The sequence below is a fragment of the Gouania willdenowi genome, chromosome 5, assembly GCF_900634775.1.
Source record: "Gouania willdenowi chromosome 5, fGouWil2.1, whole genome shotgun sequence".
Taxonomy (NCBI): Eukaryota; Metazoa; Chordata; class Actinopteri; order Blenniiformes; family Gobiesocidae; genus Gouania; species Gouania willdenowi.
In genome coordinates this window covers 36178439-36466796 of record NC_041048.1, presented here as the reverse complement: position 1 = coordinate 36466796, position 288358 = coordinate 36178439, and the positions used below count along the sequence as shown (strand labels likewise).

Genomic DNA, 288358 nt, shown 5'->3' with positions numbered 1-288358 from the left:
ACAATGCAAAACTGCATAATAGTTCTTTTTCTTTTTAAAAGTGCAACTGAAAATGTATTTTGTGCCTTAACAATTGGACTTTAAAAAAAAAAAAAAACGTCATTGCCCTGTATTTACGTCAGATATTTGTTTCAACCAGCAGAGGGCGCTGGTAACACAGTGGTCGGTTGGCATGCAGCTAATCTAGCAGTGAAGAAGAGATGCTATGCTAGCAGACAGAGCTAATAGAATAACGTGACTTTTACAGATATTCATGTAATATTACAGATATTCTTTCGGTGCTAAAGGGGTAAGAAATCATTTATTAACATATTTAAGAGTAGAAGGCAGCCAGAAAGAAAGTATTAGACTCTGCCCGCCGCCTACACTTCTGGATAGTAAAAAAAGTACTGCGATTTAATTTTCAGAAGATCAATATCAATCGTGATACTTATGAATCGATTTTTAACTGCCTTACGATTAATCGTTACATCCCTATTAGCCTGTCATTATCCGAGCAATAGCTTTAGCCAGCATTAGCCTAACAATGGTATTTTGTTAGCAAAGATATATAGGTAAATATCATACCTGCTCCACTATAACTTAAAGCTACACCGTGGACTTTGTGACCTAAAGAGTTGACCCATATGAGTTAATTTAAATGATTCCTCAGGCCAATATACAGCGTTTGACAGCATCAATGCTCCGAGAGGGGCTTCCCTCTTGAAATACCGACTATGTAAGTTTGGAGGCGAAGGACTGTCTTTCACCAGGTCATGTGACCTGGAGAATGCCTGGAGAAGTTTCACTTTACGGCAGTCACGTGACCACAGGCCCTGATATATATAGTTCCCATGTGACATCACAACATACAGGCATTTCCCGACCCAGCGCTATTGCTGTGGGCAGCTGAAACGAGTTAGCCTCTGTTTACAAAGAGCACAATATGGTAGTTTCGTGTTGGGTTAATAGTGCACTAATCGCTGTGATAGTTCAGTTAGACGTGAATTCTTTAGTAAGGGAAGTTGGCAAGTCAGATCCGTAACTTCGGGACAAGGATTGGCTCTAAGGGCTGGGCTCGCAGCTACAGTCTATGGGCTGGAGTATGGGCTGGAGGAGCAGCCGCCACCGCCCACTTTTCTCCCTGCTGCCGCAGACCTGGTGCTCGGCCCACGTCGGTGGCACCCCTGCCCTACTCCTTGGCATGCTCAGGGTCGCCCATCCGCCCCGACCCTCGGCGAAGGGGGCCAACGACTGCGGCGAGGCTAGGGAGTAGGGGGTAGCTCAACCGGGCACCGGGTCTGCGGCGGATGGGAGAAGAGTAGGCGGTGGCGGCTGCTCCTCCAGCCCATACTCCAGCCCATAGACTGTAGCTGCGAGCCCAGCCCTGAGAGCCAATCCTTATCCCAAAGTTACAGGTCAACTACTGTCTTCAAACACAATCAAAAGACAGGAGAGGCTGGCCCGACTGACTGTTGATTTTTGCGACAGGGGTGCTTGCGTGAAAGTTACCGGTCTAGCGCCCCTAGTGGCTAAAAGTTACACAGTGTGCCTTAAACGAGCTCTGCACTCTAAAAATGGGATCTGAGCTGAAAACACACTGCAGTTGAAGAGCTGTAGGTTAAAAACATGAATGGGGATATTAATATATATATATATATATATATATATATATATATACATATATACATACATATTTACAAATCACGAAAATACAAGTACCCCTGTGTTGAAATTTTGACACGTTTTAATATCTTAATTGTCTCAAGCGGTCAAACGCGGTCAAACGCTGAAGGAGTTGAAAAGCGCTAACAATTGTGGGGGTGCGTCCTGCATCCTCACTAATTACGCCATATTTGTAATTAATTATCAATTACAAGATTACAATTACAATTGACCCTAACCCTGCTTCTATTGTTGGATAAAGGTGTTTCCATGGCAGAATAACTAGCAGTGTGACTTTGTGACTATTTCTTTCGCCTCTCTCTATAGCTTTCTCAGTAACTCTATCTCTCCATGCATCTCCACTCCCTCTCATGAAGTCTTTCTTTCACACGTCTCTTGTCACAGCTCATGCTGTCACAGCACTCTTGAGACAAAGCTGTCAGTACTAATCCTAGTGTAGTGCTGCTGATCACCATGTATTAGATCATTATCAGGACCTTCCTCTTTGATCAGCTCTGAGTCGTAATCAAGTGAAGCACTGCCACTTTTAATGGCCTCACCTGCTTGAACCATAGATCACAGTTAATGCCAAGAGAGTCTGTGCTGCCACTGGAATGTGTGAGAACCATGTTGAGGTGTTCAGCGCTGACACTGACGGATTTCATATGCATGTACTCTGGTCTTAAGCTGTGTGGCTTGATGTCGTTGTGGTTATGTTCGCTGCAAGGTTCCAAATTTAAAATGAAATACAGAGACTTAATTAAAATTTTCTTTTTTTGATAAATTGGTAGTAGGAATAATTTTTAAATAGACTTCTCCAATTTGGGTTTTTATAAACTATGAGTATATTACTTTTTTTTTCAAATACAATGCAGACAACATGAGTTTTCAGGGCATACGCGGAGTTTGCAGAGGGGCATTGCCTCCCTAGTGGTCAAAAGATTTCAATACAGTTTTCCAAAACTCATCAAAAAAAAAAAAATCATATAGTGTAATATAATGTACATAATGTACAAAGGTTTTTTAAGTGCCATAAAACACAGTAACTGTACAACATATATATTAATTCATATGTTGTTCATTAAAAATACTAGTAGAAGTTTTCAGTGAAATGGTCCCAAACGTTTAGGTTGGTTCTTCTTCTGTTGCACAATTCTTCTTCACAATGTAAATGGTGAAGCCACACTGCACCCATCAGTTCATGCATGGTACTGCAGCAAAAATGAAGCAGAAAGCGGCCTCTGGCCTGATTTTATCATGAATTAAAACAACGTGTCTATGCAAATTTTTGTAGTCATCATTATCAATTAAGTTACTAATCATTTTTGCATTATTGTTCATGTTACACACATTGCGGTTGGTGCAAATCCCAAGATGGTCGGTATATTTAATTCTATCTTTTTTCCTTTCCCCTCCCTGTCAAGAATCTCAAACTCAGCCTATGTTCCAGGGTTAAAACATTTTGCTTCGAGGCCTTTGGAATTCAAATGTAAGCCTTTGTAGTCTACAACAAATGTTTTTGATCTGGCTGACAATCTTTCACTCTCAGTGCTTTCTCCTTTTCCAAACAGGTTCTCCGCATCCATTAAGGCATGCATCATTTTTTGTGCACGCTGCTTTATTCACACATTTAAGAAACTTTCTTTATATCGCAGGTGAAGTATAGTCACTATGAGATGCAGAGGGTCTCAGTGAAACGTGTGCTGGTTAGAGTTGGGCACCGAGAACAAGTTCCAAATAGGAACCGGTTCCTAACGTCTGATTCCGGAACCGTTACGAAGATGTTTGCATTTCGATTCTTTTTTTCGATTCCTAAATGCCCACACTAGTTTTTTTCCGCGGCTTGCTCTGTTTGTTTATGTGGGGTTTGTATAAGGAGGAGTTCGCGCAAGCGCAGAACTACCCAAATTAACTTAATCTTTCTCAACAAAAACTGTTGTCTGATTTGTCACATGACTGCTCCAGGGTTTGAGTTTGTTTTATTTTGTTTCACATCTACCTGGGCTGCAGCTCTTTGTTTTTTACACTGCTGCCAACTTGTTTGTAGTGTTATTTCAGCAAGTTTCACTTTTACAGTTACAGTTGGGGACCTTTGTAATTGAATACCCTAGTCACAGTACAGCAACCAAATTAAACTGTACCAACTAAGTACAGCTGCCGGTACTTCCGGCAGCTGAGCTGACAGCAGCAAAAGAGCAGAGCGGAGCTCACAGAGGAATTTATTTACTAAACATGAACTTTTTCTTCTGAGAAATGATACGATACCTCAACATCAAACTCTATCATTTACCATCTGACTCTGGCTCTGAGGTAATCATCTACTGCTTTTTTATTTGCTGGCTCAACTGGAAAGCTAAGTAGCAAGCTAGCTAGCTACAAGTAGCAAGCTAACTAGCAGAAGAATGGCTCTTTCCACAACAGAATACAGCAGTCTCCTCCAAAAGATTACTGAACTGGAGACTACAGTGCGAGGAATACAAGTAAACATTGAGGTTAATGGACACTGTGGATATGATAATGATACGACTGTGCCGCTGTCTCAAAACAGCGGAGTGGATAAAGCTAACTCGCTACCAGCCCGTGCTAACAAAGCTATCAGGCCTAGGGAGGATCCTGTTCCCGTTGATAAGCCAACAGGTGCGAGTCCTCCCTGGAATACTCTGGGAGCTAAGCCTAAGAAAAAGTCATATCCACTTCAAAGGCTAACGGGCCGAGCAAAGCGTCCTGATATCAATAATGAGACGGACTGGCCTGCACTGGCTTCGCAGACTGCAGCCTCAACATCAACTCCCTTGTCTGCCCAGGCACAAAAGTGGACATCTGCTAAAGGCAGGAGTATCACCAAGTCACAAACCCAGTTTCATGTAGAACTGGGTAATCGATTCGCCCCACTGCTGAATGACCTAGGATCTGGCTCTAATGAGGTCAACACACAACCTTCTGGAACTGCGAAGACTGAAAGTGCTTCAGGAAAACAAAAGCGACATGGTAGGCCAAAGCAACAACCTCACACACTGATAGTGGGAGACGTTTCTGTTAAAGATGCTCAGAAGATGTTTAGCAGCAACGTGAAAGTGATCTGCTTACCTAATGACACAGTATCAGACCTGGCTGACAAAATCTTGCATATCGTTGCAGATTACCCACATTTGAAAAATGTTGTGATTCATTTTGGGTTAAATGATTTAGCCAAGGAGGAGTCTGAGGTGTTAAAGCAGGATTTCACCCATCTGCTAAAAACTGTGAGCTGTATACAGCCTAAAGTGTTCATCAGTGGCCCGATACCTCCAGTCCGCAAAGGAGATCTGAAATTCTCAAGGATTTACTCTTTGAATAAATTTCTGTCTTCGGCTTGTGCTGCCCTTTCACTAAATTTTATAGAAAATTTTCCTATTTTTTGGGAACGTCGTCATCTTTTTAGAGCAGATGGACTGTGTCTAAACAAGGCTGGAGTAAAACTCTTCACATCCAACTTGTTTTACTTCACCAGTCACACTGCTATCAGTTCTGATAAAGACAGAGGACAACATGTACCATCGGAGAACAAAACAACAAGGAAAGAACATGGAGTCAATGAGCTTCCAGCAAGAAATAAAAATCGCCAAAATGAAGAGGTCAACCCAACCCCCGCATCTCAGGACCCACCTGCTTCACCCCAAAATTCACCTACTTCCACCTCATCCAGCTTCTCTCCTACCCCTGCCTTCTTGGATTTAACTGCCCAGATGAACGAGCTGGTTCTGGCTGGCACAAGACTAACACCCCACCCTTTACCCCACCATGGTCAATCTGCACCACCCATCCCTCCTCGACGATACCAGGCTCAGGATCACTCTTCTCCTCAGGCCAGCTGTGTTCAACTTAGAGCGACACAGGTCTGATGTGTGCTGGGTCCAGACTGCAATAGCTCTATTTTTAGGAAAAACCAGAAAAAGTCAGGGCCCTATGGAGTTAATGCAGCTTCTTTAATTCCTGTGGTGACAGGTAACACAGGTAAAATTGTGAAATTAAAGAAAAGCAAAAAGCTTTATAGAGATAAAAATTTGACTCCTATACCATGTCATCCAAAAAGTCCACCAGTGTCTCCAGTAAAGTCTTTAAAATTAGCTCTTCTTAATGTTAGATCTCTTGTTAACAAGTCACTAATAATTAATGATTTTATTTTGACACATCACTTGGACTTTTTATTTCTTAATGAAACATGGTTGAATGATGGTATCAGTAATACTATTCTCAATGAAAGTTCACCACAAGACTTTATTTATTTAAATAAGTGTCGTACTTGCAGGAAAGGTGGTGGAGTTGCTGCCATTTTTAAATCAATATTTCAGTGCAAAGAAATAACATTTGGTGATTTTATCTCCTTTGAATATATGTCATTCTTACTGAAGGGTGATTCAAGAGTTCTGTTTTTAGTCATTTATAGACCCCCAAAATATTCTGGAGAATTCATGGATGAGTTCGCTGAACTGCTGTCAGTTGTATGCACTGAATACAACTTTTTAATAATAACAGGTGACTTAAATATTCATGTAGACAATAACATGGACAATACTGCCAAAGAACTGTATGCTTTAATGGATACTTTTGGTCTTACACAACATGTGACTGGTCCGACACACACTCAAGGTCACACTTTGGATCTGGTTATCTCTAAAGGTGTTGATATCTCTGCTGTTGATGTAAGAGACTTAGCTCTATCTGATCATTTCTGTGTCTTTTTTGACCTAGAGACTGTAACATCTGTTCCCCCTAGTTATGTGTGTTTAAAGAAAAGGTACATAAATGAGAACACAAGTGCACAGTTTATGGAAGCCATAGCAATGACACCAACATTGAGTGCTGAGACAGTTGATGATCTTCTGGATGAGTATAATAGAAACGTCTGTAATGTCATAGATGTGGTGGCTCCAATCAAAACTAAGAGAAAACCAAACACACAGAAAACACCTTGGAGGAGGACTGAGATAATGCAGAATTTGAAATCTGACTGTAGAAGAGCTGAGCGTAAATGGAGATCAACAAAACTCCAAATTCATCTAGAACTGTACAAAATAAGTCTGCGAAAATTCAATGATGGCCTGTTCAAAGCAAGGCAGCAATACTTTTCTGAAATTATTGCCAAAAATGTCAACAACTCTCGCACGTTGTTTTCTGTAATTGAAAAGCTCACAACCCCCCCAGATCAGATAGCCCCTGAATTACTGTCAGCTGGAAAATGCAATGAATTTGCTGTATATTTCAATGAAAAAATACAATCAATAAGGTCAAACATCAGAACAAACCAGCAAAATCACAAAAAGCTTGAACAGCTTCAACCACTGAGGGATGAGTCAATTACAATGTTAGAGTTTATTACAGTGAACCCAAAAACAATAGAGGAGACTGTTCAGCAGCTGAATCCATCAACGTGTTGCCTTGACACAATACCCTCAAACTTCTTTAAAACTGTTGTAAAGTCAATTGTCACTGATTTGTGTCAGATAATTAACTGCTCATTCCAATCAGGCACCGTACCAAAATCCCTGAAAGTAGCTGCTGTGAAACCGCTGTTAAAAAAGAGAACACTGGATGCCTCTATACTGGCTAACTATAGACCAATCAGCAACCTTCCATTCATGGCCAAGATCATTGAGAAGGTGGTATTCAACCAACTGAGTCAATTCTTAACATTCAACAAAATATTTGATAAATTTCAGTCAGGTTTTCGTTCTCATCACAGCACTGAAACTGCTCTTATCAAAGTGATCAATGACATAAGGTTGAACACTGATTCAGGAAAAGTATCTGTTCTCATTCTGTTGGATCTAAGTGCTGCATTTGACACTGTAGATCATACAATTTTGTTGCACAGATTGCAAACATGGGTTGGACTAAATGGAAAAGTAATGCAATGGTTTAAGTCATACTTGGAGGAGCGAAGCTATTTTGTAAGCATTGGAAACTTTGAATCTGACAGATTACCAATGTCCTGTGGGGTTCCTCAGGGATCTGTTCTTGGACCCCTTCTGTTTAACCTTTACATGCTTCCTTTAGGACAAATTTTACAGAACTGTAAGGTTGATTATCAGAGCTATGCAGATGACACACAACTATATCTATCACTGAACCCAGATGACCATGGTCACATTGAGGTGTTGTGTGACTGTTTAGAAAAAGTAAACTGCTGGATGAGTGAAAACTTCCTTCAACTAAACCATGACAAGACGGAGGTGATTGTCTTTGGTAACAAGGAAAAGAGGACTGCTGTCAGCAATTATCTTGAGTCTCGATCTTTAAAAGCTAAAGACCAAGTCAAAAACCTTGGTGTTCTGATTGACTCAGATCTTACATTCAGCAGTCAGATCAAATCTATCACAAAAACAGCTTCTACCACCTAAAGAACATCTCCAGAGTGAAAGGTTTAATGGCTCAGAAAGATCAGGAGAAACTGGTCCATGCTTTTATCTCCAGCAGACTGGACTATTGTAATGGTCTTCTGACAGGAATCCCCCAAAAGAGCATCAAACAGCTACAGCTGGTTCAGAACGCTGCAGCTCGGGTCTTAACCAGAACAAAGAGGTCAGAGCACATTACTCCAGTTTTAAAGTCTTTGCACTGGCTCCCAGTCAGCCTCAGAATAGACTTTAAAGTTTTGCTGCTGGTGTATAAATCTGTGAATGGGTTTGGTCCAGAATACATCAGTGACATGTTAGTCAGGTATGAACCCAGCAGGTCTCTCAGATCTATGGACACAGATCAGATAGTGGAGCCCAGAGTTCACAGTAAACATGGTGATGCTGCTTTTAGTTGTTATGCTGCAAAGAAGTGGAACAAACTGCCAGCGGAGCTGAAGTCAGCATCCAATGTGAACATTTTTAAATCAAAGTTAAAGGCACTTTTTTTCTCTACTGCATATGATTGAGAGAGAGATTTTTTGTCATGTTGTTGATGTAATGATGATTTTACTGATGATTTTAATTGATTTTACCCATGATTTTAATTGTTCTTATTGATTTAAATGTTCTTATTGATTTTAAACAATTGAATGTTTTATCATGTAAAGCACATTGAGTTGCCTTGAGTATGAAATGCGCTATATAAATAAATTTGCCTTGCCTTGCCTTGCCTTGCCTAAGTGAATTAATAAAAATGCCCTGTGTAAAGGCTTTTTCAAAGGAAAAAAATATCCTTTGAAATCTGTGACCTGTTTACCTGCACACCTCAAAGAATCGGAATAAAGAATTGTTTAGAACAAGAATCGAAATTGAGAACAAGAATCAGAATCGTTAAAATCCAAACGATGGCCAATCCTAGTGCTGATAGACTTTAAAGCCGAATTTATGCTTCTATGCTTAGTTTTTGAAGGAGAGTATCAGCTCTACGCTTAGCTGCGGCATCAACGTGACACAGAAACATAAAGGGCTTGAGAGCAACTTCTCATTGTTTTGTCTCAACCTCTGCTTAGAAGAGGCTTTAGTGCTCAGATGTATTGAAATATGGCTGCTCCGCAGACACGTTGGCCCATATCCAGAAAAGTGTGCGCTGGCTGCGGTGTTTGCTTGAGTTATCACAACATGCTCTTTCAGCCTATTTTCCGTGAGAAAAGCGTTTAACCCAAAAGTGCTTTTTTGGTAAAAAAATTTTCAGTGGTTGAATTTTCAGTCCATTACTAATGTAGAGAATGCATTTTTTTGTTGCCTACATTGATTACAGTACTTTTATTACCAAATTGTCTATGAAACCATTAAATTTGAAAAAAAGACTGGTTATTTGCAGTTAATGACCTATACGACATTATTTGTGTACTTTCTGATAGCAAAGCAGTTAAAGTGGCTTGTTCAATTGAGCATTGCATCGTCCTGAACGTCAGACCAAAGCCCATTCAAAAATCTGGCATTTTAAGTGAGTGTGGGCTGCCTGTGCTTTGTAACGATGAGGGACTCATGGCGGCACCCGTTACTCAAAGTAACTAACGGGTGTTTTATGGAACACTGTGCCATTGCGCCCATGCCAGTTAGCATTAGAATTATGACATATGGAAAATATAAATAAAAAATAATCATACATAGACATGACAGCCTATTTACGCATGCTGACTAAACCAAAACACACACTTGAAGGAGTCATCGCTCAGGGTCCACAAATGTGCGGCTTAAGGGCCAGATGCGGAACGCGGGTTGTCTATTGGCTACCACTGCTGTACATGAACACAAAATCGTATCATACCAAAAAAATATGATTCAAGACAATGATGCAAAACACTACTGAACTAAAATAAGCAACTTTTATTTTGTAAAACAGTCAACATAAGCACTGTAAAGCCAGTACAGAACGACTATATCCGTGCAGCATTGGTTAGATATTGACCAATGTTGATTAATTTGTGATACGCTATGATCTGGCTTGCACCATTTGATTCACCATTGTAAAATCCAGACTGTTGGTGGATCTTTCATCAATAATAGAGTGAGACATTGGTTGTTTTGAATAGTTGAGTGCTGCACCTGTTGTGCTGTTTGAGGCTGAACTAATGACAAGCAAGCACATGTGTATTAATAATAAACAGCCTTTAAACAAAGATAGTGTTGTATGATAACAGGAGCTTTTATCACATGAGATGAGAATATGTTTAGCAGCTTTGGATTAAGGGAACATCCAGCTTGGTTTCATTTCATGTTGTGCACCAAAATCTAAAGGAGGAAACAAACCTGATTCCTCTGATTCTATCAGTGGTTAAAGGATGTAAGTGTTAGCGAGTGCATTATCTTTGGCTACTTCTACAGACTTTAAGGAATAGAGTGTGATACTGTTATTCTGTGAAAAGTGTCGACAGTAGTTCTCAGATATATCATTCACCAATGCCTAAAATAGATCATTAGCACGCAGTTACCTCATCAAACACTTGGAAAAATCAGCAAGTCGTGATTTAAAAAAGTCATTCAAAGGATCATGGGAGCTGGAAATATGCTTGAGAGAAAGACATTAATATAAGATATAGAAAATGTGTGATCTATTGAGAGAAGGCTTACTGCGTCTATAAGATTATTGTTCATCTTTGACTTTATCACATTTTTTTTCTGCATATAAATCTATGCTTGAACAGTTTGTAGCTAACAACATGTTTAGTAATTTGTTTAAAGGAATTAAAAAAACTATTCTGCACTGTTTTTGTGCTGTGCAGAAGGTTAAAAGTGTATTCCTTAATCAGTGTTTGTTAAAGAGGAGGTTTTTTCCAACCCCAGTGGCTGTTTCTTGGCCTGGACAACTGTGTGTGTGTGTGTGTGTGTGTGTGTGTGTGTGTGTGTGTGTGTGTGTGTGTGTGTGTGTGTGTGTGTGTGTGTGTGTGTGTGTGTGTGCGCCCTTGTAAATGAGTGAATGTGTCTCTCTGCAGTGAGTCCTTGGACTCAGGCTTAATTAGACTTGCTAATGACGTGGCCTGTTTACACCTTAAGCCCTCTGCTAATGATAAATGCACTTGACAGTATTTAGTCCAGACTTTATTTCAAAGATGGAGTGCAGGACAAGCTCCATGTCAGTCGGTCAGTCGTCAGCGTACAATCCTGTCTTCAGACAGTGAGGTTTAAACAGAGTCTTGTCCAATAACCCAAAAGTTCTGAAGTTGAAAAGTTGTTTTTTATAATAAAGTGTGTTCCCATACTGCGTACTTCAAGCTCATTAAGTGAGCACGGAGTACACAGTGAGCAGTGATGCAGCCTTTCCACAAGGAATGCGTGTGTTTGAATTCTGGTCTTAGCCTTTCTGATAGATGAAAAGCCCATAAATAGCAGCTCATTAACTTTGTGTTGTTATTTGTATAGCTATTTATTTGTAACAGCAGATAATATTGTGTGGGTTCTCTTGGACAGGACAGGGAGACACTTTCTCAACTACTGAGATGGCAAACAGGAGGCCAAGGGTACAATAAAAGCAACAAATCCACACAATCTACTACACACAAGATTGTTGTTTTGTTTTTTTATATTCCTATTAGTTGAAAAGGTCACACCCAGAGTCAGTATGAGTTAAGTTCAATTATAAGCATGGTTTTTCTTTTCCAAAAACATAATGTTGTGAGCCCATTGTTGTCTATAATATAGATATTATTATTATTATAGATGTAGAGTTTAGTGCGCTAGTTCACCACACACAAGATTGTTATGTTTTTTTTGTTCTTCTTATATTCCTATTTGTTGAAAAGGTCACACCCAGAGTAAAGGCCGGCACACACTGTGCGATTTTTTCAATCTTTGTACTCAGCTCCAGCTCAAATTTTGCAAGTTATTGCAGAGTTGTTCTCACACTATATGGACCGACACTCTGACGCGACCTGACTGCTCACACCGTACGTCCATACACGACACGTCGGAGTCTTGTCTCTGGAAATGCAACATAAAAACTAGGAGAAGAAGAAGAACGCTGAAGCGTCGCCATTAAAACAGAAGAAGAAGTGGATAAACACGCTGCCTTGGCAATTTGTGCCATTCTCTGCGGGGAACTTCAATAAAGAGAAAAGTAGGCGATGTGATGGACCAGGAACTGGCTGGACTGACGTTGGCAGTACGGACCCTCAATTCTACAGTGGTCCTACAGTGTTCTTACACGCGCAGTGAGAGTTTGAGGTAAATCAGTTCCTGGCACTGATTCTACAGTGCGATAACCTCACGAGGGGCGACCAGGATTTCAAACAGGTTTGATTTTTTAATTTATGAATTAATTTCAAGAATGATTCATGTTTTCTCCTGCGCTGGATGCTCTGAACCAGGGGTTCTTCAACTTTTTGGTTCCAGAGGAGCACATTTTTCAAGGATTTCCTCATAATCCTCACGTCAATTATTACTGCCGTCCTTGTGTGTGTGTAGGTGTGTGTAGGTGTGTGTAGATTTGTGTAGGTGTGTGTGTTCCTCCTCAGGTACAGGGTAGTGGATGGTGGAGGCTAGCTGTGGGGTGATATGACAGCATTGTGGGGCCAGTCGGTGCCGCTCTCCCATCTGTGGCCCTGCTGTTCTTTCATCAACTGACCTTTGACTGTCTTTATGTGTTACATGACAAGATATGCAAACCTCGGCCCGTTAGAACACTAAGTGTATGCGAGATTTTCTAATTTCACACACCTTTTCTCTGTTCCAATTATCTTTTGGACAACAATTAATAAACTATACCAATTATAAAATATATAAACAATCAAATATAACATTCCAAACCAGCTCTATATTGTGTCAGCAAGTGGTTTTAAAGCTGTATTCATAAACTCATGTACAATTTACCTTTGGTTTTAGAATCACCTAATGTCGTCTTATATTACGTTAAAACTTTCATTTATTCAGACAACTGTTCCTTAGGAAATCCACTTTGATCTCCTGACATGTTTCAACTGTCAACTGCCAGTCTTCATCAGAAGCGTCTGCTGATCGCTTTGATGCTTCCTTTGAAGTTTACTGACACCTTTGACAAAGACTGGCAGTTGTCAGATCAAAGGGGATTTCCTCAGTAACAGTTGTTTGAATAAATGAAACCTTTACATACTATTAAAAAAGAAGACAATATAAGATGATTATTTTGGTCTTATACCCACAAATGTGTTTATTAAGGCTTTATGACAGACATACAGACTAGAGCTGGAGTTCTCAATCTTGGGGTCACGAGACACTGGGAGGATGGTCATCAAATGCCCTCAAAACACTAAAAATATATTTTTTTAACAATTTGAGCGTATTTTTGCTCAATTCTACCATTTTTCTGCAACTACACCAAACTTGCCATATTATAACCTTGTTTCATCACTTTTTCTTGCCATATTATTGCTCCTTTTGATGCATTTTTCTACATTACTCCCATTTCTGCCACTTCTCCATCAAATTTAAATGCCTTTCAAGACATTTTAGCCACTTATAAACCACTTATTTGCACCATTTTTCCCACTTAATGTCACATATGTTGACCCATTATTTTCACTTTTAACCTCTTTTTACTATATTTCATGCTTATTTTTGCCAATTTAACCACATTCACAATTTGTCATGCACATTATTTGCCAGTTTATACAAATTGTTAATCACCTTTTTCTGCCACTTTTAGGCCAATAGTGACACTTTCAACCCTTTTTTACCACTTTTTATCTCCGTTTTTTCCCCACTCTAATTTGCAACTTTTAACCAATATCTGTGGTTTTTAAAATCTCATTTCACCACCTTTTCTACCATTTTTGATCACTTTAAACCCATTTTAATTCTGATTAAAACAAGGATTTCCATCTTTAAGATGACTATATACTGTAACGCAAATAATAAATAACTTCCCAGATAACAGTGGAAATTATTCAGATAAATAAATAAAGTTGGTTATCACAGATTCATAGAACAATAAACCATCATTTTGCTGACTTTATGGATGGGCCCCATAAATCTCTCCCCTTTATTCCCCCTTATAGATGGCCCTGTCTCCACATGACTGTTCTTCAATGTTCATGTCTGTGTTCAACCACCTTCAGTGGGGGTACCCGGTCTCTGGAACCTTTATTTTAGTGGTTGCTGGCTGAAAAGGAACCACTGCTATAGAGGATAACAGGTTCACAATTAGCGTAAAATCCGATTTAAAATCTGTCAAAAAATAGAATAAACTTGGAAATGTTGCATGACCTGAGGCATGAACTCACAATCTTCAACCCCAACAATCATCCTCTAACTCTCGTTATGTAGCTTCACAACTTGACGAAGCCAGTAACATGTGGAAGACAGCAGCTGTTAGCGTCTAAAGGCAGATTTTAAAGGCTGACAGGAATTCAGTTATGTGGACAAAAATCTGAAAATCCGCAGACTGCACCAGACAGCATGGAGATGTTGGTCATTTATTTCTACAATAATTTATTGGCTCAATTATTGAAAAATGCTATAAAAAAATAATCTACATTGACTCCAAAATGTATATAGCAAGAATTTGAAAGTATATGCTTACAACACCATTTACAGTCAAACACTTATTGTTCCACTTATTGTTTGCTATTGGAATCAGGGAACTTTCTTGTTCCAGATGATCTCAGTGATCAACTATTTTAGCTCAAAAACGTTCATGTCTTCATACTACTGTAGACTTTTTTTGGTTCTTTTTTCCAGACATTAAGTGGAGGACTAGATGTTGTTCTTTACCTTTTTTCTTGACAGTTTTGGCGATGTCTCTCGCCTTCCTCAGAAGCGTCTCACTGACAGTGTGTGACGTGTCAGCCGACGTGCGCCACGCCCAACAGAGCTGTCAGATCCACCGGGTCAGCCACGGTTATTCACTGGAAGAGATATAACACTTTTGGGAGGATGTTCATTTTAAATTTATTAACTCAAGCTTTGAGTCAAAGAGGCCAAAAGTGATTTACTTAGAAAATCTTCTTTGAAAATGCTTTAAAAATTATTTTCAAAACCAATTTTTTCCATCATTTGAAAAATAATACGGCCACTCAACTTTGTCAAACGCTTTTTCGGCATCAAGTGAAAATGAAGGCTTTAGACGCGGAGGATGGATTATGCAAAACATTAAAGTTTGAGAAAGAAAAAGTGCCATGTCCCGGGGCTACCCCGTGTTCTCTAAACTGTTAGTATAGTTTAAATCCAGAAACAAATGCATTATTAGTAGTAGTGTAAGAAAAGTGTTTGTCACCCATTGTTCCATGTGTTTCTAGTGCTTTGTTTGTTAAACCAGGAAGTGGCAAACAGAATAAAAGCCTGTCATTGGTTTATATAGTGGAGTGCTGCTTGGAACGCACCACATGTAACAGAGTTGGAGGGGTGTTTCATAGCAAACACAAATAACTGTGAACATTTTGCTTACCTCTTAACATTGCTAATGCTAATATAAAGTTGTTTGGCAAATATTAATGTATTTTGCAGTATTTAATTGTATCCAGAGGAGTTAATTGATTTGACCCTAGATCATGTGCTTTGGTACCTTCCCCTCTGTCCTATTGTATATGAGAGGAGGCTGGAGGCCTTGGCTGCGTCCTAATAGTCCCTCCTGTCTCCTTTCCTATCCACTTTGACTATGACGTCACAAGGTTAAGGAAATGTGTTAGGAGAGGAGTTAGGTAACGGCCATCACGTTTGTTTTGAAAATCGGACGTACTTCAACTAGGTAACGTAATAATCTGACAACTGCGAAGGTTACGTCTGCAGTAGTGAAAAAACTACAATATCTGAAAATGGACTAATGGACTTTCCGCTGATATAATCTCAAAAATCACACGGTTTGAATGTAAATCAAAGGAAAAGAGGCTACCAGGCAATGAGGAACAAAAGTGAAACTAAAAAAACCTCACATTGCTCACACTCACCTTTCACTCAGAAATATGAATTATGTTGAATAAAACATAACGTGGCTAAAATGTTTCAGATTCCTTTTTATTGAATCACAGAATGTCTGTTTTATGTCAGTTAAAATCTGATAATATGTCTTACATATAATAATATATGGGTTTTAGATTATTTATTTAAAGTTGTTCAAGGCATAATATTGCTTTGCTAACTCACATGATCTCCATTACCTGTCAGCACTCGGGAGTGCGTGTCCCTTTAAATGTTGTCGCCGCAAGGAATTGTGGGTCAGCATTGTCTCGTCTCCTTTGGTAAAGAATGCATCAGTGTTTCCTAGGCTAAAGGAGGTAAAAAAAAGGAAGCATTGAGCCTATTTTCCTGACCTTAAAGAGAACTCTGATGCTCTTTATCATGGCCACCAATTAAACAGTTCCGGGGGTGAAGGAACAGTGGATAGGAAAGGAGATAGGAGGGAGTATTCGGACGCAGCCCTTGTGAGAGGTTGGTGGTTGGTGTCCGAGCTATCTGGTTGTAAAGCAAAGTTTGTACAAAGCTGCAACAGAGTTTTGTGTAGAGCTCAGTCTTTTTGAAAGTTGGACGTGTTTTGTTTTTCTTCAGGCCTGCACTGTAAATACTGTTGCACTTTTTATTCACTGTAAATAAATACACTTTGACTGCAATTTTTGAACCTTTGACTTCTTTATGAGCCTACCCACAAGGCAGGGCTCTGCAACCTGCGGCTCTGGAGCCTCATGTGGCTCTTTGACTTTTTTGCAAGGGCTCCCTATAGCTTTTTTTTTTTTTTTTTTTAAAAAAAAAAAGAAAAAAATGGTATTGATGAATGATGACATTGACTTCAAATAAAATTTAGATAAAACTATTTGTTACCTAAAATAAATCACATTTTGCAATAACCCTGCCACCTTCCTACTTCACCTCCTGCAACCTCTACTGACCATCACATTGCACCTATGGCTAACCTTAAGTTTTAACTAACAAAAACACTATTCTGGAAGAAAATAGAGATTTTATTGGGGAAAGATTTATTTAACTGCCAAAATGCCATCTTAATTTGCATGTTTGATATGTTGCAAGAAATTAGCAATTAGCATGTGTTGACTGACATGATCATGTGTTATCAAGTTCAAGTAATTTTTTGTATCCCTTCAAATCCATTAACTCATAAAATTATTTGATATTATTTTAACTGTATATCATTTTATACACTGTATTGTCTTCGTTGAGAAGGTATTTTTTTGGCTCCAGAAGGATTTTAATCCAGGTGAGATTAGGCAAAATGACTCGTTTTGCAGATCCCTGCACTAGGCCATTCTTACATACCTAATCTGCATAAACCCTGTTTAATCAGGATGGATAATAGAAGACATTACACCTTCCAAGTGTTTGCCATTAATGTAAATAGAATTTCAGAAATAACTGATTTATTCAACATTTCAATGAAAGATGGGGATAATTTAGCAAAAAATATTGATAAAACTAAATTGCAAATTGCTTAGAATATTTGTTGCTTTAAAGGGATTATCCACAGTTTTTACAAATGTGACTTAAAATCTTTGAAATATGCTTATTGGAAAATATATGAGACGTGATTTATATGTATAATTATATTTATAGTTATTTAATATTAGAAGATCCGTAAAACACATTATTTTGCATCATATTTGTTTTATTAACTTTTGATTAACCGTGATTTACTCATTAACTTCAGCCACCAGAGCGTCAGCTGTGCACTGTTTAAGGAAGAGTAAAGGTCCCTTAGGAGAGCTCTTCTTCTCTGCTTTATTGTCTACTACCAAACCGCAGAATTGGAACTGTCGCCCCCTGCGGTCACAGATATTTTTTTTGGATCACCACTGTTTTTGTTCTCTTTACAAAAACAAAAGAGGGTTATGTCAACATCTTTAACTTTTACTGATTATTAACCAAAAGCAGCACTAATTGACCTTTTGATCAAAAAGCTGCTAAATGATTTAAAAAACAGGCAGAATGCTCCAATAGATAACAAGGGGATTTTTACAGTCAAATGGGGTTGTATGACGTCTTCAATAATGTGATTTCAAGATGGTGGAGCACAGGCTTTAAAAGGGTAAAGTAGTCCCATTTTTGAAAGTTTATAAAATGAATATGGTGCAAAATAACGTGTTTTGTTTGGCAGATCTTCTAATAAATTTCAAATGTTTTAGGCCAAATTTGTAAAAACAATTGCGGATCCCTTTAAGTTCACCTCTAGGTTAGATTAAAGGCTGGATCTTCTCGATTTAAAGCAGCCTGCAATGATTCCTATCTATCACCTTTTTGAACACAGATAAAAGCATAATGTAGGCCTCACAGATCAAAAGATGAATAATACTTATTTAGTAAAACGAGATTTTATTCACAAACATGCTGAAGGTTGAAACTGCCGCTTGCAAGCGCCACAGCCAGGGGTTATGAAGGTTGGCCCAGTCAGGATGAGTCATGGTTAGTAAAAAGTTTACAAGATGGAGCACAGTAGTGGGTTGTAAAATATTGATTAACATCTTGTGCTGCATGAGTGGCTTTATTTTCACTCTCACAGTTAACTTTATCATGCAAAAATTTACAAGTGGATCCCGGACATTGTCTCCAAATGATATTTTGGGTAAAATCAACCGTCCACAGACGTCATTATCAGTCACATGTCAACAAAGTGCAAGCTTGGTCAAATAGTTTAAAAGAGACATATCCTTCCTTTTTACATATAAATCATACAGTTGTGGTCTATATTTATTTATTTATTTATTTATTCAGTTTATTTCTGACATGGTTACATTCACTTTTTTTTTTTTCTTTCTTTCTTTTTGTACATGCCGAAAAATGAGACGAGAGAAGCAGTTTGCTTATCTAAGTCCCGCCCCCTGTATATAAAGCGGAACTGCAATGCTTGGGTCTGAATTCCTCATTATTATAGCTCCACCCCTTTTCTGATGTGCTTCTGAGAGCAACTCGTTTTGGTGCGGCCTCTTTAAATGCAAATGAGACACTTCATACCCCGCCCCCTCTCCAGGTTGCAGAGGTGACACTCGGTTCAACTCCACCCTGTTCGGCCATTTTTGTAGTTTGATAGAAGAGATACGATTATGTAGCAGCGCAGAAACTTTTTATTCACACGTTATTTACAAAATGTCAACAACGGAAGACTTGTCCATCCAGCCTTACATGTTCGAGACAGAGTCGGACCCGACGAAGCGAGATGAAAATGAAGATGAACCTGCAGAACAACGTCTTCATATAGATGTTAACAAGTGAGATAACACAAGCGCCGAGCTAACGCTAGCGTCAAGCTAACTGTGACGTCATTTTTCAAAAAACGTAATAGAGAATAGAATAATCGAAACAGATTGAAAAATATGACCAAAACAGAATATAAAGATATCAACAGACCACCTGAAGAGACTAATTTGAACTTTTTTGTACTTCTAAACACTCCAAATATACAATAAAATGCATTTAAGTGTTAAAAAAGTGGATTTAGCATGATATGTACCCTTTAAGTTATTAAGCTGAACGTGAGCAGCAGTTCATATCACCATAAAGGTGGAACGACAAAGCACAGAGAAAGGGAAAAAGATAGCAAGGAAAAGCCAAAAGTAAAAAACTGGACACATATTTTGTTTGTCATCCTGTAGATTAAACTGACGTAATTGGCGGCGAAATCAGGGAGGCAGATTTACAAGTAGCAATTGTAACAATGTACAAAGACTAACAAAAACTGAGTGGACTTGCCATAATGTCTGTAGACAACGACAGAGCAAAGAAATGGACAAACTAAATAAAAATAAATATATACGGTAAATAAATAAGTAAAAAGAAAAAAGAAAGTGGACATACAGCGCATCATGGACGAGTTTGCGGGGCGCAAGTTGTAGTTGTAGTTCGCCCTATTAATTCATAATGATTTTTTTGTTTGTATGTGAACATATGAACTTGATAACAATTGATACAGTACCTTTTGTGCTCTCAACAGATCAAACAGTTAAAGTGGGTGTCAGAATCATGTTGTCGCTATCCGTGGTGCTGAACTTTGAATTTGTGCCTTCTTTATTTATCCACTCACTATAAATATTTATTTTTTTGCAGTCTGTGCCTTCTCCTCGCCCTCCGCTCTCTTTTCTGTTTCAGGTCTCTAGATGTTGGAGCTGGCGGTTCCTGATCAATGGTTCACGGCTCAACTAGTCTAGAGCAGTGATTCTCAACTGGTGGGTCGGGACCTGTGCTGAGTGGGTCGCGGACCTGTGCTGAGTGGGTCGCCAACAGCTGGTAAAAAATAAATAAATACTTTGTCTCGCATGTTGGACTTGTCTTTTATTTTGAAAGAAACGTTTCTTTTGACAGGCGTGCTGTAAAATACATGTTGCACAGGACAATGTATAGATTTATGTTTTAAACAAGAGAATGTGTGTTTTCAACAGCTATTTTTGAAAAACGTGGGTCGCGATTTAATGGCCGTGGAAAACTGTGGGTCTCAGGGTGAGACCAGTTGAGAACCCCTGGTCTAGAGCACTCGGATGGACTGGTTCACGGCTTAATGAGTCTGGGACACTTGGATGGACTATCCTTCTATCCTATTCTGTTTGTCCCTCTGTTCAATAACCCCAACCAGTCAAAGCAGATGGCTGCTGCCTCTGAACCTGGTTCCGCTGGAGATTTCTTCCTATAAAAAAGAGGGAGTTTTTTTCTTCCGGCTGTCGCTAAATGCTTGTTCATGTGGATCTTGTTGGGTTCTTTCTTTTTTACTATGGACTTTATATTTTGTTCAGCGCTTTGAGATGACTTTGTTGTACTTTGCGCTATATAAATAAAGTTGAATTGAAATAAATGTATTATATATAGGGACAACATGTTTTGTTTTTTTTTTGTTCTCTTGATTTGTTGGAATTCATGTGCACTTGTTTGAATTCAAAATGGCTTAACTGTGTGTAAAAATTGCAGTATTACTTGTAAGCCCCACTGTTGAAGGCATGTGTATGTTGTAAAGCGATGTTATAATGACCTTAAAATTTACAGCAAGATTCTTTTTGGGTTTTCTTAATAATTAAATTATAATGTGTTATCCTTAGGAAATCCACTTTGATCTCCTGATATGTTTTGACTGGCAACTGCCAGTCTTCGTCAGGGGCGTCTGCTGATCATTTTGATGTTTCCTTTGAAGGTTCCTTTGAAATTTTCTTGACTTCCGCGTAGTTAATTACAAATTACATATTATTCAAAAATAATCTTGCTGGAATTACTATGCAGAAGTCAAGGAAACTTCAAAGGAAACACCAAAGCAATCAGCAGACACCTTTGACGAAGACTGGCAGTTGCCTGAAAAAAATAAACCTTAACATGTAATCCGTTATATTGGGTTTAAAGAGACCGGTCACGTGCCCTGCCTCCAGCCCGACACTGCTTTGTTCTGCTAGTGGCCGAAGCTCAAAAGTGTATTGAGTGATTCAGCAAGAAAGCGAGTGTGGATAATTCTAAATATCATCATCCTTTTTGTGATATGAAATGCCGATACAGGGTTAGACTGGAATGCTCGAAGTTACATTTCTCATGTTTAAGAAGTGTTTTTATTTCATTCTTATGGTGATTTTTTGAGTTTCTTTGGCAGACAAGGAAAACAGTGATTCACTTGATGCCATTTTTGTTGTGGTTTGTTTATGGTGTATTTTGGTGTTTCCATGGAAATCCACAAAGTCAACATCAGTCATGTTTTGGTACAACTTTCAATCAGTGAAAACATCAGAAATGTGTTGGGAAGTCACTTTGACGGTCTGTTTTTGGGAACATTGTATCAGTAGTGCATGAGAGCAACTTCTGGATGGGATGCAAGGTCATATTAGATCAGCCCCAGCAGCTTTTAATCCAGTAAACTGAAAAAGATGTCAAAGACACAAGAGTTGGAGGCAGATTTAGGATATACAGGATAAAACTACCTAAAACACGTGGAGTAGTGGTTAACATGTCCGCCTCACAGAATAGAATAAGAATAGAATAGAATAGAATAGAATAGAATAGAATAGAATAGAATAGAAAGATAGAGTTTATTCTCTGTCCTGAAGCAGTGACAGAAATTATTCAATAGCGGCACATTCAGCACATTAAAAAAAACATTCAGCACAGTAAAAAAAATATTCAGCACAGTAAAACACATTCAGCACAGTAAAACACAGAACATTGGCTTAAAAACACACAATGAGAAGCAAGAAGGTCCTGCGTTCAAGTCTTGAGGTGGACGCTTGTGGTCCTTTCTCCACGGCGTTTGCAGTGTTTTCACGGTCAGAGGTGAAAGTAATGAATTACAAGTACTCATGTTACTGTAATTTAGTTGCTTTTATGGGTAATTACAATTTGTTTTAAAAGAAGTAAAGTCATTTGTTACATTTCTACACCCAACTAATGCTGAGTAAATTATTTAAAAAAAATAAATAAATGGTACCTTAAACCATAGTACTATACTGATTTCAGGTCAACAGTTTTTAAAGGCACATTAATCATAATCCATATGTTCTTCATTTTGTCATTTCTGATCAACTTCCAGCCACATTTTTGGGTTCAGTGGTTGTCTGTGTTGCCCTGTGATGGACTGGCACCCTGTCCAGGGTGTACCCCCACCTAACGCCCATTAAGAGCTGGAGATAGGCACCAACAGAGCCCCGCGACCCTAAAAATAGAAGCAAGCAATTCAAAAAATGAATGGATCGGTGGAAGTTTTGGAGCAAAGTTTGGTGATAATCATTTAAACTTATGAATTGACACCATGAACATCAAAGTGTTCTACATTATAGAATGGCCCATAAGCAGATGTCAGCTCACTGATAAAAATGTGCACACTGTTTCTCCTGAAAAACAGCACACCTCCGAATAAATGCCAAAAACCTGTCAGCTGCAGGAGTTTGTGCGTGCACTGAAGGGTGATTCTGGGCTTTACTCCTGACATTTTGAGAGGGAAAAATTTGTCACATTCATTACGCTAATTTGGGTGTAATTTCCCAAAGTCGACCAATCCACCGAGGAGAGGAGAAAGGGAAAATTAAGCATCTGCTTCATTTCCCTAACTGGCCATATCCAAACTCATTAACAAGAACTGTGCTCATCTAGAAAAGCTTCACTGAATCTGAGGTCCTCATAGAAACATGCACACAAGCAGTTAAAGAACGAGTGCACTGCAGCTCACCTTCATTTGTAAAATCACTATTCCTAAATGAGAATCTGTCAAAGAAATTACACACCATGTGAGCAACAACCCGTGACAATTGCTTGACTTCATCGTATCAATTAGCTTTATTTTCCCCTCATATTCCGCTTATGTTGGATTCTATTGAAAATACCTGTTCGTCACTGACCTCAGAGGTGATCATTGTCATTTGCGAGGCTGGCTTTACACAGAGCTCCCTGGCAAGCTGTCGGTGGCACTGGGTCAGTGGATGGAAGAGGTGACGGAACAGATGGCTCCTCGAGACTCTCTGCTGTGGCCGCAAGAGTCACAGAAATCAATTTGGTTTTGGATGGGGCAAAGTTCTCAAGATTCATCATTGACAAGCTAATTACAGAGTAACAAGGAGCTGATAATTACCGCAAAAATAATTAATACACTTACTGTAACAAAAGGGCAGCTGAGAACACAATCATCAGCTAATAGCTAATTAGTGAGTTGATACAATCGGTGATTGCATAATGAAAGATGACAGAGCAAGACAAACAGTGATGAGGGAAATGTGGCCTGCTTTTCCAGATGTTTACTATCACACTTCTTTTTTAACTGCTAAACAACTGATTGATTGAAAACAGTTATTATAAAAGTACAAAATTAATTTGCTACAGTATTTGCCAATAAAAAGGGTATGGATTCCAAGGCATGAACAAGGAGGGTTTTGCAGATGTTTTGTCCGTCATCAGCTGCGTATCTGCTGCATAAAAGCAACGAGCTGATACGTTTCCATTCTAGTCAATGTGTCATTTTCCACCTCATGCGTGTGTGGTTCGTCACAGATGCGTAACTACTCCATCATGCCGGAGCCCTCCGCAACAGATACACAGACCTTCTTTTTTTGCCAGACACCGGAGCAACAACGCATAAATAAAGATAAGCTCTTATGGGACAGGACGTAGAGCATAAACAGAAAAAATTATCTGGTTTATTTTCAAAATAAAATACCCAGTGTTCAAGGCGGATCATAATTCCATCCATTTGCCACCCGCTTGCTCCTTTTCAGGGTGACGGGGGTCTGCTGGTGCCTATCTCCAGCTTTCTATATGCGCTAGGTGGGGCTACACCCTGGACAGGGAGGCAGTGGATTGTCTTTAACATATACTGTAAATATTGCTCTTTTTCATGGTTGAATCATAGTAATCTCCACAAAAGTGGAAGATCTATACAGCAGGACTGACTTGATTTCCTTCTGCTTGTCTCCAAGGACACAATGAACTGTAGGGTGTCTTTGTCACTACAACTCGCCAAATTGCACGATTACGCGTGAATAAGTGAGATCTCCGGAGTCCTTCCCGCATCCCCAGTGTTGTGGTAGTTACTGAAAAAAAAAAAGTAACTAGTTACTGTTACTAGTTGCTTCATTCACAAAGTAACACAGTTACTATTTTGATTACTTACACCGAAAACTAATGCGTTACTGGAAAAAGTAACTTTTAAGTTTCTTAGAATTGAAGAATGTATTGTTTTTTCATTCATTAGTGTCCGTACAGCTTCATGTCAGTGCTGTATCAGAAAATAACCCACTGTTGATGAGCTCAGTGGTGGAGGAATAGTGGTTAAGGAAGCTGGCTTGTAATCAGAAGGTCAGTGGTTTGAATCCATCCTACCACTACTGTTCCTGTATTAACAATGTTTTGAATAAAGGTCTCTGATAAAAGAAATGTTGTTGTATCCAACCCTACAGTTTCTAATCATTTGCATTAACAGTACTAAACTCTGCTCAGTATTAGTCTTTACAAACACCAATCTGACTGAAACACTAAGTATTCTTTTAATACCAGTTTATTTACCTGAGACCAGCAGAAACTGAAAATGTTACGAGGAATTGCGAAATAAATAAAACACAAAACAACCTGAATATTATTCAGAATCAAAGATAAAAAAATTAAAGTGGCTTCAGCATCAAAACGTTGTGCTTAGCCTTAGAATGTACCCTTACAGTTTGAGTACAAAAATTAGTAACAACATAAACACAAAAAGCCTTCTAAAATAAATGAATGAAAGCAATCTGTATTAACATTCAGAATACATTTTGACCAACTCTGCTTTGCAAAAACTGCTATAAAACAACCATAAATTATGTGCATATGAAGCACAAAACAGCCTTAGCACAACTTAAGAGTTGTACCTTAACATATGAAATGTGAGCTGTGCGTATTCCAAGTGCAGATTCTGCTGTTGTATATGCTTAAAAAAATAAATATGGGGGAAAAAAAATCACAGCATTTTTCTGAGCACAAATACCCAATGTATATGACATAGTCTCAGGCTAACGAGCTGCTGAAAGCAGTGACTCCATAGTAGCGTCAGGCTGCATATTTTTAACAGCATACTGTGCAATAGCTTTGCTGATCAGTCCTTGGCTAACAGTCTAGTTCAAATCTAGCCGCAGTTGTTTCGGTGCAGAGGCTTCCCTCAAGCTTAGAACTTCACCGGTGCATGTATCTTTTGGAGGCAGAGTGGTAAAATAATGCACATATTTCCACTCTGAGAAGCTCGTCCTGCTCTCGCATTGACTCGTCATGATCAGAGCACGTTATAGTAAACAGACATGCCGACAATGCTTCTCCTTCCTCTGTTTTACCGTGGTTGGCACGGCATACCGCAAAAATATGTAGCGCCACTGTAAACAGGAAGTACACTGCAACCAACCATATTGTAACAGTAACTGCGTTTATTTCTTTTTAAAATATTGCGTTAGATTACTAGTTGCTGTCAAAAGTAACGTTGGGGCGGTAACTCGTTTCAAATGACATGTTACCGCCAAACACTGCGCATCACAGATGGAGGGACGGACAGTGGGGGATTGACAGACAGTGGATTACGCAGCAGTTACGCAGCGGAAACATTATAAAATAGTTATGAAATCTGTTGTGAGAGCTTTGTAGCAGCAATGACTTTGAAGAGTACTTGAACTATCCTTTAATATAACATAAAATACGAGCACATTTAAGTACTTTTTGGCACAATATAATGATTTTATATCCATTAAGACATCATCACATGACAATGATATATGTACATATACTGTACATGTAAAGTGTCTTTCTTTTATTGGTACATTGGTCCCCATGTGTAGTTGTACACTTTTGAAATATTGAATTCATTGCTGCTTCATGTTTCAGCAGACATCCAATCTCCAAATTCTACATAATGTAACAGGAACACTTCCCCCCCCTTTCTGACAATAAACAAAGACTCGGTACAGATGCTGGGGAGTGGAAAAGTCTCATAAACAATAATATCTCAACCCATCTATCCTTGTAAAATTGTCAGCAAGGTCTCTGTCAAAGTGAAGGAAGGAGCTTCGTCCTGAAGTCTAATCCCAAGGCCGTCACTCAAGGACGTGAGCGGTGTCATCTTTGGCTTCGGGTAGATCTTTGAAGTCGTCAGTAAGAGACTACGTCTAAAAAACACAGAAACCAGATGTTATTACATCTGGTGCTGGCTGGTGTGTTAGCTGGTTTGTTTTGATTGACAACATCAGAGCTAGCCACCTTTAATCAGGAGTGAGCAGCAGTCCCAAACACAACAAAGAGAAAGTCCAAACAGGATATTAAACACTGCTCAAAGTGTCATTAACAGTGATTTGGTTGTACACTCAATCATACATGGATTTCAAATCACTACATTATTAGTACAAAGGTTATACAATTTGATTGAATAGGGTCATTATAAATACATTTGCATTATTCATGGGTATTATTATTTCATACATTTTTAAAGAAATTACCTTTTAGTTTTTACATTTTTCAAGATCATCTGTTTAGTAAAAAATAATAGTCTTAAAATAGTTGTTTGAGTTTTAGAAATGGGTAGTAAAACTAAATAAACTTTAATTTTTCCTCACCTCTAAGGTAACCCTCTAACTCAGTATTTTTTAACCTCGGGTGTCGTCCAAATATTAAATGGGATCACCTGAAATGTCTAGTATTTGATCAAACTAGTGCAGTGCCCGGGTTGCTAGAGAAAAGTGGGAGGTTAAATATAGCTTTTTCATAGAAGACCAAATGAGGTTGTGTTTGAAGATGGGATTACTTTTGGCTCTCAAGTGGCTCTTCAGATTTTTTGGTGCTTAAATTAATTTACCAACAATAATGTAAAATGATGCACAATATGAATTACTTTATATATATATATATATATATATATATATATATATACAGTTTCTCACAAAAGTGAGTAAACCCCTCCCATTTCTGCAAATATTTAATAATCTCTTTTCATGGGACAACACTGAATAAATTACACTTTGATGCAATGCAAAGTAGTCAGTGTACAGCTTGTATAACAGTGTAAATTTACTGTCCCCTCACAATAACTCAACACAGCCATTAATGTCTAAACCGCTTGCAACAAAAGTGAGTACACCCCGAAGTGAAAATGTCCACATCGGGCCCAATTTTATATACTCTACAGAGTGAAAAAAAGAATTAGAAAGTGGAAAAACAAACACTGAACTTTTTACAAATGACCATAATTAAATTTTTGCATTTTACTGCTAAACAAATTTAACATAGTGGAGCTTACAGAATCACACAACAACATATAAATGAAAATGTATCAAAGAAAATGAAAAAAATCTGCATCCAGATAAGTTTTCTCCTCCAGTGGAGATTAGCTTTGTGAAAAACATAGTGTCTCAGCTTTGAGGGGTTGATCCTGGGGGGAAACTGATTTTGCTGCGTGTGAGAGTAGCCAATGAATTCACATTAGAGCAAGCAGGAAGTGATGTCGATCATGTATGGAGTTACAGAGAGCGCGCAGAAAGTGACGGCACACATAAACACGCATGAGAATTGACCTTATATAGGGACCACGAGCACATGCCCACTCGCTAACTACGGGTTTTATGGCCTTGGTTGTTGTTTTCACGCGTGTGGCTTTTTTAAAATAATGTGACACCATAGCCCCTCCCCTCTCTGCTCAGCACAGAGACAAAACACACACATATTGACCAATCAAATGCGGCTTGAAGAGAAGAAAAAGAGAGAAACAAAGCGGCTCCCAATCAGGAGCTGGCTCCAGTCATAGCCGGTTTGTTCACGACTGACACATCACTACAGGGATTGGTTCTGGTGAACACCTGCTCGTGGCATTTATGAAATAATTTATTCACGTTATCATTGCAGTCCAAACAAATCCGACGTCGCACACCCTTGAACCAAGCAGCAGCCATGTTGAAACTCTCAGGTCAGTCTGATCCTGATCAGCATAGATATTTGAGGAACACACACACACACACACACACACACACACACACACACACACACACACACACACACACACACACACGCACACACACGCACACACACGCACACACACACACGCACACACAGAGAGAGAGATTCCTTGCTTTAATAGAGAGATAATTTACTGAATAAAAAATTGTTTTAAAATTGTTTAAATTATTATTATTTTTCAAAGTAAACCACACATTATCTCAAACGACTGTATCCTATGGTTACAATGCTAAACTAGATTTATTTTTGAGAAAGTGAAATACGAAAGAGGATTAGGACCACAAGAAAGAAGAAAAGAACAGAGCCACTGAAAGAAAGAAAAAAAAAACAAAAGACAAACAAACAGAGCCAATCGTGGAAAAAAATTGTAATTTATTATTACAATTTATTTTTAATTTTTCTTTGTCTTGATTTAAAAAAAAGTAAAAGATAAAATAAAATAAATTACTTTTTTTTTTCCACTAATGGCTGTTTTTTTTTTTTTGTTTTTTTTGTTTTTCCCAGTGGCCCTAATCCTCTTCCGTATTTCACTTTCTAAAAAATAAATCTAGTTAAAGAAATTCACTATAAACATCATTTTGTCACTTTGTGCACTACTCCAGGCTACTCTGTATTTGTAACACAGTATTACAAATATGATTAAAAACAAAAAAAAAAAAACTAATTCAAGAGAAAAAAAAAAAAGAAGAAATGGTTGGGAAACACTGGTCTAACTCCTTGATTCTTCTCCTGGGGTTGTGTCACACAAAATATATTTCCAGGATAATCTAGTGTATTAAAGGATAAGTTACTGTAATGCATAATTGTTATTTCAAATACAAGTTAAAATTAATAGTTTTGAACAAAGCAAAAAAATAAAAAAAAATCATCCCAGGCTTATGTGTGTGTGTTTGAATAAATCATGTATGTATGCTTTGAAGAAAACACGTTTTATTTTTTCTATTACGAAGAGTTCAGTGAATGCACTGATGCAGCTTGCAGGACGTACCTCCAATAAGGTCAAGAACCACTGCTCCAACTGATCATTTAAACTGGAATGATCGTTCTTTAATTGTGTTTTGTTTACTGGGATGTTAGAAAGCAGGAAACCCTGGACCATGATCAAGGGAACCTTCAGTGCTCATTATGCATCAGATTTCCATTGGGAAGACCATAAATAAACAGTCTTCTCACCATTACTCCTGCAGACCTTTACTGGTGTGAAGTGATGTTGTCCACAGCAGTATAAATGCAAATATAATCCCACGGGGCTGACAGTCTGCTCTGCGCTCAGCTGTCCTGGCAGATATCAGCATGTTAACATTTGTCCTTGGGTAAACCTCCAGTGGGATGGGTGAAGGGTTTGTATTGAAAATGTGAAGTTATTAAGTTTGAAGCTTGTTTCTTGACTAATGTATGTTTGTTTGTGCTTGTGATTTTAAGTGCATACACATGAGCAAAATAGCATAAATACTACCGGTACACGTGTACAGATGTAAACTAATCATATGTTTCAGATGTAATTGAGATAAAGATTCCATTTATTTGCCTTTTTGTTTTAAATTAATGTGGAAAGCTACATCATATAAAGCTATATCATATAAAATAACAATGGATTGTTATTGTTTTTGTCTCCAAACCAGTCTTAAAGGGGCAGTATTATGAAAAAATCTCTTTATAATGGTTATGTTATAGTGATATACATTCCTTTAGCCTCATTTAGAGGGTCAAAGTGGGAAAAAGTGATGTTTCCTCCCTTCCTTGTTATTCCACATTTTGTAAAAAGTCAGCTTCACACAGGCAAGTTGGATTTTTCTCCCCTCATGAGTCATAAGGCCGAAACTCCTCCTCCTAACCTCATCTAAAGGTGCACCGCTGCCATGGTCAGGGCACAATGTCGATGGCAGCGGTGCACCTTTAGATGAGAGATTAGCCACTGATGCTACCATTAGCTGTGGAGGAGAAACAGGAAGGAGTGAGATTATGGCACTACAGAGTGATATTGTGCCGTATCCAGCAGCTCTCAGCTCCACATACTAACACAGAACATGTGTGGACCTGAGTGGATTATAGATAATGTTGTGATCGTGAGATAAAACCATCAACTAACTGGGCTAAACGGGTCATTGCTGCGTGTCGGGAGGAAGAGGAAGTTACGTCTGTGTGCAGACTGACGGGAGGGGAAGTTAGAGGAACGCCAAAATACAATAAGAAATCCATTCAACCCTGACATAGACAGCAAAATAATAATAATTTTGCCATCAAAAGCCCGGTGTCAGTGTTTTTTTTTAATGTTTTATATAAGGAAACAATGTCCAGATGTTAGAGTTGTCACTAAAGCAAAAAAAAATAGCTGATTACAAAAGAACGGAACGAGCCAGAAACAAATTTTTTTTTTCATGACAGTAGCGCCTTCAATATTTCAGAATCTGGTGTCAGATTTCAGATAGTCATAGTAGAGAATATTCTGTGGGTCTTTAACATCAGTCAAAATGCTCAAAAACGGCTGGCACTGAGGGGAGTAGAAAATTTGAAAATGGCTGGCACTGAATGAGTTAAATGGACTACTTCTATGGTCAGAACAGGTGAGGGGGAGAAGGAAGACTGTTAATGATTACCTGCTGCTGCTGTGTTAAAGCGTGCATATTAATGCTTACTCTTGCATATGCATGAAGGCCTCAAAACGGCCTGTTTTTAGAAGCGGTACGTCTGAAAGTGACTTTACAGAGGGCTAAAACTCCTGAAAACAGGCCAGTTTGGGAAAATAAACCTCAAATACTACGTGGTTTGGGTTCTTAAAACAATTGGAGATGGGTGAAAAATAGCATAATACTGGACCTTTTGGACCATAATTTGAAGGTCTTGTCTATTAATGTCTAGGACCCAAGAGCATTTTTGCTACGTATCGGACTGGTCGGACGAGGGATTTTCAGACAAGCTAAGCAATGATCTGTTATTCTTGAACTTCATTAATGTGATAATAAGGAGAAGAACTTGGAACTATTCCTGATCAATTAATGTTAACTTCAAACATTTAGCATTAACTCACTAATTGTTCTGTATGTCAGACACCTGCAAAAACTTGGACATCAGTCCATTTTATTTCTAGTCATAAATAAATCTGAACACTTACTTCAGGCCTCTTTCACCTGAGAAATAGAAATATCAGTTTTTTTAATACATACAAGGATTTATTGTTTGTAAGAATTTCAGTGAACAGATTTAAGATTTTTGTATGTTGTGCTTTGAAAGAGTAGCAGAAACCTTGTTTTTGTCTGTTAAATGTATTCAAAAGGAAAAACTAAAATGAAAGAGAGAATTCAACCTTCTCATGGTTTTTAAAATTGATTTTTATGGTCTTGACTCGGTATCAATGCCCACAAGTCTTGGTCTTGTCTTGGTCTCGAGTATTCTGGTCTCTGGCAAGTTTTGAGCTGTGTTCGAAATGTCATACTTAAGTATTAATCATACTAAGTTTGATGTCAAAAGTAGTATGTAGTGTGTTCACATTAGATAAGAAAGACTGAATCACCGGAGCTATTTAGCCTCATTGTGCTTACGGTTTTTGTTGTTGTAGGTTCGAAAAGCATCTTGGAAGCAACTTAGAAGTATAGTTCAGTGGGAACACTCATCATCCTAACCATACAGTACAACACTCGTGCATGGCTTGATAAATAGATGGAAAAAAGACTCTTCAGGTCAACATTTCAACATTTTCGCCCGTGGACATCCCAGATTTTGTTTGTGATAAAGAAAAACACCATTAAGGGGAATTTACACCTTTTTCTAGCACAGAGACATGTAACAGGCAGGTAATCTATCCAGAGTGGATGCACCTGATTTTTATTCAGTCTAAACTGGGACCAATACTGAGTCATGAACAAGGAACCATAGAAGATAATGGTATTAATGGAAACTCATCATGCAAAGTCATGGCAACCGTTGATTCTGTTTTCCAATCTGCTTCCTTTTAAAAACAGCAATCATTTTATTTAGAGAAGGTGTTATTTTCTTCCTTTTATAATGTTCTCAGTTGAGCTGTGGCATTCATTTCTTCTACACAAGCTGGAGTAGGTATGTATACATACTTCACTCAAGGACACTCACATTCATTTAACGTATACCAAGTGTCTTGAAGAAATGCAAAAAAAAGAAAAAAAACATTTTGAAGAAGAAAACCGTGTAAACATAGAAACGAATTAAAACTTGGTTAGAGAAACACATCAACAAAATTAGGGTAAAAATCCACAGTGCACCTGATAAAAAAAATAAATAAAGAGGTAATATTTCCTTTTGCCAAAAACCAAATTATGAGACACAATCCAGGTGAAGAAAGTGATTTATTTTAGTTATTAAAACTGTTGTTGAGAAGCAGCAGCTCTGTCATCCAGGCCTCAAGACAGAATATTCCTTCTCCCCAAAGCAGCAGTTTAGGTGTTTGATATCCAGCTGACCGAAAAAAATTGACAACATGAAGATATTTTCAGGCTGGTGCACAGTAACAGCAGACAGTCTGTGGAAAAAAGGGAAAGCAGCCGCAAAGATGCCTGGTCTCACAAATCAGGAGGAGCAATAATTCAAAACACACAGCCCTATTTAATGCACCAGAGTACCTCGCCGCATCAAAATGAGTAAAAAAGTCATTACTCTTCTTAAGTCGACCTTTAAGGGTGTGCCCAAACACATTGTCCATCAACACAAAGAGGCTGTGGGAGGCATTGGAGTGACTCTTGACTTTCATCAGACTGTGTCTGCTTGTCAGTCTGTCTAGTAGACAGGTATATTGACTTTCATTCATAGGACATATCATGCCGTTTGCTCAGAGTAAATGTTAGAAAATGTTTGACTGATGCTGTGGATCTCCCTTAAACTAAAATAGATTGAGAAACGCCGGCTTGGGAGCTTCTTGGGAGCATTGTTGTACTCAAGAACACACTATTCAAGACCAATACTTTCCCAAGACAAGAATGCACCAAGACCAAGAATTTTGGTAGGCCAGACCCAATCAAGACTAAGACAATGACAACTGGTTGAACAACTCCTTTAAAGCACAACATGCAAAATCTCAATTCATAAGAATTTTGTTCAACTAGATGTATTTAAAAACCAATAATAAGTCCAGAATCCAGAAAAGGAAATGTCATACTAACGTACTACTCATACTAAGTCTGAACTCAAAATTAGTTTGTGCATTCATATTAGATAGTATGAAAAGATTGAGTACGTGAGAAATATCTGGATGTATATTATATCAGGACATCTTTTAAGTAAACACAGTGGGCACACTAGTCATACTCAACCACCCCATGATGCACTGCGAGCAGAAAGTAAAATCATCCTGGGACCGGTGTCATGTATTGACTTCACATCTTACTAAGATTGTATATGCACGCTCATGCGCAATACTGAAAAATGAATATTTGCTAAAAAAAAATAATTTTTGTTTATTTTTGTTTTCAAAGTGAACAGACGTGTTTTATTTGTTTATTGGATTATGTTAGGGTTAGGGTTATAATCTCAGTATTGAGGTAAACTCAGTACGTGACACTGCGTTCAAGCTAAAAATCAAACCTCCCCTTTTCAAAACAAAAGCGTCTCTTCTTGTCTTCCATTACTTCTTTAACAGTTTTGTAAATAGCGCTCTTGTTTTGAAGTTAACTGGAAGTTTTGTCAATAGCACAGTGGCGGATATCCGAAATGTCGTCATGAAATATGTTTCTGCAAGTTTTATGAATCCAATGAGCACATGTTGATATTCTTCTTGGTCACTTTCTCACGTAAAAGGCTTTCAAAACTTTCAAAGGTAACAAATCAATGGGGATATTTAGCCTCAGTGTGCTTCAGGTTTTTGTCGTTGTAGGTTTGAGCTGCATCTTGGGAAACTTCAAAGTATAATTCAATTTGAATGGTCATCATCAGTCATCATCCCAATCTTACGTATTGTATACTTCTACTTTAGAATATATCAGTACTCTTTACACCTGGTTCCATCTGCTTTTACCAACCTTTCACCTTAACTTTTATTCAGCCTAGTATTTAACAACCACAGCTTAATAAGGCTGGAAACAACATCCAGACTGGGGCATCCCACAAGTGAGAAATAGGACTTTGTATCCCACTGTTTTGCAGAAAGGTACGTAAGCTAGTACAGGAATCACTGTGGTGGTTTGTTTCTGCACATGCCCAACTCTTTTTTGGTTGTCACTCACCATCTGCCAATTGTCAAAAATAGATGCAGCTCAAGAATGCAGTGTTTCCATTGAAGTTACACTATGTTTCTTGATATCTTTATCCTTCATCATTCAGCCAATCAGGACAGGTGTATTTATTTCCTCACTACCCTTTGATCTTTTCAATTAAGAATACTATAATTCCAGTAACTTGCAGTCAGTATTCTTATATATTTGTAAGATATAATTATATACACCTCTTCAGTTTCAGTTCCACTTAATTATAGTGGATAAATACATTCTACTAGCTCCTCAGGTCATCATCATCTGTAGAGATTTGACTCAAATGGATAGTGACTAACGCTCATAGGTTGGCTGCTCTCCATGCTATCTTGTTGCCAAAGTCCTCCAAGGGTTGCTTCGCTCCCTGGTCTGGTCATGACCCTGCTAGATAACTTCTCTGGGAGATTTACCAGAACTTGTACATTTTTCATTCACATCAGAGGTGATGGTCATGGGTAATGACAAGAACAATGTATTGGTGTAATATGAGTTTGTAAGAGTATAGAAACTGGTGGGTTCATTGTGTTCAAGAGTTACAGTAAAACATGTTTAAAAGCTATCGATAAATGCATGGAAATGTTTTGTTTAAGATTGTATCCTGAGATTGTTCAAATATAGATTTTTATTTCAAATACAATTGAAGTCTTGTAAAAAAAAATAATAATGATAATACATTTATTGACAGGTTTTCCAATGAATGTGACAACTTTGCCAATATTTGGCCTGTTGGAAATCATCTCACAGTTTGTCAAAGGTAGAATGTTGCTCTTTAAAGTCAAAATGGTATTATGTGACTTTACTAGCTAGTGTTGGATGTAGAGCTGGGCAAAATTACCAATATTCCAAGCCAATATTAGCCATAAAATGTAATATAGGTCAACATCATTATCGATTTTTCAACCCATATTGAAAACACAATATGTGCAGTTGTTTGAGACGTGAAAAATTCATTTTGCACTTTTTCCGTTAGTAAAGTTAAATAATTATTCTTATTTTGCACTGATGTTTATTCGTGGAATACATCCAGTAAGGCATCACATTAAAAGTAGGCTTAACTTGTTATTTTCATGCAGATATATGATGTGACCTCAAATTAGGTTGGAGGAGGCGGATTATGTACGTATTGTATAACATTAGAAATATAATATTGGACAATATTGGCAAAAAGCTACTATCAATATCAAAGTTACAGGGACTCCCTAAAAAGGATCTGGGACAAGCCCTCAATTATGTTACCTTCTAGGATGTTTGTCGGAAGCTTGAGGGGCCACAACATAAACAGGACACCACACAATAGCTGAAGAGGTTAAAGGGTTTATACAACAAAATACCTGAAAAGTAGCAACATTAACATAATTATACAACAGCTAGTTCTGAATAAGTAATTTGATTGGACGACAGACATTCCAAGAGTGCTGATATAGAGCAACAATCTTATCACTCCGCTGTACAGCTGACCTAAATACCGTTAATTACCGTTGCATCTTGGGTTACACACCACAGTACACTGTCACAACTTTCACACTGCAGGTCTTAATGCACAATTTGTTTTTTGTGTGTGTGGTCGTTCATATTACATTATAAATGCGTCTTCAATCAGTTTGGAGTATGAACGGAATGCGACGCTGAAGTGACGCGCGTGGACAGAAGAGGCACATACAGTGTTTACGGAAGTAAATAAGGAGACGTCCAATGTAGGACTGTGTGTTGTCCTGAGAAATTTTCTTTCCAACAGAAGTCAGAACTTCATAAGTTTAAGGAGAATGAAAAAGAAGAGAACCAGGTTTTTCGCTCTAGGCGTTTGCTGCTACATCTTTACAGCGGACTGTTTGGATGCGGAATAGGAGTCAACAGTGGTGGGATAGGGATGTCAGCAGGTTCAATGATGCAGAGTTCAATAAAATCGGAATTGTGTAGTTCAGATTGTCTTTAACAGATCGGATACAGGTCAAATATGGGCAAAAAGATCGGATTTGGGACGTATTTGCCTGCAGTGTGAATGTAGTTGGGTGCTCTCCACTAGTGAAGCTATTTTTGTTGGCGGAGCCAAATAATTAAATAAACAAATCATAATCTCTGGTCACTTATTACTGTTAACCAATAAAATGTGCTTGTAGAAATGTTGCATAAAAGCTTTATCACACTCAAGGTTGGTGTGATTATCTACATGTGTGATTATCTACTGCACTCGGCCAATCACACCAGTGCTGATATTACATCACAAAAGCACTCCCTCTCGTGTGATATTGCTTAATTAACTCAAAGAAACAAAAGGCACTGGAGACCCTGGCCAAACTGAACTCAAATAGGGAGGACACTGAGCCAACCCTATACAGGGCCATTATGCCCAGTGTCCTCCCCCTAAATCTACTGCATACGTAAACACAAATTCAAGACTACCTCTAATCCCCATTCCAAACTGAAATAACAACCAAGTGTGGAGTTGAAAAACCTCTCTCCATGTCTACTCCTGGTGGATCTTTTCTTCTGGTCCTCTCAGCCCTTTTTATTCACCTCGGAGAAAGGGCAGCCTGAGAGGTCAGGAAGCACCAACCGTAACACCAGGTTGGAAGCTTTGTTGGACAAGATTGTTTGGTTAGGGGTGGAGGTAAAAAGAATTAGATATGGAAAGAGACCAAACAAGAGCACCCTACTTTAACCCCACCCCCCAATCCTAGCCTTAACCCAAAAGTTCTGAAATGATTTATTCATTGATTTATTTTCACCTTGTCTGCACATGCTGTTGAAGGTCAACACTTTATGTAGTGCAATCTTTTTGCAACAGTAACGCATGTTTTATATTGCAGTTAAATCAATGAATGTATTTTATTGCATAATGGTGACCATCACAGCCCTCCCTAAGGAGGGGTAAGAAAAACTTTATTAAAGGGATGATATAAAAAGAGAAGGCAATATTCCACCTCGGTGAGGGGGAAAGGAACACGGGAGAGGGAGTCAGAGTCGACTGTTTTAAGGGGAGAGTGCAATGTGGTGTTACAGTTATACTTATTGTGTTGTATACTGTATATATATATATACACAGAAAATGGCTGAAATTAGATCAAAAGTGCACCAAACATGTCATTTATTATCATATCTATTTGTTCTGGTTCTCCGTTAAGGTTCTGATGTATGTGTGTGCATTTGTTTGTTCCTGCAGATGCTGTGCAGGTCATGTGACTGTAAACTACCAACTGACCTGCGGTTTAGGATCTGGAACTTATGCAACAAGTCTGTCAATTTTGTCTAAAAAATTTGTTTCCATGTCACCTCCCTCCCCTGTATTTCACCTGGAACCATTGGTTGGACAGAATATATGAACAGCTGACCATCGGCTTGGTCCTGTCAACCAATGAGCAACAGACACAACAGAAAAGTTGTCAAAATATCAAATATACCCTGGCACTCAGTGACTTCTTATAGAGATGGAGTTTTTGGAGAGGTGTGTCTTTTACAATGTTTTGTGGTTCAAACATTTCTCCTGTTACTTTAGTCAAAATACACCAGGATAACAAAGATGTAACATTATCAGCTTTGATTTCAGTGTCTACTTTGATCTGATCGCTTTATGTGGATTACAAGTAGATTTTCCTTTTTCGCTGAGTCTCTGCTGTTCATGTTTTATTAATGCTGTGTGCTGTCGAGTTGGGCTCTTCTAAGTGACTTACCAGTCATCCCTTCCTTGTCACAAATCAAATTAGCCCGAGCTGTGATTAATCATCAGGCAGAGCGCCCAGTGAAAAGGGGCTGACACCTTATTAATTTCCTTAATTACATCTTGTATTGGGTTTCAGAATCATCCCGTCTAATTATGCTCCCTTTGACTCCTAACTCTTTCACCCTGGCTACACAAACAATCTGTGTAATCACGACTCTTCAAATGGATTTTATTTAATGTGGCTTTGTGTGATTAAGGCAATAAAGACCTGGGGAGTGGTTCAGGTGGAAGCTACACACAACCTGTATTTACAACCAGCAGAGGTTAGCTTTAAAGCACATTAGGTGTGTGTTGCATTCAATTTTCCTCAAATTAAAATACATTTTTACATCAAATTAAAAAACACCACAATAATAACAATGGTGAATAACCTCTAAAAAACCCTTCCAGGAGTAGCAATTTGTGTTTCAGCTTTTCCCCCAGGATAGAAATGTAAATGTATTAGGATCGGCCCCCTTCATTTATCCAATCTCTGTTTAAAACACTGCAGCTATTCAGGCACAATGCGTTCAATGTACTTTGCAAAGTCGGACAACAAATGACTTTTTTAACCAAAAGTTAAATTAATGTAACAAAGGGCAAAAGTTTCAACCGTTAATATTATAGTGCATTAAATGTGGAAAAGTTGATTTACTATTTAAAGAAAAGGAAAATTAAAAAGTCCCCAGGAGAGATTTTTAATGCTTTAATGGCCTGTGGGCCACATGTGGCCCCCAAAGTAAGGCAAGGCAAATGTATTTGTACAGCACATTTCATACCAGTCTATATGTAATTCACTGTGCTTTACATGATTAAAAAGTGCAACATCAAACATTCAACAGTCTAAGAATCAATAAAAACATTAAAATCAGCAGTACCAATATTAAATCAACTATGAATAAGAATCCCCCTCTCAACCAGACGCAGGAGAGAAAACGAGTGCCTTTAGCTTAGATTTAAAAAATGTGCTCGTTGAATGTTGACTACAGCACAACTGGCAGTTTGTTCCACTTTTTCTGCAGCATAACAACTAAAAGTTGCTTCACAATGTTTACCAAAGTACATTTGTGTGGACCCCAAAATAATGATTCCAAAAACAGACCAAATGGGAAAAAAAATACATTGAAAAGAACAACAAAAGTACACAACATGGCTCCAAATTTAACAAAACCCTTTTTGTTACTCAGATTGGTCATTATTCTCAATGCTGAAAGAAATGCTAATAATTTAGTCTTTTGATCAGATTTGTTTTTTTTAATTTTTGTTTATTTTGTTTGATTTTAGAATTTCATACGTAATATAGAAATTGCTATTTGAAATTTGTAGCATTATTTTTTTCCAATATTTTACGTGAGCGGTACTAAGAGTGCAAGAAAAAAATGATTTGGTGATATATTGCAATATTTAATTATGCAATTATCATATCGATTGGAAAATTGTCTCAAATGATTTTTTTTTTTCACAAAAAAAATGTAATTTGCACTAACATACTGTATGCCCAGTCACTAGGGTCAGTGAACTACTGTACATCAGACCTTGTTAAACTACCTCACTCCTCAATACATTTTAAGTAAATAAGTAAAATGTATTTGTTTTGCGCTTCTCGCAGACAATAGTCTCAAAGTGCTTCACAGTAGTAAAATAATTTAAGTAAATAAGTATATGAGCATATATTCAAGTAAATAATATAAAGTATAAAAAACACAACGTCAGGTTGGACTAGAATGTTTGCTGAAACAAGAAGGTTTTTAGGTGTTTTTGGAATTTGAGCTTGGCAGTTGATTGCACTTTATTTTCATTAAACATACTGGACACTTTTGCAGAACAAAGTAGTTACTAAAAAATAAATAAATAAAATAAAAATTCAAGAACTTAACAGAATCAGAATCTGTTGTGCAAGCAAAAGTTAAACTTTAAAACGTTTGATTAACATACCACTAGTTTGAAGTGGTCATGTGACCCAGTACGTCACCTCCTGTGACATGTATTTGCGGAAAAAGTGTTTCCATGGCGCTTTTGCGACACATTTCAATATAAAATTCCCCCTCATGAAAATTTTTCAGCGATATTTCACTGTACTTTCAAGATTAGATTTTGTTCAACAATTATACAATAAAATCAATACATTTTTTTTTTTTTTTGAACACTTTATTTAAAGATTTTTTAGTTTTATACAAACAAACATTTCAAGAATCAGGGCTTGTTCAAACATATTTTTCAGAGATTTACACCACAATGCCAACCAGTGGCACATGAGCCCTCAACTTGTGAAAGGATATCCATTAAATTAAACACATAGAAAAAAAAAAAAAAAAATAGGCTGCACAACCCAACTCCTCAATGATTGAATTTTGCATTATACATCCCACTCAAGTAAAAGGCAAACCTTCAACATATGCAATGAAGGGCAACCATGTCCTATGATATTTATTTATTGACCCACGTAAGCTTTACCTTAGATATTCAATTTGCAAACATCATCAACTCTCGTACCCACTGAATAAAGGAAGGAGGTTGTACGTCCTTCCACTTTGTTAAAAGTGATGAAAGGGCAATGGCACTGGCCTGGTACGTGGTCAATCCATGTCCATTTGGGACAACACTGAACACTGTGGTAATCAGGTTGGGATCAATCTTATCAATACATTTATTTAATTGCAATAATAAAACATGCATTGCTGTCGCTAAAAGATTGCACTACATATATAGTGTTGACCTTTGACAGCATGTGCATTTCCAAGGGTAATGGAAATCCAGCTACAGATGACATAGATAGACATTGTATTTGTATTTACAGTATTTTATTGTTGTTCCTTAATGGAAATGGGAACTGTTCATAGTCTGTCCTCCACAGCCAATGTAAAGATGCCAATAAACCTAATGTCTATTTTTAAGCTGTACCAGTAAACAGGAGAACCTGCAACTTTTCACCATAGTCACAATATAATGTTAGCTATTTAAATCCATTGAAAGGCTGTACGTTATTTTACAATGAAATCTGGTAAACGTCAGTGTGCTGCTATTCTGAGTAGTATAAACGTATTAAAAAAGCACTTTTCATTGTCATACAGAGCTCTGCTTCAGGTAAAGAAAAAAAGAATATGAATCAGCTAAATGATCCACACATTCATAAAAGCTTGTGGATAGGCTCTCCAAGCTTTGCTGCCATTCTCATTATTTGTGTTTAGAAGGTATTTCTAGAGGTGCTGAAATGAAAAAAGAGATTATGTGGCTGAGTGCACACACTGCCTATGAATCACGGGCGAAGAACTGTGCTGTTTAATCAATGACACATTCCAGGCATTCATTTACTAAGTCGTTCATATGAGGAGGGAGTTGAAATAGTTTTGCTCCGAGCACTTTTTGCGAAGATGCAGTGGCAGTGTTGCAGGAAATGAGAGCAGGGGGGACGTCCCTGTGCTGAGAGACCCCATTCTCTCCCTAACTCAACGTTCCACACAAAAGCACAGAATTGCCTCGTGTAAAATACACAAAACTATCTTTGTGTATTTAATGAAGCATCATAGTTGCATTTGTTGGGGGGCTATTTCTGTTTTCATGGTGCAAAGGCTCATAAACAATCAAAAGATTTCATATCCAGAAGCAGCTCAATATATCGGTAACGTCTTGGGGAGGAAAATCACTCAAGTGTAGAATTGTGCCTCAGGAGTACATCATTGATGTGTCAGTGCGGTGACTAAACAGCTGAATGCACAGCTGAAGCCGCTCTTCTTTATAGATAACATAGTGTGAGCTGGAAGAAAGACTTTAAAATGTCACATACTGTGAAGTTGATTGGCAGTTTCACTCCACCGGTCAGGTGAACATAAGTGTATATAAAAAAAAAAAACGCAGACGGAAAGCGCTGGATGCCTGTAGACGAACACGTGGTGGAAAAGAACTGTGCTCCATTTAAGAGCTTCAGCTCTATTGAGCCTATTGAATCTGTCAGAATGGATTACGACACCTTCAGTGTGTGTGTACAGAGGAGAAAACACGTTGTTCAATAGGCAATATTTTTTCTATATTATATATCTACAGTATATCAAAGCCATAATGAGACAGACAGAAACCATTATTGCTGAGGTCAGCTACATCTGTAGCCAAATCAGCCCTTTGGTCAGGGGTGTCAAACCCACTTTAGTTCAGGGGACAAATACGGAGCAGTTTGATCTCAAGAGGGTCACAGATGTTATGCTGGAAACCGAGCATGATTGCAGTAATTTTTAATGTTAAACTGTTGAGAAAAACTCCAAATTCTTACAAAACTTTTGAAATTTACACTTTAATTTTTCTCAAATTTTACACAATATTTTCCTTAATTAAATAAAAATTGGTCACAAATAATTAAAAAAAAATTGGGACTGATATTTGTCACTATAATTGATACATGTGTAAACCAGGGGTGTCAAACTCATTTTAGTTCCAGATTTTATGCTGAAAAAAGAGTAATTTCAACATCATTGTGCCCTGGTTTGCACTTGTACATATACATAAAAAAAAGATATGTAAGAAACCGACAATACCCAAGAAATAAGTGACAAATATCAGTGACAAAAAGATCTTCACTTTAAATGTACTAAATTTGTGATATATTTCTATTTAATTAAGGACAATGTGTAATAATTTGATTTTGTAAGAACTTAAAATTGCACTGGGAAAACTGTGAGCCCCTGCAAATATTGAGTTTTATTTACACATTGATTCATGTTTTCTCTTTCATTTAAACTTTCTCCTACAAACCAAATTGGATGCTCCAAAAGGCCGGATTTGGCCCTCGGGCCATGAGTTTGAGACTTGTACCTTAGATGATATAGTGCTGTGGTTCTCAAACTTTTTCTGTTGCACCCCCTTTTGAAAGATGAAATATTTTCAGGCCACCCAACCCAACAAAATAAGTCCAACATTTACCTTTACTGAAATAAAGGTCAAAATTGTGACAATTATTCTAAAAATAAAAATAAAAATGTGTAATCACATATTTTAGCCTGGTTTAGCTCTTATCTTTTTAACAGACAGTTCTATGATAGTCTTGGTTCTTGTGTGTCGTAGCACCATGACTTCAACTATGGCATCCCACAAGAGGGCCTTCTTGGTCCCATTTTATTCTCTCTTTCTATGCTACCACTCCAAAATATCATGAAACAACATTACATCAACTATCATTTTTATGCTGACAACACCCATTTATGTCTTTCTGTCTTCCCCCGATGACGCCTCTTCTTTGCATTCTCTTACTTGCGTGCATCTCCCACATTAATGTATGGATGAGTAAGAACTTTTGAAATTAAAAAACAACAATGAAGTTATATTAATTAGACCTAGACCTTTTTTTAGAGATTTTAACAGTTACATTCAAACAAGCATCACAAACTTGAGAGTGGTTTTAGATTGAGACTTAAATTTTATACCGTATTTTAATAAGGTCATGCGATGAGTACATCTTTTTTCAACTTATGAAACATTGCCAAAGTGAGAGCTTTTTTTAAACTCAAATATGCTGAAATTTTAATTCATCATTTTATCAGCAGTTGTTGAGATTACTGTAACTCTCTTTTTACTGAACTACCCCAAAAGGCAATTAAAAAAAAAAAAAAAAACAGCTTATCCAGAACTTTGCTGCAAGAATTTTAGCAAGAAAGAAGATAGTTTGGGATATACTGTAAGCCCTCTTTTAAAAACTCTGCATTGACTCCCAGTGAATCAATTTCAAAGTACTTTTAATTGTTTTTAAAAAGCTGTAAATGGCCTCGCTCCTCCACACATTACAAACCTCTCATTTTATGTCCCTAATAGATCCATCAGCGCCTCAGATCATTGACTGCTTCACTTCTAAATGAGTGTTCTGTTTATATACCTCTAAACTCTGGAACTAAATCCCCCTTAACATTACATTTTCAAGTTCCACTGATGTTTTTTAAAGAAAATTAAAGTCATCTTTTTAATTTGGCTTTTACGCACAATGTTACAGCCCCCTCTAGAATGTTTACCCAACGGTTTGAGGGGCCGCAACATAAATGACACATTACAGACCTTAAGGTTTATCTAAAGTATTAATAAAAAGTAGCAACATAACAAACTAAAAGGGACTGGAGATCCTGGCACAAAAGTAGGGTGGACACTGGGCCGTCGACTCAGCGTCCACCCTCTAAACTCCCCACATGTCTGCTGCTGCTGGTCTGATGTTGTGCCTTTCTCCTTCTGGTTCTCTCAGCCCTTTATACAGCTCCTCCTCCTTCTGTTCCTGATTACTGATGTGAATCAGGTGTGTTCAGTGAGAGGGAGGAACCAGCCCTAACACATGATAATCCTTATTTTGTAATGTATTTGTTTTTAATGATGTTTTAACTCAGTATTATCATGTTTTTAATCCATGGTTTTATAATGTAATCACTCTGATAATAATACAAACACTTGGAGTTAGAACTTACTAAAGATTCATTTATGATCTACAGCAAATCTGGCCGTTTCAGAGCTTCAAATTTGGCCCACTTGAGAAAGTAAAAATGACAGAAAAAACATCAAACATTTTTTTTAAATTACCAACTAATTCAGTTGTAGATATCTCAGCAAGAATTCAATTAAATTCTAAAATATTTGATGAGTCAGTTTTCCAGTTCTTATATCACATGGCAGCAGTCATTTTGTATCTCAAATTGTTAAAAGAACTCTCAATTTTTCAAAATTATCTTCAAATTGTTTCACAAAATTTGCACAAATTAGGGAAATTTAGGTGAAGATCCTGCAGGTAATAATATATCATCATTTTTATATCATATATACGTGGAAGTTCAAACAAGAGCACATTAAATCTTTTTTTTTTTTTTTTTTTCTTTTTTTTTTTTTTTAAAAAAAAAAAGAGCACATTAAATCTGATACCCAGAGTTTCTGAAAAATCTATGTTTATGTATGATTCTTTATAAAAAAAAAAACTAAAAAAAACCTAACTAGTCTTACTATGGTCTACTGCCGGTTATCATTCATATACATTAATATATATAAGTCCCTCCTTCATCCTATAGACCCCTATACGCACAGCCAATAGGCTTTGACTTCCTGTCTTTGAGACTGTCAATCAAAGTGAATGTGGAACTGTGCACAGAAACAAGGTAAATATGATTTTGGCTCTTACCTGACCCATGCAACCTTTTATGTTCTACGATGCGTGTGCAGAAAAGTAGAGGCGTGGCTTCTGGTAGATTACTTAGGCAGGGGGAGGAAGTGGAGCTGTTGAGGGCGGGACATCGAGACGTTTCTCAGAAACTCCAGATATCAGTTTTAATGTTGAATTTGCTCTTTTTCCCTCCTAAAATCTGTGGTCCAGTTAAGATCAAACTGGTCTATATTTGGCCCCTGAACTAAAATGAGTTTAACACCCCTGATCTACATAGTATAAAATAGTATATTTTAATTCTAATTAGATTAAAATAATATATTAGACAAATGATAAAATTGAAATAGTTACTTGGCAGTGCAGTTGGTAAGTATACTATATGATAATGTATTGCTGTATACAGGATGTCAGTGTCAGTGAGATGAGTTGTTGGAGGAGGCAAATGCAGTGGAAAAAGGAGGCAGGAGTGATGCTCAAAAATAATGGCCATTACCACTAAAAGCAGACGTCATTTTATTTGGATGATAGGTAGGGGAAGAAAAAAAAAGCCTTGATGGAAAGACGATAGAAAACAGAAAGCACTCTGGGCAGTCATTCTGAGGAGAGGCTGTGGGAATAACATTAAATAGCTTTCTGCAGCATGCTGATGTCCTCATTTGAGTCCAACGGGGAGGTTTCTACCTCAGAAACATTGATAAAGATGCATCCTGCTTTACTGTGTTCTCCTGGGTTCGTCTTCTTGTTTCCTGGACTAGTGACGATATGCAAATGAGCGCATTCTGGGAGCAATCTGCATTTAACACTCTTAGCAAAACATGATAATCCACTTTTAATTCAGGTTTAATGGCTTCAACAAGACTTGCATAATGGCTACAGGTCAAACACAATTGTCTCTTCAAGTAGACACCGCTTGTGTTCTCGACACTATATGCAGTGGAAGCGTGGACTTAGACTTCACTTGCCAGAGGGAAATGATTGTGCTGAATTTAAATGAGCGAGCTTTTGGCCCTCTGGGGTGAGTCCGGCAGCTCTTGGTCCAAAGACAGTGTCCTTCACGGTCCTTGCTTGCCCTTGTTCTGGCCATTTGCATACCACAGAAAGAGCTGAGAATGGAACTGGAAAAATTAGGTTTCATTGTAAACATCGCGTTCACCATTACCTCATGTTAAAAGTGTAAATGCTGTGGAATGCTAGTGATCAGTCACAATCAATATGATGTTTTCATAAGGACATTTTTTGAATGGTGATTATTTTTTTGGCTCTCCTAAACCGCAGACAGTGATTCAATTTCATGCTCAGCGGAATAAAAGGCATCTTAAGCTGGGTTTCCATCACCTTTGGAAATTTGCACAAATCTAGATCTAAATTTTGAGAAAAAAAAACACTCAAATATTGCTAAAAAAGTTGATCGCTTTCATGAGGAGGAACTTCAGACGTTTCGATGTTGAAATGTGTTGCAAAAGCGCTATAGAAACACTTTTTCCCCAAATACACGTCACAGAACGTGATGTACTTTGTCGACATTTAGAAATATCACTTTTTTTTTTTGTGAAAATCTGTAATGGAAACACAGCTTCTCATGAGAGAGATATTTTTAATCCCAGACATTTTGGCTGATAATAAGGTGAAAACTCCCCGTGGTTGAATAGTCAGAGCACAGTGAAGTGTGTAAACGTCTTGTAAATATTCATTGTGACAAAGTCTATTGAGGTAATTCTTACGTATTTCAACTTTAAAACGATAACAGACCTCTGTGTGTTATAAAATTGTGTTTATATACTGATGGTGATACAGTTGTCAGGGAACTAAACACGGAACTTATTCCTTTTTCGTTGAGAGACGTTAAATGGGTTTAACTTCATACTACACCTGTTAGCTTAAGTCTCTACGGATCAAGGAGGAAAAGAACAAAACAGTGTAGTAATATTGTTCAGGGAGAAGTGGCAACAACAGCAAAAAAGGCTTTTAATCAAAACTAAACTTTAATGCATTTTTTGCAGTTTTTTTAATGAACACAATGGGGTTTTTTAATGAATGTATAATTTTGAGTCAGGTATAAGTCAATTTTTCCTATTTTTTATGAAAATAAACAATGGGAATCTTGCTGGAAGTCAAGTGAAACTTCAAAGGAACCATCAAATGCGATCAGCAGAACTCCTCTGATGAAGACTGGCAGTTGACAATTGAAACATGTTGGGAGATGAAAAAAAATCCTTAAAAATCTTGTCTGAATAAAGAAAACCTCAACACACTGTTTCAAAAAGAAGACAAAATGAATCTTGCTGGAACTATTACATGGAAGTCAGGTGGAAACTTCAAAGGAATCATCAAAGGCGATTAGCAGAACTTCCCCTGCCGAAGACTGGCAGTTGACAGTCAAAACATGTCGGGAGATTACATTTTCCAGAAAAACCTTGTCTGAATAAACAAAACCTCAACTAAACAATTGTATATTATGTTGAAAATGTTTGATGCTGCCAATATAAGAAACACAAAAACTGGTTGTCGCACAAAAGCAGAACTGATCGATCTGAAGATAAAATGCAACTTGGTCAAACGTACGAGAGCGTGCATTTTGGGTACAATTATTTCTTTAAGCTACTCAAACGTTTCTTGCAGGCAAATTCAATAAACACAAAAAAAAAATAGTTTTCAGCTTCCTGTGGCTCCAAAAAGCAGCACATATCAGATTTTATCATGAGAAAGTCATGAGCAAAATTGAAAAATAAAGAGCAAAAAAATGTGTCAGTGCTTTTGAAAACAACTGAGTTGTTTGGAAAAACTTCTGAAGGTACAAAAACGACTAGTTAAAGAATATAATGTACCTCACCAGTAACGGCAGATACTGGTGAAAGGATGGGAAAGAGAAGGTGCTACAGTCTAAAAACTAAAAAATATTCTTTGTAGCTTTGTTTAGCTACTGCACGTTTAAGGTGGATTTAAAGAGAACTGCGATTGATTTGTGACTAATAAGTCATAAGTGTAGGTGTGACTAAGTGAAGGCATTAAGTGAATCTAACTGATAGATACAGTAACTGAGAAATAGTGTGTGAGAAAAAGAAACTGAATGAACCCAATAGCATGGCAAGACTGTTTTGAGCTGTGTGTGGGCAAGACAAATGGAGAAGTATCCGCTCCATCATTCAAACTTTGGATAAGTTCATAGCTACACACAGAGTGGGTGGGCATGTTTGGACTGATAGCACTGTTCTGTGTATCTGGCAGCCAGCTCGAAGGCTCGGATGCTATCGAAAAAAAATAAAAATTTGGACAAACAAGATGAAATTGTTTCTGACCTCAGCTAAAATGCCAAAGTACAATTGGTGTCTCGTAATTATTTCTACTGTCATATTAAATGTAAATGTATACATTTTCTTTTCATATTTACTTTATTATAAAAAAGTATTATTTTTGGTAATAGCAGAATGAGCCCAAACCTTAGAACTCAAGGCTAAATCTGGTCCTTCAGATCATCGATTCGGCCAACAGGGGAAAGTGAAAATGAATCACTGTATAAATTATCAAATAATTCAGTTGTAAATTGTTGTTGAAAGATTTGTTTTTCCACAAAATCTCCCCAAATTAAGTAAAAAATTGGTCAAAAAATAAATAAATCAAAGGATACATAATTATCTGTCACTTATTGCTTAGATATTATTAATGCCTTCCGTACTTTGTCTAATTTATAACTGGAAAGGCAAACTTGACCACATTAATTTTGAAATTGATCGTTTTCTCACCTAAAACCTGTGGCCTATACTTGTGATCCAACTGCTTCCTATTTGTCCCCTAAACTAAAATGAGTTTGACATCCCTGTTTTACATTAATACATGTAACAGATCCACAATAACACACTTTCTGTGCAATAACTTAAAAAAGTGCAGTAGATACGATTATGTGATTATCTTTTATATCAGATTCACAATTAATTAGTTAATTTTATCAATCGAGTCACGCTAAAATAAATACATGTGTTTCAATTGACAAACCCGATGATAAAATAATAAAACACAGAAAAAAGAAAGTAAGACTTCATGATAAAAGTATTTTTTTTCTACATTAATTTTTGTGTTATTGCTTTTTGTACACATTTACAGAATGTATCCACCAAAGGGCCAATAGATTTTATCCTATGTTTTTCTCAAGCACAAGATATATTAGCAGACCCATGAGTAATAGACCATTTCCTATGACTAAATGCTTTCTGCTTGTTTACTTTATTTTCTTTCTATGAGGTGATCTCCAAATGGAACTCTTTCTTTGGTCAAAACTATAAGAAAATCAGTGACTGAAACATGGTGATACATCTAGTACATTACTCATAAAATAAAGTAAATAATTCTTCCCTTGTGTACTTTAATCCGGGGGTTTTTAACCTTGGGGTCGGAACCCCATTTTGGGTCATGAGACACTGGGAGCCCATTTTTTTATATTTTTACATGTTTTTCTTTAACTACACCAAACTTGCCATATTTTTACCTATTTTGCTCCTTTTAATGTATTTTTGCTTCAATACTCCCATCTCTGCCACTTCTCTATCAAGTTACTTTTCTGCACATTTCTTCCACTTTCAAGACAGTTTCAGCAGAAATAAACCCTTTCACCACTTTTCCACCTAATGTCACATATGTTGACCCATTATTGTCTTTTTCAAACTCTTTTCACCATATTTCCTACATATTTTTGCCAATTTAACCACATTCACAATTTTTTTTTTGTCTGTGTTTGTCCACTGTAATTTACAACTTTTAACCAATTTCTGTGTTTTTAAAAAAAAAAATCCAATTTCACCCCCTTTATTTATTTTTTTTAAAACCATTTTTGCTCACTTTTAACCCATTTTATATCTGATTAAAACAATGATTCACATCTTCATAATGATTATATTCTATGGTGCAAACAATAATAAACTTCCTGGATAACAGTGGCTATTATTCAGATGAATAAATAAATAAATGTGGTTATCACAGATTCATAGAACAATGGACCATCATTTTGCTGACTTTATGGATGGACCCAAAAAAACTCTCCCCTTTATTCCCCCTTATAGATGACCCTGTCTCCACATGACTGTTCTTCAATGATCATGTCTATGCTCAACTATCTTCAGGTAGAGTGGGGGTCCCTGGTCTATAGCACCTGAAAAGGTTGAGAACCACTGCTTTATACTGTATATCAGTGATTTTAAATATTAAAATCAACATCAAGTTTAGGTTTTCTCGCATGTTTTAATAGACTTTGTATGGGAAATAGGGATTTCCATCTCCATCAGTAGGAGCACTGGTGATGATTGTCTGGGGTTGTTATGTTGGTTATTGTGTTTGTAAGTATGCAGTAATACGTGTTGTGGGTTGACAGCTCCTTTCCTTGCACAGGCAATTAAAGACTGTGCACTTATTCATTAGTGTGTGATGCAATGCACAGTAGAAATGAAAATCCTTTTTCAAAAACAAATCTTTGCCTGTTCCTGGACACATGAGGCTTTTGTCTCAATACATCATAGAAAAAAAAAATGTTGCATCAATGCAGAGTTGACAAGTTAACAAGCTGACATACTCCCACTGCACGGCTCAGGTCCAAATCCGCTTCTCAGTCATTCACTCCCAAGTGGGAAACAATTGCAAAACAGTGTGTGTCGACAGGATGTGTTGAGACAAATGTGCTCTGTGTGTTTAATGGGAAAGTGTAAAGTATGACATCTCACAGGCAGGCCTGTATTGTGACAACGTCGGCACTCCGGGTGGGACTTCACGACTCAGTTGGACTCTCTACACTGCTCTGTGTAGGACATGATGGATTCTCAGGCTCTACGTTTCAGGGGTTAAACTGGAGAGGAAATCAGATGAAGAAGTGCAAAAGCAGCAGAGATATTTTATCATTAAAGCCACTGCTGACAATGAAGGACTGGCAGGTCGTTTGTTGAGTATTGTGCAGTGTCATGGCAGCGGGATATTAGCGTGTTGTGTATTCGTCATTGTGAGGCTTGTTTGTTAGGAACAACATTATAAAACAGCTGCTGCTCACTGTGTTCAATCCTATACACGTTGAAATGAGGAAACACTTCTAACTAATCAAACTGGTTCTTTAAATAGATCAGATCATCAAACTCTTTAATGACCTAAATCCATTAATTACTAATACTTAACCTAGCCATCACTGTGTCATACTGTATATTATTAGCGAGAATATACAGCATCCTAACTATTGTTTTCTGTTTACTTAAAAAATCAACAACAACAACGTTATTATAGAATAGATTTTTTTCTGATAACTCGTCCCCCAAATTTTTTTCTAGTTTTATCATCCACGGTAACCAAGTGTAGAGAAAACTATTTACACTCCTGCTATCTTCTATCTTTAACGCAGGGTTTTTCAACCTTGGGATCGTGACTCCATGTGGGGTCGCCTGGAAATATAGAAATGAAATAAAGATAAATTACTGATTAAAATCATATTAAATTTTTTTTTAAATATTGTATTCATTTTTTTATTTTGCACAATTAAAAAAAAACCATACATATCTTAGAAATAGACATACAGCGTAGGAAGAAGCAGAAAGTTCAAAGAGCTTAAAAAATTCTTCTTCTTTTTCAAATTAAAATGCGACACACATTCTCAAACAACTGTATTTCTATTTCACTGTCTCACATTTAAATCGAGTTAAAATAAAATGCAGTGTAAAATATCAGAGCTGGCATTTGGCAAATATGATTTAAAAAAAAAAACAACAATTTTACTGGAAAAAAAAGCCACTATTTTGCAAAATAACTACTCCCTAAGAGTACAATTTATTAAAAAATAAATAAAAAATACTCAAGTACATGTAACTGAGTAAATGTAACATGTTACAACCCACTACTGTTTAAGGGTTTTTGATTAATTGGCAAAATTAAATTAAAAGTCAATTGGGACAGTGAGCAAAGCATCCCCTGCTTTTGATTATTATCAATACAGTTTAATGTAAAAAATATACTGACTCCGAGGGGTAATTCTGACTCCAAGCGATTACACCAGTGCTTCTCAAAGTGTGTGGCCCGCCCCCCTGGTGGGGAAAGTTCAATATCATGCCAATCTTCTTAAAGTTTTAGTGGCTTGATAAAATAAGCTGATTTCTGACATTCAATAATTTCCCATTTAGTTTTTTTTTTTGCAGCTTATGAGTTTAATCTAGTTTTTGATTTATTATGAAATATGATGTTATTTGTTTCCTGTTAGCTCAATACATTTGAAAATGTATTTCCTAATGATGCTGCAGAAAAGCCACCATCAAGACCAATTTGACTGATTTTCTGTTCCTCACTGTTTCACTTTCCGTTGAAATTCGCTGTAAAGCTGATATTTACAAGGACTCATTTCTATAATGACTGTAATTACAGTATCCACATGTAAAGAGTGTGCCCTTTGAATAAATTTCATGTTGCTTTTCAAACCTGATTAAATGTGATGAATGAGATAAAGGGCAAAGAAGGATGTCTAGTGAAACATTAACGCTGCCTGAATGTGATTATTTATTTTTACTGAAGTGCAGGGTAAAAGTTTAGGTTTTAGTTCAGATAACCTTGGAAGTTATTCACAAGTAATATGAACAGCTCTTTCCAGCATCTCCTGCTAATATCTTGGCTGTATGAAGAGGGTTGTCCTTGCTGTCAGGGTGTTGATCAGTCGTCCATGCGTGATGTGACATGGCTGTCTCCACGGCTCAGCGGGGGGTCCACTAGGCAGGACTTGATGAAGTCTCTGGTTGGAGAATGCAGATTGCTGCAGAAAGTTTAGGAGAACCTGGCTGCTGTTTTCTATTCATGCTGTGCTCAGTTGGTGCTCCGTCTAAAATGTAGGAGGACTCCTCCGCAGCACGACTTCATCATTTATGGATAGAATTAAGCAGGGCTTAAAAAAAAAGAAATGAAAAGAAATATGCACAATTGCTGATCCCTTAGTACCTTTTAAGGGAAAATAAGAAGACATTTAGGTACCACTTTACTTGAAAATGTATACATAAGGCTGACATTATGCTGTCATTATTATGACATGATAACACCTGTCATAGCATGAGTAAGGTGTCATTAAGGCTGTCATTAAGCTGCAGTTGCGAATCCTTTCTTATGAAACTGAAACAACAAAACTCAACCTCCTTACCGGTGTCTTTTCTGAACGCCCTTACCAACCTTTTTCTGAATAGAGACTAGTGACAAGTGTATGGACTTTATCTTGTGTTGGTGGAGATTCTCTCTGACACCAGTGTGTGTGTGTGTGGGGCGGACCCTGCACAGTCAGGGGGGTCCATGGAGACTCAAAGCAATCTGTTCTGCCTCAGTGTTTGTGACTTTATTCTGTTGCTTCTCCACCTCAGTCTGCCTTTTTCCTCTTGATTTGCCATTTAACTGCTCTGTCTAAAGCAGTTATGGAGACTTCTGCTGGAACGTCCGTCATTACACTTTTACTACTGAAGGTACGTGAACGTGCCTGACAGTCGAGCAGCCAATAGAAACGCTAAAAACAGTTCATAGAGCATACGTTTGTAGAAAAAGGAGAATAGATTCACTGTCCACACAGAACACTTTGATTACGGATTTATGACCAAATAATGCCAAAAAAATGTACATATTGCAGCTTTAAGTGTGGTTCGTTACCCTACCCTTCGTCACCCTAAACCTAACTTTCCTGAATCTATAACCTATTACCTTCCCTCCTGACCCTAATCTTAACCATTCCTGATTATCCCTTACCCAATCCCCCTACACTAATCCTAACACTTCCCTACTATCCCTTAAGGCGGGCAATAACTGTACGATTTTTTCAATCGTTGTACTCAACTCCAGCTCAAATTGCGCGACTCAATTGCAGAGTCCGAATGTGAGCAGCTCACGATTCATGTTCTCACACTGTACGGACCGACACTCTGACACAGCCTCGCTGCTCACATTGTACGTCCATACACGACATGTCGGGGTCTTGTTCCCGGAAATGCGACACACAAATTAGAAGAAGAAGAAGAACACTGAAGCGTTGCCATTAAACAGAAGAAGAGACACTTGTGAATCTCAGCTAAAAGAGCTTTAAAAAAGAAAGCTGACGATGTGATGGACCAGGAGCTGGCTGACAGACGTGGGCAGTACATTCAGTCAATTCTACAGCGGTCCTACGGTGTTCGCACATGCACAGTGTGAGGGAAGCCGGTCCGTGGCACTGCTTCAACTGATACCCTCATGAGGAGCGACTGGATTTCAAACATGTTTGATTTTCTTACAACATACGATTGCTGATCGGGAGCTGGTCATGAGTGTTAACTCGCTTCTCGTAAACCCTGTACGCCACACAACAACACGATTTAGCAGAGACTCGGCCCAATCCCAAAAATGAATGAGAGAAAAATCAGATCAAAATGGGCCAAAAATCACAGTATATTCCCTCCTTTACCCAAACCCCCTACCCTAACCCTAACCCCTCCTCCCTATTTAGCACTTTAAAATTAATTTGAGAAATTTTAATTATTTCATGAGTTGGTTGGTTTTATGTCTGTTTTATGTTTTTAAGTGGTCTTTAAATCCCATTTTAGAGGTTTTCCAACAACCATACCAATGCACATCACCTTTCCTGTCCTTCTCTGAACCCTTTTAAATTAAAATTTGTGTGTCTAATGTTTTTATTTAGTTTGAATTTTAATCATTTTAAGTTTGGTTTTAAATGAAATTATATATACACATATTAAAGAGAAAATGTAAACACAATAGAAGGTTTTTTGAAACAGTAAAGACGTCCTGCTGCCCCTGCCTTACCTTTTAGTCCCCTATCCTAACCCCACTAGACGCCTCCACCTCATCCAAAAAATGGCAACATAACTCCAAAGGTGTAATTTAGCAAACGACACTTAATGACAGCCGTCATGACACCTTGTTCATGCTAATGACAGATAAAGTATAAAACTTCAAGTAAAGTGTCACCGACATTTCTTAGTTTCCTACTCAACACTGAATCAGAGAAGTATTTTTCCTAAAAAACCCACAACAAAACAAGTAAAGCAGACAAATGCACACTTACACTCAAGTGATTCATTTGTAGGGAAAAATAAAAGCACCAAAAGAAACTTTCCAACGTTGGCACAAAGTCACCCACTGCCTAATTTTCTGCATGATGAACAGGGGAAGACTGCAGGACAGTGAATCGTATTAAACCTGCGAAAACAAAGATGATAACTACCCATTGAGAAGGAGAAATGCACGCTTCAGATCTTTTTCTTCTCGCATATTTCTTTGTAATCCTGGCAGCACCCATAGGAAATTGATGTGTCTGCCTTTTTTTTCATACCTTCTGCGACTGCTCAGCACGGCACCGAGCTCAATGGATCTAGCCAATTCCTAAATGATGAATGCACAGTAGTGCGTCCGTCGGGACGAGAAACAAATTCAATATCAGCCGAGAGAAGAGGCTGATATTGAAAATCATCTGGAATTTTGCCTGGGCCTGATATTGGAAATCTTTCTTCTAATTGCAAGGAATGAATTGAATGCTCTGTTTTGATAAATCCACTGCGTCACCAGGGAAATCGTACAAACGAAGCCTTGCAGATTCACTCGTGTTTAAATCGTGTGTGTGTGTGTGTGTGTGTGTGTGAGTTATTTCCATACTCATCCAGCGCCATTGTTGATTGCTTGTTCTCTCAAGTGACAACTCAGCACACACTGTTAATGTTTAACATAAATGAAAGTCTGACAAGATTTTCCATCCACATTTGACATCATACAGTATCTAACATCTCCCAGAGCGTGCATAGAATCCGTGTACCCCTCATTCTTTGGTTATTTCGTTTTAAATACAAATCAAAATAGCAAATAAACAGTGTGGTTATTTTGTTTTACAGAAATACAGAAAAATTAAAAAACCGGACAATCAGCTTTTTTTTCTGTTTTAAAATTAAATCTTCTGTTTGTGTAATATTTGGATGTTTACAAGAAAACTATGGATGAGAGCTTCATGTTTTGAGCTCACCACACAGAGGAGACCCACAGACGGGGGCTGACATTTCCTGTGATGCGTTTGATAAAATGATATCGTATCATGTTGTCCACCTCACACCGATGGCAAAGAGGCCTCATTTGTGTCGATGACGTTTCGTTAAAGAGTTATTGATGCTGGAAGTCTGAATCTGTGAACATTACTTTACCAAACAGTGTTACGGTCCACATCGTATCCAGATAAACTGGTGACTGACTATCGACTGATAGGCTGGTGTGAGGAACAATAGATGTTAGAACTTCTATCATTTGGCACTTTTCAAAACAATTACAGCTTTTTTGAGGGCAGTAAAAAATATTTATTTGCATGTCATAATACCGCTAGCCACCAACAGCAGCCGTTAACACACACGGAAGTTGATCACAAGAAACGAGGAGCACCAGTAGATTCATTACACCACCTCTGGTTCCTTTACTCACATATCATGTGCATGTTTTACATCTGTTTTTTGTTTTGATTTATTTATGTATTAATGTTTCAATTCACTAGTTCATCAGTAATGTAAAAGTCCACCCCCATCTGTGGGTCCACTCTGTGTGGTGAGCTTAAAACATGAAGCTCACGTTCATAGTTTCTCTTAAATATCCAAATATCTCACAAACAGAACAATAATTGATTTTAAAACAGAAAAGAGCTCCTTGTTTGGTACTTGATGTTTCTAAATTTGTGTTTTGGTTTTAAGTCAGTGAAACAACATACTGTAGCCCCACTGTTTGTTATTTTGATTGGGTTTTAAAAACGGAATAGCCAAAGAAGAAAGGGTACACGGATCGTACAGGAAAGTGAGACGACAAATCAGTATAGAAAACCATGTTTATTTCTCATAAGGCTGTCTGTTAATGTACTTACTGTATATCTACTCGGGGGCTAACTGTCTCCATTGTGCCAGGGACTTTCTCACTGTCATCTGTGAGACTGAGCTCTACACAACACGTCATTTCACCCACGGCCATGCTGCGCTGGTGAAAGTCACATCAACGGTTCTGAATGGAGGTAAAGTTTCTCTCCTGCTGCTGCTTTGCTACCGACACCGTCAATGATTGAGGGGGAAGTTCATGGCTTTGTTGTTAATGCTGAATTCTCCGCCGTGAGCCAGTTCTGTACAGTGTTTTTCTTTGTGATCACAAGAACGACACACGTTTTCTTGGTTTGAGCAACAAAACCGCGGTAGTAGGACTAAAGTCCGCCAAAAATGCTCATCCTTGTTAAAGCTGCGGCAGCTTCTTTTCATTGTAAGAATAGAGTTCTATGCAGGTTGCAGCAGGTTCTAAATAAAACTTTCAGCTTCCTAGATCTCTCATCATATACGTAATGTATTTATATACTGTATGTGTGGATATATACACAATTTATTTTACATACAAAGAAGTGCTGATGATTTTACACATAGGGCATGCCCACCAATTGAAATGTCCATCGTGGAGGAGAAACGTGAATCCATGAGGGTGAACCTCTAAGTCTTTGCCATGTTTTTAACTCTGGTCTCCATTTGTAAAGTCAGGAGCCTTTTCCTATCATGTCCCACACAGAAATAGAAGGATAGAGGGTATAATGTCCCTCCGTTGTTCCATAGAAGCTCCGTACCCTCACGAAGGGGGACATAAATGTCTGTTAATAATGTGCAACAACCTCTAAGGACCCCCCGCTAAGCCATGTATGTTTCTAAGGATGTTGGAGCCACATTTAGGACGAGCTGCACACAATCCATCCACAGCTGTGAAGAGGAGGAGAGTCACCAACATGGGGCTCATTGATCAAACACAAGATTTGTCTGCTTTCAAATCCTTGGCACTACATAGAGCGCGCTGTTTTTATCAGATCGCAGGTATTCCAGTCAGTCGCCATGGATGTAAAAAGTTTCAGTCCAAGAACAGAACGGGTACACGGGAGAGGGGGAGGGGGAGGAGTCTGGTGCGGTCGCAGCTCTCTGTTAGGTCCTGGGATGAATCTGCAACACAGAGAGGAGACAAAACACAAAGACACTTGGATAGAACAAAGGCAGACAAGTGAGGGCATTACACTCGGGGGGAATGGCTTCAAAGACAAAAGAGAGTCTGCGTAAGCTTTGTAAAGCCCTGTCTTACCTCCCTGTTTTTTTTTTGGTTTTTGGAAAAAACAGCAATGTGAGTGGAAACCAAAGAATAAGCTCTAACGTGGCATGTTTGGTGAAAGCTGCTTTACCACATGAAGGGGACATATTAAATTCTACCTGTATGCAATGCATAAGTTGTTCTTATTACTACTAATGCCAGAGTGACTCCGAAAACATAATCAAAGGGACATTTCTGCTGTTTTCATGGATTGAAAGTTGTTGATATTGTCGCTTCCACGAAAACACGATAAACAAAGCCGGACAAAAACAACGTCAAGTGAATGACTGTCTTCTTTGTCCGGCAAAGAAACATGGGACCCACCATGTCCACCCCAATACTTTCAAATGGAGTGTCTAGAGCTGGAAGGGCAATCAAAGGGGCTTTCCCACCTGACTTTTGGCATTTGTGACAAGATGTGCAACAGTTTTTAACATCCTCATACAAGCCTGGCCAATGGAACCTCTTGCTGATTATTTGTAAAGTCTTCCTGTAAGCTACATAGCCCCACCCATGGGATTGAGCGTCCAAGTGTTAAAACTTAATTTCTATACAACAATGAGCTGTCGACTCTCTTCACTCAATATTAATATAAAAGATTGTTCTCAACAACACGAGAAACACGAACACTCAAAGGCTACGCTCACACTGCAGGCACATGTGATCCAAATACGATCCTTTTTGCCCATATGCGACCTGTATCTGATCTGTTAAAGACAGTCTGAACAGCACAGTTCCAATTTTTTTCACTTTCATGAGGTCTTAAATCCAATATGTATCTGTTTTTTGCAATGTATTTTTTTTTTTTTTTGCTCCTACATCATCACCATGCAAAAACTTCATAATTCTGAGTCACCTTAGGACCTCTTGTCCTAATTGTGCATTAAGACCTGCAGTGTGAACGTAGTGAGAGAGCTCAAACCTCTGCCAAGTGCCAAATCTCCTCTTTGCCAGATATTGTGAGTTATCTGGATCAGTGATCCTGATCATGGTTCCATGAACATTCACACTTAGAAGGCTTTGAAGAAAGTTACATGTGGCCACATGTGGCCCCCAAAACAAATCCCAAAAAACAGTTTAAAGCCCAACATAATACAAAACATGACTCTCATAACAAACAAATCTACAGCAGAATGCACAAGTACACGAAAACACACAAAAAAATCCCAAAATACACTAAATCAATCATAAAGCAAACAATGACAAAAACAATGACAAAAACAGACACAACAACCACTTAAACAAAGTGACTCCAAAAACACACAAAAAAACAACACACAGAATTGCTCCAAAGACACACAAACTATCCACAAAATTGCACAAAAGGACATGAAAATACAGAAAATAACAAAAAATACAGGAAGTGATGCCAAAAATGCACAAATCAACAACATAACTGCAGAAAACGACAGAAAAATACAAAAAATTACAAGAACACACAAAAAAAAATACACACATAATGACTCCAAAAACACACAAAATTAGAAAAAAAAAACCTGACAAATCAACAAAACTAAAGACAAAGACAAAAAAAGACAAACTCTCCATAAAAATGCCTGGATCAATCAATATTCTAAATGCTGACATGAATGTTGATAATGTGGCCCTCAGATCAGATGCAGCAGTGATAGTGTTGCCCATCCCTGGCAGAAGGTCCATCTTTGTTAAAAGGATGTCAAAATCTGTCCAGTACTTTTGACCTAATCCTGCAAACCAACAAACAAACACATTCCTGTGAAAATATCCCCTCATTCACTGAGGTAATAAAGGCAATAATTAAGTAAGTTTTAAATGACGTGGTTAAGCAGCTTTAAATACATTGTTTTCATAATGTTTGTGTTTGCTTCACAAATTGATTGCGTTTTATCCTCGACTTTAGCACATTCTCTACTACATTATTTGGTGCCTTCCGTACTTTGGCTGAATGGAACTGGAGCTGCAGGTCTGAGATTCTGGTTCGGGGTCTCTAATTTAGGGTGTACTCACACTGGCAACTGGGGCCGTTCCAAGCTCACAGCAGGAATCCCCCCCTCCCTGTCCCTTTTCTGGCACGGTAGAAAGGACGTGATCACCAGATCACATTCTGTTAATTTCATATTTTCTGTTGCGTAGGGTAACTATAAACCAAGATTTACCCAGACACGTGCTCTTTTCACGGACTGGGTTTCCCAGGGCCCCTGAACGCATCACGTTAATTTAAATGACCGTAACTCTGCTCATATTTGCTCTATCGGAGAAATTCCACCAGTTTATGAAAGATAATAAGTTGCTCTTTACAGCCAATGTTGGTACATTGCGGTAATTTTACTCACACGTAACGGAAACATTAAAGATGCCGCTTTGTTTTGACGAAATCGACACAAGGAACAGAGAGAACCAAGTGAGTGAGAAAGAAAGATTAAAACAGACCAAATAACGGTGGATTTATTAAAAATGAAAGACTCTCTGACGATAAAAACCACCATGAATGGAGGTTCAAATGGATTTGAAAACAAAGGAGGAAACTGAGCCTATAAAGGTAAGATCAGTTTAATTTCTGGATCAATAAATGTCGTTCTGATTTTGTGGAGCTAGTCTTTGTGTACATTAATATAAGTGTAAATAGATGTTTTTAATGTTTTAATCATCTGAGCATATTTATCTCCATCACTTTCAGTTTTCCTTTTGATGAACATGACATTATCTAACTCTTCTTTTATTTCTTCTTCTTTAAGTCCATGCAGAGTGGACACGCCCCTCCCTGGACATTAAAACCATGAGCTGATCCTAGTTTCCATCATCAGGTCTAGACCCATCACTTCTACAGACAACAGACACAATAAAGCTCAGAGTCAACATGGGATGCACTTATTTATTGAAATGTATATTAGATGATTATTTAATTTTCTGTAATTTTATTTTTTAGGAGATGTTTTTAATTGTTTCAATAATTTAGAGACTTAAGGAACAGATTGTTATAATGCATAATAAAGGTGATTTACTTGAGTCAGCACTAATTTCAGATTGTTTTTAAGTCTTTGTATAAAAATGCTTTAACAGGACAACAATGATGTGCAGAGCTGCAGTAATGTTGGCTTCATACAATAATATTAATAACAACAACCACTGCACACGCCACCAGAGAAGCTTCCAGTGAATAATTTACAAATAAAAAAAAGGATGGTGACATTGAGATCTCAACGTCACCATCAGTGAACTTTTTTTTTTTTGTTTTTTGTAAATTATTCACTGGAAGCTTAGATATTGTGTGACAAAGATATCAAAGTTTGTTGTTTTGAGAAGAGTCATATTTATGATTAAAAGTTATGATTGTATTATATTCTAAAGTTTAGAATTATCTGGCTCGTCTTCCTTTCTTTCTGTTCACATCATAACCTTATATTTAGTTCTACAAAATGTGTTTACAGCTAATTTTACTGATTATTGTTACACATCATCCTGCATGTGCATTATATACAGTATACATGTGTAGATTTAACTGTTGGAGAAACCATTTTATTAAATACAAAACAAACAACATGCAAACAGAAAAACAAAGGTAGAAATAGTTTATTTAAATTATGAAATTAGTGAGTTGTTAAAGTGCTGAGGTGCAGCGGAGGGTCTTCTTCTGCAGAGACGTGATGATGAGGGGTCCGAGTAAAACCCAAAATTCCATGGTAATTTTGAGGGTATAAACATGCATATAAACACATTACTGGTATATTAACCAATATAAACCAAAAAATATAGAAATGGGACATTTTACGGCTGCAAATGTGTAACATATTACTGGTATTTTGAGAACAGGACACATGTAGATTTCTGAGCAATTCGTTAAAGTTGTGCAGGACTAACAGGAACTCCACATACTGAAAATTGGTATTGCCACATGTGCACTAACACAACACGACCTAAGAAGAGAACAAAAATAAGATTAAAAATAAATAAATAGTTGCAACAATTTGCAGTCTTGTTCCAGGTTCTGCTGTCATAATATTCCCATCCTTGTACTTCCAATGTTTTGTTTTTAAGGTTCATGTTACATTTTGCAAAAAGTTGCACTTTATTTCTGGCTTATTGATTTTTCTTTGGAAAATTATTACCCTTTCTTTCAGACATTTCATTTATTTGGGCTTGTATTTGTGATGTTCTGTTTTTGGTTACATTTAGATGAATAAATTAATACACTACACTTTGCTCCCCAAGACACTGTGTTTGTTTTCATTCTACAGAGTTTGTGAGTATGTGTCCCAGAACACTGAAACACCATATACAATATATATTTATATTATTTATACATTAGCAGCAGTACAATGTCCAATTTCCATTTTTTTCTGGGTTATATAATAGCCAACCACATGTGTCCTGTCCACAAAATACCAGTAACATGTTACACATTTGCAGCAGTAAAATGTCCCATTTCCATATTTTCTGGTTTATATGGATTAATATACCAATAATATGTGTTTATATGTATATTTATACCCTCGGAAATACCCGGACCTGATGATGAGCTGCTACACTCCGTTACTGTCCCGCTGTCGGCTGAACAAACATGTTTATGTGCCGCAAAGCGTCGCGCGGTACCAACGTCATCACATTTTGCGCGCGAGTCGAGTCGAGTTGTGCGTGCGCGGCCAACCGTGCCAGTCTGGCACGCTGTTTGGACCACCTCTTCCAGCAGGACCATCGGGCCGTTAAACTCCCTGCGGTGCAGTTCACACCTACGCAGGCCAGACAATGGCCCCCCATGGTTTCACACATGCACAGAGCTGGTTAGGAACGGCCCTGGTTGCCAGTGTGAGTACACCCTTAGTTAGCCTCAGTTTAAGTCCTTGACGTGTTCTAATGGTCTATAGTGAAGCCTTGAGACTGCTATTACAAGTCTTACATTTCAGCATCCGGCGCAATATGAACCGTGTGTGACGTGTGCAACTGTCAGTCGTCAGGTACATCGTTCCCAGTTTTACTCTCTTAGCGTTTGGCAGCTAATTTTCTGTTAATTCTACAGTGAAGACGGGGAAAGTTGTGAGCGCACCGTGTGGCCAATTAGAAATAAATAATCCTGCTCAACAGAGACAACACATCATGACATTTCCAGAGGGCTTGGCAGGTGGCGTCCAGGTGTGGGGAATGGATTGTGGCGGTTGCTACAAATCACTGCGTAAGCTGTGGCACAGTCTCAGAGCTGAAGTAATGAAGAGCCAAATGCTTTTAATGATATTGTTTGGAACGGAGAACTGTTTACCTTCATGCACCCATTGTATGTTGGATTATTGACTATTATTGAACTGTTTCACACATGTTTAGCTGATAGTTCAAATCATTTGGAAACTATTTTAACAACACAAAACCAAACAGCAGAATGGTTTCTACTATCCATCCATCCATTTTCCTCCGCTTTATCCGTGGCCGGGTCGAGGAGGCAGCAGTCTCAGCAGAGATGCCCAGACCTCCCGATCCACGCACACCTCCTCCAGCCGTTCTGGGGGGACCCCGAGGTGACACCAGGCCATTTCAGAGACATAGTCCCTCCAGCGTGTCCTGGGCCTTCCACGAGGCCTCTTCCCAGCAGGACATGCCTGAAACATCTCCCGAGGGAGGCGACCAGGAGGCATCCGAAACAGATGCCCGAGCCACCTCAGCTGGCTCCTTTCGACGTGAAGGAGCAGCGACTCTACTCCGAGCTCCTCCCGAGTGAGTGAGCTTCTCACCCTATCTCGAAGGGTGCGCCCAGTCACCCTGCGAAGGAAACTAATTTCGGCCGCCTGTATCCGCGATCTTGTCCTTTCGGTCATTACCCAAATCTCATGACCATAGGTGAGGGTAGGAACGTAGATCGATCGGTAAATAGCTCCCTCTTCACCACAACAGTCCGATACAGCGACCGCATCACTGCGCCCGGTCCGCGTCCACAGCTTCTGGCTGTTGGAACTTGGAACGTCACCTTCTACCATTTAAACATGGAAAAAACATACATGTTGTATTTTCAGTGATGATTGGTGATGTTAACAAACAATGAGCCAACAGGAGCCAAACACGGACCAGTGTGATTTCAACAGATTATTGATGCAAAATGAACGATTTTAACATTAATGTGCCCTAGTTTGAACTTCCTCATATAAATGATATATAAAGTATGTAAGGCACTGACAGTAGTGATAGACATCAGGGTCTTCACTTCACTATGACCAATTTTTACTAAATGTGGGGGAAGTTTATGACAAAGTTGGATTTTGGAAAAATTGAGAGTTCTTTCAACAATCTAACATTAAAAAACTGCCACTATAAGTACTACAAGTTTGGGAAAACTGTAAGCCATGCAAATATTGTGGAGTTTCATTGAATTTTAATATAAGTTGGGGCTGAGATATCTACAACTGAATTATTTAGTAATTTACATAATGATTATGGGTTTTTTTTTCTGTCATTTTTATACCTTAGTTTTATTTTCTCTTGTGGGCCGAACTGGATGGTCTAAAGGTCCTGATTTGGCCCCGGGGCCTTAAGTTTGACACAAGTGTCACAAAAGTTAAAAAAACTGAACTGAGCAATGAGGTGATCAAATAAGAGTAACGTTTATCCAAGAATATTGGATAAGTCTTTATTTGAATAAGAAACAGGAAGTGAGATTCTGTCTCTGTATATTAAACCTGTATCTCAACTTTTAAATAAAGCATTTGTGTGTGTGCGTGTATGTACAGTATCTAAATATGCTTTTTGGTGATTATCTTGAAACTAATCCTGTTCCCTTAACAGTGCCTGTCGTAAAGTCCACATTTTGCTTTTTATATTGCATATTAATACGAATATTAACCCTTGTGCTGTTCACTGTAAAGTTAAAGCACACGCAAACATAAAGGGTTGTGGAGATCACGTAGCATCATAGACACAAATGAAAGTGACGCGTAAACACTGGTATGACTCTTTTGGAGAATTAAATATATTTTTTTTTCATCGTAAAAAGGCTGACCACTTATTGTCTATAGTATCTTATCGTGTAAATGGCGTGTAGATTGTTCAACGTCATGTGCACAAACATCACAACAACAGGAGGTGTGTGAATATATTTACAATGTATAAATTGAATTATTTTCAAACTGATATCACCAAAACCTTTCATCTGTAGCCGAGAGATTGTTTGCAAGAAAGCCAGAGACATTAATATAAATTAAATAAATATCTTTAGAAAAGTTAAAAAAAAAAAGTGGTATCACTAAGTAAAAATGAAATACAAGTTAAGTTTATTCAAAGTACATTTTCAATATTAAAGTATATTAATGTAATACTTATAAAACACTTTAAATATGCTGTAATTAAATTCAACTATAATGTACTATAAATACTTTTAATGTGTCTTTATTTTAAAAGTACAAGTTCAATGTAAATATCTAAAATGCACTTTATCATATGTGTATTGTAAGTAATATTTAAGTACTATTAAAATGTACACTAAATTGAAGTTACTTCTTGTAAGTTATAATTTAATGTACTTAAATAAAGTATTTATTTACTAATAAAGTACTTGTTTTCCAGTCTTTTTAAATACAATTTTAATATACTTTATTAAAGTGTGCTTCATTTACTCTGTTAGAAATACATAAAACTGTATTGAATATATATTTTTAGTAGTGCAAGTTTTAGTATGCAAAGTACAACTTAAGTGGTTCCAATAAAAACCAATTTTGCTCCACTATAATGTACTATACATACTTTTACTATTTGTCTTTATACTTATAGAATGAGCTCAATGTAAATATTTAAAATGCACTTTATTTAAAGTACATTATAAATATTAAGTACACTAAATTGAAGTTACTTTGTGTAAGTTATAATTTAATGTACTTAAATAAAGTATTTATTTAATAATAAATTACTTATTTTACAGTATCTTAAAAACAATGTTAATATACTTTAAGTGTGTTTTATTTAATCTGTTAGAAATAAAAACAATTGTATTGAATATATACTTTTAGTATGCAATGTACAACATAAGTGGTTCCAGTAAAATTCAAATAAATTCACTTGAAGTTGCAACTGATGATTTTTAAAAATTCTAACAATATGAGACTGTAGTCTCTAAAAGAATCCTAAACAGGTTGTTACATGTGTATATGGTTTTCAGACTAAATTATGTACAATAGCGTAAAAGCATTCATCCCATCTCGGCTGTTTAAAAACCATGTTGACTCATTTAAATCAAGTCTTGCAGCCACAGCGTCTTTCCCTGCAAATATTTCCTTTTTTTATCCTATCACCCTAAAAAAGCTAAATCCTCTGGGCTCATCTGTCCTGCCTTGGCTTCTGGATCATCTCCTGTATGCTGACAAAAATTACCTCCTCCAGTAAAGGAGGAAAAAAAAGCAGTGGATCACTCTATCTGAGGATCAATCCACTGGAGGTTTGTTAGCGGCGGTCGCGAGGTCATATGCAAATGTCATCATTTCAACCCACATGCATGTGGATGTGATGAGACGTCCTCTGCTAGACTTAAATGAAGCAGAGGTATCAGAGGATTGCTGAAGAATCTCCTAACCTATGCTGCCTTTGCTAGCAGCTTAGGAACTGCATTACATTGTGCAGGAGGCATCAAACCACATTTTTCATCGGCGCCCAAGGACAATTACCCCAGCAGAGAAACACACTTTTCTTGTTTCAGACAGTCATGCTAGCAGATATCTGTGTTCAAACAGCGCTAGCTTCTAAACACAAAGGACTCCAGACCACAACAGTCAACATAAAGTCGTGTTTAATGTGATATTGACAGTGAAGAGGGTGACTGAGGCTAATTTGATTAATAGCTCTAACAAGTGAACACTTTAACCATAATGAAGACAAAAAACAACACATTCAAATCCAGAGGTGAACGTAACAGATTACAAGTATTCACATATTGTAATTTAGAGTCTTTTACGGGTATTTGTACTTTTTTGAGTATATTTATAAATCAGCAATCTTAATTGTACTCAAGTATGTTTTAAAAGAAGTTATTTGTTGCATTTCTACACCCAATCGTTACTTAGTAAATTATCATTTTTTTGTGATTATTTTTTAATTTTCTGTTTCATGGTTTCTTCATAAACTAGTTATAATGACACACACTTGGCATGGCAATGTTTTAGAGTTCATAAATGTAGTAATACTTGCATATTTTATTTATTTTGAATTGAATGCATTGGTGTTATTTTGATTCAAAAGAATTGTATATTTTGACAAACCTTTTACTTTATAAAAATGCATTTGTGGAAAATAAATTTCCAATTGTGCAAAATTTTATCTCTTCCTTTTAAAGTTTCTACACAATATGTTTACTTTATACAAGGGAAACGTGGCAAGATTTATTACCAAAAATACCTGGGTGAAAATAACTAGTAACTTTTACTTTGAGTACTATTTAATTGAGCTACTTTTTACTTGCACTTGAGTATGACTTACTTGTACTTATATTTGAGTACAATTTCAATCAAGAAAGAGTACTTCTACTTGAGTAGGATATAGCAGTACTTTTTACACCTCGGTTTCACTTTTTATTGATTTTCTAATAATTATGATGCTCCAAAAGTTAAAATGTTTCTCTGCTCCGCATTTTGTGAAATGTGTGCTCAAACAAGCAAGTATAGGTTTGCTCCCTTTATGACATCATAAGAGGACTAACTCCTCCCTCTGCCCCCGCAGAGTGGTGAGCTCCGTCCTCACTATTTACATTGCGGGTAAACAGACATGGTGAAGGCAGGACGCCACGCAAAAGTTGATTTTTCCTCCCCTCGGCTGAGCCTCTCAGCGACCAATGGCTGGATTTTTATCTTTGTTGGTTGTGTAACATGGTAAATTATCTGTGCCCCTGCGTCTGTTTTTACACATTTCACAGGTTGGGCAAAGTCGCACAAAACTAATCCGAGCATGAAAACTCCAAATTCGTGTTGATCAACTGTTGACTTGCAAATAGGAGACATGAGCCTTTTTATTCAGTTAGTAAGAAAAAGACAAATCCACTTGAATTCAATGCGTTGCTCGTTATAATTTTGGGAGAATTTGTATTATTTAGAGAATATCTAGTGAGTACATACATAAGTAGTTACTGTATGTGGCAGGGTGACACTAACAATGTAATAGGCAGGGTTGGGGTCAAATATAATAGTCATTGCGTAATTGATAATTAATTATAATTATGATGTAATTATAATTTATAAAATCCGTTGCTGTTGGAACTGTAATTAAATTGTAATTGAGTTCAGATAATTTACTTTGTAATTGTAATTGCCATTAAAAATTCTATAAAAATTGTTAATTATGATTAAACGTAAAACTGGGGAACTATGTTACAGTTCTATGTACAGTTCTACACATATGTAGTTAATTATTAAAATATGTTTCATATCAAGCTTTCACACATTTTACCATTCAAAAAAATGTATAAATTGAGGGCTACACTGGCACAAAAAAGGCTCAGACGTCCGCACCAAAAATATTAAAAACTTACATTTTCATTGATCAGGAAGCTGAACAACATAACAACTATAAAAGAAATAAATTAGATGATAGATATTTGTTTTTATTGTATTTTACAGCTGATTCAGGACCTGTATTGTAAGAGATGCTAACAGAAAGCTAACAAGAGGAAGGTTAACTTTTATTAGGGTTATTTATTTCAGGATCAGTAATTGTGATTTATTGCAATTGAACTTTAGTAATTCAGAATGTAATTGTAATTGACTTTCTGAGGAAAAAAAATTGTTTTTATTGTAATTGGTAAAATGCTGGTCACGTAATCAAAATTAATAAAACATGGGTAATTGAAAACATAATTGTAACTGAAAAATGTAAATGACCCCAACCCTGGAAACAGGTGAGAAAGTCCCACATTGATGCTTTCAAAGATACTCGTTTTCAGCCAAGAACGCTAGAAGTAGGTTCATTGCGTTAGTTCAATTTTCTGAGCGTGATAACGGTAAAAGGATTGTTGGATTCCAGCATCTGTCTCTCCTGGGAGCTGTAATGGTTTGAACTGTTTGGCCAGTGACGCGGGTAATGGGGAGTGTTTTAGAAGGTGCTCCCAAGCCTCGCTCTCACTTCCCCAAACAAAGGGGTCTGCCCTGTCTGCAGATACAGAACAGGCAATGAAGGGTTCCCCCTCTGAAAGACATAAAGACAGAAGAAGAGCAACAACAAATATGGGTGTCAGCCTCTGGATTTAGCTTTTCACAGCTAGTATATGACGTATGTCTGTGCTCAGGAGGTTAGCACTAAATCCAAGTGTCAGCGAAAAGTAATAAAAACGACCAAAATTATATTTTGTTTTTGTTTGGTTCGTTAAAGCAGGGGTTCTCAACCTTGGGGTCAGGGGGCCATTTGGGCTGGTGAGACACTGGAAGGGGGGGCGCCAGATGCCTTCAAGAAACTAAGAACATTTTTGGAACAATTTGAGCCAACTTTTTGCTTATTTGCACCCTTTCTCTGCAATGACACCAACCTTGCCATATTTCAACCAATTTTCCTCAGTGTTTCTTGCCATATTTTGGCTCCTTTTAATTCATTTTTGCTACATTATTCCCATTTCTGCCACTTCTCCATCAAATTTCAATGTCTTTTCTCCACTTTCAAGACATTTTCACCACTTTTCCCACCTAATCGCAAATATATTGACCCATTATTGTCACTTTTAACCTCTTTTCATCACATTCCATGCTTATTTTTGCCAATTTAACCACACTCACGATTTGTTTTAAACCATATGTTCTAACTTTTTAAATTACATTACCCAATTTCTGCTACTTTTAAGCCAATTTGAACCCTTTTTACCACTTTTTCTTTCCGTTCTTGGTGACTGTAATTTGCCGCTTTTAACCAATCTCTGTGGTTTTTAAAATCTTATTTCATCACCTTTTAGACCATTTTTGGTCACTCTTTGCCCATTTTATTCCTGAATAAAACAAGGATTTACATCTTTAAAATGACTTTATACTATGGCACAAATAAACTTCCTGGATAACAGTGGCTATTATTCAGATAAATAAATAAATGTGGTTATCACTGATTCATAAATCAATGGACCATCATTTTGCTGACTTTATGGATGGACCCCATAAAGCTCTCCCCTTTATTCCCCCTTATAGATGGCTGTTCTTCAATGTTCATGTCTGTGTTCAAACAACTTCAGGTATGGTAAGTGTCCCCGGTCTACAGGCACCTTTATTTTGGGGGTCGCGGGCTGAAAAGGTTGAGAACCACTGCGTTAAACAACAAACTCAAAGCTTCAAGAGGCGGATAGATGAGGAATTATTAATTAAAGCCTGGAGGATGTGCAGTGTCTCCATACAAGACCCTCAGAGGGGATCAGGAAACCGAGTGGCTCCTGATAAGAAGCCACACCATCAAGAACAGGACCTGTTCCGGGGTCTCACACATGCACACTTACAAACACACACATGTATCCAGCACATCAAGTATAGCGTGTGCAAATACAGCAAAGAACACATGTAGTGTGTCACAGATTAGTGCCTAATGGGATTGGCCGGCCTGATCAAGGCAGCACAATCAAACCCGCACAGCAGCTGAGAGCAAAACAGGACACAGAACAAAGGAGAAAATAAAAGGAGGCAGGACTGAAAGTGCATTTCTCTCAAATCACAGCATGGCTCTATTGAAGGGATTTTTTATTTTTTTTTGCTTTTATTGTATTTTATAAATGTGCTTGGACTCTACACTGTATGTTTAACCATGTTTACATTCTCTTTCAATTAGTGGAGTGAAATTATGGGATGATCTAGAATAACAATTTAAACAAAACAATATAGAATCACTTCAAAAACACATACAAAAAAACAAATATTCAATACGTACAAGGAAGAGAATAGGTTGTAATAACATAACAAAAATGAATGAATAGTAAACATATAATTAATACTGCTTCATTTACAATGCAAATCTGGAAAAAATATACCTATAGCTGTAATATATACCTGTAAGTGAAATCACAAATTGAAATGGTGAATAATTATTGTTATATATATTGTACTATTGTATATTGCTTATTAAATATATATATATATATATATATAATTTGCAACAAGTATTTATTGCAATAAAGTTGATGATGTATATATTTATGACAGCTATGCATGTTTTAATTGCAATGAAATAAATACATTAAATACATATTGCATATTAAATCCATTCATTATGTATAGGAAGCAATAGTAATCTAATGAACCATACGGTGATAAGGGGGTGGGACTTGACAAGTATATACTTGTTCCAGGCTCTTTTTGATTTTTTTTTTTTTTTTTTTTTTTTGGTTTTTATTTAAATTTTTATTTTTGTTTGAAATAAGTAAATAAATGAATCAAATCAAATCAAATGACACATGCCACCATGGAAACACTCAGCAACTGTACTTTTAATTATGCACGAGCAGCCCGAGCCTAGTACTAAATATTTACAGTGGGCGGTGCTGTGATCAGTATTTGTGTCGCATGCCTAATCACGCACAGCATGTAAACACACACTTGTCATTAATTATTTCGCATAGACTATTTGGGTTAGTGAAAAGTCGTTGAACATAAGCCGGCCCCATTCTTAACCACCTGACAATCAAGCCATGTGAAAGGAGGTGATGGAAAGAAAACAAACGAAAAGAGAGAGAACAGCTGAAGAAACGGACTAACCTTTACAGAAGCAAGAATGCAGCTCAATTTCTGTTGACGCATCCTCTGCATTTTGCTTCCAGAAGCTAAAAAGGGGAGTATGGCTGGGTGTTCTGCAAGAGAAAAGGACACGTGTGTATTGGGTTGAAAAGCAGATTCAGGCTTTGCCTTTTGGCCCTAATCTGTGTACTGTTCGTTCTTTGGTTATTCCGTTTTAAAACCAACTCAAAATAATAAATACATGGTGTGGTTGCTTTGTTTTAATGAATTAAACCCAAAACAAAAATACAGAAACCACAAAAAACAGAAAAGCAGTGTTTTTTTGTTTTAAATTTAAAATATATTGTTCTGTTTGTGAGATATTTGGATATTTACGGGGGAGTTAGAGCGAGAGCATCAGCACGTCACATTTTGTAAGAGCGAACAGTGTTACGGTCCAAAGAACATACAAATAATGTTGGTGACTGACTATCGACTGTGAGGCTGGTGTGAGGAATAGATGTTAGAACTTCTACCATTTCACACTTTTGCAAAAACAATTCCAGCTTTTTTGAGAGCAGTAAAATAATTATTTTGCACGTTATGATACCGCTAGCTACAAACAGCAGCCATCAACACACGGAAGTTGGTCACATTAAACAAGAAGCACCAGTAGATTCATTACACCACCTCTGGTTCCTTTAAACACACATCATGTCAGTCCCTCCAGATTTTCGCGGGCATTTTTTGGGATTGTTGCGGGCTGAAATTAAGTTAATTGTTTCTACCAATTATAAATACATATTGACCATACATGTTCTAGAAAAAATATGCTTTATTATTGTAAAGCAAACACCAACACAACAACTTGTTTAGCTTATACACTGAGCATACCCTGAATGCAAAAGGTGCAAACATTTTTAATCAAAATGATCAGAAGTGCAAGTCAGTAAACAATATTGACCTTAAGGAATCTTAAAGTGCATAACATGAACCTGTCATGAAGACATTTCTTGAAACATAAAAAAAAATAAATACAAAGCATAAACAAACATATTGTATGTAATGATATTGTGTGCTTCCTGTTTGTTCTCCCACATGGGGTTGTGCACTGGGTTGCATTCTCCTGACGTGCTTTGCAGAAGCAAAATGCTTGTCCATAGACGACTTCCGCTTGGGTACTGTTTTGCATATATTTGCGATATTTTTGTAAGCAAATGCAAGGTATTTCTATCGCACACGACTCCATTGAATGCTTTTTCCCGGCACTGGTTGAAAATAGGATATGACGTAGGCATTCTCTTCTTTGTAGGTTCCTTGTAAGCAGCGCAAAACATAGACATAATGTACGTAGAAGCACCGCTCTAGTGGGCAGCAGCAGTCGATGCGGCATCCACGTATACATGACTATGGCGCAAAGCCCATAGTACATCCTCCGCTACTTCCGTAGCAACTACAAGTGCAAAAATGCCAAAAATAATGATTAGCGTCCGCATATTTATGTTTTTGCGGGCTTTTGGAAAAATTTCATTGCCGCACTGATTTCGCGGAGTTTGCTTGATTTTGCGTTAATAGTTGCGATCGCAACATCGCGAAATCCTGGAGGGACTGTCATGTGCATGCTTTTTGTAACATCCATTTTTTTTTTAAGTGTATTTATGTATTAAAGCTGCAGTTTGTAGAATCCTCTCTCAGCTCCTTTTTGAAACCAAAACTCTACCTCCCTTACCGGTATTTTTTGTGAACGCTCTTAGCAACTTTTTTCTCAATAAAGATTAGTGACAAATGTAGGGACGTTACCTTGTGTTAGTGGAGATTTTTCTGTTTTTTTAAGAGACTCTGACATTAATACGCATATTACTCTGTAGTTACTGCCCTGAGCTGCTGCCTTCGCCTATTACCCGCCACACGCACACACAGAGGGGGCTGTGAGCTCAGCTGTCTGTCTGTCATCCAGGCTGTAAAATGAATTCACCGTGAATAAGCTTCTCATAGGTTTACACATGATTTATCCCATCTGTTCTCACTCTCCCTCTGAAGCCAGTGTGTGTGCGGCGGACCCCCCTCAATCATGGAGGGTCCGCGAGGACGCCAGGCAAAAGCGATCCGTTCCTTCTCAGTGTTTGTGACTTTAAACTGTTGCTTCTCCACCTCAGTTTGCCTTTTTCCGCTTGATTTGACGTGTATCTGTTGTGTCTAACGCTGTTATGGAGACTTCTGCTGGAACGTCCGCAAAGGCACGTTTACTACCGACGGTCCTTGAAAAGGCCCGACTTCAGTCAAGCAGCCAGTAGAAATGCCCTAAACAGCTCATGTAGAAAGATCTCTGATTGGCTGACATTAGCGTCACGCTCCTGGAATTGTAAATGTCATTTTACAGAGCCAGGAGAAGGAGATGAGAATCACTCTCCACTCAGAACACTTTGGATTACAAAATGCTCAAAGATGATTATGGATTTTTGACCAAATTATACCAAAAAAACTTGCAGTTTTAATAATGTTTCAATTCACCAGTTCATCAATAATATGACTCTTTGCTCCGTCTGTGAGTCCCCTCTGTGCGGTGAGATTCTCGTCCCAATTTCCCTTAAATATGCAAATATCACACAAACTGAACAAGATTTAACTGTAAAACAGAAAAACGCTGCTTGTCTGGTTTTTGATTTTTCAGTAAAACAAAATCACCACACTGTTTATTTGTTATTTTGACGTGGTTTTGAAATGAAATATCAAAGAAAATAATTTCAAACATCTAAATGAAAAAAAGGAATACAGCTATGTTATTTTAATGGGTTCTATTATTTTAAAATGTGCAAAGGACTGAATAAAAATATGAGATGCATTCTTAAGGGTGAACAAAGTTCTACATCTTACCTTGACAGGCTGCCAAGAACCCATCCGATCTTCTTTCGGATATTTTTAAGCCTCTGTTGGCTGTGATCCCCCCCCCCCCCAGTGAAAGCCCTACATCTACAGTATCTGCTGGCAAATAAACCTTGAGTATGACCTTGTGAGGCCTCGTGTGGTCTAACCTTCACTGATTTACCTGCCGTCACATTATTCTCTGCCTATATTCAAAGTCATTGTTACTAAGCAGGAGCAGAAATGGACATGGAGGAAACTGGGAAAGGGTCAATTAGGTGAATACAAATCATGTCACCAAGGGTTTCACTCCCTTCTTTATGGTACTTTTGCCATGTGCAATACTTGGAATCAGTTTGCAGAGCTGAAAGGCAGCGGGAAAGCAAAGTGGATGTTCACTTTATCTGGAAAAGAGGAGTTGAGAGTGTGGCCCCGAGGCAGAGCCCACCTATTTGTTTACCGCCTACTTTATCTTTCCTTCTCCACTTCACTTAGATCACTTAGTTACAGCTGTGGCTCCCAATGATGAACCCTTTACAGTTGGATCGCAGAACAACCGTGCTTTGTACTTTAATGTCTGGAGAATTGGAGAAATGCCTATGTGAGAAGGTACTACAGTGTGTGTTTTTTTGTGGAAAAGAAAGTGTGACTTGTGTAACTGGTGATGGTATTGGGGATACGTAAACCCTTCAGGGTGGGGTCCATTTTTCTAAATATGTATATTTAAAGGGTATAAAAAAATCTGGTAACACTTTATTTAAGGAGTATACATAAGGCTCACATGACACATGTCATTAGCATGAATAAGGTGTCATGAAGGCTGCCATTAAGTGTCTTTCGTTACCCTAACCCAAAAAATGCCAACATAGGTCCAAAAGTGTCATTATTTAGCAAACAACACTAAATGACAGCCTTGATCACACAGTATTCACGCTAATGATGGGCGACTGTGGTTCAGGTGGTAGAGGGGTTGTCTGATCGAGAGGTTTAGGGTTCGATCCCAGTGGTATACCTGTCTATGCGTCAATGTGTCTTTGGGCAAGACACTGAACCCTAAGTTGCTCCCATTGGTTGACTAGCGCCTTGCAGGGCAGCTCAGTCCCATTGGTGTGTGAATGTAGGTGTGAATGGGTGAAGATATTGTGAAGCGCTTTGGGACCACCTTGGTGGTTATAAAGTGCTATATAAATTAAATCAATTTACAATTTAATGACAAGTGTCATGTCACAATAATAATAGCGTAATGTCAGCCTTATGTATATCCCTTTAAATGAAGTGTTACCAAAAATCTGTTTTAAATAGTTATAACAGTTTGTAAGAAATGTTTATTTTACATTTAAGCCCACTGCTGTCTGTTTATTGTAGTAATTCTTAATATAATTTCCCAAAGACGCTTTGTGCATTTCATCGTATACTTATCTCAAACGTCCCTTAACAAAGCTTGAAAACAACAGCTCTGACAAACACAACAAATAAAAAGCACGTGTCCATAATTTCTTTAATACACGGCTTGTGAAAGGGTTCAGATGTCCGTGTGAGGGTGATTGTGTTGTGGGCCATGGGAGGTCTCACCCGTGTGGTCTTGATTTTGTTCCCAGAGGAGCACATCCATCCAGAATTGTCAGGCAACGTCTTGCACTCTTCACCCTCCAGACAGGGTTCCATCTCACACCACCATTTCCCAATTACAATGGATGCTGTGGACACAGGTGGGAACAGGTTCGGATCAGAAACAAATGGAAACTTCAAAGATTAGGTGAAGCTTTAAATGTTTTTTACATGTTAATCTGAACCATTGGATTGAGCAATAGAAAACTCTAGTACATTTCAGAAAAAAGATGTACATGTATTACCTACACCAAGGAGGTTAACATTTTCACCTGTGTTTATTTAATTATTTATTGTTTGTTTGCTTGTTTGTAACTTAACTGACTTGGACAACATTCAGCTACCAGGCACCTCGCCTTTGGAACCAGCTCCCAGTCTTAGTACGGGAGGCTGCTACTCTCTCCACCTTTAAAAGTAAACTCAAAACCTACTTATTTGCTAAAGCATATACCGTATAATAGCGTTAACCTAACCACTAGGAACAAAGCCCTAAATATAGGAACAAAATTTTAGATTATATAGTAGAACACCAACATTATATTCAAACACAATCCACCATCTACACATCACATCATCTAATGGATAATGTTCAGTCAGACAGTTGTGCCGAGTTTTAAACAACCTCCACTTCTGTCCCTCGTAGCATAACCCATCATACTGCTCACATATACATACAGTATATAGATATATAGTTTTTCTTGCAGTCTGTGCCTTCTCCTCGCCCTGGACTCTCTTCTCTGCTTCAGTGTCTTGATACTGGAGCTGGCGGTTCCTGATAGATAGTAGGAAGGTGCGATATTTTATCGTTTATGATTTATGGTCAAAAATATTCTCACCGTTAAGAATATGTCATCTCACAATATAAACGATACATTCCCATGTCAGAAATTAGCTAGGGCCATGAATCCGTGTATCATTCGTTCATTCATTTTTCATTATGCAACAAAAACATGAAAAATGAAAAAAAAAACAGTCATTATTTGATGTTTGTTTCCAAAACCAAAAGGAAAAAACGTAAAACACCTTGTTTTTCAAATTCAAGCTCTTTTGCTTCGGTACAGAAAACAAAAAACGGAAAACGAACACCTTTATCCATTTTCTCCATTACCGATTGGCCAAAGACCGCAACCCGGAAGTGTACTCTCATCCGACGCTAACGGCTATGCTAACGGCAGTTTGGCATGACAAGATCGCTGCTTCCAACTGTGCATCAGTAACGTGTCCTTTTCGCTTTAGCTGGTTTTGGGCACAGAACCTCCTCACGGACATTTCGGAGGATTTAGAGACTCCTAAGTGTTGCAGAGCTAAAGATATCATGAATGTGTAACGCTTCACTTCCTGGTCACGTACTTTGGCAAATCGGTAATGGAGAAAACAAATAAAGGTGTTCGTTTTCCGTTTTTTGTTTTCTGTACCGAAGCAAAAGAGCTTGAATTTGAAAAACAAGGCGTTTTCCGTTTTTTCATTTTGGTTATGGAAACAAACATCAAATAATGAGTGTTCTTTTTGTTTTTCATGTTTTTGTTACAAAATGAAGAACGAATGATACACGGATTGCCACGGGCCATTTGTGCCACAATTTAGCCAAGAATGCCCATAAAATCCTTGTTCCACAGGCCAAATGAATTGGAAACCCAACTAAAGCTAACTATGCTAAGCTAACACACCGACACACAGACTGGACACTTACTGTCATAAAGCCACAAAGAGCCATCGATTTGTTTATGGTCAGATTTAACACTTGAACATTTTTTTCATATTAACAAGTTAAAATTAATTGACACATCGATTAATTTGACCACCGCTCTTTCCCTAGGCACAGTACAATGATAAACCCCATACAGAGCAGTAGAATTCATGTGCCATAGACACCCGGTGCACCGTTTTCTCACAGAAGACAACGACACACTTCCGTTTCCTGAAGCTAATGCTGCTACAGCCTGAGCTTGCATTGGAAAACTCGAAGCACACACTTCTTTATAGTACCATCCACGAGCGACGCATCTGGGTTCAGCGGTGGCGGTGTCAGGCAGACAGGGCGGACTATGGCAAACAACTATGGAGTGTCTGAATCAGACACGGGCGAAGACATGGAGACCATCCAAATTATGTTGAACCACTACAAGTCAGAATCAAAACTTGAGACGAATGAATGCCCTCTGCAGTGATGGCTGAAGAGAAAGCACTCCTACAGTAAACTAGCACCCATTGCTCCTGCCACCCCTGTGCTCTATGAGACACTGTTCTCCCTCTCAGGACATGTGACTCTCCTGTGCTAATGTAGAGAAACTGGTGTTTCTCAGCAGTGGCTCAATGTAAAAGAGGAACAGGTTTGGTTAAACAAGCAAAGCTGACAGAACATAAGCTAACTACAGATTGTGTACAACAATTGAAAGCTGCTAAACTAATGCACAAACCAAATACATCTCAGGAGATTTTTTCAGAGGTTTAAAGAACAGTTTTAGTATTTTTTAAGAATCCCAGAAGACAGGTGGTTATTCTGTTTGCAGAGGGTTTTGTACTGCCAAAAAATTCCAGTCTTTGCATGAATTTACTGATAGGAACCAATTATTTTGTGTTACTGATGTTCTACTGCTGCTGTGAAAAATGAGTGCACATTGTTTACATTACATAATTGCATTTCTAACAAAGTTTAAATAAGCTAATTGTGCCAGCTTTACAATTTTCTGTTCATCGTTTACATTATATAATAGTACAATGTGGCACAAACAATGTGTATTTGTCATAAGCTTTGTCTTTTAAAGACATGTTAAGTTATTAGAAGCTGACAATGCAATAAACTGCGCTTAATTGCTGGCATATTTTGATCGCGATTAATCTTTTTCAGATTTGTGATTAATTAGTTGTTTTTTTTGTTTTTTTTTTTATCAATTCCCAGCCCTAATAAAAACATTTGCCCAAGGCTGCTGTTCGTGCAACCAAGCCAGCTTTGTTCCATATAATCATATTCATCAGATTAAAGAATAAACCTTTAAGGGAAAGACCATTGTTTGTTTGTCTGTTAGCAGGATTACGTCTAAAGTACTTTACTGGATTGGATAACATTTGAACCAAAGATAGACCTTAAGCCATGGAAGATTTCATTACATTTTTAAGGATCACTAAAGAAATTCTGGAACTGTTTGAAAACATGAAGAATCCATGGGCTATATCCAATGGTTTAATGATAATTATCTGTCCTATATGGGATTTCTTACCCTCCAAACTATATATTTTGAAACCGAAAGACTATGTCCATTATTTAGCAAGTTATGGCCGTTGATATTTTTGGATGGCGGCCATCTTGACTTTCTTCAATAAAAAAATGTGACCGGTTTGCCAGGTTTGTTCCATATGCATGAGATTAAATAGTAAAATACCATTGTATAGTCTGGAAAATGTCAAATCCACTACATCTCAACATTGGCGAAAATAAAAATAATAATTAACTGATCTTTATGTAGTTTGACTCAACTACGTTGGGTTTTTTCCTCAATTACTTCACCAATTTTCATCCTGATCTGATCCAGATTGTGTTTCATCAGACTTTTTGAAAAATTAGTGTGTCCATACATTTGGAACAACCGTATGGTTATTAATGGGAACAGAATTTTCTTCCAAGCCTTTAAATTGTGAATGATCACGGTACCATGATCAGGATCACTGATCCAGATAATTGTGAATATGGAGGTTTGCACTCTTATTTTTATTGTTACTGTCTGTTATTGTAGATATAGGTAAAGTCAAAATTCAGATATTATGACTACATGGGGTGGGACGAGACACAGAGTTCACGATTTGATGCGACAGAAGATGGTGGGCTCTGGATAACAATACAATGCAATATTTTTGGAAAAGAAAAAAGACAGAAAAAAATTGCAGTAGGAAAAAAACCCATGCTTTTATTTAACTTTAAATCAATACATACTTACATACATATTCTGTGTATGAATGTGTAGTAGATGGATGTGTGGATTTTTTTTTGTATACTGTCTATTATTGTGCATTGTCTCTTTTAAATAATCACAAAATAACATTTACTTAAGTAGAAATACAATACCAATACTAATTTACTTAAAACAATCAACATGGCGTTGCTTACTCCTATTATATTAACAAAGAAAAGTAAAAATAAAGAAATAAATCTCTTTCAACCCCCGTGAACCTGAACAGGAACAAATTGGTCAGACGATGAATTAATATATATACATATATTTATATTTACATATATATTTTTTTACTTTTCAGCTGTGAGTAAGACCCCCTGCTATATCAATGGAGCACTCCTGACCTGCTATATACAATAACAACATCGTTTACAGAATGGCTAAACATAAAACAACATCATAACCTAAAACTAATTTGAACCACACGTGCAAACGTACCCCACACACACATTTTTATGAGCATGTACACACAAGCACCCACACAGCAGGTTATGAGCATCACCAGAGGAAGGCCGAGCCGTGTCTCTAAATGAATGTTTTCACTCCTCTTCAGCCTCTGAGCAATTGTATGGCGGCAGCATGGGTGCGCTGGCTGTTGGAAATTACATCTTGTACCAACCAAAAATGATTATTTGTTTTTTGTTTTTTTATAGCTACATGGCATGCAGAAGAGCAATCTAATTTTTAATCAAAAACTAATTGCTTCTCATTAACATTGACTGAATTTTTCCTCCAGCTATGTGACAAAAAATAAGGTTTTGCCTCTTGTGTTTGGATGTGTGTTTAACCTAAATGCTGTGAGCTGTGGGAGGATATGAGAATATCAAGAGAAAACCTCCACAATTTTTAACTCGTCATCACGTTAGACAATATCACTACTAACCTCTGTAGTATTGAATGCAACACTAATTTTCATCCATCCATCCATCCATCCGTCTATTTATATAAGTCTATTCCATCCAAGCAATCCTATGTCAAACTATTTGCACATTGATGGTTTTATTCTAAATAATATAGATATTCTGAGCTGTATAGTGGTTAGCACCATTACAGTATATACTACTATAGTATGTTGTGCCGCAGCAACCATGGTTCAAATCCACGTCACAATATTTATTCTTAGATAAAGACAAGAATATAAGTGAAAATAAAAAGTCACCCTATAATCTTTCTTCGGTCCTGGTCAGAGGTATAAACTTAATTTTGAAATTGTACTGAAGTATTTTTCTTTTGATTTTTTCAAATTGTGTGTGAACTATGATGTTTAAATCTTTAGAGGGCATTAAAGTATCATATGATTGTTTCATGATGGCCTCACAGGTTTTAGTGGATATTAACAGTCACATGAGAAGATTGCATTGCTCTGTCTTTGATCCTTTATTAGATTTTATCACTCTGTCTTTACAAAAGGTTCTATTGCATTAGAAACAGGCCTGGGTTAATAGACGCTGTTTTTTCACCGCATCCGAATCTGCTCCAGCACAGCTCCGTAACTGCTGCAGCAATTACGCAGCCCTAGTTTTGCTGTTGTGCTGCACCAATTTATCAAAAATAAGCCCGTGCAAGACAGGAAGTAGTGCATAGACACAGAATAAAGTATTTGGATTATTTTCAAAATAAAATACTCCATGTTCAAGGCGGATCGTAATTCCATTCATTGACCGAAGTCACCAATGGTAGAGGAAAACAACGACCTTCCAGGGCCTCCAGCGGACACATATAAAAAACTGAGCACGTATTCAGAATCAGGGGAATAAAACCTGTCCGCTGATAAAACAAATTAATACTTTTTTTCGACCAGAAAATTGTGCGTTTCGGCTCTAGCAGGCGCAATTCAGATTCTATCCAAAAACCAAGCACATATTCGGACTCGGGGGGACCAGATCTTTCCGTTGATACAATGTTTGGCACTTTTGAAATCGTATTTTACATATGAATATTGCACTTATCAATGGTTGAATCACATATAAATATTGCACGATTACATATGAATTAGCAGAAGCTTCGGAGTCCTTGCTACAACAGATACGCAGCAAAACCGGAGGCGGTGGGGAGTGCCGGACTTCAGATCGTTCTGCAGTTATGCAGCAGAGTCGTTACGGATCCAGTGGAAATCCAGGGTTAAAGCCACAGGGCTGGACTGTCTTGTGATTAAGTTGGCCAATCACATTTGTGGCAGCTTCACTCTTGGGGCAAATCCCTGCCCAGAAGATATCTGTACTCCCCTTTCAGGTTTTACACACACTTCCTTCTGCTACTCCTCCTGAGTGTGTGCTTAGTTTTCAGGAAGAGCAGGCCTGCTAAAAACTTTACTTGTGACTATAACTTAGAATAAATTATGCTGAGAAATATAGCAACTCTTGTTATCTGTCCCCGAGTTATTCAATAAAAGATCTTGGATAAAGGTAGAAAAAAACCTTACAGAAGCTACCCTTTGACTTCCTTCCTCTAATTATATATTGGTCCATCGTCTAGTGTAATTCATCTAGTCTGCATTGGTTCCTGAAACCCAAATCAATGAAATAATTATGGATAATGCACAAGAGTCCTTATCAGGAATACAATTATGACCACATTTCCTCAGAGATAGTCTGACATGCTGTTAAGGTATGAAATGTTGAAGAAAAGGAAAAGCTGGGATGGAGATTTTCCTTCATGCCACCACCCAGAGGATTTTCATCCAGGGACACTACATTCATTTGAAATTGAAAGATGCTGGGAGGTTACCTGCATACCAAAAATCGATTCCTCCGAATAGAAGCAAGAAAAATACTGGGGCTAGAAAAGGAGGAAGAAACAAAAAAAAAGAAAAAGAAAAAAGAATGAAGCAGGAGATTAAAATGCTGCCGAGCATGGAGAGGTGCTTTGCATCAAAGTTGAATGATATTTAACATACTTCTTGAGAGGAAATATACCTCATCCTTTCTGCTCTGGAATGCATAGGCATAAAATATAGATTACCTCAAGGCTACTCTAAATAAAGGCACTATTAAAGGGGTGTTGGGATGTTCAAAAATATTCATTGTCAAGGCTTTAGAGTACTGCAGTTTCTGCAGAAAAAATATCAGTGGCAGAACGTCCACAAGTGGTGGAGAATAACACTGTTACCTCTACTCTACTTCTGTGTGGGGCAACAGCTTAATGGAGCTCTATAAAGAACATCTAAATTCACGCTGTGAAGTGACCTGATGCTAAGTTGTGATACGTCAGTTTAAAGCTGCTGGAGATTTTACATTTTCTTAATCAAATAAAGACATAGCGAAGACTATTTGCTCAAAAAAAAAAAGTTATAAAAGGTTAAAATTTCTGCTCAAAAGTCTGTTTTGATCTTCACTGTAAACACTTGGTTTATTGACATTGTCAGAAAAGTTTTGTGCATTGTGTATGGGCAAAAATGGTTAATTATGTTTACAAATACATTTACTCACATATTTACTCATATATTTACAAATATATTTACTCATATATTTACTCATAGACCTTATTCTTTTTAAGGCTTTAAGTTGTAACTTTTGATTTCTGCTGTCTCATGTCTCATGCTCCTCTTTCGAGGTCAGTAGCTTACGCTCCCATAACACAGCTCTATCTGAAGGTCAGACAGACAGACAGACACACACACACACACACACGCGCACACACACACACACACACACACACACACACACACACACACACACACACAACACACACACACACACAACACACACACACACACCACACACACACACACACACACACACACACACACACACACACACACACCCATTCCTACGCACATTTTCTATCGCGTCAGATACCGATGGCCTGTTCTTTCTTATCTGTCGGGGGTAGGAGGGTTAAACGGTGTAGAAATGTGTGTGAATAACTTTTTAGTCAGTCTTGCTTTTTTCCTCTGCCCGGAGCTTTTTGACCATCCTGCTTTGTTTCTGGCTGCCATTCCTCCCAACAGGATGGGACACTTCTTTTTTTTGTACTCCTTTTCATTTAGTTTTATAATAAATCCTTTTTTTTTATAAAATCATCACGCTTCGACTGGACTCCATCATTCAACAAGAGCAATAAATCATGTCTCCAAATGAGGTCAACCACAAATTTGCCGTGACAATTGCATTGTAGGATATGGAGTCCTATAGACAGATGCATAGAAGTGTTTTAACTTCATTCTTACTGTGATTTCTTGTTTTTATTCGCCAGATAAGGAGGACAGTGATTCACTTGACACCATTTTCTTACTAGTTTCTTCCCAATATTCCCAGTGATATCACCTTACTTCTCAAAACATTCAATTTGGGCCAGATGTGAATTTTTCCATGTAAGCCCCAAAATAAACTTCTATTATTGTTTTGCTGCAATTTTGAGTCCATGAAAACCATATTAAGAGTTTGCGCGGGGCAGGGGGGGCATTGCCCTAGTGATAAAAAGTTTTCATTGAAGTTTTCCCAAATTCATTTGAAAAAATAAAATCATACAATGTACATAAAATACACATATTCAAAAGGGGCATATTATGAAAAATCCACTGATCTTTTTGAACACAAATGAGGTAACGTAAAGTTCTTTGTTTGTGGTCTGTGTAAGTCTTACAATACAGAGAAAAGTGCTCCGTTTCAAATTTTCTACATTTGTGACATCACAAGTGAAACTTGGTAAGAAAATCCCCTCCACCCATGGACTCCACCCCCAACCTGTTTAAAACTTTTGCAAAAGTCCACCATTGTTTTAGCAAAGGAGTGATGGCTACAAGTAAAACTAAATACAGAACTTGCCTGCTGCCGGTGCCACGCCTCCACAGTGAACGTACACTGTAGTGTAAGCACTATTTGTTCATGTGGAGGGGTACTCCGCTCTTGTGGTTTCCAGCGCATCTTGTGGTTCGATGTATCACCAGGGAGCAGATACATTTTTAGTACCTGTTCCATCTCCTCGTATCGCTGATCTGACGTGTTTGTGACAAAATGTGACGCAGCGGGTGGAGAAAACAAATTATTATCACCTTAAATGCACTATTCCTGTAGTTAGAAAAAAGTGACTTAGCAGCTAAACACTCCGGTGAGAGTTTCAATGACTGCTGCTGCTGCTGTGATAAACACGGACCCTGAAGCGCTGAGACGGAATCACAATAACAATAGCCGCTTAAACAGCCATGTGTTTTACTGTAATGTGCAGTTTTTTGGCTGAAAACGATAACAACAGTGTGTGAATAGCAAAAAGAAAATCGCTTTGGTGATCACTGACTTCCCTCGTAAAAGAGCGAGGCATGAAAGTCAGCGTCTATAAATACGCCTACTCATGAATATGCATAAGTAGGCCCCTACTTAGAACTGCTCAGAAAGTCACTTTTTAGAGGACTAAAACTCAAGAAAACAGGCGAGTTTGGGAAAATAAACCTCAAATATTATGTTTTTGGGGTTCTTAAAACAAATGGAGATGGGTGAAAAATAGCATAATATGTCACCTTTAAGTGCCCAAAACACAGTAATTAGGAAATGCTAAAAATGGTGATATAATTATGAAAACAGTTAGATTGGAACATTTGTTTTCATTCCTTATTTGTGAATCGAAACTCGAGACGTTCTATATATTTTCTTCTTCTTTTTTTTTTTAGCTGCCCCCCCATGGCAAGAATCTCAAACTCCGCCTATGATGAAAACACCAGATATGTGTTGGTAAGTAAATGTGTTTTGGTGGGTAACGCAAGAAAATACACTAAGAATGAAGTAAAAACACATCTATGAATCTGTCTACGGGACTCCACTTCCCGCATTGCAAACTTTTCCAACAATGTTAATAAGACAGCGTTTATAGTGAAGATGATTTCAACGTTTCACTTCTTTTTTTTTTTTTTTTTTCAAGCAAATTATCTTCAATTTATTAATCTATTAGACCTACACTATGTCTTTATCTGATCGTCTCCAGCAGCTTTCAATTTTCTTCAGGGCAGAAACCTTTATTACAAAAAGTCATCCACTTATTGCAGCAGTTTATTTGAATTACCTACAAGTTAAAAAAAAATGATCCACATTTCAGTCACATAAATGAAGGGTTTTTATCAAGGTCTTGGTGCAGTAATTCCAACACTTTGAATCTCAATCTTCTTTATAAAACGTCCTGATCATCAGAATGTATCGTTACAGATGAGTGTCCATCACAATGCAAAATTAGAAGCTATAAGTGAGATGAAACCTTTCTCTTTAGTGAATCACAGGCTAAATACGGGTAACTGGTGTCTTACAAAGTGTCAAGAGCTAAAACGATAGTATCCAGACAAGCCAAGCTCTCTGTGGGGTACGCTGTTATGTTTTATACACAGTATTGTTTCACTAATTCCACCACACAGAGCAAGCAGATGGTTATAATCTAACTAATTCATGTCTTGACAGCATCCCACGCCTTCAAGTAAAACCTGAGTAGGCAGAGACTGCGAATTGTGCTGAATGAATATTCAAAACATGGCTGTTGTCTAAACTCTCTTTCTCAGTCATTACCAAAGCGCTAATGTTTTTTGACGACCACTCAAAAACCAAAGTCAGAGAGAAACACGTCTAGTGGGGGACTGAACACTGTGTTCGTGGGCAGGAGATCGGGCTTTGACCTTGGTCACTGGAGAGCTGCCATCTCACTGGGCTTGGATCCATGCATCACTCTGGGATGACCACTGACCTCCAGCAGTGGCTTTAGTTAACTACTCCCAGTGCCGTCGTCAGCATCAAGCTTGACCTTTGTTCAGACATCAGCAAACTTTACTTGCCCCAGCTCCCACCTCATCTCCCTCCTCTCTCTCTTTGTAGTTTAACGGCCATACCATATCTCAAAAGGGCCTTATATGGGGAGATACTACTCCCCATGGTAGAACAATAAACAACTGCATGTTTTTCAAACTATGATATATAAAGAAGTAAGAAAAGTATTATTGTGGTTGCCAGAATTGGTAGCTGGGGTGTTTTTTGAGAGCAATTCATCAGGAACACAATTAGCTGTGTTTCTATTACCTTTGGAAATGTGCAAAATCTAAATAGTACAATAACACCTGGTAATGGAAACACCTGAATAAAAAAATGAGGAGGAATTTCACACATTTCGCACTTTGGAAACGCTTTTTCCGCAAATACACATCACAGAACATTGAAGTACATGGTCACATGATGTAACGTAACTGGTCACATGACCACTTCTCTCTGAGAAAACAAGAAGCGGTTCGTGTAAACAGAAGAGGAGACCAATACATTTCTTAGCATTATACTTAAAAATGTATTACTGGCACATTAGACGTGAAACAATAACAGTGTTATAAGGAGGTTTGGAGCTTCTGTCTTGCTGCAGCGAAGTCTCGCAGGATGATATTTAATGGGAGTTACGAAAACAACCTTCAATGAAAACATGTTCAAAGCACAATTATACTCGACATTTAGTAATAACGCTTTTCTTTTGCAAAAATCTGGAATGAAAACCCAGCTTTTGTTAAATATATTTACTTCAAAAAAACATTTATTAACGTCATATTTGGTGCTAAAAAGTCAACATTGATGAGACATCTTCAAAAAGACAACTTGGCTTTCTTCTAAATCTATTTTGGCCTTCAGATGACAAAAAGTGACAAGATAACAGTCAAAAATATTTTTACCTTGGGAATAATTTTGCAAAAGATTGTCCATAACATTGTCAATATACACGGCAGAGTATTGTTTAAGGTTTTAAAATCATCCCAGTCCATTCCCTAAGCTCATAAAACAATACTTTTGGCAAGAAGAAATACAATGCCCTAACTAATATTTTAGACCTTAAACAATACTCTGCCGTGTATATTGAAGATGTTACAAACAGTCTTGTGCAACATCAATTGCGAAGTCAAAATGTTCTTGTCTGTTAATTTGTTACGTTTTGTCATCTGACGGCCAAAATAGATGGTCCGTCTCCTCCAAACTTACATAGTCGGTATTTCAAGAGGAAAGTCCCGCTCGGAGCATTGATACTGTCAAGCCCTGTATATTGGCCTGAGGAATCATTTAAAACAACTCATATGGGTCAACTCTTTAGGTCGAAAAGTCCACGGTGTGCCTTTAAAAAAAATACAGTTGTGTTTTGCTCTACCATGCGGAGGGTGTATCCAATTATTTTTCTGGTGCTGGCCGCAGACGAGTGAGTGAAAGGTGCAGGAGGGCTTATACTGGACCACTGTCCAAAATCCTCCATTTGTCCAAAATATAATGAATAATCCATCTGTTTCCAAAATGAAGGTTTTTAGAAAGATTTAAATCACAAGCACTAATTAGCTGTCAAATACAGCTGATCAAGAGCAGGAAGGAGTCTTTGATGGAGAAATAACTGAGAGTAGGATTTGAAGGAACTGAGCAAACATCAAGTGATTGAACACACAGAACTTGATTTTGTTTATTCTAAATGAGAATGTATAAAGATTTACTCAGGCTCCTCAATATCTAACCTAGACATGATGTCCTGAATTTCCTCCTGAAATCTTTCATCATTTTCATTTATAATAATTTAAGGTGCACTTGTCCGATGTCTCTGAAGGCAAACCATTCACAGAGCGAGTGGGCGAGCAAAGGGAAATGAGAGGGAGAAAAGCAACAGGTCTGTGGCTGACACGTAATGTCAAGGTTCAGACCCACTAAACATTGTCCAGTTGCTACAATAGCCAAACAAAATTAGGGTTTAGATTTCCGTATTATGCAACATCAGCATGATTGTGTTTCCGAGAACATCATTACGGTGCCAATAGTCACAAATTCAGTTGTCTGACCACGACTTTGGCAAATCAAATTATCTCTCAAACTTCAGTCAATACTGAGAAGTTGCCGGCACCAGGTGGAGAATAAATGGCGCTGGAGCTGGCCAACTTATGCTTTTATTGCTCATTCACTCAAGAGAGAACATGCAAACTCCTCACAGAAAGGTCTCCAGTACTACACTGTGGCTACCCACTGTTTAATGATAGTTTTAATGCAGAAACATTATATATATGTAACAATTAAGTTATTTTCTAGCTTCTTGAGATTTTAATCAATCGTACCAAAGAACTGAATCATAACATAACCTAACCGCTAGATTTACAGACCTTGGAGTCGCTGTTAGCTTACCAATAAACGGAAAGAGATTCGTTACTTTTATAATAAGTATAGACTAGGCCACTGGGAGTGAGGCCCAAGGCCAAGGCAGGCTGATTGATAATAATGTATCATGTTTTTCTGCAGTCAGTGCCTTCTCCTCGCCCTTCTCTGTCTGCTCTGTTTCAGGTGTTGTGAAGCTGATGATGGCAGTTCCTGATCTGTGGTTCACGGCTCAACTAGTCTGAGACACTCTGATGTTCTATCTCTCTATCCTGTTCTGTTGGTCCTTCTGTCAACTAACCCCAACCAGTCGACGCAGATGGCTGCCACCTCTGAACCTGGTTCTAACGAAGATTTCTTCCTGTTAAAAGGGAATTGTTTCTTCCCACTGTCACGAAATGCTTGTTCATGTGGATGATGTTAGATTTTTCCTTTCTTATTATGAATTTTACATTTTGATGAGAGCATTGAGATTACTTTGTTGTAAATTGTGCTATATAAATAAAGTTGAAATTAACTGAAATTTAATTCTGGTCTTTGGTCAAAGACTGCCATGCATAATCTAGTGGTGCATTTAAACTAAAGGGATTCAAACCCTCAACCCTATCAGCTATTAGGCAGCCACACAAACTGTCTATCCAGTGTAGTGGAGAGTGCTAGGTAGCCCATGTGAAAGTAACAAACAGAGGATGGTAGAATGCTTCCAATATTAACACAGCATGGAATACCCACTTTAAGTGACACTGTGTGTGTGTGTGTGTGTGTGTGTGTGTGTGTGTGTGTGTGTGTGTGTGTGTGTGTGTGTGTGTGTGTGTGTGTGTGTGTGTGTGTTGTGTGGATGGTGAACTGAGTAAAATGAAAAACCACAACCAGGCTTGCCAACTGAGCAGAAATGAAACTGTCGTGAGTAAAAATTCACTGTTTGTCTTTGTCCGTTGAAGCAATACGATAATCCGACAATGCATTATTTATTCTTTTGTGCACATGTGGTAAAGACCTAGTAGATCTGGTGGTCTAGCAGTTGTTTTTTTTTCCAAATGATGGGCTTTAAAATTCTAGCTACACTGAACATCTGTATGAATATAAAAGGCAACTACAAATTTTGGAAAGGTTGTGTTTTTTCCTTCTTTCCTGCTTAAATTCTAATGGAATTATTATTTTGGTTAGTGCAAACATCTGTATTGCTCATAGGGAGAGCCCTAAACAAATTGAATATTCTTGTGGGGAGCAGGGATTACATCTTTTCATTAGTTAATCACATAATTTTCTATGATTATTATAGTGATAAAGTTAAACGATTAAGTTCAAACAGTGCTCTTTCTTTCCTTTTTCCTCCCTAATAAAAACCTACATTGCCTTAAATTCTTACTCAGCTGAGTGCAGTAAAAAGTAATAAGGCACAAAGATGGACGAATGCACCAACTATCATTATATATACATTGCCACAATATGTACTTTGTATACTTTGTTTCAATGAGAGCACAAAAGAAAATAACCATAAATATTAGATGGTGTTATTGTAGGTTACAGTCAATTTCCCTTGATTTTCTGCAGCGGTTTCAGTCAATTGGTTGTTTTTTTTAAAAGCAAACTGGGCTCCCTCCTAATGAGATGAAGCTAATGGAGCACACATTGTGCAACAGCTGCAAAGTATTGAAAGGGTCACGAGAGCCTGGAGCAAATAGACCAAGCGTGTGATTACAGGGGGTCTATTCTAGACCCAGACCCTTGAACTTCAGGTCATCTTTGGGTCATTATTGTGCATTAATATTCGCCTCTTTCAGAAAACGCAGAGATTAAATATTCAGGAAATATTATTTAGCTTTTGTATCCCAAGTTTTTAAATGAGTTCCAACTCCCGAGTTTCTTTTAAATACTCAGCTCCAGCAGGCATGTAGGACGCCACAAGAGCTTCCTTGTATGCTGTGACTTTCATTAAACAAATGCAAAATGGGTTCAATTAATAGACTATAACACTATTCTCAGGGACCTTATGTTGACAACACTAAATGCAGTACAAAGCGAGAAACAAAACACCTGGATGGTCATTAACACAGCTGCCTCTACAGTCTAAAGACATCTCATTTATCTTCACCCTCAACTAAAGTGCCTGAGATATTTTTGGCCATTTTGAGATATTATGACTAACTGATCTATCATTATTTCATAAAAATGTCAACGTTTTGTTTTTCAAAAAAAAATAATATATATATATATACATATATATTTTGGGCCTTTATGAACAAGATGAAAAATATAGAGAATAGGACTGACGGACAAAAAACATAGGTTGGGATAGGAAACAGTGAGCCTGCCTGTAGCATCCGAAGGGTAACATCTTTTAAAGTATCAAAATGTTTCCCTAAAAAGGTGCATATTTTTGCAATCTAATTTTATTGCTGCTATAGTTTTTTTTTTTACTTACTTACGTATTGAAATCTTGTTGTATTTAAAATGGATCAATCCTGTTGTGATTGTTTTACAACTAAGATGCAGAGCAACAAATACAATTGTGAAATGTTTTTTTAAAATAAATAATATAAAAATAAATGAGCTACAAATAAAACCTCAAAATGTCCAAAAATAAAAGAATAAAGATCACTGTTTCACTTTTTTATGGGGTGACGTTATGCAATAGATGTCTGTTGAATGTTGGCTATTTGCATATTAAAATTACTAATAAACATGAATAAAAATAAACATCTAAAGATTTGAATATTTCGCAGGCATTTGTATTATGAGAGCTTTTAGGGAACAGCTAATCACTTGTCGTATTGGGTCAGTGTGGAAGTCACTACAGTGTAGGATTTATATATTTACTGCTTCTTTGCCTTCAGTCCTTGAGTTTTTCACATCTGGACATAAGCCATCAAAATAAGCTGTGAAAATAACAACTATTGAATTAAAAGCTCTTTTAATCGAGGTAAAGGTGTTTACATTTGGTGATTAAATGAAAAAGATGGGGTTAGAGAAAAAGCAGGTTTAGAACTTCATCTGACTGACACATGTCAGATATAGAACTACAGCTGTTTTAGCTTCTGCCTGTACTTTAACTGTCATAATTACACACTGTTGCATTTTTGTCTTTTTGTCAAATATAAGTGTAGTTCTAATTTCATATAAAATGCAGTGAAGAAAATAACTGAACTGGCACAACTTGTCACTAATCTTGGCTACTTTGTATTTGTAATACAGTATAGTATAATAAACAGGATGAAAAACAAATTCTGGAGAGAAAAAAAGTGTTTAAGGTCACCAGAAATTCTTGATATCAAAATGGGGTTGTGATCTAAAAAAGGTTGGGAACCACTGGGTTATGGTAACAAGATCACTAGTGAATGACCAAAATCTAAAAACTGCTTCTCTTGGGGGACCAGGCCTTTGCAGTGGCCGCCCCTGCCCTCTGGAACGCACTCCCACAACCTATCAAGAATGCAGACTGATTACGGAACTTTAAAACCCACCTTTTCAAACTTTCTTTTCCTTAAACTTTCTTTTACTTTTATTGCTATTTGTTTATTTTTCTGTATTCTGTAAAGTGGCTTTGAGTCCCAAAAAAGCGCTATATAAAATTGATGTATTATTAAATTATTAATTATTATTATTATTATTATTATTCTCGGTCCGTCGTTAAACATGGCCACAGATGGTAAATTCCACTCATACTCTATGACTTGTCAAAAGAGTTCACTGTTTGCATTGCAAAACAAAGACGTAGCTTGTGTCTGTGTGTGTGTGTGTGTGTGTGTGTGTGCGTGTGTGTGTGTGTGTGTGTGTGTGTGTGTGTGTGTGTGTGTGTGTGTGTGTGTATCAGGGCAACAGTATGCATGTGTTAAGTAAAAGAAGACAGATGTATGTGTGTGTGTTGTATGTCCAAACTGGGGCCTAAGGGTTTCCATGTCTCATAACCAACATGAAGGCAGCAGAGCGGTGATTAGAGTCTAATCTGAGCATGTGAGTGGTCCGGCGAGGCCTGAGAGATATGAGTGTTTGACTTGTTAAAAAGGATGTTCCTCACTTGGAGCCTCGTTGATCCTGACATAACTGGGACATAATTCTTCTTGTCAAAGCTAATCAATTCTCGGTCTGAGGATAATCCGACAGCAGACCCGCGCTGAGCGTGACGCTTCACAACACACGCTGACGTCACGTCGTCCACAGTATTTTAATAACAACTAAGACTATAGACGAATTTCAATGTGGACAAACAGGAAACACGTGACTGACGTGCGCGCGCATACTCGGTGCAGAAACCATGTTGTTTACATATGTGACGTTTGAAAAATTGAATAATGACAATGAACGAACTGCTGTTAAAGCTTGAAAATAGTTTGAAGTATGTAAAAAGCTTGTTACCTGAGGCCGTTTATTTAAGAAAACTCACTTTAGATACAGGTGAACGATTGCAGCATTCCCAAAAACGAGTGGTCATCCGGTGTGTGCTCCTGGCCTGATGTTCAATGGCCAGATATTTATACATACCTGATAGAAAAACCCAGTGTATATAAAGGAAAGAAAACCTAAAAGCATTAAGTCTCTAGATGATTATAACTACTTGTTATGAACGGGAAGGGAAGTGTGTGCTGCACTCCTGTTAACAAACGTTTCCGTGTATTTCCACATATTCTGATCAGTTTCAACGGATGAGTTTCCATCTCTACATTAAGTCTCCTCCTCACTGTCCCACGTCTGCATATCAGTCACTTTTTTACTGGTTCCAGACTGAGATAGGGCTCCATCCCCCATTCACCATCGCCTCAGCAGCGATTACTTTGACACAATCGCTTCTGAACAAACGTAACGTGGTTATTTGGCAACTTTATTTGGTTTATTTCTATCATAAACCGGCTTATTTTTATTTTATCTGGAATATTTCAGCACTCTCTCTCTGTGTGTGTGTGTCAGATGTGTCAGCTGTCAGCTTCTGTTTGATAGCACAGAACCATAAGTCTTGGCTATTCTTCTGAAAAGGGTTCCCACCAGCCAGTATGTTGTAAAATGTAAGTCCTGGATTGTTGGTTCTCCTATTTGTGCAATCAACAACGCAACATGATGGCATTGTGTTGTTTTTATTTGAAAAGAAAAGTGTTTCGCTCTCGTGTCGATGCTAGTACAATGCAGTTCTCTGGTTGTTTTGCACTGAGTCTGCGCGCGCATGCACCTAATCGAGTATGCATACGTCACATGAAATGGGTCTATTAGCATGTTGTGACTGAACTGTCCTTGATGTGGCTTATATTTCTAAGTCAGTAAACATTTGACAATAAGGCTCATCCACACTTTGTGTTTTCAAGTCGGTGTTCGATGCTAATGACGACTAAGATGACATGAAAAGTGTACAGTACTTCAGCTTTTGTGATTTTATTTCTGTGGGCACAAATTTTTTCATTGGTACAATGGAAGCAGGTGTCCCCCAGGGGGGCAGTGGGATAAGCTAGAGCGAAGCGTCATTTCTCTTCTGGAAGGAACATTAATAACTGGGGACCTGGGGTGAAAGCTCCATCTGGGTTAGGCTGGTGAACGGCTGACGGAATGGACCACTGACTCCACGAGACCCTCACAATGGAAGCCCGGTGGAATTACTTTACCTACAATCAACAATAAGTGTAGCCTTCAACAAAAAGGTGCCAGAGCTGTTTTTGTCCTGTGCTCCTTTAATATCGAACCCCATCAACTGTAAGAAACTTGAAAGACTAACATTTCTCACCAAGAATGAAGACGCAAATGATCTGTTCTGCCATATGTTCAGTAGTAGAATAAAACTGATTGATGATTTGTATTCCATCCACCTTCTATACTAGACCTAGGCAGAACATATGTTTTAGATTGTCACCAATCCACAGATAACCTTTTTAAAATGTGTGTTTGCAACAGCAGATAATTTTGTTGTTGTTGTTGTTTATGGGGGTAGAAATAACCAGAAGAGGATGCTATACCTCAAAAACTAAGAAGTATTCAATATTGGCTTTTTGCTGATATCTGATTTGCCAATATCCCTTTTACCCCTAGAAATTATACCGACATAAACCCCCTCCTCCAACCGAAGTTTGAATCATATAACATATATCTCTATGAGAACAACAGGTTAAGCCAACTTTTAAAGTTATGCCCCACTAGATTTAGTCCACAAATAAGAATACTGTGCCGTATTAATTTTTTTGTTAAGTCTCAAACAACAGATCATATCAGTTTTTCAATATCTGTGGAAAAATGTATTTTATGCCCAACATCAGTCAATAATATTGCCAATCCAAGGTCAAATGAATATAGAGAAACCAGTGTGGTTAGTTTATTTTGTAAAAGAAGACTGTTAGAAATGTATTACGATGAAAAATTTATGTCACCAGTTGAAAGGAAAGAAGACAAGCAGCTTTAGGCAAATCATTTATCTTTAAGGGTGCTTTTGGAACATTGTTTTACACAAAATGTGACTTCTATTTATGAAAAAATTAGGTACCTCCTGTGGTGGTAATAATTTGGCCTTTTTTTAAAGTTTACTTTAAAGGTATGGTAGGTGGTTTTCAAAGGCTAGCATTATTTTGAATGTAGCCTCCCCGAAGGCTCCGCCTTTAACCCCCTCCCCCCTACCCCCTGTGCTCCGTCTCACACACATGCATGCGCACAGCTGCTGCAGAAGAGGAGCTCAGCTCATCACTTCTATTATGTAGAAACTTCATTGTCTCATGTCTCATTCAGTAGTAAATAAACAATAAACTTTACCATTGTATATGTTAAAAAACGTGTCAGCAGTGACACGCTTTCAGTGTGAGCTCGTGCATGCGAGGGGTCGAGAACGAGCAGGGAGACCGGGAGATGTGATTGGTTAAAAAAAATGGTTGGTTTTTTTCCCATTGGTCGATATTATTACAGGTTTACAGCTGCTACAGTTGATGGATTTTCTTTGTTCCTTTTTCAGAGCACATAAGATCTTAATTTCTGTCAGGACATAAAGACAATTTTAACCCAAAACTTAAAAAGTGTATCTGGAGAAAATTGCCGACCCTAGCTTTAAATGATAATCTTCAAGTCTAACATTGGGAAACATTCAAATCTGCTTCCTGATTACTTGTTGAGGGTCTTTCTGACCTTATGCACCAAGTAAAGTTACCCTGAAATGGATAAGTGTGTATAAAACATGAATAGATGAATGATCTGTAGACCAGGCCTATGATTTTTTCGTTACATGAAGAACTTATTGAGGTAAAGGGAAGGTTTACATCTGATGTCAAGGTTTTATGTACATACCATAGGTCTAAACAGTCAACATTGAAAAAGACCAAAGTTATGACGTATCCGAGTACATCTAATTTGTTTCTTTCAAGTCTTCTGCCAGCTGAGGCTAACAATCCTTGTGAATCCTACTGAGCATGCCTGTCTACATCCTCATGTAACACACCTGGTAATGAAGGCTGCATTTCTGAGCAGTCAGAGGCAGGATTTTGATTTTCACCAAGACTAAAGGTGAATAGATAGAGACTGAGCAGCAGTAAATGAGCTCTGTGAAGGGGCATCACAGTTCTGTCTCACTAGACCAGTGACTTTCTGTCAGCTGTCTGTTTTTTCCTCTCTTTCGCTCTCTCTAGAGCTGCTTCCGCCTGATTGTTTTCTTCACTTGATGTAATTCAGGTGCACTAGCCTGAATCCTCCCTGGCTTGTGTATTAGTTATTTATTACCATCAGCTTGGAATGCCTTTGGCGATAAAATCTGCAATGTGCTTTCGGCTCAGGTGTTCAGCAGCTTTCTCCATCACTCACGATGCCCAGCAGCAAAGAACCACAACTTAATGGTTGAATGTATCTTTGTATAACTGAGGTCCAAAAACCCTACGGAGAAACTTAAGTTCTTAATGAGCTGGAAGTGGGAGTCTTGAAACGTGAAAAAGTTTGAAAAGAACCTACGTCGACAGTTCAACACCTGGGTTATCCATCCGTCCACCCATCCATCCATCCATCCATCAAATTACATTATTTCAAGATACGTGTAGGACAATGCAGGGGATGTTAAATGTTTTACAACCATTGAAGGAATTGGAATTTTATAGTATTTATGTATAGTACATTATCTCTAATAAACACTCAGGGCCCGGGGCCCAAATTCAGTCCTTCAGAGGATCCAAATCGACCCTCAGCAGAAAAGTAAAAAAAATGACAGAAAACATGACTTATTGTAATCACAAACAGATTCAGTTGTACATATTTTAGCCTCTCTGACTGCACAAATTCAGTGAAACTTCACAATATTTGCTTTACGTCACATGATGAAAGTCATTTTTAATCTGAAATCGAATGAAGCAACTTAAAATAGTTCCAAAATCCTAGTATTTTGCTCAAATATTTGACAAAATTTTATATCAATTGGGTACAAAATCAAGGAAATTTAAAGTGAAGCTCCTGCAGGAGCTGATACATATATATATATATATATATATCACTTATTGTTTGGATAATTTTCGTATTATTCATACGTAAAAGTGCAAGCAAGGGCACAATAATGTGGAAATGATTAATTTTCCCACTTAAAATATTGCAATTTTCCTCAAATTATTCCACAAAATTATCCCCAAATTAAAAAAAGAAAATCTAAAGTAGAATTCCTCCAGGGACTGATATGTGTCATTTATTGGGGCGTTACATACTTACACTACATATCATTTATACGTGAAAACTAGGGCATATTTATGTTGAAATGTTTGTTTCCTGCTTTGACCCACTTCTCTGTATTTGGCCCCTGAACTAATGAAGAGTTGAATTAATTAAGTGTATTTAAGCGATGTACACAGCAAGTCACACCTTGCACCAGAAACTTTACATATTTCTTACCGCACATACAATTCCTGTAACAACAGGGAACAGAATAGTGAATTACATTTTGTTCACCATTAGAATTTCCCTGTTTACATACTGGCACTAGCCTCAGGTGACTCTGCACTTTCTCAGTTGGAACAAACGTTGATTTGCTGGTTCAAATGGCTTCTTTTTCAACGTAGCAGAAAGTCAGCAGTAAAATCACATGAAACCAACAATGTTGTTCTCACCATCTACACAGGAAGGTTTGTTGCGCGTCGTCCCAGCCACCTTTCCTGGTAAACAGGAGCACTTGACAGTCTGAGAGCGTTCCTCGATGCGATTCTTGTTACAGCATCGGTGGGCTGCGATCACTTCACATGTACCACCCTCTGGAGGACAAAAAAAGGACAGAAGAACACAGTCAGTGTATGGTGGAAAATGGCAGAGGTGAAAGTAATGGATTACAAGTACTCACATTACTGTAATTGAGTTGCTTTGATGGATACTTTTTTAGCGTGTATCAGAAATACTTTATTTATTCCAGGGGGAAATTACTTGTGTTACAGAGGCTCAAGAAATATTCCAAAAAAATAAAAATAAACAATAAAAAAATTAAAGCTAGAAAGAAAAAGAAAAAAAGTACATAATTAAGTAAACACTGTTCATTAAATACGGATGAAATACAAGTGCATACATTACAGTAGAAAAATACAAGATAAAAAATAATACTAATACAAAAATAAAAAAGTATATTTCTAAATCAATAATTTTACTTGTATTTAAGTACGTTTTAAAAGAAGCAAAGTAATTAGTTACATTTCTATACTCGACCGTTATGGAGTACATTTTTTTTTTTTTTTAAATGATCAACGGACAATGTTAAACTATAAAAAATGAAATGACCAGACAACAATTAAATGCATCACATCATAGCTGACCAATCAGATTAAACGTAATGCACTGCACCAAAACAGCATTGAATGCTGGGTAGTTTTAGAGTTCATAAATGTGGCTACTGTATACTTGTTCTTATCTTTGATTGTGTGGTGACCATGAGTACATTGAAAAACACCTCAAATAAAATGAAGTAATATTATTATTATTTTATTAATTACAGCATGAGGCATTTTTTTTTGTACAAAAAGAATTGTTCATTAAACTAAACTAAACGTTTACTTTGAGTACTATTTAATTGAGCTACTTCGTACTTGTACTTGAGTATTCTATGTATTACTTACTTGTATTTGTACTTGTATTTGCACAATTTCAATTGAGTAACAGTACTTCTACTTGAGTAGGAAACAACTCTTTCCACCTCTGGAAAATGGTCACATTTACTTCATTAATTCACTGTACATACATGAAACAGATGAGCAGTGATGTGAATGAAAGAAGAGCTGAGGGAAAATGCACTTTCACCGCAAGGATGCGCAACAAATTGGCCCTCGAGGCATCTTAATTATGTCATCTAACTGACTATCACTCTCAACATATCAATCAGCTGACGGCGCTTATCTCGATGAATGTTACACTCTCTGTGTGTAGTGTGCGTTGTAGTCTCTTGTGAGTGCTGACATATATATCTATATACATATATATATCATATTCAAATAGAAGTACTGTTACTTGATTTAAATTGTACTCAAGTACAAGTAAAAATGAGCTAAATTAAATAGTACTTAAAGTAAAAGTTACAAGTTACTTTCACCCCCCCTAGTTTATTTTTGGTAATAAATCTTGCCACGGTTCCTTTGCATACAGTAAACATCTCATGTATGAACTTAAAAAGGAAAAGACCAAATCTTAGTTTATTTTCTACAAAGGCATCTGCATAAATTAAAAAAGGTTTGTCAAACATTTTAAATTTAAAATAAAAAAATTAAAAAAAACAACACCAATGGATTAAATTCAAAATAAAGAAATTCTCAGGCTCTAAGTAAATAGCTGACTTTTTTAACCTCCATGCTGTTTTGGTGTCGTGCATTATGTTTAATCTGGTTGTTCGGCTAAGATGTGATGCATTTGATTTTTGTCTGTAAAAAAATATTTGACTTACTCAAAAACATACTTAAGTACAAGTAAAATTACTGATTTAGAAATATATTCAAAAAAGTACAAGTACCCATAAAAGCAACTAAATTGTAATCGCATAATTGATAATTAATTACAATTATGGTGTAATTATATTGTAATTATAATTTAAAAAATCTGTTGCTGTCGTAATCATAATTGAATTGAGTTTAGATAAATTACTCTGTAATTGAAATAGCCATGCAAATTCTATAAAAAATGGTCAAATATGATTTAATGCTAAACTAGGGAACCATGTTACAGTTCTATGTACAGTTCTACACACATGTAGTGAACAATAATTAAAATGTGTTTCATATCAAGTTTTCCAACATTTCACAATTTAAAAAAATTCAGGGGTATACTGACACAAAAAAGGCTCAGACGCCCACACCAAAAATATTAAAAACCTATATTTTCATTGATTATGAAGCCTAACAAGGTAACCAATAAATAGGAAATAAATTACATGATAGATATTTATTTTTTGTGTATTTAACAGCTGATTTAGGGCCCGTTATCATAATAGATGCTAACAGAAAGATAACACCAGAGGAAGGTTCACTTTTATTAGCTAGTTTTTCATTTCAGGCTAAAGTAAATGTGATTAATTGTAATTGAACTTTAGTAATTGAGAACATAATTGAAATTAACTTTCTGAGGATATTAAAATAATTGTAATTTACTTGTAACTGGTCATCGTAATAGTAACTGAATTGTAATTAAACATGGGTGATTGAAAACGCAATTGCAACTAAAAAATGCAATTAAACCCAACCCTGGTGAGTACCTGTAATCCATTACTTTCACCTCTGCATGTCTGTGATATTTTGAATCGCGTGACAGTGCAAATACAATATCAAGCTATTTCACAGAAGCAATAACTCCAGGGTGACATCAGACGTAGAAAAAGAAAAAAAACCCTGTACAATAGGGCTCACTGTGACAAAGGGGATGTCAAAAAACCTAAAGAAGGGAGGAGGTGATATGCGCCAAAGGCAGCAGTTGGTCAAAATAACAATAGTGAGGTTTGCCCAGGGGAGGGTGAGGGGGTGATGGAGCTAAGGGACTTCCAGAAAAGAAGAAGTAAGATGGGCAGAAAGAGAGAGAACTAAAGAACAAGGTGTGAGTGGCTGCCAGGGATCGGCCATGCCAATGAGTAATGAGAGAGCCACTCAAAGTGCCCCCTTCACACAATTATAAAGCGTGGGGCTAAAGCAGCCAGCAAGCTGCAGGAGAGGCCCTCCATCACGCCTCTCCTCTTTCCTTATGCCCCAGGAAAAACTCTTTATCTTCCTTTGACAGCTACCGCAACAGACACCAGCATCCAACAATTAAACTGGAGCTCATCCCAGGACAGAGAAAGGAAAGGAGAGTTGAACTGATTCTGTCTCCTTTGTAAGGAACAGTGTGCAAAAAAGAAACCAGGACTACTGTCACATTTCATCTTGTTTGTGCATTATTTCCCTTGGCTTTATCAAGTGTTGATATGAAGATTGTTTTGGTGAGTAGACGCGTTTGCTTCCACCGGCGTGACAACTGGTGTGTGTTTCTCTGGCCGAGTTGGTTGTGCAAATGTTTGTAATGGCTTGTTGGGTCATGAATTACAGAACTGAGCTCCCAGCAGCCCAGACAAGTTTGGCAACACTTTTCTTCTCCAATTCCCATCAATGTCCACCTTGGCCAGACCATAGGCCGGTGAGTTCTGGATGAAAAGGCAAACATTTGCGGTCCTGCTGGACCGTGCTGTCGTGCAGTATTAATGTCACTCTCTCACTGCCAGTTGTTAGATATTTCTGGGCTGGAGGAGGCAGAACACTGACTATAAAAGTGCAGAAAAAAATCCTTTGAGTGTGCTAAAACCTCAAATCCACAAAAAGTGTTGGCATGTTGAATATTTTACTTACTGCTTCCTGACCTGCAGACTTACGGTACTTTAAAGCCAAATCTGCTCGCTGAATAAATGAGGACTTTGTGCTTCATCACAGAATACTGAATTGGCCTGAATTCCTTGGCGAGGCTTCCACTATTTGTAAAAAATGTGTGGGCGGAATTAAATGTTTATTTTTAATGCATGTATTTTAATCTTTTAGCATTAGGATTTTTTTGATGCACTTCCTACTTTATTGCTGCCGGCAACATTCCCGAACATTTTTTAAAAGTCTACCTGTATTTCATGCTGTAGTTGTTTGTATCTACTGATGCCAGTATGACCCAAAAATCATAAGTGACTTTCCAGCACATTTATGTTGTTTTCACAGATTTAAAGTTCTTCCAAAACCATGGTGAAAGTTGATTTTCTGGCTTTCCAACAAAATACTTGAATATGGCTTAAATTTATATTTTCTCTCTGAGTGACTTCATATCACAGGGAAAACCATAAACCAGTGATTCATAATCTTTTTTGACTCTGTTTGACCATCATACATTTTTGGTGACTCTAGAGACATTTTTTCTCTAAAATTAGTTTTTGTCCATGTTTGTTATACTGTGTCACAATTAAGAACATGCACCTGCTCATATATTTTTAAACTGCATTTTATTTTTACTAGATTCTTATTTAAGAAAGTGAAAGAATAAAACACAGTTGCTTGAAATTCTGTGTGGTGTTTAAATTTGAAACAGAATGAATACAAATACATTTGGGTTGGGTACCAAAACCCATTACAAAGCTCTCTGTCATGATTGACATGTAAACAGACACGCCCACAAAAGTGAGCATTTCAGTGTCCTTCGCGGCGCAGTGCTATGTATGTATTTTCTACAGTCTATGTATGTACAGGTGAACGCCCCGCCCCCACGCTCTGTCTTGTGTTCATAAAGCAGCATGAGCTCAGCTACGGAGTGGGTGGGAGGAGGGTGGGCCGTCCTCTGGCCCCACATCACTGTGTGGGGAGGAGAAAGTCAGTGTCCCGTCTATAGATACACCCACTCATGAATATACATAAGTGGGCCACAAATCAGCCTGTTTGTGTAGAGTTGCTCAGAAAGAGACTTTTCAGTGGCTAAAACTCTGGAAAACAGGCGAGTTTGGGAAAATAAACCTCAAATACTATGTTTTTGTGGTTCTTAGAACAAATGAAGATGGGTAAAAAATAGCATGACATGGGACCTTTAAAGTATCGTTTAAGCATTAGAACTGTTTAAAAAATACAGAGTAGTAACCGGCATCGAAAAAAACTCCCAAACAATACCAAATTCTAATCTTACATGGTTGAAAAACAATGGCATAAACAAAAAAGAACACTGAGAAAGCGCAAACCTCTCAGTTTATACTATAGAATCTCCAAAGAACAATCAATGCTATGCTAAGCTAAGCTAAGATAAGCTATGCAATGCTATCGAGCTACTCAATACTCACTATAGCTCTCTATTCACAATTATCTCAATGGAGAGAACAACTGATAGTTTTTTTTAGGAGGAACGGAGCCAACAGTGGTGAGAAAGTGACTAAGGAAAACACTGAAACGTCACAAACTATTCTCAGCCAATAGCAAAACTCAATTGTAATAGCTGGGTTTCAACCCGTAGAGGGCAGTCACTCTTACATTTTACAACAAAACGCGACGTATTTGAAGACTTTGAGAAAAATGTCAAGAGTTGGACAAGAATCACTCAACCACACTACTTCACACCCAAAAAAATTTGTTTTCAGCAAAAAAAAGTGTTTGTGGGGTTTCGTTACTCTTTAAGGCGCGCGTAGTCCAAGGTGTTTACATTGACAGAAACATACACAACTACATCAATCGTGGAAGAGCAACTATGCAAGTTGCTAGTCCTCCGTTGGGGCACTTACTGTTCATAGTCTTTACCAATGACATGTTGACAAATGGACAAGCATAGCTGGGAACCAACCTGACAACTTCTCAATTAGAACTCACTAAATCAACCGTGCCATTGTCACAGAAGCAGAGAACAATCAAGGACAGCCATGATGATCCATGAAAACCACAGCTCAGAGTCAGCAGTAGCACAGCTGTAGCCACATAGCAAGGCTCCATAGGTTACCTTCAACTGCAAATGCTAATTGGTCTTCTATGTAACTGGTGAGTGAATATCTGAGGATCTGTAGATTGAACCACCATAGAAACGCTGCATAATATGCAACATCAGCATTATTCCAGCACTCCTGTGGTGCACCAATTTACATGTTCATGGGATGTTTTAAACAGATTATCCTTTTCTCTGCTGTCCTCTGGTCTCACACTCGGGCTGGGCGATATGGAGAAAAACTCATATTTCAATATTTTTTCTCCAAATGTCGATAAACAATATTAATCTTGATATTTTTAACTCAATAAAGTCTTTCTGGGTTAAATTTGCTGATGAGAAATTCCCCAAAGGCACATTTATTAACAAACAGCTGCATAATATTCAGCCTGTTCATGTGGATCTTGTTGGGTTCTTTCTTCTTTTTTACTGTGGACTTTATATTTTGTTCAGCGCTTTGAGATGACTTTGTTGTATTTTGCGCTATATAAATAAAGTTGAATTGAATTGAATAAACATGTTCCACATTTGGCTTATTCTCCTCTAAGGGGCAGCACGTGTGAGTGAGTTCTGTAGTGTGGCTTGTTTAGATGAAGGTCTGGGTTAGGACGCGCTCAGTGATCATCTAACTGAGCTTTACATGTTCTGAAAAGTAACAAAAGCAGCGACTCCTAAAGTCACTGTTTTAATACAAAATAAGCTATAAAATATATATCTCAGAAATATGGAAACATTGTTAACAGACACTGTTTGACTGTACTCTAAAAATAATATTAAATGATTGTATGATGTTATTTGTATTGTGTGATTGTATAAATAAAAACAAGTAATAAAAAAAAAAAAACATATATACATATATATATATATCGATTTCCCCTCTGGGATGAATAAAGTATTTTGAATAGGCAATATTGTCATTTTCTATATCGCTAAAATAAAAAAACTCGATATATCTTGAATCTTGATATATTGCCCAGCCCTATTTCACACTATGTTAAGCTAAATCCTTATCCAACACAAAAGGTGCACACAAGCACATGATTCAGTTGTTTCACGCATGTGATGAAGTCTCGGCATCTGGCAGGTGAGCACGATCTGTGGAGGAGCAATCCGTGAAAATGGCCTCATCATGACTGTACATGGTCAGTGACTGGAGCCACTCTAATGTTAAATGTGCCCATAATCCATTCACAGTGGCTGGGATAACAGGGAGAGTTAAAGAGCGTTTATAATCTGTGTATAAAGCTGGTGAAGTGTGTGCGTAGGCGTGCATACAATATTTCGCAGTTGTTTCATAATAGGTTCATGTCTCCTCGGATGCACAGCGGTAAGTGTGTAGACACTGTGGTGCAATACTGAACCGCTACGATCCAAAAACACGGCTGCGGTAGTGAACGTGATGGATGTGGTGCTTCTAGCTTGTCAGCTAGCTAAAGGGGTTAAACCAACCTGCTAAGATGGAGTGGGCGCCTGTGCACTTTAGCCTTTAGTGAGAAGAGGTGAAGGGCATTGATGGGACCATCGACTGGTCATTTTTCTCTCAGCAGCTGACAGAGACAGTGGCCATTAAGTGACTGGATGAGGTGATTATGCTTCAGGAAATCAATGATTCATTGTTTTCAGTTTAGTCTGCTAGATAATTAGGGGCTCTTAATGAAGGCAAGGCTGTAAAAGGAGAAGGATGAGGTGGTGTTAAAACTGAAAATGGGAGGAGTAACAAATACTCTAATAATACTGTGAAAAATGTCAGGCATTTTAAACGATTGTGTAGTGTAGTAGACAGAGAACGAGGTTCACTTCCTATGGCAATCCAGGCATGTGTGGTGTCAAGAGATTAAAACTATTGAACGATTAATTATTTATGCTCTATAATTTATTGATCTAATTAATCACTTTTTTTAAACTAACCTATAAAACTTGCTGAGAAAAGCCCTCAACTTGAGGTGTTTTCATTGAAATGAATCACATTATTGTGGCTGATCAAAAACTCGTGTCGCTCGCGGTGTCCACCGTCGACCAGTGTTCACTGCAGCAGCGCATGTAGCATTAGCTCGTTAGCATTTGTTCTGGAGAATCCTGAGGCTCACCATCAAGTTAAAACAAAAAAACTAATTTAACCTGAACAGACCTTAGTTGCACATCATCTATTATATTAATATTGTGTCAATTTAAGTTGAAAATACAAGCAGAAGAGTGAGGTAAACCTGATGTGTACTTTTATTGAAAACGTATTGAGTACTGGCAATGAGAGCAGAAATGTGAACATCCTGTTTATTTAAACTGAAGTGTTGGTTGGACTTTATTCAAATAAACTGTGAATAGATTTGTCATTAAATGTTGTTTACTTGTTTGTTCATGTCAATAATTAATTTATAGACAATTCCCTTACAAGAAACTTCAGAAATCTATGAAACCTTACCTGTACTGTACAGTATTCAGGTATTTATTTCAGTCACACTGGTTGGATTATTATTTTGGCTAAAAAGTTACTGAATCAACTTCAAGTCACTGAATCGTTCAAGATCGAATTGGTCTAAATGAACTGATTTCGTCCTTGAACCAGATCGGCAACAGCGAATCGTGATTCGAATCGTCGCTAAATCGAATCGTTACACCCCTAGTGAACATTGTACCTGGTGACACATCATGACAGAACCATCATACCTCCGATGACAAAGCTGCACACGATTTTGTGCAAAACGTGTGAGTGATCTGTCAGATAAACATGTGCTGACCACAGTGTTTGCTCGCGTCATCACAACATCCTGTTTCGGCCAGGTTGTTTCAGTGAAAAAAGTGGGTTTTTTTCTCCTGTGCATCACTATTTATTACACCCTAGATTCCTCAACTGGTAAATTGATTATTTTTGGTCTGTAATGTACAGTAGCTCCTCCAGAATAAGGCGACTGTGTTCACTGAAAAGCCCAATAACATCACCATCAGGTGCTACAATCCACTACTACATTACTTACTACGGGGTTACAGCTGGGACTGCATAATTATAGGCTGAATGGCAAAGACTTGTGTTTGATCTGTCTGCATCGGAAATGTTTTCTAAAATCAGAGATACTTCCTTCCTCTTTCCATTTCACCTTGGCACCACTTCCGCATCCACAGCTCTAATCTCTGCCGTGTAGCCAGAAGCAGTAATCGTTTGCTATCTGCCAGCATTTTCATAACCTGCTGTCTGTCTTTATGTCTTCCTTTCACAGGCATTCTGCTTTGCTCACCGCTACAGTTATTAGGTAATGACATATGGCTGGGGGAATGGTCACCACAGTGGGGGAAGCATAAGCCTCTCAAAGACTTATCATAACAAGTTAATAAGTACAAGTTATTAGGCCTCTGTCTGCGCCATACCTGTCAAGTATCCCGTTTTGGCCCGGGAAACTCCCATATTTTACCCCTCTTTCCTGCCATCGTCCCGTCTTAGTATTTTCCCGTAAATATCCCATATTTTAATGTAATAATAATTAAAAAAACCTTACTAAACTGAACGCCGTCACTAGCCTCACGAGTACTTCCACCTGAAATGGCCTGAGTGACAGTTCTCGCAATATTACTGCCGACAGCGGCAACAAACCCAGAAACAACTGAGAAGAGAGATGATGAATGAAGACGTTCTGGCAAAAAAAACAAAGAACTGGCGTAAATACCTTAAAACTGGAACAGAGAGTTTATCTTCCTAAAGAGCAACAGGACGGGACACAGTTACACGTTCTGTTAGATTAATAACTGAGATTTTAACGTCGACCACAGCGGAAGAAACGACGTAAGTCACCATGAAAAATCAGCCAATCACAAGCTCCATAAATATACACTGCTTTAAAAAAGTGTTAAAGAATGTAAAGTTTGTAATAAATGTGTCTAATTAGTGAATACCAGAGAACCACATGAGTGATCATGAGAAATTATAAGAAAACATATAATGAAAATAAAAAGTTAATGTCTAACTTAAAGACAAGCAACGTGAAATTAACAGTAAATATTAAATGGGTTGACTTGTATATAAAGTGTAAGTATATTAAATAAACACATGCTTAATATATCCATTTATGTTTTAATTTAGGCTGTTTTATAATTTAGGAATTAGGGCTAGGCGATATATCTAGATTTAAGTTTTCTATTATAAATAATAGCTTATTTTGTATCAAAATACTAGTTTTAAGAGTCACTGCTTTAACTTCTCAGAACAGAGTCCTAACTCAGAGCTTCCCCATAACAAGCCATATTACAGATTACATATCACTCACATATGCTGTCCCTTACAGGAGAAAAAACCAAAAGTGGCACATATTGTGGAGCTGTTTGTTAATAAATGAGCTTGTGTAGCATTTTGGAAAATTTCACCCAGAATTCTCTTTCTTCTCAGACTTCATCCAAAATAAAATTATCTAGATTTATATCGTATATCACCATTTTGAGAAAAAAATATTGAGATATGAGTTTTGGTGCATATTGCCCAGCCCTAGTAGGATGTTCACAGCATTTCAATGTTAATAAAGGTCGACCTACCAGATTATAATCACATAATTGTATTTAGTAAGTGGTTGACAAGTGGCTATTTTAGATTTCTTGTACATGTATCTTAAAATATAAGGGATATTGGAGCTTGGTTGGGTGAGTGAGATGGTTCGTAGTGGGTGCCAGAACATTTCCCTTATTTTCAAATCCAAAAGTTGACAGGCATGGTCTGTGCTACAGTACATGTTTTATTTTGCAGGGCTGGCAGATGTCGACTTCTCTGCAATACATCTTTCCCGTCATTTCTTCGTGTGCCAGTTGTTGTTCCCTGTTGTCTGTTTGCATAACTGATTCGTTCTGTCTTCTAATCGGCAATTTACATCTCAGGTGGCAGCCGGAGCTTTTCAGTTGAATTGTTGTGGACATATGCAGAGGTATGAAATGTAAATGTGATGCTCAGTTCTCACTCACAAATCAGAGAGCAGTGTTTGAAACTGCTGCGAAAACAAGGCACATGTGGAAGACAAAAACTAAGATCGTTTGTGCATGAGTGACAGAGGAATTATTTAGAATTTCGACTTGGTTTTTTTAAGAATGTTTTTGTCTTCTTTTTGAAATAATATGTTAAAGTTTATTTTATTCAGACAACTGTTGCTTAGGAAATCCACTTTGATCCCCTGACATGTTTCAACTGTCACCTGCCAGCCTTCGTCAGAGGCATCAGCTGATCGCTTTGATGTGTCAGGAGATCAAAGTGGATTTCCTAAGCAACAATTGTCTGAACAAATGAAAACTTAACATACTATTCAAAAAGAAGGTAAAAAATAATCTTGCTGAAGTTACGCCGTGGAAGTCAAGAAAACTTCAAAGGAAACATCAAAGTGATAAGCAGACACCTCTGACCAAGACTGGCAGTTGACAATGGGAACATGTTAGGAGATCAAGGTAGATTCCCTAAGTAACAGTTGTCCTAATAAAATAAACCTGAACATACTATTAAAAAAAGACAAAAGGAATCTTTCTGGAATTACTTACGAGGAAATCAAGAAAACTTCAAAGGAAACATCAAAGTAATGCAGACACCTCTGGCGAAGACTGGCAGTTGACAGTCAAAACATGTCAGGAGATCAAAGTAGATTTCCTCAGCAAGTTGTCTGAATAAATGAAACCTTAACATACTCTAAGTTTTATTTACTGCAGTCTACTTTTCCCATATTATTTTATCATCTATTATTCATTTTAACATATTTTACAAATTTGAAACATAAAGCTCTTCATGGACTATCTCAATTAGATGCATTTTTTAACATTTATAAAAAGTTGATTTAAAAAGGAAGATATCAATGATTTGTTTCAAGAAGCGAAGGCATTAAAGTAGCTGTGTGTCAGCTGTCCCAATGCATATATGTTTAATGATGCTCATCAGGATTTTGCTTTTCATGAGTTGAACATCAAGTTGGAACATTATGAACACTCCCCCAATTAGTCAGGCTACCATTTAAACACGTTGTAAAGCACCATCGAGTGAATTCCAAATGGACGCCTTAGAAGCAGTGCCAGTGCATCATTTTTCATTTTCTTTTTTGGCAAGAAATTAGGTTTACATATTTTATTAGGAATAAAACATTTCCTGTTTAATTCTTCAACAGTATAAATTTAGCTAAAAGGTTGGTGAGAAGAAGTCTTCTGACCAAGTAACACCTCATTGCAATATTTTTGATTATATCACCTTGGTAGTGCTCCTGTACAGGGTTTTAAATGGCAAACCAGTAAACTGCGGACCATTTGGTACTCGTCTGTAAAGAAAAAATAAAGTTTAAAAAATGAAGTGTATCTGTGGTGTTTTATTTTTATATGTGTTTTTGTGTTTGTTTGTATGGTTTTTATGGCCCCCAAGTCTGAAATAAATGCCTCAGAGGCATCTACTGATCGCTTTGATGTGTCTCTTTGAGTTCTTTCTGGGCGTGGCCAACTTGAGAGTTCTGTCAGGCTGGCCACACCAGATTTCCAAGTAAATTTCAAGAAAAAAAGGAAATGAAACCATAACATATTATTTAAAAAAGAAGACAAAAGAACTTGCTGGAATTAAAATGCAGTCTTGTCATTAGATATTTCAGAGCTGTAAAGTGCAACACATTTAATCTCATTTGCTACCAAATATCATTCTGCAAGAACATAAATATGTGTCCACTCTTACACACTTTACTGGTTTTTGTCTAATACAAGTACCGGTCTGTTGGTAGGGCAATACTTCAAGTGGTTTCACTTGTAAATGTATACTGTCTGTCTTCATTTAAAATTCCCTTGTAAATGAACCTGCCTTCAAGGAATCTGGAAACCATGACATTGCACATTTTTTACACTTTAAAACTACAGCAACTGACAACAATATTGCGCACTTCAGTCAGCCCAAGGTTGTTTAGTAAATAATTTGTTTATTTGTTTGTTTATTGTGGATCCCAAATAGCTTCCACTGTGGTGGTTGACATGTCTTTCAGGTCCCTAGTAAATGTATTCCATAAGTGAAAAGCTCTAAAAAAGACAGACATTTGTAAATAGTTGGTATCAGGACGATTGGTGACTAAGTTGGAGTTTGAAACAAGTTGAGTATTGTACAAGTGGATATGACGGGAGTATTAATAGTTTAGTAAATAACACATATTTTATTTATAGCACTGTTTCTAAAATGGGGGTACATGTACCACTAGAGGTACGCAATGGCACTGTAGGAACTCAGACCAAGATGACCTAGTGGTAAAACACTTTTTCCACAATTGGAATTATTTACACTTTTATAACTCAAAGCAGACACCACAGCAGAGGAAAAAACACATCCTTCCCCACAAACACACATTACAACAGAGACTACAGGAATGTAATTTGAGACATTTCAGACCACAGAAACAACTTCAACTAACAATAATAAAATGAAACTTAAAACACCATCTGATGCTTCACCAAAACCATGCCTATGACATTGCAGATGCCACAACACACCTTGGACCAGTGATTTGAATCATCTGTTCCTGCCTGACCCAGGATGCAGACAGGAATTCTGCTCTACTACAGATTAAAGATGAACATGCTTAAAAAGTGAACACAGGCTGATACAATCATGTGGACGGTGGCACAGGGAAATAAGCTGTTTTTGTGTCTGGAGGTTCTGGTCCTGATGGACCGAAACCTCCTTCCAGAGGGGAGAGATTGAAACATTTTGTGTCTGGGGTGGGAGGGGTCGGCAACAATCTTTCCTGCACGCCTCAGAATCCTGGAGGCGTGCAGGTCCTGGAGGGACGGCAGATTGCAGCCGATGATCAACCAATGATTCAGAAGTTTCATTTAAGAGACAAAGAAACCATTTTGTCTGAAACCACATGAACATCTTGTTTCTATAGCTCTTTGTTTGAATCGGGCACATGGTGATAACACACAAACACCTCCACCATCTTGTATTTTATGGCTCTTGGTTGAGAACATGTGGTTTGAGCTCCATCCACCATTTTGTCCTCCTTCACCGTCACCTAAATCCCTGTGTTTAACCAATCAGATCACATCTTGACCTCGCTCCCTCCTCTCCAGCCGTCTTGTCCTCATGTCCTCTTGTTTTCTGTGCTCGCTCTTGTTCCAGCTCTCTCTTGTCTTCAGTCTTCAGATCAGTCAGACGGTTTCCAGTTTTGTACTCATGCAGACATTTTGAGAAATTATATAATCTACTTCCTTAGTCGTGAAGTGGCCTTGGGTCATTTAAGGCCATGAGTAGCTATTTTTATTTCATTTCCATTTAAAAAAATAGTAAAGCAGCTTTTTCCCCTTTTTGGAGACACACCAATTTTTATAGCTTTCACTGAGTAACTCTGAACCGGACGCTAGGGCTTTGATCAAAAGGTTCATCTTAGAATGAAAAGCCTCCCCCCCAGACAAGGCTGTGAGTAAACAAACCAAACCTACAACCAAGCCCAGACAGTATCTCCATGGGTTGTGCCAACTCAGACGGACAGAACTACTCCTCCAAAGTTAAGCCAAACCTGCTTTCTGGAGCCTCCGCCAACCACGTGACATAAAACCATTGCAGACCGGAGCTTGACGAAAAAGGATGGAAAAACACGCACGCAACAACTGGTGACCGGTGGTTTAAATCCAAACGAAATCTCTAGATCAAAACCCTATAGATTCATAGCCAACATTATTCAATTGTTGTTAAAGTTTAATAATGTATTACTTTGACTTCTATCTTCCTCACTTCCTCCTTCTTAGAGGATTAAACCCCCTATAGAAACCATTACACAAAACATCTAATCAGAATGTATATATACCACCAGTCAATGTATAAATGTACATAATGTGTAATACCAGTGTTCCAAGAACAACTTCAATAATTGTGAAACAGCCCACTATTTATCATCATGCTTGTATTTCATGTTAATAGCCTGTAAAATAAAAAATTACATATTGAAAATGCTGTGTTTTTATTGACTTTAAGCCTTTTATTAAACCTCTAATCTATGCCCAGAACACACCAACGGAACTACATCAATAATACATCAAAGTGATCTGGCACACTTCAACTCAATTCCAGATGGCACTCTGGGCATAATTAATGTTAATATTAATAATAATCAATAATCTCAAACATGAATACCTCTGTTCCCCAGCACTACGGGGGGCACTTGAGAGAGTGAGAGAGGAAAATTGACAAATGAAAGCATAAAAAATATCGGGGTTTATAATGTTTAGTTTTAGCTAAAAATTATAATCATATTAAATATTACCAGCAACTCACAAAACGACAACAATATACACAAAATAGGAGAAAAATATACTGAATAATAAAAAGAAAAAAAACAACAAAATGACACCAAAAACACATACACTAAGAGAGAAAAAATACTTACTATTACCAGCAACACACAAAACAACAACAAAGACACACTTATTGAGAGAAAAAATACACTAGATCACTACAAAATACACAAAAATAACAGAGAAACATGCAAAAATGACACACACTTACACACACACACACAGAATAATTTAGATAAAACCCAACACACAAAAACAACATTAAAACACACAAAATACGAGAAAATATGCTGAATGATAAAAAGAACAGATGAACAACAACAAAATGTATAAAATTTACACAAAAAATAGGGATGTCCCGATACAACTTTTTCATTTCCGATATTGCAGCCTTGCGTATCGGCCGATACCGACATTAATACGATATCAGCATGAATCATACATACTTTTATTTGTTTTTATTTTTTTTTCCTTTAATAAAAAAATAATAATTACTTATTTTGTAGTGTGTAATGTTTGATCAAGTGACGTTACACAAACAGAGAACAATAGTCAGCAACAGTAGGGATGAGAAAAACTGACCCATTTATTATTATTAACCAGTTGGTTACATACATTTTAACCTTCAACATAATATCTACGGTATTCTAAAATTGAATAAAAATAAATTTAAAAAAACCAGTTGGAAAAAGAAACAAATCGAAAATTTGGAAATTTGAATCTGATATCCGATATTCGTTTTCAGGCTGATATCGGACTGATATCTGATATCGATAATGGATCGGGACACCCCAAACAAAAAACACAAAATGATGATAGAAATGATCTTGATGAGAATATTCTAATGTTCTATTCAGACAAAGGGGGTACATAGATTCAGAAATAAGAGAAAGGGGGTTCTGATCTATAGAAGACGCCATACTTATATTGTACATGTTGTTCAAGTGTGCATGTCGAATTGGTCCTTAACTTTAAGCTACATTTGCATGCATGTTCCCAAAGTAATCAAGTGTGGTCGAGGAAGTAGTCAGGTTATATTTAAGGGTTCAAAATGGCAAAGCATGATTAAATCTAATGAAGGATACTTAAATCACAGCAAATGTTCAAACGCTTCAGAAATCATCCTGTGAATTGAGACCCTGTTCTTCCAGCCAGCAGTCACAAACTTCCACTTTGAAACCTTTTTACACTAAAAAGCCCAATGAGCGACTTGTGCCTATAAATAATAAAAGGTAGCTTAAAGGCAGGCGACCAGAGGAAGTTGCACCATTCTCTGCTAAAAACACCCAAACCAGTGGTGAAACAGAAGCTGTGGCTTAATGTTATTCTCTCCCAAGAAACAAATTAATCTGAGACATAATTACCTCTTGTTGTTTATCCAGTCTGAGTAACTCCCTATTGAACCATGTGTCACTTCCACAGTGGATTCTCCATTTATCAAGTGCCCATAGCACCCTGCTGCAGTGAACCGCGTGGTTCCCCTGACCTCAGCCACAGCGGAAGGCTCCAGGCTGGCTTCCCACTGACCTGTCTGTGGCCTGGTTTTCACTTCCCTCCTGAGGCTGCATCACCCACAGACATGTAAGCAGACAAACAAGTGGACATAGCGGCTAGTGCAGTGCCTGGAGCCACCACAAAACCTGAGGGACGGAGGGATGTTCCACAGCTCAGGTTGACTGACAGAAACCACTGACCCAGCTTTACTGGTGGACTCACACCAGCGCACGTTTTTTTTTCTTTCTAAATTCTGCTGCTATGGCTTACTTCAAGTGTGGCACTCACAGAATACTGAACAGTGTTTAACTACTCGCCCAAGCCATAGAAAACCTACTATCAAGCACAGGTGTAGAAGTACTGTTACTTCATTGAAATTGTACTGGAGTACAAGTGAGTCATACATAAAATACTCAAGTACAAGTTAAAAGTAGCTCCATTAATCAGAAAAAAATACTTTATTAATCCCAGAGGGGTGATTAGAACGGCAAAGAGCAGTACATTAAAAAACAACACTAATAATAATATTTATACACACATGCAGAAAAAAGTAGCAAGAATACACAAACAAAATGTGCAAATGCAAGATCAGGTGTAAAAATATTAAAAATAATAATAATAATAATAATAATAATAATAATAATGAATACAAATAAAATATATATACATATGTAAACATATTTTACAATTAAATAATCTATAAAAGCACGGAACATCTGTGTGCGCGAGTGCGTGTGTGTGGAGCTAATATCTCCCCGGCACGGTATCTGATCAAACTGACACTTTGTCAACGGCTTCCAAATACCCAGAGTGTGTGCATCTGTTATTTTGGAGTAATTCAGACAGAGCTGAGAGGGCGTGGGGGTGGGCTCTCCAGCGATTGGTTCACAACTACTACTACTAGTACTACTACTATAACTACTATTCTACAAATCACTTTTGGTTGTACCATGCCAAAATATCGACGTGCAGAGAAAGAGCGGAAACGTGAGGCAATGCACCAGGCACGTGAGTCACCTTAAGTCCAAATTCCCACCTGGCCAGCAACGCTGCGCGCAAGGCAAGACGGCGTGCATGCATGAACATCTCAGCAGCACTAGGAACGCTTTAACACTACAGAGTATGTACACCTCTTTGTACATCCAACCTTCAAACACATACTCATTGGGCCATAATTGACAACTACATGTATACATACTTCCGACAAGCACTGTACTAGTAATATTAAACAATTAAGCAGATTATTCAATTAAATGGGGAATGGACTTGATTTATAAAGCACTTTATAATGACAGTTCACAATATCAGCTGTTCACACTCACATACACACACCAATAGGACTGAGCTGCAAAGCAACCATTGGGAGCAACTTAGTGTTCAGTGCCTTGCCCAAGGACAGTTGGACACCTAGACAGGTATAGACTGGGATCAAACCCCCAAACTCTCAGAAGCGGACTCCTAAAAAAAAAAAAAAAAAAAAAAAAAAAACTTAAAAAGGAAAAGACCAATTGAAACTTCATTTATTTTCCACAAAGGTATCTGCATAAATGAAAGGTTTGTCAAACAAAAACAAAAAACTAAGAAAACAATATTCAATTCAAAATTTAAAAAAAAAAAAAAAAAATGATCATGCTCTAAGTATAACTACATTTATGAACTCACTGATGATCATACAACCGTATAATTTATAACCTCCCTTCACTGCTGATTAGGTGCGGTGCATTACGTTTAATCTGATTGGTCGACTATGATGTGATGCATTTGATTGTTGTCTGGTCATTTCATTTTTTGTAGTTTCACAATGTCTGTCGATCATTTTAAAACAAAAAAAAATAATGCTGGGCAAGTTAACGCTTTATTATCGCATTATTTTATAATGCATTAACTCAGTTTTTTAATTGTTATTTTATTTTAAAAGTCTGTTGCTCATTGGGTCAGATGTTGTTATGTCACATGATGAAGGAGCTGGAACAGAAAATAACTTGCAGGACAGAAACAAGGAGAAATGTACCGAGGTCTTACATTTTAATTTTAAATCACTTCAAGACGGCCAACTGGATGAAACTAACGTTATATGTAGCTACTGCAAAGCTGAATTTTCACATCACCAGAGTCCTTCAAGTCCTAAATATCATGTAAATGTAACACACACCGTTGATGCTGCCAAATCACCCAGGGAATAAACAGCAAACGGAGGCTTCAGCAGTCCACATTAGATGCATCGTGAGGGAGACAAGCAAACAAATACCATGGTGAAGTGGATAGCTACAAACTGCAGGCTGTTAAGTGTTGTTGCAGATGTTGGTCTGAGGAATGTTCTTAGGATCGCAACGAATGACGACAGGTATGAGCCTCCCTCATGGTGCACCATCACGAGAAGAATACACGAGTTGTATGAAAAGGATTCGACTATAAAAGCGACAGCGTTACAACGTGCACCAACGTTTGCTCTCACTGGAAACTACTGGTGTAGAAGAGTAAGAAAATGTAACGTTGGAGGAATGAATAAATGCAGTTAATTCTGTCATTATCAATCTTTTTTATTGATTTATTTTTTCTCAGATTCTCCAAAGAAAACAATTCCCCTGCAGAGGAAATCACAGCTTTGTACTTTGTTTTGTGTGGTCAACCACTTCTTCTCCCTCTTTACATGGACACTTGCTCCTGAAAATAGCCTGTTTATGCTGCTCCCTAATAAAAGAAAAATGAAAACTGATTTAAAAATGTTGGTATCGGCTGATATGCAAGGCTGTAATATCGGAATCATATCGGAAGTGAAAAAGTTGTATCGGGACACCCCTAGTAGAAACGTAACAAATTACTTCTTTTAAAACACACTTAGGTAGAAGTAAAATAATTGATTTAGAAAAGTACAAGTACCCATAAAAGCAACATTACAGTAACCTGAGTACTAAAAGCTAAAAGATTTAATGTTCATTCTTCATGCATGAACAAGATGTAGAAACGGGATCATGGAGTGGAGAAATAGTTAGTTGGTGGTAATACTCTTTACATTTCTAGCAGGTAATTCCATAAGTAAAAATAAAAAATGCAATGTACGTAGCGTAGTGGTCAAGGCCGTGGTCGATTAGTAATCACTTGCATGGCTTTCATCTCATGTGGCCGTATGAGTCCAATGCACATTTTTAAGGCTATTAAAGCTAACGATCACTGCGCGCCTCATTTACCATAGACCCATCAACACCAGTTCAACACCATGAAATTACCCACACTCCAGAGGGAGCAGTGTGACAAACCAGATTAAGGAGTGCTCAGTAACACTCTGGCATACATATATCTGTGTGTGTCGTACACCAGTGGTTCTCAAACTTTTTGGCTCAAGTAGAACCTTTGTCTGACGACAACAGTTTTGCTCAGAATTCAATAAAAAAAACAAACTCCAGTGAATAATGATAGAATGAATGAGTGATAACACACATTCTAAAGAATCTTATTTTGGAAAGAAGTGCAGTATTAGTATTTAGTGTTTCCTAAATAGAATTATTTCTAGGGATGCACCGAAATGACAATTCTTTCCCAAAACCGAAAACCAAAAATGAGAAAACCGAAACACTTTTATGGTGTAAGTAAATGTGTGTAAGTGTGTGCTAAGCTCATTAAAATCAAATTTGTAATTTTATCAACTAATATTAATGATTCAAATAATATATCATTCATCCAGACTCACACGTGCTGACCGCGTTGTTCCGGATGCTTGTTTCGGTGAATAAAACGTTTCCGCCAAGAACCAAAAATGCACTTTTCGGCCATTTTCGGTGGCGGAATTTTAGGTGCATCACTAATTATTATTTCTATAGTTATTATCATTTTATGGTCAGGGTTGGGGTCAATTCCATTTTTCAGTTACAATGACGTTTTCAGTTATCCATGTTCAATTACAATTAAATTACGATTACAGTTACCATAATTTTTTCCCGTTTACATTTTAATTTAAATTATTTTTGTATCCTCAGAAAGTCAATTACAATTACATTCTCAATTATTAAAGTTCAACTGCAAATAATCACAAATACTGAGCCTGAAATAAATAACCTCATAAAAGTTAACCATCCTCTTGTGTTAGCTTTCTGTTAGCATCTCTAACGGGTTCTAAACCAGCTGTAAAATACGAAAAACAATTTGAATTTATTTCCTATCTATTGGTTACCTTCTCATGCTTCCTAATCAATAAAAATATAAGTTTTAATAGTTTTGGTGTGGGCGTCTCAACCTTTTTTGTGTCAGTATACCCCTAGATTTATTTTTTTCAAATGGTAAAATGTGGGAAAGCTTGTTATGAAACATAATTTAATAACTGTTAGTTACATATGTGTAGAACTGTACATAGAACTGTAACATGGTTCCTCAGTTTTGTGTTAAATTATAATTGACAATTTTTATAGAATGTTCATGGCAATTACAATTACAAAGTCAATTATCTGCACTCAATTTCAATTTAATCACGTTTAGGACAGAAATTACATTTATATACATATGCCCAAATTGTAATTAATTATCAATTACGCAAATACAATTATAATTGACTCCAACCATGTTTCCGGTCATCTCCTGCCACATCCCTTGTAATTTCAGTTAATGTTCTAATCAAGTTAATTTCCATCATCATTATTATCATAATAATAATTTTTAACCAAAAATAAACGGAAAACCCCATATTTTTAATGCTTTCATTTGATCATTTTCCACTCACTCTCTCTCTCAAGTGCCCCCTGTAGTGCCATTACGTACCCCTATGGGTACATGTACCCCCATTTCAGAAACACCGCCAAGCTTGAATCCACAAGATGGAGGACTGAAGACCAATTCACCAAAATGTAAATTCTACTTTATTCTTTCAAAGGTGTCTAGGAAAGCAAAATGTGTGGAAAAGAGAGAGAGATGCACAACTTTGGAGCAAAACAAATTCAAAGTTCTCTAAACTTACCCTACAGTGATGGCAAAGGGGTTAGTGATCATGGAAAATATATGCAGGATGTAACCTACTTCTGAGGTCTTTCAGGTATGAGCACAACTTTGCAGGGAAGTTGTTTTTATAAGCACGGCGGCTATGATCTGGATGGTGAGGGGCTTCACTGCATTTTAAATACCATATCAAAATAAAAGCACGCGTTAACCGCAGAGATGACATCGCCCACTTTACATCCTGCTATTTTCTTAGCTGACAACAAGGCGAGGACAGAAATAGTGCAGTGCAATCAGTCAGTTTATGATACTTTAATTCATATAATACGACCAAACACTCCTTTGATTATGACATATCAGTACAAACATCCCACAATTTTAATTTGGTAAAATAAACTCTTTTGTTTAAATTTAGTTGATTTACTATTTCACTGTTTGTGAGGTTTTAAATCAGTGGTTCCCAACCATTTTTGGATCACGACCTCATTTTGATATCATGAACTTTTTTTTTTTTTTAAATCACGTTTGTTACACTGTATTACAAATACAGAGCTACCAGTATTAGTACAGGATTCCTACAGCTTCAGTCTAATTAAATTCAACACTTTTTAAGACTTTTTATTGCCATTAGAAATTAAATTAAAGACCAATTGGTGGGAAAAGAAAAAATGCCACATGGATTACATAGGGTTAGGGTAAATTGTTTCCAGTGTCTCGTGCAGATGTGCAACTGGTGGCCACCAAAGTACACACATAAAAATACAAAAAATTACAGTAAAATACACAACAAATGACAGTAAAATACACAAAAAATGACAAAAATAATCAAAGTCACTCCAAAAACACACAGAAATAAAAAAAAAAAAAAACAACAAAAATAGAAAAAATAAAAACCATTAAGAAAAATCTTTGTTGAACAAGCTATTTTTAAGTTCCGCTGCAACCACGACACTGCTTTGTAGTTGGTTCCGCTGTTATGATTGTGCGATAATTATACATTATAAAATATAATTAATGTGACCATTCATTTTGAAATGTGAGATTACAATTACAATCATAAAATTATATTTGCAGTAAATGTTAACATGTAAGACTTTTGAAACAAATATTTAAGACATTTTAATGCCAATTAAGGCTTTATTCTTAGATTAATTAATTTAATGTCTTTTAAGACTTTTTAACGAATCAGCGGAAACCCTGTAGTAACAAGTTCTGCTCAGTATTTTCACTTATAATAATAATAATAATAACTGGATTTATATTTGACAAAGTGAAAGTATAAAATAGTTTAGAATTGTGTGTTTTAATTTTATTTTTTGTGAAAGACTACTCAAAAAAAATAATTAGAATTTTTCTTTTTTGTCATCAATTACTAAATATTTCAGGCGACCCCATTCAAACTCCAGGTGGCCTCACGTGGGGTCCTGATCCCAAGGTTGAAATATTAAAATTGTATTTAATTTTTGATTATTTTTTTCAGAAACCTAATACATAATATTACTATATATTTCATGTATTTTCATGATAGAACAAAAATGTAATTTGCAGTTATAGGAAGTTCAATATTATTTAATTTTCTTTATTTTGTTGAGTCATATGCCAATTTGAACAAAGTTTTTAGAAATCTAGAGATTAAAACTGCTTTCCTTTCCTTTGTTCTCTTCTTCCTGGTTTGACCAAACCTATGTGTTTCCGAGCCAACGCTGCAGCGTGTGTCCAAACCCACAGGTGCAGCTGTAACTCACCTTTATATTTTACTGCCCTCCACAGTACAGTTACCAGCATCTGACCTCCATTTAGTGTCTATCTGACACAGGTCAGTGCTCAGTTTAAATGACAGCCGGATGGTAAAACGAGCGACTAAATTGTCCATTCACAATCACCAAACGGCCTTTTTTTTTTGAAGAGCACCATCGGGCGGTCATCACAAAGTCACATCACCTACATGTGGAAAACTATTGGTGGCTCTGGGCCCTGGAAGGTGGACTGATCCAAAAAAAAGTTTAAAAGAGCACAACTCCAAGATAAAAATAATGAATTTTACTTTTTATAAATATGTGTGCAGCAGCCAAGGTTGGGGTCAATTACATTTTTCTATTACAATAATGTCTTCAATTATCCATGTTTAATTACAACTAGAGCTGGGCAAAAAAAAATGATTTAATCGATTTATCGAATTTGCTTATAAGAAACTATTTTTATTTCGCAAATTCGTGTTTAAAAAAAAAAAAATTAAAAAATATATATATTTTTCCCACCACAGTTTTTACGGACTTTTTCGCATTCCGTCCTTGTGGGTTACCGTAACGCAATGTGAGGCAGCCCCCTCTTTGTTTACATGTGTTTACCCTTTGAGTAGGCTATACAGTATGTGTGCCACAGGCATGTTTAATGTTTTATTCGCACTATGCTGAGATGCTAAGGGAAGAGTTTATTTTTTTAATTGTAACGTTATATGTTACAAGATATATAGTTATTTGATTTCTTAATCAGAAACTTTAAGCTACTGTGAAGGCGCTGTTGCACTTTTGCTTAAACCTGGGTTAAAGCTTTAAATTGTTGAATGACAGATTATTTTATGCATTTTAACTCTTGAGGACAATCACAGCAATAAAGTTGCACTTTTGACAATATATCTGATGTCTGCAGTCATTTTTAAGCACATTGAAAAAAAACAAAAAATCGAATCAAAACTCATATTTTTCTTCTTTTTTTTTTTGGCAAAATTGCCCAGCCCTAATAACTAAATTATTATTACAATGACTGGCCTTTTTTCATATTACAACTAAAATTACAATTGTTTTTTTTTTTTCCCTGAAAGTCAATTACAATTACATTATCAATTACTGAAATTCAAATTAAATTAATGACAATTACTGAGCCTGGAATAAATAATCCCATAAAACTTAACCTTCCTCTTGTGTTAGCTTTCTGTTAGCGTCTCTGATGAAAACAGTCAGTTTTGACTCGCGTATTGAATCAGCTGTAAAATACACTAAAAAACATTATCATCTAATTAGTTTTTCATCTCTTGGCTATCTTGTTAGGCTTCCTAATCAATGAAAATATTGGTATTCATATTTTTGTGAGGGCGCCTGAGCCTTTTTTGTGTCAGTGTATCTCTTGATTTTAATTATTTTTAATAAAAATGGTAAAATGATCCTAAAGAGAACTGACAGGGGAACTTAATATGAAACATATTTTAATAATTATGTATGTGTAAGCCATAGAACTGTAATATGGTTAGAGAAATATGGTGCATATCTCTTGTCAGAATGTGGCCTTAAGCCTGATTACGTTTAAACATGCTGCACTGAATGTCAGATCGTTAAATAACAAATTGCTTTTAATTAATAATTTTATTTCCTTTCATAATTTTTATTTTATGTTTTTAACTGAGACGTTCCTTTATGTCGGAAATAAGACAAAATCAGAGTGGGGGTGTTTGTTCCATATTTAGGGATAACCTATTTTGCCACAAACTGTCGTTTTCATCGTTTGAATATCTGTCATTTAAAAAGGAGATACAACAATCTGCCATACTCTTCATTGTTAGTTATAAACCACCACAAAATTGTTCTTTTATTGATGATTTTATTGGATTACTTTCAATCACGGCCACAGAATTTAACTTCTTGATTATTCCTGTAGATCAGAATGTGCATGTGGTTGTAGGCAATGACAGGCACACAAAAGAACTTAATGCTGTCACTGAAACGTTTGTCTTAACTCATGTGTCTGAGCCCACCTATAACAGAGGACACACATTGGACATCCTCATGACAAAAGGTGTTACTATTTCTAATGTGAATGTTGTCGATGTTGCATTATCCGATCATTTACGTGTTTTTCTTGAACTCTGCAGTGGTTCGGAAAATACTCATGAATGACAAAACAAGGTCACAGTTTATGGAAATTAATAGATTTGAAGATAACCCCTGTTCAAATGTCGATAATTTGTTGAGCTCTTATACGTCAGGTGTGTTAAATGTCTTGGACACTATAGCCGCTGTTAAAGGTAAAATGGTTAAAAATAAGCAAAAGGCGCCATGGAGAAATTAAGATTCGGTCAGGGAACATAAAAAGGGGGTGCCGGAGGGCTGAACAAACATGGCACAAGTCAAAACTCCAGGTTCATTATGAAATTTACAAAGAAATGTTACATGTGTTCATGTAACATTCAGGGAGAAGTATTTCTCGGAAATAATTGCAAATTGCCATGGTAACTCTTGTGTTCTGTTTGCCACGGTTTAGCAGACTCACAAACCCTCCAGTTTTATTGACCCAAAAAATAATTTCTACATCTAAGTGCAATGAGTTTGCAAAATGTTTTAGTGACAAGGTCCAAGCCATTAAAAATGCTATCAGTTCTTCAATACAAATGGTAAGATTACAACCAGCAGGACACCTATTTTACACCGGTCACTAAATAAATAGTGGAAGATGTTATTTCTGGTCTGAGCTGAAGTACATACTGCCTGGATGAACTACTGACTAGATTTTTAAAGTCTGTGCTGAGCAGTTTGTCACAACAACTTTCCCGAAGGCTCTAAAAACAGCTGTCATTAAGCCTCTGCTAAAGAGGAGTGGACTTGATGCCATAGAAATGAACAATTATCGGCCTTTATCAAATTTTCCGTTTATAGGAAAAGTCTTGGAGAAAGTGGTCTACAGCCAGATCAAAGACTTTCTTCATGTAAATTATGTTTTTGATGTATTCCAATCGGGTTTTAGAGCCTGCCACAGGACTGAGATGGCCTTGATCAAGGTGACAAATGACACCAGGCGAAATACAGATGCAGGCAAGGTCACGGTTTTAGTTCTCCTGGACCTTAGCACTGCATTTGACACAGTGTATCATGAGATTTTAATAGAGAGGTTAGAAACCTGGGTGGGAATCTCTGGAAAGGATCTCGAGTGGTTCAGATCCTACCTTGAGGACCAAACACTATGTCGTGATGGGAAACTGTGTCTCAGACCAAATAGCATTGACCTGTGGAGTTCCACAGGGGTCAATTCTGGGACCCCTCTTGTTCAATTTGTACATGCTTCCTTTAAGTAAATTTATATGAAGCAACAATGTGTCCTATCACAATTACGCAGACAATACTCAGATCTACATGTCACTGATGGCGGGTGAACATGGGCCTGTAAAGACACTGTCATTGTATCAAACAAATTAGTATGAGGATGCAAAACAACTTCCTCCAGTTAAATACAAATAAAACAGAGATCATTGTCTTTGGTCCACAAAGACAGAGAAAGATTGTCATTGGTTATCTTGAGGCTCTTTCACTAGAACCAAAAAATCAAGTTAGAAATCTAGGGGTAATCATGGACTCAGACTTGAATTTCAACAGTCCATTACATCAGCCGCCTTTTACCATCTAAAAATCATTGCTACAATAAAAAACATAGTGTCTAAACCAGACTTGGAGAGACTAATTCATGCATTTGTCTCCAGCCGGCTAGACTATTCTAACAGCCTTCTCACTGGCTTTTCCAAACGAGCTGTTAGACGGCTGCAGTACATCCAAAAGGCTGCGGCTTGAGTCCTGACTAGAACCAGGAAATATGACCATATTAGCCCAGTGCTCCAGTATCTGCACTGTCTTCTTGTTGCTCAGAAAATAGACTTTAAAATAGCTCTACTTGTGTACAAGTCTCTTCATGGTCGGGCACCAAAGTATAGCCATACAGCCATATGAACCACCTTGGGCCTTAAGAACCTCAGGGAGGGGTCTTCTGGTGGTTTCTAGAGTCACGACTAAACACGGTGAGGCTGTGTTTCAGTTTCATGCAGCAAAGGTGTGGAAAAGCCTCCATGAGACAGGCCTCAACTCTGACTATGTTTAAGTCCAGGCTGAAAGCATGCTTATTTACTGCTATACCCTGATTGCATTTTAACTAATTTTCATTGATTGATTTGTTTTCATTGCTCTTTATTGTATTTTTATTGTGTTTGGTGTGAGGCACACTGAGTTGTCTTGTACATGAAATGCGCTGTACAAATAAACTTGACTTTGCCAGTTTTGAATTTAATTAAATTGCAATTGACTGTTTTTATTGAATATCCATGTCAATTACAATTATTGATCATTAATTACAATTTATGGCGTGATTATAATCGTAATTGTATTTGAAAAAATGTGTTTCTGTTGCAATTATATTTGAATTATAAAAACTGAGTTCAGATAATTGACTTTGTAATTGTAATTACCATGGAAATTCTATAAAAAAATATTTTATATATTTTGATTAAACGCAAAACAGTTTTATGGCTTACACATATGTAGTTAACAATTATTAAAATATGATTCATATCAAGCTTCCCCACTCCTAGGTGGTCAAGGTTAGTGGGTTAGAGTTAGGATATAATAGAATCTATAGCTATAGCTATATTCCAACTGTTGTCCCTAGTTGGGCTTTTACAGATATTAATGGCATTGTATACACATACAAAAACACATACAATCATAACAACGCGATATGAATAGAAGTTAACAAAATTGTAATTGAACTTTAATTGAATTGTAATTTAATTTCAAGGGAAAAAATAATAATAATTGCAATTTATTTGTAGTTGGAAAAAAATACTGGTTACCATATTCATAATTGAAAATGCAATTGTAATTGAAAAATGTAATTGACCCCAACCCTGCAATTCAGGTTTCTATATTAAACAATGTGTGATACACAATGACACAGTAATCACACGACTCTGATAAGCATGTTGCGTGGTGGGTTCCTGAGAGGCATGCATGTCTGAGTTCAGAAAGGGTTTGCATGAATTACGCACAATGCGTCATCTAAACAGCATAATGCACTACAAGCACTCTGCATTCAATTATGGATGCATGCAAAACTTCCTGGCACAGTTCATAGAGAGAAACGTGGGCTTTACTGAGAAAAATATCCACCCACATTCAACACATCCCATTAATTAGGTCTACTATGTTTTTGACTATTTATAAATTGTGAATCAAATCATAATTATCATTGCTCTAAAATTAAAATCCAATGAATGCTCCAAGTTTTTTAACCATCCCATCATCATTGGGGTCAATTTGACCCCATTCAATGTTTTATTATTTACACCAACAAAAGTCACAAAACGGAAAATAAGGGGGATTATTTTCAAAATAAAATTCTCCGCATCGACGTTCCGGGGCCTCCAGTGGGCCCATTTCGGCCTCTACCTGAAAACCAAGCACATATTCATAATTCTAATATGAAAGATTGGCCTGATGGTGGCGTTAGAGAACAGGTCAAGGTTTCATTATCAAGGGGTTATTTATGTATTCAACAAATAAACAAAGTGAAAAACTTGGTCAGCAATTTTCTCAAAATCATTTCCTGGAAGCAAATATCCCTGGGGTCAGATTGACCCCGAGCGTAACACTCTGTATTTTTTGCTTTGCAAAGTACATTTTGAATACGGTATCTCCACTGCACTTGTGAGATGATAATTGCATGACTACACATTAATCAACCTGGCAAAGATCAGCCTCCAAGTAATTCTCAATCGATAGAAGACCTAAAAAAAAATATAATCAATGTGCTAAGCGCTCATCTCCTGTCTGACAATGTGGAGTAATGATGCAATATTTAGTGGATGACCTTGCTTTTGGTGACATCAAGGACAGGGAAGTGCTGTGGACTTAAAAAGATGTGAGCAAGGAGCTGTCAAAGGACGAAGTAATCCATCAGCAGTGAAGAAAATCTACTGACAGCAGGTTTTTTTTTTTTTTTTTGTGCGCTAAGCAGAGCATCAAACAGTAAGCATGAGTTTAACCTTTATCTCATTATAAAAACTATAAACAGCCTAAAATAAATAGGGCCTCCGGATGGATGGAAAATTGGAATTCAAGCTCTGAAACAGAAAAAGCAATCATAGGTGTTTCTTTTTATCTTCATGGACTCATTTAAAGCTGAACTAAAGACACATTTATTTAGGAAAGCTTTTAAGTGTTACATCTTCCTTAGATGGAATGAAAAGTGCATTATACTGTAAATTAAATGTAGTATTATTATTATCATTATTATGGCTCCTCAACATGACACAGAATGGCCTCACATGCATTTTTTTGGGACAGTGTCACACATTTACTCACTATTTTCAAAGGAAAACATGTGATTGAATGTTTAGAAATTGTAGTAAATGGACAAATAATGTGTCCAATTCTGCCCATAATCCATTTTAGAATATCGCATCACGTATGGAATCAGATTCGTGTCGAAAAGAAACAAACAAAAATTTGTGAATTGCAAACAAAGAATAAGACTTTGACCCAAAAAAAGTAATCTAAAAAATAAAACATATTACTCATAATGTGAATGTCTGCTGTACTTATGTAAATATTCCACCTTAATCAGAATCAGAAATACTGTATTTATCCCAGGGGGAACTTACTTCTGTCACAGAGGCTAGCAAAATATTAGAAATGAAAATAATACACACTAAACAAAGAATAATAATAATAACAAAAAACATACATATACATACATATATGTATATATATATATATATATATATATATAGTACATTAAAGTCACATTATAATACATTTCAGTTTTTAAATTACTTTTTTGTCTCATTTTTTGATTGCAATTGACAATTTATTAACATACTAATTTTTTGACACAAAGTAATGACTTCGGTAGTTACGTGTAGCAGTTTGTCCATTGACAAAGAACGCACAACTTTATCCAAAGTATTTTTTTTAACCCTCCTATTATCATCAAATATTACTAACACATTTTACACATCGTTACCTCCATAAAATGAATTTCAGAAAGTTTTTGTGTCAGGTGCTGATATTTAAATAACCCCTTGCTAATGAATCATTGACCTGTTCTCTAGCGCCACCATAAGGCCAAACGTTTCAATTAGAATTTATTTTTACATTAACAACCACAATATTATGAACCCTATTGGTTGTGGAGATAATATGATCTTTCCTGCAGCGCCACCATCAGGTCAAACTTTCAGTTTTAAAGTGAGTGTATCATGAAAAGCTTTCATTCAAACCTTTTACACAGCCAAAACAACAGAGGAACACCGATGTGTACTTTGTGTTCAGCACACTGAAAAAATGTCATCATGATAATTTTATGCTTAATCAATTGTACCAAATGAAGAAAAGTCATGAAATACGAAGCAAAAAAAACAACTATTTTTTAAAAAAAAAAAAAAACATTGAATGGGGTCAAATTGACACCAAGGATAATAGGAGGGTTAATGTGTTGTGATCAAAAAGCGGTTCAGAAGTGATTTGCTATAGTTGGCGGTAATTAAAGGTTTAACAAATGATGAGTTAGAACCATATCAAATGTTTTCATGGTCCTACAGTAGATATCTAAAGAAGTAGCAATTAGCTATTTATAGCAGAAACATCCATTCTTTGACTGTGTACTCGATCTTTTTCTTAAGTGATGTTACTACTTCTTATTATTACATTGTAAAACCATCAATCAGCCCTTTTAAAGTTAAATACTTTACTCTATGAAAGCAGCGGTGCTTGTTATTTTTCAGAATAACTTCACGGGTCTGCAGTTCAAAACGCCTTAACCGCTATTTTCATATTGTCCTCGCAGAAATGATTGAATGTAATTACTGTCACTGATTGTATGGCAACGGCCTGATAAAAGAAGTCCTTGTTCCTAATACTCACGACCCTCCATGGTGCTTCTTTACTGGAGTAGCCAATTATGCTTTTCATAAAAGCTTTGCACACACTTTGGTCTTGAGTCAATCACACATCAAAATGGAGGGCATTGAAACAGCACCGTGGAAAAGGCATTAGCTGCGGGTCTGACAGGCAATTGGCCGTAATGATCTTTTCTTGTGTCATGGTGCACTAAAATAGGGCTTTAACCTTTATTTTCTACCTGGACGAGGAATTCAAGCCGTGAAAAATGGCTATGAGGTTAGGGTGGGGGGGTTAGGAATGTCAGCTGGGGAGGAACAGTGATGTGCAGACTCTCTCAGCCAAACAATATGAGAAGTGGAACACAATTTGGTATCAGATTACTTACAATGATATCCATCAAAACACACAATTGAGTCAGTCAACATCATTACTGTCTGCTTGATAAGCTTTTAAGCTGGAGATAACATCTCGATGCACTAACACAACTGGGAAAAGAGTCTCTTTTGTGTCATCTGTTTCTATTGTTGAAGCCTCGGCAGGCAACGGGAAACCAAAGCAATGGGCAGGATTGATGAGATCATTTTTAACAGTGTACTAAGGGAAATGAAGAGAAAAACAAACGTTTCCCACACCTGCCATCTGTATGAATCAGGAGCCATACTCTTACAGTAGATCAAGTTTAATCCGTGTTTCTATATCTAAGAAACATTAAATATTCTCTCTCACACACACGTGCTGATCTAATGAATTCATAGATGCATTTTTACAGAATAGCATGCACTAAACTACCCTAGCTGATGTTCTTTTAACAATATGCTATAATTATGGTTGTAAATGTAAACTTTTGTAAAAAAATTTCTGCTTCAAAAACAATTTGCAAATCTTTTCTATGGTTTAATTGTGGAACTGGCTGACAGGTTGACCTTGCAGTTTGGGTGTCAGATGTCAGAATATCTATAATACTACCATGTCATTCAGCAGATGCTTTTGTCCAAAACGAGGTACAACATAAGCAACAATTTAGACTGGAGGAAAAATATTTAGTAAGTGCAACAAGTGCTTTATGTTTCATTGGCCACAGGTGCTGCAACATAATGTAACCACAACTAATAACATAATGTAACCACAACTAGGGATGTAGCGATTAATCGTAAGGCAGTTAAAAATCGATTCATAGGTATCACGATTCACATTAATACTGTGAAAATTGAATCACAGTACTTTTTTTAACCAGAAGTGTTGGCGGTGGGCGGCATCTGCTAATACTTTCTTTCTGGCCGCCTTCTACTTTTAAACATGTTCATAAATGATTCCTTACCCCTTTAGCACCAAAAAATATCTGTAATATTACGTGAATATCTGTGAAAGTCACATTTTTCTATTAGCTCTGTCTGCTAGCATAGCATCTCTTCTTCACTGCAAGATATCTGCATGCCAATCGACCACTGGGTTACCAGCGCCCTCTGCAGGTCCAAACAAATATCTGACCTAAATACAGTGAAATGACTGTTTTTTGTTTTTTTTCCAGTCCAATTGTTAAGGCACAAAATACATTTTCAGTTGCACTTATTAAAAAAAAAAACTATTATGTAGTTTTGCATTGTTTACTATAGAACCAGAATTTAAATTAATAGGCTTCTTCTTCATTTGTATTACTCCTTTATTTATTTCATTCAAGATTTATTTTTAGTTAAATTGCATTGTTTTGAATAGTTTATCAAGGGATTCTTTTGACAATGAAAAATAAAAGGAAAATAGTACAGCATTTTCTAGTTTTTTCCCCCCAAAAAATAAAGGTATATTTTTCAGTCATCATTTTTCTACAGTCCCATTTTGTAAAATAAATTGTGAGAGAATCGTATCGTGAACACAGTATTGTGAATCGAATCGTATCGGGAGTTGAGTGAATCATTACATCCCTAACCACAACTAATAACATAATGTAACCACAGTAGTACAAACTATTTGTTTGTAAATATAAACCATTGTTTTATTGCAACTTGCATTGACGTCAAACTAGAACAGTTTCTGGAACACATTAACCAGTTAACCACCCACAGAGGCACCAGAAGACTTTTGACAGTATGGTCAGAAATAAAGGTTGGCCAAACTAACTCAAGGCTACTGCAGCTTGTCGTTTTAATTCTGTGATATCCAAATGGGGTCCATATTGCTGCAAGTCATCTAGGGGTACTTTCACAGTCCAAATGAGCGGAGGACAGGTGATATTTTGATCACCTTGGTTTGGCTCGGTTTGCGTTCAGAACACAACTTCTGATCCGCTCTAAACAGCCTCTGGTGCAGTTACATGAGTTAAACACTTAAAGGATCCGTTACTTGAGAAGAGACTTTTCTAGGCAGAAAAACAGAAACCCGAAAAAGAGGTTCTCGTGTATGGGTCAAAGCAAGAGCTTGAGAGTGCGCAAAAACTTCTGCAACAATGGAGCAGCCATGGTTATAATGTCCTGTTTTGTGCCCGTGCCGGTTCTACTGACCACCCACAATGCTGTCCGCTCTAAGTCGACTCCGATACTTCCAGTTATTAGTCCACGCCGAGCGTGCAATGCGTTTACATTGCACCTAATCACTCTAGACTACTATTGGAAACGCTCTAAAACCGGTAGAAACTAGAATTAACATGTTTGATCCACTCTAGACCTTGTTTGCGTGTTCACACCGCCAAAAATAGGTGGAAAATTCCAAACTAAGGAATTCTAGAGCGTTTTAACCGCACTAGGATCCGCCATTGCTCCATGTGCTGATACAATTCAAGGCCACAAAGACACAAGCCAGAATAAACACAGCTTCACCTTTCTGCTGTGAAAATGAAAATGACATCAACATATGTCATCTCTCTCAGTTGAAGCCACTGGAGACAACATTTATTTATCAGATAGAGAAAGTGTTGGCCTCAAAGATTATTTGCCTGAAAAATAATTACGTAAAAGGATGCATAGAAGGGTTTTTACTCCAGTCTTACCGTGATTTCTTGTGTTTGCCCACAAAAACTCTGCCAAAGTGACTTCCCCACACATTTCTAGTGTTTCCACAGAATGAAGGTTGTGGCAAAACAATTCCAGATGTTTATTTCGGAAGTTACATGAAAAGATCTGAATCCGACCACAATTGAATGTCTTGCGGAGTGAGGTGATATCACAGGGAATATAGGGAACAAGCTACAACAAAAAAGGTGTGAGGTGAATCACTATCCTTGTCTGGCAAAGAAACTACGATAAGCCTGAAGTAAAAACATGCATCTGTCTTCAGAACGCCACATCCCACAATGCAATGCGGAACATTTTTGTGACAATGTCAAAGAGAGTGTTTAGAGTGGAGTTTAAAACAAACTTTCAAACTTTTAAATAGTTTTTTCTTTGACAGCAAATGATCTTTGATTTATTGATCTATGAGGCCTTTGTCTTTATCTGATTCATTTGATTCAGTCACAGAAACAATCCCCAATCTACCAGATTAAATATCATCCATAATGAATGACACAGTCTCTTGCATCCATTAATTACAAAGATTGGACTGATGACTTTGTTCTGAACTTGTGTACACATGTATCCTCAATGTCATTCAGTCATGATGTGTCCTATTAAAAATTAAACACAGACGCAAGTAATAAATAAAAAAAAACAAAACATAAATCCTTCTTCTAAACCTGCCTTTGTGAAATTATTGCAAAACACTTTAAGCAAATGATCGAAATGTTCGATTCCTCCCTCTAAACCAAACCTGCCCCATGATAGCACTTTGTCAAATTGTACAGTGAAAATCATAAGTTGGTAATAAGATGAAATGAAAGTCTGAATCTTATCTTCAGTCTTGCAGTTACACACCTGTAAATTTGATCTGTGCCACCGGGGTGGACTGTGAAATCGTGTGGCTGCACATCAAATTGGGGCTGGACTCGATGTGCATGCTAATGCCACTCCATCGTGTTTCTTAGGGTCTGTGATGGAGGGAGTGGAGGAAAAATGGGACACGGCGAGTGAAGTCAAGTAACCAGAGAAAATCTCTCTTCAAGGAAAAAAAAAAAAAATTATTTAATGAGAATGAAGTGAAAAGTGAATTGTGTTTACACATAGTGAATAATTTATCCACAGAGAAAATCAAAGTAAACACAATTTCAGTAAAATGGCAGAACACCTCAACTGTTTTCCACACTTTTGATTCTTTCACTGGAAGTTTTCAGACTCCGTGAGTTCAGAAAAACAGCAGTGTGTGTCAATTATAATTGTAATCGTGTCATTGGTAATTAATTACAATTTTGACATAATTATAATTGTAATTGTAATTGAAAAAAATCTGTTGCTGTTGTTATCACAATTTAATTGTAATTGACTTTGTAATTGTAATTGTCATCTACAATTTAATTAAATGCAAACCTGGTGATCCATGGTACAGTTCTATGTTATACACACGTAGTTAATAGTTAATAATTCATGTCAGGCTGCCCCAGGGCAGTTATGGCTACACTAGTAGCTTACCACCACTGTGTGTGGAGTGAAAGAATAATGCACATCAATATAAAGTGCTTTGAGTGTCTATGAAAAGCGTTATACAAAATCCAATGCATTATTATTATTATTAATAACAAAATGTTTCATATAACTTTTCAGTTCACTTGAAGATTATTTTACCATAATTTGAAATCTAGGGGTAAAATAACAAAAAAGGCTCAGACGTCCACAACAAAATATTAAACCTAATATTTTCATTGATTAGATGATAGATAATATTTTTTGTTTATTTTACTGCTGATTTAAAACATGGGTCAAACTGACCCGTTTACATAAATAATGCCAACAGAATCGTACTTGAGTTGTAATGGAACATGGATAATTGAAGATGTAACTGTAATTGGAAAATGCAACTATACTAACAACAATAATAATAATAATGGCTTGGATTTATATAGCGCTTTTTTCGAGGAGACTCAAAGACCCAACCCTGGAGTGCGGTCTTTATCCATCACATCCACTGCATCATTTTACTGGTCGTTGCCCGCGACGTACTCGTGTTGCTCCAATCCATGACTGCAGGATAAGTGCGACATGATAAGGGATGGTGCTCAGGTAGACTGATGCTGTCTTGACAGGCGATGTGGAAAAGCAGCTCCAGCACAGCGCTGTCAGTGGATGAATTCTCCTTTCATCCATCTATCCACCCATCTGTCCATCCATTCATCCACCCATTGCTCTCCAAGGTAGGTCAAAAGAAAGATCCTGCTTGGCAGCTCATTCCTCACTCTGATGAAGCCGCTTGTTAGAGACTCATCAGCTCCTCTCGGCATCACACAGTCACGTATTCTCAACCTGCCGAGCCATCGTTCACTCTAACACTTCCCACCAAATGTCTCCATTTCGCTTCACTCTCCGCCTTTCATTCTTTCTTTGTCAGGACTGAGGTCTCTCATTAAAAGACATCCCTTGAAGGTAGTGTAGGGGTTCTGTGTAGCCTCTGGCCGGACTGGCCTCTGACAGGCAGGAATAGGACATATCACACCTAGCATCAGGCTCTTATTACTCAAGGTCACTAACCACAGGTTACCGAGGTCTCTGAATGGATGCTGTAGCCCCAAAAGTGCATGTTTCAGGTGTGAGAGGGCATTACAATGTAGAAAAAAAGAAGAAAGCCAAAATCTCTTTGTAATGGAACAATCTGACATTTCAACTGCACATGGACGAGATGTATTCAGTGAAAAATCACAACCATTGACTTACAATTAACGATTAAGATTTACATTTTGCCTTAACTTTTTTAGTCCTTAAAGAGTAACTAAACCCCTGCTTTCCCCTGACCTGCCATCTTTACAATTCAAACAATGCCTTGATTATGGGTGGGGCTCCTGGAGCAGTTAAGACACGCCCAATCTATATTATAAAATCTCCAATGAACATTCTATGCTATGTTAACGTTATTACTCAATATACCTCTCTATTCACTCTTCTCTCAACCCAAACTACTCACCACAGATTGTAGAGCCCACAGGTGCTAGTTTTTATAAAAGGGGCGAGGCTAACGGTGCTTGTTTGTGATGCAAGATGATCTCAAAACCTCACATGACCTTGTTCTCAGCCAATAGCAAAAATGATTTGTAATAGCCAGGTTTAAACCCATAGATGGCAGTCACTCTGACATTTTACAACAAAATATACCAAATTGAAATACTTTGACTAAAATGTTGAGAGTTGGACCAGGATTAGTCAACAGCACTACTTAATACCCAAATAGATATGTATTCAGAAAAAAGTTTTTGGGGTTTAGTTACTCTTTAAAGCACAGCAAACCATCATCTGCGGCAAATATTGTGTCATTGAGGACTGCAAAAACAGTACTAATGTACTCAGGAAGTGTAAAAGGGAAAAATGTGAAGAAGTTTGATGTAATTATTGAGGGTGCCCCAATCTGATATTGACATTTGACATCGGCCCAATGTCAGTAAAAGAATGAGTATTGCATTATATCGGCCTTCATCTAAAATCTCGGATATATATCGTTTTTTATTAGATTTATTCAAATTATATTTTAATTTATAAAAAAATCAGCTCATTGATTATTTGGTCAAAAATCCATCAACTCTTTATTATATTTTATTGCATATTGTAATCAAAGTGTTCTGAGTGGACAGTGAATCTCCTCTCTTTCTTCTGGCTCTGTAAATGAGCTTTAGAAATACAGGAGCTGGACTTCAGCCAATCAGAGATCTTTCTACCAACAGGGCGAGCCCATGAGTTGTTTTAAGCGTTACTATTGGCTGCTCGAGCTGCTCGTCAAAAGTCAATCTGCGTTCCCGATCTAAGAATAGAGACAGTCCCATGGCTCTATATTCAAGCAGAAGTCTCTAACGTGGCTTGTGGCACAGCGGTTACACAGCAAATATGGAGGAAAAAAGAAGAGTGAGGCGGAGCAACAGAATAAAGGCACAAACATGTTCAGGAGGAACAGAGTCCATGGAGGTTCCTCTGACTCGGCATGCGGAAGACTGTGCGCAATCCGCTTTCAGTCCATCCCGAGTCAGAGAGAGATAGTGATAACAGATGGGATAAATAGCTTGTAAAACTAAGAGAAACATCATCTAAGGTGGATACAGAGAACAGACCCAAATAATCTGCAGTGTGGAGTGTGTCTGCTCTGATCAGCTGGGATCGGCTGCAGCTGCGAGTGATACGTGTCTCTAAAACATCAGAATACTCTCCAATAACACAAGATAAAGTCCCGACATTTGTTACTAGTGTCTATGGAGAAAACAGTCACAAAGAGTTCCACAGTTGTGCGCAGTTTTTTGTTTTGTTTTTTTAACCTACTGTTGGAGACTTTTGCTCTCAGTTTGAGTGATATCACTTGATCCAGCTTTTTCTAACATTCCACACTACAACATAAGTAAAAGTTAAAGTAAGTATGATAATGTATCAAACCGATACAATTGTCTTTTAACTGCTGCACTTTCCAGCACTTAAAATAATTAATATTCCATATACAGTATCTCTTGTGTCTGTCATTGTAGAAAGCCATATTTGGGTGGTTGTCACCTTTGTACCCGTTCGACAATGCCGCACACTGGCGAGACATGGGATTGGTCCATTTGCACAACAACAAGTAGACTTTACAGTTATTATAGCAACATTGATAAGTAAGCGTAAACAGTCTTTACAGTCCTAAAGATGTCATGCACAAGCTTTAACACGACTCAATGTTCTTAAGTGGCCTCTAATTGGATTGGGTTGCTTGTCTTTTGCTTGACACTGTTGCAAAGAAGAGTGCGTTTGATTAGATTCATCAGGGGGTAATTTGTGCATTAATGTTCACATCATTGCTCAGCTCTGTCAACACCTATGCACTTTAAATGGAAGAAAATGTAATAACGACGTTTGCCAGCTGTTTTTTGCATGCAAATTAAATTAGAGAACCGCTCTCAAGGCTCAGCAACAGATGGTTGATCACAATAAGGAGCCAATCTGAGACACTGTACGAACAACGTGCCTACGCGTTTCTCTCCATGGATACATGGGAGGAGTTTGGCTTTATCCTCAACCAATGGCATTTTAAGCACAGGGGCATTCAGTGTATAGATCTTTATTTCTTAGCAGAACAGTTGCTTGGCTTTTTGTTCTAGAAATGTCCTCAGACCCACCTGCTCACTTTAGAATTCAATTAATCACCTTCAGTTTTGGCGTGTGGCCACTGGGGAGCCACGCAGGCTTTTATTCAAGTCAAATACCACAATGTCTAAACTGGTGTGCTAAAATAAACAACGGTAACACAGAATTGATTGAGTTGACTATGTTGAGTTTGTTCTTATGGGAAATAACATCAAGTTCCTGTTTTTGATTCTATTTGTTGTTTTTTCTAAACTGCCAAAGTGTTTTTTTTTTTGCCTTCACCAGGTTTTACTTGGATGCCAAAATATAACACACACAATAATAATAATAATAATAATAATAATAATAATAATAATAATAATAATAACTAAAACTAAAAGTGTGCGCAGTTATGAAAGGGGGCCAAGCCTTCCCACGCGACTCAGCCCCCAGGTTTTGAGGAATCCATGGACCCCCTATAAACTTGACCCCCTATAAATGTGAACCTGAACTTGTTTCCATGGAGACAATGGTATAATCAATAGAGAATCCATACAGTGATGATGTCATAAGAGCCAATACACTCCCAGCTAAATGCGTTGACCTTAGTTATAGCTCCCCCTGCTGGTGGACATATGGAATTTTTTGCATCTGAGGTAAGTGCAGGGGTCTGGACCAACCCTCCAAATTGCATAACCCTCCCATGCACGGTTTAGCCTGCAGCACCACTTTTACCAACGGATAAAATAATCAGGACGATTACAGTAGGGTTCCACAGCACGTACGCAGGCTTGGCTCCCTAATACAGCAATAACTTGCTAACAGCGCTAATGTTTTGTTGCGTTGTTTCTTTTTCTTAAGAATTTTATATTTTGATAACGCTTCGAGATGACCATTGTTGTAATTTGTGCTATATAAATAAAGTTGAACTGCAGGATATACTGTGTTTCTCCTAAAGTGTTTGTGGATCACAATAAAAAAAAATGTACAAGTCATTTTCACACGTTGCAACAAACAGTGAAAAGAACAGTGTCATGTGAAAATGAGATATTTAGACTTTTTATTTTAGCTCAAAATGTTTTACTGAAGATAACAAAAACGCAAAATGAATACAAAACTTTTATCGGTGATTCCATCATCTTAATACTCTGCCAAGAGTTATTTCAAAAATCAGCTACGAGACGTGCTTTATTAGCACTATCAGATATATAAAACACGCAGATTTATTTTTTACTTTTCAAATAATAATCAGGCAAACTTGTTTGAAGGATTTGATCAGTGTCGAATGGCGACACAATATGATTTTAAACTTTAGTTTAAGCTCGCAACGGGAATTTGCAAGTCACTGACTGTGATGTATCAAATAACTTTTCATGCCATCATAAAAGCAATTAATACACATATTGGTTTAATCAAACCCTAAATAATCCCCAGCTGCTGCACAGTGAGGGCTCCAGATGAAAAGAATGAAAAGAGACAAAGTAACAGACTCTTGGGTAAAAAAGACATATGGAACAGGTTGCCAGCCATACTATCATGTCTCCCCAAATAATCTCAACACCGAGCACCTTCTCTTTTTTCTCCTCCTGCTTCATCAAGATGAGGCATCTCACTGACCTTGTTCCAGCTTTGAGTAAAACTTTTCCTGGAGGACGCAGTTTGCTGAAACTTTTCCTGCTGTTTGTTTTCCTCCCCTATACGAAGCATATATGGGTCAGTCCTGCTGGAGCACTAAAGACTTTCAATCTCACAACTATTGATGTACAATCTGGTTGTGGGAGAAGGCTGCAGTTAAAAAAAACTCTTTAATCAAAATCTCTATCTCACATCAAAACTTGGAAGCTAGGAGACATTTTTCCCACTAACGCAATTAGGAAGGAAGAGGAAAAGGGATTCTATATATTTTTTTTCTTTTTGGCAGAAGCTTCCCGTGCATTCAACTGTCAGTAGTAAGTGAGCCCATAGGGAAGCGTGAAAATCCTTCAACATCAACTGTCTTAGAATCACCTGTCAAACTGTTCCTTGAACGTGTCCTTCCCTGTTGTTCACTTTGGTCACAATGTACTACTCACATCAAAATGAGTATGTACTGCGTTGACATTAAATAATATGAAAAGATTGAGTATGTGAGAAATACTCGGATGTATACTATATCGGGACAGTTTTTAATTATGCACCTTTTCAAAACAAAATCATCTCTTCTTGTCTTCTATTCGTTTTTTTACACATTTGTAAATAGGGCTCTTGTTTTGGAGTTAACCGGAAGTTATGTCAGCAGCACAATGGAGGGTCTTCAAAAATCTCTAAAATGTCAGAATAAAATGTGCATATGTGAGTTTTATGGATCAAATGAGTACATGTTGATATTCCACTTGATCACTTTCTTGTTTAAAATACTTTCAGAATTTTCAAAGTTTATAGTTACATTATAGTATGCAAATAATTACTACGTGAGAAATACCAGGATGTACACTATATGGGGACATTTTTGAAGTATGCACGGTGGACACACTTATACTCAACCGCCCCATGATTCATTGCGAGCCGAATGTAAAATCGTTGTGGGACCGGCTTCAAGCTAAAAGTCAAACATCCCCTTTTCAAAATAAAAGCATCACTTCTTGTCTTCCATTACTTCTTTTTTACACTTTTGTAAATAGGGCTCTTGTTTTGAAGTTAACCGGAAATTTTGTCAGAAGCACAATGGCGGGTCTCCAAAAATCTTTAAAATGTCACCATGAAACGTGTTTCCGTGAGTTTTATGGATCGAATGAGCACATGTTGATATTCTACTTGGTCACTTTCTCACTTCAAATGTTTTCAGAACTTTCAAAGGTGGAGAATCAACAGAGATATTTAGCCTCAGTGTGATTCAGGTTTTTGTTATTGTTAGGTTCAAAATGTATCTTTGGAAACTTGGAAGTAGTGATGCACAGAAATTCTGGCCAACGAAATTTTTCAGCCGAAACTGGCCCAAAAGTGCCGACCGAAGCAAGATGTCGTGACGACGTAAGAAAACATCACGGTGAGAACGCACTTGTCTAGAAACGAGCCAGATTGTCCACGGACTCACAGAGTGGCTGTATTTCAATACATCTGCGAACTAAAGCCTTTTCTAAGCAGAGTTGACGGAGTTCGCAAGTGTGTTTTATGTTTCTGTGTCGTGTCGACTCTGTAGTTAGTTCCGTATCCCTCCGTTAACACGGACCACACGGCAGTCTGATGCATCAATAGCTTTCAGAGTCTGTCAGCGCACGTTTACAGAGATCCTCTGGACTTTATCATGACTGCACTTAAAATCAAACCAGCGTGCACAAGAAAATGCTTGGATAATAAATAAAGCTAAGAAGCTGATTTCCATCAAAAACGTCAATGCACTTTGTGTTTTAATGAGAGAACATATTTAATTTGACTTTCTTTCAGCAGCTCAGTCAGTTATAGGCCTTTAAAATATTATTTAATGTATTAGCGGGTAAAGTTAAACATGTTTTATTCTATTTTTTTCATCGTGCATTGTTAGAATGTCAGTGCTAAAAACATATTTTCATATTTTTAATTGATGTATTCTTTCAAGCATTAACAATAATTTATATAATTGCAATGTTTTAATTATAGTGAGGTTAGTACACATTCAGAGTCATCAATAAAATGGGAGTAATAATTTGCATACTTTCAGTTTTGGTAAAGACTTTTCATGTCGGTGCACCCCTACTTGGAAGTACACTCCAGTGGGAACAGCCACCATCCTAATCATACTTATATTACATAGTAGACAGTATATACTCATTGAGCTTGTAGTGTATTGTACAAAATGTGACATTTCAAACAGTGTTCTCAAGAAGTTAAGCAGCCCTTTAACACTCTTCAAGGACACAGACTTGAAGCACGGCTTTAAGCGATCGATCAGTGCTGTGAAAGACGTCCATAACTGTCATACATGGTGCAGAAGTCCTACTATAGTGCTGTTCATGTTCCTCTCTGTCTGAGTCCTGTGAAATCACAGAGCGCTGTCTTATTAAAATGTGTTCACCTTAATAATGGAAGGCATATGGACGGACTAATTAGAAACACTCTGTTCTTTGACACACAGTGCTGTCTCCCAGCTCAGGGCCACGGACTGTACCAGCTGGGTAATGAGCCGAGCACGCGGGGTGGACGTCCACATATGCAGCCGCGGGCCACGGTCAACTAAGACCTCTAAGATTGAACAGCAGACCGTAGCGAGGTATACAGCTTCTCTGGACCCCCTTTGCAACGCACTCTTCACTCACTGTTAATGAATCAATCAGTTTCTTCCAGATAAATCACAGTGAACGCCTCGCAACGGCCGACTGTCACCATGATGAATTCCTTCATTTCATGTAATAAGCTAGCAGGGAAGTGATTTATCCCTGTAGCGCAGCCGGCTACACACACCGCAGTGGACAGAGGAGAGAGATACAAAATGAAGTATGTCACTGAAATATTTCCCGCCACACTCAGTGAATAAGGCGGAGGCTGTGCGATAAAACACTTTAATCTGAGAATCTAGTCAATATAAGATTTCACACCATCTATGCATGGGCGAAGCAGGTGGAATGTGTTGGGAAAGACCCCCCACCCCCATCCCCGAGCACCCGTGGGCCAAAGCTGCATTTTCTGACACCCATACATACTGCCTGCTGATGATTGACTCACATTAGGGCCTCGGGTTTCCAAGGTCCCAATTCTCTTCAGTCCATATATTTCAGAGTGAGACAAAGGATAAGCGGGAGTAAGAACTACATTTTAATGCCATCGATTTCCTTTGCAAAGCCTTCATTCAGGCCCAAGATTAAGGGCTATTGTGTTTTCTTTTAATGCAGACCTCATCTCTGGCTGAGTAGGACTCCGGTGCTAATCAATTTAAACCACTGCTGAGCTTAAAGCATCACTGCTAGCTCAACCAACTCAGTATGTGTTAAAGGGCTGCTGTGAGCGTGGCCATTCATTAGACCTGCATAGTTTAAAGCAGGGGTTCTTAACCTTGGGGTCGCAATACAGACTACTTTTTGTAAAAATGTAGCATGTTTTTGTATATTTTTACCCTTTCTTCAACAACACCAAACTTGCAATATTTTAACCCATTTCCATCACTTTTTCTTGCCATATTTTGGCTCCTTTTAATGCTTTTTTTTGCTACATTACTACCATTTCTGACACTTCTCCATCTCCATTTTTTACATTTTCAAGACATTTTCAGCACTTACAAACCTTTTCACCACTTTTACCACCTATTGTCACACATGTTGACCCATTATTGTTACTTCTAAACTCTTTTCCCCCATTGATTATTTTTGCAAACTTAACCACATTCACCATATGTCATGCCCATTATTTACCAGTTTAAACTACGGTAATTGTTCCAATATTGACACTTTGAACCATTTTTTTTTTTACCACTCTTTCTGTCCATCTTTGCTCACTCTAAGTTGATACTTAAAAGTTCTGTGGTTTTTCCATTATTTTTGGTCACTTAACCCATTTTATTTCTGATAAAAACAAGGATTTCCATCTTGAAGATGACTATTTATTATGGCCCAAATAATACTAAACTTCCCACCTAATGTGACATACTGTATGTTGACCCATTATTGTTACTTTTAAACACCATATTTCATGCTTATTTTAGCAAAATTTAACCACATTCACTATTTGTCATGCCCATTATTTCCCAGATCAAGCCAATACTGACTAAAACCCTTTTTTTTCTGTCTGATTTTGCAAACTCTAATTTGCAACTTTTAACCAATTTCCATGGTTTTTAAAATCCCATTTCACCACCTTTTACACCATTTTTGATCACTTTTACCCAATTTTATTTCTGATTAAAACAAGGATTTACATCTTTAAGATGACTATATACTATGCTCCAAATAGTAATAAACTTACTTGATAACGGTGAATATTATTCAGATAAATAAATGTGGTTATCACAGATTCATAAAACAATAAACCATCATTTTGCTGATTTTATGAATGGGCCCCAAAAATCTCTCCCCTTTATAGATGGTCCTGTCTCCACATGACTGTTCTACAATGTTCATGTCTTTGTTCAACCACCTTCAATTACATCTCTGGAACCTTTATTTTGGGGGTCGTGAGCTGAAAAGGTTGAGAATCATTGGTTTAAAGTACAGTTTACTATAATGGTTCATCAGAATTTAATTTCCTATTTATAAAATATGGTCCACATCCAGCACAGTTATTAATATATCTATTAGCACAACTTAATACTGACAAAACTCCAATGACTGATTAGAAGTGTTTAAAAAGAAGCAGCCCCTTGGCAATCTTTCCTTCACGCTAAAATTTCCAACTATATTTAAGGACTTTGAAAGTGATGATAATTGTAGTGTTTCAATAGCATTTGCACGGCAAGATAATTGAAAGTGAGATATTTGGTAGAAAGTGGTCAGACTTTGCAAAAGTCTCCTAATGCTTTTTTAAGTTGGATGTGCTTGAAAAAGGAAATGGTTAGTGTTTCATATTAAAAGTGCAAATATCACCGATACGAGGTTAAAAACACCAGTCTAACCTATGTCCAACCAAATATTTAATACCCCTAAATATACAGTGTGTGTGTGTGTGTGTATATTACAATATTTAATGAACAACTAAGTTATTCATTAAATATAGTCATCTTTTTCTCAAGAATTAGTTTTTGATCAAGTTTGTTATGCTGTGTTACAAATACAGAATAGCCAGGACGAGTGCACAAAGTGACATATTTAAATGAAAATACTTTTGTTTGAGATTGTGTGTGGTAAAGAGTATATTTTTCCTCTATTTTTTATTTTCTTTTTTTTTTTTTACATTATTATTCATCAATTTAATATTAATACTATATATATATATATATATATATATATATATATATATATATATATATATATAATTTTAATCAGTCCTTTTTTTTATCAATTACTAGACATTTCAGGTGACCCCATGGCTGAAAAACACTGCTGAAAAAAAATGAAAAAGAAAACCACTGCTGTTACACAACATAATACTGTATATTCTAATATATAAAATAAAGATGTTCTGAGACCTTTTAGGATGAAGCTGAACCTCATCATATTGTGTCACATCCAAGTTCAGGGTTTGGTTTTTCCCGGTGGTTTTATTTTGACACTTCCTGTTTGTCATTCCAGCCCGGCCCATCAGTTTCACCCGTGTCCCCAGTTGTCACTCATCACATTCGTTAGTGGGACTAATTAGATCAGCTCCTTTAGTTTCTGTTTGCCAGGTTATCTGTTCTTTCCTGACCTGATTATTATTGCTGACTCCTAATTATTTCTGAGTGTTTTTACTTCATTCGTCCGCGGCTGCTTTAATAATTTGTGCATTTCAAATATGATATCCATGCTATTTCATGGGAGTTGTGGCTGTGAGCACTTTTAATTTCTATACAAACAATCCCACGCTCCAATTTGCACATGTTGGGCTTGATATCCTAAAGCAAATATAAGCAACTGCTGGCCCGGGGGCCACAAGCGGCCATAATTCTAATATAGTCTGTCCCCATAAGTAAATGCAAAAAATGACAGCATAAACACACAAAATGATAAAAAAAAAAAAAAAAAAAAAAACAAGTAAGATGAATACCACGTTCCAAGTTGCACATGTTGGGCTTGATATCCTGAAACACTTAAGAAACTGTTGGCTCGGGGGCCACAAGCGGTCCTCTTGGTCTAATATTGTAGTAAATACACAAAATGACTGCAAAAAACACACAAAGTGATAACTAAGCAAAGCAAATACAAAAAACACACAAGATTAGATATATATATATATATAAATGCACAAAACCACAAAAAAAAAAAAAAAAAACACAAAGGGGGATTCTAAATAAAGAACATGAAGATATACAAAATGACAAATGACTCCAAACACACAAAACAACAAAAATATACAGAATGACAGAAAAACATAAAGAATAACAACAAAAATAGAAAAACACCTTAAAACTGTAGGCAACAAAGGTCCATAGTGGGTGTAGAGGGCAGTGCTTTAATGACATTAGGCCCAGTAATAATGAATAAGCCGTCACTATTGGTTACAGTGCAGTTGTGAGTGTGTATATGATGGAGTGTGTGTGTCTTATTTTGTGAGCATGTATGTGAATGAATCCACATCCCCTGCTCCCCTAATATGCATTTGGGTTCAAAGTTCACCATTTAATTATACTGCAGGCAGATGCTTAATTTTCAATTATGATGGCAACAGGGACCTCACCTTGAAAAAGGACGACAAAGAGACGAGGCCCCCCGTAACCCTTACAGGAACGGTTTGGTTTTTTAATAAATGCTGCAGATTGTGGATGTGCTTGATTTGCATAGAGCTGGAGGCATAATGAAGGTCTGCTGCTGGTGACCCTTTTAAGTTTCGACTTTAGGGGTCGACGTGTTCTGGATAAGCTCTGACTGGGACACGCACACACAAACCCACACACGCAATAACACACACCTAAACACACACAACTGCCTGATTCCAACCCCAGACACCATTAATATTATTAATATTTCCATTAAAAAAGAAATATATCTGAAAGCCACAATTTCTAACATATTAATAAATATTACTAAAAATGATCATAAATGGTGTATTAGGGCCACATTAAAATAAAATAAAAAATATGGGTCATGTTATTTTGAAAAAAAGTTGTATTTTTATGAGAATAAAGTCATATCTTAATAAAATCCAATTTTATGAGATTAATACTATAATATTTCAAGATTAAAGTCATAATATCCAATAACAACCCAAGACATAATTTATTAAAAAAATATTACTAAGAATTATCAAAAAGATTTCTATGACAGTGTTTTAGGGCCACATTAAAATAAAATAAAAATACAAATCTGGGCACTACGAGATTAAAGGCATTTTAAAGTTTTGATAATAATGTTGTAATTTCATAAGAATAAAGTCATTGATCCGTGATGGGCGGAGCTCAGAGGAAGAGTTTACGAGACATAAAATGGCGCTACGAGAGTTTATGCTGAAGTTCCCAGCAGCTCAAACTCGACCAGAGCATGTGCGGAACTCAGTCGACTATTGGAGAGTGTCACCATGGTGAGAGAAAACGATTAAAAAATGGGGCGAGCGGTGACACTCGGCATGTCCGGGAGGAGAAGGAAGTTGCGTATGTATGTGTGACGGGAGGAGAAACTTGGAGGAATGCCATAATACAGTAATAAATCTATTCAACTCTGACATAGATAGCAAAATAATAATAATGTTGCCATCAAAAGCCCAGTCTCAGTGTTGTTTTTGTAGTTTTATAGAAGGAAACCAATGTTGAGGTGTCCCTAAAGCAAAAAAAAAGTTGTTTCAAAGTAACTAATAGGTTTTTTCAGAAAAAGACATTTTTCTCAGCTTTTTGTCACAAACTGGTGATTTGTGTAAAACTTGCCTCTATTCAACTGCTGATTACAGAAGAACTAAACAAGTGTAGGGAACTAAACCCCCAAGTTGACCTGACTTAGAACACCGGCTTCACCAGTCCGTGGAGTCAGAGAGTCTACCTCTTGCTGTGAAATGCAAACGTGCCCCAAGGGGGGTCTTCTTCCCTTCCTGCCGAACAAAAAGATAGAAGGATCCCAGACCAGTCGTCTCCTGTTATCATCTCCCTGCTACATTACAATCAAAAGAAGAACACCCCTCTCCTTCCCCCTTTTTCAAACAGATACCTCTGGATGCTGTAACATCAAAGAACTGTCCCAATGACCCCTTTGACCCCCTGCAGATGTTGTCACCTCCCGAACCCAAACCAATGGTTACACAGGACAATGGAATAACCCCAGTTCTCCTGCTCAAATGAGAACAAAGGACATGTGCTGGACTGAAAAGTTACAAATGAAAACATTTTTGGAATGATTTCTACTGTAATTGAAATTGCAAATGTGTCTGCACTCGTGTCATGTAATTTAATAACAACAGAAAGCTATTTTAAAGTGTTCATCATTTAAAAGTGCTTAAAATTACCAGAAAAACATCACAAAAGTTAGTTTGAGGTATCTACGGAAACCATATAGTTAAGAGGAGGCATAACATGATTTTTGACATTTATGTTATGAGTAATTACAGGTAAAATGCATTAATTAGTTCCTAAAGTGATTCGAGGCTATTTCCTAGTCGTGTTTGGTATCAAACTCTTTCGTAATACATGATATTTCAGGATATGATGTTGAAAAGATGTTTTGAAATATGTGGAATTAATTATTAGGCATTCTTTTATGTTTAGAATCATCCCTTGTTGTCTGTCTCTGTCTTACACTTACACACACCCAAGACACACCCAAAGGCACCCAGCTGAGATGCTGGCAACTTTAAACCAATCAACGAAGTTCCCTCTTCAGGAGGCAAACCCCAAAGATAAGCTTTTAAAAGGAAGAACGCCGTTCCTAACTTCAGTTTTGGACGCGGGCGTTCATGCTCACACGTGTCCCCTCCTGTTTCCAGTCTTTCATTTCATTTTTCATTTATTTGTAGTTGCATCAGTTAGACTTTTTAAGAATCTTACTCGCAGTGAAAGCCTAAGACGCAAAGGACCGTGCCTGAAAGCCGACTTTCCAACATCTGACTCGTGGACCAAACCGTGGTCCCTCTTAGTCTGAAACCGGCTGCGATCATCCCAGAAGGGGATGTGGATCGGCCAATGGAATCACTGCTGTTAACAAAACAGCACTCAACGGCAGCACGCCAGCGCAGCTCTACTGCTAAACAGACGTTGTTCCTGCAAACCCAGAACGTCTCCTGGTCCAGCCTGACCTCACCTCCAAGGTACAAGAATGAACTTTCATCAGCAACTTCATCCACAATAGATCACATACATATTTCCATAACTACAAACTTACACGCATTAACAACTTGCTACACACACAGTACATCTCATTCATGTTTGTTCGTCTCCCCCTTGTCCGTCCTCCTCTCTTTGTTATGAGCTCTCTTTATTTTATTCTTTGATTTTATGATCTTATTATTGAATATGTATCCTGCATTTTTATTCAATATTTAGTAGACTAGCATCCTCCTAGATTAGTGATTTCACTTTATTACATATAATCCTCACTTTTATTAGCCTAGAAATGCATTTTATCATGATTTAATTATCCCATGTCAATTGATATTTGGACTGTGTTAATTGTTGACTTTTGAATAAAAGGTTAAACATAATATTTGATTCCTCTGATTCATTGAAGCTGTGATGATGGTGTAGATGTCTGGTAGAATTCACTTTTCCCTGGTTTCACATTGATGAGTTTAGTCTAAAACTTAGACATATTTCTCCTGTTAAAAGGAGTGGCACCCCGCAAATTTGAAGTAATATTAATAATCATAATTAATATTCTTAGTTATATAACCCATTGATAATAACTCATCTCATCTTCCTACATAATTTCTGACACCCCCAGATGGGACCAGCTGAAGCCATAAACACAGCGTTAATGAATAATCATTGGAATCAAAAGCCGGTCTAAAAACTGAACACTCGTGTTGCCAGATTGGTTCGGAAGCCGCCGAGCCCCGACCAATGTTTTATTCTAAGCAAAGCCGCCGCGCTAATGCTTAGAAACTGAATAAATAAGACCGCCGTGTCTCTGTGTTTAAAGCGCTAATGTTATGAAAGGCCGCCGCGCCAAAAGAAAAAGTTAAAATTAATCACTGCGCCGTCAGTGACTGTGACGTCAGAGGTAAACAGTAAGTTGCCAGAACCGGGAAAACCCCGTATAAAAGGAAAAGATACGCAGACAGTGCAAACTAGGACTTTGCTACCCCGAAGAGCTCTGAAACTCTGGTATCTACCGACGCAAACAAAGAGTAAGTCGTCTGAATCTTCCGTTCCTTAAAACGGACAAGCTATCGTTGTATTAGCTCATGTTAGCTCATTGTGGTTGGAACACATGTGGGTAACGCTCCGGAAACCGGAAGCAAATGTGTCAAGCCACCGCTCATACACAAAGACAGGCCTTCCTGTCCCTTTTTGAGACGCGACTGCCCCTCGTGGCGAGCTCGCGAATAACAGGCTAACGAGAGCCTCAGCCTAGCAGCAGCAGCCTGCTACTAAGCGGTTAGCATCAAGCTAACCTATCGTGCCCAGTGAGACTTTAAACACATCTAAGTTACAGCGTGTCTTTAGACACGTTTTGCTTGACAACTGTGCATCGATACAGCTGTCTTTACCGTCACTTTGCTGAAATCGTGTGGTTTTAAATGTGCTCGATTTGATTTTGTCATCTCTCAGAAAAGCACGCGCGCACGCACGCGCACGCACACACAAGGCCCATAACTAAACGGAAGTTAAGCCATTAAAAGGGTAATCTTATTAAAACTAAGGTAACTCATTTAAATACAAGTGACGCACTAAAATCAAGGTTTAACAAGATTTAAACCAATTTGAAAAATAATTAAACTAAAACAGTTTAAATAAATAAACTAATGATTAAAGTAAAATACACATTTTACTAAATGATTAATCCAGTGTGATTAAAATTAAATCAATTTGATTAAAAACAATTAAATTGATTAGGAAGTTAATTAAATGAAAGCAACTAATTTAAGAAGGATTTATTAATTAAAATAAGTTTAATAAAAGCTAAACCAGTTTTAATTAAGGTAATTAAATTCAACACAACCGAATTTAAACACAAACCATTCTTAAAAATCAACCTAAAGGAAATTACAACTGAAATAAAAACTGATAAATTAAAACAGAATTTAATTAATTAAAATTAACATTTATTGATTACAATAAATTCAATAGGATTTGAATTTAATTTCAAAAAAAAAAAAAAAAAAAAAAATTTTTTTTTTTTTTTTTTTTCCTCTTCTTTTTCTTTCTTTTTCCAATTGATTAAAAACACCTGATTAATCTAAGGAAACTGAATCAAAGCAAAGCTAATTTAAACTAAAGTTTGAATTAATTGAGGAAAACATTTATTGATTAAAATAAATTCAATAAGATTTGAATTTAATTTCAATAAAACATTTTTTTTAATTGATTAAAATTACCTGTGGATTAATTCAACGAAATTGAATTAAAGTAAAGTTAATTTAAATAAAAGTCTTAAATCAGTAAGAACAAGTCTTAAATGAGTAAGAACAATTGTTTAAATTAAACAAACCACACCAAACTTTTTCAAGTTTACCACTCAGTTTTTATTTACCAAACAGTGAATTGCTAAGAACAAACGAAATAAGATAAAACAATTTACTACCATTGTAATTTTTAAACTTTGTTTGAAAAATTATTTTAAATTTTGAAATTCTTTAGAGTTCTTCGTACGATTTTGATCCACAACAAATCAACATGTCTATCTCCTCAGAAGACCATCCAGCCGAGAACTTAGAATTCCTCCTCACAGAAATTTTAGGTGACGGCAAATCCACAATCGATGCCAAAATCCGAGAATCTCCCCCTCAAGAATTAGGAGACCTTGTGGCCGATTGCGTCACTGCAGCCGTTTCAAAAAAGTTGAAAGATAAGGAGCTGGTTAAACAGCTCGGCTTTGTAATATCAGCATTCTCCGCCCAGTTAAAATACGAACAGGATCGGGTTAAAACCCTCGAGCGCGAACGAGACGCTCAACTCGAAGCCATCGAGGAACGCGAAGCCCGCTGCGCGAACCTCACGGTCCAGTATGACGAAACACGTGAAGAAAATGGACTGCTCCAAATGCGTGTGACTTACCTAGAAGAAGCGGAAGATCAGGTTAATCAATTAATCACTGAGAATAAAGAATTAGAAAAATCCAAAGTGCTACTCGGTGATAAAATACGCGTTCTCGAACATGATTTCGACACCACCACCCGGGAATTAGACGCACAACTACACGAGTCAAATGTTGGGAAGAAACTCCTCCTTGAGGCAGAAGGGGCGATCAAAGCCTCAAAAGCCAAAACTAAACTGCTCTCTAGAGAATTAGACGCAGAACGAGAGAGGGTTAATGACTTATTACAACAAGTAGCTGATGGTAAAGTAGCTACTGCTAAGGTTCAACGACAATTGAACCTCACCAGGAGAGAGCTCCTAGACGCAAGACGTGAGCTCGGGCACGCTCTCTCATCATTGTCAATGTCGGAGGCTGATGGCGATCCTGACTCCGACGGTGAAGACGCAACTCGACAAGTCCTGCGCACCACCGACCCACCGGTACGTCCGCGTCGCTTAAGGAGGCCCCGGGATGCCTCCGCGGACCCTCCTATTGACGGCGGACCGACGCCCGCCAGGCCCCCGAATAGCAATCGACCGTCCAACCGCGACCTGGATAAAATCGCCAGAAACATTCCGAGATTCGAACCAAAGTTCGACGAACCCCAAAATGCTAGAGCATTTTTGAGAGACATTGATTTTTATCTAAAAAGTTATCCAATGGCTAATGTTGAAGATAAAATCTACCTAATCAAAGCAACCTCGAGCAGGCTTGTCAATGATTTCATTGAACGTCAACTACCTCAGATCAGAAATGATTACACAACACTGTGCCGCCTCCTGGTGGATGAATTTTCTGACGCACTTCACCAAACAGGTTTCGACTATGCCCACACCGTTAAACAGGGGAAAAACGAATCACCCCAACAATATTACCACACCTTGCTACAGGCATACTTTGGTAATCGCAACGACCCAGGTATGGAAGAAGAAGAGCAGTTCAAAAAACTGTTCCTCAGAAACCTTCACCACAGCACGAGCACCCATCTCGGCGTCGCGGCAGATCCCTATACCATGTCCAGTAAGAAACTTCGCGATCTTGCAATCAGAGGCTTCCTCTTGTACAAACAAAATTCGGCAAAATCCACACCTCGCGAAATGTTCACGATAAAGAATAACTCTCACTCGCTGCAATTGGAAGGCACAAAAAAGACACCCGACAGTCCTCAAATGCCTCCACCGCAAGCACCACAGACCTCTCCGCGGTACAACCAGCAACCGTACCATGGAATAAAGCCAAAACAATACCAAGATAACACCGATTATCGAGATTATGCGCCAAAACAAAACTTTCGGCACCAAAATTCTCGCCCTAACTCACACCACCAAGATCGCCGACCGCGACCACCGTGGTATGATTACGACCGTTCTGACCAGTGGAAAAGACACAACAACGACCGCCGAACACCTCCACTCAGAAACAAACACTCAAAACCTTGGTATCACAAAAATATTCAAAGGTCATACGACCAGCAGCCAAACAGATCAAGATCAGACGATGAATCTAATGAAATAGAAAGTTTAGAAATTAGGTTATCTAACCAAATCACTAAAGAAATGGCATCCATCAAGAAAATGTTCGAACAAATGATAGATGACAAAATCAATAGAAAGCAAAAACGATCAAAATGCAAAGATGACGATAATTCGCCTAGTGCTGTCTTGCTGGTGCAAACACATGCACCAAACCACCGTTTTTCCAATGGACATCAGTCCATTGAGGGTGAACCACCAATTCACCAATTCTTGTGCGACCTCTACGAAAGAGGAATCGCCCGAAAGTTTTATATATCAGCCACTTTTGAAGGTGTGCTTACCAATGAAGCCTTACTTGACACTGGAGCAGACATATCCCTCATGTCAGCCCAACTATTCAACGAGCTGCGCAGCCTAGCCAAGGAGGCCAACCTAAGGTTGATACTCCAAGACTGCCACATTGACATCAAACCTTATGGCGACAACGCCACCGTTATCACGAAGAAGGCTCTCGTTCAAGTCACCATAGGTCAGCTGACTCTGGTGCACCCGTTTTACATCTCAGACCACAACCAGATTCCTCTTCTCATAGGTATCGATCTGCTCAACCGATTTGAGCCCCTGATCGACTTTCGGAACCTGAAAATCTGGGCCCAAGTCAGGCAGCCACTGCCGCTGCAGCATGACTCACCCGACGGAGTTCAGTGCTACCAACTGAACCACTCTCGGGCTCTAAAGGAGACCCCAAGCCGGTCTCCGGCCCAAATGCGTCCGGCTACTAAAACCGTAGACCGTACTCTAACGACCAGAAGTACCTCCCTGTGCTCGTTAACCAACAACCCCCTCGCTACCGATGGTCTTGCGTTTCAGAACCGACACATCAACGATGCTCTCGCCAAAGAAAGGGCGCTATCAGGAACACCCTGGTCCTTTGACCCCACCCAGCTCGCTGAGCCCCACCCGTTCTCAGTGAATTCGATTACGAGCTCTCGTGCGGCTGCCGAAACCATCGCCCCATCGTCTTCGCAGGTCATCGCACCGATAAAACCCGCTTTCATCGACAATGGCCCAGTGACGTTAAAAGTCTCCTCTGACTCTGCCTCCACACCCAGCCATCTGTTCGCTGCCCGTCGCTCATTACAGACAGTCAAGGGCACCTTGGTCCATGTTTCTGCGGACTCCCAAACGCATGCGTTCGTTGTCCCACAGAACCAAAGGGGGGTGATATTGGCACATGCCCATGACATGCCCTACGCCAGACACAGAGGAGTCAAAACCAAAACCAAGCTGACACCGCTACCGCTTACACCACCCACCAATACACGACCGATCTTGAGAACCACCTTCGAGCTACGTTCGCGTTTGCTCAAAAACACCTCAAAGAGAGCGCGAAGGGCCGTAAAACCTACTACGACCAAAAAGCCTCACAAGAGGAACTACAGGTGGGAGACCGCGTCTGGTATTATAGCATTGCTCCGCCCGCCGGCAAAACCAATCATCATGCAACCAAACTGAAAAAATAAATAAATAAATAGAAGAAATTTCTTCCCAAATGAACAGGACCCTACCTGGTCACCGATAAACTGTCTCCAGTGGTGTACCAAATAAAGATTCCGAGCACAAAAACCAAATCAAAGCTCAAATGGGTCCACCGAAAACCAAATTAAGCTATACAGAACACCAAAATCAACAGACAAGCCATCAACCGCGAGCTGAATAAACCCTACGAGCCAAGAGATAGCATTCCTAATTAACCTACCAGTCGTCACGTTCAATAACATCTACCACCTCAAGGACGACATAAACTCAGACCTAGGAACTAGAATCCACTACGCTATCTGGTCCCACCGAGGACACACCCGAGGGTCAGGATTTAACCGTGCTGGTTGATCCGTAAACTTCCAATCAGCCATCCCATTGATCAGGCCCCAGACATTAGCATATCTAACACCCTGTAACTGAGACCACCAACTCGTCTCATTATATAGGCACAGGCCAAATTTAGTTAGAGCAAAAGAAAGCTCTTCTTTTTCTCTCATTTAGTTTAAGCTCCCTTAGGGACTTACCTTTGTGTGTTTAGATTTGATTCTTTTACACCCTGCATGCTTTGTCTTTGTCTTATTGATGTGCACCAGGAGTAACTGACCGATACCACGCTATCTATGTGTTATGTGTACACTTTTATGTTACCCCATCCTGCTGATCCCAAATTACATGTTCGCACCGAGCATTGTTGAGGGACACATAGCAACATATAGTACACACACCTAGTCTGCCTCCTGGTCTACGGGTGCCCACTGCCAAGCGGCACCTCAGAATCGACTCCATGGTCGCCCAACTCCTACCTCCAGGGTCCACGGGCATTAACACCAGGCAATGCTCCAACGCCAGCCACCAGGGGCTCCAGGCTTCAACCTCCGGGGCTCCAGCCTCAAACCTCCAGGGGCTCCAGGCGTCAACCTCCGGGGCTCCAGCCTCAAACCTCCGGGGCTCCAGCCTCAAACCTCCGGGGCTCCAGCCTTCAACCTCCAAGGGCTCCAGTCTTCAACCGCCAGGGCTCCAGTCTTCAACCTCCGGGGCTCCAGCCTCAACCACCAGGGGCTCTAGCTTCAACCTCCCAGCGTTGCCTCCAGTATTGACTTCCTGGCAATGCTGCTCATCTCAACGTCAAGGTGAGAGTGATTTCCCTACCCTACAGGGGGAAACACCTCCAAGTTCCAACAAGGACGTTGGACTTTTGTCACTCCTGAACTTTCATCAGGGTGTGTGAGGACCTCAACACACCTTTACCTGTTTCCAGTTTTCTTCAACTTGAAGGTTCGTTCCCTCTTTTGTTTCCTCAAAAGAACTTTTTGATAAGAGCTTCAAAGCATTGAAACCTTATCAACAGGGGGATTATGTAGGGAACTAAACCCCCAAGTTGACCTGACTTAGAACACCGGCTTCACCAGTCCGTGGAGTCAGAGAGTCTACCTCTTGCTGTGAAATGCAAACGTGCCCCAAGGGGGGTCTTCTTCCCTTCCTGCCGAACAAAAAGATAGAAGGATCCCAGACCAGTCGTCTCCTGTTATCATCTCCCTGCTACATTACAATCAAAAGAAGAACACCCCTCTCCTTCCCCCTTTTTCAAACAGATACCTCTGGATGCTGTAACATCAAAGAACTGTCCCAATGACCCCTTTGACCCCCTGCAGATGTTGTCACCTCCCGAACCCAAACCAATGGTTACACAGGACAATGGAATAACCCCAGTTCTCCTGCTCAAATGAGAACAAAGGACATGTGCTGGACTGAAAAGTTACAAATGAAAACATTTTTGGAATGATTTCTACTGTAATTGAAATTGCAAATGTGTCTGCACTCGTGTCATGTAATTTAATAACAACAGAAAGCTATTTTAAAGTGTTCATCATTTAAAAGTGCTTAAAATTACCAGAAAAACATCACAAAAGTTAGTTTGAGGTATCTACGGAAACCATATAGTTAAGAGGAGGCATAACATGATTTTTGACATTTATGTTATGAGTAATTACAGGTAAAATGCATTAATTAGTTCCTAAAGTGATTCGAGGCTATTTCCTAGTCGTGTTTGGTATCAAACTCTTTCGTAATACATGATATTTCAGGATATGATGTTGAAAAGATGTTTTGAAATATGTGGAATTAATTATTAGGCATTCTTTTATGTTTAGAATCATCCCTTGTTGTCTGTCTCTGTCTTACACTTACACACACCCAAGACACACCCAAAGGCACCCAGCTGAGATGCTGGCAACTTTAAACCAATCAACGAAGTTCCCTCTTCAGGAGGCAAACCCCAAGATAAGCTTTTAAAAGGAAGAACGCCGTTCCTAACTTCAGTTTTGGACGCGGGCGTTCATGCTCACACGTGTCCCCTCCTGTTTCCAGTCTTTCATTTCATTTTTCATTTATTTGTAGTTGCATCAGTTAGACTTTTTAAGAATCTTACTCGCAGTGAAAGCCTAAGACGCAAAGGACCGTGCCTGAAAGCCGACTTTCCAACATCTGACTCGTGGACCAAACCGTGGTCCCTCTTAGTCTGAAACCGGCTGCGATCATCCCAGAAGGGGATGTGGATCGGCCAATGGAATCACTGCTGTTAACAAAACAGCACTCAACGGCAGCACGCCAGCGCAGCTCTACTGCTAAACAGACGTTGTTCCTGCAAACCCAGAACGTCTCCTGGTCCAGCCTGACCTCACCTCCAAGGTACAAGAATGAACTTTCATCAGCAACTTCATCCACAATAGATCACATACATATTTCCATAACTACAAACTTACACGCATTAACAACTTGCTACACACACAGTACATCTCATTCATGTTTGTTCGTCTCCCCCTTGTCCGTCCTCCTCTCTTTGTTATGAGCTCTCTTTATTTTATTCTTTGATTTTATGATCTTATTATTGAATATGTATCCTGCATTTTTATTCAATATTTAGTAGACTAGCATCCTCCTAGATTAGTGATTTCACTTTATTACATATAATCCTCACTTTTATTAGCCTAGAAATGCATTTTATCATGATTTAATTATCCCATGTCAATTGATATTTGGACTGTGTTAATTGTTGACTTTTGAATAAAAGGTTAAACATAATATTTGATTCCTCTGATTCATTGAAGCTGTGATGATGGTGTAGATGTCTGGTAGAATTCACTTTTCCCTGGTTTCACATTGATGAGTTTAGTCTAAAAACTTAGACATATTTCTCCTGTTAAAAGGAGTGGCACCCCGCAAATTTGAAGTAATATTAATAATCATAATTAATATTCTTAGTTATATAACCCATTGATAATAACTCATCTCATCTTCCTACACAAGCTAGAAACAAAATAATTTTTTCTGATGAAATTAAAGACTTTAATCTTTCAGAATCTGGTGTTAATGTCAAAAATATGACTTTAATCTAATAAAATTACACTTTTATTCTGAAAATATGATGGCTAATGATGAAATATTATGATATTAATCTCATAAAATTACAATTTTATTAGGATAAGACTTTATTCTTGTAAAATCACAACATTATTTTATAAATACTACGACTTTAATCTCGAAATGTTACAAAATTACTGCTTTATTCTCATAAGAGTATGACTTTATTCTCAAAATATCATGACTTTAATCTCATAGTACTTAGATTTCTTTTTATATTATCATGGCCCTAATACGCCGACGTACATTTCAATACATTTGTATTGTTTAATAAATTCAAACTAGTTTTTATGCTAATGTGTGCATTAAAATACAATAAAGGCTTTATTCCCAAAAGGGAATTTGGAGCAAATTTTATCAAAAGTAACAATATTATACCACAGCTCGATATCTATTGTATGAGACTTTACTCTAAACACAAATTCAATATAGAGTTTGATAAAAGTCTAACGTCATTAAATTGCTCCTTCTTTGAATTAAAGTCAATTACAGCATTGAAAACTCAAAGTTGTGTGCCAGCGTTTATGAAGTCGCTCAGTCCATTGTCAGCAGTTTTAATGGCCAAAAGGCTAAAAGTGGCTTTCTTTCTTTCCAGCTTTTGTGTTGAAAAACGCAACAGCAGAAATGAGGTTAGAATTATGCAAAACACACTTTTTTTTTAAAGCTCATTTCTGATTCCCGGACAGCGGAACAATCTGTAAACAAAACGGATGATGAAAAAAAAAAAAGTTAAATTCTTCGCTCAGCTCCTCTCTCACTCTCACTTACTGTTGAATACTCGACTTTAAGTGAAAGAGTCTCTTGTTCTCAGCAAGGAAGCGCAGACACACGTTGAAAGACAGTTTTTCCGATTCTTTTAATCTCAGTGAAAAGCCGAGCCAGTTTCAGGCAACATGGGGATTTAGTGTTTTTCTGTTTCGAGCAGGTACAGTAAGTGAGTTTTCTTACTAGCAGTAGTCTTTCCATTTAGTCAGACATAAATGCACATGTTTCCCCGCCAACAAGCACAGTCACCCATTTTTTTATTTTTATTTTTTCCTGCTTGCACTCAGAGGAGGACGACGCTAATTTCCCCTCGCTCCCTCCTTTTCCTGCTTGCTCCTCTTTGTCTTGTTTTAATCTAACAGGAAGACGTCCACCACCAGATTGGAATTTATGATATTGGATCTTTTGCTGATTGGATCTGGCATTTTCCTGATTTATCGCAAAACTGGATAATGTTGGCAGCGCTATTGGATGCAGTAATCGACAAAAGGAGCCAAACTCTCAGAACTCTCAGATGGATTCCACCGTGGAACTTTAAGAGGAGTGGATAGTTTGTTTCACAGGAAATGGCCACACTACTGGATTACTGATCAAATTGACCAGGAACAGTTGGGCTGGCAGTCATGTTATGGCTAGCCCGTCTCAAACACCTTCTCTATTCTCATTCGGCTCCCCGTGAATGAACAGCCTATCATGGTCTGTTTTTATTCTCTCCAATGTACACCTGGACCCGGCCCTGCCAACGAACTCTCGAGGTCATCTCTACGGCAACGTGCACCGTGTGCGAGTCAGCAGCAGAGTCTGAGTGAACAGGCCTATCTCAAAGATCACTTTCACCTTTTGTCACCGTCTCCTCTGCCTCCAACCCCTCCTCCTTGAATGTGAATTTGTTGTTTGTTGGTTTTTGTCACAATTTTTGCTGAAGGGTTTTTTCATGATCCCAAACTCCGCCCCTCTCTACAGTATGTTTTTTGCCTTTTTTTGTTAACTCTTCTTCTTACCCAATGTTTCATATTTCTCATCTATAAAATGGAGCGCTGCTCCCCAGTACTCCCGTACCTGTCCTCCTTGTGATATGTTATTGTTTCATGTTTCTTGGTCGAGATGTAACTGAAACTGAATGGCCCCTTGGGGACAAATAAAATTATCTGAATCTGAATCTATACTTAACTTTTATAGGAAATAGATGCCAAATATAGATATGGACTGAGTTTGGAAGAAATTGCTCTGAACCCTTGGGGTACCTTTAGGGACCAAACGTGTACCTTCTGCTTATTCAGTTTTTAATTCTCAATATCTCATTCAGTTTAAAGCCTAATTATATGAACCTTAGTTAGGAGTTTTTTTTTTACTGTCATGTTTAAAAGTCCATGATCACACTTATTGCAAGATGTATAGCAGTGTTTCTCAAATGGGGGTACGCGATGACACTACTACTTGAGCGAGAGGAAGTGGAAAATTAACACATAAAGTGTCAGTCTTGGTCCCACCCCAGGCATGAGTTGACTGGAAATTATTTTAAAAAAAATAAATAAATAAATATATTCTGGAGCCACCAAATCAGTGTTTTTCAATCTTGGGGTCAGGACCTGATATGGCCTGAAATTTAATTTAATTACTATTTATTTATTTATTTATTTATTTTTTCAATTTAAACACACAATCTTTAAACAACTGTATTTCTACACTTTTACTTTCTGAAATATAAAGCTAGTTCAACTAAAATGCAGTAAAAAAAAAAATAAAAAAAATATGTCTGAGCTCAAACATGATCAAAAACTAATTCTAGGAAAGACAAAAAAAAATGTCTTTGGGGTCACCAGAAACTCGGTATCAAAATGGGGTCATAATGCAAAAAGGGTTGAGAACCACTGGACTAAATACTGTTTCTTTCCACTTATTTACAAAATGAGATTATTTAAAATGTGTGTTATCGCTCGTGCATTCCGTCATTATGCTCTATGGATGTTTTTTTAAATAGTTTTCTAAGGAAAATGTTACACTTGAATTCAGAAATAAGATAAGGTTTGAGAACCACTGATGTATAGAACAGGAGACACTCTTTGAGTTGGTCCTATTGACCCCCATTGTAACCACATATTTTGGATGTGTATAAAAATATAATGAAAATCTATGGTTAGATTTGAAGTTGTTGAAAAGTTCTTATGTGGAAAAAAATATGTAAACATGACATTTTGAAGACATTTGTGAAGGTACAGTAGTGGTATCTAAGCTCAGAGTGCAGGTTTTTTCAATAAAATACCATAGCTCTACAAGTAACAATGCCTGAAAATCAATGTTTCTATCAACTATTCAAGGCTGTAATAACTTCATGTCTAATATTTCAGTTTGCACCTTTTTTTTTCTTTTTTAAATGCATATTTTGTGTTTTTCTCATTAAAAGACAGAAAGGGCATTAAAACATAAAAAAATAAAATAAAATAAAGAAATTTAATGAAAACAGGGTCGCCTGAAATGTCTAGTAATTGATAAAAAAAAAAGAAATATGAATTAAAATTTTTTATTTTATTTTTATTATTATTATTTTTCTTGATTAATAATAATTATTTAAAAATTACAAAAATAAAGTAGAAAAGAAAATGAAAGAATGGGGGAAAAAGAAAAAATGGGAAATATGTTATTCTTTACAAACAAAAATATTGTATAATTTTGAGGGTTAAGAAAATGTGTTTTTTCTGTTCATTTGTAAAGTATCTGCTAACCAGGAGAAAATGAGGAAGAAAGAAAGGAGGATGTTACATGTTTGTTGTATCAACACCAAGTCATCCACTTCTTACGTTCCTCAGGACTCAAAAATACCACACGTTAACACCCACACGTACTCTGACATGGCCTGCGTCATGATTACAGTGTGATATGGAAACAGCCTGGGTAACACACACATTTATTCTACTAATCATGTCACTGTTAGCTAGGCGGTGAGCATTTTTACTTCCTATACAAAACAATGCCATGCTCCCATTTGCACATGTTGTGTTTGATATCCTAAAGTTGACGTAAGCACACGTAAGCAACTCCTGGCCTGGGGGCCACAAGTGGCCCTAGGTCTAATTGTGTCTGTCCGCCAAAGTAAATGCACATCATAAAAAATAAAAAATAAAACAAAAAAATTGCAGACAAACATATATATATATATATATATATATATATATATATATATATATATATATATATATATAGAGAGAGAGAGAGAGAGAGAGAGAGAGAGATAGAAGAGAGAAAAAATACACAAAAAGGACAACACAATGTAATTTCCGGACTATAAGCCGCTACTTTTTTCTCACACTTTGAAACCAGAAGGAGTGGAGATCAGAACAACCTGGGTATCCAGGTTGTTCTAATCTCCGCTCCCTCAGAGCACAAAGAATGACTCCAAATAAACAACAGAAAACTTACAAAACAACAACACAAACACACATCACTGCTCAGATTGGTTCTTATTCTGTTGATATAATGTGATCCTCGGATCAGACAATCACCGTTTTGTGACCTCGCTATGATAAAAAGTTGCCCATCTCTGTCTTAAATGTTTGTGTGCGTAAAAAATGTGCAAACTTCACAGTGCAAAATATAAGGAGATGCAAAAAGATCAATTGAGGACCTGCAGAGTGTTTTATCTAACCTGGGACAAACTGCTGGGCTGTTTTTGCTGGTTTATTTATCGAATTTGACAGGCAGGTCTGATTGCCACAGCTTTAGGTACAGATGCTATTTTGTTGTGAAAAGGAAACAAAAGGTGACAAATTTTAAACGCATTGTATTTGTCTTGTTTTGTAAAGTGTTGGGTGTCTTCAAGGGTGTTTGTATTCAAATAAAATGCATTATTATCATTATAGATATTATCATTTTGGTCTACTTTTGATATACTCGCCATCTAGTCTTGACATCACCTTCTGTTATTCTTGTTTTTCCCACAGCATTGGCATCACATTTACATTTTCTACCTAACCCTAATTTAAATAGAACAATCCCCCAGGACGTTTGTGCCTGTTTTCCTTTGCACAGGCAATTTTAATAAATCACCTGCAAGAGGTGAACAAACAGCACATTTTGTGCAATTACACGATAGTTTAAGTGGGGAAAGTTAGTGTGAGTGGGTGGATCAAATGATCTGATTACAAGTTATCTGTGTGACCTTCAACAGGTTTGGTCTCGTAAATTTGTAGGGAACTCTTGGTGAATTTTAGTCGACAAAACCAAGACTCAAATGAATACTAATTTACAGTTTTGTCATAAGACTAAAAACGCAGGGTAATTAAAAATGAGCGATCAAGAGTAAGACTTTAAAAGCACAATGTGTGTTTAACAGTTAGCTGATTTATCTGCTTTAGCCTGGACTTTCCTCTTGATGCAGTCGCTGGTTTTAAACCAAACCGATTGAAGCGTGTTTAATACACCGAGTGCTTTTGTGTCACCTTGCAGAGAGCTGTGTTTTTTTTTAGCTGAACAATTTGGAAAATGGGCTTGTCAAAGCTGTCGGAACAGACTGCTGATAATTTCCTCTCTTTGTTTCCACCTGCTCTTTTCTCCATTGCAGAGGAGACCTTGAGGCGCTGACCTCACAAACACAAAGGAAGCTTTAACACAACCAAACACGCTCTAAGACAGGTGGGAAATGATGTGGCAGCAGTCAATGACATAAATAAAATAGATGAGAACACTATTGTATAAGTGGAAGGTCATGTTTTTATTAATTGATTAGTGTATAAAGTATGGAAGTGGATTAGGGCCATTTGTGATGGAGAAAATAATTTTGGGCTAAACAAGAAAAAAGTCAAAATGTTGAGATTAAAGGCGAAATGTCAAGATTAAATTGAAATTTTGAGAATAAAATTTAAACATAATGTTGAGATTAAAATGTAAATATATTGTCGAGATCAAAATGTAAATACGTATATCGTTGAGATTAAAGTTGAAAAGACAAGATTAAAGTTGAAAAGACAAGATTAAAGTTGAAAATTTGAGAATAAAGTTGAAATATGACTAGAATAAAGTTGAAAAGATGAGATTAAAGTTAAAAAAAAAAAAAGTCATTTTCAGATTTTCTACCCCACCATGGTCCCATCTTATCTCCTCTAAGGAACCAATCTGCACCACCCATCCCTCCTCGACGATACCAGGCCCAGGATCACTCTTCTCCTCAGGCCAGCTGTGTTCAACTTAGAGCGACACAGGTCTGATGTGTGCTGGGTCTGGACTGCAATACCTCTATCTTTAGGAACAACCAGAAAAAGTCAGGGCCTTATGGAGTTAATGCAGCTTCTTTAATTCCTGTGGTGACAGGTAACACAGGTAAAATTGTGAAATTAAAGAAAAGCAAAAAGCTTTATAGAGACAAAAATTTGACTCCTATAACATGTCATCCAAAAAGTCCACCAGTGTCTCCAGTAAAGTCTTTAAAATGAGCTCTTCTTATGTTAGATCTCTTGTTAACAAGTCACTACTAATTAATGATATTATTTTGACACATCACTTGGACTTTTTATTTCTTAATGAAACATGGTTGAATGATGGTATCAGTAATACTATTCTCAATGAAAGTGCACCACAAGACTTTATTTATTTAAATAAGTGTCATACTTGCAGGAAAGGTGGTGGAGTTGCTGCCATTTTTAAATCAATATTTCAGTGCAAAGAAATAATATTTGGTGATTTTATCTCCTTTGAATATATGTCATTCTTACTGAAGGGTGATTCAAGAGTTCTGTTTTTAGTCATTTATAGATCCCCAAAATATTCTGGAGAATTCATGGATGAGTTCGCTGAACTGCTGTCAGTTGTATGCACTGAATACAACTTTTTAATAGTAACAGGTGACTTAAATATTCATGTAGACAATAACATGGACAATACTGCCAAAGAACTGTATGCTTTAATGGATACTTTTGGTCTTACACAACATGTGACTGGTCTGACACACACTCAAGGTCACACTTTGGATCTGGTTATCTCTAAAGGTGTTGATATCTCTGCTGTTGATGTAAGAGACTTAGCTCTATCTGATCATTTCTGTGTCTTTTTTGACCTAGAGACTGTAACATCTGTTCCCCCTACTTCTGTGTGTTTAAAGAAAAGGTACATAAATGACAACACAAGTGCACAGTTTATGGAAGTCATAGCAATGACACCAACATTGAGTGCTGAGACAGTTGATGATCTTTTGGATGAGTTTAATACAAAAGTCTGTAATGTCATAGATATGGTGGCTCCAATCAAAACTAAGAGAAAACCAAACACACAGAAAACACCTTGGAGGAGGACTGAGATAATGCAGAATTTGAAATCTGACTGTAGAAGAGCTGAGCGTAAATGGAGATCAACAAAACTCCAAATTCATCGAGAACTGTACAAAATAAGTCTGCGAAAATTCAATGATGGCTTGTTCAAAGCAAGGCAGCAATACTTTTCTGAAATTATTGCCAAAAATGTCAACAACTCTCGCACGTTGTTTTCTGTAATTGAAAAGCTCACAACCCCCCCAGATCAGATAGCCCCTGAATTACTGTCAGCTGGAAAATGAAATGAATTTGCAGTTTATTACAGTGAACCCAAAAACAATAGAGGAGACTGTTCAGCAGCTGAATCCATCAACGTGTTGCCTTGACACAATACCCTCAAACTTCTTTAAAACTGTTGTAAAGTCAATTGTCACTGATTTGTGTCAGATAATTAACTGCTCATTCCAATCAGGCACCGTACCAAAATCCCTGAAAGTAGCTGCTGTGAAACCTCTGTTAAAAAAGAGAACACTGGATGCCTCTATACTGGCTAACTATAGACCAATCAGCAACCTTCCATTCATGGCCAAGATCATTGAGAAGGTGGTCTTCAACCAACTGAGTCAATTCTTAACGTTCAACAAAATATTTGATAAATTTCAGTAGAGATGTAACGATTAATCGTAAGGCAGTTAAAAATCGATTCATAGGTATCACGGTTGATATCGATTTTCTGAAAATTGAATCGTGTAGGCGGCGGGCAGAGTCTGCTAATACTTTCTTTCTGGCCGCCTTCTACTCTTAAATATGTTAATAAATGATTCATTACCCCTTAAGCACCGAAAGAATATCTATAATATTACTTGAATATCTGTAAAAGTCACGTTTTTCTATTAGCTCTGTCTGCTAGCATAGCTTTTCTTCTTCACTGCAAGATATCTGCATGCCAACCGACCACTGGGTTACCAGCGCCCTCTGCTGGTCCAAACAAATAAGACGTAAATTTTTTTTTTTTTTTTTTAAGTCCAATTGTTAAGGCACAAAATACATTTTCAGTTGCACTTTTAAAAGAAAAAGAACTATTATGCAGTTTTACATTGTTTATTATAGAACCAGAATTTAAATTAATAGGCTTCATTTTCATTTGTATTATTCCTTTATTTATTTCATTCAAGATTTATTTTTAGTTAAATTGCATTGTTTTGGATTGTTTATCAAAGAATTCTTTTGACAATGAAAAATAAAAGGAAAATAGTACAGTATTTTCTAGTTTTTTTCCCCCAAAAAAAAGGAGGAGAATAGCACACAGCCAAAAAAAAGCCCCGCTGTGCAGCTTTTGGACTTACGCACATGAGAGAATAGAGCCCTAGATGTATTACACGGCACTACCTCAAAATATAGTTATAATAGTTGCCGTTTATTTTATTTTATTTATTATTTTTTGACCTCGGATCACCTTAAACTTGTTATCATAGTTGAAGTTTCCTTTTGCACAACCCTTTATTATTATTATTTAACCTGTGGTTCATGTAGTTCATTGTTTTATGTTGTAATAGAGAGTATTTTTTGCATTTTTCATTGTCAAAAATATTAAATATGCTAATAATACATATATAATTAAATCAAATATATCCCAGTGGTATTGAAAATGGTATCGAGTACCAAATAACATCCTGAGTATTGGTATCCAGTTGACAATGTTAGTATTATAACAACCTTAAAACCGTTAGCTTAACACAAGAGAGATACAAAACATGGTACAATATTTGCCATATATGGCCACGATCTGCTGTTTGTTTATTGGCCCTCGTTATAGTTTGAGTTCATTTTCGAAATTTCAACTTTAATCTCGTTTTTCAACATTTTGACTTTTTTCTTGATTTGTTCACTATGTTCACATTGATCCAATGTGAACATTTTTAAATCAAAGTTAAAGACACTCTTTTTATCGACTGCGTATGATTGAGAGAGAGATTTTTGGTCATTTTGTGGTTGATGTAATGTGTTTGTTGATGATTTTCAATGTTTTTACTGATGATTTTAAATGTTTCTGCTGCTAAATTTAATGTTTTTATGAATTTTTTTAGCTGTTGAATGTTTTCTGTTTCACTTTTTGATCATGTAAAGCAGCAATTCTCAACTGGTGGGTCGCAGAGCTGTACTGGGTGGGTCACGGACAGCTGGTCCAAATTAAATAAATACTTAATGTCTCTCATGTTGGACTTTTATTTTGAAAGAAGCTTTTCTTTTGACAGGCATGCGGTGAAGTGCATGTAGCACAGGAAAATATATAGATTAATTAAAATGTAAATGTATATATGTGTTTTCAACAGCAATTTTTGAAAAACTAAATTTGGTTGGTTGAATTCCAAAAAAAAAAAAAAAGTGGGTGGAGATTTAATGATCGTGGCAAAATGTGGGTCGCAGGGTTAGACCATTTGAGAACCCCTGATGTAAAGCACAATGAGTTGCCATGTGTATGAAATTAATACACAAAAAAAAATTTCCTTGCCCAAAATAAATTTCTTGATCAAAATTGACCCTAATCTGCTTCCATAATAAAGAATATTGGACACTAGAGTCATGCTTTGTATGTCTTTTGCCTTGACGTAAGAAACCCTGCAGATAATTTGAAGACTCAAGGGAAATGAAAGGGTTTTAGTTGGGCTGCAAATTGAAAAGAACAATTTATTATTATTATTATTATTACTATTATTATCATGATCACAGTATAAAGCTGGGGTTGTTGAGTGGCACATGGAGCATGATGAAAAAGACTGTGTGGGCTCTTGTTATTCTCTCACAGAGGTTTATCGCTGTGTGTTCGAAGTGTCCCAGGGAGCTCTCGTTTCCTACTCTTAGCGTTTTAATTATAGATTGAACAGCAGTGAGGATACTCCACGTAAAGGGCCGATGTGGTGCGAGATAGACGGAGCGATTCTGAGCTGAGAAGCTTGCGTTTGCCTCTGAGGCATGAATCGAGACTTGTTTGTATTAAACTAATCAGCGATAGTCCTACAATGGAGAGCTGGAATATTTTATTCTGCAGACATGCTGATAGCAGTAATGATGGCAATAATACCAACAATAACAGTTGAGCCACTTGGGAGATTCTTTTTCTGTGGGCATTTCTTCAATAATTATATGACGCATACTCATAATTCTGCTCTCACGCATTTAGAGAAATAACAGAGGCTGAGAGGTGGAACGTGAGACTGAATGAGGCACGAGTCTGAAAATAAAACAGCGTAAACACTGTATTTATAATACAGTGGAGAGGAGAAAAATAACCGCCACATGTGGCCTCTAAATACATAAATATTAATGTTATTTCTAGATTCCACACTATCAACATTCATGCCAGCATTAGAATCATGACCAATCTAAGCATCAATGCAGGGAACACACGGTCTGTTTGTGTTATTTTGTGTATTTTTGTTGAAATTTTTTATATTCTCTGAAACTGTGTATTTTGTTGTACGGTGTGTTTAAGGAGTAATTTTGTGTGTTGTCAATGTTTTTGTTGTAAATTTGTTATTTTTGACAATTTTTGTTTTCAATATGTGTATTTCTGTTGTTCTTTTGTGTATTTTTGCTGTCGTCTTGTGTATTTTTGTTGTCCTTTTGTGTATTTTTGAAGTTGTCTTGTATATTTTTTGAGTTGGCATGTGTATTTTTGAAGTTGTCTTGTGTATTTCTGATGTTCTTTTGTGTATTCTTGCTGTCGTTTTGTATAATTTTTGTGTGTTTACTTGGGGAGCCACACAAAATTAGACAAACGAGCCGTATGTGGCCCCCGGACCAGCAGTTGCCCCGCATGTCTGCTCCAAATGTTCTGTGTGGAGGCTTAATAATTTGCCTTGGCTTCTTCTTATGATTATTGCTAGTATTTAATGTTTATAACACATACCTGTCCCTTTAAGGTTTCCTTTTGTAAGATTGAGAATGAAAATGCTTGAAAGAGTTAGTCTTAGCGCTCGACAAAAACAAAGAAAAACAAATGCATAATGAATAATGAAGCCTTGATAGATTGAAGGCCAGAAAGGAAAAGATAAAAAGTGAGACAAATGAGCTCATCTACTCTCCTAATCGGTTTCCCTGCTCTGTTCTTCATAACAGCAACATTTCTTCAACTAAAAAACAACAACCAAACACACACAGCAGTAGGGACAAAAATGGCACTCAAACCTTGTGTTAACCCCTCAGGCTGCATGATAGAAGTCTGCTGTCTATGTTTTGGTGACGGTGCCTGACAGGACGTGCTGTGCACCACAGTGATATCTGTACGGTGGTCTGTGAGGACGGAGGAGCAGTAATACATGTGACAGCCCCTGTTGCCTCCCATCATCTAATCATACCATGGCTGTGTCCAAATCAGCCCTCCTATCTCCTTTCCTATCCACTTTTCCTTATCCCCGTAGATGATGTCACAGGGTTGAAGGGCCCATGTTACGCTAAATCAACTTTTCTGTACTTTAAACATCATAAAGTGCTATTAGGGCTTCATATACATGCCCAAAGTGTTTTTTTTCATTGATTCCCTCAATCGTTAGTTAGAGGGTGATTTGCTCCTTTCTTACTGCAGGGTGAGCCCAAACACCTCACTCCAATGTGATGACGCGTTCCCACTTTGATGACAAATTTTACGCGGCACTGAGCTGGAGAAGCCGCGCCTCCAGGAAGCTTACTGCCGTGATTGATATGTAAACAGACACGCCCACGAAGATGAGCATTTCAGCTCGGCTACGGAGTGGGTGGGAGGAGGAAGTCAGTGTCCCATCTATAGACATGCCCACTCAGGAATATGTATAAGTGGGATGAAAATCAGCCTGTTTGTGTAGAGTTGCTCAGAAAGTGACTTTTCAGAGGCTAAAACTCTGGAAAACTGGCGAGTTTGGAAAAATAAACCTCAAATATTATGTTTTTGTGGTTCTTAGAACAAATGAAGACGGATGAAAAATAGCATGACATGGAACCTTTAAGGAAAGGTGTTAAAGGCAAAGGCAATCACGTTTGTTTTGACAATCAGACGCACTTCAACTAGGTGACGTAATAAAAAAGTTAGTGACGTCTGAAGTGGTGAAAAAACTACACATTTCCGAAAATCGACTAAAAGCACCTTTATTAGACTTTCTACTGATATACCGTATTTTTCGGACTATAACGCGCACTTAAAATCCTTTAATTTTCTCAAAAATCGACAGTGCTTCTTATAATCAGGTACGCCTTATGTATGAAATTAATATGTCAAAATGTTTTAGTACAACTTTGGTAAACTATGAAGCTGTACCACTTGATGGATTTTTGGTGCTTCAGGGCTACCGTAGTCAGACGCCTCATGGAATGATATGTACCAGTATTGTGCTTCAACATACTGAACTGAAAAAGTGAGTGTAATGTTCTGTATTTTATGTGTTAAACCTGAACAATGTTGAGAATTATTGTTAATGAGTTGAAAAAAAGTTTGACTTATCTGACTATTTTGTTTCGCTTAATGAGCCTTAAAACAATAATAATAATAATAATAATAATAATAATAATAATAATAATAATAATAATAATAATAATAATAATAATAAACCGGTGCGCCTTATGTATGAAAATAGACCCAGTCAGACCCAATCATTGATAGTGCGCCTTACCACAGAATGTCTGTTTTATGTCAGTTATAATCTGATAATATGTCGTGACGATTTGGCAGTTGGTCAATTGTTATTGTTGATATTATTGTTAATATAATTTTTTTTTTAATATATATTATTGTTAGTTTCTTTTCTAGGGGTGCCAGCCAGGTTTCCCTCCTGACGTATAGGATGAATGTATATAGTTAGTGTTCTATTACGTTTTATTTCATCCGTACAGTCAGTGAGTGAGGAGGGTTTTAGATGATTTATTTAAAGTTGTTCAAGGCATATACTGTAGGCATATATATATATATATATATATATATATATATATATATATATATATATATATATATATATATATATAAATCCCATATGGTTCTGATATGCTGCGTTTTACCAGCTGAGAAGGCAAAAACATGCTCTGTATTACAGAGCGCGAGGATTGCAGAAAATTGTCGTCCATGGACCAAGAAATGTCACGTGTGCAGTGAGATAGTGATGGTTTGGCTCCAGCAGTGACATAGGTAACTTCTCCACTAGTTACTCTGTTACATCAGCTGAGATGTGTGTTTGCTGTGAAGTGTGCATGGGTAATTTAGTTTGACTAACTCCTTCAAAGACAGACACAGTCGTTTAAACTCAATGTGACTCATTCCCTCTGAATGGTTCTCTTACCACGAGCATATTATGATTTGTGGTGAACTGATGCACACTAGCTGCCTAATGGAGTCGAACAGGGGGGGGTTCACAATGTCATCTACCGGCAAAGTGAAAGAAGAGGTAACGGAAAAAAGTTGGAAGCGGATGAGGAGGCAGAAATGGGTTGTGCTGATCAAACTGGGATATGTGAAACACTAAATGCTTTTTTGCTCTAATCAGCTCGATTGAATGCATCAATCTCCCCTGTGGTGGTGGCGGTTGTCTGTCTGCATTGTTGTTTGTATTTTTCTATATTCTCTGAATTTGTGTATTAAGTATAGTCATTTTGTGTATACTTGTTGTTGTCAATGTTAATTTGTTATTTTTGTAGTCATGTGTATTTGTGTGATCATTCTGTGTAATTTTGTTGTCCCTTGGTGTATTTTTGTAGTCAACCCTTTGCATCTTTTGTCCTTTTGTGTATTTTTACAGTTGCCTTGTGTATTTTCACTCTTATTTTATGTATTTTTGTTGTCCCATTGTAGTCATCCTGTGTATTTTTTTGTCCTTTTGTGTATTTTTGCGGTCGTCCCGTGTATTTTTTTTTTTATCTTTTTGTGCATTTTTGTAGTTACGTTGTGTATTTTTACAGTTGCCTTGTGTATTGTTGCTTTTATTTAATGTTTTTTTTGTTGACTTTTGGGGTATTTTTGCATTCTCCTTGTGTATTTTTGTTGTCGTCTTGTGTATTTTTGGTCCTTTTGTGTATTTTGTAGTTGTCAGGTGCATCTTTGTTGTCCCATGGTGTGTTTTTGTAATTGCCCTGCATATTTTTGTTCTTTTGTGTATTTTTGCAGTATGCCTTGCAAATTTTTGTTGTCCTTTTGTGTATTTTTGCTGTTGTCTTGTGGGTTTTTGTGGTCTCATTGTGTATTTTTCTGTCATTTTCTATGTTTTTAGGGCTCATTTATGTGTATTTATATGTTGAGGGGCCACATAAAATGAGACAGAGAACCATATGTGCTGATCAAACTTAGATATGTTGAATGTTGCATGAATCACTAAATGCTTTTTCGTTCTAATCGGCTCGATTGAGTGCATCAATGTCAGCTGTGGTGGTGGTGGTGGGGGGGCAGAGTGTGTCTCTGTGTGCTTCATATCCAACACTTGCAGTCGTGGAGATCAAAGGATTGCTACTGTCACTGTGCATACAGTGAGTCATGAGGTGATGCTGTCAGCTGCACTGACACTCAGATCTTTGTATGATAAAGTTTGCACTATACAACTACACTGGGTTTATTGCACCTCATACACCAAAGAAACACTGTTTATAATGTAGGACACACAGGTAAGACTCCAAACCTGCTACCAAAAAATTTGAACTTCAGCATAAAAAAAAGGACTTGCTTTTGTTTAAACTGTTCTGACTAATGGCTTTCACTCGCTTACATCACCGTTACATCATTTTTTACCAGACTCTTATTAGGTATTCATATATTCTCTAAGCCTCACAGTGTTGTTGAAGTAACTATGGTCTTCCTCCTGTGTGCAACAATTGAAAGTGACGCAGAAAATGTCAATAAATATATATATATATCCCACCATGCATATCTTAAACATTAACACTTCTGAAAGCATGTGATACAAGTAAAAAAGACGGCATGTATGATAGACGCCATAATCATAAAAAATTTTACGCTTTCATCATTTATGTAATGCACTCATGAATACAGTGGGTAGCAAATGTCATATTCAATTACTTTTTCAATGAAGGAATCTGGATTGCTGATGCATGTTTTAACATTGTAGGTGCATGAATTAAAGATTTTTTTTATCTTGCTGAACATTGATGGCTTGGTTTTTTTTTTTTTTTTCATTTTTATTTGTAATGCATGATTTTTAGTGAAGCTTCTGCCCTAAATATTTTTTTTAATTATGTAAAGACAAACTGATTTTGACAGCAGAATATCCAAGTAGTCTAACATGCCTGTTTATTTTTCTTTTCAGTAATCATTACTACTACTTCAAACCATTAGTTGGGACTGTGCATTTCTGTGATTGTGGAAAATAAACAGAAAATGCAGAATTCACGTTCTGAAACAGAATAGTAATTGGAATATTTATATATATTTTTAAAATAACAAATTTAATCAATCGACTACAATATGACATGAAAATACCTCAGATGCATGTTTTTTTGGATTATTTTTCCCCAAAAAAAAACAATGAATATGTGAAATTGTGCTCATAATCAAGATTCAAAGATTTTTATTATTATGTGCATGAACTTGTACATAATGAATGAAATTTCCCGTAGAGATAATTTTACATTAAAGCTCGTTTCTTCCATGGTCAAACATTCTTATCTTCTTCATACCATAATTTCATAAATGGTTGGGTGTAGAAATGTAACCAATTACTTTACTTCTTTAAAAACTTACTTAAGTACAAGCAAAATTACTGATTTAGAAATATACTCAAAAAAGTACTTATGGAAGCAACTCAATTACAGTAACGTGAGTACTTATAATGCATTACTTTCACCTCTGTGGAAATTAAAACACAATCAAAACAAGTAAACTTGCAAATAGAAACATATAATCTAAAAATCCAATAATTTGATCAGAATTATCTCAGAGAGCGACATATCCGTCTGGTATGGATATCAGTTTAATATACAAATCGCATCTAGCCCACTAAAAAACGCTAAGTATGTTTAAAGCACACTGACAAACTATAATGTCCATTTGTTTCAGTAAACTCAACTTTAAAACTGAACTCATTTCATTTTAAACACAATCATTTTAAATTACTTTGCAAGAACCATCGTTTTCCTAAAATATTTAATTCTAGCAGTAAATGAGGATAAAGCTTCAAACATCTGAATGATGAACACATTTTGTTGGGGATGGTCTTTATTGACATGAGCCAAAAAGAAGCTCTTTACACATCACGTTTCCCACAATCCTCAGTGTTCCTAGTAGTGCGTGGGCCGGTACCACAGGGACAGTGGCTGCTTTCAAATGAACAAGCAGCTGCTGCTCTACCAGTGGGCACAAACAAACATCTGGAATGTAGTTCAGTGGCCATGAACAAGCGTGTGCACGTGTGTGCACGTGTGTGCACGTGTGTGTGTGTGTGCGTGCGTCTGTGTGTAGGCGTAAGAGTGAAGGACTGGAGGTCACTGTGGCCATATGAACACAATGAGCAGGTTTGCAATCAGCTGATGCACTAGACTCACTCTGAAAAGCATGTGGGTAGTTTAAACTCACAAAAGATGTGAATTCAACTTCCATGTGACATTTGACAACAGCAGTCTGATAAACAGGAAATATGATTTTCCAATCATGGAAAACATGGAATGGTACATTCTGAAAGGGAAAAAACTATCTGAACCATTTTTTTTTTCTTATTTTTTTTCAGTGTCAGTTTCCTAAGATGAAAACCATTTACGTAAAAAGGCAGCTCTCTACGCTGCCTTTGGAAGTAACCGTGCTATGCTAAATGCTATACGTACGTTCACAGTGCATTAGTGAATTGATATCACGTGACCGCTGCTACGTTTTCTAGCTAGTGGGCGGGATAACGCTACAGTCAGGATGACAGCGCTAGAGATGATAAAGAAACTTTCTTTTGAGGAAAAACGACAGCTTTTAAAAGATGGGAGACCAACACCTGAGCTACCAGACCTTCAGCAAAGGTAAGGTCAGAAAATGCAGAGGGTGCTATATATTTATCCTGAAATGTAGGCGGCAGGCGGAATCTGCTACTACTTTCTTTCTGGCCGCCTTCTACTCTTAAACATGTTCATAAATGATTTCTTACCCCTTTAGCACCGAAAGAATATCTGTAATAGTACGTGAATATCTGTAAAAGTCACGTTTTTCCATTAGCTCTGTCTGCTAGCGCATAGCATCTCTTCTTCACTGCAAGGATTTGTGCATGCCAACCGACCACTGGGTTACCAGGGCCCTCTGCCGGTCCAAACAAATATCTGACGTAAATACAGTCCAATGACTGTTTTGTTTTTTTTTAAAGTCCAATTGTTAAGGCACAAAAAACATTTTTAGTTGCACTTTTAAAAAGAAAAAGAACTATTTTGCAGTTTTGCATTGTTTACTATAGAACCAGAATTTAAATTAATAGACTTCTTCTTCATTTGTAATATTCCCTCATTTATTTCATTCAAGATTTATTATTAGTTAAATTGCATTATTTTGAATAGTTTATCAAGGGATTCTTTTGACAATGATAAATAAAAAGAAAATAGTACAGTATTTTCTAAAAACTAAAGGAATATTTTTCAGTCATTATTTGTCTACAGTCCCATTTTGGAAAATAAATTGTGAGAGAATCGTATCGTGAACCCAGTATTGTGAATCGAATCGTATCAGGAGTTGAGTGAATCGTTACATCCCTAGTCAGTACCAATGGTGGTGATGTATAAATGCTGGTTTGGTTTGAAAAAGGTTTAGTTGGTTAAAATGTACAGTAGCTGCTGCTCTAAAGAGTTTGGTTCTTGTCAAAAGAGGAAACTACACAATATCAATTGTGTAATATTTACACACAAAGAAAACCTAACATGTCTACGGAATCCTTGAAAGTTTTTAGATTTTGAATATACCAGTAGTTATTGGAAGGTTGTTTTTGTTGTAGGTGACAGAGTGTTACAAATGAGACTTCAAAATAAAGCAACGGCTGGATTCAAAAGAAGAGAATGGCATTTTTCTTCTTTTTTTTTTACGGTGGCCAAAAAAACCCCAAAACAACTATAGATTATCCAGGTGCAAATTGATCAAGACACAATTTGTTGCCACAGAACCATTTTGCTTCGCTAGAGATAATTAGTCATAAGGAACACTTGTAGTGATACGAGGGCCGTGCACTCCACACAGCCTCCCTCGTATCATGGTTGCTAACAAGCAGGAGGGACTTTTTGGAGTAAAAATTGTGTGCAATGCTGTATCTTTTATGAGATCACAGCAAAGGAGCCTTTGTCAGTGATAATGAAGCAGAGGAGTGTTACATTTCTACACCCAACCGTTACTGAGTAAATTCTAATTTTTTAGTTTTCAAATGATCAACGGACATTGTGAAACTAAAAAAAATTTAATCCATATGTTCTTAGTTTTGTTTGGCAAGGCACTGTTTTAGAGTTCATAAATGCAGCTATAGAGCCTCATAATTTTTTTTAAATTTAATTTCAAAATTAATTGTACTTTTTGACAAACCTTTTATTTTACACACATACTTTTGAGCAAGATTTGATCTCTTCCTTTTTAAGTTTATACATGAGATGTTTACTGTATGCAAGAGGACCGTGGCAAGATTTATTACCAAAAATAAATGTGGAGAGTGAAAGTAACTAGTAACTTTTACTTTGACTACAATTTAGTTGAATTTACTTATACTTGAGTATTTAATGTATGGCTTACTTATACTTGAGTATAATTTCAATCAAATAATGGTTCTTCTACTTGAGTATATCAGTACTCTGACTATCAATATATTCATTTTTATAATATATATCAACAGTTCTGGAGGTTGTAACTACTTTGGATCTACTGGAGTGTTTTTTTTATTTTCTTTCTCTTAATTGTCTCTGTTACTTGTAAATACTGTAGAACATTACTTTTATTTATATTTGGGTTAGATTGTTACTGGTTATTTTAGAGTTCATAAATGTAGCTATAATTAAAGCCTACGCATTTTTTTTTAAAGTTTATTGGTGTTGTTTTTTTTTTTTTAAATAATTGTATATTTTGACAAATCTTTTATTTTACACAGATGCCTTTGTGTATAAAATAAATCAAGTTCAAAATGTGCAAGATTTGGTCTCTTCTTTTTTAAGTTTATACATGAGATGTTATGTAAAATAAACGTGGGGAGTGAAAGTAACAAGTAACTTTTAGTTTGAGCACTATTTAATTGAGCTTACTTGTACTTGAGTATTCTATGTATGTCAAGTAACAGTACTTCTACTTGAGTAGGATATATCAGTGCTCTTTACACCTCTGCAGAATAGCTGCAGTGGCATCAAAAATGTATCAACGTTGCCCTAAACAAACAGCGAATCCATTCCTACTGATAGCGATTGTCAGGTCTCTGACATCTACAGGCTTTTTACTTCCCTCCTGATGCAGCTGAAAATAAACAGAAAGGACATTTAATGCTCTCTGACCATTCAGTCTCAGATAAAACTGCCAGGCCTCACTAGCAGAAGACCTGACATCTCTCTTTTCAAAAGCGCCGCCCTGCAGGCATTTGGCTGGTTCTCCCCTCACTGAGAGACCTTACCGTCATCATCACACACTATAATCTAAGGTCTGTGAGATAAACTGATACAGAAAACACAGCCAAACCACATGTGGACACCATAGACTGTAAAAAAGAATAGACAGGACAAGTTCCCCAGTGGAGTGAAGCTTTTATTTTCAGAGCTCCCCCTGCTGACTGGCTGCAGTATAGGTCGTAACCCCCGCCTCCTCAATGATAACAGATGGGATGTTGGTCAAACTGTAAAGTTAAAATACTCATCATTATCACCCTACATTGTGTTCAAGTGCAGTTACATTGTGAAGGAAAGCCGAGACACCATTTAACTTGGGCAGTAGCTATCCGTACGGTTGCCGTATCAATATACCAACATTCTATCTGTACGTAACACCCCTATTTGGCCAGTTTAGGTCATGTGATAGGTCAATCATTGGTCAGTTTAGGTCGTGTGACTAAGACTAAACCTTACCCTAAACATAACACTAAAAATTGTTGCGATATTGGGTTATAACCTAACCCCAACCCTAAGATGCTACGTACATGTACTTTGGTAACTGTACCAATAGTACCGGGGTTGTCCGTACGACAACCGTACAAATAGACACTTTCTTTAATTTTTCTGTTCAATTTTTTTGTCTTTTTTGAGCTGTCAAAATGAGAATTCTGCAGTAAACTTTTCTAACCTATTTGTGGAACGTAAGGGATCATTGCAGTTTTTTTCGGTAAGTAAAAACGTGAGTTCTTGGCTTAGCTGGGCTACGTAAGTCATCAGGGCAAGATGCTACATGGGCGGGGCGTGTTACCAGGACCTGCCAGATCTTACTGCGCAGACTCTGACTCCAAATGACGTCTAAATTACAAGATGGAAGCGCAACTAAGCGCTGAATTTTGGCTTCAACAACATTGAGTGGGAACAGCTACAGTGCACGCCCACTGGTGGACACTAGGGCTGGGCAATTTGGACCAAAACTCATATCTCAATATTTATTCTCAAAATAGCGTTATAAGAAATAAATCTCAATATTTTGAGCTCAAAGTCTGACCAGAGAGAAAATTCTGGGTTAAATTTGCTGACGCAAAATGCCACACAGGCACATTTATTACACACAATTTAAAATATATATATAACAAGCAAAAATGCTTATATGCCCAACATAAGTCATAACATTCAAGTTTCCTTTTTCAATAATACACACAAATAAGATGCAAGCATTCAACAAGTACATTTGAGTTGCCTTTTTTCAAATAATGCAAAAAATATCAGTACTTTCTTTTATATACAATATCTAACAAAGAACACAAACAAATTTATACTGCTTCACATAAGTCTAAAATATATTGGACATTTTCTTTTTGGAATTAAATAGTGTGTCACTCATTTTTATTTATTTATCAACATTATTCCACATATTAACTCCTAAATAAGGGACAGCACGTGTGAGTGAGTTCTGTAGTGTGGCTTGTTTAGAGGAAGGTCTGGATTAGGATGCACTCAGTGATCATCTAACTGAGCTTTACATGTTGTTCTGAGAAGTAACGAAAGCAGCGACTCCTAAAACAATGATTTTAATACAAAACAAGCTATAAAAAATAGATTATTCAGAAATATGGAAAATTGTAAAAAAAAAAAAAAGGACACTGTGTGACTGTACTCTATGAATAATATTCAATACTTGCAGGATGTCATTTGTGCTGTGTGACTATATAAATAAAGTTAAAAAATGATATAAATATATTTCAATATAAGCGATAGTCATTTTTTTCTATCACTAAAATAGAAAACTTGGTATATCTTGAATCCCGATATATTGCCCAGCCCTAGTGGACACTGTAACCCTTTTTTTGTAGCCATCAAACACCAAAACTTCTTTTTATCCAACTTTGCTAACTCAACTTAGCCTCCCTTGAGCTATAAACCAGAAAGTAAAATCATTCATGGATCAACACTAGCAAACCCAGCAGGATTTAGGCTCAGGTCAATCATTCTTGTCAACATCCTCAAAACAACAGAGCAAATTCATCATGGTCGCTAATCCACACTTGGCCTCAGAACAATATCTGCTAACCACATTAGTAATGCACTTGTAATATGATGTGATTTTCCTGCTGCTCCACAGGGGGGCTGATGGTTCAGGGAAAACCATATTACTGTACGAATGTGAAATCATCACACGTTTGTTTACATCATTTGGTCCTTCCTGTTCCCTAATGCTGGAATTATTAGTTTAGTGTAATACAATGATTACATTTAAAAACAAGGCAAATGTATTTGCATGGCGCACTTCATACACAAGGCAATTCAATGTGCTTTACATGATTGAAAAAATCATTGAGAACATTAAAATCAACAGTAAAAACATTCAAACAATAATATAATTATACAGTCATATTTTAACCTATTTTTGATCACTTTTTCTTGCCATATTTTTGCTACATTACACACATTTCACCATCACATTTCAATGTCTTTTCTGCAAATTGTTTTCACTTCACAGACATGTTTAGCACTTACAAACCCTTTCCATCACTTTTCCACCTAATGTCGCATATGTTGTCCCATTATTGTCACTTTTACCTTTTTTGTTGTTGACATATTTCATACTTTTTTTGACAATTTAACCACATTCACATTTATTTGCCTGTTTAAACTATTTCTTCCATAATTATGACACTTTGAACCCTTTTTAACCACTTTTTTTGTCTGTTTTTGCCCACTTTAGTTTTCAAATTTTAACCGATTCCTGTGGCTTTTAAAACCCCATTTCACCTCCTTTTCCACCATTTTTGCTCACTTTTAACCCATTTTATTTCTGATTAAAACAAGGATTTCCATCTTTAAGATGACTATATACTATGGCGCGAACAATATGATGAATAAATAAATAAATGTGGTTATCACAGATTCATAGAACAATGGACCATCATTTTACTGACTTTATGGATGGACCCCAAAAATCTCTCCCCTTTATAGATGACCCTGTCTCCACATGATTTCTTCAATGTTCATGTCTGTGTTCAACCACCTTCAGGTACAGTGGGGGGGTCCAAGGTTTCTGGAACCTTTATTTTGGGGGTCGCGGGCTGAAAAGGTTGAGAACCACTGGCCTAACCAATGGATGTATTGTAACACACCTACAGTAAATGGCATATGATCAATAATTCCCTTCTGGACTAAGACAGTTCTCTATTATAAATGTGTGCTGCACAGTCAATGAGCAGTAACACGTTGCAATGCTCCGCGGCCTTTAAGCCTTTCTGCACTTGTGCAACATGCACGCTGTCAGTCTGCGTTGCCACTTTCTGGACAGGTGAGCAACGCTCCCTGGATTCAGGCCTTCACAGCTCCCCTCCCCCTCTTTTCAAACGGAAACGCAACACCTCCCTCTAAATTCACAGCCGCCTGCTCCCTGTCATCTTTGCCTCCCTGAGCTTCAACTGCTGCCCAACCTTATTGTCACGTAGCTGGGAGTCGGTGACCAGACAAGCTGAGGAAGGGCCAGCCTCGCTACCGTCTGCTAAGAAAGACCAGTGGCTCGTTTAGAACCAATCTTACAGTTCCTGTGAACACAGACCCCTGTGAGACAGACACAATAAAAGTGTGAACACAACACCAGGGATGGGATAAAAATGGAAAAGAAATATGAAAGCCGCAAAGAGCTAAAAGAGAGAGAAAAAAAACAATGTGTTTCTGCTCTACAAATTTCCACACCTGGTATTATCTGTGGCTCTGTGCAATTTCCACATTGTGGAAGCTATTCAGCAAAATGACAATGCCAGAAAAACAAGCCTGGTGTTTAATGGTCCAAAGCACACCCCACAAGTGCATTAGGACCTTGTTTGAATCCTGGTAAATTGTGGAATTTTATGCACAGTGTGCAACACACAAGAGTAATCTCATTGGTTGTGTGATTTAATATCACTTTATTTAGAAACTGTGGCAACAACCAGCAATTGTTACGGGAGATATTTTAGTATTTGAATGTAGATTGACTTGCTTTTTATTGTACAGCTTACAGACTATTGCAAGATACTACAGTCAGTGACAGGATTTAAAGCTGCTGGGGACGATGAATAACATATTTTAAACTGTAGCTGTATTTCATCCAACGGTGGTTCTCGTCCACCACTGATACCAGTGGGAACCCAAATCACTGCTTTGAAAACAAGTGACATGTCTGGTGTTTTCACGGATGGAACGTTTTGCCAAAACAATGGTGGATGGTGATATTTTGGCTTCTACTGATAGACCCTATTAAGGCCAAAACTGGATTTATGCTGTATCACGAGGAACACCATAAACAAAACAGGGAAAAGAAAGAAAAAAAAAAGACGTTGAGTGGATCACTGACTTGTCTGATGAAGAAACTCAACAAATCACAAATAGAATGAATAAAAACACTGATCAAAAAAAAAAAAAAATCCGCTTTGGTGTTGTCTTTACATTCTTCTATGAGACTCCAAATCCCACAATGCAATGCGCAAAACTTTTTAAAAGTTCAAGTCACATGACCATTTGACTACAAACCCATTGTTTATGGTAAAGTCAATGACAAACCTGCAAGTGGCAAATTCTACCTGTGATTGAATTCTCCTGTTTTTTGGAAGAAATACCGGCCGTGTTTGAAATGTCATTCTAACGTACTGCTCATACTAAGTTTGACGTCAAAATTAGTGTGTCTGCACATGCTGTCAAAGGTCAACACTACAAGAAGTGCAATCATTATGAGACAGCAATGCATGTTTTGTGCATGTGTTGACTTTAGATAGTATAAAAAAAGATTGAGTACACAAGAACAACCCTTATTCTGGGTTTGGTCCAGAATACATCAGTGACATGTTAGTCAGGTATGAACCCAGCAGATAGTGGAGACCAGAGCTCACAGTAAAGAAGTGGAACAAACTGCCATCAGAGCTGAAGTCAGCATCACATGTGAACATTTTTAAATCAAAGTTAAAGGCACTTTTTTTTCTCTACTGCGTATGATTGAGAGAGAGCTTTTTGGTCATGTTGTTGATGTAATGTGTTTGTTGATGATTTGAATTGATTTTACTGATGATTTTAAATGTTCTTATTGATTTTAAACAATTGAATGTTTTATCATGTAAAGCACATTGAGTTGCCTTGTGTATGAAATGCGCTATACAAATAAATTTGCCTTGCCTTGCCTTATGTATACTATATTAGAACATTTTTAAGAATACCCTGTGGGCACACTACTCATACTCAACTGCCCAATGTTGCATTGCGAGCGGAGTGTAAAATGGTCTTGGGACCAGCTTCAAGCTAAGAGTCAAACATCCCTTTTTCAAAACAAAAGCATCAATTATTGTCTTCCATTAGTTTTTTTTTAACACTTTTGTAAATAGGGCTCTTGTTTTGAAGTTAACCAGAAGTTTTGTCAGTAACACAATGGAGGGTCTCTGAAAATCTCCAAAAATAGCAGAATAAAATGTGCATTTGCAAGTTCACTGGATCAAATGAGCACATGTTGAAATTCTACTGTCATCATCCTAATCATATATAGTAAACAGTATATACTCATTGAGTGTGTAGTGTATAGTATGGAGTGTGCTAAAAAAAATAAAGTTTCTTATTTATCATTCTTAAATGTCATTATAGACTTAGTTCTATTTTTTCCCAGAACTCACGTAGGTGTATTTTTGGAAAAAATCCCAGTTATGTAGTTGACCCCTTATCGTGAGAACACTGATGTAGTTGTTTTGGGATATTTCTATTGAAAGACAGAAAAATGCAATAACAGTTGTTCTCAAACTTTTTTGGTTCTAACTTTTAAATCCATGTCCCCCCTTTATCTGACGAACACATGTTGCTCAGATATCTGTGAAAAAACAACTATAGAGCAGAACGATGGAATGAATGAGTGATAACACACATTTTAAAGAACCTCATTTTGCAAATAAGTGGAATAAAACAGTATTTAGTGCCTCATGAATAGATTTATTTCTATAGTTTTTATAATTTACAGTCATCTTCCTTCTGATGTAGGACCAAAACTGACCTTTGTATTCTCAGTTTATGTTCTCATCAAAATCATTTCTATCATTTTGTATTTTTGGTGTGATTCTGTTGTTTGTCTGTTCTTTTTATTATTCAGTATATTTTTCTCTCATTTTGAGTGTTTTTGTGTTGTTGGTGTTTATTTAAAATATTCTCTCCTAGTGTGAGTTTTTGGTGTCATTTGGTTGTTTTTTTAAGTCATTTTGTATTTTTCTCACTTAGTGTGTGTTTTTATTGTAGTTAAAGTGAGTTGCTGGTAATATTCAGCATGATTATAATGTTTAACTAAAAATAAACATAAAAGCACACATTTCAATTCTTTAATTTGTTATTTTCCTTTCTCTCTCTCTCTCAAGTACCCTCTGTAGTGCCCCTAGGGGTACATATACCCCCATTTGAGAAACACTGCGATAACAGACACTTTGGACTCCAACCTTTTATTATATGCTAAATTGTTGAGCTGTCTTTTTCTTTTCTGTTTTTAGACGGACAGGTTGATTTATTGTACTTTGTTGGTAGGAGGCTGTTGGAAGGTCACTCCATCAAAATGTAGCTTTGATCCTGAGCCAGAGACCTATCAGCCATAAACTGGTGAGTCGGTAGGTTGGTGCTGGGCCCAGTGATGTTCACCTGGGAACTGTGGCTCACACCCATCCATCTTCAGTGCTTTCAGAGTTTTTGAGGTTGAGGTGTGACAGTGAACCCGTCACATTTCTTGTACAAGAGCAGCTTTGATGGAAGGTGAGGGAAGAAGGGGAAGGTTAATGGGCCTTACATCACCCCAGAGAAATCCTGCTGTCAACAATTATATCAACAGCATTCTCTGTTTGAATTAGGGCTGGGCGATATGGACCAAAATCCATCTCTTGATATTTTTTTTCATCAAAATGGTGATATATGATATAAATCTATATATATATATATATATCTTTTTACTCAATAAAGTCAATAAATAGACAATTCTAGGTTTGATTTGACACATTTATTAACAAACAGCTCCACAACATGTGCCACTTTTAGCTTTTTTCTCCTATATGGGACATTACGTGTTCTGTAGTGTGGCTTGTTTAGGGCAGGGGTTCTCAATCTTGGGGTCAGGACCCCACTGGGGTTTCAAGAAACTAAGAATATTTTTTGAACAATTTGAGACCATTTTTGCTTATTTTTACCATTTTTCTGCAACTACACCAAACTTGCCATATTTCACCCTGTTTTCACCACTTTGCCATATTTTTGCTGCAATACTATAATTTCTGCTAGTGTTGCTCGATTGTTCAAACAATTATTTGTAAACCAAAAGTTATTTATTTTTTGTACAAAACAATGGAAAAAATATATTCTTTAATCATAAATAAAATCATTCAAACACTAAAATCAAGTATGTTCACTTTTGCACAAAACAAAACACTTCTTGTGTCTAAGTTTTCATCATCAAACCCAAAGTGTTCCCATATAAGAGAATTTGACTTGTTCAACAAGCGTTTTTATCTGCCATGCTTCAAGACCACTAACGAGATTTTTCCCTACGTTGGCCTGCGGGCTAGGCTAGCTTTAGCTTTGAGAGGGGCGGGGTGGAGGAGCTTCCATGTGCGTGCATTAAACAACTCAAAGTTAGTATTATTCCTTTTTTTCCTCATGTGTGCCAAGCAAATAAAACATGTATAATTGAAAAAAAGTATATATATATATATATATACATACATATATAGTAATCGTTTTTTCTCGATTATGTTATTTTTGTAATCATTAAGTGTAATAATCGCAATCAAATTTCGAATAATTGCACAACCTTCATTTCTGCCACTTCATCAAGTGTAGCTTGTTTAAAGGAAGATTTTGGTGAGAACGCAATCAGTAATCCATCAAACTGTGCTTTTCATGCTGAGCTGAGAAGTAGCAAAAACAGCGACTCCTGAAACTAATATTTTAATACAAAATAAGCAATAAAATCAAAATATAACAATATAGGCAATATTATAATTTTATGTATCGCCAAAATAGAAAAGTCAATATATCTTGAATCTTGATATATTGCCCAGGGCGAGTTTGAATTAGTAGTTTTAATCAGTATACGTCCAATCATATCATGACTGTTGCAGAGAGTTTATCAGTGAGGCTGATAAACTGCGTCCACGTGTCTAAAGTTATTACCATGCATGTTTTAACCATGTTTTTCAGTCTGTCCTGTCCAGGGAACCACGCAACATTTTAGAGGATAAAGTAGGGACAGAATATGAATTAAAGAGACAATTTTTAAAACATTAAAACATGCAGGGCACAAGTAAAAAGGTGTGTTTCTCTCCTTGTTCTATCTTAGTGGATTATTGAAAGGATAAAAAAGATTACTGATTTTGAGTGTTAGAAAACCCCCCTTTTTTTTACAAAAAAATAAGGAAAAATACATGTCCCTTTACGTGTATCAAGCACATTTCAAATGTATATCATTAATATGTGCATAAATCTAATAATTTAACCCTGGTCCCGAGTTTACCCTTCCGTATACATTAAAAAAACATGACAGTTGTAATATTGTAGTGTCAGAGCTATAATTGAAAATTTCACATCCTCATTTGTCATTACTATGACCCAAAAAATAGATATTGGCCAAATGTTCTCAACACCTTTTCCATCAAGGACTTGTTTATAGAAAAGCTAGGCAACTGTTCTTTTTTTTTAACTCAGAAGAGGCTAAAAATATTCTATAAGCTGAAAGCATTGCTCAGAGACTCTCCTTAAAAAAAGAAGCAGGTGGTAGATTTCATATGAATTAAAGGAAAAAGTTACTTTATCGTATGAAGAGGGAGGGGGTTTCTCTACTTGTTTTTCAACCTTTTTTTTAGCCAAGGTACATCTTTTCATCGAAAAAAATCCCAAGGCACACCACCAACCGAAAATGTAAAAAAAAAAAAAAAAAAAGCTTTGTAGCCTATATTAACAATAGTCATTCTTATCAAAGTCTCTTGAATAGCAATCAAATATGCACAAAACTAAAAGTTTATGATGTTTTATATTTATTTTTCTAATGCAATCATCAATCTGCAGTAATTCTTATAAGTGTTTTAATAGGAATCAAATGAAAAAAAAAATATATATATATATATATATATATAAGTATACATTCTTTAAAAATACACATCATGGGACATAAAATAAAAACTCTCTTCATATCTCCTAAATGAAATATAAATAGCACAAATAACATAATTACATTAACACTTTGAAAATATTTCAGTCCACGTCACATAATTTTACATGCGCACCACTATACACTATATAATAGGCTTTCAGAAATGGTCCGGTTTAACCCCCACGCCCACACACGGAGGCGGTACACAGGAGAGCAGCTCCGGAGCAGAAGCCCCTGACGGGACACAAGCCTCTGACTGGACGGAAGTGCCCCTGACATGAAAGTGGAAGCTATTTTTCAATGCGACAAACCTCAAATTTAGCCAGGAAGTGGAGGCGTTAGCGGTTAGGATTAGGGGTTAGTAAAAAGGGTTAGGGTTGATAAAAGAAAAATAATAAAATGATCTGATCTATGATCTGTGATGTCATCAAGCCACTACTGTGGTCCAGTGTGTGAAAACACCGTTTTTTTGCACAGATGGAAATGTTCTAAAGCAGTTTTTAGGTTTGTAGAATATGTAAAGGTCAATGAAACCACGGCAACGTGACAAATCTCTCCAACTACCTACTAATGCACCATGAGATTTAACAAGAAGTCGACTGTCCAGGCAAGTCACAGAGTTTTCACTACAGCAGCAGCAGCAGAGCAAAGAAACATCAGCTCTGCAGAAACTTCAGGTCTCGCCATCATGTTAAAACAAAAAATAGTAGCATGTACAAACACTGCTCATTTAACCTGAACAGATGTTGGTGGCACTTCATTTTTTTATTATAATATTGTATTATTTTTATGTTGAATAAACAAGCAGAAGAGTGAGTTTTTATTGAACATATGAGATAAAAAATGTTTATTAATTTATTTATTTGTGACGAGGAACAATGCAAATTAATAGACAATTATGTAAATGTGCCAGATTGTAGCCACAGGCTAGTTTCCATCTGTAGTCTCCGACAGGTCGATGTTGTGTACAACAGAAACAACATTAAAAAAAAATTATCTTTAGCGTAGGACAGACCAGAAATAAAGTGACCATTGCAGCTAAGGTGCATAAAGCAGACAATAAAGTGCTTTAGTGCTAAAGTGCAAATGTGCACTGTAATTAACAGACTGTTAATTAAAACCTAAGTGTTGGTTGCACTTTGTTAATTAAAACCTAAGTGTTGGTTGCACTTTATTCAAATAATACTTTTGCCATCTATGGAATCTATGAAACTTCACCTGCACTGTCCAGTATCTATGTATCTATTTCACAGTCACACTGGTTGATTTATTATTTTGGCTAAAAAAGTTACTGAAATAATTCCAAGTCACTGAATCATTTTGGATCAAATCGTTCTAAATAAACCAATATCATCATTGGACATATGAATCTAATCACTGTTAATACAAAGCATTAAACTCGTAGTTAGGACCTTTAAAAGTACACCATATTTATACTATAATATACAGATACTTCCCTAGAACATGGCTGCTAATAGCATCATCATTACACCCACACGATGTGCTTTAAATCAACAGAACTACCCGAGTCATAAATATTTCTATTACTGAATCACATACAGTGAATAAAGTGCCTTCTATGTCACAGGATTCAATGAGGAGAAGAAAGTGTTTCTGTGTGCAAGGAGGAAAAAAAAAGGTAAATATTGCAGCAGCAAGTCAATGAAATGGATGTCACAGTTGGAGATGTGTGTCCACAGCTGTAGCCTGAAGGTACAACACATGGAGTTCAACACCAAACGGAATCTACTCCCGCTCTCTCCACTCTGAAGTCCAGTCTGTTCCATAAAAAGCACCATGTCAGTGAAATTCACTTGGACAGCTACACGTTTTTTCTTTTTTTTTCCTACGGCATCATACTCTCAAATCATTTATAAATGAGTTGGCGGGATGTCTGCATCACGAGACGTGCCCGAGCACGATAATAGACACTCTGGGTCTGGCGAGGCATTGTTTTCCCAGTAAGGTGAGGGTGTGGTGAGAGTTATTATGTAGAAACAAATGACACACTATTGCACACAGTAAACCTACACATACATGTGTTCAGCAATGACCAAATATTGTTATCCAGCACTTATTAACCATTAATCAAGAAATAAATGTAAAAATGGTGAACATTGCTTTTATTCATCAAACATACTGGCTGCTTAGTCACACAGCATTGCTACAAAACAATACGTTTCATACCGTAACGCAAAGCAACATTTATTGTGTGGCATATTTTATCCACAAGGCAAATCAAAATGCTAAAGGTCTCAGATAAACCACAAACCCCAGTCATTTACAACCCCCAATTTGGATAAGCAGGTACTGTTAATGAACTAATGTTGGATTAACCCGTTTTCTGAATTGAACAGTATATGGTCTACAATTTAAGCTAAAATGAGAGAAATAAACACATGATACAAGTTGATGCTATAATACTGGAAAGAAGAACTCCACACTCATTTTAATATTCCAACTACAGTTACATTTTTATTTCATTTTTTTTAAAGAAAATACTTCAAGAAACATTTTTAGAAAGTTCTTGACAAATACAATGTTTGTAGTGTCTTTGGGAACTTGTCAGGTATATATTCATGATCTTGATAAAATAAATATATAAATATTGGGGCTAAGTGTGTGTGTGTGTGTGTTGGGGGGGGGGGGGGGGGGGGGTGACTATTCATGATCGGGATGCAAAAGTTTGACCTCATTTGACAAAGTGTTTGAAATGTCATACATAGTTTGTGTATTGTTATGGCAATTATTATATTCATCATCATTTTGTCAGTGGCACAATGGCGGGTCTCCGAAAATCTCCGAAATGAGAAAAGTTTATGGATCAAACGACCACATGTTGATATTCTACTTGGTAACTTTCCGAATTTTTAAAGGTGGAGAATCAACAAAAATATTTATTTTTAATTTATTTTATTGCATATTTGTGACCATCGCCAGCCCTCCCTAAGGAATGTTAAGAAACATTTTATTATAAGGAGGATATAAAAAGAGAGGGCAGTGTTACACCTAAATGAGGGGGAAGGGAACAGGGAACAGGAAGTTAGGGTAGAAAAATGGGCAGTGTTACATCTCGGTGAGGGGGAAAGGAAGAGGGAAGAGGGAGTCAGGGTAGGAAATGGAATGGGCGGGGAAGAGTTAACAGCTTTATAGTGAGAGTGAGATGTGATGTTATAGTTGTGCATATTGTGTTTATTGTGTTGTGTAATCAAGCCAGTCTGGTGACAAGTGTGAAGCTTAGGTATAATGGTGGTGGCTGTGAACAGAGGGAAGGAGTGAGTGGTTATACCTAAAAAACAGATAGATAGGATCAACATGTCTAAGGTTAAACCCAGTATGAGTTTATCTCAAAGCCCAAGGCCAGTGCATCCATGACCAATGTTTGTGCAAGAACCGTTTCTGCAAACCCAAGCGCCGCCCCGGGCCCAAAGATGCAGCCAGGCAAGCAGTAAGAGTGGGGGGTCAAGGAGCCCCAGGTCACCCCCCACAACCGAGCAGCCCCCAAGACACCCCCAAGATCCCAAGCCGAGAGACAGCCACCGCCCCCCACATACACAACCGAGAAAGCCCCAAGGAGCCGAGCACCCAGCGCACCCCGCCACCGACTCCAACATTGTAACTGCACAAACAAGTGCACTGAAACCTGGGCATGTTGATTAGCTTGTGTTTTTTCAATAAAATCTAAAAAGAAAATACTAACTTTCAGCAATTATTTGTTGTTCTAGGCATAAACCTCAGTTAAGTTGCACTTAAGTCATGTTGCACTAAAGTCAAAGTTGGTTTAAAAGCCACAGGCAGATTGTATGTTTTTTCTAATTTATTTTAAGTTGTTGGCACATGGCATGTTAACGCCAATGTTTTGAGTGTAAAATATGCCAATAAAATATATTTCATACATAATGTTCTCATGAAGATGTACACATTTACAGATTAGTTGTTTCTTAAGTCATATATTGAAAAACTTTATATCGGTATATATTGTATCGTATCGTGACCTATGCATTAGGACATGAATCGTATCATCAGATGCCAGGCAACACACACCCCTACTAACCATACTTATAGTATATAGTACTACTGTAATGAGTACAGTATATACTCATTGAGCTTGTAGTGAATAGTATGAAGTGTGCCATTTCAAACACAGCCGATGTATTCTCTAGAGCTTAGAAATAGTCTAGTCTAGTCTGTGGTCTTTGTCTGAACCAGTCCGATAATAAAGGGGCTCATGTACTCAGAATAACTGTAGCCACGGTAATTTTGTGCTGTATCAGTGGTGGGTCTATATGGATTGTGGTTTGGCAGAAAAAATGTTTTACAACTGAGAAATATATTAACTTGGACCGAAACAACCTCCTGTCAGCATTTTTCAACCTTTGTGGGTGGGATTGGATAAATATGGAGGAATGCTTGATTCTGTTGGCGCTGGCTATGATTACACAGTAGGAAATAACGTACACCGATTACTTTTAACTAAAAGTGATGTCAATAGTTATCACACATCCCGTGAAATAATGTTGGCATGAAGTTACATAAATATATTTTCAACCAAATAGGACTAAACCACTACTACAAAACTTTTCCTGTCCAACTTCTACAGCTGTGTGTTCCTTCAGCCAGGCAGCGGAAGTAAAACTATTGCATAACAACTGATCTGCCCCCTCGTTCTCAATGAATGAGCATTACTTCCTTGCCATATTTAACTGAAACCTTGGGACAGGAGTTGTGGGTGGACGCTGAACCTCTTGCTTCCCCGTGGCTCCCACAGGGCCCCCCCCCCGGTGGGCATCCCACGGCCACTGGAGATCATTTGTGTACCAATTTATCTCATTATTTATAGACCAAGAGTATAGGAACAATTTTCCTTGCTGGAGCTCAAACGCGGCCTTTTGTATTCTCCCACTTTGTTCTTTCCATGTGCACAAAACCGTTTAGTAACAGACATCACAAGTTAGCAAACACTGGTTAGCTTCTTGGCTAATAGATTTAGAAAAATATGGGTAACACTTTACTTGAAGTTATACACAACTCTGACTTTACGCTGTAATTATCTGTCATTAGCATGAATAAAATGTTATGAAGGTTGTCGTTCAGGGTGTAAAGAGTACTGAAATATCCTACTCAAGTAGAAGTACTGTTACTTGTACTCAAGTAAGTTATCCATAAAATACTAAAGTACAAGTAAAAAGTAGCTCAATTAAATATTATTCAAAGTAAAAGTTACAAGTTAATTTCATTCCCCAGTGTTTATTATTGGTAATAAATCTTGCCACGATTCCTTTGCATACAGTAAACATCTCATGTATAAACTTAAAAAGGAAAAGACCAAATCTTGCACAACTGGAACATCATTTATTTTCCACAAAGGCATCTGTATAAAATAAAATCTTTTATTTTTAATAAAATAACACCAATAAACTGAATTCAAGTATCTAAATTTATGAACTCAAACTGAGAAAATACCCAGCGTTCAAATCTGTTTTGTCGCCATGCAATACGTTAAATCTGTTGGTGGGCTATGATTTAATGCAGGGGTTTTCAACTGGTCTCACCCTGGGACCCACATTTTGCCACGGTCATTAAATCGCAACCCACTTTTTTAAAGAATTCAACCAACCAAATTTAGTTTTTCAAAAATAGCTGTTGAAAACATATATGTAATCTTTTTTAAAAACATAAATTTATATATTTTCTTGAGCAACATGCATTTCACAGCATGGCTGTCAAAAGAAAACATTTCTTTCAAAATAAAAGAGTCCAACACGAGAGACATTAAATATTTATTTACTGTTGACCAGCCGTCTGCGACCCACCCAGTACAGGTCCGCAACCCACTTTAGGGTCCCGACCCACCAGTTGAGAATCGTTCATTTCATGCATTTGATAGTTGTCTGGTCATTTCATTTTTTTTGTAGTTTCACAATGTCTGTTGATCATTTTAAAACAAAAAATAATAATTTACTCAGTAATGGTTTTGTGTAGAAATGTCACAAATTACTTTAGTACCTTTAAAATGTACTTAAGTAAAAGTAAAATTGCTGAATTAGAAATATACTCAAAAACTTTAAGTACCCATAAAAGCAACTCAATTACAGTAACGCGAGTAAGAATACCTGTAATCCATTACTTTCACCTCTGCTGTCATTAAATGTCGTTCGCTAAATTATGACACCTTTGGAGCTATGTTTGCATTTTTTGGGGAAGGTGGAGGGATCTAGTGGGATTAGGTAGGGTTAGGGGTTAGGGTGTGTTAGGATAACGAAGGGTTAGGGTAACGGACGACACTTAATGACAGCCTTCATGACGCCTTAATGACAAATGTCATGTAATAATAATGACAGCGTAATGTCAGCCTTATGTATAAAACTTCAAGTAAAGTGTTTCCAAACTATGTTAATGATAAATTTCCAAAAGATTCATAGTAAGCATTGTTCCGCTGCATAAGTTTTTGTTTTAAAGTTGACATTTTAAACCAAAAATCTGGCTTTGATTGTCGAGGAGAAGAGGAGGTGGATGGTAAACAAACTGTAGAAGAAAATGTCAAGGTATGTATTGAGCACCCAATCCTTCTTTTAAAATATCAAAGGGTAATGTTTACAGCTTTTGTCATTCCAATTTTTATAACAACACAGCTAGATGGCTCAGCTGGACAGGCTGAAGACACAGTTGTCCCTCTAGGGGAGACACATCCAAGGGCTCCCCATTAATCTCCAGCCCCTGTTGTGTCTCAGTTTCGCGTTCGGGCAGATTCTTCCAAAGTGTCGACACAGATGAAACCTGATGGTGAACAATTTGACTTATCTTTGTATAATCAGGTGAAATGCTTTGATTGTGTAATGTATAGCGTGCCAACTTAATTCCATAAAAGTGTCTGCATGAGTGCCTCAGAGTGTGTACATACTGCTTGTGTCAGTGACAGTGTGAGTTAAACCATGTATGAAAGTAATTACATCCCTGGAATGAATCAGTGTAAAAACTTGAGGATGCAATTATGCTCCCATTGAATAACTCATCCTTCCTGGCAAGAGCTAATTGCATTAAAATGGATTGTGTATAGTCCTCTGGCATGAGGCATTAAGATTAACGCCACGAGAGTTAATGGTGTGTCATCTCTAACCAACCCCTTGCTCCCCCCCCCACCCCACATCTCTAATATAAGATTAGAAGTGGGGGGAGAAATAAGAGAGCACAGGAGGATGGAAAAGCGTCTTTGGTTTCTTCTCAGCATCTGCTTTCCCAGCTGGGAAAAGATCCAACCTATTCATCAGGCTCCACGCTGCTGTCTACACACGTTCAACTCACTCAAAGGTCACACCGTTAAACAATGATCGGAAAATCTCTCACCATGTAAAAAAAAAAAAAAAGCTCCATTCAAATAATATAAATAGAGCAAAACATTTACACACAACACAATGGGCAATGGGTAGATTTGTGTAGCATCATCTATCAGTGTGTGTTTCAGGGGCTGGTCGCCCTGTTGACAACACGCTACCTTTTGTTAAAGTGTAAGTCTACGAAGAAATTCAAATCACGGCTGTGTTTGAAATGGTATACTCCATACTATACTCTAGGAATTGAACGACTTCATAATTTTAAAGGTCGACTTTATGTGCATACTAGTTGACGTCACCAAGAGCTGAAGCCGAGCGGCAGCCGAGTGCCGGTGTTGTGCCAAAACCCGTGACCCAAAAAAAAATCTGTGACTGCAGGTGGCCACAGCAGCTTCTCAGTGGACATTAACTCCCCCTTATACACATTTGTAATTCTTCTCCGGTCTGCATTTACTTCACCCACCGAAGCGTCATGTTTAAGGGGGAGTAAATAGCTCCTTAATAGCTACAAAGAGGTTTACGCAGCTGACGTAGCATTCTTTCTTTACCACCGAGAAGCTGCAGAGGTCACAGATTTTTTCGGATTTCCAGAGCATGCCACCCTGAACCAATGCATATATGTGACTAATCATTAGGCCCAATCATGTTCCAGACCCAAACCCTGACAAACTTTTTTTGGCTAATAGATAAACTTTTTTTTTTTTAAAAGTTTGAGGGACTGGTATGTCCACCAGATAGGAAAGTATATCAGATGTTTTTGTATATTCTGAGAAAGTAGGTAGAGGTGTATTAATAGGGGTGTCCCAATCCGATATCGATAATGGATATCGGTCCGATATCAGCTAGAAAACGAATATCGGATTTTATCAGACTGCATCTAAAATCTCCAATATATATTCTATTATATTTATTAAATTTTAGAATACTGTAGATATGATGTTGAAGGTTAAAATGTATGTAACCAATTGGTTAATAATAAATGGGTTAGTTTTTCTCATACCTACCGTTGTTGACTATTGTTCTCTGTTTGAGTAACATCACTTGATCAAGCCTTTTCTAACATTCCACACTACAAAATAAGTCATAATGTATGTATGATTTGTGCTGATATCGCATCGGATCAATATCGGTATTGGCCGATACGCAAGGCTGCAATATCGGCATCATATCAGAAGTGAAGAAGTTCTATCGGGACATCCCTATGTATTACTATACCAAATTTCAGTTTCCTGGGTGATGTAGGGCCTGAAATATTGGAAACTAGAAATGGAAGAAAAATCAAGACGCACAAAAATCAACTCAAAAAGTATTCATCCAATCAAACTAAAAATGTATAGTATACTTATTGAATAGTCATGGAAATATTGGTAAAAATGTCTGAATCTTTTTAGACTGAAGGGTGTGGAATGACATGGAATGACCCATATGTATTCAGCAGAAAAACGTGGTTTTAGGGTGTACTTACGCTTTAGGATAACTTTTTACATGACATAACATATTTGGAATCTGTGAACTCTATGTTATTGAAATGAGATTATGTCGTCATCGTGAGGGCTAAATACTCTCTCTCAGATGCACTCCATTCTCTGGCGCACACACACGCACACGCACAGAAAAACTAAGAAAAATCAGTTCATGTGTGTTCATTCCCAAACGGTCCGACACGCTGTGTCATAGTTGGCTGCCAGGCCCTCAGCGCTTCACCAGGCAGCTAATGCCTTGGAGAAATTGGCTTCTGAGCTCAACATTAATCCCTATAGCATTTCTGTCTTCAGTGTCTTCCCGCGTAGCTGTCAGAGCAAATTTAATGTGACACATATTCACAAGAACATGGATGCTTGTAATTGTCTGTGCTTAAGTAGCAATAACTGCGTTTAGCAGTTTGGCTAAAAAGTAGTGCTAGCATAGCAAAAAAAAAAAAAAAAGTTTGTAGAAGTTCTCAATGATTGATGCTGGGATGTGTTGAAAAGAACACAATGTATCAGTAAGGGAAGAAGAAAAAAGCGTTAGTGTCAGACACAGAATTGTCTCTGTGCATTTTACCAATCCCTAAGGAACAGGGAGGAGTTATGCTATACGCTGTTGTAGCGCTAGGCTAGCACCTTGCTCACATGCCCACGATGATGCTGGTCAGTGACGAACTAATCCACCTGTTTAATGCTAATCCTCTAACAGTTTGTGAATTTATCATTATTATTATTATTATTATACTTCCTCTACAGCCATCTTAGAATCTCTTGCCTCCAACCCACCAAGTATTTCCTCACCCATAAATAGGCAAGGCTACTGTATAATATTAAGTATAAAATATGCATTCTGCATAGGAATACATTCATGAGCAAGAGCTTTTCCAGATGTTATGCACAATAGCAGCTATATTTACCAAGTACTTCCATTCCTATGGTGGGAAATTTATGAATTATTCCTCACACGTGCAGCCAACAAGTATGACTGTCTTTAAGAAATTGATGTAAAAACTAAACCTAATAGGTCTGTTAAAATATACATTTTTTTTTTCTTTCCAAGCACAACAATTTAAATATTCCTACACAGGCAAACAACATGCATGCAATTACTGTACTTTATTTATTCACGTTCCTAAATAAAATCATTGCAATGTTTGCATGGATGATTTCACCAAATCATTCACTCACAATCTGTTCTTAAACAACATTTTATTCTTGGAGTCATCCTTTCAGACATTTAAATAAAGTTAAACAATATATGTATATACATATTGTTGTGTAAAAAAGGTTCTGCTTTTTAGTAGGAGTACGGTAAATACGACTAGAGCTTCAGATTTCCCGTTGCAACATTTTTCCAACTGCATTTTAATATCCAAGCAAATGTCATTAGTGATTATTAAACGTCTGGGCATTGTGCAAAACATGCTTAGTATGGTTAATTGAGTTAACTACTGCTTCTAATTTCATATTTCTTTACTCTAGAAGTACGTTGAAAGCATGCGCTAAAATCGTGCAAGGATATGTGGTGCATTGAGACATATTCCTCTGTTTTGTTTCGCGAGGATAAATCTGGAAAAGCGCGAAACTGTGGCAAAACTTGTAAGTGAGCATTTCATCCATGTCTCATTTCCACAACAGGAAGTATGTCTTTTATTTCAAGAGATTTTGTAGCGACATTTCGCACGAGATGCAAAATGTCTCATGTAAACCACATGTAAATGTGCGATAATGTCTCAAAACATGCATTTGAGGATGCATTCTTTGTCATATTGCAATTCCTGCACGACTTTGATTAAAAAACTTAAATAACAATTTTGATATTCTATTTCAAGTAGTGAATTCTGTAATTTCCATATTGGCTGTAAGTTTCATTGTGTTTCCAGAGAGAATTAAAGCCAATATATGATGCAAGACAACAGTTTAATATACAATATGTTAGTTTATGCTCCAAAAATAAACTTATTTAACAATGTTATATGATGTTCAAAGTGACAATGCCCTTGGCTAGGACTAACTCTTGAGTGTTCATGCTGTTTTTCTGAGGAATTATCGATTGGGGCATTAAGACAAAGTTGTGCCAACTCTGTGTCGTCCTCACCATCTAAACATTCTTGATGTTTCCCAGTCTGCTTTTCACAAAGAACATGTGCCTTTGAAGATTGAAGGTGTACGTGCATGTCAATTCCTAAAAAGTGAATCCATTTTCCACTCAAGAGAAAGGAATTTCAAGGTATTTAATACAGAGCTTTGTATTGACCCTGAATCAAAACAAGAGTTTGCCATTAGTGAATATGTGAGCTTGTAATATAATGAAGTAAAAATCAATCGTTAGGCTTTTAAAAATAAATGCATCGTCAAGCTATACACTTAGCTGTACAATGTTACAAAGCTTTAGCTTATACTCTGATAGGTTGATGTGAAAATATTACAAACCCTAAGCCTTGATAGAAGTTATTGTGATAGTAGGATGAATTTGTTTTAATATGCTTACTATTTACACTGGCTCCCAGTCAGCCCCAGCAAAACTTTAAAGTTCTGCTGCTGGTGTGTAAATCTGTGGGATGTTAGTCAGGTCTGAACCCAGCAGGTCTCTCAGATCTAATGACACAGGTCAGATTGTGGAGCCCAGAGTTCACAGTAAACATGGTGACACTGCTTTTAGTTGTTATGCTGCAACGAAATGGAACATACTGCCAGCAGAGCTGAAGTCAGCATCATAAGTGAACATTTTCAAATCAAAGTCAAAGGCTTTTCTTTTTCTCTACTGATTATCATGACTGAGGGGGAGATTTTTAATCATTGTTGATTTAATGTTTTTATTGCTGATTTTAAATGTTTTTACTGCTGATTTGAATGTTTTTATTGATTTTTAAGCGGTTAAATGTTTTCTGTTGCACTTTTTGATCATGTAAAGCACAATGTATGCCTTCTGTATGAAATGCACTCTACACAGAAATCTTACCTTGCCTTACATATTTTGTGATCCCGACCTTTAATATCGAATCAGGCACAACACATTTTGAAAAAAGTGCTTAAACTCCAACATGAAAGCAGTGACTTAAATGTAAAAAGAACAGGTAATAGTGAACGAGCAGGAAGAAGAGCTGAGAAGTGTATGTGTTGATTTGATTGACCTGACAGCCATCACACCCATACAGAAACAGCAAGCCAACAGCTGTAGTTTTTGGGCATGCAGACCCACAGACTGACGTAATGATGTTAGAGAAGACATCTCCAGCCCACGGCACGTCATTTCCATGTTGGCGTGGCAGAGATGCATGTGAACAATCTACACTGTGTGCAAAGAAGGAGATGTTTATTAAGTGATTAAGATTTTTCAGTCAGATTCAGATTTGGCCCTGAGTTCACTTGTTGGACTGACTTACACCCAGGGTTAGGGTCAATTAATTAAATTGGGCTTTTTTGCCTTTATTGGTCATGTATATGTTGTTACACATATATTGAAATTCGTCCTCTGCATTTTAACCCAACCCTGGGGCGTAGTCGGCAGCCATTTTGCGGCGCCTGGGGAGCAGTTCGGAGTTAAGGGACTGGCTCAACATCCCACAGTGATGGCCCAGGTGAGGTTTGAACCGGCAATCACGTAATTGATAATTAATTACAATTACAAAGTATGTATAATTGTTATTGTAAATGAAAACTATAATTTTCTGTTGTAATTGTAATTGAATTTAGTTCACACAATTGACTATGTAATTGTAATTGGCATGGAAAACCTATAAACATTGTCAATTACACATTAATTAAAGGCAAAACCAGGGAACTGTGTTACAGTTCTATGGTTTACACATACGTTGTTAACAATTAATTAAAAAATCTTTCAGATCAAGTTTTCACTACCTGTCAGTTCTCTTTAAGATCATTTAAAAAAAAAAAAAAAAAAAGCTTAAACGCCCACACAACAAGAACATTAATACCAATATTTTCATGGATAATGAAATTTAAGAAGGTAACAAAGAAATTAGAAACAAATTGGATGATAGATGTTTTTTTTTTACAGTATTTTGTGTATTTTACATTTGATTTAAGACATAGGTCAAAACCAGGGGTGGACCGGCTATCTTTACGAGCAGGTGAAGGCAAACATGGTAATGGGTGGCCAAAAATAATCCAAAAGAGGCAAAAACATGGCAAAAAAAGAGCGTAAAGTGACTAAAATGGGCCAAGAACAGTCAAGAGTGCCCAAAAAATGAGCAAATAAAAAGGAACCAGGTGGTATGTAAAAGCAATTGGTAGCTTAAGTCGGCAAAATGTGGCAAACAATAGTAAAAAAGGGCAAAAATGCTGAACAAAAAAGTAAAATGTAGGAAAAAAAGAAAAAAAAATGGTATTTTATTAGGCAAAAGTTTGCTTATTCGGATGAAAAGTGGACAAAAAAATTAAATAAAGGACAAAAATTGGTTAAAAGTGTCAAAAAGAACTTAGGAAAAATAGGGGAAAGAAAGGGATACTTATTGGCAAAAAGAGCTAAAGGCTGAAAAAAGTGCCAGAACTTTTTGAAGAGGGGCAAAAATGGGTGGAAGAAAGTTGCAAAATGGATAAAGGAAAAAGGTAAAAAGTATAATAATATGATTAATTTAATTTGAACTTTAGTATTTGAGAACATAATTATAATTGACTTTCAGACTGAAAAAATAATAATTGTACCAACAATTGTAATTGGAAAAAAATGCCAGTTACCGAAATCATAACTGGGTTGTAATTGAACTTGGATAATTAAAGACGTAACTGTAATTGAAAAATGTAAATAAACCCAACGTTGCTGCGACCAGGAGCACACGTGTTTCAGAAAGTATTCACACCACTTCTACCAGATGTTGAAATGTTTGACCTGAGCACCTGATTGTGTTGCGTGTGCCGATGCGCTTTGATTTCTGCTGAATTTCTATCGACCGATGACAGTGTGATGAGAGTTCAATGTAAGCAGTGGAGGGAGGTGAAGATTAATGGAAGACGCTGGCTAACACCTTCCTGTGTGGAGGAAAATACTGTCTCTGCTCCGTCAATGCTGCTTTTTTACAATTCACATCTGTGCAAGTGTACATTGAAAACACATTATCCACCATGCCCTCTGCCCTCGTGCCTCACAGGGGTGTAACTATTGCTTTCACACTAGATCAGGCCCTGCACGCTTTCAATGAGTGATGAGGGTTTTAGTTAGCATTGTGATACTGAGTCAGCATTAAAGGGTATCTGTACTCATCATGTACAGTATCTAAGATAAAAATGTGTTTAATCCATTACCAATAATCAAAATATGTGCACATTTGTGACGCGTCATGAGAAAACCAAGAACAAGTGTGTGTGTTTGAGTTATTTACAGATTCTGAAAGTGTGGATTCTAAGCTTTCCAATGGTGTCACACACACAGAAATCTAATAATAGTTGTTTTAATATGTTTTAATGCTATTTATACACTTATATTCTGTGATGTAGATCCCAGGAAGAATAGCTACTGCTTTTACAGTATAGCTAATGGGGATCTAAATAAAAACAAACACAGTACTCAGAAAGTGGGTGAATCGAAGAGCAGCGTGAGCGTTCAGAAACAGTTTCACTTTTAGAAGGTGCTTGTATCGCCTTTATCAGATGAGCTGACGTGTTCTCTGCTTGTCTTACTCAATGTAATGCAGTAGTAGGAAAAAAAAACAATGGAATACTGTCTGAAATTGATTATTTATGTTTTCAAAGAAGTGAGGAGGAGAGGGAAGGGATGTGTCTGCAGCGAGCGACTCTGGTAAGTGTTTCAAACAGCTGACCGTTACAATTCTGCTGCTGCTGAACACAAACTCCTGAAGCAGTGTTTGTCGGACTCATAATTAGAATAGATGCCTAGGTAGCCATGTATTTTACTTCAATATGTAGTTTTTTGGTCCAAACCAATACCAGAAACACAGACGCCGTTCTGCTGTAAAACCAGCCATTTTCAAACACAAAGTTTCCCATTTTAAAAACTTTGATATGGTTATTTGAGGCATGGAGTCCTTTCTGTTTTACTTCAATTACCATATTTTGCAAAATAAAAAAAATAAAAATTAAAATCACTATTTTCTCAGAAAATGAAGCATTTTGTCCTTTTTCTCTGTTTCTCTCATGACGATTTGCATTTGCACGTCTCATTTATTTAACAATAATTAAAAAAAACCCATACATATAGGTATTTTTAGGCACAATTTTATACAGTGCAGTGTTTACATTTGTTCCACCTGATTTGTTTGATTTGCTATGTAAGGATAGATGTCTAGATGAACTTTCTCGTTTAAAAGTTTTATGAATATACAGTACTACAGTCATCATAATTATTGGCCCCAAATCCCTCACAAACTCCTTTCATAACTTATCCTTCACAATAGCCCACTCCCTCCTCCCATATCAGAAACCTTGGAGTTATCTTTGACAGCCAGTTTGACCACCATGTCGCTCAGCTCACTAGAACCGCCTTCTTTCACCTCAAAAACATAGCCCGCCTCCGTCCACTACTCTCATTTTCTGCTGCTGAAACCTTTATCCATGCATTCATCACATCCAGACTCGACTATTGCAATAGCATCCTGTTCGGCACTTCATCCAAAGTCCTTCGTAAACTTCAATACATCTAAAACTCTGCTGCACGCCTTCTCACAGACACCCACAAACGCAAACACATTCTTCACTAGCTCCCTGTCCCTTCAAAATCCTTCTCCTCACACATAAAGCCCTTAATCACCAGCCCCCCTCCTACCGCACAGCTCTCATACACCCTTTTCTTCTAAAGCCAACCTCCTATTTTGATAAAAACTAATTTCAGATATTTTTACAAAACAAAAAGAACTCCATAAATTTCAACCAGCACCTAATAAAGACAAAGGACCAGAGCCTATGGTTCTCCAGGAAAAGGCCAGTTTTATTCAGTCTTCCACTTTAGAAGAGTAAAGACAATGTATCCCTTCTTCTTTCAAACACTGTCTTTAAAAAAAGAAGAAACCCATTAGGGCTGGGACAAATGGCTGATGGCACAGGAAGGACTCAATAATTTAGTAACTATTGTTTCCTCTGATGTGCTCCACACTCTCAATTGACCCTCTGCTCCTCACTTGTTTATCCGTTCACCACACTGATGGATCTCCACAGTACTGAACAGCTTTAAGAAGACTCCAAAGCCCATCCTTAAGTGTATAAAAAAAAGCATTGCCACCGGCAGCGACCGTAGGTACTGCATTATGTAAACGCACGCACACACACACACAAACAAAGAAACAATAAAAGGAGGAGGCAAAGTAACACACATGGATGAGCACACATGGCCTGGACTCCAACATAACTCAAGTTCTACGGCTGAGCTTCTGCCCCACAGCTCAACTGTCACTCAATGATAAATTCATTTCTTTAGCACTGCCACTCTCCACTGGAGCTACAGGCTCATCTGCACTCATAGACAAACCTGAGATACATCCACACATCAATTAGAAAGTCATCTGACCAATGTAGCAAGATTGGACTATTTGAAAGCGAGTGCCTGATTACCTCTTTAGCCTTGAGATCCCGATTCAATATTTCGGATTTAAGTATCTGACAGTTCTAATGTGTCCCAATTGGATTTGCTTCCAGTTTAAGATGTTCAAACATATATTTTTTATAAAACATATTTCAAGTTCAAGCTCAATTTGGAGAGGTTTTACAAACATTACAACATTTTTTTTAAAGAGTAACAAATTACTAAATCTACTGAGAAACTATACAGCACTCGTGGTTTCTCAATTCGAGGCTTAAAGTTGCAGTTTGCAAGATTGGAAAGCTAGCAAGACCTCCTCTAAGCTCCACTCCTGGGACTCTGTCCAAAACCACGCCCCCACACGCTTCAACAAGTATCTCATTTAAATGAATAAACAGAACAAATACTGAGCTGTCCAACAGAACTACAGAAACCTCTGCATCACTTTTCAGGCCCTTCAGATCCTCATTTGTGCTTGATATTTTCTGTAACGGTGTCACATGATGAGGAGGAGGGGCAGAGGGGGGCGTGGGCAGGAGGAGACATTAAGGGATCTGATTGGTTCATTACATCCAGACCGAATGGCAGGGATTGGTCAGAGATACAGAGATCTGATTTTGTACATTCCTTTTTGTTTTTTGAAGCAACAATGAAAACATATAAACTGACTCCAGAAATGCACAAAACAACAGAAACAAACAAAATGACTTCAAAACACACAAAAAAAACAGAAAAACACACTAAATGATTCCAGAAATGCGGCAAACGGTAAAAAAAAAAAAAAAATCAGCAAAATCACAAAACAACACACACAATGGCAATAAAACGCACAAATGACTCCAAAAACATGTGAAAAAACAACAAAAATGTGCAAAATTACTCCAAAAACTCACCAAATAACTACAAAAAACACACAAAAAGAATTCCAAACACAAAATGACTCTAGAAAAATTAAACAACAACGATATGCAACTTGACCTGACAAATGCACAAAACAGCGACAAAAGCATACAAAACAATAACAAAATGACTACAAAAAATGCACAAAATCACAGAAAAACTCTAAATGACTATGAAAACCCACATTTGAAAATATACAAAACAAAAACTAGCGTTGACTCCTTTGTTAATGCTCATCGTGATACTAAATGCAGACACAAATTCTAAAATGTGGCCCTCGGATCAGTCAAGCAAGTTTCTATGGCCCCCGCTGTGATATAAAATGCCCATTTCTGATTTACAAGCTTTGTAAAGACAGTGATTTTTGTGCAGTTTCTCCTTTTACATGCAGAGCATTCGTATGTTCGCTGAAAGCTTCCTGTTTCTTTCCTCCGAGGACGATCTGGCAACTTGACCTGGGTGTACGAGTGTTAGCACACATTGACCAGGATAAAACAAGGATACAAGGTAGATGGATGTCTATATAAACGCAGGGAATTTGTGTTGTGGAATAGTAGTCGTGCTGAAACCAGCTGTGTAAATGAGTTTCTGTGATGATCCAGGGAATTTAAAAATCTCTGACAGTTTTATTTAGTTATCTGACAGCCTTGGCTGCCTGTTAACAACCCTGACCAAATTAAGGCTAGCCTTACAAGATTCCAGCTCTAATTATTAGATGGATGATTGCACTAGATCGTTTAGCTCTGGGCAGAGGAAACACTGACTACTGCAGGACGACTGGCAAACTCTAAACTGTCGCTGGAAAGGCATTTTGTCTCGTGTTTTTTTTTTTCCATCTTGACTTTACATTTTTCCCGTGTGGATGAGATTTGAAAGGAATATTCAGATGAGAATAGATTTGGGCTTTGTTTATTGCTGACACAGCAAAAGAAATGTGCATTTTCTTTTTTTTCTCTGTTGGAGTAACATGCAAAGTTCATCTTGGACTTTAAATAATGTTATTCGCTTTAACAATTTGACACACACAACAAAAAAAAAGGTATCAACTCGTGAATGCAATTCAGCATGGAGTTGGTGTAATTATTGCTCTGAGTAATTTTTCCCCTGGAGGCAAAGACTAATCCATCATATTGATAGTCCACAAAGCTCCCTATAGACGAGTGCACGCTGACTGAATATTTATGCACTCTGAGGTGAACCATGTTGTAACGAGTCATTGATTGAGCTTGTGCTAGATGACGCTAAAAAAACAAAAAAAAAAAAAAGCAGCTGAAAACAAAGAAAGTTACTTTAAAACAGTGTTAAGTTTGTTGACTCATCGGTTTTTGTCGACTACATATTTTAAGACATTAGACTATGAATCATTTTTAAAAGACATCTGAACAAAAACTATACCAAAATATATTTAGATTTTTCTTAACTAATAAAAAACAAAACTACGTGGTCTTACACATTGAGAGTCAAAAAAAAAAAAAAAATCTGAATGTCATTTAGTTCAGTGGTTCTCAGCCTTGTCAGCCCGCGACCCCCAAAATAAAGGTTCCAGAGACCAAGGGACCCCCACTGTACCTGAAAGTGGTTGAACACAGACATGAACATTGAAGAGCAGTCATGTGGAGACAGGGCCATCTATAAGGGGGAATAAAGGGGAGAGCTTTTTGGAGCCCTTCCATAAATAAAAAATGATGGTCTATTGTTCCATGAATCTGTGAAAACCACATTTATTTATTCATCTGAATAATATCCACTGTTATCCAGGAACTTCACTGTAATTTATGCCATAGTATAAATAGTCATCTTAAAGATGAAAATCCTTGTTTTATTCAGAAATAAAATGGGTTAAAAGTGAGCAAAAATGGTGGAAAAGGTTGTGAAATGGGATTTTTAAAACCACAGAAATTGGTTAAAAGTTGCAAATTAAAGTGGCTAAAAACGGACATAAAAGGTGGTTAAAAGTAAAAAGGTTCAAAGTGTCAATATTGGAACAATTAGTTTAAACTGGAAAATAATGGATATGACAAACGGTGAACGTGGTTAAATTGGCAAAAATAAGCATGGTATATGGTGAAAAAGATATTAAAAAAGTCACAATAATGGTTCAATATATGCAACATTAGGGGGGGGAATGTGGTGAAAAGGGTTTAAAAGTTCCAAAAATGTCTTTAAGGTGTAAAAAAATGTGCCGTAATAGCATTGAAATTTGATGATGAGGCAGAAATAGAAGTAAATTAGCAAAAATACATAAATAGGTTAAAATATGGCAAGTTTGGTGCAGTTGCAGAAAAATTGTAAAAATAAGCAAAAATGGCCTCAAATTGTTAAAAAATGTTCTTAGTTTGTTGAAGGCATCTGGTGGCCGCCTCCCATTGTCTCGCAATCCCAAATGGGGTCCTGACCCCAAGTTTAAGAAGCTCTGATTTAGTTGACAAAAACTAGACTACACTGAAATAGTCCTGATGACTAAATTTAAACTAAAACTGAGAGCATTTTAGTCAGAAGACTATAATTAAAAGTAAATCAAAATTAACAAAGCTTTAATATTTAAAATACAATATTTGAAATCAAACTCATTTCACTGAACTTTTTATGTGTTGCTGCTCCTGGAAAATACTATGGCTAATTAAAAAAATACATGTGAACAAAAATACAGTACATTGATATTTGTTAGCCAATAAAAACAAAACCATAATTTGGTCGAAATCCAATCAGAACTCATGTGATCATGTGATCTTACACATTGATCACATCAAATATGTCTGTGTTTACAAACATTAACTCACTCACTGCCATTGACGAGATAACTTGTCATTTCAAATCCAAACGCTCAGTGCCATTGACGAGATAACTCGTCATTTACGTTTTTTCACGGGGATTACTAGAAAACACCCTGGCGGAAGTCCCTCATCAATATCTAAGCTGTGGGGTGTTGTAGTGACCAACTGTGCCCTGAAGATGGCAGCAGTACACCTTTAGATGAGAGATTAGCAACTGATGCTACCCAGCAAAGGAGGAAGAAGCAGGAACAAGTGAGATTATGGCGCTACAGAGTGATATTGTGACGTATCCAGCAGCTCACAGCACCACATACTAACATAGAACATGTATGGACATGAGTAAATAATTATTAATGTTGCGATGGTGAGATAAAACCATCAACTAACCGGGCCAAACGGGTCATCGCTGCCTGTCGGGAGGAGGGGGGGGTACAAAATACCCCCAGCCTGTGAGCCAGATGGCAAAATAACAGGTGACACGTATGAGGTAGCAGCGCACCTTTGGATGAGAGATCATTCGTGCTCAGCAGAGCTCAGAGGGAGAGGAGGAAAGGCGTTTACGAGACAGAAAATGGCGCTACTTACGAGAGTTGACATTCCCAGCAGCGCACACTCAACCAGAGCATGTGTGGAACTCATGGATAGTGTGGCGATGGTGAGATAAAACGATTAAAAAAAACGGGGAACGCATACATACATTTTAATCTTCAACATCATATATATCTACATTCTACATCTGAATAAATATAATAGAATATATATACAGTATATCGGAAATTTTAGATGCAGTCCAATAAAATCCGATGTTCATTTTCTAGCTGATATCGGAACGATATCCGATATCAATATCGGATCGGGACTCCCTTACTGATGACTACATTTCGACTAAAACTAAGTTGCGTTTTAGTCAGAAGACTATGACTAAAACTAAACCAAAAGTTGCTGTCAAAATTAACACAGCTTTAACATACAGTACTACATTTTAAATTATCACCTCATTACACTGAACTTTTCATGTGTTGCTGCTCCTGGGAAATATTACTTACTATTTTTCACTAAAAGATTAGAAGAAGTCACACTTTCCCACATAAACTCAAAAAGTGGGTTCAACACAAAGTTCAAAGCTCACAGTAGAGTGTGATGATAACACTGTCTCACCGTGGGAAATTGGATTAGTTAAACCGGTGACAAACTACAGAAGCAAAAAGCCTTTTCTCTGTCTTCTACTGTATATGTGAGTGGGATTAAAATCCACTTCATTAGAATGCAAAAAAGGAAAGATAACACTTTTACTAAAACAGGAAATGACACTTTGTTTGGCAGTGAAAGCGGTCTATAAAACCTCTCTTTGACCCACTATGTAGAATGTCACAGTAGATGCTGTGCTATCACAGAGAGCTGAGGCCTGAAAAGGAAGCGATGAAGCATCTTAGTCTCTGCAGGAAATTGTCACACAATCACGAGGGAACCTATCAGGTAAATACAGGATGAGGTCAAACACCAACTGTAATGTGCACATGAATAAAAGCTATTAAAGATGAACGTGGAGGAGAGAAGGCAGAGTACTGTGGCTACACAACAGTAGTCAGATCCATATGCTCCATCACACACAAACACACAGAGGATGTTGGTTAAATACCCAGTGTGAAAGGTTTCTTCACTGTCGTGCACAATGTGAATGGAGCATGACAAAAGCTTTATTGTGCTTTTGAAATTTCAATGGACCCTAAGCTAAAGCCCAGAGGCTTGAGAACTAAATGCACATGCACTACACCAGTATATACCATATATACCAGTATACACCTCTATTACTGTAATGAAAACATCTCGACTCACTATGTTTTCATACCAACAACAAATATTTTATTGCAGCCATTTAAAGGGGCAAAAGATCCCATAGCACACATGCTATAAAACAGGTTTGATTTTTTTTTTATTTGACAGGTTTGACATTTTAAATTATTGTTATTATTATTATGGATCCATCTATACAGCCTGAATAATAATAAAAAAGCATAATAAATAACAATAAAGAAAACATGGTATCCTAATATCAGCCTTTAAAAAAAAACATTTAAACAGAGAGTAAAACCAAAAACTGAAAGAAAAAGATCATCTCCGTGTATCGTTTGTTCTTTGGATATTCTGTTTCAAAACAAATAAATAAATAAATGAACAGTGTGGTTATTTTGTTTCATTGATTTAAAACCAAAACAGAAACACAGAAAAACAAAACAAACAAAAAACAACAACAAAAAACAGGTATAAAGAGTTTTAAAATCAAAATATTAGTGCCAAAATCTTGTCCTGTTTCTGTGATATTTGGATATTTACGGGAAAATTAGGGCGAGAGCTTCATGTTTTAGGGTCCGCAGCACAGAGTGGTCCTGAGCGGACTTTTTGCCTATGGTCATAGAGAGTCTGCTGTGTGCGTGTGCCGCACCAACAACATGGATCATCACAGAAACACTTATATTTACGTGTTCTAGTAGGGATGTTAGTTTGTTTTTTAGCAACATGAAAACGCAAAACTGGGATTGGTTCAGAGCATCAGCTCCGGGCCAATAGCAAAAGCAGAAACACGCAACCATGCGTGTTGCTGCTACGTCTTCATGTTGCCAAAAAACAAACTAACATCCCTACACACAAGAAAAAATGACGGCGTTTTTGATTATATCTTTTTTTTTTTTTTTAACACAGCAGTATTGGCATGCATCGGCAGAGGTGAAAAGTAACAAGCAAGTAAGTACAAATACTTCTTGCTGTACTCAAGTATTTATTATTTGACAAAAATCTGTATTTTCTACTCCATACATTTTAAAAATGAGTTAGTTACTTTTAAAACCTTCGAAGATGACCCCACGACATAAAAAAAAACGCAAAATGTTGGTAGTTTGAGCTCCATTCTCATATGCAGGTCCTTTAGTTTTATGGTTAACATGTTAAAGTTTTTAGAAATGCTTTGGGTTTCTCTGAGCATTTTCACTTTTTTTTCTTTGCAAATTTTGTTTAAAAACCTGATTTATTATGAGTGCTAAATTATCCAGGTGTTCAAAGGTAACAGATTTAACTTGTTTCCATGTACTGTACCAACTAGTTTTCTACAAGTTCTTAACAAAATAAAATATACGGAGATTGCTGGTCTTATTATTGAAGGGACATTTGTTTTACTCTTTACTTTTTTACTTAAGTACATTTAGTAGCATGTACTTTTTTACTTTTAGGGAGCAACTTTAAAACTTTTACCAGATTTTTTTTTTCAAGTATCAAGACTAATACTTTTGCCACCTATGTGTATTGGTGTTGGCCGATACTTCGCAACTGGGTATCATTATCAACATCAGGACAAAAATTTAAAAAAAAAACAAAGAAAAATTGAAACAACACTAAAAAAAACTCAAAGTTTGTAGCACCCCACTACCCAAAATAGGGTAATTAGGCATATAGATGGTGAAGAAATGGATTTCAAGCTAATTTAGCTTGTACAAAACACTAATACTAAAAATATCTAAAGAAATGTAAGTATTAAGTAGTTTAAAAAAAACTAACTCCAACCCGAACAGCACACATTTATTAAACTCATTTCCAGACTGTGGGTGTCACACACTTTGGCTCCCCTTCCACTTTTGTTCTTGACAGTAATTGGAAAGCCAGAAAGGGAATTCTGTGAAAACAAGTCCATGTCAACAGAGGAAAATCCTCCAGGCAGAAAGTATTAAAATGTATGGGTTCTGCCTGTTTCTTTTTAACACAGAGGCATTTCAGAGAGGATGGGATTCCACCATGCACACAACAGGAGAGGAGAAAAGTGGACACTCGTCTTCCCACGTCTGTCCTCTCTGAGGCGTTGTGAAGTTTAAGACTGACGAAAATCGACTGACATCATGAGAAATAATGTTCATACATCAGCCTGAGGGTTCCTGCAGCTTAGGGTGAAGGTTTAGATCTTTTACTGCTCCTTAGAGTGAGATAGTGTTGGTTGGACTGCAGTGCCCACATGATTATTGGGTTATTAAAAATCTCAGAAATGATTACAGGTTTAATAAATACTTTCTTTGTTTATCTCTTTGTGCGTTCCTTTAACTCATAAAAAGAGTTACATGGATTCATTTCCAACTTTGGCAGCAACTATGTCAATGGTCTCTATAGAATATTTAGAGCAGAAACATCTCCACCTTCAGACTAACACCTAACTTTTTTTCTAATTATGTGCCAGGTCTTTATTTGCCAAGAAACTTGAGATCATTTGCTATTTTTTTAACTGCCAAATATATTTATTCCTGCAGAGTTAACTGCATTTTTCTGAGATGTTAGCCTGCACCGAAGCCTCACGCACACCAAAGGATCTGCTAAAGATGTGTCTGAAAAGCTAAACATGTTCTGCTCGAGTCTTTTAAGAAACAAAAAAAATACATTCACCATTGCATAAGGAGCCTTCATTGAGCATGCAGCCTGTGCACAGGACTTAATTACCGCCGTAGCCAAACTGCCCATCATCAGCGTTCAGCGGGAGAGATCAGACAGCTGACTTGTTTCTTCCTATTGCTAATTACTGTGTACAAACAGGCAGTGGAAAACAAATGTAATTATCAAGAGAAGCGTAACACTCAGAATGTATACAGTGCTCAAGTCTATAGCAACATAATCTCTAACTATGTCTTACAGTAGGACAGTGCTTCTCAAACTTTTTGTTTTGATGAAGGAACATTCACCCCCCATAGCAACACATTTAAAAAAAATAAAATAAAAAAAGGGTAGATAAATGTAACCTTCAAAACGTGCAATTACATATTCTAAAATAGTAATAAAGTTATTTAAGTGCCCAATGTCTTTCTGGAGTAGGGGTAGCAGTCAGCTTTAGGCTTGACTCAGGCAAGAGGACACCCCCTGACTTCCATATTCCTGTGGCCTGCGCCAATTCAACAACCAGGCTTCTCATGATTGGGCATGGGACAGGTGTTCATCCGTAGCTATAAAAAATTACATAACTTAGGCGTAAAACTGCAGAAATGTCGGCGGATGACTCCACCCAGCCACAGAGATCAGAGGCCAGCAAAAGAGGACTACAAAGGACAAAATCAAAGAGCAGACACTACAAGCTTGATTCCCCTGTAGCTGGCCACCTTTAATGATGGTGTCTCGTGTTAAAAAGGTCAAAACACCCCGATTCAAAAGAGCACGACTGATGATGCGTCCCAAATTTACATCCTTCCCATATCTGAGACACAGCTCCCACGCCACTCTCATGAGACAAAGGACAATTTAACATCATGTCCCATGTTTAATGATTCAAAGTTTCCATAATTGTGGAAAATGGACAAATAAAATAATTAACTTCCTGAAACAGAAATGTTGATTCTATCACAGTGCTTGGGGGCTGATTGAATTTATTTTGTCATTCTGTTTCATTAAGTATTGTGATTCAATAGTAACAATTATTGTAATATTAATTTTCTTATTTCCCTTATCCATGAACAAAAGTTGAATCATACATTTCTAGAAATAACATATGGGCCATATTCCCAAAAACAATGCACATTGCCAGTCGTTCAATCGGTCTGACATTTATTTTAACATGTACCACGTTCAAAACGATCAGTCATGATTTTTGCGATTTTAATATCCTTATTTTTGTTATCCAAAAACAAAAGTTGAATCATACACTTAACGCAAGTTTATCTGACATTTATTTCAACTGAATAACCTATGACTTAAATAATAATAATAATAATAATAATAATAATAATAATAATAATAATAATAATAATATCCATTCTGGGGAATAATATAATAAAATTAATTGCAATATATTGTGGATCGATACATTTTCCCACCACTATCTAGTGAGGATGCAGAAGGCCTTTTTTTCTTCGGTCGGTCGTTAACAACTCGTCCGATTGCTAGGTTTGTGCTAATACTAGGCTAATGCTATAGCTAGGCGAATGCTGAGTTAGTGCTAATGCTAGGTTAATGCTCATTTTAGGCTAATGATATTGCTAGGCAAAGGCTAATGCTAGGTTAATTCTAATGCTAGATTAATGTTAATGTTAGGCTAATGCTATTACTAGGCTAATGCCAGGCTAATGCTAGGTTAGGGCTAATGTTAATTCTAGGTTAGCGTTAATGCTCGGTTAATGCCAATGTTATACTAATGTTAATGCTACTGATATGCTGACGTTAGGCTAATGGTAGCTAATGCTAATGTTAATGCTGATGTATGCCAATACCAATGCTAAATAGTGCTAATGCTAATGTTAATGCTGATGTATGCCAATACCAATGCTAAATAGTGCTAATGCTAGCTAATTTCAATGCTAGTTAATGCTAATGCTAGCCTAGCTAATGCTAATATTTGCCAAGCTAATGATAATACTAGCTAATGCTAATGTTAATGCTAATAATAAGCGAATGTAGTGAGACACGGGCCAGCAGCTGCATCCTCACTTGCATCTTCTTCAGGAAATGCAAATATCCTATTTGAAATTGAGCTGATTTCCATTAATCTTCATTCATTTATCCTAGATTGCCAGTGCGTCATCATTTGCCTCATTGTTCATGTCTTGTTTGTTTTCATGTGGCGAAACAGGAAGTTTGGGACTGCGGTCTGTGCGTCACATTGCAATATGTTTTTTTATGTAATATCTTTGGGGTGGGCAGCGAGGAGAGGTGGTGGGTTGGAAGAACGCAGGAGCTACAATTCATCATTCTGTCTTGCTCTTGTCAAGTCAAAACCCAAGACTGTTCCGATCAGCCAAAAAATCACTGCTGCTAACAATAAGCAAAACACTGGAGTCGTTTCCAACATCTGTATTTCTCCCACAATCCCCTGCTGACCGGGGTTTGAACGCTCCCTTGCAAGCTGTCTGCCTCCTAACTTTTGCAGTTTCTCTGCTCAAACATGATCGGGGACGCACAAGCAGAAGCTCAAACACACACCGGCAGAGATGCAGATAAACAACAGACAGATAAGGAGCGCACCATGAGAAAATGTAAAAACTATTTGACTTGACGTACCGAGCAGGGATATACTCCCACTCTGAGCTCTATCCGCTTCCTGTCATGAAAGCATCATCTGTGCTGTTGTCTGGCTACGGTGCCGTGAACAGAAGCTTTCAGGAATTAGATGAGTGATCACAAATTATTAAGAGTTACGACACAGGAAATAGAAGAGCCGCTGTGCCTTAACAGAAAAAAAACAACGGCACATTTCCTTCACATCAGGACATCACTGGAGCCACACAGGAATAAAAACACGTTGGAAGACAGAAACATCAGAGTGAATCAACTAATAGACGTACAGTTACAGCCCAACATAGAGCAAAAAAGCTTTATGAAGTAAATTAGCTCTATAAGCACATATACCTCATATCTTATTTAAAACCCAATGCTGTTAGACTATTTTTAAAGCTTAAGTTCCATATTTCTCTAGGTATTTATTTAGCTCCCTATTTACACGGAACTTTGGCTGTTGAATTCAAAGAAGCTTGGCATGTGTAAGGAGGGTAAACACGTAAGGATAATCGGAATGTTTTTATCCCCCTTCCCGAGTAAAAACGACAAATGATAGAATCATTTTTATTTTTTTGATTCTGTTTATCCTGTGCTCTGAGTTTTAAGAGAGAATTTGTCCTGACAATCGGCTCTGAATCGTCGACCATCATAAATATTAAACTTCTTCAATATTTAATGACTTCAATCATTTGTGACGTTGAACGAAAGGTAGCCAATCAATAAGCGAGCTGACAAAGAAACCCATAATGCTGCGTTCCAGGCAACTTAGAACTTCTGATTTCCAAGTTTAACAGAGTTCGGCAGCAGGACGTTGAAATATGTCAAACATGGCTGACCGCTATATTATTTGGAGTTTTTCCCCCAACTATACCGAGTACACTGTAAACACAAATGTTTAAAGTAATTAAATAGATTAAGTAGTTCACACTCAAAGTTCAAGAAAAGGTTTTACTAGCTTAATTATGTCGAGTTGGTGTAATATGTTCTTCCTTTTTGAGTAACTTTAAATATGTAATATTTTTTGAGTAAATTGAGCTACATTTGTTTATAAGTAATCATAACTTAAAAACACAAATTAGGTACAATTTAATATAATTAAGTAATTACCAGGGGTGGGGGAAAAAAATCTTTACTCAGGAAACACTGTAAACCGAACATACAAATATATAATAGTGTTGTCATAAATAGCAAATACCACTATACAAAAAGTCCATGAGCATCATGCTAACATCTATGGGAAGACCCATATATATGCTCATGCTAACATTTACCGCGATCGGCAATGATTTATATAACACACCGTTTATGCTTAACTTCCGGTGACGTTCCAAGTCACTTTTTCAAGTAGGAGGTTGGTAAAAATCCCATGTTCCGAGTTGTTGGAAGGATGCAGCATTAGATCACGTTGTTAGATTTTGTTTGATCACCTGAGATTTCTGGCTTAGTGGACAATCGGTAGTGGGGCAGAATGGTTATGTGTGTATGATCAAAACATTTCTATGTCAGATTTTAGATCTTCATGTCTGGGGTTTTAACGGATAAAAAATATCTTCAGATTTAGACAATCTTTATGTGGGTACCCTGCTTAGGGACACGTTAAAAGACTATCACAGCAAACATTTGAATCTACTCACACTTTAGTTAGAGATGCCAGTCAATCCACTGCTTCACATCAGATCTAAGCTAAGTGCACATATGGAATGAACATTCAAATTCAACAAATAAAGGCATAAAGAGTGTAAAGTTAATTGCAGATAAAAAAATTAAAAAAAGATTGATGTGAAGTAGGTGCAAGACATCTGCAGTATCTTTAAGATGTGCGACACAGCAAATGCCATGGCTAAGACTTCTGTTAAGTTCTTTGAATATTGCTGAAGACATGCTTAGACTTTCTTCATGCCTCTGTGTAAAAAATATAACCAGGCTAAGTTTTTGTGTTGTTGATTCATCCTTTACTTCTGGCAGAAACCTCTAGACTGCAAAAAGGCCCTTCTTATTCACACTACGACTAAAACGGTATTTATTCCAACTAAAAGCTCGGTGATGAAGGTTTTTGAATACTGAATTATGTATTTATTGTAAAAGTAATATAAACTTTTCCTCAGGTTTCCTAATCATTCTTTTGACCTAGCAAAGGCAGGTAGACAAGGAGACTCGTTTTTATTGGAGAGCTGCTCACTGTTTTTCATAAAACTTGAGGTTTTTACAAAATCAGTGAGGCTAAACAGGTTATATCCAATGAAAATATTTCCAAAGGCTAAAGCGATAAAGTAAAAGTTCCACAAATTTCTGCAACAGAAGACCAATACCAATCAGAGTCCAATCACTTTTTTAAGAACCGAGGGGGGAAAGCAATTCCAGGTTTCCCCCAAGCTCTCCATGACCCAAGTCTGAACCTTGTTTACAATGCATTTTTATTACTTAACAATTAACACACCAGAGTTTACGGTTAATAAGCTACTAAGAGTGCCCAAAGGTGCAGTACCTGAATGCAGTGTAAGTAAAAACAAAGGTGAGGTTAGCTTTCCATTAGACCCTGTCAGTCACATGGCTGGGCTGTGTAATACCTCCTTAGAGGCTGAAGAGTAGGTATGGTGACAGCACAGGTGCAGTTAACGCCAGTCGATCTCATTCATTAGGAAACCAAGGACTCCTTTACCCCTCTCTCTCCATTTTTATATGCCTCCCCTTGTTCCCACTTCCCATCACACTGCTAAACAGCTCCTTCTTTATTTATATTATTCATGATATATTAATAATTTTACCACAATGCATCCAGACTATGCAAACACTTTTCACCACCTCTGGTAGTCTAGGTAAAGACTGCCTGCTTCGCACAGATTTTTTTTCAATCGTTGTACTCAGCTCCAGCTCAAACTGTGAGACTCAGACACAGAGCCCAAATATTCACGATGCATGTTCTCACACTATACGAACCGACACTCTGACACAATCTGACTGCTCACTGTACGTCCAGACACGTCACGTCGGGTGTCTTGTTTCCGGAAATGCAACGTACAAAATAGAAGAAGAAGAACTCGGAAGCGTCATCATTAAAACCAAAAAAGAAGAAGAACTCAGAAGTAGATAGACACTCGCCATGTTAACCCAAAAGAAACGCACTGCCTTGGCAATTTCTCTGCACAGAAACTTCCAAAAAGAAAAGGTGGCGACGGGTCTGGACCAGGAATTGGCTGGGCCGACGTGGGCAGTACAGTCTGTCAATAATGTAGTGGCTATAGTAGCCCCGTTCTCTTTTGAATCCATGTACCCCCTTTTGTCGGCCTGCAATATTTTGCTCAGAATTCTATGAAAAAACAACTCAAGAGCACAAAGATGGAATGAATGAGTGATAACATATTTTAAGGCAGATCATTTTATAAATAAATGGAATGAAACAGTATTTAGTGCCTCCTGAATAGATTTATTTTTGATAGTTTTTAACATTTTTGGTCATCTCCCTCCTGGTGTGGAACCAAGACTGACTCTTGTATTTTCAGTTTATGTTTTAATCTAGATCGTTTCTATCATCATTTTGTATGTTTGTGTCATTTTGTGTTCATGGTGTCATTTTGTGTATTTTGTTGTTGTTTGTCTGTTCTTTTTAATACTCAGTATATTTTTCTCTTATTTTGTGTGTTTTTTGTGGGTTGTTGGTATTACATAAATGATTCTCCCTCAGCGTGTGTGTTTTTGGTGTCGTTTTGTATATTTTGTAGTGATCTTTTGTATTTATCTCTCATTTAGTGTGTCTTTGTTGTCATTTTGTGTGTTGCTGGTAATAGTAAGTATTTTTTCTCTCTTAGTGCGTGTGTTTTTTGTGTCATTTTGTGTATTTTGTTGTGGTTCGGCTGTTCTTTTCATTATTCTGTATATTTTTCTCGTGTGTTTTTGTTGTCGTTTTGTGAGTTGCTGGTAATGTTCAGTATGATTATGATTTTTAACCAAAACTAACAATTTTTGATGCTTACATTTGTCAATTTTCCACTCTCGCTCTCAAGTACCGCTTGTAGTGCCATTGCGTACCCTTATTTGAGAAACACTGCCCTAATGAATAGACAATACACAGCAGGCAACTGGACTTCTCCTTGTTGGTGCTAAAATATGAATTATTTACACATTATTAAGTTAAGAATTTCCCACTATTTGACTGTAAAATGACTGTTCAAATGCTACAACGTTCATGTTGCATCATTTCCAGTTCGGTCTGTATTCTAATCAGATAGACATATTCACCCAGAAAGGTTGTTATTAGCACTTTAATTTGGACTCCAGTCAGATTCTTTTCCACTCTCCATGTGCTATTTCACCATAAACTTCATTATTATGCATGTCATCACAACTGAACGGAGATCCAAACTCTACCCAAATTCATCTTTCACTTTTCTACATTTTGCCTCTCTGTGCAATGCATAACTTTGAAGTCATTTAAAAAAGCAGAAACAACAAGTTTGCTTCGGGAAATCATCCCATCAAGTGAAACCACTCTCCCCCTCTGCCAAGAAAATGCAGCAGACAAATGGACAAGTTCCTACCAATTTACATAATGAGAAAATGATGGCTGGGCATCGGCCCGGTTGTTGAAGTAAGGACATGGAAATTGTTTTTTTAAATTTAGCAACCCTGTAGGCATTTGGTTTGGCTTTATTGTGAGTTATTTTTTGTACACATTGTTTATGTTTTTTCACCTCCAGCATTAAACGGGTATGATAATCGACACGTAACATTTATGTCCCCAAGTGGCATCAAAACAAAGAGCAAAGGAAGGTCCAGCACTACAGCACAGGCGTTTCATACAACAACAAATCCGAGCTAAAATAATGAAGGTCTCCCAATGCGATATTGTCATCAGATATCAGTTAGATATCAGCAAAAAACGAGTATCGGATTATATCGACCTGCATCTAAAATCTCAAATATATACACGCGGGTACATACATTTATCAAAGTAGAGTGTTCTAGTTAACTTTTTTACTTATCATATTAAATTGTAGAAAATGCTTATGTTTACCAGTAATTTATATATTGCATTAATTTAAATTGTTTTTAAGGATCTGTATCTATTTATTCTATTAAATTGTAGAAAATGCTTATGTTTACTGGTACTTTATATAATGCATTCATTTAAATTATTTTTAAGGATCTTTATTTATTCTTTTGATTAATTCTATTAAATTGTAGTGCTTTATTATTTATGTTATTGTTGATTTTATGTAACCCATTGGTTGATTATAATCAGGTCAGTTATTCATATGTCATCAGATATCCGTCCAATATCAGCAAAAAACGAGTCTTGGATTATAAACATTTGTTTTTATTGGATTTATTGAGGTTATTTTTCAGGGTCTTCTAGTTTATTTTTAATGTATTATACTAAATACTGGAAAATGCTTATGTTTAATTCATATATTGTATTTATTTTTCAGGATCTTTATTTTCAATCTTTTTATTTATTCTATTAAATTGTATAAAATGTTTATGTTTAATTTATATATTGATTTATTGAGGTTATTTTTCAGGGTATTCTAATTTATTATTTACTTTATTCTATTAAATTGTAGAAAATGCTTATGTTTAATTAATATATTGCATTTATTTAGGGTATTTTTCAGCATCTTTGTTTATTTTACGTAACCAAATGGTTAATAATAAACAGGTCAGTTTTTCTTATACTTACTGATGCTGAAAATTGTTCTCTGTTTGAGTAATGTCACTTTATAAAGTCTATAAAGTACCTGTAAGTAAAAAAACAATGTACGATTTGTGCCGATATTGCATTGGATTTATATTGGTATCGGCACTCAAGGCTGTAATTTTTAAAATGTTGTATCAGGACAGCCCTACAAACTAAACTTCTAAATAGGATTATTATATTGGTTGGTGCAAACATCTGTATCATTAGAAAGAAGATCGTGTAAAATAAGTGAACAGAGAGAATGTGTTTGTATCTGTGAATTGCATTACTTTGCATTAAAGGCTTCTTCTTTGCAGTATAACCCTAATAAACAACCCTCTGCATAAACCCTTTTACCTTTAGATAGAAATTCGTGTGATATACCGGCATATACAGTAGAGACACAAGTGACGGGTAGAGTATTCAGGCAGATAAGGGCATCTTCATAGAGCAAAACAATGACAAACACATTTTACATCTTTCCTTTCAAACTAAACATTACTACACTTGTTTATTTTTCTGTTGTGGAAACTGAGACGTGAAGGAGTGACTACAACTTTAGAAATATTTTCTCTTTCTCTTGCTGTGTAAAAACCATAACGGCAGAATTTTGCCTTTTCCTTTACAGCTTGACAGCTTCGCTCTGAAATCTGAAAACACACATTTTGACTAACCAGGGTTGGGCTCACTTTTAACTGTAATTGCTTAACTGGTAATAATTACAATTATGGCATACTTATAATTGTGATTGTAATTGTAATAATATTTTGCTGTCATAATCATAATTAAATTGTAATGGCGTTTAGATAATTGACTTTGTAATGCCATGAAAATTCTATACAATTGTCAATTATAATTAACTGCAAAACTGGGGAACTATGATACAGTTCTATGTACAGTTCTACACATATGTAGTTAACAATTATTAAAATATGTTTCATATCAAGCTTTCACACATTTTACCATTTAAAAAAAATAAAAATCTAGAGGCATACTGACACAAAAGGCTCAGATGTCCACAGCAAAAGTCTCAAAACCTACATTCTCATTGATTAGAAAGTCTAACAAGGTAATCAATGGATAGGAAAGAAATTAGATGTATTTTACAGCTGATTTAGGACCCATTAACATAAGAGATGCTAACAGAAAGCTAACACATGAGAAAGGTTAACTTTTATTAGATTATTTAATTCAGGCTCAGTAATTGTGATTGACTTTCTGAAAATAAAAAATAATTGTAATTGGAAAAAATTTGCGGTGTCCCGATTCGATATCGATATCGGATATTGGTCCGATATCAGTCTGAAAACATATATCGGATATCGTAATCAAATTTCTGATTCTTTTTGTTTATTTTTCAATTCATTTTTTATTTATTTTAATCAATTGTAGAATACTGTACATATTACGTTGAAGGTTAAAATGTATGTAACCAATAGGTTAATAATACATGGGTAAGTTTTTCGCATCCCTACTGTTGCTGACTATTGTTCTCTGTTTCAGTAACATCACTGGCTCAAGTCTTTTCAAACATTCCATACTACAAAATATGGTTGGGAGGGGGGGGGTAGATACAAAATACAGTAAGCAAAGCTTTCAACTGTAAGCCAGATAGCAAAATAATAGGTAATAATAATTTTGTCATCAAAAGCCCAGTATCAGTGTTGTTTTTGTAGTTTTATTGAAGGAAACCAATCTTGAGGTGTCCCAAAACCAAAGAAAAAAATGCCTCAAAGTCACAAATAGATTTTTTCAGAAAAAGCCATTTTTCTCAGCTTTTTGTCACAAACTGGTGATGTGTGTGAAATTTGCATCTATTCAACTGCAAGACTAGAGACTTTAATCTTTCAGAATTTGGTGTCAGAATTCAGATCATAGTACAAAATATTCTGTGGGTCTCTAAAAATGAGTCAAAATGCTCTACAACAGCTGGCACTGAATGAGTTAAAGAAAAACCGGAATAAAAGTATGTATGATTAATGCTGATATCGAATCAACATCGGTATCGGCCGATATGTAAAGCTGCAATATCGGTATCATATCGGAAATGAAAAAGTTGTATCGGGACATCCCTAGAAAAAATGTTGGTCACTCTAATCGTAATTGAATTGTAATTGAACATGGGTTCAAGACAAGTTGAACTTATCAGACAATTAGCCTTTAAATAATCACTAATTATTTGATTCTACTGGTCTGTAGGGACACAAAGAAAAAGCCTCAATAGCTGGTTTTATGTATTCAAGGTTACAAACATAAGGTTGTTTTATACGTGGCATTCAAGAAGGACATCTAAAAGGTAAATACAAGCTGAATTCTGAAACAGTTTCTTCTATTGCCTTTGAGCTTCAGATGTCAGAGTCTATTTTTACTTCTGCACATAAGACGAGCTGCCTTACCCACACCCACCCCGTACCCTGCCCCTGCTCCAAGTTAAAAAAAAAAAAAAAGGAGAATTTCACCATTCTTTCTTTTACCACTAGACCAAATACAGCTTTTCCCTAAGGGGCTAGGTTCAGGTTCACTTCACACATTTCGTATTGTCTCTACACAACACTCGCTGACATGGCCTTGCTCTCATTTGGAAAGACTTCATAGTGCATGCCTCTGCCTCGCAGTGTCCCTGGCCTCTCCTTGCCCCCATCTCTTCCCGTTTCCTCACATCAGCTCTACTTTTTTAGTTTCAGAGTGCCTGTGAGAGCTCCAGTCATTCGCTCACAGTAGACAAGCAATCGATGAGTGACTGGGCCTTTTACTGTAATCATTGACCCATTCCCCAGCCACCATTTGGCCCCTGACCTCCTTTTCCTCCGTCCTGACTACAGAGCTTTATTTCTGTGGAGCCCGGTCCAAGAGGTCGTAATCATTCTGGTACACTTGGGTTACAGCTTCTCAGCAAACTTCAACTCCTGAAGTTATGAGAGATTCTTTTTTTTGTTTTTTTATTGTCCACTGCTCTGATTTTTAAAGTCAGGGCAAGAAACACTTATATGTTTTGGACAGGTGAGACTGATGATAAGGGCAACGGTTGGGAAAATGTCACCAGTGATGCACAATAATAAGTGATTCTACTTTTGAAGTTTGATATAAAAAAAAAGCACTAACAATGCAAATTGTATTTGATGTTTAATGCAGTAATAAGGCAATACGATGGCGTCTGGCCCTTTTGTTGATACTGGAGCTATGAATCTATCCATCCAAACGCTGGCAGAAAATGACTGTACAAATGTCATATTTGGTTAGTTCCATTGTCATGTAGAATAAAGTCCAGCTACACTCTAAACCTGCAGTTCTCAAACATTTTTCGCTCAAGTACCCCCTTTACCCCCACATTTTACTTAGGAAACTATTTTAACAACTATAGAGCATAATTATGAAATGAATGAGTGGAAAAAAACAGTGTTTAGTGCTTCTTAACCTTCAGGGCATGTCCCTCAGGAAGGAGGCCCCGGGGAAGACCCAGGACACGCTGGAGAGACTATGTCTCTGGGCTGGCCTGGGAACGTCTCGGGGTCCCCCCGGAAGAGCTGGAGGAAGTGGCCGGGGAGAGGGAAGTCTGGGCCTCCCTACTGAGGATGCTGCACCCGCGACCCGGAAACGGCTAAGCGGGAGAAGATGGATGGATGGATGGATGGTTCTTAACCTTTTTTTGCATCGTGAACCCATTTTGATATCAAGACTTTCTGGCGACGCCAAATATATTTTTTATATTTTTAACTGTATTTTAGTTTAACTAGATTTACATATAAGTGAAAGTATAGAAATACAGTTGTTTAATATGGCGTGTTGTTTTGAAAGAAGAAGAGTATTGAAAAAAATTCAAAAATCTACCGATATTTAAATTTTTCAAAAATTTCAGGGGACCCCACATGGGGTTCCGAACCTAAGGCTGAAAAACACTGATTTAGTGGCTCCTGAAAAGATTTATTTCTTTAGTTTTTATCATTTCCGGTCATGTGATGCCTGCGGTGGGACCGAGACTGACACTTTATTTGTTAATTTTCCACTCTCTATTTCCCTGTACCTCCCTACAGGGGGTATACTCTCTATACCCCCTGTAGTGCCATCACATACCCCCATTTGAGAAACACTGCTCTAAATAAAAAAACTCAGCTTTAATCCAATTGCTTCACCATAGGAGCACATTATTGAGATCACGATAAAGGACCACATTTGCTGCTTTATTCTGGAACAAAAACCTTGTCTTCAGAGTTTGGTGAGACTTCCAATTAGAAACTTTTTAGATTTATACAAAAAAACCCAATAACTCTAAGCACAGCTGTCACTTTTTAGAAAGTGTTGAGTTGAGAACAACTTGCAACAATATATTCTCAAAGGCCAAAGTAAATCTAATCAAGCATGGCCGTGACTCAGATTTTTTTTCCTGTTAAAGGTTAAAGTTCCTGGCTCCATACCTGAGGGGGCCCATGTTATATCTCCAAGGCAACACTTAACCCTTGTGCATCACATGCTGCCCTGCATTGCATTGCAAGCTTCCTCAGTATCTAGGGACAACAATTACACCACTTTATAAGTCAATATTAATTCACTTTCACACTTCTCTTGGTTAGTAACACACCAGACAAATATCTCCATTTCCCTCAAATGTTACCCAGATTAACTCTTTAAAAACTGTCAAAATTCAATGAAAATTTGAAAAAAAATGATTAAACAACGTCCTTGAAAGAAAGTTACAATGATAATGGTCAATCTGTATAGTTATTGCATATACAGTATTTATTGCATATAATAATCTGAGTCTGTTTTTAGCTTTCAATTGTTTAAACTGTGAGTGTTGGTAGAGGTTTCATCTATACGATTAACCCTCATGGCTTTCAAACATACATTCAGGAAAGCTCTTAGATTGCTCTCCCTAGAATATACACTCAGCCATTAAATTTGTTGGAAATGAAATAAGGTTCAAGTCATCAGGGAAAATCTCTCAAGCAATCCACGGTCAACTGTGTAGAGAGTAAGCTTTAATCTTACATTAACTCTGCACACGTTACAATTGACTTCAAACAGACTTTGAAATCCAGAGTGAGCAGTGAAAGCATAGAATGAGACAGAATGTCTGCGGCGCTACCAAAGGAAGGTTGGTTCTGCATGTTTGTCTCATACTATAGGGAAGTCTGGGCTTCCCTGCTAAAGATGCTGCCCCCACAACCCGACTACAGGTAAGCAGGAGAAGATGGATGGATGGACTATATACACACGAATGATTTACCTTATGTATTGAATAAATCATCATGGTTCCTACAGCTTTAGTCAAATTAAATTAAACACTTTTAATTGCCATTTGAAATTAAATTAAAGACCAACTTCACAGTAAACATAATTGGAGAAAAGAAAACGCCACATCAATTATATAGGGTTAGGGTCTAGTGCAGGCATGCAACTGGCCCCAAAGTAAACAGACAAAAATACACAAAATGACAGTAAAATACACAAAAAAAAGACTAAAATTCCAAACTCCAAAAACACAAGATGACCACAAATATCGCCAAAAATCTATAAAACAACAAAAATACAAAAAATAAAAACCAATTAAGAAAAATCTTTGTTAGACGGGAAATGTTTGTTAAATTTACATTTCCCCATGTTGTTTACACATTCAAAAAAATATATAAACTATCATTTAAAAAGTGATTTAGGACATTTTAAAGACAATTTAGACCTAATTTGAAGATTCATGAATTTAATGTTTTTTATGACTTTTTAAGGATCTACCCTGTGTAGTGTACACTGATGACTAAAGCTGGGTATCATGGCCAATTTTCTGTATCACTTTGATTCCGATTAATGAGGTTTTGAATCGATAAATCACGATTAGATTTCGCTTCAGTATTGATTGATTGATCTTTCACATTTTACTTGGATATTAATAAGATGGTTTTAAATTTCTGACTTAAATTGGGGCATCATACCAGCAGAGCTTTGTCTGCATTCGCCATCGGCCATATTTGCGCTGAATGCACTCTCACGTTGCACAGGCACAGTCGTAGATGTCAACGCCATAGTGCAATAGTACTGGGGTTAGAGTTTTAAAAAATTGATTTCACCACCTATGAAAATTTCAATGAAATCAAGTCGAGATTGATTCAAATAATTTTTGTACTCAGCTCTACTGATGACTCTACAATGTGTTATTACAACCCTAGTGTGAAGGAAATATCAAATGTACTTGAATATTGTTCAACTATATGGTCTGCTGCAAATAGAACTGATATAACAAGGCTTCAAGTCGTCCATAACAAGGCGGCCCACCTAGTATTGAAGTGTCCTTACGTTACTAGTGTTAAAGAAATCCATTGTACCTTGTCTTGGCTTATGCTCCAAGAAAAAATACAATATAACCTACTATTATTTTTAAAGAAAATAATCCTGACCGGTAAACGAGCTTCATTGTTTGAAAATAGAGATTTTCACTCATATTCTGCTTCTAGTTATGATATGGTCATTAAACAGCCTAGAACTAGTTTACTACAAAAGTCTGTCTCATTTAGATCATCTCAACTATGGAATAAATTGCCTAAAAACTGAGGAACTCAACAAAAGTGCATGTGTATATATACATATATATATATAAAAACACTGTTGTACATGCGAGATCGAGAGGTATTGTTCTATTACCGTTTTGATTATTGTATTTGTAATTGTATTTTATTCTATTTTTGCTATTGTATAATTGTTGTAAATATGTTGCTGCATTTTAGGGACCCCAGAAAGACGAGCAACCACTATGGTGGAAGCAAATGGGGATCCAAATGAACAATAAACCAACAAATATCTTAGAAATACACCAAAAAGGAGGGACTACCTGATACAACAATATAATAATATTGCAACCCTGAGGATTGGCCAATGCCGATATTGATCCAATATAATGTCAGCACGAATCTCATAATTGTATTACCTATTTTATAGTAATGAAGTGAATTTACACAAACAGAATAGGTATGAGAAAAACTGACACATTTATTATCAATCAATGGGTCACAAATATTTTAACATTAAATATTAGAATATTCTACAGTTTAGAATGAATAAAAAATGAAAAGATGACCCTGAAAAATAATTTACTCACAGCTCATTTGTTGACTCCACCAATAGAAAATCAGTTGTTGACAAATGGTCATCTGAGTTAAACTTCAAAAGGTTTCATACATTGCATTCTGGGATGTGGAGTCTTGTAGAAGAATGCAAAGACTGCATCAAAGCAGAAAAATTACTTTGATAAGTTTTTTTTTAATCTTATTTTTTAATCAACACTTCCTGTGATTTCTTGTGTTTCTTTGCCAAACAACAAAGACAGTGATTTATTTGAGGTTATTTTCCTGGAGGGCAACAGTTCTGGCACTTATAGATGTCTCATCTGCAGCAGAAGATGTTCTTTGTAATGTGTCCTATTAAGCAAAATGGAAATTTTGCAAGCTTTCCATGGACGGCGGAATAGCAAACAATGGCAGATAAAACCAACTACTAGAAAGCCAAGAGCCTTAGGTTCTCTAGTAAAAATATCTAGATTTTTCTCTCTGGTTAATCATAAATAAACCAATTCTTTTCTGGGGTCTTTTGTTTTGATGCTAGACAGGTTTGAAGAACTTTGTGCATCAGAGAGAATTTGAGTAAGTGGTAGCCTAACTACACATCCAAGTGCATGCCTATCTAATAGATGTGGGTTTGAACTATCACAAAAGCTGCAGGCTGCACTCCGAGGCACATGTGTCCTTTCAAAAACTACTCCAATGGCAATACCACTTTTATTTGGGAGTTTTTTTTCTCCCCATTGTAGCTAATGCATGTTCATTTGGAATTGTTTTTTTCTTCTTAAGGATTTTATATTTTGATAGCGCTTCGAGATGACTACTAATGCAATTTTAGCTATATAAATAAAGTTGAATTGATTTGGCCATATGATTTTTTTCTTCCTCTGATCCCATACATGAATCCACCACCAAAAACAGGTTGTTTATGCAAATGAAGGGTCATGTTATGTTACTCAAGCGCGACACTCAAGAGGAGGTCAGAGGTGGACAATTTAAAGAGATGGCTCTATATGTGCAGAAGATCAGAGGCAGAGTGGATGAGTAAAAGCACCGATTTGTGAATTTCTGTGATTATTTCTTTGAGTCTGTATCTTTCACTCTAAGTAGCTGTAATTCTATTACCTTTGGAAATGTGTAAAAGAAACACAACTGAATTTCGAAAAAAAAAACACTTAAATATCGCAGAAAAGTTTTCACGTTTTCATGAGCATGTTTTTCCGATGTTTTGATATTGAAATGTATCGCAAAAGAGTCATGGAAACACTTCTTCCACAATTACACATCACAGGACGTGAAGTACCTGGTCACATGATCACTTCTCTTTAAGAAAACATGGCGCGGTACGTGTGGACAGAAAAAGAGACCAAGTCATTTCTGAACATTATACTTATACTTAAAAATGATTACCATCACATTAGACATTAAACAATAAAGGAATGCAGAGTGTTTGGAGCATCCTTCTTCCTGCAGAATGAGATTTGACAACAGTTACAAAGCTCCTGCCCAAGACAACAGCTATGTTCGAAATGTCATACTAACGTACTATTCATATTAAGTCTGATGTCAAAATGAGTGTGTACGGTAGTGTGTTCACACTAGCTGGTATGAAAAAATTGAGTATGCAAGCAATACTCGTATGTATACTATTTCCAAAGGTGAAGAATCACAGAAATATTTAGCCTCAGTGTGCTTCAGGTTTTTGTTGTTGTAGGTTCATAATGCATCTTGGGAAACTTGGAAGTATACGTCAGTGGGAGCGGTCATCATCTTAATCCTCCTAACCATAGACAATATATATTCCTTGAGCTTGTAGTGCTTAGTACAGTGTGCGCCATTTAAAACACAGCCAACTTCAACGGAAACACGTTCAAAGCGCAATTTTAGAAATATCGCTTTCATTCTGAGAAAAACTATAACGGAAACACAGCTTCTGTTTTTCAGTTCTACTAGTAAATTCTATATTCTGTCATATGTCGTTTGCTGTTGTGTTCCAAACACTACTTAATGATTTTAAATTAGCATTTATGTAAACTGAAAATAATAAATGTAGTTTCCTCTTTGGACAATTCAAAATCATTGTAACTTTTGAAGGGTTTGTTAATGCTGCAAATGCACCAAATAAAAATTCATTAAGTTGTAATGATGAAATGGGATAAAACAATCACATGAAAATCTATTTTAATCAAACAAAATCTCTAATGGTAAAAAATGCTAATGGTGACTAATGTAATGCAACAGTGTCTCAAAGCGTGTGCCTTCTGGAAGAGAAAGCTCTCGGACCGTTATGGTATTCAGCACAGATTTTATTTGATAACGCAGAGGCTGGAGTTTAAATGTAATGACTAATATCACCATAATTAGATTTAAATGAGTGTGCACATCTCGAAGATGTAGGCTGAAGAAGTGCACGTGTTCAATGAGCATTGGAGGTGCCGACAACAACTGGACAAGAAGAAGCTGAGAGTGTTTAGAGAGACAGGTTGAAAAAGTTCCCATGGACACATGCATCAGTATGCAAAGATGTGGAGTGTGTGTTTTACATGAATATGCATCTGTACGGGGACCCACAGCCGAGAGAGAGAGAGAGAGAGAGCGAGAGAGAGAGAGAGAGAGAGAGAGAGCAGCATGTCCACTTGCAAGTAAATGAACCAGCAAATGTCTCAGCGTGAACACATCAATGTTAAGTGCTCTTCTTCAACAGAAAAAGTTAACTCACACCTTGTAGCTGTTGCTAAGAGAGCGTTAGAGAGAGAGCAGAAGCCCTTATCTCACGCTATGAAAGATAGAAGAAAGTAGAAAATGTTACTTTGATTCATTTTACAGTTTTAGTATCGAGCATTGTGGAGTTTCTCCTGATATGCCCTGATTCTGCTGCTAATGTGAGTCACTGTGTATTGTCAGCATGGCTACAGTAAGATGAAAACATTACCAAACAGCCTGACCTCATGTTTTGAGTTGTATAGGAAAGTGTTGTGTGCGTAATGTATGTATTTTATTGTTCTCATCTTTAAGAAGAGCTTCATACACGACAATGAAAGTTGGCCTTCATTTTTCTTTTTTTTTAACTTGACCTCTAATGTCACAAAACGGTTCCAGTACACCAAGATGTTTTATTATTATAATTAATTAAAAAAAATACTTTTTTTTTCTCCTGGGATGTTGATAAAGTCAACCCCTGCTATTAGTCGGTATTATGACATGCAAATAAATATTTTTTACTGCCGTCAAAAAAGCTGTAATTTGTTTTCGCAGAAGTGTCAAATGGTAGAAGCTCTAACATCTATTGTTCCTCACACCAGCCTCACAGTCAATAGTCAGTCACCAGTTTAACAGAAACACTGTTTGCTCTGATAGAATGTGACATGCTTAAGCTCTCGCTCTAATTTCCCCATAAATATCCAAATATCTCAAAAAAAGAACAATCTTTCGCTATTATAATTCCATTTTTAAACAGAAAAACACTGGTTTTCTGGTTTTTATGGTTTCTGTATTTCTGTTTTAAAGTCAGTAAAACAAAATAATCACACTGTTTATTTGTTATTTTTGAACAGAAAAACCAAAGAACGAAGGGCACACAGATTTCCTACAAAACTGTATTTGAGCATTACTGTATGTGAGAATTATGCTTGAGTACTGTGACAGATGTTTAATGGGAATATCTGTGTTTTTGTCTCTAAGGGGACTATACACAGCTCGTATATCTTTACTGTGATGCCCAGGCACAAGTGTTTTCCTGCTTCCGTCACATCAACGTGAAATGTTGATAGCATGGCAATCACGAGGTCGAAGGCTGTTTGGTAGGCTGTTCCTTACAGCCAACTCTGCTCATTGATTTGCTTCTTGGTTTTAAAGGGTTTAGGTTTCCTAACGATTCACCTGCGGTTCGTTTCCTCTTTGACCAGAAGTACTGTACCCTTGGGACGTTACTGTATGCTATATTAGACTTTCTGTTTGGCCTATCACTGATACTGTGAAGTCCAGACACAATTGGATACTGTCAAATAATCAAATAAAAGATCACCCATTTCCTGGAGGGTATCGCTTTCATTATTTTATATCCAATAGCCAAGCCAGTACTGTATATACGGTACGTACATTAAAGAAAGGTAAGTTTGAGGTTTGTGTGCTAAGTATTTTCCTATAGTTTGAACTTGAATGTCCATCGATCTACTTGTTTGTTCCCTATACACACTTATCCAATGCAAAGTGATAGGAAAACTTTAAAAAACTGCATATTTGTTAACCTTTAGAAGACTTAGAAAGAAGCAAAAATCATGGCTACAGTAATTTGACAGCAGTTAAAAACATTACCAAACAGCCTGACCTCATGTGTTGAGTCATATAGGACAGTTTTTGCGTAATGTACGGTATATTTTATTGTACAGTAGTCCCTCGTTTATCGCGGGAGTTACATTAAAACATAACCCACAATAAGCGAAATCCACGAAGTAGTCAGCTTTGATTATGTTGATAACATTTCTCTCTTGTTTAAACACTCTCAAAGTTCAAACCTTCATAGATTTTAAAACATAAACCCTTTTTCAAATATACAGCACTTCAGAGTCACAAGGCTAGCGATCAGACATTGATGCCGAACGCAATCAGAGTCTTTGTTGACAATGACGTCACGTCAACAGGGACACCGGTCTGTTCATCCATTCAATCATGGAGTAGAAGCTGTGTGTGACCACCTGGAGCTGTATGACACGGCCTTTATAACCGGGACCGGACCCGGATTTGGTGTGGAGGAGAATTAGCGAGGAGGTGGTAGTAGCTGGTAAAAGTTCTCTCTGTAGCACTGAGCTAGGATAGCATTAGCCACTAATCACACCGGCTTTTTTCACTGATGGTTTATGTTTATGAGAGGAGAAAAAGGAGCGCAGCTCCTCGCTTCAGCAAGCAGTAAAACTCACCCAGTTGGATGTGTTGCTGGTGGGTGAACGCAGCATTAGCCAATCAGGACGCAGAACACAATGCACATTCATACGCTGTAAAAAAAAATGCATCCAAAATTGCACTGTAGAAAAAATCCGCGAGACACCAAGGCGGCGAAAGGTGAACCGAGTTATAGCGAGGGACTACTGTATTCATTTTTAGGATGGGCTCCATATACAACAATGTTGGGCTTTATTTTTTTTTAACTTCACCTCTGATGTCACCAAACTGTTCCAGTACACCAAGACATGTTTTATTCTTACAATTAATTAAAAACATTTCCTTAAAATAATTCCTATTTATAATTCCTGTTGGGTTTTTTCTCCTGAGATGTTGATAAAGTCAACCCTTGCTATTAAATTTGCTAATAACATTGATAATATGATAAATTATGACTTATAAACTAAAACCTTGATGGTCCTAATCTCAATGCAAATAACTACATTTTTTAAATCGCAAATCTGTTACAGATTGAGTCTTAGTTTTCAGTATTCCTTATTCCTACATAAACATTTGTCATTTTCTCCCAGTCGTCACTTATGTAGATTTTACTATTTTAACTCAGCTCTAAATGACGTCGTTTATCTATTTGTCTTTTTTATTTCATATTCTCTCCAATCGTAGCCTAATCTCATACTAAGTAGCGGGTTTTGATTTGATTCATGGGCTTTCGACAGATTCAATATGAGGCACCCATTTAACACAATTGGTTACATTTCATCTAAAGCTTAAAAAATGCCAAGCAATTTTGATGTTTAGCTAAAATGTTTCTATCGATTTGATGGATCATTGCATAGCCAAGGGATATACTGAGTAAAGATGTGCATCACCAGTTTCTTGATGATACCACATTGCTTCTTGGTTTTCAAGGGTTTAGGTTTACTAACGTGCGCGTTTGTTAACCTTTAGAAGACTATGAAAGAGCAAAAATCATGTAATACATTTCACCTAAGCACAAAGAAAAACAGACAAGTAGGATAGATACTTTTTTTCATATGAATTGAAATCCCTGGAGTATTCATCTAGTTACACACAATAGCCAAAGAGCCGTATTCAGTTGATGCGACCTCAAAAAACCAAAGATGTTTTCGCTCCTCTGCATTAATAGCTGAGCAAGAAGAAGTGTGATATCAGTCTGCTTTTATAATGGTTCTCTACATCACAGACATAACTCTGTTCATTGGACATCTTAAACACAGCACAAGGTCTTTTGGCCCAGTCTGATTTGGGAGTGTGGGAGAAGTGGATTGGCTATTATCTCAGAGGGCTGCTATCCAGGAGCTTCGTGGGCTACAGCCAGACCTCAGGTGCACTGTTGTACACAGAGGAGATTGAGTAAACAGAAGATAAGTGAGATCGAGGGATGTCTCTATAGAGCTGCATCACAGAGTGATTCCTCACTATTAAGTTCCTCGACTCGCCTCTATTTTCTTCACCCCTCGTCCTCCCCCTGCTATCTTTAGGGTACGGGAAGACATCAGTCCAGGTTAAGTGTTTGGTGTTTAAAGGACATCCTGGGAGACAGAATGGGAGTCATTTTGATCCATCCTCTATGCATAACATCGCAGGGCACTACCCTCAAAAGCCCAGCTAATGAAAAGCAAGTACTTGCTGTTAAACTGTGCACTCTATACGTGACAATAGGAGCTGGTGTCCACTATGCAGCTGCAGTCAATTCAGCAGCTTGTCCAAGAGCAGCCTGAGTCTATAGTAAATAAATAGACTGCACTCATAGAATGCTCCATCACTGACCATGCTAGCAGCACAGACAGCAGACAGACAGGTGGCATGTGGTGGCCTCTCGCTATCTGCATGGGTGGAGCAGCCATTTTAAATGTGACTCCCAATTTAGTTTATTAAATTAATTCACTAAAACCATGATAACGCTGTTTTTAAGTCAGTGATACTCAACATGTGGCTCTTAATTAAACTCATTCAGTGTCATTTGTCAATTGCGTTTTATCACGGAGATTACAAGAATACACCCGGGTCCCTCGTCAATATCTAAGACCAACTGGTGCCCTGAAGGTGGCATGCGAGATTAGCCACTGATGCTACCATTAGCTAAGCAGGAGCGAGGGAGATTATGGCGCTACGGAGTGATATTGTGATGTATCCAGCAGCTCACAGCTCCACATACTAACACAGAACATGTGTGGACCTGAGTGGATTATTCATAATGTTGCGATGGTGAGATAAAACCATCAACTAACCGGGCTATCTCTGCATGTCAGGAGGAAGCGAAAGTAACGTCTGTGTGATTGACGGGGGGGTTAGATACAAAATACAGTAAGCAAAACTTTCAACTGTGAGCCAGATAGCAAAAAAATAATAATTTTGTCATCAAAAGCATTGTCTGTTATTTTTTTTTAGAAGGAAACCAATGTTCAGATGTTATAATTTTCAATAAAGCAAAACAAAGTCACTGTGACAGTTTTTTTTTAGCAAAAGTCTGTTTTATCAGCTTTTTGCTCTAAAAGTTCAACTGCTGATTACGAATGAACAAAACAAGCCAGAAACCAAAAAAAAAATATGATGAAAGTAGAGAGTTTAAACTTTCAGAATCTGGCATCAGATTAGTACAAAGGCAAGGCAAGGCAAGGCAAATTTATTTATATAGCGCATTTCATACTCAAGGCAACTCAATGTGCTTTACATGATAAAACATTCAATTGTTTAAAATCAATAAGAACATTTAAATCAATAAGAACATTTAAAATCATCAGTAAAATCAATTAAAATCATCAGTAAAATCATCATTACATCAACAACATGACAAAAAATCTCTCTCTCAATCATATGCAGTAGAGAAAAAAAGTGCCTTTAACTTTGATTTAAAAATGTTCACATTGGATGCTGACTTCAGCTCCGCTGGCAGTTTGTTCCACTTCTTTGCAGCATAACAGCTAAAAGCAGCATCACCATGTTTACTGTGAACTCTGGGCTCCACTATCTGATCTGTGTCCATAGATCTGAGAGACCTGCTGGGTTCATACCTGACTAACATGTCACTGATGTATTCTGGACCAAACCCATTCACACATTTATACACCAGCAAAGTCTTATTCTTATTATATTCTTTGGCCATTTTGCAACTTCCTTTGTCCCATTTATGCACCCCCCACCCCCCAACCACCAAAAAAAATAAAATAAAACAAAAATCACACTTTGTTTTTTTTTTCAGATTTTAGCTTCCATTTGCGAATAAATATCCATTTTTCCTAATTTGTGTCCATTTTTGCAAGTTCTTTTTCACACTTGTGTCCAATTTTTGTCAATTATTTAACCATTTATTGCCACTTTTCATCTAAATAAGCTACCTTTAGTCCATCAAATATCACTTTTTTTCCTTTTTTCCCTAGATTTTGCCTCTTTTTGTTCCACCGTTTTGTTGTTTTTCATTATCGTTTCCCACATTTTGCTCATTTAAGCTACATTTTGCCATTACATACCGCCATTTCCCTCTTTTTCTCAATGTTTCTTGACACTCTTGACTGCTTTTTGCTCATTTACTCACTTTTCACTCTTTTCTTGGCACGTTTTTGACAATTTTGGACCATTTTTTTGCCACCTGTTAATCATTTTTTTGTCACTTACACTTTACTCATCGCTGTTAACTCTGTTTACCTTTTTGGAACGGCTGCTTCGTCAAATGTCTGGCTGTGATGGGCTTGATCACCATTCAACTGGACCAATACGTTTTCAACAATGAATCCCTCTGTAAAAAGTGAGGGGGAGGATTTTTAGTGTTTATGAAAGTGCGGGTGTTGCATCTTCCATATCCTCCACGGGTGAGATGCGGTTGGCTGTCTGGCTCGACAAGTAAAGAAAGTGAACAATATTAGAAACGATACATTTATGAACAAGGAGAATCTATGGCTGCACACAAACAAAGGGTTTTAAAACAGGAGGTGATGAACGTGATGAGAGAGTTGTGCAGGAACATATTGTAGGCTCCAGATAATAAACACTGCACTTTACCCAGAATGAGTAGAGGGAGCCTTGAGGGGACGCCACGCCTACATAAGCAGTGTTTCTGAATTTCACAACAACAACATGGAAAATGTGTAGGCTGGTAATGATTTGATCCATTTTAAATGAAAGGCAGAACACAATATTATGTTGAAAAAATAAAAGATGCAGATATAAGATTAGATAAACTGGTAAAGTAACCTAATCAGATAAACTCTGCTTTACTTAAAAAGGTCGTTAAACGGAAAAATAAAAATGTCACAGAGTTACATCACGCTGGTAGCCATGAGTTCTCACTTTTGCGTGGCTAATACAAAGATACATCGCTGTGAGCTTCCCCTCTTCTTTTTCTGCCACATTCCTTTCAGCCTCATTAAAAACTGTAAAAATCATCCATAAGCAACTGGCAACTTATTATATGTTTTGGTCATTTTTAGTTTATGCTTCAGATTGAATTCAGTCATTAGATTTATAAATGAATAACAAACTCCTCTCCAGCCAAGAGAAATATCCCTGTCCAATTTTCAACACACTTATTTATTTTTTTCTCTCTGTTGGGGACAAGAGACAGAAGCCCAACGTCATTCATCATTGGTCAGCTTGAAATCAGGCAGAGATAATGAAGTAAGTGAAGATTTGTAATTGGCAACAAATGCTAAAGATAACAAACAATAAATACGTTATACGTATAATTTGACCTCTGTCTTTTCCAGGCACAAATACTGTATTTGGTTTCACACAAAGTATATTTTACAAATCAAAGAAGTATATATTTTACTGATAATAAAGGAATAATAAGGCTGTAAATTCCAGAGCAAAGATGGACAACTTTGATCACAGTGGGGGCCAACAAGGGCCACATTATGAAAATTCATGTCAGCATTGAAAATCTAACTGAATGTATAATTTAGAATTAATGGTCAGCATTTAGAAATATAACATTGTCATTTTTGTAAACTTTTGTTGTTGTTCTATGTGTCATTTTGTGTATTTTCCTCTCATTTAATGTATTTTTGTGGTCGTTTTATGTGACTGTTGTAATTTTGTGTGTTTTAGAATCTTTTAGTACATTTATTTCTCTTTAGTGCAGATTTTGTGTGTTTTGAGTAATTTTGTTTGTTTTTTATTGTTTTCAAATATTGTTATGTTATTCTCATCTATTTTGTTGTCATTTCACTTGTTTTTGTTGTAATTTTGTGCTTTTTGTATAATTTAGTATATTTTCTTTCTCTTTTGTACAGATTTGTTGTCATTTTAAGTCATTTTATGTATTTTTCTTGAGTCACTTTGAGTGTTTTTAGGTGTAAATTTGCACATATACTTTGGAGTCTGCACATAATTATACAGAGGGCCACATGTGGCCCACATGTGGCCCCCAGGCCTCCAGTTGCCTATGTCTGTTTCAGATGAACACTTTTTCACCATACGTTAAGACTTCTTAAAGAGCCTGTCCTTCTGTGTTGTGCTAGGTTTGCAAATGAATTCCATCACTTTTCTCAGGCTGAATTCATGTTTACTTGATTCCTCGGCTTATGAAATGAAACCCACCTGCTGCAGAAGCCACAGCAGCTTATTCACCGCTCCGTGTGGGTACGCGTACGTGTAATAAGGAAGATTACGCTTACGCTCGTCTGATGCTCAAATCTTGGCTCTGGCTTCATGTTGGCATGTCACCATGGCTAAAGCCAATCAGCTCTATGAATTACACAAATATGGGCGAGTAAGTACAGCTCTCCTGCTTATTATTTCACCTGGTATGGCTTAGATGTTCAGCTGGTCCTGCAGATGGGGCACAAACAAAAGTGCGTGTGTTTGTACGTGTGACGTTTCGGCAACAAAAGTTATCGAAAGATAACATTTAAAGGAGAAAATGCTAATTCTTCAGAGCCTGCTATTAGGATTATAAATCTCATGAAATGCAACTGAATCTAAAGAGGTGAAGGCAGCGCGCCTATAAAGTCAGAAGCTCATTTTCTTTTCATTTAGTCCCAAGTAGTGATTTCGCAGCTTGGATCGATGCCTTGGTAATAAATAAATAAAGCTAACAACATTGTGTATGTGTTTCTTTGAGATTAGACCACATTAGAATTAGACGTCACCATATTTCAATGTGAGAAAAGCAAACAGGAGCGAGGAGAAAGAAGTCATAAGGCTTTCTTTTTTCTTTTTCTGCTAGTATAAGCCCATTACAGAAAGTAAAGTAACTCCTCATTTCCATCCACTAAAGCTGATATTTTGACACTGAATTGGTTTTTATAATAAAGTAAAAGGTGTTATGCTGAGAACACATTCCCCTGGCAAGGCTTTATTTTAGAATACTATATACCAGGTATGGGCAACACGGTCTAGTAATGGGTTGCCCATAAAGTAAATGTACATAGTGATTCCAAAAACACACAAAATGACAGAAAAATAAGCGAGATGACAAAAATACACAAAAATGACTAGAAAAACACAGGACACATTAATAAGAAGTTTTACTCAAAAAACACAACAAAATTGACACCAAAAACACACAAAATGAGAGCAAAATCCCCAAAAAGGCTACACAAATACCCCCAAATTGTCTCCAAAAACCGAAAACAACAAATATCACACAAAAATTACTATAAAAACACAGAATGACAACATAAGGTGGGTTTCCATTTCCCTTGGAAATGCGCAAAATCTAAACAGCACAATAAAAACTAGTGATGGAAACACATGAATTTCGAAAAAACACTCAAATATCGCTAAAAGGTTTTTACGCTTTCATGAGGAGGTTTTTCAGACCTTTTGATATTGAAATGTGTCGCAAAAGCACCATGGAAACACTTATTCTGCATATACACATCACAGGACGTGGCGTACCTAGTGACATGACCACTTCTCTCCGAGAAGCGGTATGTGTGGACAGAAGACAAGACATTTCTTAGAATTATACTTAAAATTATTACTGCCACATTAGACGGGAAACAACAAAGGAATACTTTGTGGTATAAGGAGCAAAGTCTCGCTGGATGAGATTTCCAAAACAACCTTCACGTTCAAAGCGCAATTATAGTTTGTCGAAATCTTAGAAATATTGCTTTTATTATGCAAAAATCTGTAATGGAAACACCCAAAAATACAAGAACATACAAAATGAAAGAAGAGTACATACAAAAATACACAAACCCTTTGTTATCACCTGTATTAATGTCCTAATGCTGAAATGAATGTTGATCATTTGGCCCTCCGATCAGAAAATCACATCAGAAAAATGTATGATTTGTCTTAAGTATAATTTAGAATCTGAGGTCAGCATTTAGAATGGAACAAATGTGGGCATTATATCATCATTTCTGATTTCTTGTATTTTTGTTGTTATTTTGTGTATGTTTTTTGTGTTTTTAGTATATTTTTTGTGCAGATTTTTTGTGTTTTGAGTCATTTTGTTTGTTTTTTTAAATATTTTTCTGTTATTCTCGTGTATGTCTGTTTAAATTTTGTGTATTTTGTTCGTTTAACAATTTTTTTCCCTCTCTTTTGTGTATATTTGATGTCATTTTGTGTGTTTTGAGTCATTTTGTGTATTTTGGTTTTATGTTATTTAAAACTATTTTCCTGCTATTCCTGTGTATTTTTGTAGTCCTCCTATGTGTTTTTGGTGTCATGATGATCGCTCATCCCTCGCATGCAGCTAAAAAAATCCAGTTTTCACCTCATGCTCGTCTGTGTTGTGTTTCTGTTTTCTGTTTTTCACTTCAACTGAACCAAGAGAAGAAGGAGCAGAGTCCAAGTATCAGAAGGCAGTTTATGAATCATTAAGGAAAGAGGAGGAATTAATACTGCATAGCTTTTTAACCACCAACAAGTGTTAAATTGGATTCACTAGTGGATGCTATTGAGTGTGTCTTTCATATCGTCTATGCAGCGTTGCCACGCCCTGCACCACAGTGTGAATACACACATGCATATGCACGGCCACATACGTAAACACACACCATTTCTCCGTTCTTGGGGGTGACACAGTAAAGAATCCCGTGGAACGTCTTCCTCATCCTCCTCCTTTCACAGACTCCACAGCACAGCGCTCTCTCCTCAGCCCTTGAGGATAATTAGCCCTCTATCTACAGACACACTGTTGGTTTCCTCTAACTAAGGAGGAGCAGGCTCATGCATCCTCCGATCACTCCAGACCTGAGTTGGGTCGCCTCTCCTAATGATCCACTAAAAGCCTGGAACCATATCAAAGGGAGTTGGTGTGTGCTCGCTTTCGTGTGTCTGGAGGTGTACGTGTTTGTACGAGCATTTGGGGTGAGCCGTGCAGGCGTGCACTCATTTGCGTAAGTGTGTGTGTGTGTGTGTGTACCCGCCTCACACACTGGGTATTGTGCATTAGATCAAAGCTTTAAACCCCTCTGGGCTTGACACACTCTAGCAAGGCTGCTGCAGTGTTGAAACTGAGCTGCAGTAATTCTGCTGATACTGTGAGCTGCTCTTATAAAGAAGAAAAAAAATTGAGAGGGGGAGTGAATGCTTTTTTGTACAATGGGGATCACAGACTCCCATTGTTCTGCTGATGTTGTGTGTGCATGTCTGTGTGTGTGTGTGTGTCGATAGGAAGAAGAGAGATGGTAAAGGGCCGGCTGAGGAAAAGGAAGTGATCTGTGTTCAGTTACAGATCTCACCTCTCGTGATCCCTTCCTGAATCACTCCCCAGAGAAACTAGGATGTCAGGGCGTCTACAGAAGGATGGAGGGCACGGCACGGGTGACTGTTCAGAAAGAGCTCTGCTGACGGCCACTGGTAAACCCATACAACCGCAAAAAATGAATACGGCAAGCTAAAGCCTCGTCGTCCCACTGGGACTACAGCAACACTGTGCTGAACAGGATGTACCACCATCCCCAGACACAGTCAGATTATACAGAGAAAGTTTGGGAGTCGGGGGAGGTTGGGGGTGGGGGTGGGGCGTGATTTATCCATCAAACTAAAGTGACAGCGGTTGATGAGGCGATGCAACAAAACTCTGTATCAAATGGCAACCGCAACGTCTAATGTATTTAATCAACTTTATATCACATCTATAGAGCATGTGTGTCAAACTTAAGGCCCTTGGACCTATTTTGGCCCGTCAGAGCATCTAGTCCAGCCCACAGAAAGATTTTGTTCAAAGTAAATATTACAACAAAAGCACAACACTTTGTAAAAATACAACAAAAATACATCATTTGCAGTAATATTGAACTGCCATTTTTTTTTTTCTTCCTAAAGCCTGGAAAATTCCTGCAAATTATCCAACAGAATTCTCGTTAGTTGCGAATTCAAGGAATTTTGATCAATTGCTTAACATTCAAGAGTACAAAGTGGTTTTTCTGGTCCGGCCCAGTTGAGCTCAAACTGGGTTGTATGTGGTCCCTCAACTAAGATGCGTCTGACACCCCTGCTATACAGCTTTGTTCAGACAGTGCAGTACGGTGGTTTACTGGCTAGAACTGGAGCTTAACACTCAGCAACTCCCTGGAATGAAGCTGGATTTCTCTTTGTGAGTTATCCTCTCCTCCTCTTTGGTACCTGCATGTCTGTAGAGTAGATTTGCCATTTGTGGTGACATACTTGGATTTAGCATCTCCAGGTTAACCCTTTAGTTCAGTGTACATTTTTACAATGTCTCTACCCAATGCATAAACTGCATATTTTACTCTTAAATAAAGTAGCGTATATTACAGGGCGGGACGATATGGGAAAAAAATTATATCACAATTTCTTTTTTGCAAAATCAACATCACAATTTTTCAATTTAGATTATTCAGACTGGTTATCTACTAGTTCCAAGTACAGTTAACATCAAATAAAATAGAAAACGTTAAGTTCTTTTAGTCTTTTTCAGAAAATGAAAAACAACTTTAACATTCTCATTCTTTATATCGCAATCCCTTAATAAATATCAGATAATAATGGTTTTGCATAATGAGGACTTTCTGGGTGGGTCTTATCTTATTTGTATAATTTAGGTGCGTGTTTACTGGGTCTCCACATTTGGGGGAAAAAGTGGAAGAAATCATCAAAATGTGTTTAATATATTACCAATAAACACAATTAAAAGAAAACAGTTGTTTTTTTTGTTTTTCTAGCACAAGCTATGGTGATGTTTAGCAGGATGTGACATTGCAACAACACATCATCAGTAGGGTAAAACTAACCTGTCTCACAATGATCTAGACCCAGCTCACGTTCCCTGTTAGTGCAGCGTTTTCATTAGTTCCCTCAAGATTTCTTTGATTTTCTTCTATATTTAGGTTTTGTAGTGTTCTTCTCCACTGTTTTCCGATATGGTTTTGTTGTACTTGTTTCTTTTTGCTACGAACAACACAAAGATGTGTATTACACCTATTCTTGATGTTTATAAAGCTGTTCTTGGAGCTCACTGGAGCTGCCACACCCAGACGTTTGCTGCACAGTTAACGTACAAGATGTGATGGAGATCACTCTGCACAACACGAGTGAGTAGGAGAGAGAGTAGAGTTACTGTGGAAGGAGTCTAGAAGGACAATGACGTGATTTACAGAAGGAAAATGTGCAAGTTTCTGAGATCATTATAATGGCAGCAACCATGTCTCCAGAACGACCAGGTGTTGTTTTACTCTCGGCTGCTCTTTAAGGACTTTTAAACAAAGTTACTCCACAAAATCTCTAGTTTTAAACAGTATGGTATAGCTTGGAATTTAAATTCCCTACAGGTACCCTTTAAGTTATGCTTACAGGTACAATATCTAAGACAGATTTAGTCTTACTGCTGCAGAGAGTTGTAACAAATGGACTTCTGCAACGACTAAACCAAGAAGAGGTTTTAAAGGCCACTCTAAAGCCTCCATCATCTTTTGTTCCTTATTCACGGGAGAGTTTTGGCTTTTAGAATCTGACTTTTGGCAGGGTGCCTCAGTGGGAGCTCACATACAGAAAGAGGAGATGGCTCTCTAAATCAATCACTCCATCGTTCTCTTTTCTCTCTTAACACTTCCCAGCTTTAAGCATCCGAGGCTGATGAATAATGGAGTGAACCGTGACCTTTGCAGTGTGTGTTCAGGCCTGGCCCTGCTATCCATCTGATCCCATGATCACTTTTGATCTAACCACACTGCGACAATGAGACACCTGCAGAAGTGAAAAGGCTTTGATAGACAATCTTTTAATGTCATTTTCTAGCGACTGATTCTTACAAAGACAAATTTATGGGATTTCAACAGGAGAGGCTCAACATTCCAGAGAGCTTTTAGCTAGACAACAATGAACCATTGCACAGTAATATAGTCGAGCAATTGTTTAGCTTTTTTAGTACTAAAGCAGGGATGTGAAACTCATTTTAGTTCAGGGGCCAAATATGGACTGGTTTGATCTCAAGTCGGCCACAGATTTTAGGTGGGGAAAAAAGAGCAATTTTAACATCATTTTGCCCGAGTTTTCAATATCTTGAATTCAGAACTTCTTGATTTTGTAACCAATTTTTTGTGGAATTTTGTTATTTCTATAATTTTAAATTAAAAATGATTTCCCTGACCCCCTACCCCAGCCAACCACCCATCCCACCCTACCTCCGTGCCATGTCTTGTGTTCGTTGACTGTTTTTGCTTAAGTACATGTTGCCAAGGTGTTTTTTTTCCTAGTTTAACACTGTCTTCTCCAATAGGGAATTCAGTTTCAAACTTGCCTTTCCCCCCATCACCTCTCCTGATGTTTTAGTCCCACCTTCCGTCTAAATATGTATGTGCCGCAAATGGCACCCTGGTGTGTTGATGTGTGTCTTTCACTTCAACTACTGAGTTAAATTCCTGGTACTGTTTTTAAACTGTAGCTGGAAAATAAAATCCTTTCTGATTCTGATTCTAGTGATATAAGCATTAGAAAACTGCGAGCCCCTAAAAATGTTGTGAATTTGAGATATATACAACAACTGAATTATTTGGTCATTTACACAATAATTAATGTTTTCTACTGTCTCCTGTGGGCCAAATTGGATACTCGAAAGTGCCAGATTTGGTCTCTGGGCCTCCCTTGAGTTTCACACAAGTATACTAGAGGCTCATATTTTCCATTTAAAAAATTCCCAAATTCCATTTTAGTACCAATTTCGCACTCGGCTTACTTTTTTCTTTTTGGTTTCTGTTTTATCATCTCTCCTTAATTAGAGGTCCATATTGGCTTTTAAATGTCACGAAATGTTGCCAAACATGCTTAATGCATTTAATTCAGTAAACTATTGTTATTAGTTACATATTTCTCTGCTGTCTTTGGGTCAAATGCATGCAATGAAATCACACATGATTTTGTGCAAGTTTTAACGTCCGTCCGTTTGCTAAAGTTGCTATACATTAGACTGGGTTTAATTAGATGTGATATTGTTCCTAAATTTGTCAGTGAGTGTTTAGTCCATGTCATACAGCTATTTCCATTTCGGGAGGAGAACTCTGTCATATTGCATCATATTGTCATATTTTGTGCAAAACATGACATTTCTGTCTGCGCGTAAATGCGTGATATTGTTCCATACACGCATGGGACGGTATATGCCATGACATTTCCACTTCCGCTTGATTTTATTGAAGAACTAGTAGAAATTAATAGAAAAAACTAATATAAAATATACTAATATAATAATATTAATATTGCCAATTCCGTTTCAGGAATTGAATCCTGTTTTTTCAGTCTATTTTCCACGATCACAGAAAGTTGGAGCCCTTACTATGTAGCTGTGAAAGGTGTCAGCCTTACACTGTCCAAGTAAGGGATTCCATTTTGCATCGAAAAACACCCTTGGTTTAAAGCACCGTCTTTTTCCTCTGTCTACGTTTTCTCTACCTTTGACCTGTAAAGATCTCAGAGGAAAGACTTCAATAACACATAAACACACACAAACACACACACACACACTTCAGGGGCCGAGAAAGGTGAAGAGAAAAGTGCAAGACAAAAGGGGACCGAGCAAAAGTAAAAGGAAGAGGGCACACCTGTCTTATCTATGGCAAATGGTGAGATGATGTCCTGATTAAAGTGTGTCGTGGAGTCTGAACAGCATTGATCACACAATACACTTCTCACCTCAGCCACAGACTCCTGAGACGTGGTAGATATTAAAAAGTCATGGGTAGATGGGCCTTTCACTTGTACCACAGCCATAGGAAGCTAAAGTGTAAGTGAGAGACGGAGAGTGGAGGGCGGGACGGATGGAGAGGTGGAATTGAAGTGTTCTGCCAAGCCAACCATGATGTACGGTCAGGAGGGTGAGGCAGGAGTGCAAAGAGGAGGTAAGGTTAGCAAAGCAACACGTCGTTCTATTAAAGGGACTCACTTTTTAACATCACATGTACAGGAAAAATAATCAAATCATTGTCTTAATATCTGAGTGACACCACTATAGGCTCGGCTAATTCAAACAATCCATGTCAATTACAGTATGTTGGGTTTTTCAAGGAATTGTAAACCATAATGTGTCCTCCCTCACACTGTGTACATGTCTACTTAATAGAATGTACAGTAGACACAGAGGCTGTGTTTAAAATCGTATACTAACGTACTACTCATACTAAGTCTGATGTCAAAATGAGTATGTACTGCGTTCACATTAGATAGTATGGACAGATAGAGTACGTGAGAAATATCCAGATATATAATAAAGTGGGCCATTTTTGAAGTATGCACAGTGGGCACACTAGTCATACTCAACCATCCCATGATGCATTGCGAGTGTAATGTAAAATCGTCCTGGAAACGGAAGCCTGGAAACATCCCCTTTTCAAAACAAAAGCATCTCTTCTTTAACCTGGCAAGAGCCAGATTGATGTGTAGCCCCTCCCTCTAACTGGAGTTCTCCACATCGATCTGGGTTTGTTCCTGGTGAATCCTTTCGGAACCAGGGAGGAACATGTACAGAATGCTTGAAGCTGACTGGGCGAAGCACCTGTCCACCATGATTTGTTTTAGCCAATCACACGGTAACAAATGATGCAGTCATCGGAAAGCGCCGCAGAGATGCTGCTACAACAACAATTTACCATATTTACTGTCCAAAAATGAACAAAGCGCCTCTCGCTGTTGCTCTTTCAAAAAGGAAATGCTGGATTCTTCTAAAACTGAGTTTATAGCAGCTTCCACACGTTCATCCTCCTGCGTTGACATCTTTCTATTTTGATTTGGAGCTATGCTAATAGCGATGGCCCAGCTAGTTCCTCTCACTGCTACTGCGCATGCGCCAGTTTTGCTTCCGCGCTTCTGCCTTCGTCACACCTGGATATCCCACCATAAACCACAACACTGCCTCATGATTGGTTCAAACCGTTGCAGGCAAAGTTATCGCTTCTTGTCTCCTATTATTTTTTTAACTTTTTTGTAAATAGGGCTCTTGTTTTGAAGTTAACCAGAGGCCTCCAAAAATCCTCTGAAATGTCGGAACTAAATGTGTATATGCAAGTTTTATGGATCAATGAGCACATGTTGACGTTCTGCTTGGTCACTTTGTCGCTTAAAATGCTTTCAGAACTTTCAAAGGCGGCGAATCAATGGAGATACTTAGCCTCAGTGTGCTTTGTGTTTTTGTCGTAGGTTTGAAATGCTTCTTGGGAAACTTGGAAGTATACTTCAGTGGGAACGGTCAAAAATAAGCAAAAGAAAAGAAAAGAAAACCGAAATAAAGCATTCATTGATTCAAAATCAACAGAAGCAAATCAAAACCGAAATGAAAAACAGCAGCTCACGATTATATACAGCACTAACCTGTGGGCCACTTAACATGAAATACATCTTTTAAAACACACACACACACACACAAGTGGTGTATTCATATTTTTTTAGAATAATCTGAGTTACATTCAGCAAATACTCTCAAATGAACACAACTGGTTGTAAACACAACTGCGTAAATGAAGTGAATACAAAAGCAAGGTTAACAGTGATAATCCAAATAGGGAGAACAGTGCAGAACATAACTTGCACCTGTAAGAAAATCCACAAGTCTTTATGGCAGCAGCAACTGTAATTAATGATGCTTGCTTAATTCCCATCATCTGGACCCAGGTTCAACCCCACAGTTTGGAAACATCTGGGTCCTGCAGGGTGTGTTTGTTGCTATGTTTCTTGCATTTTGTACGATACGTTTGGTTTAAGTCATGTGACCTGCTACCTTTATTCATCATGGGCTAAGAATTTAAAGAAGATGAATAGACATTACGTTGTACAGGATTAACCTTTCAGTCCTTCACATCTCTACATTGTTCCTATACTTTTTTTGTGCACTGAGTTAAAAATCTAAAGATACAATTTGTATTCCATTGAGGGCTGATAAATCCATCAAAATCAATAAACTGATGCATGGATGATGGCACTCATGGCACGGTCTGTGTAATCAATGAGCTCCAGTTTATGTAATGGGATGACAAAAGGTAAAAAGTAAATAATAATAAGTAAAAAATATTCTATTTTATCAAGCATGAATAAAATAAGAGTAATCATCATTAAGTTCAGACGTTTTTATCTTTTTAAGTGACTTTTTATTGTTGAATTTGAACCATTCATGTAGATATCTTACTCCTGCATCCTTAAGTGTAACCTTCCCTGAGATTTGATTAAATCCTAGTAAATCTATGGAAAACATTAAACATGAGTTTGATGGGAGAACTGCTTTCACTGCAGTTTTGTAACCAGTCCAATAAAGACTGACAGCCCAGTGACTGATTGCATCCTGTCCACAGAGTGAGCTTAATGTGAGCAAAGATAGGCACTACATGATCCCAGCAAAACCTGCACAGAAACAAGCAGCTACAGCAGAATAGTAATATAATCAAACATGTTTAGTTACTGTATGTGCGTCATTCCAACTGTTTGAGAAAATTTCCACCGACCAAAATCTGCGTATAGTAATTCCATCAAGTTCATTGTATCTTCTTTTTGAATAATATGTTATGTATGTGGTAAGTTTTCATTTATTCAGACAACTTTTAACAGGAAATGTACTTTGATCTACTGACATGTTATGAATGTCACTGCCAGTGTTCGCCAGAGGCGTCTGCTGATCACGTTGATGTCAGGATATCAGTACATTTCCTAAAAAAAAGTTGTCTGACTAAATGAAACATTAACATATTGACCAAAAATCTGCATTATGATTAACTGAGAAAATGTATTCCTGCAATAACAACAAGTTAGTATTGTATATTCATTATATACTGTAGATATAAATTCCTAAAAATGCACTGGTCATGATAACAGATATAAAAGCTAATCCATTATTTAAATAAAGTCAAGAGAAAAACTTGATGTTGTCAAACCTGAAACTTTGAGAAATAGGCAGTGGCACTTTATCCAGGGTATAAAATATTAACTTTTCCAGTTAAGATCTACAGATTTAATGAAAATGTGGAAATTATAGAACACTTAATATACACTTATCATACTTACTGTTACAGGCCTGGAGCTTAATGGCCAATCAACACATCTACACTTGAAGTGATGCTTTATGATAAGTCAGTAGTATTAAAAATCTAATCTGGTCTCATTGACTCTGTGTGTGTGCGTGTGAGAGAGAGAAAGATGACATATGCATGTGATTGAGCAGGACCTTTCACAGCAGATGTTAATGAATGATATTAAAACCCTGCCCTACACATGACGTATACTATGCTCGCGTCCCATTTCTCACGAGCCATAGATTTATTTTGTCTGTTTCTCAGCTCATTCATAATCTCATATCTGTCGTTGGGGGGGGAAGGATGAGGGAGGTGGGCTGCAGGGGTAGTGGCAAGAGGGGAGTCCCTTTATTAATGTTTAACCTTTTAAAAATGGATTTTCAAATGTGAAGAGATTGGGGGCAGGGCCGAGGTGATTCCTGTCAAATGACTAGAAAGGTGCAGAAGGTTTAGCCTGAACTGACGAACCCATCTTATTCAGCACAGCAGGAGTAGAACACACAGCGTTTTGCCTTTTATCCTCCATCAGATAACAACTGCTTCCTGTTGTCTATTATCAGAACCCGACAATAGCTAGAAGTGTGTGTGGCATAGCAGTGTGGCTACTCCATGTGTACAGTACACACACAAAGTACTGAGTAATACACATTTTTTTTCTTCATTTTTTGACTCTGTGAAACCAGCCAATTAAACAGAAACATTTCAACACAACAAGTTTGCTGTTTGGAGGTCAATAGAAAATCCTTAAATCTTCCGTCATCACGGAAAATACGTACTATAATTCACGTTCTGAAAAGGAAAAAGCCATCTGAAACATTTATTGCTTCTTATCTCTATTTATTTAAAATCACCCGGTTGCTAGTCTCAACATTAGACGAGTGATCATGTTATCCTGTGACTGCAAATGAATCCAGAGCTTCATTTAAAGTGCGTTTTTAATGTGTAGCGATGAACATTTAGATTATTAGTTGTTATCCTGTGTGTTCCTCTCTCTTTCTTCCGTTTTCTTCTGAGAAAATCCTACTTCCCATAATCCCAAAATACCAGATTTCAGCGAGCCTCTAAAATTAAACATTTTGAAAATCCACAACAAACCAACCATATGTGCTACAGATTTGTAACTTTCACCAAAATATATCCACAATATTGATTAAAACTATGGTACACTTAAACCTACTGCAAGTTACGAAGTCCATCATTAAATTGATCAATAGGTATTTTCCCCCTGGGATCATTAACAAAACCAGAAGTTTATTCTGGTTTTGTTTTTCCCCATATAACGGTTGGCAGAGGGTCGAAAGTGTAGCCAACGCAACGTAATCACACGTGATTTCAGCGTAACCCTGCTGTTTTATTAAGTTGTCTGAAGCAAATAAATATTAAATCCATAACAGAAGTTGACTGTATTAACAATATTGAGCATGTTTGGTACAAATTTGGGAATTTTAATAGCAGTCAAGTCTAATGGTACGTTCACACCAAACGCTTTTTGGTTGTCAAAATCCACACCTCACGCCCGTAGTTGGACGCTTGTGCTCATTGACGACAGACGCTTGTCACCAGCGTCGAAGATGCTCGGCCTCTCTGTTGCTGGTGGTATTTATACAATGGATGATATTGTGGCGATCAGTTACGTTCATATTTCACCCAATGACTGTGACATGGTGAGGAACATTGTGTTGAGAATGTATTGTGGTGTGACTCAGTGTGTGCTCTGTGATGTTAGAGGGCTACAGAGAAGTGTGGTGAATGGAGAATAAAGTTTGGAGATTCTTGCTGAACATGCCACCTCCGACTCCCGTTCATCTGCTTTATTTGCGCCTCAGCACAGTTTCTGGATTCACCAGAGCTGCACTCAGATAACAGTCACTTTCAGCGCTACTTCCGTCTCTCCTGGGCCTTGTTTGACGACCTGTGCTGACCCGCATCGGTGCTCACACCAACTACAGGTGCTCTATTCCAGCAGAAGAGCGTCTGTCCATCTGTCTCCGGTTAGTGTTTTCTTTCTTCTCATTATTCTGAATATGTCACGGATGGGGAACGATCCTGATTGGTCGATGCTCCACGATATGCCCCAAAAGTTCAACAATCTCAACTCCGGCGTCGGCCGCGTTGGAGGCGCCGGATGCATGTCAAAAGCATCTGCCACGCGAAAACCTTCAAAACGCGCTGTACAGGAGGCGCGGGAAGCACAGCGGGACCTCCGACGCTCCCTCGAAGCACGTCCACCATATATTGTGAATGTACATCTGCCGCTTTTGACACTTTTGACGCATTTGGTGTGAACACGCCATAAACGGGATGGCGCGTTAAACAATGATGAAACGGAAAAGTGTAAAGTAACGCTGAAATGGGTAAACCCTCAAATAGAATTTTGGGAAATTTTAAAACTCTTGCCATCATCCAGTCATTATAACTAAACAAAGGTTTATCCAGTTCTCTTTTCAGCTTCATTCCACTAATATAACCTGCAGTTGTAAAGAATTACAGACTGGCTTTATATACATTTTTGCCTATAATGGTTTACAATACCAAAAATGCAGATATCTAATTCAGAAATGCCAACTCTAGAGCCAGATGATTTTAATGCTATTTGGGCAGCCAATTATTGTCCATACCAAAGCCTATATAACACATTAATAATCTAAGGCACGTTTACATTAAGATTCAACACCTTTAGCTCAAAGACAGCTGTCTGACACGCGAGCCAACACATTATTAAAGGGATATACCGGGAAAAAAAAGTTAGAATATTATTTTTCTATGTTAAAAGGGATTTTGGCCTGTATGTCAAACTTCTGGAACGAGCATTTTCTCCTCATTCTTACATGAATGCACAGGTTTAGTGGGTGAGAAACGCCCTGCTTCACATGTGCCGATACACATCACACACATCTATAGAAAACATCAACTTATTTGCACTAATCACACCATTTCAAGTAGAACAAGTAATAACTTCACACTCTCTTTAGCAGTCTATATCTATAATCTTGCTCTATAATCTTTACAAGTAGAACACGAGAACCCCATAATCCCCTTTTTGCTCATGAACAGGAATACAACGCTGTTTTCTTATCACTATCTTACATGTCTGACACCCACATACAAGCATCTGAGAATGGGCAGGTTTGGTCAGGGACTTATGAGATCTATACTTATGACCTATTACTTTCCAATTCACCTCAGGATGAGATACTGACTTCACAAGAGCCAGTAAGACTTATAGTCACCTGCAAATATCACCACTAATGCTAACATTAGCACAGCACGCCATTGGTCAGAGAGCAGGGAGAGGTGTGGACTTATCACTGCTGGTGTTAGATCATATCTGCTGGATTCAACGGAGAAGCTTTTATCAGCTTCAGCTCTAGATAGTCTCTTCTTCTTATTGATTCAAAGCGAGGACACTTTTTGATGAAAGCAAGGGGAAAAAAACCTGTTAAACTGTTTATTCCTAAATCATGTGCAATATGCTTTGAATATTTATTAATTAAGAACCATATTAAAGCTTCACCAAATATCTAATGCTCAAGGTGCAGGCCAATAGTTTTTTAGTTGTATGTGAAATCTAGGGCCTCTGATTTTTCATGATCATTGAAAACGTATAGAAAATACGGAATTTACAAACTGAAAAGAAAATGTCCGTATTGTTAGTATTATTGTTATCATTTTAAATGTATTAACATATTAGTTGTTGCGACAGTGAGAAGAAATCTCAAAAAGAAAAAACAGAAAATGTTGGTAGGATTCTGACACTAATCAACTCCAGAACATTGTGAAATTGAACAGTCTTTAAGTCATTATCGCTAATCTCCAAAACAAGAGAATTGACTGATTTTCACAGTCCCACACCCCTTCAGACATGTAACCTGTACTCATGTACCCCCTACTCCTGCATACTTAAAAACATAATAATGTAATGTCATAAACAGTGTAGCCCTAAAGGGAAATTTGTCTCTGAATTTCACCAATCCTGTTGATGAAGAATATATAATTAAAAAAAGAATAATAATCTGTAAGCACACAAGAAAACATCTTATTCAGAATGATCATTTATTTAAATAAATAGCTTATTGGCATTTTCAGTGAGAAAATCTTTTTTTCAAAAAAAACTAATCTACCAAACAATTGTTGATTGAATAGATAGCAGTAATACAACTCATTTATCACCCTGAATCTGTGAAATGCAACTTGCTACAACTTTAATGAGACGGGTGAGGTTGAGGGAATGCACAGAACTCTGCAATGATGAATTTGAGAAAGTCTGAGTCTTCAATCGTTCTCCACAGAAAGTCTTGTTCTGTTTTTTTCATGTTTGTCGAAGCTGAAAATCCACTTTCACGCAAGTATGTGGTGGCAAAGGGCGTCAAGGACGTTTGGCTAGCGCTAAGCAAAGTAGCTCTCGTCAGATTTGCGCTTTTTTGATGAGGTTGTTTCTCCGTCACTAATCGAGGGTAGACTTACACAGGCCAATGTGTAATATGTGGCAATGCATGGAGGCTCCAGACTACTGGTCTATTTACATTCTAGTTATTTGAATTTATTTATTTATTTATTTTTGAACATGTAAAAACAAAAACATTACATATAATATAAAAGGAATGTCACAAAACAAATTAATTTCCAAAACCAGTCAAAACACAAAGTCAACATTTACATGATCAAAAAAAGAGTAGGAAGAAGTCTAACTACCCATATACACGTTATATTTATAATATAAGCTATCTCTATACATATGTACACTAATTATTAGATTAATAAAGGTGGAGACTTCCCCTATGTTGTACATAGAACCAAATTTTTAAACATTGCTATACAATACCCATACCAAAGAAACCATGTCTTTTAAATTATATTACTACATATTATTTGTTGCGTTTTACAATTCTTACTATGTTTTCAGTTGCAACCTCAATTTATTTATATATATATATATATATATATATATACACACACACACACACACACACAAAGCTCAGTGCAAAAACAGGGAAAGTTTCCAATGTAGTCAATGTTTTTTTTTTTTTCTTCACGTAACTCCGATGACAATTTGCGTACCACACTTTGGGAACCTAGGGGCGAATCCATTCATCAATTTTTGTATTTTTTTGAATTATTTTCTGATATAATGATAATCTAATAATAATAATCATGTTATTATTAATATTCTAAAAACACATCAACCAGAAAAACATTTACCAGTAAATGTAACATGATGAAGCAGAGAAGATGAACGCGTTGACGACCTTCTCCAACAGACTGGAGTCACTTTAGAATGACGCTCTGGGTCGTAGTTTAGTCATGGTGATCAGGCTCATTATAAAACAGCAAAGTGCAACAAAAGCCCCCAGTTACAACGATCATGTGAGGGATTTGTTGCATGAACACCCGCTGAACGAGCAGATTGTGTCCTGAACATTTCACTGTAATTGTGTGAGACAGGCAGGCGGAGTGACCGGCCCCTCTGGACTCAGTGGATCTGCTGCACACTGTGTCTCTTCACATTAGCAGCACAGGGAGGGCCACAGAGCACATCACATACGACGCAACAGCTTTATGTTTTCACTCAGGCTTTAGTCGTCCATAAAGTTTATTTTAATAGCTGCAAGTCAAATATAAAATATATTATTTACTCTGTCTTCTAGAAAAGTTAAGAAAGTCTATTCTAAATTAATCATTTCTATTCCACACAATGTTACAAAACCCCTTTTTTATGCCAGTCAGGGTTGGTGTCATTTATAATTGTGTCATTGATACTTAATTACAATTATGATGTAATTATAATTTTAATTGACATGGGAATTGTATAAAAACTGTTATTTACAATTTAAACACAAGCCTGGGGAACCATATTACAGTTCAATGGCTTACACTATACCAGATCATACAGAATACCGGAATATATTTTTGTAATGATATTAATTTTTAATATGCCGCCGTACCGGTGAATTTGATTACACAACTTTCGGAACGCTACGCTGCGCCGCGTTTCAGACTGGACCCTTTTCAACGTTGCACTTCTAAATAGACAGGTAAACAGTAGCGCTCTGGTGTTCGTTTCTGTGTAAATCATGTGTGTAAAAAGACAAGAAAGATACAATGTGCCTGCGTGCGCATGCCTCTGCTACATGACAACAACACTCATGGACACGGAAGCACGGTTAGCTTAGCATGTCTGCGGTTCAGCAGTAATACACAAAAAAGAGAGCAAAGGATTCGCAATTTGTAATTCCTATAACGCGTAAATAAGTCCTGGTGGAGCTGCAAACAAAACACTACTTTATTCACCAAAAGAAACCACCACACCACTGAGTATGCAGCATTAAAAGCTAGAAATCACGCTTATGCTAAAGCTAAGCTAGCCATTGGGCTGCTGTTACAAACTTGCATTACTACTAATATGGAATTATTCTACAATATTCACTCATCATGACAGTAAAATAGACCATTCTAAGTTAATCTACTGCAGTAAATCCTCTGTCTATACTGTCATATACCGTGAGACCGTTGAAAAATACTGCGATATACATTTTTACCGCCCAGCCCTAGCTTACACATACGTAGTTAACAGTTAATAAAATATGTTTCTTGTAAACTTTCCCACGACGTGTCAGTTCTCTTGAGCAGTGGTTCTCAAACTATTTTTGGCTCAATTACCCAATTTCTCTTATTTCTGAATCTAAGTACCCCCTTTGTCCAACTAAATCATTTTGCTTAGATAACTTTAAGGTCATAATGACGAGTGATAACACACATTTTAAAAAATCTAATTTTGTAAATAAACAGCTGTTTGCAACCTTTTTTGAATAATGACCCCATTTGGATATCAAGAATTTTTAGGGGGGGTTTTTGACATTTTTTTCTAGAATTAGTTTTTGATCATGTTTGAGCTCAAATATTTTTTTTTTTTACTGCATTGTAGTTGAACTAGATTCACAAAGTGAAATTATAGGAATACTGTTATTTAAAATCATGCATTTTAATTTTTAAAAAAAAGAATAATTTAAAAATTTAAAAAAAACCTATTTAAATTTTTCAGAAATTTCAGGCGACCCCACCCGGGGTCCCGACACCAAAGTTGAAAAACCCTGATTTAGTGGCTCCTGAATTTATTTTTATAGTTTTTTTTATCATTTTTGGTCATCTCACGCCTGTGGTGAGACCTAAACTGACACTTCATTTGTTAATTTTCCACTCTATCTCAAGTGCCCCTAGGGGCACTTGAGATACCCCTATGGGGTACGTGTACCCCTAGGGGTACACGTACCCCCATTTGAGAAACAATGCTGTTGAGGATCATTTTGCCATTTAAAAAAAAAAATTGAAATGAAGGGGTATACTGCCAGAAACAAGACTCATACGCCCACACCGAAAATATGAATACCAATATTTTACTGGAAAAGGAAGCGTAACAAGGTAATCAAGAGATTAAAAACAAATTAGTTGATAGATCATTGTTTTAGTGTATTTTACAGCTGATTTAGGACATAGGTGAAAACCGACCTGTTATCATAAGAAAGCTAACACAAGGGGAAGGTTAAGTCAATTATTAGGTTATTTATTAAAGGCTCAGTAATTGGGATTTATTGAAATTTTACTTTAGTAATTGAGAACGTAAATTGTAATAATAATAATCGTAATTTTAACTGTAATTGGAAATAAATGCCAGTCACCGTAATCATAGTTGAGTCGTAATCGAACATGGATAATTGAAAAAGTAATTGGAATTTCAAAAGTAATTGACCCCAACCCTAATGCCAGTATGTTGTTCCACTTGAAATATTTTTTTCCACATTTTTTAAAAAACTTTTCTCTCAACTTTCTCTCAAAACCTGTGATGAACTTTCTCCCCTCATCCTTTCTGTCTTCATATGAAATGTCCATGAAAGTCGAAGTCGCAGTTAGCTTCAAGATTGATTTGACATTGTAAAATGGTCCCTATAAAGCACCACTGAGACAAGTGAGTGAAAGTAATGACACAGCAATAGATAAGAGCCTGTCACGCACAATTAAATGACAGGATAATATCAATCACACAAGGGTGACTGGTGCATTTGCATTATTTACCGCTGGAGGGAATCAACAAAAGTACATTTACAAGAATCCTGTGAATCCGTGTGCAGAAGAAAATCTCATCGTTAGGGTTTTTAGGCCGAGCCGGACTCAAAACGCCACTCACTTCTTGTTCTTGTTGTTGTGTACAATAGTTAAAATCGCTATTCCTCTGTTATTCATGAACGGATTAGGCTGAAATTTAGTAGGTATAATCTATGAATGTGTACGCATCAATGCTCCAAGCCCAATTTTTGATTTGGGGTCCAGGGAGGCCCCAAGGCTCCCCAAAAGAAAAAAGAATAAAAGCAAAAGTCGATTTCTCATTTATTTGCGAGTCAAATATTACGACGGTTGGTGGTACCCAATCATTGGCACATACCAATATATAAATGGGGCCCATTACTCCGTATGTGTCACGGGGGTGCCAGGGGGCCCCATTTTTCTAATGACTACTCCTTTAGTTCTCGTTAGTTCGGAATGCAGTTTGCTCTGAACACTATGAATTAATATGATGAGACGCTCAGAGCCCTTTTTTTTTTTTTTTTTAAATGGGGCCTCGCACAATTCGAGGGGCCCATCCCCCTTTTTTCGGCAATTTCCATTAAAGTAATTTTCTCATTTATTTGTGAGTCAAATAATACAACTGTTGGTGGTAAAGAACCATTGACACATACCAATATATGAATGGGGCCCATTACTCCGTATGTGCCATGTGGGAGCCAGGGGGCCCCATTTTTCAAATGGCAACTCCTGCGTAAATGCTCGTTGAAACAGGCTGTAATTTGACATAGACATTCTATGAGCAGATGTTAAGATGTATTTTTACTCGGTGGAACCGAGTCATTTCGCTGAATTCTCGGGAACATGGTATGTGCTTTTTGTTCCGCGGGCCCGGCCGTGGTTCATCTCAACTTGTTTAATTACTGAGCACCTAAAAAGGTTTGAAAATTCCTGCTTTTTGTAATAGCTCTGAATTATAATAATTAACTAATTATTGTATATAAAAACAATTGATTGAATGCTCCGCTACACCTCTGGAAAAACAGAATTCACGTTCTGAAATGGAAAAAGCAATCCAACCAGCTTCTTTTTTTCTGTTTTTATTTAAAATTGAGTCCCAACATGAGACAGATATGCCTCACATGCATGTTTTGGGATAATAACTCTTTACACAAGTGGTACTCAAACGTTTTTGGCTCAAGTACCCCCTTACTCTTACTTTTGAATGCAAGTACCCCCTTATGTGTAACTACAACAGCTTGATCAGAATTCTCTGAATCAACTATAGAGCATAATGATGGAATGAAAACACACATTTTAAAGCATTTTATTTTGTAAATAAGTGAATGAAACAGTATCTAGTGCCTCGTGAATAGATTTATTTCTATAGTTTTTATCAATTCCATTCATCTTCATCCTGATGTGGGAACAAGACTGTCCCTAAAATGTGTTATTTATGCCCTCATTATGCTCTATATTTGTTGTTTTTTATAGTGTTCTAATAAAAATATTGTAGTCAGGCAAAAGGGGTACATAGATTCAGAAATAAGAAAAAGGGATACTTAAGCCAAAAAAGATTGAGAACCACTGAACTAAATTGTAGCAAATGAACGAATGCGTTAAATGTTGGTCACAATCTCTTTAAATCACATGGCTGTGCAGAATTGCATGCAAAATGACAGAAAGTTATATGACACAGACTATGCCATCAATGGCATGTTGTTGGACCATAACATGCATTTTTATGATATTGTTCCGGTACAACGGGTGTCTAGCAATGACCAATGGAGGGTTATTTCAGCTCCTGGCCTCCATAAATCATCTGAAGCATAAAAATAGGGCTGGGTGATATGGACCAAAATTCATACTTCAATATTTTTTCTCAAAATGACAATATACGATATAAATAATTCAAGTTTGACCAGAAATACAATTCTGGGTTAAATTTGCTCATAAAAAATGCCACACAGGCACACTGAGGAACAAACAGCTGCACAATATGTGACATATTTGGCTTTTGCTCCTCAAAGGGACAGCACGTGTGAGTGAGTTCTGTAGCAGGGCTCGACAATGCGACCAAAAATCAGTGCTTATAGTCTCTCTCTCTATTTATGTGCAGAGTATAAACACCAATGCGCTCCTTTGGAGTGCGTGCGGTCCGTGAACGGAGCCAGGCATAACAAGCCCTTCACTGAGAGCGTGCTCACATTGAGGGCAGCAGTAAAAGGGAAGAACGTAGCGCAGTGGTAGAGCGTACACACTCATCAGGATCAGCATGGAGGGGCCAAAACTGATGGACTATGATGCCAGGCCAGATATTCAGCTGTTGTTCTCCCAGGCCAGGGGTCTGCAACCTGCGGCTCGGGGGCCTAATGTGGCCCTTTGACTCTTTTGCAATGGCTGCCTATAGCTTAAAAAAAACTATTGAAATAAATAGTTATTTTTCTACAGAAGCTATTAATGATTAATGACAAATAAAATCAAGATATAACAATTTGTGAACCTAAAATAAACCATGTTAAGCAATGACTCAGCACCTTCCAACTTCACCTCCTGCAACATCTACAGACCATCAACTTTCCTGCACCTGTGGCTAACCTTAAGTTTTAAACCAATTGCAGAGCTACTGATGTGTGTGCGCATGTGCAGTGTTCAAACAAGAATGTGGAGAAAATGTAAGAAGCAATATGATTGGCTGACAGCAAACACACCTGATTGGCTGATTAATCTGTCAATCACTAATCAGCCAATGGTGACATTCGTTGACGTCAGGGCAGTCTCAAAATTCACCACACACATTTCTCTCACAAATGTGCAGATGTTTCACAGCACAGACGCAGTTTGTAAATGCACATTCAGCAATTTGCATTATCTGTGGATTTGTATTACAAGTGTGCCTCAAAATAATATTTGTGAAGTAGAGCGTGTGCATTTCAGAATTTATATTACAAGTTTGCATAAAATATATATTTGCGAAACAGATCGTGTGCATTTGTGAATCTGAAATCCAACTGCGAAACAAAGCATTTGTGAAAAACCCTGCAAGAGTTCATTCATTATGATTCTGTTCTGATTCCATACACACTCTCCCCACTCCTGCTCAAAAAAAGAAAAGAAAAAAGCATGTGACCAAATTCTGTGCTGGTGAAAAGTTAGTGTAGAGCCCTGTGTTAATTAATCACATTTTAATTGTGATTCTGATTTTGGCCTCCGCGATTTAATCAACCTGATTGGCTGCATTTTTTTACTTTTAAAATGCAGCCTCTGATGGATAAAAAATGAAATAAAACTGGAGTTTTGTGTCGACACGCCCCCATGAGTTGATTGACATCAGTACCTAATCAATTAGTATTAATCAATTAATCAAGCCAGAAAATGTTGACAGGTTGGTGTTTCTTGTCCAAAACATATAGGCTTAAGTCTAATGTTCTTAACTATTCTTTATACATTTTAATTGTTTTCAAGGAGTTGCACTCTGTAACTGTGTATTTATAGTTAGCCCATAGTAGATTTTGGCAAATTCTTGGGTAAATGTTAGTATTTATCAATATTCTTGTTTAAAGCTTTTCTTTTGCACTGTAAACTGTTCACTTATTCTTTAAAAAAAAAAAAAAAAAAAAAGTAGTTAAATAAAAATACAGACGCTTTCCCTAAAATGATAAATAATTGGGATTGATAATTTTGATTAAAATATTAATCCAGCCCTACCTGGACGCACAGAAATCCATCTAACTGTGATTTTCATGCTGCAGCAAAAGTAGCGACTCCTACATTATGTATCTCTATACAAAATAAGCTATAATATATCAATATTGCAATTTTCTATATTGCCAAAATGGAAAACTCAATAAATCTTCAATCTTGACATATTGTCCAGCCCTACATATATCAATATAAAATTAATAACAGTAGTCGACTCTATTAACCCGAATAAGCATGTTTGGTACGATTTCAGGAACTTTAAAAGCCAGTAAAGTCATGTAAACAGAGGAAGACGACAGAAAAGTGAAATTAGTAAAGCAACATGGAAATGGTTAAACTCGAAAACAGAAAATTTAGGGAAATTTGGAAACAGAAATCTGGATTCTCCACAATACATCAATCATAAACAAAACGGAGGCGAGTTTCCTTTTTGGAAAAGAGATGTCTTTAAACCAGTGACTGTTTTTAAACCTTCTGTTTACACATTTCATCCCAACGTTTGGTGCAGCTGCATTCGCACACAGTTGTTCAACATTGTCAATTATACACACACACACACACACACACAACAATCGTGCTTGTCCTTCCCCTTTTTTTCTAACTGCCACAAACATTTATTCCTCTACCCTGTGGTCAATACTAACTAAATAGCCACAACAATAAATTTGCAGCACTTCTCACTTGCCCCAGCAGCAGCTGTGGGTGACATTTATAATTCACTAAAGAACCGAGTGTTTTGTAAAAGGAAAAAACGGTGCCTGTTCTCTTACATGAATCATCCCAAACTGTAAAACCATCACTTCCAGCAACATGCAGCTCTGACTGTGAACTGGCTCCCTTGACAGGACGCCACTCAACAACAAGACACAATCTGAAAGAATGCAACTCGTGCCGTGAAACATGTTAAAGGCATTTTCCGTCTGATCTATGAATACACACTGTCATGCTAACAGAGGGTGAGCACATGCAACATAAAAGCAGCCAGCAGATAAGTGAGACTTGAGGTAGTGAATGATTAATACAAGAAGTGTGACTAATATAGAGTACTGAAACGGTGCCAGCTTTATCCCTTTTCATTTGACAGACATTCTGTTTTTCAATCAATCCACACACAAGGGCTACTCAAGTCGATTTAGAGTATCACACAACATATTTATTGTAAAATCAACAACAGATGCTGTGATTGCACTAAAGAGGACGAAAAGGGGTTCTTTAGAGATGCAAGCAAATCTCAATGCAAGGCTTGTACTCGTCAGAAAACATGAAGAGGTGGAGTGCAACACTAAAATCTTCACGTACAGTGAGCGAGACGGAGGATTTTCGTCTCTGTGGCAAAATGCCACATGGTCACAGCACGTCTTTGGATCTGCTGAGAGGGTAACAGTAGCACTGAGTGGAGCAAAGCGCCGTGCCGCCACCCTTAGAAGACTTTTCATGCAGAGTCACACAGAAAGGCCTCAAAGAAACCTTTCCTGGAAGCGCAAAGCAATATATACAGGCCATTTACCCTGCATATGCAAAGCCTTTGCTACATAATTATGCCTTACTTAAATGGCCGGCAAGTGATCACTAACAAGAAACTCTCAATCGAACTGTTAAGGTAATCAGTTGATCACGATCATTTACGATGCAAAACAGATTTTCTACCTTAAGTTTCAGCCGATACCGATACTGTTTCAATATCAACGCAAATCATAAATACTTTAATTACTATTTTTGTGTGTGTTGAACAGTAAAAAAAAAAGGCTTCAAGATCAAGTGGCATTACTCAAAGAGAGAAAGATCGTCAGCAAGAGTATGTATGAGAAAAACTGACCCATTTACTACAAGTAGGACTGGTTCTGGAATGGACTGCTTCTATCTGAGTTTTTTGCTGATATCAGATTGGTTGATTGGCTTTAGGGTTGTTGGTCAGAAGCGGACACAGGGTTTATTTGGTCAAAAGGGTTTTGGGGAACTGACCTGTCTGGGACTTGGAGAAACTAGCCTTCAGCGCGTGTGCCTCAGTGCGTCTGCTGCTGTTCAGTGCTCTCAGGGTTTTGTATGTTGCTGATGTATCTGGCCTGCTTAGGGCACTCTGATCAGAACTGATCAGGAGACAGCTTGTAATTACACATCACAACTTTTTCACTTATGATGCAATACAGATATTTCCACCTTGAGTTTTGGCTGATACCGATATAAATCCAATAGCTACGATAATCATACATACTTTCATTACTTATTTTGTCGTGTGGAATAATTTTTTTTTAAAAAGGCTTTATCAAGTTACATTACTGAAACAGAGAAAAATATTTAGCATGAGTAGATATGACAAAAACTGACCAATATACTACAAGTAGAACTGAGTCTGGAATGAACAGCTTTGTATCAGAGTTTTTTGCTGATATCTGACATTAATATCAAATCAGGACGCCTCTAATTATGATGAACATCCCTGTTTCAAATAAAGATACTGTATGTCTCATCTATAACACGTTTTTGTCCAGGTTCCTTCTGCTGGAAAAACTTGGAAGCTCTCAACACTTAAACCTCTAAGATGTAAGATGAGAGAGAAGTGCTAAACACACAGAACAATTCAAGTTAATGACCATTGCTTTCTTTCTTGGCTACAAAGGTACCTGCTAGTGTTGTATAGTTTAGAGCATAGTTTAGGAGCTGCTTTTTTCCCCTCTCATTTCCTCCTGTTTTCCACTTTTCATCTAAACATGATGGCGCCACAGATGGCTGCCTCAGTGTGTTGGTGCGCATGTTCTTTGCACCAACTGCCAAGGTAAATTCCTTGTGCTGTTTTAAACTGTACTTGGCGAATAAAATCCTTTCTGATTCTTTCTTAAGACTCAGTGGCATAACATCATGATGATGGCCACATCCACTCGAGAGAACTGTTATTGTCACCATGTAGGCTACCATTACAGGTGAGTGACCATACCGACCAGGCAAAATCCAGCCAAGTCTGCTGACCTCTGAGGCTGCGGTGGCAAAGAAATCACCTTCTGGCCTCTTGGAGAAACAGAACGCAGCAGTAGCCTTGATGTCGTTTCATTTATGGAGTTAAATTTGATCATCCTGCTCTTTTCGCAAATCCAGACTGTTAAGGACACAGACAAGATCAAGTAAAAATGAGTCCAAAACAAGACCGGTCTCGAGTACTACAACACGAGTACCTGCTACATGTAAGGGAGTTAGTAAAAAATAAGAGTCGGTTTCTGAGATTTGTAATAGGCAAACAAGCTATTGTCAGCGTGACAAAGATGAACGACTTATGAAGAAGGAAGGTGTGTGGGACTTGACGCTCCTTCAGGTCATTAGGTGAGTGAAGGACCCATGTAGGAGCCACATCATCCTTCATTGTCGCACAGTCGCGGCCACAAGGCACCAAGTCATTGAGCCATGTTCCTCAATCCTGACGTTCTGGAGATGCTGTGGCAAATGAAGATGCAGTGCCTGCCCTGTGGACACTAATTGTCCTTCCACATCTTCAACAGTCCATCACCTTATTTTTCCCTGCGTAGCAAACTGAGTGACGGCCGTGAAAAACACGAGGTGCACAAAAGTAAAACATACATACACACACAAGCACCTTGGATTAAATTAGGTCTTTTCCATCTGTATATTCAGTTATTCCGCTGTGTCTACCAAGTGAGTTGAATCCTGTCCAGGTGTGATAAACACTTATTTGTGACATTCTCAACCAAACTGCCATTGCAAAAAAAGGTCTGCTGTCAGATAAAGCTGGAATAAGGCGATACGGGGCTGTCTGGGCTCAGCAGCTGCATAGAGTCATCTAGACACAAAAACCAAGACAAATAGACCTCAGCTAAAGGCTGACAGAGCATCCCGGGAGGAGAATTTAGACAGAACTTCAATCACTGGTTTTGACAAGTGGGGACATAGTCAAGTGAGAGGATTTCTGTTTTTACATTTTCAAAACCCATAATCCATTTCTGTCCCGTCAAGCCTTGAATGAGTGATTAACTGGAATGGACATAGATAGGATGTCACCTTAGCCTGAAGCTGAATATGTGCATCTAAAATGCCCCGCTATTAGCAATGAAAAATAATGTGAACTCTGCCTGAGCTGGAGGGGAGGTTTGAGGGGAAGTACGTGCTATGTATGTATCTTGTAAAAATAACGGCAGCATTGGAAAGACTGGTGAATATGAACTATTTGTTTCATGGATGCATATTCTTTCTTTTTTCATCTACATACAAGAAACAGAAGATTCATCCATTTAATCATCATCATCATCATCAGCCATGATACTCATATTATTAGGTTCCATTTGCTGTAATGAAAATATGTTGCAAGACAGTTAAGACCTAAACAGTTTACCAGCCCAATCCAAGGCTAATACACAAAGACAACCTCCAGAAAAGAGGTACATTTCGACTCAATTCAACAACAAGTATTTTAAATATACGGTAATACATTTGCTTAAAGTTCATTGTTCTGTATCTAATAACAAATACTAAAAGTGGGATGACATATTGCCTGCATAAACAAACACATTGTTGTTGTTGTGGTTTTTGTATTTTTTTTCGTTGAAAAGTTCATACCCAGAGTAAGTAAGTATGTCCAGAGTTAAAGTCAAGTAAAACCATGGATATTTCTTTCAAACTGCATTTTTTTGTCTTTTCTTACTTCAAAAATATATTTTTATAGCAATGTTATGGTCTATCATATCATAAACTCTGTATTGTCTCACCTCTAATCAATATACCTTCATTTGAATGTGAGAATAAATAAAATACATCTACTCTGGACATGAGGTTTACAAAGTAAAAACCAGTCTTTTAGCTGCAACCTATACCGTGTCACCAACATGTTTGAGGTACTTCTACATAAATGAAAATGAAAGCTTTGTCATTGAAATCAAACAGCTGCCAGCTAGAAAAACAAAGATTGAATCAATAATTTTCTGTCTTCAGTGCATAAAGTTATCTTGCCATTTTCCCCTTCTCCATGTTTCTGCCAATAAATCTGACCAGTTCTTCAAACTCCTCCTTTTATCTGTTGAGGTGTTCCCTCTCCCACATGTATTTGTGTGACGCTCTGTTGAGATTGGTTTCTTGGAAAATAAATAATCAAAACATTGAATTTCTTTCTTCAAATTTGTAGTCAATACACCCACTATTGGGTGTCACAATTTGATCAAGTAAATTTGCAGAATGTTTGAAAACCTAATTCAGTAGCCGCAGTGCAAATTACTTTCTTCGGGAAAAGTGATTCCTCTGAAAACAAAACACTGAAAGAGTAACATTAGTCCCTCGCAGTGGTTTTAAAAAGACTGGCTCTTTTTGCATTACTATTACTTGGCAAGGTGTCTCTGAACATCATTAGCATAAACAAGCATATTCGATTCAGCAATTTGATACGAAAAGCCCCAGCAAGATATTGTATAAAACAAGGTGGCAGCATTGCATGACAGCAGCGTTGTGTTAGTGTATACAGATACTGATTGTGCGGTGTGTGTTTCTGCAGTGAATAAAATCTGACAGAAACAGGTACACAAAAAGACTGTTTGTACGACAGCTTGGTTGTTTTAATGCATTCCGCTCGGTGCACCTCGTTTGTCTATTCTGATGCTCTTCACATTATTGAAAATAATTGGGGACAGAGTTGCATGCGTTCAGTTGCACCTGTACACTCCGACTGACTCACTTTTTGTGACATCTGAGAAGAAGTAGATCTAATCTACCATCTAATCACTCTTGCTGTGAGAAAAGGTGGTGGTGCCAATCCCTAAAAGAGCTTAAAAAGAGACAGACTGCTGTGAAGGTAAACAATAATCACACAAATACATGAGAAGCTCTCACACACTTGCCTATAGCTAAATGTCACATTGGAAATCGAGCAACAGCTAGCATTCCACACAATGGCAATGGTTAAATGGAGTTTTTTTTTTTTTTTTTAAATCAGAATTAATTATTAAAAATTAAACAATTCGGAATTAAGGTATTCTGAATTGAGGTTTACATGGAAAACACATTTATTCAATTCCGCTTTAGGTCTGGGGGTTGGGAAGCGTTCTGATTGGACGGCAGGCGAACTCGACGTATTCATGTCTACCGAAAAAACATAAAATCAGCATAAAAACAATAACATAAAAGAAGACCACCTAAGTACTATTGTGACTTTTATTTTGATTGTAGTTTTGAAGCAGCAGCTCAACAATAACATACTGTTTTACTTTGGTCAGTTGAGCTGCTCTACCTCCACTTTATAGGATGTTAAGTGAAAGGAGAACTTTCGGAAGACCCACACATCATTTGTGAAGCTCTGTGTCCTGGTGCAAGGCTTCATGTTCCTTGTTGAAGGCTGTTTCGTTTGTCGATGTCAGTTTGTATATGTCTGTGAATATCTGCATGTTTATGCTTCCGCCCATCCACTCGGCTTGAGTCCAACCCTTGCTTCGGGCGGCCATCTTGGATTATGTTGTCAACAGCGCGTTATCGCGACAGGACAAGCATACGCAGAACGACTGGAATTAATTTTAAGCGGAATGAACCTATCCAAGATCAAAGAATTACTCTATTCGGAATTGAAATCTGAATAAACCAGACACTTCTGATTTAAATTTAATTCAGAATTCCCATTTTCATTCGGAATTAGGTGGAGGATTTAATTTTGTATTCTGAATTAAAGGGGAGTTAAAGCTCTCATGTAAACGTGGCCAGTGTCACACTGGAAATCGAGCAACATCGTGCATTCAACACAATAAGGTTGAAACTGCGCTGGCTAAGAGATCAGGGATTCAATTCCACCTCCTCCAGAATGACAGAATGAAAGAACGGACGGATGGATGGATGATGTTTTCCTTTGCCTGGCATAGCATCAGTCACACTGCAGTGGAATGTTCAATCTACCATACTCCATGTAGAAATTGTTGCATCTCCTTCCTTGGATGCATCACTGGAGCTCACCTTTAAGTGAATTTCTGATTAGGTGGAAGGAAAAGTCAAAAAATGGAACACATGCCAAAGAAAGTACCGTACCAAGTCTGCCACCATTTCCCTCTCTCGTCTTCTCTTTGCTGGCCATCTAAGGCAGTGTAATAGGATTCCTAAGCTTTTTCAGTGACTGCTTCCACTATCACACAGACATTTAAGTTCACTAATCCATGACAAATTGTCTCATCTGATCCATGACAAATCGTCTGAGGGAGCAGATAGAGACGCAGAGATGAAGGGGCAGGAGAATCTGTGCAGCACCTGAATTATCAGCCTGTTACTGCCCAGTTTTTTTTCCTTCAGAAAGGATGTTTCATCATTACCTTGAAGGGCATGCAAAGTAATGAATTGTGGGAGATCACATAGTGCTAATGAGTTCTCAACCCAAACCTACTGCTTAGGTAGGTCATTGCACTTCTTTGGTGAACAGAATGTACCGGTGTTTAAACAGACATACAATTTACAAAAAGTTTGTCTTGTGTTTGTAGTTTAAATTCAGATAAAGGTGTTTTATAAGGCTATAACAATAAATCCATAAAATCCATAAAAACAGACCATTAAAATAATTGCCAATGAATTTAATTATCGATTAATTGCTTCGTGCGATTTATGTGATGTGTGGCCGTTTGCTTCACCTGCAGAGATTTGTGTGCGCGCACGAGTGTTTGTGTGCGTACAAATGTTTGTGTGTGCATGCACCACGAGTGTTTGTGTGCACGCACAAGTGTTTGTGTGCGTACGAGTAATATTGTGTTTGCGCACACGAGTAATATTGTCTGTGTGCGCACGAGTTTGTGTGTACACGCACCACGAGTGTTTGTGTGTGTGCACAAGTATTTGTGTGCACACACAAGTAATTGTGTGTTTATGTGCGCGCACACGAGTAATATTGTGTTTGTGTGCACGAGTTTTTGTGTGTACATGCATCACAAGTGTTCGTGTGCACGCACAAGTATTTGTGCGTGCACACACAGGTAATTGTGTGTTTGTGTGTGCGCGCACGAGTATTTGTGTGTGCTAGCGTGCCAGTGTTTGTGGCATATGCGTGCACGCGTTTCTTTGTGCGTGAGAGACAATTTCATTTCAGTTTAATCAATGTTTTAAAACAAATCTTATTAATCGATTAATTTTTTGACCGATTGATCATTATGAAAATAATTGTTAGTTGCAGCTCTAGTGTTTTACATGAAAAGCCAATGAATTAGAAAGGACAAAGCATCAAACAATCCCTTTTTATCAATTTTAAAATTGCAATTGAAACCATTATCCATTCAAGTGTTTCTACTTTTATTGAACTTCATTTCAACATCAGCTCTTAAGCGAATTAGTCCCCGTGGTTAAATAAGGATGTAAATAAAGTTGATTTAAAGGCAAAATAAAATCACAAAAAAAGAGCTCACGAAAAGAGAGCGCGATGACTGTGGGCAGCACTGAAGATTAACTACACCGATGAAGACTTTGGAAGAAACGCACATGTTTCCTCCCGTACTCCTGATGTAAAGCTATCAGACCAATATGCAAAAATAGAGTTTAAAACCATGCGAGTGGACAGCTATTGAGTTGGTGGAATTCATTTCTCTGCCTTCAGTGAAAAGGAATAAATCTTCGGGACCAGGCAGTTACTCAGACGCAAAGAGGAAGGCTGAGGAGAATCGTGTTGTCATACAAATGAGTCTGAAATATGTGTCAAGCATCAGAATGGAGATATTAATAGTTGTAAATGAAGTATTAATGAACTATTACCTTTTAAATTTCCAAAATAAAAGCACATTAGAATGCACTTTTGAGGAGGTTTAGTCATCTGAGTGTGGCAAAGGTTTTGAAGAACATCAGTTATATTTATTAACGCAATTTTCTTGACAATTGCAGACATTCTTTGACAAAGGAAATTCAGCTTTACCTCGCTAAGTAAGACTCGGTTCAGCCTTGCAGAATCAATGCCGTGCAGAAACCCGTGTCCAAAACCTGTATCTTAACCCTATTGACTGCAGCTCCAGTGTCAGTAGGTCTGTCTTAGCTGAAGAAAAAAAAAAAAAAGAGTAATATATATATATATATATATATATATATATATATATATATATATATATATATATATATATATTTAGATACTTTAGGTTGATGTCAAGCAGTTATACCATAACCCATCTATTTCTATTTTATTTGATATTGTGCATTGTTGGAATGTCAGTGCTGAATACATATTTTCATATACAGTATATATTAACTTGATTTAGTCTTTGAAGGATTAATATTATTTTAAGCAATTGCATTGATTTTAGTGAGCTTAGTACTAGGTCTGAGCGGTATGATCAAAAATGCATATCACAGTATTTTTAACAGTTTAATGGAATATGATGGTATTTTTTTGCAAGCATAATCAGGTGTTCACAGCATTTGCTACTGAGAGGAATTATTGCAGTAGATTGACTTAAGATGGTCTATTTTACTGTTATGATGAGTGAATATTGAAGAATACCACCACACTAGTAGTAATACAAGTTTGCAATAGCAGCCCAATGGCTCTTTGCCGCGCTAGCATTAGCTTGATTTCTAGCTTTAAAGGAGACATAATGAAAAATCTACTTTTGCAGTTTTTTTTTATCACGTGAGGTAACTTGAGTGTCCACCAACACACAAAATATGAAATAAAACCATCCAGTTGTTTGTTTGTGGTCTGTGTAGGTCTGATAACACAAAAGATTGCTCCGTTTCAGATTTTCTACATTTGTGACATCACAAATAAAAGTGTTGCCAGATCAGATCATCTGAGAACCCGCCCGTTCCAATAGAAACAGGCCAAACACAAACCACGAATCTGGCAACCCTGTGTTTGTGACACAATGCGACCGCTGCACAAAAGAGTGAACTATCACCTTGATTGGACTATTCCTGTAATCTCTACATGAGATGATAACAGTAAAGCAACGTAGCAGCTCCGGTAAGTGTTTGAAGCAGCAGAAACAGCAACAGCAGCTTCAACAGCACAAGCAGCTGTTTTTCTGACTCACAATCGCAATAGCCGCTTAAATAGTCATGTGTTTTACTGTAATGTGCAGATTTTTGGCTGAAAACAATAACAAGAGTGTGTAGATAGCAAAAGAAAGTTGCTAGTGATCAACTATTGTGTAGAATCCGTGTGCATAGATACGCCCACTCAAACAGCCCGGTTCAGAATTGGTCAGAAATGTGAATTTTCAGAGGCTAAAACTCCAGAAAACAGGCGGGTTTGGGAAAATAAACCTCAAATACTATGTTTTTGGGGTTCTTAGAACAAATAGAGATGGGTGGAAAAATAGCAAAATATGTCCCTTTTCAACGCTGCATACTCAGTGGTGTGGTGGTTGAATAAGGCAGTGTTTTGTTTGCAGCTCCACAAGGACTTATTTCCGCAATAGGAATTACAAATTGCGATCCTTTGCTCTCTTTTTTTGTGTATTACTGCCGAACTGCCAACATGCTATGCTAACCGTGCCTCTGTGTCCGTGAACGTTGTTCTCCTGTAGCAGAGACATGCGCATACAACGTCAGAGCTTTCAATTGTGTCTTTCTTATCCATTTACACGTATGATTTACACTGCAAGTAACACCAGAGTGCTACAGTTTACCTGCAACGATGAAAACGGTCCGGTCTGGAACGTAGCGCAGTGTAGCTTTCCGAAAGTTGTGTAATCAAATATACTTGTACAGAGGTAAATTAAAAAGACTGCCACTAAACCAAACTTGGATTGGATGAACTCCCTCTTTCACGCACACTTCAGTAGACTGTAAACAAAGTGCAGCGACTAATGAATTAAAAATTTCAATAAATACCTAAAGTTATTTCAAATTGTAATTTCCTCTGAAATTAAATCATGTCGTCGCCTCAATTTGACCATGTGATGCATCTGGACTAATCAGAGTAATTACATGTTTAGTTCCACTTCAAAGCTTTTTCTCCACTGGGGGAACATTATGGCACATTGAACAACACGCTCATTAATATGCATTCCATCATCTGGGATTAGCATTTACATGGCATTTCAAATCAATGGATGAAAACAACAGTACATTAGTGATCGGCCTTTTGAGCTACATCACAAACACTTTTTGCCATATCACTGCGTGTACACACGTGCATACAACAAGTTTGTCTGCAGCTTGTTTACATCTTATAAATACAACAATCTTTTTACTATATCATTCCAAATAAAAGCATAAATATGCAGAAATTGGCTGTGTTGGAAATAGCATACTAACGTACTACTCATACTAAGTTTGACGTCAAAAAAAGTATGTAGTGCGTAACATTAGATAGTATGAGAAAATTGAGAATGCGAGAAATACCTGAATGTATAGTATATTTGGAAATTTTTGAAATATGCACAGTGGGCACACTTGTCATATTAACCACCCCATGATGCATTGCAAGCAGAACTTAAAATCGTCCTGGGACCGGCTTTAAACTAAAAAACAAACATCCTCTTTTCAAAACAAAATCATCTCTTCTTGAAAACTAAAATAATAAATGATTATAGGACACACAGGCAAGCTACGGCCTCATTTTCAATATTCACAAATAAAGTTTGTGCCCAAAATAAAAACAAAGAATTTGCATGAAGAAAAATTGTTTTACATCCCATGAAAGAGTAATCTTTTTAGAACAAATTAAAACAGAAATCAGATATTTTCTTACATTCCCACATACAGTTATGGGCCAATGAAAAAAAAAATATATATACTGTGTATATATATATATATATATATATATATATATTTTTTTTTTTTTTTTTTTTCGGATTTCAAGACTGTCACCAAAGAACTAAAGCATATATGTGACTAATCATTAGTGATGTGAAAAGTCTACATAGCCCATAGTTGATTACAGGGAGCTGAGGCATATGCTAAGTTGTTTACTGAAGGCCCAAACATGTTCTAGCCCCAAACACACTAACTTTTTCCAATTTTGAGGTGCTGGCATGTTCACCAGACAGGATGTATAGCAGATGTTTCTGTATATTCTGAGAGAGAAGGTGGAGCTCTATTACTATACCAAATTTCCTATGTGATGTAGTTCCTGAGATATTGGAAGCTAAAAATGGAAGAAGAATAAGGATGCCTGAAAATCTACACAAACCCCCCCTCACTAAATTATCCATCAAAAAGCATTCATCCAATCAAACTAAAAAGTCACAGTGTGCCTATTGAATTATTAAGGAAAAATTGGTAAAAAATTTTAGATTAGATTAGACCGAAGTGCGTGGAATGTCCTGAAAATGTATTGAATGGACATGAGTTTGTAGTGGATAGTACGGAGTGTGAAATTTCCAACACAGCCATTGTAAAACATAGATTACTAATGTCATACAGGAATAGACAACAGGCCATTATTGGCTGCAATCAAAGCCTTTACAGTTTCACAGGTGCACCTGTCTTAGATCTAAAGCCTTCCTAAACCACATTTGTCAGAGTCATAATAAAAGAAAGCAGCAGCTAAAGTGTTGTTTTATTCCGACTGGCCCCTCTGGGTATTTATATATTGTGAATACTTCAACAGCTACCTTAACGATAAAACGCTTAGCAGACAACGCTTTCCAGAAGACATTCATTTCTCATTAGAGGACAATGCATTTGCATTAATGTCACCCGGAGAAGCTCTGACAGTGTAAATTGTTAAAACTGCTCCTGACTTGTTACGGCCTGGTTTATGCGACGGCAGCCCGTCTTCTTGGCAGCGCGCCCGTCAGCTCGCTGTGCTGGCAGGTGAGGAGAGCACATAGCCGTAGCTTGTGCGCGTCATGTCACATTCTGCTCATCTGTCAATGTAGTGGATTATTTCTTGAGAGAGCTGAATTGGCTGCCCCAGAATCAGGACACCATCAATCTTTTGCCCGCAGGAGCAGAGAGACGGTGAGAGCACAGAGGCTCATGGGAAAGAATGCAGAGCCGCTTCCTGAGCAGGTGACGAAGCAGTCAGGGAACTCGTTACTCAATCTCCGCTTTGGCCGTGATGACTATGCCGATTTGTCACAGAAACACTTGGAGAAAAACAAATAAATGCGGTGTTGAGACCTCGGCGGCGGTGTTTTTATAGGATGCACTGTCAGCTTACTGTTGCAGGAGGTTGATGAGCTGATTTTTCAAACACTATGAGATGCTTTAACAGGCTGCAGGACATGACCTCCTCAGATACCAACACAGACCTTGTACTTTTACCTGTGTAGGTTTTTGTCCCACTTCTTCTCACAGTCCGGAAAAAAGGCATAGAGACCTTCTTTTTTTTTTTTTTTTTGGGGGGGGGGGGCTATCAATGGGGAAAGAAACAGATTACAAGCACTCATTTTACTGTAATTAAGTTGCTTTTATGGATATTTAGTATATTTCTAAATCAGTCATTTTAGTTGTACTTAAGTATGTTTTAAAAGAAGTAATTTGTTACATTTCTACACCCAACCGTTACTGAGTAAATTATTATTTTTCTGTTGATGATCAACAAACACTGTAAAGCTACAAAAAATGAAATGACCAGACAACAATGAAATGCCTCACATCATAGCCAACCAACCAGATTAAGCGTAATGCACCGTGCCAAAACAGCATTGAATGCCAGTTATTTCAGCCTGAGAATTTTTTTATTTTGAATTGAATTAATTGGTGATATTTTAATTAAAATTTATTAAAATAATTGTACATTTTGACAAACCTTTTCTTTTATACAGATGTCATTATGGAAAATAAATTTAGTTCCAGTTGTGCAAGATTTGGTCACTTTCTTTTTAAGTTTATACATGAGATGTTTACTGTATGCAAGAGAACCGTGGCAAGATTTATTACTAAAAATAAACTAGGGGGTGCTTTGAGTACTATTCAACTGAGCTACTTTTTACTTGTACTTGAGTAATTTATGTACGACTTACTTGTACAATTTCAATCAAGTAACAGTACTTCTACTTGAGTAGGCAATATCAGTACTCTTTACACCTCTGAGTGCTATAATTAGGGCCTTCAGTGTTCTGTGATCAGGGAAACGGATGGAAAAAATTAAATTGAGGATCTGAAACAGAAAAAGCCATCTGACACGTGGTTTTTCTCTCTCTTTCTTTCTTTTTTAAACATAGGGCCTCCACATTACACGGAAATGCCTCACATACATGCTCTGGAACAATATCAATTAGAGACTTTGCAATTCATCTTGATTAATCTAAATTAATTGCCGAACAATATTTGAGACGAGAGGCAACGTTTTCAGTTTAAATGGATTTTGATAAATGACTGAATCAAAGAAAACAAATTACCTTAAACAACAAAATGGTGTTTATTATTTTCATAACTGAGTGCTAACATAATAAAGAATATTATGATTGCATTGTTCACAAAGCACAAGTAAGCTATATTTGTGCTTTTCAAGATTTTTTGTAAACTTTCTAAAAAAAATTGATTTTTGTGTATTAAAATAAAATAAATCTGTAGCACCTCTTCTAGCCCCGCCCACATCCTCAACCACTGAGAGTGGTCGACTGTCCACTACAGTCATTTATCCACTGTTCATTTGTCACTCATGGACATTCATTTTGGCTCTGAGTGGTGGCCATGATAAAAAGTGATAAAAAGCGCGGATTGATGGAAACGGAAGAGAAAATAGTGCCAATTAAAACTGGAGGTATGAATTTTTTTTATGGGCGGTTTTGTGATGTAAATGAATCAAGCTTTCAAACGCATATCTTTTTTTCTATTAAAAACGCACAGTTTTGTGGCCCCGGAAACTAACCGGGACTACTTTCTTGACCAACTTCAAACGGCCAGAACTCGGACCAGGGAGGTGACCACTGAGCGAGACAATGTGTATGCACTATAGTGCTGGTGAGGATTGCATACAACGTCATGTCTTAAATAGGCGAACTATCCCTTTAAGGAAAAGTGGATAGGAAAGGGAGATAGGAGGGAGATAGGAGGGACTATTCGGGCGCAGCCAGAGTCTGCTAGGAGCATGTGGCAGCTAGTACTGTCCAAGTGCCCGTGCTAGCCGCTAGATATTTAGCATTTAACATTCCTTTTTGCACAATTTCCACACAACTGGGCTATTGTTTTCCATCCAGTGTTATTATAAACTAAAATTAACACCCACAAAGCACAGGAATGACTTTTCCTCAGGCTATCCCATCTTTTGTATTACAGTATGTGCATCAGTATTATGGGGTTTTTGTGTGTTATTTTTCTGTAATTAATTCATCTAAAATTAACGCGTTAAAGTCCAGGCCCTAATTTACACACTGTTTTTTACTGAAAAACAAGTGACTGAAAGACTCCAAAGTGTGACAAAGGTACGAATATGTCAATTATGTCCAGAAGCCTTACACCTCCATTCACACGGCTGGGAGCGATTTCGTACAAAACATGAGGCTGATTCACCGGTTCGCGGTAATTAAAGGTTTCACAAAATATGTTGTGCAACCATATCACCGTTTCCATGATATTTTCCAGTAAAACGGGTGGCTGAGGGTCGAAAGTGTTGCTAGCTGAGATGTTAAACTTTCATGGGTGTTTGCAGAGTAAACTTCCTGTTTTCCTAAGTCCTTTTAAGCATATAAAATGTAAAATTAAAAACAGTAGTTGACTCTAATAACCCTCGTTAGAATGTTTGGTAGATTTTTGGGATGTTTATTGTCAAATAAAGTCATCTAAAAAGGAGAAACAAAATGTTAAAGTGTAAAATGGGGGAAATATATAGAGTTCCTATAGTGTTTTTATAATAAATGCTACACCATCAACATTCTCACACCATAATAATCCATCCAGCACAGATTAGGAAACATAAGGTCAGATATCTGTGTAGTAATTGTTAAAGCCCTGTGGCTTAAAGGTACTGTTCTTGCACCGTCAACTTTTGAGTCCGACTGACCTCGGATTAGCCTTGGCTAAATGCTACTCGGGGCATTAGGAGGCAAATGGGGCATATGCTAACGCACAAAGCTGCTCCTGCACAAGCCTGCGGGAAAAAAAAACAAAAGCAAACACGAGGCTTTTCTAACCAAACATAAACCTTTAATTACTTGTCACGACACAGAATACGACGTGTTCAGATTCCCTGAGGAAAGCGGCTTCACTCTAAATATGACCAACTATGTCATAAATGTTTTCAATTTATAAAAAACTAATGTCTAAGGCAGTGTTTCTCAAATGGGGGTACGTGATGGCACGCTGAATATTACAAGCAACTCACAAAACAACAGCAGCACACAAAATAGAAATATATACTGAATAGTAAAAAAAACGAAACAACACAATGACACCAAAAAAACACACACCAAAAGAGAAAAATACACAAGATCACTACAAAATGCACAAAAATAACAGAGAAACATACAAAACAACGTAAGAAACAACAAAACATCACCAAAAACAAACACACTGAGATAGAATATTGTAAATAATACAAACAACACAAAAAATAAAGAGAAAAATGAACTGAATTGTAAAAAGAACAGAAACAACAAGAAAAGGACAACACCAACACACAAAATGATGATTGAAATTATCTTGAATAAAACATGAACTGAACATAAAGGAGTCAGTCTTGGTCTCACATTAGGAGGGAATGACAGAAAATGATTAAAAAAATAAATAAATTAATTAATAATAATATATTCAGGAGACACTAAATAGGATTTAATTCCACTTAGTTACTAGGGATGTAACGATTAATCGTAAGTCAGTTAAAAATCGATTCATAGGTATCACGGTTCACATTGATACTGTGAAAATTGAATCGCAGTACTTTTTTCAGAGGGCGCTATATATCCTTCTCTTGTCCAGCGGCGGCGGGCGGAATCTGCTAATACTTTCTTTCTGGCCGCCTTCTACTTTTAAACATGTTAATAAATGATTCCTTACCCCTTTAGCGCCGAAAGAATATCTGTAATATTACGTGAATATCTGTAAAAGTCAAGTTTTTCTATTAGCTCTGTCTGCTAGCATAGCATCTCTTCTTCACTGCAAAAATATCTGCATGCCAACCAACCATTGGGTTACCAGCGCCCTCTGCTGGTCCAAACAAATATCTGACGTAAATACAGTGCATTTTTTTTTTTAAAGTCCAATTGTTAAGGCACAAAATACATTTTCAGTTGCACTTTTAAAAAGAAAAATAACTATTATGCAGTTTTGCATTGTTTACTATAGAACCAGAATTTAAATTAATAGGCTTCTTCTTCATTTGTATTATTCCTTTATTTATTTCACTCAGGATATATTTTTAGTTAAACTGCAATGTTTTGAATAGTTCATCAAAGGATTCTTTTGACAATGAAAAATAAAAGAAAAATAGTATAGTATTTTCTAGTTTTTTTCCAAAAAAAAAAGTAATATTTTTCAGTCATTTGTCTACAGTCCCATTTTGTAAAATAAATCGTGAGAGAATCGTATCGTGAACCCAGTACTGTGAATCGAATCGTATCGGGAGTTGAGTGAATCGTTACATCCCTATTAGTTACAAAATGAAATAATCAAGCGTGTGTTATCATCATTCATTCCATCATTGTGCTTTATAGTTGTTTTTCATAGAATTCTGAGCAAAATATAAAAGTCGAACATAAGGGGGTACTTGCATTCAAAAGTAAAAGAAAGGGGGAACTTGAGCCAAAGACGTTTGAGAACCACTGGTCTAAGGCTTGGAATATTGTAATTTAAAGAAAGTGTGTTTTCAGAGAATAACTGCCAGCTAATGCAATATTTCACATGGTTCGTCGTCAGTAATTCTACGAGTCAATCTACACTGGAGCAGGCGGGTGGTACGTCACGCTGCTCTTTGGAAACCTTGAGACATTATTTGATTATGAAAAACAAGCAAAACATAAAAGCCAATAGATTTTTCAAAGACGTCTCTCCCTCTCTCTCTCGCTTCTTCCACGTCCTACATAGCTGCTATATCTATTTATATCTAAGGGTTCTGGCCTCAATGAAACCAGAGCGCTTCTCAAATTATAAAATCAATTCTAATTCAAATATTCATCATAGCATTTCAATTCAGAGACAGCCGCTCTGGTTAGATCGGTTAACGCTACTCCAAGGCTGAGTAAGATTGATGTCAGCCTAATCCTCTTAAAAAGCATGATATACAGTGAATTGTGCAGGGGCAGAGCAGGAGAACAGTGAAGGAAAAAACAGGCAAATAAAATAATGTGAGAGTTGTTGTAAGGCGCAAAAAGCCTGCTCTGATGAGGATGGGAAATATCACAAGAACGCTTTAGATTCAGGTTTTCAGCAGCAGCTTTAGCACTCACCAACTTCTCCCATTTCTTTTAGAAAAAAGAAAAAAGCAATAAAAACTTAAGAGCGATCCATGTCAAAGTGATAGCTCTGTTAAATACTCCTTAGTTATTCTATTTAAAGTTGAGCAGAACAATCTTTCAATAATTCAAGAAACATCTGAACCTTATCCTTAGAACTGCCTTTTCCTGAGTTTAGGTTAAAATTCCCATGTGATAAATAGATCAAAGTGTTTATTCATACAATTGCCGTACGGACAACCACTGGTGCTATTGGTACGTTTACCGAAGTACACGTACATAGCGTCTTAGGGTTAGGTTTAGTCTTAGTCAAGTGACCTAAACTGGCCAATGACTGACCTTATCACGTGACCTAAACTGGCCAAATAGGGACGCTGCGTACGGATAGAATGTTGGTATATTGTTACGGCAACCGTACGGTTAGCCACTGCCTAAATAGATAAAATAAAGATTTATTCAGTTCAGACTCAGGCAACTTTCATCACAGTAGAGGCAACAACAATGTGACTGTCCCATCCAAAGGACATGCTATAGGAAAAAAATTGAGCATCGCGTTAGTTCAGGCAAGCACGCAAGTCAAGCTAGTCCAGCCTCTTCATCTGTCAGTAGCTGTTAACAACTGACAGCATCCATCCCCTAATAAGTTAATCAACCAGCTGATTATGTTCTATGTTTCCCATTGGTTAGGGTTGCTGCATTTAAACCATGGCAACATGCTGACTTCTGCATGTTTCGTCTGCAAAGCCTTGCAACCCACCCCCACCCCAGCTCCTCCTCTTCTGTCTAATTAAACACTGTCTTTTGTTGCCATCTAAACATCTGTGCTTCTGTTCCAGGGGTTCCTGCTGACCGCTCTCTCTGCTTATGCCTCTCCATGTAGCTCATGGAAAAGTGAACGGGAGCTCCCTTAGCAGCTGCTGGAAAGGGCAGAGTGGTCCCAGAACAGAGCTTTACCGCCAAATCTAAAATGCATGCTAAATAAAGCCATTTGACTAAAGTGATCCTGACTGAACAAAGGTTTTTGTGCTTTGTTGTGATTGTGCATATTTTCCTGTCATTTTTTGCATTTTTCTTAATGTTCAGTGTGTTTTTCGTGGTTTTCTGAGTGCTTTTGTGGATTTTTGTTGTCAGTTTGTAAAATTTTCAGTTATTTTGTGTGCTTTTCCTGTTTTGAATCAGAATCAGAAAAATTATTATTATTAATGCCCGAAGGGTAATTAGAATGGCAAAGAGTGGCATATTTAAAAACAAAACTAATAATGATAATATATACACACACAACACAACACAAAGGAAATGTGCAAATGAAAGATATGGTGCAGAAATACGAATAATAATAATATTAATAATGAATACAAATAAATAAAAATATATTTACATATGTAAACAGAAATTTTTTTGTTGTCGTTTTGTTTTGTCTTTTCAGAGGATTTTTTATTTTTATTTTTTTTATGCCCTTGTGCATTTCAAAACATTAGACCGAAGTCAACAAGGAAGCTTTAGATTCAGATTTCAGCAGCAGCTTTAGCACTCACCAACTTCTCCCATTGCTTAAAAAAGAACAATGAAATCTTAAGCGCGATCCATGTCAAACTGATAGTTGTGCTACTTCTGTGCATCACCTGTTAAATACCTCTTAGTTATTCTAATTAGGTCGAGCTGCTGAGACTCAAGAATCGGAAAAATCTTTTCATGATTCAAGAAACATCTGAACCTTATCCCTAGAACAGCTTTTTCCTGAGTTCAGGTTCAAATCCCTGTGTGATAACAGATACAAAGAAGATGTACAGTATAGGTTTCTTTAGCTCAGACATGGGCAACTTTTATCACAGTAGAGGCAAAAAAAAATGTGTTCCTGTTGCATCCAGGCCACATTATCAACATTCATGTCAGCATTCAGAACAATGAACAATGTCATTCATATTATAATACAGGAAAAAAGCAAAGGGTTTTGCATGTTTTTATTGTTTTGTGCGTTTTTTTAGAGTAATTTTGTTGTCAGTTTGAGTATTTTTCTCTTTTTTTCTGTGTTTTTCATGTCGTTTTGTGTATTTTTTTTATCCTTTTATGCATTATGGGTGTGCATTGCCATGAATCTGACAATACAATTTGATTCCAAATTTGCATGCCACAATACCATATATACCGATACTAAACAATGCAGTATATGTTGCTATATATCGCAATACCAATAATTGAAATACAATTTATTTCATAGTCTTAAACCTGCAAGAACAAGTACGGTAAATGGTAACTAACTGTAATTCAAGTTCCAATATCAAAAACAAGTGGTATGTTTATCAAACTCAAATTAAACTAAAGCATTAACATTCTATGCATATGTTAGCGCAATTAAATTAGTTTTTTACTTAAAAACATGATTTAAAAAATCTACTTGGCCATTTTAGTATCGATACCATTATCGTGCAGTGAAATACTGCAATATATCGCCGAATCAATTTTTTCTTACACGCTTAGTGTATTTTTCTGCACTTTTGTGTGCCACCAGGTGCTCATGTCTGCTTTAACTTTAACCATTGGTTCACAGACTGGATGATATTGGCCTTGCTGAGCATTGAGATGAAAAACAGAAGGAAAAAAAACCTCATTATTAGTGTTCTAAAAAATTTGATTTTTATCTATGAGTTTTGAAAAAGAATAGTTGCAATTTTTTTTTAATCTTTTTTTCCATACAAATTTTACATCTGGATTTTCACAGTAAGAGCCATGGATATGAACTACAAACTCTGTTTTCTGATTTTAATTTTTTTACAATTTTCTAGCTGCTACCTCTAATATTACACAAGAATTACTCTCATAAGTATATTTAATCTTTAATGCTGCTTCTAGGAATAAGGTATATAGAAAGTGTCTTTATAATCCATTTGCACAGTTTAAAGCCAACATTCTCTCATCAACATCATGTCTTGAGCTTCAACGCAAGTGTTCCCAGTGGTCCTTTGGAAATCCCAGTATGAAAACGGCCTCTCTAACAGAATTGGATGTAAATGTGTGAACATGCATAGTGTATATCTAGCTCTCCTTGGTGTGATATGTGGTAAGTGTGTCAGTTGATCTGTGTGACAGGACGCACCCCACAACTCTTAACCCTTTGCAATCCCTTGGTTGGGTGAGTGTAGCAGTAGTGAGAGAGGGAGCAAAAAAAAAAACCCACCACAGCCACTGCATTATTCAAAAAAGTCACTTACTGAGCCTTTGCACTTCTTTGTACATCTTTGGTGCCAAGCGTGACTTGCCAAAGCAGTCAAACAGAAAATAAAAAACAGGGAGAAACTGGCAGCCTTTAAAAATTCATTGCGAGCACTCCGTCCATCGGTGGCTTCAATCTTACACTTTGGCCACAATTAACGGGAGCAGGGATGGTGGGAGACATTTTCCATCCATCATGGCTGGGATTTCTACGTGTTCGCAGTTAAACAACAAAATGCTAAAGCAAGCTGTTAGAACTCAGTGCGTTCAACACCAGTGTAGATAACTCAAGGTTATACTTTCCCTTTTTTGTCATTGTGGATCAATTTTTGAACTTTTGCGAGAAAAAAAAACACCGCACACGCACACGCCAAGCTGAAGAATACCATTAACTTCACTGCAACAGTCCTTTTGTCATTCATACGTACAAATTTTAGATCCATGCTCTATATCAGTGGTTCTCAACCTTTTCAGCTCGCAAACCCCAAAATAAAGGTTCCAGAGACCGGGAACCCCCACTGTACCTGAAGGTGGTTGAACACAGAACATTGAAGAATAGTCATGTGGAGACAGGGCCATCTATAAGGGGGGATAAAGGGGAGAAATTTTTGGGGACAATCCATAAAATCAACAAAATGATGGTCCATCATTCTATGGATCTGTGATAACCACATTTATTTATTTATTGATTTATCTGAATAATATCCACTGTTATCCAGGAAGTTTATTATTATTTGGGCTATAGTATATAGTCATCTTAAAGATGTAAATCCTTGTTTTAATCAGAAATAAAATAGGTTAAAAGTGACCAAAAATGATGGAAAAGGTGGTGAAATTAAACTTAAAAAACCACAGAAATTGGTTAAAAGTTGCAAATTAGAGTGGGCAAAAACAGACAGAAAAAGTGGTTAAAATGTTTTAAAGTGTCAACGTTGGAACAATTAGTTTAAACTGGCAAATAATGGGCATGATAAATTGTGAATGTGGTTAAATTGGTAAAAATAAGCATGAAATATGGTGAAAAGAGGTTAAAAGTGACAATAATAGGTCAATATGTGCAACACTGAGTGGAGAAAATGGTGGAAAGGGTTTATAAGTGCCGAAAAAACATTGAAATTTGATGGAGAAGTGGCAGAAATGGGAGTAATGTAGCAAAAATGCATTAAAAGGAGAACAAACATGGCAAGAAAAAGTGATGAAAATAGGTTGCAATTTGGAAATTTTGGTGTAGTTGCAGAAAAAGGGTAAAAATAAGCAGAAATGGGCTTTAAGTGTTAAAAAAATACTCTTAGTTTCTTGAGGGCATCTGATGACCTCCTACCAGTGTCTCACGACCCCAAATATGGTCCCGACCCCAAGGTTGAGAACCCCTGCTTGAGTTTGACGCGTGGTCTTGACTCATTGGTCCTTCGGGTTCAGAAAACGTTGGGTTTTGTTGCAAAAATATTTCCCGTGTAAAAGAGAGAGAACTGTACTAATCATTTCTTTGCAAGCCACAGTGATCAAAGGTCCTCACACAGTAATAGGGATTTGTGCCTAAAGCTGGTCCAACTCTTAACAATCTGACAGAAAGCTTCTGGATGCAGTGGAATTCTAACGCTATACATATGAATCACTGCTCTCACATGCTGGCCATGTTAAAGGATGCTCTAACAGGGTTTACACTGAGATCTACACAAAAGGAGACAGATTAGCATCGGAGCCAGATAAATAAACTAAAAACACCCACATTTATACCATGAAGAGCACACGCAGACACAAGCTTTAACAAAATCTTACATGTTTTTTAGATTTTCACCTGTTTTTTGATATACATATGTATGTTTTTACGATTTTCAGAATTTCTAGAATTTTCTAGAATTTCTACATGTTTTTCAAATTTTCACGTTTTTTTTATTTTCACATGTATTTTTTTTTTGATTTTCACACGTTTTTCTTTTAGATTTTCATGTCTTTTTAAATATTCACGTGTTTTTAGGATTTTCCCATGCGTTATTTCGGTTTTCACGTGCTTTTTAGATTTTCACTTGTGATTTTTTATATTATCACGTGTTTTTCAGAAATTAATGTGTTTTTTTTATATTTTCAAGTGTTTTTTAATATTTTCAAGTGTTTTTTTATAGATTTTCACGTGTTTTTTAGATTTTCACGTGTTTTTCATATTTTTCACAGATTAGGACTCCCAGCATCAATAACTCTTTAAAGAATTGTCGACACAAATTACACATGTGAAAATTGGAAAAACACATGTAAAAAAATTGTGAATATAGTAAATATTTTGGACACAAATCTGTCCCCATAGCTTTAAATCAGACAACGCTCACAGCACAGCCTATTTAGTTAAAAGTGAAGACGTACCCAGTGTGAGGATATCGGTGCGACCAGGACGGGCCACGTGGTGCTGCTGGATGGTCTGGTAGAGGGTGGCCTGGCACAGCAGCAGGAAGCCGAGGCTAATCCACACAGCAAACAGCCAGGACATGGTGAGGTCGAGTCTGTATCACACAGCTGGGGAACACAAATAATGTTTTTAAAAACAATCTCCAGAGGAAAAAAAAAAACTGATTTTATCCAAGGATATTTCCTACTCGTAATTCTTTTTTTAATGTTCTTATTCACCACGCGTCTTGTACGTAGATTAATTTAGCAGCTGCTTAATGGCTGCTGAGAGCCAGCATATGGAGAGACACCTTCGTCCCTGTTGAGTAATGAGGCCATTCTCCTTTCCAGGTGTTATTAACACTTCTCTCCATTCAATCTCCCCAGTGGGAAGAAATCGCTTCAATTCCTTCATAATAAAAGCTGCGAATGTTTGCGTTGTTCATATTCTGCATTTCATCAAATATCAATGTACATCAGTAGATGAGCCTTACGAGCCTTCCCTGGGTTTTTCAGACTAGAATAGATGAAAAACTGACAAAGATATTACAATATATGTTAACAGAATAAAGATAAATATATACTTTTATAAATGTTGTACTTTTTAGGAATACAATTCTACATTGCACCTTAAGTTGAGGTAAATTATTCTTGTGTTGCAAAAAAATCACCCCACAAACTTAAATGTGAGTGAGTTGTTTCAAAGCGTTATGTCATATTCAAGTTTTATTTCCCCAAATAATGTTTTAATTTTAGAGGGTAACTATTTGTTTCTTTGTTTTTTCCAGGATTTTTTATTGTTTTTATAAGATCTACTAACTTTAGTGATCATAATATCTAAATTTAGTGTACTTTTACTTCTACTTCCTCCACAAAAACTTTAATATAATCATATTAACATGTAGGCATACATGTGCTATTTGACTGAGGACTTGATCGACTGCTTTAAACGTGCTTAAGTGATAGTTTTGAACACGAGCATCATAATTTCTGAATTTTGTTTTCAACAATTTGTACGAGACATATCACTTCACCATCATGAGGTTCCCCCCAAAAACAAAAGTTCAGTTATATCCAGGTTCATTGATCATTTGCTTATTTCATGCCAAACTTTTTTCTAAATTTGTGCATTCCCCAAGGTGCACAAAAATAAATAAAAAATGTGCAAAAAAGACACAAAAAATACACGACAGAAGCAAACGTACACAAAATGACTTCAAAAAACGTAGAAAATCCCTAAAGGGACAAGAAAAATCATACATTTTCACACACAAGTATGCACAAAAATTAAAGAAAACTCACAAAATGACAACAAAAACACACAAAATTTCTCCAAAAATATACAAATTACAGTAATTGCCCAAAAGGACATCAAAAATATAGTCACACACAAGGTGAACACAAATAGACACAAAAATAATTTGAAAACACACAAAAAATACACAGAATGACTTCAAAGACACAAGATGACAACTTAAAAACACAAAACTATTTAAAAAACAAAAGAAATACACTAATTCTTTGTTCTTCATTTCATTAATGCTCAGATTGGTCATTGATGTTGATAATGTGAACCTCTGTTCAGGAAAATCACATTTTTGTGGTCACAACTGTGATAAAAGTTGCCCATTTCTGCAAGTGCATGTCTTTAAATATTCATGTTTGATTATTGTTCAGAAAAAAGTAGTCATCTATCTATCAATTGTTCTTTACATCTAAGAACTGTTGAGTTTTTCTTGATTTAATGACATTTGGTGCAGTAAATCAGACTACAGAGAGCTTCTAATGCTGCTTATTTATTGCACTGACCTGAAAACGAATTCCTGTCCTTGTTTAGTTCAAATAAAGCTTCTTTATTCACCAAACATGGGCATAACGCGATCAATGGCACTTTGTGAAGCCCTCTCCTCATCTCCCATCATAACCCGCGGTTTGAAAAGCACGTGAATCGCTTTAACCGGGGTTTCCTTAGTTTGACGCCTTTTTTTTTTTTAATTCAACCCGTTATTTGATCACACGCTGCCCGCGTTAAAGAGTTTTCACAACAAGCTCGTGCACGGAAATGGTTATACGACGGGCGCTCGTGCGTGCTCATAATTAACACGCGCTGCCTTTTCATATAGAAAACGCGCGCAGCTCTCACTTATAATGAGTGGAGAGTATAAAACGGAGCAGCTTGGAGTGAACAAACTTCTCCTCTAAATCAATATATTCCACTAGTGCGATATTTTTTTGCAGTGAAGTAGCATCGGTCCTAAATAAACAAAGGGTGATGGTGTGAGGTATTTAAGGCAGGCACACCTGCGGGCACCTCACCTCACTCTCTACTCTACACGCACCTGCTTACCAAAATAAAGAGACATTTCCTTGATAATGAAACGCAGTTGTAGGAGAGTTTTATTAAAAATAAATAAATAAATCTATACTTTGCTGCACAGACGGTAATGTTGGTTGCTGACTGACTATTTGCAGTTAAACAAATAAATAAAGTTGTGATTTTAAGTCACATTCTGTGCTGAGTTTGCAGGAGTTGAACTCCAGCTTCCCCTATCGGTTGTGTCGTGGAAATCTCTCAATTTTGTTTAAGAGTGAAATAATGAGTGATTTAATCATATTATTGTTGGTTAATGTTTTTTTACTGCTGATTTTAAATGTTTTTACTACTGATTTTAACATTCTTATTGATTTTAATCGGTTAAATGATTTCTGGTTCACTTTTTATAATGTAAAAGCACATATAATTGCCTTGTGTATGAAATGCGCTATACAAATACATTTGTGATGGACTGATGCCTTTGTCAATGTGGAGCGGGTAATGAAGAAGAATATGTGGCTATAAGCTTTGCATTAGAATAAACTTCTGTATAATTGCTTAAATCATTTACGTTGTGACTTATTAGCTACACAACTTGTTTATTAAAGATGACGTGAAAAGATGTTTTCCTGGAAAGTTCCACTCTTACCTGAGCAGTTTTTATTCTCGGGGAAACGATCAGAATCAGCGGCTGTGCTTCTTCTGCTCAACACGTCCACACTTCTCTTTCAAATCTATCCATTCTCTGAACGCAGATACGGGACTCGAACCCCAAAAAAATCCAGGAGCAAAGAAGCACAAATATGGGAAACAATCCTCCTCCTTCCTCTTCTTCTTCTGGATCTTTGCTGCTTATAATTCTCCTTTATGAAACCTTAGGAAACAGCCAGAAAAAAATAAAATAAAATGAAAATACCCCAGGGCTCTGAGTCACAAACTGGAAAAGAGGATGATGATGATGATGATGATGATGATGATGATGATGATGGTGATGATCATGTCACGGCAGCATCAGCCACAAACGCACAGAGCTTTAGTCTTCCTTCTCCATCAGTAAAAGTCCTATTCTGCGAATGCGATGATGACAGGGAGCTAGTTTAACCTCCTTACTTGTCCTCCTCCTCCTCCTCCTCTTCTTCTTGTTCTTCTCCTCACACGCGCAGCTGAACACTCCGGAGGAATGAGAGCTCTGTCTTCTCTTGGCCGCATCCCCCCATTGAGAAGCAGTGCTGATAGTGTGCAGCTTTAGTCCTCTCTCCAGCTCTAAGTAGAGACTAGAGTCTGTGTGTCAGGGAGGCACAGCGAGTGTGAGTGAGCGTGCGTGTGCGCGTGTGTTACAATGTAGCCCAGCTGGAGAGAGAGAGAGAGAGAGAGAGAGAGAGTCAGATCACATGTCTTAAAGCAAGACTACCCACTTCAGCATCAGGATCCCTGAGTAAATGAAGCATGATTAATTAACCCATCCCTCTTTACATCCCTGCCTCCCAACATCAGCACACTAGCCAGAAGCCTGCATCGTGTGTGTGTGTGCGTGTGTGCGCGCGCCTCCTCCAGCAGTGACAGTATAAGACGCGTCTCATCAGAGCTCTGCAAACAACATATGATCCATTACAAGCTGCCTTTGCTCTTTCCACCTATTTTTGCCTTGTAGAAAGAGAAGTTGTTTGTTTTGTTTTTTTAACTCTCAGCCTCTTAGAGGAATTCCCCCCCCCCCCCCCCCCCCCCCCACCTTTATTGAAATAAGCATCTGTAAAAGAAGACATCTAGTACTACTGCTGCTGCTTTGTGCCAAGTGTGTGACTTGTGGAGGTGCAAATATACTGATAGATCCTACTCAAGTCAAAGTACTGGGTAACACTTCACTTGACGTTTTATACATAAGGCTGACATTATTATGACATGACACTTGTCATTAGCATTAGCATGAATAAGGTGTTATGAAGGCTCTTACCCTAAGCCTAACCCTTTGTTACCCTAACATTAACCCCTAACCCTAGCTCTATACCTAACCCCACTAGTTCACTCCACCTAAGTCTAACCCTTTGTTACCCTAACCTTAACCCTCAAGAACCCCAAAGGATATACATAGAGAATACTAAACAAAATTAAAGGTTTTTTTTTAATATATATATATATATATATTGTTATTTCCTTTCGTTGCTGGAACCACACGTGACGCGATTAGACTAAGAGTCCAGTCACAGACAAAGGTCTACAACTCGATCCACAACTGTTACACTTTTATACTTTGTTTGCATGTTGCATAATGTTTATATTGACGCCGTAGGTCCAGCATGGTTCAGGTTTAATGTTTCATAAAAAAGGATGGTAAGACTTTACTTGAAGGTTTATACATAAAAGCTGACATCACGCTGTCATTTCATGACATGACACCTGTCATTAGCATGAAAAAGGTGTCATTAACTGTCGTTAGTTACCCTAACCCCTAACCTTAACACTAACCCTACCTAATCCCTCTACCTAACCCACAAAATGCCAACATAGCTCCAAAGGTGCCATAATTTAGGACGACCGTGGATCAGGTGGTAGAGGGGTTGTCTTCTGATTGAGAGGTTGGGGGTTCGATCTCAGTCTATACCTGTGGAGGTGTTCTTGAGCAAGACACCGAACCCTACATTGCTCCCAGAGGTTGACCAGCACCTTGCATGGCAGCTCAGTCCCATTGGTGTGTGAATGGGTGACTACTTCCGTGT

At 37.3% G+C, this 288358-nt stretch overlaps 1 protein-coding gene across 3 annotated transcripts; it reads right to left on the bottom strand.

Annotated features, from left to right (window-relative positions):
* Positions 1 to 57236: 57236 nt before the first annotated feature.
* LOC114463621 (protein FAM19A1-like) lies at positions 57237 to 287111 on the bottom strand. Of its 3 annotated transcripts, XR_003674112.1 has the most exons (7): positions 286755 to 287111; positions 286294 to 286518; positions 283310 to 283446; positions 98649 to 98789; positions 76566 to 76690; positions 72174 to 72265; positions 57237 to 58385 (listed from the first exon to the last, which is right to left on the bottom strand). XR_003674112.1 is itself a non-coding variant. In XM_028447289.1 (6 exons), exons 3-6 carry the CDS (start codon positions 283431 to 283433, stop codon positions 58368 to 58370), a joined length of 408 nt encoding a protein of 135 aa, XP_028303090.1. In that variant the 5' UTR covers positions 283434 to 283446; positions 286294 to 286518; positions 286755 to 287111; the 3' UTR covers positions 57237 to 58367. The 3 variants fall into 3 exon arrangements, 2 of the variants coding, with proteins under 2 accessions (XP_028303090.1, XP_028303089.1); XM_028447289.1 differs by lacking the exon at positions 72174 to 72265; XM_028447288.1 differs by lacking the exons at positions 57237 to 58385; positions 72174 to 72265 and having other exon boundaries at positions 76098 to 76690.
* Between the last annotated feature and the right edge of the window lie 1247 nt (positions 287112 to 288358).

Coding starts and splice junctions, on each gene's coding strand:
- LOC114463621 (XM_028447288.1), bottom strand. CDS start 283,433: ATGTCCTGGCTGTTTGCTGTGTGGATTAGCCTCGGCTTCCTGCTGCTG. Junction 98,790..283,309: donor CACCGATATCCTCACACTGG/GTACGTCTTCAC, acceptor TTTGTCCTCCAG/AGGGTGGTACATGTGAAGTG. Junction 76,691..98,648: donor CAAACCTTCCTGTGTAGATG/GTGAGAACAACA, acceptor CTGTGTCCACAG/CATCCATTGTAATTGGGAAA.